This window comes from Heterodontus francisci, chromosome 7, assembly GCF_036365525.1.
Source record: "Heterodontus francisci isolate sHetFra1 chromosome 7, sHetFra1.hap1, whole genome shotgun sequence".
Lineage (NCBI taxonomy): Eukaryota > Metazoa > Chordata > Chondrichthyes > Heterodontiformes > Heterodontidae > Heterodontus > Heterodontus francisci.
The window spans coordinates 104,438,500-104,726,857 of NC_090377.1; the positions used below are offsets into that span (position 1 = coordinate 104,438,500).

At 43.4% G+C, this 288,358-nt stretch overlaps 1 protein-coding gene across 1 annotated transcript; it reads right to left on the reverse strand.

The window, feature by feature from the left end:
• Window positions 1–76,420: 76,420 nt before the first annotated feature.
• LOC137372404 (parathyroid hormone 2 receptor-like) lies at window positions 76,421–207,727 on the reverse strand. The gene is made up of 15 exons (XM_068036291.1): window positions 207,706–207,727; window positions 207,479–207,535; window positions 202,919–203,106; window positions 163,029–163,128; window positions 144,240–144,350; window positions 139,935–140,056; window positions 139,584–139,678; window positions 131,124–131,310; window positions 114,319–114,472; window positions 111,872–111,932; window positions 109,647–109,713; window positions 105,213–105,307; window positions 84,982–85,120; window positions 80,900–80,941; window positions 76,421–76,844 (listed from the first exon to the last, which is right to left on the reverse strand). The coding sequence occupies exons 1-15, from the start codon at window positions 207,725–207,727 to the stop codon at window positions 76,473–76,475; spliced, it is 1,812 nt and encodes a 603-aa protein (XP_067892392.1). The 3' UTR covers window positions 76,421–76,472.
• Window positions 207,728–288,358: the final 80,631 nt, after the last annotated feature.

Genomic DNA, 288,358 nt, shown 5'->3' on the forward strand with positions numbered 1-288,358 from the left:
GGGTGGTAGTGGAGGGTTGTTTTTCAGATTGGAGGCCGGTGACCAGTGGTGTGCCGCAGGGATCGGTGCTGAGCCCTCTGTTGTTTGTCATATATATTAATGACTTGGATGTGAATGTAAGGGGCATGATTAGTAAGTTTGCAGATGACACCAAAATTGGTGGTATAGTGGACAGTGAAGAAGGTTGTCTAAGGTTACAACAGGATATAAATCAACTGGGAAAGTGGGCAAGGGAGTGGCAAATGGAATTTAACGCAGACAAGTGTGAACTGATGCATTTTGGGAAGTTAAACCAGGGCAGGACATATGCAGTGAATGACAGGGCCCTGGGGAGTGTTGTTGAGCAGAGAGACCTTGGGGTGCAAGTACATAGTTCCCTGAAAGTGGCAACACAGGTAGACAGGGTGGTGAAGAAGGTGTATGGCATGCTTGCTTTCGTCGGCCGAGGCATTGAGTACAATGGTTGGGACGTCATGTTACAGTTGTACATAACGTTGGTTAGGCCGCATTTGGAGCACTGTGTGCAGTTCTGATTGCTGCACTACGGGAAAGATGTGATTAAGCTAGAGAAGGTGCAGAAAAGATTCACAAGGATGTTGCCTAGTTTGCAGGGCTTGAGTTATAAAGAGAGATTGGATAGGCTGGGTCTGTTTTCCCTGGAGCGAAGGAGGCTGAGAGGGGACATGATAGAGGTATATAAAATTATGAGAGGCATAGATAGGGTAGATAGCCAGAGTCTGTTTCCCGTGACTAAAACTAGAGGGCATAGATTTAAGGTGAGAGAGAGGGAGTTTAAAGGGATCAAAGGGGTAAATTATTCACACAAAGAATAGTGGGTATCTGGAATGAGCTGCCTGAGGAGGTGGTGGAGGCAGGAACAGTAGCGACATTTAAGAGGCATCTGGAGAGGTACTTGAATGAGCAAGGCATAGAGGGATATGGAATTAATGCAGGCAGGTGGGATTAGTATAGATAGGCATTATGGTTGGCATGGACGCGGTGGGCCGAAGGGCCTGTTTCTATGCTGTACGACTCTATGACTCTATGACTCCACCATCCTGGAGTCACATCTATGGCCACAGAAACGTCTGTCTGTTTCCCTAGCTATTGAATCCCCTACCAGTATTGCTCTTCCACTCTTCATCCTGCCCTCCTGTGTCACTGAACCAGAAGGGATAGGCACCAACATGTTGCACCATGGACATTTGACAAAATTATTGACTCAGCTTGGACATGGGGGCAATTAATCTGTTAGTAAAGTACATAGCTAATCTAATGCCATCAAACCACAGTCCAATTTAAAACACATTTCTCCCTATAAAGTAGTCAAGCATACAAGCATCAATGGACAGCAGCACAACTTTATTAGCTAGCTAGCAAGCAAAATAGTATGCAATGCCAATGCAAATTAATTTTTAAATTACTTTTGCTGCTAGGTTATTTTAAAACACAAGTTTAAAGGCTTGAAGTAGGTGTGTCCAACATTTTCACGTGATGGGGTGCACATTACAATTTTTCTCTTAACATAGGGGGCTGGTGAGACAATTTCGGGAAGATAAAGGCATTAAATATTTATCTTACTATTAATCAAAACAACAACAAAACTGCATTCTTGTGAAGAAGCTTTAAAGGAGAAGACTAATTTATTGACTTACTTACTTTCTGGTCACTATGTTGGACACTGATGTAGTGAGATACCTGGTATTTTTTTGCTTGCCCAAGTACTCAATGTTTGCCTGCACACTTCTTGTAGCGATGTGGAGTATTCTGGATAGATGTCCATTTGTCAGGAGTGATCTTGATCGTTCTTTCTCCCACCTTTCTCTGTCTGTCTGATTCTTTATTTCTGTGTGTGTCTCTCTCCCCGTTCCTCTCTATGTCCTCCAATCTGTGATCACCCCTCTCTGTGTCATCCCCCTCTCTATCCCCTCACTATCTGCCCCCCTTCTCTCTCTCTGCCCTCACTCGCTGCCCCCTCTCTTTCTCTCTGCACCCAGCTCTCTCTCTCTGCCCCTCACGTTGCCCCCTCTCTCTATACCCTCTCTCTCTCTCGCTGCCCCTCTCTCTCCCTGCTCCCTCTCTCCCTACCCCTCCCTCTCTCTGTCTCCTCTCTCTCTGCTACATCTCTCTCTCTCTCACTGCCCCTTCTCTCTCTCTGCCCCTCTCTCTCTTTTGGCCCTTCTTATTCTCTGCTCCCTCTTTCTCTCTGCCCCCTCTCTCAATCTGCTCTCTCACCCTGCTCCCCTCTCTCTCTCTGGCTTCTCTCTCTGCCCCTCTCTGTCTGTCTGTCTCTCTCTCTCTGTCCTTCTCCCTCTCTCTGCCCCTCTCTCTTTGTCCCCCCTCTCTCTCTGCCCCTCACTTTGCCCTCTCTCTCTCTCTCTCTTCCCCCTCTCTTTCTCTGCCCCCTCTCTGTCTTTTGGCCTCTCTTTCTCTCCGCCCCCTCTCTTACTCTGCCCCCTTTCTAAATCTATTTGCTCTCCCTGCCACCTCTCTCTCTCTCCTTCTTCCTCTCTCTGCCCCTCTCTCTCTTTGGCCCCTCTCTCTTTGCCTCCTCTCTCTCTGTACCCCCCTCTCTCTCTGCCCCCCTTCTCTTTCTGCCCCCCTCTCTCTTTCTGCCCTCTCTCTCCCTGCCCCCCTCTCTCTCTGCTTGCTCTCTCTGTCTCTCTCTCTCTCTCTCTCTTTCTTCCCTTCTCTTTCTCTATCTGCCCCCTCTCTCTCTGCCCCCCTCGCTCTCTCTCTTACTCTCTCTGCCCATCTCTCTCTCTCTGTCTGACAGTTGCAGAGACCGGGAATTCTCAGCACAGCAGTTTCGTGGTTGTTCCGTTTTTCAAAAAAGATCACAGCGATCAGTTTCACAGCTGACCAGCGCTTAGAGCAGAGACAGTGTTTCTGAACTTCAGACAAGTTCGTGGTTTTCTGCAGGCCTTTTAAAAAAAATTGCAAGCTGCCAGAAAACCACGAACTTGTCCAACGTTCGGAAGCGCTATCTCTGCTCTAAGCACATGTCAGCTGTGAAACTGACGGCTGCGATGTTTTTTGAAGTCAGAACGGTTTGGCAGAAGAAGTCAATGGGAATTGTCTCATCCCTGAAATTACCAGTAGCGGACATCAAAATCTTTACCATAGACACTGATGTCTGTGTACGGACACATTGCCAACCCCTGCTGAGCTACCCATGGTGCTACAGACATGGCTGTGGCTGCACTTCTCTGAGGAACCATCACCCTCGCCAGTTTCCAAAATGGAAAACTGGTTAGTGAGCGAGATCGTCTCAGGGGACTCCTGCACTACCTGCCTGGTCCTCCTAGACTGTCTGGCAGTCACCCATTCCCTCTCGGCCTGCACTCTATTAACCTGTGGCGTGACCACCTCCCTAAACGTGCTATCCTTGTAGTTCTCAACCTCGTGGATGCGCCACAATGACTCCAGCCATCGCTCAAGTTCTGAAATCTGGAGCTCACTTTTCTAGTGACACTTCCTGCACATATGGTCATCTAGGCCACGGGAAGTGTCCACAACTTCCCACAAATCAGAGGATGTGCATTCCACACGGCTGAGCTTCCCTGCCATGCCTTAACTTTACAGACTATTTATTATAAACTGGAGACTAGAAAGTAGAATTACTCAGCAACTACTCACTAATCAGCTCCTTCCCTTGTGCCGATGTCACTTTTTATTCCTGATGTAATGTTTTGAACTTTGCCTGTGCCCCTCTCTCCCCCACTATTCATTCCCCGTACAGTTATCGCTCCTTCTCGCCATTCTCAAGTGAAGTCTTGCTCTCTCTGCCGCTTTTTATATCCCACTCAGCTCTCATTCCTTCCCGCCACTCTCCAAGCGAAGTCTTGTTCTCTCTGTTGCTATTTATCCCCAGCACAGCTCTTGCTCCTTCTTACTGTTCTCCCAGTGAAATCTCGCTCTCTGTGCTGTTTTTTACATCACATATTGCTCTCACTCCTTCCCGCAGCTCGCTCTCTCTCTCTGCTGTCGCTCTGTTAAACTCCCAGCTGGTCTCGCTCTCTCTCTCTGCCGCCCCTCTGTTAAACTCTCCACTGGTTTCACTCTCTCTCGCCTAGCTGCTGCTCTGTCAAACTCCCCGCTATTCTCTCTCTCGCTCCTTCCTGCTGGTCCGTTAAGCTCCCCACTAGTCTCGCTCTCTCTCTGCTACCGCCCCATAAAATTCCCCACTGGTTTTGTTCTCTCTCGCTCTGCTACCGCTCTGTTAAACTCCCTGCTCGTCTCGCTCCTTCTCGCTGCTCTGTTAAACTCCCCGCTGGTCTTTCTGCCTCTTTGTCACTGCCCTGTTAAACTCCCCGCTGATCTCGCTCTCTCTCACTCCTTCCCACCGCTCTGTTAAACTCCCCACTAGTCTCCAATCATAGAACCATACAGCAAAGAAAGAAGCTCATCATGTCTGTGCTAGCTCTTTGAAAGTGCCTTCTAATTAATCCCATTCCCTTGCTCTCTCCCCAGACCGTGTAAATTTTTCCCTTTCAATTATTCATCACATTCCCATATAAAATATATAAAACACAGCTATATATGTAGATGCATGTGTCAAGGATTTTAGAGTAAGAGTGCCTGGGTAGAAATGACTGTATTTCTAAGAGGCTATTACCATTCATGAGAAGCGACATTTTGATTTTTTTTTGAATTTCAGCAAAGTAGTTTTTTTCACTGACAGTTTAACAGTAATTTATGATTGCCTGCAGTGATCGATGCTAAAAAGGAATAAATGCCTATTATTCAAAAACACTTAGTGCAGTGTTCAGTCACTGGATTTTCACAATTTAAAACTTTGATATCATTTGAAAATAATTAAATCAATTAACATAAACCTTAAAATTAATAATAAAAACAGAAAATGCTGGTAATACTCGGCAGGTCTGGCAACATCGGTGGTGAGCGAAACAGAGTTAAATTTTCAGGTACTTTATCAGTACTCCTTTCGGTTAACAGCCAAATGTGCTAACTGATTGCGCCACAGAGATCTAGAAAGGTCACGGACCTGAATTGTTAACTCTGTTTCTCTCTCCACATTTGCTGCCAGACCTGCTGAGTTTTTCCAGCACTTTTTGTTTTTATTCCAGAATCCTCAGTATTTTGCTTTTTATTTTAGTGTTTAATTCGCTGCCACTTCTATTCCAGGAATACTTACCTTGAAGAAGTTCTGCTCTTCTCTCCGATGGGATTTCTGTTTGTCTCTTTTACCTTAAAATAATGCCACTATTTTGGTAAAGGAAAAGAATCACATAGCTACACAATCAGGGATTTTTGCACTGTCATCTCAATCTTGTAATGGTTTATGCTCAGATGCTTGGTTTGGCTATTGCTCCATTTTGGTATAGCTTACATGCCTTTTTTTGATGTCCACATATAGGAGAAGTGATGCTTTTAGATGATTCCATGTAAATTGAAAACAGCTGAGAGAAAATCAACATTTTTTCCTAATTTTCTACTCTGGAAAGAGTAAGAGCAACTTGAAATCTCCACTAATACCACTTTTTTTTTTAGTTTATCATTACCTATAACTGCTGTCCTGATCAAAATTCATCCCTCAACTAAGACTGTCACAAACAGATTAACTGGCCAATCTCTCATTTCTATTTCTGGGATCTTGCTGTGTACAAATGGGTGTTGCGTTTTCCTATGTAGCAACCACTGAATTGTGAAATATTTTATTAAAGTATTTTGAAACATGCTATGGTGCCATCAGAAACCATCTATGCCTATATATGTATCTTGTTGGAGATCTGAATTTGGACATGCCAAATAACAGTAGTCAATGTTATTACAGATATCAGTATGGTGGTGGAAAATAGATGGGTGCAGGCTGCTTTATCTGAGTTGGCAGGAAGCTTTTCATTCACACTTCCAAATGCAGAGGCAGGAAGGCATTCACAGGGATACTATTAATGAGAGGAAGCAATTGCCACTGACAGTTCATGAGTGACTATCTTCCAGATGAAATCTGTTAGTGTTATCATGGATCAGTTCGATCTGGCATCTGTCTTCAGTGAATTAACTTTTAATACATTAAACAGAAATATTGAAACCAAATTATTTCATATCACTGTCAGCTTTTTTATTCTGTGTGTTTTCCTGGTACTATTTTTGCTAGCATAAAGATAAAAGAATCTAGGGACTGATTCGTAATATTAGGTTATTATGTCATGATTGAAAGCTGCATTTAATGAGATACAAGTTGATCTGTCTCCTGTGAGTAAAAGTAAGTTTGAATAGTTCAGCCTAGTTGAGTATAACAACAAGAACAGCATGCATTTAGAACCGTAAAGAAACTTGTATACTATAATTACTGTATACTGTGATTTAGCATTCAAACACTGCCTCAGTAATATATTGATGTTTCTCCTACAAAGCATAATATTTAACATGGAGCACAATCTGGCTGATTCTGTTTTTCTTTCTTTTTTTTAATGTCAGTGCTGAGAAATGGAACACTGTTTTTCCTATTGCATCAGTATTTGAGCACTCCCTAATCAGGCTTAGCAGAGCCCCAACCTCAAGAACATCACACAATTTTTTGTTTGTTTGTTCATGGGATGTGGATGTCACTGGGGCTAGCATTTATTGCTCATCCCTAATTGCCCTTCTGCTGAGGCCATTTAAGAGTCAACCACATTGCTGTGGGTCTGGAGACCACGTAAGGACAGCAGATTTCCTTCCCTAAAGGACATTAGTGAACGAGTTGTGTTTTTACAACAATTGACAATGGTTGCCATTAGACTAGATTGCAATTCCAGATTTATTAATTGAATTCAAATTTCACCGTCTGCTAGGGTAGGAGTTGAATTAGAATTAGAATTAGAACATTACAGCGCAGTACAGGCCCTTCGGCCCTCGATGTTGCGCCGACCTGTGAAACCATCTGACCTACACTATTCCATTTTCATCCATATGTCTATCCAATGACCACTTAAATGCCCTTAAAGTTGGCGAGTCTACTACTGTTGCAGGCAGGGCGTTCCACGCCCCTACTACTCTGAGTAAAGAAACTACCTCTAACATCTGTCCTATATCTATCACCCCTCAACTTAAAGCTATGTCCCCTCGTGTTTGCCATCACCATCCGAGGAAAAAGACTCTCACTATCCACCCTATCTAACCCACTGATTATCTTATATGTCTCTATTAAGTCACCTCTCCTCCTCCTTCTCTCCAACGAAAACAACCTCAAGTCCCTCAGCCTTTCCTTGTAAGACCTTCCCTCCATACCAGGCAACATCCTAGTAAATCTCCTCTGCACCCTTTCCAAAGCTTCCACATCCTTCCTATAATGCGGTGACCAGAACTGCACGCAATACTCCAGGTGCGGTCTCACCAGAGTTTTGTACAGCTGCAGCATGACCTCGTGGCTCCGAAACTCGATCCCCCTACTAATAAAAGCTAACACACCATATGCCTTCTTAACAGCCCTATTAACCTGGGTAGCAACTTTCAGGGATTTATGTACCTGGACACCAAGATCTCTCTGTTCATCTACGAACCCATGTCCCCAGAGCATTTGCCTGGGGCTCTGGATTACTAGTCCAGTGACATTACCACTGCACCAGCACCTCCCCTCAATGAGTGCTGAGCAAGATTAATTTATGGACTGTGAGCCTATTCCAGCAACTGCAAAAATTCATTTAATACAACACCTCTTGGTAAGAGATAGGGAGGAGCCTTTCATCCAAATGTGCACCTTTCCTTTCCCTCAATCAATAGAGCAGGAAACGAATCCAAGCACCTTCATAATCTAATATGTGCCCCTATATAAGTGTACATGTACTTCCCCAGGTGATGGATTTGGTACCACTCTCACCTCTGAGTCACAAGGTTGTGGGTGCAAGCCCCACTTCAGAGACACAAAAACTATGCTAACACACCAGTGTAATACTGAGGCATTGCTATTCTGTTGGAGGTGCCATATTTCAGATGGGATGTTAAACTGAGGCCCTGTCTGCTTGCACAGGTGGATGAAAAGATTCTATGTCACTATTTCAAAGAACAGCAGGCAAGTTCCCCTCAGAAAAATGAAAGCAAAATACTGCAGATGTTGGAAATCTGAAATATAAACAGAAAGTGCTGGAAATACTCAGCAGAACTCATGATGAAAAGTCACAGATCTGAAACGTTAACTCTGCTTCTCTCTTCATACTTTCCAACACTTTATTTTATTTTTATTTAGAGATACAGCACTGAAACAGACCCTTCGGCTCACCGAGTCTGTGCCAATTAAGAACCACCCATTTATACTAACCCTACAGTAATCCCATATCACCTACCTACACTAGGCGCAATTTACAATGGCCAATTTACCTACCACCTGCAAGTCTTTGGCTGTGGGAGCAAACCGGAGCACCAGGTGAAAACCCACGCAGTCACAGGGAGAACTTGCAAACTCCGCACAGGCAGTACCCAGAATCCAACCCGGGTCCCTGGAGCTGTGAGGCTGCGGTGCTAACCACTGCGCCACTGTGCCGCTGTTTTTATTTAAGTTCTCCTCAGTATTTTGGCCAATATTTATTACTCAATGAACATGAAATAGAACAGATTATTTGGTCATTGTCACATTGTTTTTTGTGGTATCTTTTTGTGCGTGAATTGGTTGCCATGTGTTCTTAGAGTACAACTGTTACTACACTTTGAAAGTGCTTAACTGGCTTTGGGACATCCTAAAATTGTGAAAGGCCCTACATAAATGCAAGTATTTCTTTCTCGAAATACCAGGACAATTATAGCTGGCAGCTATAAATAACAGAATAAAAGAGTTGAATTCACATAGCTCCTTTCACAACCTCAATAGAAAAACATTTTACTATCAATTATCCATGTTTGAAGTGCAATCACTGTTGTAGGAATACTTATGGCTTAAAAAAAATTGCTGCCATTTAACTCAATTTTCGGCTTACACAGCACAATCCAGCTTTGAAACTGAATTACAGTCTGGGTGGACTATACTTTTCTCCTTTCTCGAAACAATATCAAAATTATTGATTTGAAGATTTTTCTGAAGCCATTGCTCATGGGATGAGTTCCAGATCTGCCTTGCCTCTTCTGTACTTTTCACAATTGTCAATATCCTGAACAATATGCCTTGGCTCTTCGCTTAGATTTTTTAATTTAGGAGATTATTTTGATTGCCTGAAAATATGTGTAAATATAAACGCAAGCCAAAAAGCAGCACAATTTTCAACGATATGAAAGAAACGAATAGGAATTCCATAGATTATCTACGGATTTCACAGATTGTCCAAAACAATAATCTGGCAACCTATAATGGCAAATACATCGAACTCCTGAACTATTTTTCACCTATCTCAGTGGTTCTCAAACTGGGGTCTGTGGAGAAACTTTGCAGAGGGTTTGCAAAATAATCTCTCTAGTGAGAGAGAGAGAGAAACACAAGTGAAGGGGGGAAAAAAGGACAAGTTGCCTGCTTTGTATAAATTAAAGGTAGTTAGTGTTAGTTTCGCACAAGTCGCTGACAAAATGTCCATCCCCGAACGTCCTGAATACTCGGCCTTCTTCGAGGTGGTCGACACCTCCCTCGGCTGCCCCCAGCAGTGAGTCTCGCAGTTACTTTCGATGGGGGGGGGGGGGGGGGGAAAGGGCAGTGGGCGGTCACTTGATGATCAAATACCGGGGTGCATTTAATTTGCACTCATGCATTGAGAAAGAGCCATTACAATGCTTCCTGCCCCACTATTTCCAGCATTTTCTGTTTACATTAATCTCTTGTTGGTGTGATTCTTGCAATCCTGGAAAAAAGTGATACGTTTGGCTTACTTTAATCTTCCATTATACTGCAATAATCTAAATTCTTTGCATGGTGTAATAACAATAAGAAATGGGCTGAGTTTGAACGGGTCTGTGAAATATTCTCGTGAATGTCACATTCAAGTGAGCGCTCTGTCATAGAACAAGAAACTGTTTTGAGCCTTTATAACATGTAAATCAGGTGACACTGCTGTTAATATTGATTTGGCCAATAGGTGTTTATATTGGATGTGATCTGTAAACTGATTATGTAAATTAAAAGTAGTTCAGTTGGCAGGTACTAGAATGTTAGTGGAGTCACACATATCCATTCTCTCTGGTTGGTATCAGTGAAATAGTCCTCAAATTGCAGGCAGCAGGCCCGGAAAAGAGCAGCGTCCCGTACGTCCCATGTGCGGCTGCGCCACCGCAATTAGGCGGGCAGCCATTCAGCATAATGGAGGTGCCGGTCACCCCCAATCACATGGCAGGGGCGGGAGATGTGTCGCGGATTACAGTGTCAGCTGACAGCAGATCAAGTGCTGGCACCATCTTCAAAAGTCTGCCAGCTCTGCAATCACTCCTGCATTGAAGTCAATAGAAGCTTTGTGAACTGTGAAACATAAACATTCACAGCACTGTTTCCTCCCCCACCCAACCACCCGCCCCCAGGAAGAATGGACAGGATGGCAGAGGGTAGACCAAAGGTGGCCCCACTCTTCAGTGATGCCTGCTTGCTGATTCTCCTCCAGGCTGCAAGGGAAAGGCAGGAGGTTCTCTTCCCCAGCGATGGCAAGAAGAGGTTTTCCCACCTGACCAAACAAGCCTGGGTGGAGATCACAGAAGGGGTCAGTAGCTATGGAGTAACCTAATGCAACTGGGTCCAGTGCAGGAAGAGGGTCAGTGACCTCCTGTGTTTAACCAAGGTGAGTGCTCCGTTCCAATGCTCTTTCTGGGGTTTGCCTGTGACTACAGGATGTGCAACATGGTGAGGTTGCCACTGCCAGCACGATGATAGAGAGGTTATAACCTCATCATGATGGTGCATCTGGGTGACACGACCTTCATTATAGCTCACCACCAGTAAATCCCATGACAGCCATTGTCATCATGAGATATATCAGATCCCCCATTTCGTGATGAGAGACCCATAGTAGCAGAACTGTCATGGTGATACTTATGTCAATTTATAATTTCTTTCCTCTTGCAGGAGAAAAGGGCCCATAACAGCAGGGAGGCAGCCAGGACTGGTGGAGCAGTCCCTGACATTCATCCTCGAAGTCATGCTGAGGAAGAGGCTTTAGTACTGGCGAGGAGCCAGGGTGCATGTGCAAAATCTGATGGGGAGACTAGAGTCCCTGCACAGCCAAGTGATTATTGCCATTAATTGAAAAATTCATGAATTATGGAGAACCACATCAGACATGTTTGGCATTACGGGATATGGTCCTGTAGCGCACATAGTCGCTGGCCCTCTTGAACAGGGCATTGGTCACTTCCTTAATGCAGCAGTGGGCTGCGGCCTGTGAGGTTCCACACATGTCTCTGGTGGATCCCTGAAAAGATCCAGATACATAGAAGCTTAGTGCCATGGTAATCTTTTGGGCCACTGGCATAGGCAGATCTCTCCCCTCTCTCCCATCCCCCCAGTCCAAATCCCAGGGGTTGCAAATCGTCCTGCAGAAGGCCACATAAGTTGGTGATGGCCTCCCTGGAGAGCTGTAGTCTTTGCTGACGATGCCGCTCAGACATCTGGAGGTAGCTGATGCAAGTCCTGTAGACTCTCTGGTATACATGGATCCTTCTTGGCCTGGCCGGCTGCTGCTGCTTTCGTTGTGGAGCTTCAGGGTCAGGCACAGCTGTCTCTTGGGCCTGCCTCCGCCGGAGGCACCTCAACAAGTCAAGGTGATCCAGAAACACAGGGTGTATGAGACCCATGGCAGGTGACCTGGGGCCTTCAGATCGCTTCATATGCAGAGATGACCCTGCTTTGGCAACTATGCTTATCTATTTGTTCAGCGGAATGCCTGATATGCCTCAAAACTCAAACTTACTGATGGGCTACCATCCTTTGTAGCGGTGTGAGCCACCACACACAGTAATACAGCAGTTATGAGACCCTCTAATGCCCACCACACCCAACCTAAACCCTTGCAGAGCGCCGAAAACATACAACCCCCTTGCAGAGCCCCCGAAACATACAACCCCCTTGCAGAGCCCCCGAAACATACAACCCCTTTTGCAGAGCCCCCGATCGACTCAATCCCTTTGCAGAGCCCCCGATCGACTCAACCCCTTTGCAGAGCCCCCGATTGACTTAACCCCCTAGCAGAGCCCCCGAAACATACAACCTTCTTGCAGAACCCCGTGATACACACAAGCCCCCTTGCAGAGTCCCCAATTCACACAACCTCCTTGCAGAGCGCCCGATACACACAACCCCCTTGCAGAGCCTACATTAGCAGAGCAACAATGGCCTCAGAAGCCACCACTTCCGCTATGCTGCAATGGTCAGGATACCTCCCCGTCCCGGCACTGAGGCCTCTCACCTCGGTGCCGCCAGCTCTTAATGGTTGCAAAGCTGAAGGCACGTGAATGCCACACGCTAGTCACAAAATCACGGTCCAGTCACTAAATCACAGATAATTACATTTAAATTTATGTTAAACAGCATTTCAACAATTTAAAATAGGTTGCTGTCGCATTGGGGCGTTAATACTGCCATGATACTTCCAGCCTCCGGCAAAATCCGGAACCTACAGAACTACGCTGGATTTCAGGGCAGACGGCTCCACTACAATTCTATATCCCTTTCACCCCACCGTACCTGCCTTAAAAGACCACACTAAATTCAGCCCACTATGGCCAATACTTTCCTATTATAAATATTATATAGCTTTATCATTTAGAGGGGTGTCCATGATTACTAATTAATTTTAAAAGCGGTCCTTCAACCAAAAAAGTTTGAGAAATACTGACGTATTATTATACTCCACTTGAGAAAAGACAAAAAAAACCAGTTTCTGATTCTGATCATTGCAAAACCAATCTTGCTTCTGTCTGGCCATCTGGCATGAATGAAACCTCTTTGTTAAATTGCTTCCTTTCAACGCACTGATGTCCATCATCTATTCTCCTTATAGTTTAGTTTAGAGATACAGCACTGAAACAGGCCCTTCGGCCCACCGTGTCTGTGCCGACCATCAACCACCCATTTATACTAATCCTACACTAATTCCATATTCCTACCACATCCCCACCTGTCCCTATATTTCCCTACCACCTACCTATACTAGGGGCAATTTATAATGGCCAATTTACCTACCAACCTGCAAGTCTTTGGCATGTGGGAGGAAACCGGAGCACCCGGAGGAAACCCACGCAGACACAGGGAGAACTTGCAAACTCCACAGTGTTCTACAGTGGTCAGTATCATGGATGTATTTCCCATATCACTGTCTCTTGCAGCATGACATAAGATAACAAAGAACTTCTGTGGCAGCCCATCATCCCATTCCTTAACCTGGCAACTGCAACCACCTGTGGAGACAACCATGACTGAAATTAGTCTCCACAGTTTCAGTATCCAGAATCCAGTCATTAAAAAAAAATCGAACAGTTGTGTTGGAGTAGGTTGCAGTTTCTTAATTCAAATGAAGTACATACACTGCTTGTACTTTTCTTTCTTGGCTTGTGCTGCCACACAACTCCAGCTAGGAATACAGCATCGTGGTTGCGTTATAATCCTGGTAGATAATGATTAATCTAGAGATATGAGTTCAAATCCTATGAGGGCAGCTGTGGAATTTAAAATCAATTAAATAAGTCTGGAATAAAAAGCTATTTTTATTAATAGTGATCATGAAACTACCGGATTGTTGTAAGAACCCATCTGGTTCACTAACGTTTTTGAGGGAAGGAAATATCCCATCTTTACCCAGTCTGGCCTATATATGACTCCAAACCCCCGACAACATGGTTGACCTATAACTGCCTTCAGCAATGGTCTAGAAAGCCACTCAGTTGTATTCAAGAAGGTGGCTCACCCCCACCTTCTTAAGGGCAATTAGGAATGGGCAATAGATACTGGCCTAGTCAGCCATGTCCACATCCCACGAAGGAATTTTTAAAATTACAGCATTACAGTGGATTGCAACTTAGCTGCTATTTATCATCCACATACCTGATGCAAAAGATTTGAAAATGCTGAGTAAATTCAGCTATTCGGAGAATGCCTTTGTATCCGCAGGAATGAATCCAATCTCTGATCTGCTATGCTTATTAAGTTGGTGTTGTGACTTCCTTCTTTTAAATGCATTTTCCTCCCCTTTTCCTTTTTGTGTCTGAATATCTCTCAGTAAGAGAACAGGTCTGTCGCAAGCTGCCTCAACACATATGACAGAGGCTCAGGTGATTTTCTTTCTCCTTCCCCATGGGAAAAGCCTGCCTATGACTGGATAGCCAAGATTGCGAACTCAGAACATAGGCTAATCATGGGCATACATCATGTTGTTCCTCCAGCTTAGTGTGTCAGTTGACCAATTGAAGAGCTGTGAAACACAATACGTTAGTACATTTTCCTTCACTTCCTACGACTAGGGTTTGACTCCACACCACATGGAAGAGATGAAGCTCTCCTCTTTCTGACGGATGTAATAGCCCTAATGCAAAATGAGTTTGGATAGTTTCATCCCAGCTGTTAATGGCCCAGATACACAGGGGGATGGCGGGCAGCCATAAAGACAGGGCTAAAATGTGGCGAGTCGAAGAGACTTAGTAGTTGGCAGGAAAAAAGACAGAGGCGCAAGGGGAGAGCCAACTGTGCAACAGCCCCGACAAACAAATTTCTCTGCAGCACCTGTGGAAGAGCCTGTCACTCTAGAATTGGCCTTTATAGCCACTCCAGGTGCTGCTTCACAAACCACTGACCACCTCCAGGCGCGTATCCATTGTCTCTCGAGACAAGGAGGCCCAAAAGAAAAAAAGAAAAAAAAGAACAGGGGGATTTAGAAGAAATGAGAAGAAATCTTTTCACGTAAAGTTGTTATTGATCTGGAATATACTACTGAAAGGGTGGTGGAATCAAATTCCATAACAACTTTCAAAAGGTGATTGGTGATGCATTTGGAGAGAACTAATTTGCAGGATTATAGGGAAAAAGCTTGAGTATGAAACTACATTTAACAGCTCTTTCAAAGAAACGACTTAGGCAGGATGGGCCAAATGACTTCCGACTGTGCTGTAATCTAAAGTTATCCATAACCTGGCACTGTATTGATAAAGCCAGTACTGAATATTGCCATGATATTCAATGTAGTCAGCTCCACAGAAGAGCTTTTAGAATGAGATGTTCCCGAATATCTGAACAATTCGAACAAAACATAGCAATATAAATTCAAGTTTAACATTTTTTGAGCACTTAAAGTAGCAAACAAAACTAACCCGCAAAGAGAACTTCTCCGTGACCAGAACCCAGTGTTGAATAAAAGATTTTTAGCTTGACGTCAGTGATACATCAATGCTGCGGTTGCACTCTGAGTTCTTTCATGGCTATGTCTTGTGTAATTATTGTGACATTAATGGTAACTGACCCATGTGAGCAACGCCTTCTCTTTTGTACTGACTGTTGAAAGAAGACTGTAATTTTCATGCATTTTCCTATGCTAGGTAGAATGGCAATAGCTAGAAATAACTATAGCGTCACCACCAAAATCCATAGGTTTGCTGCTACATGCATCTCTCCCAATTACATCTGTTCTTATTGGAATTTCAATAAGGTCACAAGAATCAGCATTGATTCCACACACCGGTACATTTCTTGTCACAACAATGGACCACACAACCTCATAAATTTGCTGTGCTGTTCTGTGCAGCTAGAAAAATAGCTGTACATCCGGAAAACATCAGAAGGGATAAAATATTTTGATGTAACCTATGTTGAGAACTGAACAATTTTGTACCAAGTAACTTCCTGTATAGCAATCGTGTTATATTGTGCTTATAATCAGATATCTGTGCTGATTTAATCTATTTCAGCAGGAAGGAGGATGCTGATATTTCAAATACTGTTGCTGCTAGTTACCATCTCATTTCGATTTGAATTGGTTTCTGTTGTATCGGCTTTCTGGGGGTCAAGGATGGAAATCCACATTCTTATTAATACATTAAAATTGTGTGTTTGAAGTCTGCCATTTCTGATTAAGTTTAAATTTCAAACACAAATAATTGCACTTTGGGTGTATCATAACAACAAAAAAATAACCTATGGACAGATAACACCAGCCAGCGTTCATGTCTCTCTTCAAAGTTATCACCAGTACTGGCACACTAATACCATAGCAAGCTTCCTCAGGCACTGACCAATACCTGTTTTGGAAGCTCTGTGCTTGAGTCTGGAAACTTCTTATGTTTCTCTTTTGAATATTGTTACGATCACCTGGTTCATGGTTTGTAATAATTTTCTGGAGGTAACTTTTCATTTGGGATATGATCTGGTTCCAGGAGCTTATCGATTAAAATTTCAAAATTTGAGGAACAGACAGAACAAACCACCAAGATCCTGGAACGTATATGGAAAATTCTTGGGTGGAAGTAACAGTTAAACGAGGGTGTTCTGTTAAGATTTAGATTTTAAATTATTCATCTCCATGCTCTGTAAGATATTAATGTTTAAAATATAAATGTTTCAAGTTGAGTGTTGTTAATGCTTTGCTTTAACACATACAGTAAAGTTTTTATTTAAATCGTGAAATCTTGTGGCATAATTTTTTCAGTAATAACTGGGAATTAGACTTTCTCTTTTTAAAAGGAATTCAAACAACAACGTGCATTTATATTGTACCTTTAATGTAGTGAAACATCCCAATGTGATCAAACAAAATTTGATACTGAGCCACATAAGGAGTTATTAGGTCAGGTGGTCATAAGCTTGTTTAAAGAGGTAGGTTTTAAGATGTGCTTTAAAGGAGAAAAGAGAGGTAGAGAGTTGGAGAGGTTTAGGAAGAGAATTCTAGAGCTTGGGGTCTTGGCAACTGAATATGAGCGATGAAAAGCAGAGATGTACAAGAACCAGAACTGGAGGAGTGCAGAGATCTCAGAGGGTTAGGGAGCTGGAGTAGATTACAGAGATAGGCAATGGCAAGACCATGGATGGATTTGAACACAAGTGTGATCATTTTAAAATCAAGGCATGCCTGGACCAGGTGCAAATTTAGTTCAGTGAGCACCTGGGTGATGGTGGAAGGGACTTGGTCTAAGTTAGGATACGGGCAGCAGAGTTTTGGATGAGTTCAAGTTTATGCAGGATGCAAGATGGTCTTGGATATTTCCTTCAAATAGATCCCTGCAACTAGAGGCAGAAATATGTTTGATAATTCACTTCATTAGCACAAAACATTCAATTTAAGCACCCTAACCAATCATAAAGAATAGCACACGTTAGCCCTGTTTCCAGAACTTACTGTGCGTAGATTTAATAAAAAATTGTGAAGATGGCTTCTCCAAGCCTGTTTACACCCCAGAATCTCAAATGCAGCTTTCTTTCTTTCCTCTTTCTAATTAATTAAAACATGGCACCTGACTTATCCCCTTTTGCTTTATGGCTCTCTTCCTGCTGAATACAACCCTTGCTTGATGCTTTTCAAATAACCATTTGTTTCAAGAGGTTACCAAACAGATCTGAGTGGTCTCAAAACGTTTTCACACCAGACTGTTGCCTCTTATTTATTGCCCCTCCTAAACCATCCTCTGATGGAAACCATCCTCTGATCTATGCACTCATGGCACCCCCTGCTGTGATAAAAGCCTATGTTTCTTATCAGCAGTTTTCAGAAAGGATTTGAATACATAACAGGGAGAAAACAGAATTTTTGAGAATATGGTTTAAAACAATCCTTTCCATATTATTTTTAACTATTAAAAACAATGTAAAAACGTACTATATTCTGAAAGGTGGGAGGCCAGTCAGGAGAGTATTCCATCTAATTTCAAATCTTGGCTCAGATTTGTTTAATTTCATACGACTGAATTTTATGCTCCTGTGTAAGACGGGTTTTTAGGTAAAGGGGTGGGGGGTGGGGTGGAGAATCGGCATGGATTTGTCCACCATGGAACTCAATGCCGTAATGCTGTGCTCCGGTTCTGTGCACTTCCACACCGCCGTGACGGCATTGGCATTTACATATGCTAAATACGCTTTAGTATACATCTGAATCTAATTAATAGCAATCTTACCAAGCGTTAGCAATCTTGTGTTGGGCGTGTGACACACGTGTGCCTTCAGATTCGTGTCTTTTAAAAAGCTGGCGGCACCGAGGCGAGATTCCTTGGTGACTCGAGTGGGTAATTTACCGTTGCTATCTAGGGGAAGTGGTGGTTGGAAGAACTTGGTAACTGCATTGTCTGTGATGGGGGTGGGATTGGGAGAACTCTGCAAGTGGTGTGTCTTTGCGGGGAGTGGAGGGGCAGGGAATAGGTGGGGGCCATGGCGGTGGTGAGAAGGGCCCTCCCCGTCAGATCCTCATGCACGCCCGAAGTCTCGCCCCCTCTGCACAATGCCCCTGCGGTGGCTGTGGTGGGGAAGAGACCGTTGCCCACCTCCTCCTGGAATGTGTCTTTGCAAAGCAGGTGTGGAAAGAGATGCAGTGGTTTTTGTCGAGGTTTATCCCAAGCAGCTCTGTAACACAGGAGTCTGTGCTCTACGGGCTGTTCCCAGGGACGCACACCGAGACAAACATCAACTGCTGCTGGAGGACCATCAATTCGGTGAAAGATGCCCTTCGGTCTGCCCGAAACTTGCTGGTCTTCCAGCGCAAAGAGTTGTCCACGACCGAATGTTGCAGACTGGCACATTCCAAGGTCCAGGACTACGTGCTGAGGGACGCACTAAAGCTTGGGGCAGCCACAGCAAAGGCTCAATGGGGAAAGACCACAGTGTAAGGTCCCCCCACCAAGCTGAACTGAGGGGCTGGATCCATGGGAAACCCCTCGAACTGTATCGGGAAAATTTTGTGTGCTGTAAATGTAAAAATGTATATGGCATGACAATGAAATGGAAGGGTTGTGAGGCAATTCATGATTGTATAGAAGGAAACTGATCACCTTTGCACTGTTTGTATTTTTTGACTTGATGCTGTTTTAAACTGTTTGGGAATGTAATTTTTACAGATTTTTATGAATAAAGTATATTATGGAAAAGAAAAAAAATGTTGGGAGAACTTGGCCAGTGTAGAGGTGGTTTTCTTTCGGAAGGCCAGTGTAGGGCGCTAAAATGTTGTTGGTTTGATCATGATAGTTCGCACTTTTGGAAATGTTGCGGGTTCAACATCAATCTATACCATGGAACTAATGTAGGCTTCCCCATAACCAAAATTCAAACATCTCTTTGCCCAGATAGGTAATCTTAACTAAAAACAAGAAATGCTGGAAATACTCAGCAGGTCTGGCAGCATCTGTGGAGAGAGAAGCAGAGTTAATGTTTCAGGTCAGTGACCCTTCTTCAGAACTGGTAAATATTAGAAATGTAAAAGGTTATAAGCAAGTAAAGCGAGGGTGGGGCAAGAGATAACAAAGAAGAAGGTGTAAATAGGACAAGGTCACAGGATAGCTGACCAGAAGGTCATGGATCAAAGGCAAACAATATGTTAATGGTGTGTTGAAAGACAAAGCATTAGTACAGATAGGATGTTAACGGACTGAAAATTGAACAGCCGCAAGTACAAACATGAAAAAAAACAGTGGGTAAGCAAAGTGAGATGAAAAAAATAAACACAAAAAATATATTAAAAAAGGGAAAAAGAAAAAAATAACTAAAAATAAAAGTAAAATGGGGGGGCCCGTCATGTTCTGAAATGATTGAACTCAATGTTCAGTCCGGCAGGCTTTAGTGTGCCAAGTCGGTAAATGAGATGCTGTTCCTCGAGCTTGTGTTGATGTTCACTGGAACACTGCAGCAATCCCAGGACAGAGATGTGGGCATGAGAGCAGGGGGGGTGGGGGGATGTGTTGAAATGGCCAGCAATCGGAAGCTCGAGGTCCTGCTTGCGGACTGAGCGGAGATGTTCAGCAAAGCGGTCACCCAGTCTGCGTTTGGTCTCCCCAATGTAGAGGAGACCACATTGTGAGCAGTCAATACAGTATACTACATTGAAAGAAGTACAAGTAAATCACTACTTCACCTTCTGCACATAGCTTCCCCTCTCTTCTGTCCATGCTCCATGTACCTGTCATGCTGCAGCCCAAGAAGAACAGCAACTATAGCCTCCATTACTGAAAGCAGGCCTTCTGCTGACACCCTTCCAACTCCTCTGATCCTCTTGTCAAGGTCCAGCATCACTTCCTTGTGAATCCAAAAACTTTTCCAAACTCATCCAACAACACTGAACACAGTGCATGTACTAACTTTGTAGCAGCAAAAGGCACCCTCCAACACCCTCCTGCAAGGGTCTCGGTCCTTTTGGTGATCTGCTGTACTCTCCATAACATGGCCCTCCAGAGAGGCGTGGACTTTGAGGACAGTGACACCCTGGAAGGAGACAGCTCATCAAGGGAGGAGGAGGAGGCAAGAGAGGACGAGGAAGAGGAGGGGTGGAAGGAGATGACATTCAACAGCGAGGTGCCCCTGCTGCGTGACAAGGTGGCCTCCTCCTGCCACCCTCCGGGAAAGGGGTCCTCCCTCCTCTCCCTCATGGCCTTCAGCATTAGATTTAGGTCAGCATCGATGAAGCGAGGGTCTGCCTGACTCTAGTGCCAGGCCTCCAGCTTGCCTGTGACATCTTGCTTCCCTCTGGCGCAGTGGAAGGTTTTGGCACAAAATGCAGATTTCTCCCTCAGGACAACCTGCAGCCTCAGTGATGGCTGTCGTGGAGTGTCTCTATGAGTCCCACACTTGATCTGATGCACGTCCTTTCCCTGCCCCATTGGTTCTAAGTGGACAGGAAACCTGTCTCCATACCAATAAAGCAAATATCCATTTGAAAATCTGAGTCTGAATCAGCTTCCCACCGGAGGCGGGTTTCTGACCCAAAACCTGTTTCCCGCCTCCCTAATGACAACCCAGCCCAGTATTTTAGCACAAAACTTTACTTTTGAAAATAAATTTCTAGTTTAATGCATGCTCAGTAAAATTATTGTGGAATATTTATACTAACTGATCAGCATTTATACCACTTTTTTCAAATATTTCACAGTTCTGCACAACCATCTATTCCAGGGGTTCTCGACCTTTTTGCTTCTGACTTCCCATTCCCATGTTATATAAATTCTACAGACCCCCTGCAAAGCAACACAGGTAATTTTTGGATAAAAATTTGTTACATAATTAAACAAAGAGCCAGCACATACAGGAAGGGCTGATTGGCCTCCGTCTTTGCTCTAGGCTTCTATGAAAGGTGATCCTTCACCTTTGAGCAATCTGAGTGCAAGTGGTATCCTTCAAACAGTTCAGCTGAAAGAAAGATTTCCTCAGCACTATTTACAAAGTGCAGGTGTATAACCTTGGTACAAATGCAACGAAACCCCACCACAGTCCACCAGATACATCAATAAAATAGAAATGTGACACCACCAGAATATTATTTAGTTCTGGAAGATTCTCCATGCCAGGCAGCAAAATCTCCAGCTGCATTTGATCTAAACCACTGACTTTATTTTTAGGTAAAGTTCATTTCCAAATAGTACATAATTTATGTGAAGATTTGATGATCTCTGGCATGTTAGCATCAGGAGGCACACATTGGAGAGGATTAATTGATTTGCAACATCATCATCTAACCACATCTATGGTGTCAAATTCCTAATATGTGTTAGAAACAAAAGGTTGTGTTAACATGTTTGGCAGGATTCTTAATGGTTGTGTTTGTTTACTGAAAATATGGCAAGCAAGCAATTTAATAAATTCACTTGTCTTTGTAAATTTAACTGCACCTGTGTTATTAAGCTAAATTGAGCACATCCTGTGTAGTAGTAATTTGCATATTTGAAATGATCAATAACTACCATATGACTATCAAATCTTCTTTGCCAATTAAATAGATATTTAAATCTCCATGCTTTGCGGTAGTCTCTCAATGATAAATTGGGATTTCGCTTCTCGCGTCTGAAAAGTTGCTGAAACACTAAACCAGTCAAACCGAATATTTCAATGTTCAGTGTTAATATTTGAGAACGAAACAGGGTGAAGCAAAATTGACCATTTGGGGAGGTGGTTTACAGCTTTAAAGCAGAAAATTACTGGTTAATTTGAACCAGGATTTAATGAGGAACCAATGTTCTCAATATCAAGGAATATGTTACATTATTTCAGACGAAATATGCTTTTACATCAGCTGCCTCTCCAGAGCGAGATCAAACAGATCGCACTCCCAAACCTGTCAGACTGTCCCCTATTTAAAGCCAGGCAGCTCACTACCGCATTGCACGGGCTGACTGGCAAATCATTTAGGTTATTGTGAAAAGTGTTGCAAAACACATATAAAAATAATCATTACGGCACCTGCCAAAGTAAGATTTTCAGTGACTCCCTTTGCATCGCTCTGACACATTCGGGAAATAATCATTTTATTTAATACGCCGGTTACACGAGCGACGTTCACTGCTCCCCAAAATCTGTCTCACATTTAACACGATGCTGACAGGCAAAGGTGCTGCTGGACCAGTAACATCGCGTCATGCACTCATCCAAGCAACAGATTGCCCTGCACTTCATCTCTTCTATGTGCACCAACTAAAATCTGTCTCAGACCCTTATCCTTGACGGGGGTTGTCCATCCCTTAAACCCGCGTCTGTGCACAGGACGGTAATCGGTCCTAGGGAACCGTGTCGTCAACAGTATTAGCCCCATTGATCATCAAATATAAAGCAATAGGAAAGCGATGTGAAATCATTTCAGAAACAATTTGATAATTTAGGGAACCCCTTCAAATCTTCTTGTGGACCCCTCGGAGGCGAGGGATCTTTGGTGAGAACCACTGATTTATTCAGCCTCTGTTTTCCCATCTCCCTCAGCTCAGCTCCCTCTCCTTAGCTTGCTTCTGCCGAAAGAACTACAGTTTGATGTTTAATCTTGCTGCTACAAAAGTAAAAAAAAATTCTGAGGGACAGGATAAATCTTCATTTAGAAAGACACGGATTAATCAAAGACAGTCGGCACAGATTTGTTAAGGGAAGGTGGTGTCTGATGAACATGACTGAATTTTATGAGGAGGTAACAGGGAGGGTCAATGACGGTAGTACATTTGATGTGATCTAGTACATTTGATGGATTTTAGCAAGGCTTCTGATGAGGTGCCAAATGGCAAATTGGCCAAGGAAGTAAAAGCTCATGGGATCCAAGGCAAAGTAGCAAAATTGGTTCAGAGACAGGAAACAAAGGGTAATGGTCGATGGGTGTTTTTGTGACTGGTAGATTGTTTCCAGTGGGGTTCCACAGAGATCAGTACTAGCTCCCTCACTTTTTGTAGTATATATCAATGGATTAGGACTTGAATGTAGGGGGTATGATTAAGAAGATTTCAGATAACACAAAAATTGGTTCTGTGCTTGACAATGAAGAAAAAAGCTGTAGACTGCAGGAAGATATCAATGGGCTAGTCAAGTGGGCAGAACAGTGGCAAATGGAGCTCAATCTGGAGAAGAGTGAGGTAATGCATTTGAGGAAGGCTAACAAGGCAGGGAAATACAGAATAAATGGTAGGGTTTTTAAAAAATCTTTCATGTGATGTGAGCATCACTGGCAAGACCAGCATGTATTATCCATCCCTAATTGCCCTTGAGAAGGTGGTGGTGAGCTGCCTTCTTGAACTGCTGCAGTCCATCTGGTGTACGTCCACCCACAGTGTTGTTAGGAAGGGAGTTCCACGTTTGGACCCAGTGACCAGAGAAGGAATGGCGATACATATCTAAGTCAGAATGATGTGTGACTTGGAGAGGAACTTGCAGGTGGTAGTGTTCCCATGTGTCTGCTGTCCTTGCCCTTCCAGATGGTTGTGATGATCTTGGGATTAAATAGTAAGATTCAGACAGAGTTAGTAAGAGACACTGAACTGCTGTTAAAAACATGGATTCCTTTACTTCCTTACAGACACCCTTTGCTGGTACATGTGTGTATGGTAGCCTTAAGTGGACAAAATGCACATTGCAATTTTCAAAACACTACATCCGTCCCCATCTTTGTAAATGAGAGACATAGTGGGTTGGATTTTAAAGCCCCTCCACGGGAACGTTGGCGGGGGGGGGGGCAAACCGACCCCAAAGGCGGCAGGCCCCGTGCTGATCTCAGCAGCGGTGGCGAGGCCTTGTGGGAGTCACTTGCCGTTCAGCGACAGGATCCATATTTCAATATGTAAACTAATTTACATACCTGATTTAATGAGGATCCTGTTGCTTCCTTAATCGCTGCACCGATCTTCATTCGGGCGGGCACCTTCCAACCCCCATTCAGGAAAACGTGGCATGACATCTGTGGGGAGGGGTGAATAGGATATTTTCCCGGTGCAATGGGGGGAGCGGGTAACATTGCTGCGGATTGGTCAGGAGGCGGCAGTGTTGCGATGGTAAGGGGTAAAGGGCAAAGGTGCCCAACTTTTTGGGGGGAGGGGGAGGGTCAAATTCTTAATAACCGAAATCCGGGGGGCGTGGGGGAGGGCACGAATATTTTGAGATGCCATTGGTGGGGGGGGGGGGTGGAAACAAATTTAAAGGTAATTTATTTCTGCTTTTTGGTAATTCAACTGACCTGTCCCTTTCACTTTTAAATCTCCATTAAGGGCTGTAAGTCCTTAAAAAATGGCGCCAGATGCCGTTGCCTGCAACAGCTCACCTGCCCCCTCCACGTCATCGCAGGGGGCAGGCGCTGCAGCCATGCAAATGAGCCGCCGTGTTTGAAATCGTGGCGGCTCCGTGACGCTGTGCCCATGTGGGCGCGGCACTTTTTTTTTAAGTCCACCACCTACTTCGGCGGCAGACTCTTAGAAATGCAGTCCAGCATGTTTCAATGGTTTGTTTCCAAAAATGTAAACAACAAACATAAGCATAACTTGAACATTCAACTTTACCATTACCACTATTACAAATTCTAACTTTGGTATTAATTTAGCAATGTACTCAGTCATATACAATGAGATGAAAGATTTGTTCAACTGACAATAGTTCACTTTGTAACATTATCACTTAAGTATAGTGGACATTTTCTCTCATGAGTAGGCTATCATCTGACATCAGATGTCGTCTCATTTGACGCACGTTCTTCATCTGAGATGTTGATGTTGGAATCAGATTCAATGCTTATGAATGTTGTTTTCAGTGCTTTGAAGAATGATGCGTTTCGTGTGATGATTTGTGAACCATGCTTAGCAGTGATCATTAATCTTTTTGTGTTGGTCACGACAAATGGTTGGATGTCATAAGGGGTTGTTTGCTTTCCAACATGACCATCACATTTCACAAATACTTTGTCTCCTTGCTCAAGCGTTGTAGCTCTAAATTTCATGTTTCACTCTGCATTTACTTTCATTCATTCCTTCTCTTCCCGATTGCGTTCACGTACATGTTGATCATTAGCTCCACTGGGTAGTTCAGGAAGACGTGTGTGCATAGGATGTGCAAAGGTGAGTGCAGCTGGAGGTTTTCCAGACGTGGAGTGAGGAGTCGCTCTGTAATTACAAAGAAAGTGATGTAGTTCTTGCTTTCATGACTTGTTCTCAGCTGTAGCCATATGTATCACTTTTTTCAAGGTGCGCATGAATCTCTCTACTTCTCCAATAGCTCTTAGCCAATTGGATGTGATTTTTCAATGAGTAAAACCTATGTAGTTTGCAAATTTACTGAATTCATCACTGTTGAATGGGGCTCCATTGTCACTTCTTACCATTTGAGGGATTCCAAACAAGGCAAAAATCTAGTCAAGCTTTGGGATAACTGATTTTGTTGAAGTTGACATAACTCCAAAGAACAAAGAACAGTACAGCACAGGAACAGGCCATTCGGCCCTCCAAGCCTGCGCCGATCTTGATGCCTGTCTAAAATAAAACCTTCTGCACTTCCGCGGTCCGTATCCCTCTATTCCCATCCTATTCATGTATTTGTCAAGATGCCTCTTAAACGTCGTTATCGTACCTGCTTCCACCACCTCCCCTGGCAGCAAGTTCCAAGCACTCACCACCCTCTGTGTAGGGCGGCACAGTGGCGCAGTGGTTAGCACCGCAGCCTCACAGCTCCAGGGACCTGGGTTCGATTCCGGGTACTGCCTGTGTGGAGTTTGCAAGTTCTCCCTGTGTCTGCGTGGGTTTTCTCCGGGTGCTCCGGTTTCCTCCCACAAGCCAAAAGACTTGCAGGTTGATAGGTAAATTGGCCATTATAAATTGTCACTAGTATAGGTAGGTGGTAGGGAAATATAGGGACAGGTGGGGATGTTTGGTAGGAATATGGGATTAGTGTAGGATTAGTATAAATGGGTGGTTGATGGTCGGCACAGACTCGGTGGGCCGAAGGGCCTGTTTCAGTGCTGTATCTCTAATCTAATCTAATCTAAAAAACTTGCCTCGCACATCCCTTCTAAACTTTGGCCCTCTCACCTTAAACCTATGTCCCCTAGTAACTGACTCTTCCACCCTGGGAAAAAATTCTGACTATCCACTCTGTCCATGCCACTCATAACTTTGTAAACCTCTATCATGTTGCCCCTCCACCTCCGTCATTCCAGTCAAAACAATCCGTGTTTATCCAACCTCTCCTCATAGCTAATACCCTCCAGACCAGGCAACATCCTGGCAAACCTCTTCTATACCCTCTCCAAAGCCTCCACATCCTTCTGGTAGTGTGGCGACCAGAACTGTATGCAATATTCCAAGTCTGGCCTAACTAAGGTTCTGTACAGCTGCAGCATGACTTGCCAATTTTTATATTCTATGCCCCGACCGATGAAGGCAAGCATGCCGTATGCCTTCTTGACTATCTTATCCACCTGCGTTGCCACTTTCAGGGATCTGTGGACCTGTATGCCCAGATCTCTCTGCCTGTCAATACTCCTAAGGGTTATTTATTTATTTATTTATTATTTAGAGATACAGCACTGAAACAGGCCCTTCGGCCCACCGAGTCTGTGCTGACCAAGAACCACCCATTTATAGTAACCCTACAGTAATCCCATATTCCCTACCACCTATCTACACTAGGGGCAATTTACAATGGCCAATTTACCTATCACCTGCAAGTCTTTGGCGGTGGGAGGAAACCGGAGCACCTGACGAAAACCCACACGGTCACAGGGAGAACTTGCAAACTCCACACAGGCAGTACCCAGAATTGAACCCGGGTCCCTGGAGCTGTGAGGCTGCGGTGCTAACCACTGCGCCCTGTGCCGCCCTAAACGGTTCCGCCATTTACTGTATACTTCCCACCTGTATTAGACCTTCCAAAATACATTACCTCACATTTGTCTGGATTAAACTCCATCTGCCATTTCTCCGCCCCAGTCTCCAACCAATCTATATCCTGCTGTATCCTCTGACAATCCTCATCACTATTCGCAACTCTACCAACCTTTGTGTCATCCGCAAACTTACTAATCAGACCAGCTACATTTTCTTCCAAATCATTTATATATACTATATATACTACCAACAGCAATGGTCCCAGCACTGATCCCTGCGGAACACCACTAGTCACTCATTCCATGATTGGGAATCTGCTGTAATTGTCAGTGATAACAAGCAAGAGTTCACTTGTGGGCAAATATGTGAAATCAACGTTAACTTCAATCCATGGTCCTGGAGGTAATTCAGACATCTTAAGAGGATCATGAAGATTTGATATTGTGCTTGCTTGACACGACAAACACTGATAGATTTGGTGCTCTACCATGCAGTCAATTCCTGGGAACCATACCTTTTCCCTAAGGAGTTGTTTGGTTTTGACAATTTCTTGGTGATGTTCATATGCTATATCAACAACACATTCCATTCCATCAGTGAGTGTGGAATGACAATACAGTTGCTGTGCAGCACAAGATCAGCTGTAGTTCTAACAGTAAGGACATTTTGAACACTGTGAAGACCTTGTAGTGTGTGAACAATTTCATTTGTAGATGCTCTCCAGATCGTGTCTTTCCAGTTTCGTGATTCCATAGCCAATGTACGTAGTTGCAATGCCTCATCTTGTTTTTCTGCCACTTTGATGTCCGATAGTTTTAGCTACTTTGGCACTGCATTTAGGTTTTACATAGTTAAGATGCTGCTCGGCAACCTTTTTCTCATGACTAGTAGGACTGACTATTGGCAATGGATGTTGTGAAAGATAGTCCGCTGGGTTGAGCTTACTTGGCTGATACTCAACATGGAACTCGTACACTTGTAGTATGAGTATTCAACTCTATTTGAGTGGGTGGTTTGTTTTGTGAATCGTTGAACAAACTTACAAGTGGTCTATGATCATTTATTACTTCAAATTTGCTTCCAAACAAGTAGAGATGAAAGTGTAAGAGACCCCAAGTGATTGAGAGTGCTTTTCGGCGGAGTTGACTCGAGAGACAACATTCAATTATTTGTGTTTTGATTTCCCATTCAACATGTTCAACATCACCAAAGTCACATTTGGTTGCTCGTTGCCTCAATCGCGTGCAATATTAGTCAATTGCCTCATTTGCTTCTTGCTTAGTGTGTTGGAAGACAATTGTTTTGTATATGGTATTTTTCTTGGGTGTGAAGTAGGTTGTTCATGTATTTTCTGCTGAGATGTAGTCACTTTGGTCAGGCGTAAGTATCTGAAAAATATCTTCTAATTCTTCACCTCCATAGTGGAGATTGCCATCTGTGATTGCAAAACCATCAGGTTTTTGAAATATCACAGCCACTCTTGCCAACGTAGGAATACAGATGATGGCTCTGAATGCGCATCAAAAGGTGGAAGATTGGGCACAGACAACGCCATATTGATCAGCAATGTAGTGATAGTGCACGATCAGAGATCCGGGATCGTGTTCCTTTCAAAGAAAAACTTCTCTGCAATGATTCGAGATTACTTTTCTTTTGATTGGATGGTTATTTTGGAGAGGTCAGAGTGTGTGTGTGTACTGCAAGCTTCCTGTGTGTCGAATACACCTCTGTGTGTTCTCTACATTTCTAACTTAAAATGCAGTCTGCAGAAAATAGACAAACACCTTCCAAAAATGTCATACCTGAAAGCACTATTTCCTATTTTTCACCATCCTCATTGTCATTGTTATGTTCTTGGGACTAGACAGTAAGATACAGCCAGAGTTAGCAAGAGACACAGAACGGCTGCATGTGCTGTTAAAAACATGGATTCCTTTATTTCCTCACGGGCACCCTCTGCCTGGTATATGTGTGAATGATAGCCTTAGTGACCAAAATGTACAATGCAATTTTCAAAACACTATAGTGGTAGAGGTTGCGGGTTTGGAAGCTGCTGTCGAAGGAGTCTTGGCAAGTTGCTGCAATGCATCTTGTATTTGGCACACACTGTTGCTACTGTGTACTTACTGAGAAGTGCAGAGTAACAAAGGGGTCTTGGAGTGCATGTCCACAGATCCCTGAAAGTGGCTGGACAGGTAGATAAGGTGGTCAAGTAGGCATATGGGATACTTGTTTTTATTAGCCAAGGCATAGAATGTAAGAGCTGGGAGGTTATGCTGGAACTATATAAAATGCTAGTTAGACCACAGCTTAATTATTGTGTGCAGTTCTGGCCAACACACTATAGGAAATATGTGATTGCACTAGAGAGTGTACAGAGGAGATTTATGAGGATGTTGCCTGGACTGGAGCATTTTAGTTATGAGGAAAAATTAGAAAGACTAGGGTTGTTTTCTTTGGAACAGAGAAGGCTGAGGGGAGACCTAATTGAAGTGTATAAAATTATGAGGGGTCGAGATCAAATGGATAGGAAGGCTCTATGCCCCTTAGTTGAGGGGTCCATAACCAGGAGGCATAGATTTAGGGTAAGAGTTAGGAGGTTTAGAGGGGATTGGAGGGGAAATCTTTTCACCCAGAGGGTGGTGCAGATCTGGAACTCACTGCCTGAAAGGGTAATAGAGGCTGAAACCCTCATAACATTTAAAAAGTACTTGTCTAGGACTTTTACAACTTACAGATACCTTCATTATCTAAATTGAATTTGAGCCCAGGTCCCAGAGGTTATGACTCATTGCACCACTGTGTTCTCTGAATTACAAAACTTCTAATATAGTCTGGTTATATAATAGCAGCGAGATAATCGGGCAAATGGAAGAAATATGTAATCTCAGGTTAAGTGAACTTGTGAAGCAAGATCATAATCCCCTTGATCCTCATAGTAAAAGCTAGATGAATATCAGAGAGACTTTCCTTCCTCTAGAGGGATAGGGGACATAGCACAAGAATGGGACTAAGTGGCTAGCTCGCTCCAAGATGCTTCCTTCTTTGTGATGAAGTTCTGAGACTTTATACTGAAGGAGAAATATAATATTTTGGTGATCTGGTTCTATTACTTTGACTGCTTCCTTATTTTAAAGGAGTGATTCTTAACTACTCTAACTCTCTGAAGATTGACCTCTTAAAAGGACTTGTCAAACATGAACAATTAGCTCCAAACATTTGCTTCAAATGTTGACATGTTGTTTAAATTATAAGTTAGTGCTTTGATGTTGTTACAACCTGGTGAGAAAGGGGTCTAGGGTTCCCTGTCAGCCTTCATCTGGTCTTACCATAACAGGGTTTAATTTTAAACACACTTTTTTAGCTTCCCCTTGGTGAATCCTTGTTCACCGCTTTCCAATTATAAGACAAAAAAACTAGCTGAACAGGTTTTCTTAGTTTACATAAGTTAACACCTATGCATATGCGACACGCCCATGCTAGCATGCATACGCGATACACAAATGCAGACAGAGACAGAAAAGAGCAGAAGAAATAAAGTGGAAAAGTTTGAGGCAATATCTGAAGATGGTTTTGGTTACTGTTCTTAGGGCTTGCTGTAGAGTCCTTGATTGTAGGTATATCTTGCTTTTCGTTGGGGACCAGTATTCTTCTTAAACCTTGTTCAATGTAGGAGACTTTTCTCTTTTGAAGTTCATGTGTTCTCAGTGGGTCCAGAGGCTGTGAGAAAGAAATGGGAGCAGACAGGAAAGGTCTTCTCACTCCAAGAGCAAACTGTCTTTTCTCAGTTCAAACTCTTTGTACAATTCAGAAATACCCAGGTTGCCAAGCATGTTAGTCATGTGACTAGCTGGTCTGACCACTTCTGCTTGTGGATTCTCTTGTCTTAGCCGACCCTGGAATGTCTCTTCTTATGCATTATACCTGGTGCTCAAAGTCCATTGTGGGTTAAATTGAGGCAGGGAATTGCCCCTTTGTCCCTCCAAGCATTGTCTGTTAGTATGCAAATGTTTTTTCCAGCCACGGCTGATCTATTTAACAAGTCATTTCCTCGCTCCAGCAACAGTTTAAAATCAATGTTCATATGACAAAATTAATATGCCTCATTCTTGGCAGGTGTGGGGGGTCTGCATGACAATGAATATTTTAAAAAATGCTCTTTTGCATTAAATAAGTGGACACTATTATAGAAATAGCTATTTGGACAAATACAATATTAAACTATTTTTTGATAAAACCTATCAGTTTACCTTCTGATTGGTATATTCTGTTGCGTAATTGCAGAGATGGTAAGTTCTCTCTGCCACTTTGTGCCTTCTCCATATCAGTTATCTTCTCGACTTTCACTCATCCAATTCTATCTACTGATGATTTCACCCTATATGCATCAACTTACTTCAAATTGTGTGCCCTCCATTTCTATTGCACTGCAATGGGCGAATCACAATATCGATCTTCTCTATGGTTTGTGATGGGAAACAGAGATCTTGTTTATCTCATCAATTCTTTACAAACATTGTTTCTTCATGTGTTTCATGAGTCAAACATCAGCTCCCACTTCTCACCTTTTGCAAGAATATAAATAAGTTTTTGTATCATTCTGATACAGAACAAAGTCAGAACAGCTAATGTTGTGAGAGTTGGTTTGAACTGTGTGCTTGAAATCATAACTTATTCCCTCAGTAACGTTGCAGAAAGATGAATTTCAGGGCCAAAAACATTGTACTGTAAGGGTAGTTGCATATAAATTATTAAATAATGCACGAGTTGGCAGTAATGATGGAGCTTTAAGTCTTGTTAGGTTAAAACATATAGGCCTGGATTTTGCAATCAGGAAATAATTGTAAGAAATAAGATATAATTGGCTATAATTTTTTTTTTAATTCTTTCATGGGATGTGGATGTCGCAGGCCAGGCCAGCATTTATTGTCCATCCCTAATTGCCCTTGACAACTGAATTCAGAGGGCATGTAAGAGTCAACCACATTGCTGTGGATCTGGAGTCACATGTAGGCCAGACCAGGTAAGGACAGCAGATTTCCTTCCCTAAAGGACATTAGTGAACCAGATGGGTTTTTACAACAATCGACAATGGTTTCATGGCCATCATTAGACTAGCTTTAAATTCCAGATTTATTAATTGAATTCAAATTCCACCTTCTGCTGGGGTGGGATTCGAACCCATGTCCCCAGAGCAATACCTGGGTCTCTGGGTTACTAGTCCAGTGACAATACCAGTACGCCACTGCCTCACCAAAAGAAGAACAAATACACTATGTGGCAGAACATTAAAGCCATTACCCTGCATTTAGATTTAGATATACAGCACTGAAACAGGCCCTTCGGTCCACCGAGTCTGTGCCAACCATTAACCACCCATTTATACTAATCCTACACTAATCCCATATTCCTACCACATCCTCACCTGTCCCTGTATTCCCCTACCACCTACCTATACTAGGGGCAATTTATAATGGCCAATTTACCTATCAACCTGCAAGTCTTTTGGCTGTGGGAGGAAACCGGAGCACCCGGAGGAAACCCACGCAGACACAGGGAGAACTTGCAAACTCCACACAGGCAGTACCCAGAATTGAACCCGGGTCGCTGGAGCTGTGAGGCTGCGGTGCTAACATTATTGTCTAGTAATTTGTTCAATAATTTCAGGATCATAAGCCATCCAATAAAGTTAAATCCAGCAAGAACTGGACAATTAGAGAAAACAACATAAAAAGAGATACAAGGCTAGGAGTTGGATAGTCCCGTTTTCGGGCACAGAGGTTGAGATACGCAAATTGCTGCACCCATTCATTTTGAGGTGGCAACGTGTAAACTTGGTGTACCACCTTATCTGAATGATTGTAGTGTTGGGCCGAGCAGCTCCCATGCTACTTCTCTCTGCTTCATGCTGCCTCTGGCCTCTTTGCTCTGCAGGGACCCTGGTAGCACTTGTTGTGGGCCACATAGTGCAGCCAGCCTGCTCTTCTTAAAGGCTCAATCCGTATTATAGGGAGGGTGATCAACTGAACTAGAGGCTGCTGGAAAATCACTCATTCAGCAGCACTCCCTGGCACTTTGGACTCACACCTAACGTGCACATACTGCATTTCACCAACACACACCTCCCAATGCTGCTAGCATCACACCCACCTCTCGCTGCCTCCACAGACCTCCAGCTATTCAGCTATGGTAGGCACATCACACAGGGCCACACAAGCACTGACAGTTACCCCCCAGTCCCCCACCTCTTGCCAGTAAAAGTAGTATACAACAACTGGGAGATTCAGAGAACCAGAGGGGTTGGGTTTCCAAGATTCCACCCCCTGAGCCCTCTGGAGGAGATGTTATGCGAGATCATGGGCCCGGAGGTGACACTGCCCGTGACATTTGGCACTGCAGAGGCTGTTCATGATGATGGTAGGTAACTGCGTTATGACCTTCTGAACTCCCTCCTCACCCTCATCCTGAGATGTGTCATCAAGTGGAGGCTTCAGACAGTGTCACATTGCTTTCCTGCCACCAACTCTTCCATCAGCCCAACAAATGCGCCCTCTAATTTTTTTTTTGTAGTGCGCGGCTGATTCTTTTAAGTGCGCAATCCTTTTAAATTGTTTTACGCAGCCACGTACATGTGGTAACTTAAAGGTGCTGATTGGTGCACATTGACATAGAGGGAACATTGACCCCCACCCACCCCTTCTGCTTTTATGCTTTCTGATACTCAAGACCTGCTGCCTGGACAGCCTCCACAGGGCTATGAGGAAGAAGAGGAGAAACCCTACAGCAGTGATAAGGAGGCACTGTCACTTGATCTGACACTTGCAGCCACCAGCTTGGATAGTAGCAGTCTGCGAACTTTAGAGGTCAATACAGAGTCAGGATCTGCAGTTGGTGAGTCACAGGGCACAAGTGGGCTATAGCCAGGCTAGAGGGAAAGGATAGCTTGTGTACCTGCTCCCTGAAAGGTGCAAGGGTCTCAGATTGAGGACTCACTATCACCAGGGCAATTCAGGATAGGCAATAAATGCTGGCCATACCAGTGGCACTCACATCTCAAGAGCAAATAATAAAAAGATTTTGTTGGGGCAGCATACAGGAGAACACTGATGAGCTTGACTGAGATGCTTGGTACATTGACAGGCCTACCAGACAGCCCCCTGTCACTGGGAGCATGGAGGAGTCCAGCTCCAACATGGCAGAGGGCATCGTGCAGAGCTTGGAACCCATCCTTTCCAGTGTGGAAGTGTGGCCAGCTTCAAGGCAGCACTAGTGGATCAACAGATGATGGAGCATCTGGTGGCCGCTGTCTCAGCTTCCACTGCAGCACAGGCAAAGGCACCCACAAGACAGGCACTAAAGGAATACCCAAGAGTGAATAGTTGTTCATATAATTGTATGCGTTGTTTTGTAAAGAAGTTTTGGGAAGGTTTTTGATGGTGGCTTTTATTGTTCAGTGTTGGCCAAGGGGACATTATGATGGGGAGTGTGAAATCGATGTGGCGGTGATGAATGGTGGATCCATGTTGGGATGGAGAAGTTATTGAATTGGAAGTGGAGACCCTCAATGCACACTTTCGAAATCTGTCCACTTATACATGCCTCCTCCCCGCCTCTTTCTGATCCTCATCCTTTGCTCCCTCCTCCCTCCTTGCTGAGCTTCCCCTTTCTGCCTACTCTGTTCCATTGCCCGGTCATGCTGCAGACCAGGAGGCATTGCAACAACTGTCCCCAGACCTGGGTCCGGTAGTCCCCTCTCCTCCTTGGCTGTATTCAGAAACTGGCAAAAGAACACCTCCAAGAACCCAGCCACAGTGCTTCCGCTAACTGTACCCAATCAAAACTTACTGAAAATCCCTCACCTCCAACTTCTGGAATGACCCATTAAGTTACACAGATTCAGATTCCATCTTGCAGCTGCACGCCTGATCTTTGTTGAGTGGTGTACAAATTCGTGGGTTTGACTCTCATGGTCCAAGTTTCCATTCCGTGTGTCACATCAGCTGCTTGGGGTGTGTGATGTCAGGACAGTGTCCAATCAATGTCTTGCGGCACATACGGGAGACGCACCTGCATGAGCCCTACTCCTCCAGCAGCGCCACGCCAGCTGTGCAGAAAGCGGCCAGCGGCACATTGAGCCCCTGGGAAGCAGTTGTAGGTCTCCATAGTGCTACTTAAGGCAGCACTAATAGAACCGCTATCCAGCCCATAGAGTTTGTCTAAGTAAGAACAACAACTACCGTCAAGACAAAGTAGAGTGAACAGGCTTGGGAAGCAACAATCCGATTCCTGCTAAGTTTTCTGCACGTAAGTTTTAAACTATGTACAGCTCTACATGAAATTTTAAGATGAACGTTTTGGAACAATCATAAATGAAGTTAATTGTCTGTAATATTATTATCTCTTAGCTTTTTGAATCTTTTTGAAAGGATTAGAAATTATCCAACACCTTTGATGCACTGTAAACCCTTCTTTGTCTGTTGACATCCTTGGTCTCACTGTCACCTCTGATCTCAAATGGAGCTTCCACATTGCGAAAGCTAGCTGCAAAAGCTTGCTTTGCAGTAACACACAAAACATTTCTTTTCACCATGAACAAACTTGGAATTGTCTAAGTCTAAAGTCTGCCTGACACTTGAAAAGTTGCTCTTGTATCTTAGAAAGCTCGTCAACAACTGTCCTGCATTTCAGAATAAGATTCAGGAAATTATTTGTACTGTAATACACAGTTGTCTATCGCTTCTATCTGCATCACAGTGTTGCTTGACTTTTTATATTTTACTGATACTGTTGTGGTTATTGTTCCTCTGAACTTTCCTGTTTTGTTCCTTCTAAGCTCCCTATATGCACTTAAAAATAAACTTCTAAACCCCCTAATCTCTGTTAAGGTCCCAGCTATTTAGGTAGAGGCATTAGCCATTGATTTTAAATAGATCCTGTGGCCTCATTTCAGGGCCATCCCATTATTTATTTTAGATTTGAGATTTTTTAAAAAGATGTTTCTTTTTTGCCCCTTACTCGTCTTCCTTTTCCTCCCTCCCCTCCCCTCTACTTCCCTCACATTTCCCACCCCTACACTCCCTTTACTTCTTCCCTTATCCCTTGAAACCATTCCTCTCCTTTTCCACTATGTTCTCCTCCCTTCCCCTCGCCACCTTCCATTTATTTCTGTAAAAATCATGGGAGATGTATAACAGGCTGCTGACTTGCTAGCTTCCATTTTCCACTATTGCACAAAATCAAGACTGCTCCCAATGAATCATGCTGGACTACAGTTCCACAGCTGCATACAACCTACTCTCAGCTCAGTGTGAGACTGTCTGCTAAATGTTCACTATGATTTCTCAGCTCTATAATGAATTAAGGTGCCATTTCAATGTAATTATTTTGCAGCTTTCTGATGTCCAGATGTGTTAATGGCTTACATTGTATGACAAGGTTACAAAAGGTTACTTAGTATATAGTTAGAATACAAGATTGCTATCCAAATCATTCATTAACTAGGTTAGAATAAAAGTTGACATTTTATTTTGATTATTCAGGTGTTACAAATTGCCTACTAAAAATAAATTTTGGATTTCCTTTTATCCTTTGAGAAATATTTTTCTTTAAGCTGCAAAATAGTCTGTTAATTGTAATCATTAGCATCCTATCCTTTTAAATGGTGATGTTCTCACAAGCCTTCAAGAGAAAAAAATTCTTGTTTTTTTTATTAATAGTGATTTAGTGTTTGTTGAGATTCCCTTGTCCCTGAGCATTGTTACAGTGTCCATCATCTGACACATCAGTGTGAAACTGCTTTGCATCAACACTAACTTGCAGACCTGGAATTTCCTGCATATTTGCACGTTTCTGGGCACAATCAGGGCACAAATATGTGGATTGTGGAATTTTGGGTGTAATTGAGTAGTTGCATGTAAGTATAATACACCCAAATATCCTCAATCTTTTTACAATCTTGTACCAATTCCTCTACTTGAACACATCTCTACCCATAACAGTGATTAACAATCGAAGGTGCTACTGATCTGCATCTCTCCATGGATTTTCAGTAAAAAGTTACTAATCAACTAGTTCCGGCTCAAAGACTTGAGTAATGATGTAAAGGAGATCATGGTGTCTAATCTTCCCTGCTTTGAACAGCTCATTGAACTTCTTGCAGTACTGCTCTGCCATCCCAGGCACTATGGATGTCACGCTCTGTGCCTCTGTCAGCTCCATCTGCAACCACCTCCTGATTGCTCATGAGGGCTAGAATGTGGGGAGGTGATGGGTGGGTGGGGGGTTGTTACTGAAGAGCCGGTCCTGCCTTCCCTCTATCTCATCCAGTTGGGACTGCAAGTCATCTTCCACAAAGTTAAAAGCCCTCTTCGTGGCTTCATGTGAATCATTCGTCCCTGAGAAGGGAAATCTTTGAGATGATTTGGAGCCTCTGTGGAGCAATTTAAATAAATGAATAAAAGTTATTTGTAACAGAGAGCTATGCACTACTCAGCTGGCACTGTCCAGCCTCAATCTGAAGGAAAAATTACTCTTCCCCCAATTTTTATAGACCTCAACCTAACACCCTTGAGGCCCTTTTGAATTTACAGTGGCCATTGACAATGACTTACATTTTAAGTTTGGGTGTATGCTAATGAAGTATTTTAAGTTGTTTGAGTTCTTAGGTTCCTATATTTTTTCCTTGATATTTGTTTTACCTGTTACCAGTGTTTTCCTCTTGGGATCAATCAATTCAAGCATGGTTACACCTTTAGTGTTCTGTAAGATATATGGAAATTAGAGGCAGGTTGTCCCAAGTTATAAACCCAAGTTGAGGGTTCAATAAATCTCCAATTTTTCCCCCTCCCATGTTTCAAATGTTGAGATTTTGGCCATTTCTAGTTTAACTTTTACTTTTGAGCATATTGCCATTTTATATTCAGGAAACAGGGTGCTCATTCTGATGGGAAGAGGAGAATGTACGGGACCGAAAAAGATCATTCAGTCCCTCTGACCAGCCCACAGAGTTCAAAAGCGCAATGCACGGTTTCCTACCTATATCCATCCGTTGATTTTCTTCCAAATACCTGTCCAATTTCCTCTTAAAATTTTTTATGTTATGACTCTCAATTTTCTCTCTGGCCAGTCATAAGAACATTAGGAATAGGAGCACGAGAGGGCATATGACCCCTCAAGTCTGCTCCAACATTCTTAAAGACCATGGCTGAATGTTGACATCAACTCTACTTTCCCACCCAATCTCCATAGTCTCTTGATTCCCTCAATGTCCAAAAATCTATCAACCTTAGTCTTGAATATACTCAGTGACAGAGCAACCATAGCCCGCTGAGGTAGAGAATTCCAAAAAATTCCAATCCTCTGAGTGAAGAAATTTCTCCTCATCTCAGTAATAAATGATCAATCCCTTATCCTGAGTCTATGACCTGTACTTCTAGCCTCTATAGCCAGGGGAAACAACCTGTCAGCATCCACCCTGTCAAGCCCTCTAAGAATTTTGCATACTTCAATGAGATCACCTCTCATCTACACTCCAGAGAATATGGAATCATTCTACTCAATCTCTCCTCATAGGACAACCCTCTCATCTCAGGAATCAACCAAGTGAACGTTTGTTGCACTCTGTATTTCTCTAACGTAAGTATATCTTTCCTTAGGTAAGGAGACCAAAATTGTACACAGTCTGTTCCAATTGTTGGCCACATTCTTTGTGAAATATTTATATCTGACCTTTCTATAAACTTTATCTCTTCTGAGCTTTATCTGTGCCCCATCATTGTTGTTCATGGGACCAGGGATGTTACAAATTCTGAGTCATGGCATCGTGATGAGACCTTTGTGTCCTATGTCATGATTGGACCCCTCCCCGCACAGCCGGAGCACCTTGGTGTTCAGCATCCCTCAGCGATTACTGCCTCCTCCCCCATCACCTCCTGCTCCTACTCTCCCTCTGATGAGCTCTGTGGTTCCAGGGCCTCATAACTCTAAAGGTTCACATCTCTCTGGAGGTTCATGTTATGGAGAGCGCAGCAAACCACCACAGTGATAGAGACCCTTGCAGGAGGATACTGGAGGGCACCACCCAACTAGTCTAGGCACCAGAATTGCATCTTCAGAAGTCTGATGGCCTACTCAGTGGTGGTCCTAGTGAGCAGGTAACATTGGTTGTATCGCCTCTGTCTGAGGCTCCCATAGAGGGGTCAGTAGCCATCTCTTCATTGCCATTGTCTCTTAGGATCCATCCACGGACTTTGGGGGTTAGAGTGAAGATCTGTGGAAGCATGGTCTGGCAGAGGATGAAGAAGTCATGGCAGCTGCCAGGAAAACGAGTGCACTCATGGAGGAAGCTATTTCTATGGTCTCAGACTAGCTGAAAGTTGAGAGAATGGAAGCCCTTCATGGTTCTTACTGGCCTGTCACTGGGTTCCTTGATGGCCACATAGGTGCAATTGATGATGACCTGAACCTTTGGGAAATCAATGATGGCAGCAAATCCCAAAGCCCCCTGAGCCTGCAAGGCCTCATTGACTATGAAATGAATGTACTGATCAGATCTCGCAAAGAGGGCATCAGTGACCTGTGAGATGCAGTAGTGTGAAGCCATTTATGAGATGAACCAAGGTTCGCAGCTGATCCTTTGAAGGAGCCAGAGGCGAAGAAGTTCAAGGCCACAGTGACATTGACAGCCACTGGCAGGCATGGCGACCAGTGCTGCAAGGTGTGAGGTCTTTGGCGAAGAGAGCACTGATGTCTGTGACCATCTGCCTGGAGAGTCAAAGTTTCCTGCGACACTGGGTCTCGGTCATCTCCAAGTAGCTCCATCTTCGCTGATGGATCCTATAGGAGGGGTATGGCTTCGGTGTCCTTCCAGTCCTTGTTCCTTTCTTTGCCCTTCTGATGCCCAGGGCTCCACCCTTTCGGTGGAGGGTGTTGCCCCTCATCACCACTGGACCAAAATCTGAGAGGCTCGTCCCCATTGCCATCTGTGGCCTTCCCAATTTCTCCAGCAAAAGGCAGTGAGTGGAGGATAGTTACGTACAAATTATGTGCATAAGATCTATCCCAACTACTTACAGCAGTAGTCTCTGGATATGATTGATGGGGAATTAGTTAATCATCTCCATTCTGGGTGGCAATAGCGGTGTCACTATATGCAGCCATCAAATATATTCATTAATAAAGAATCCACAGGAGACTTACATTTATTTTGCATGGTTTGACCCTCATACCTGAAGCTAAATTATACCATTGGGCGTTATTATGCATACGATTGAAATTTGCTGTTGGAACAGTGCAATTGTTGGCTGTTAGCAGTCACATATCGAATTCAAAAGAATAAGTACATAGTTCTATTTTCTATATGTTTTGATCTTTAATATCCATGACTCTATTGGTCAGATGTGTATCAACAGCCTTTACAATTTTATTTATGTGCTTCTAATTTTAACACTGTTATGAGCAGCAACAGAGGTCATTATCAAAAATAATGTTTAATTTTTATTACAAAACCCAAAATGCCTCATGTAAAATGGAGAATTAGTGAATTTCATAAATATGTTAAGTAATTGTATCGCACAGTTTAATTTTTAAGGAATGAATTTTTCAGTCGGTAATGCAAGAACCTGGATCTTTCCTAATGATAGATTGCGCTTCACAGGTTATGTATTCCTGAATTAATTAAATGCCATCTGGCGAGGTGCAGTCCCATTGTACAGTAACCCACCAATTTTTTCTTTATTTCATTCTCGGAATATGTTGTTGTGCAAGCCCCCACCTGCCAAGAATGAGGCATATTAATTTTGTCATATGAACATTGAGTTTAAACTGTTGCTGGAGCAAGGAAATGACTTGTTAAACAGATCAGCCAGGCTGGAAAAAATCATTTGCATACTAACAGACAGTGCTTGGAGGGACAAACGGTCTATTCCCTGCCTCAACTTAGCCCACAATGGACTTTGGGCACCAAGCATAGTGCATAAGAAGAGACATTCCAGGGTCGGCTAAGACAAGAGAATCCACAAACAGACGTGATCAGACCAGCTAGTCACATGACTAACCACTTGGCAACCTGGGTTTTTCTGAATTGTACAAAGAGTTTGAACTGAGAAAAGACTGTTTGCTCTTGGAGTGAAAAGACATCTCTCGTCTGCTCCCATTTCTTTCCCACAAGCCTCTGGATCCACTGAGGACACATGACCTTCAAAAGAGAAGTCTCCTACATCAAGCAAAGTTTAAGAAGAATACTGGTCCCCAATGAAAAGCAAGACCTACCTACAATTAAGGACTTCACAGCGAGCTCGAAGAACAGTAACTAAAACCATCTTCAGATATTGCCTCAAACTTTTCCACTTTATTTCTTCTGCTCTTTTCTGTCTCCATCTGCATGTGTGTATTGTGTATGCATGCTAGCTTGGGCGTGTTGCGTATCTGTAGGTTTTAACTGAATTAGAGTTTAAGTTTAAAAAAGTTCAACCTTTTTTCTTTAGACCTAAGAAAACCTGTTCAGCTAGTTTCTTTGCCTCATAATTGGAAGCTAGTGAACAAAGATTCACTAAGGGGGAGCTAAAAAAAACAGTGTGTTTAAAATTAAACCCTGTTACGGGAAGACCAGGTGAAGGCTGAGAGGGAACCCTAGACTCCTTTTCACCTGGTCATAACAGAAATTTGGGGGCTACCATCCTGGATTTTACCCACAGACAAACGAGAGAAATTGGAAGTGGGAAGCCAAATTGTTCCCAATGAAAAAAAAAGAAAAGATTTCAATTCAGGTTTTCTTGTGGTTGTGTGTGCTTGAATACGAACATGTCTGCAACTGAAGCTAGTAGCTCCCCAAGCCGACTTTAGATAAGTTAAAATCACAGTCTATACAGGAGTTGAGGAAAATGGCTGAGCAGTGTGGGATCACTGTACATGGCAAGGCTAGGAAGTCTAAACTCCTCAGGCTAGTGGCCAACTATTTTTCCCTTGAATCTGAAGAAGCAGAAACAGGGTTAGAAGTAGACTCCGACAGGGTATTGTTGGCTAAGATACAATTGGAACAGAGGAAACTTGAATTAAAAGACAGGGAAAGAGAAAGAAAGAAACAGGAGAGAGAGAACGAAATAACCTTCCAGAAGGAAGTGAAGACAAAGAGAGGCAAGATGGAGAGAGTAGAGAGAGAGAACCTTCCAGAAAGAATGCGAAGAAAGAGAGCTGAAGCGGCTTGAGTTAACTCGGGGGTGAGGCTATTTCCCAGGACAGATAAACATCAGCTTTATTGGTGTGGGATAGGAATCACGTATACATTAGATCAGGTATGCACAGCCTAATGGACATGACTGAACCAGTTGGGTTTTTAATGGCATAGCCACTTTGACTGATACCTGTACCACCCAGTGGAACAGTATTGAGTGACCAAACCAACGGTACAGATAGAGAGCACTGCAGGACGGTCTGAAACACACAATAAAAATTATGACACTGATTGTTTTGGAACCAAGAGGGACATAAGAGGGACATAAGTGCTATTGGTTGATTGCCCACGCTACCTCTCTCTTTAAAAGCTTGGTTCTGATTTGGCTCAGTGGAGGAGCTGCTGGATTGCCTTCCCCCTCCGCTTCTATTAGTGAGCTGTCCGTCAGCATTCATTGAATGTTGGGAGCTCACCAATCCAATTAAAATTGGAATAGTTCAGAATTCCCACTGGTGTCATTGTGTCATTGTATAGTGGACTGCCTGCTGCCTGCCTGATTTGTGCAATAGTCTCCAAGTGTCAGCTGTGCTAGCGATGGCACATCGGTTTTCGGAGTTGATGGAACTTTCAGCATTGTTTATGGGGCTATCATTGTTGATTCATAGACTTCTGCCAATGTGAATAATAGCAGCTTACTTATACAGACAGTTGGGAACCACACATTACACAGAATTACATAAAACCTACAGAACACAAACAGGCCATTTGGCTCAACTGATCTATGCCAGTGCTAATGCTCTTTACTTTGTCTCACTCTACTTCATTTAACTCTATCAGTGTATCATTATATTAATTTATTCATATATTTATCTAACTTCCCTTAAATGTGTCTATGCTATTCACATCTATGAGGTAGTATGTTCCACATTCTAAACACTCTCTGGATTCTCTGGTTTCTCTGGTTTCTCCTGAATCCATTATTGGATTTATGAGTGACTAGCTTATATTTATGGAACGTAATTCTGCTTATCAAGAAACTTGGAAGCAGTCATACGATGAATTTTGATTAAAAGCAATGTTAATGGGTGATTTTGCTGTGTAAATGTCAATGCTGAAGGACCTTACTAATGACTAACAGCCTGCTTGCTTCACCGTTGTTATAAATACTGAAAGAATATCACAGTTAGCTTTCATGCTACTGATTTGCTTGCCGTCAAATCTCTCCTCAGGAAAGATTTCCTTCGATAGCTTTGCAATTTTTGTGGGCCCTTGAAGATATGCAACTTGCAAGAATGGCATGATTGAAAACTGTATCTTTAATCTTTAATCAGATAGGCAGTGCATCTTCCTGGAGGGACACAAGTGTAAAGAAGGACATCAAGAGTTTGATAGACTTGCTGGTGAAAGGTTACAGACCTGAAATGTTAACTCTGTTTCTCTCTCCACAGTGTTTTCAGCATTTTCTGTTTTTCTATTGGAGTTTGCTAGATCTCGATGAAAGATTGGCTCACCTCAAAAAGTGAAGGCAGCTTCACAAAGATTTCTTTTTTTATGTGACTTAAAACAACCTTTGGAAATCATGTCAAGTGAAACATTATGTCAGTTATGTATTTTTTTGTAATAATTGGTAATACGTATTCAACCATAATCTGTAACCTCATGGCCTGGCATAACTCTCGCTCTACCATTACCATCAAGCCAGGGGACCAACCCTGGTTCAATAAGGAGTGTAGGAGAGCATGCCAGGAGCACCAACCTGATGAAGCTACAACATAGCATTACATACATGCAAACAGTGGAAGCAGCATGTTATAGACAGAGCTAAGTGATCCCACAACTAACAGATCAGATCAAAGCTCTGCAGTCCTGCCACATCTAATCATGAATGGTGGTGGACAATTAAACAACTAACCAGAGGAGGAGACTCCACATGCATCCCCATCCTCAATGACGGGGAAGCCCAGCATGTCAGTGCAAAAGACGAGGCTGAAGCACTTGCACCCATCATCAGCTAGGACTGCCAAGTACATGATTCATCTCGGCCTTCTCCTGAGTTCCCACCATCACAAATGCTAGACTTCAGCCAATTTGATTCACACGGATCAGCCACAAAGTGCACTTTGACCAGCCAATGACTTCAAAATTACAACTCCAGCCAGAAGACCACCAAATCATCCAACTGCAGTCTGTGTATTTAACTTTTATTTATTCTGGACTTTAATCCAACCAATGAAACCTACTTTCCACTTTGTGATCTATTGATATATGTGTGATCCTTGAGTGAATGAGTGCATGAATGTGTAGTGTATTTTTTTTTATTATTTTAGGTCGGGTTCTTACCTTTTTCTTGTTTAATCAAAAGAAAACCTGTCTGATTGGTTCGTTCACGATCACATAAAAGGTAAGGCTGCATTTGCTGACATGATAACCACTAAATGGTACATACTTGCACAAGGGCAAATACAGCCTCATGCACTGAAATGTCACTGTCTGTGATATTTTTGGCAGCTGCCAGTAGTAAAGATGGCACAGCTCCATTTATCACAAAAACAAATGAAACTTAAATCCCCAGTGGCTGCGAACGCCGCCTCCATCTCACCCCCAACAGTACCCAGCTCCCGTGTTTCCCTTCGCCGCTGCCTCCAGCGCCCATCTGCTCGCCACTCGCTCTCTGCCTCGCCACTTCTCCCCGCCACCCCCCCCACCGCCCGCCGCCGTGGCCACTCACTGATTTTCTCCCACTTGCCTCACCACTTCCTCCCCTCTGCTCTGCTCCCTGGTCCCTCCCGCTTCTGCTTCCCGCACCCTCCCGCTTCTGCTGCCCGCTCCTTCCCACAACCTCCCGCTTCTGCTCCCACACTCTCCCCCTTCTGCTTCCCGCACCCTCCTGCTTCTGCTTCCTGCTCCTTTCCACAACCTCCCCCTTCTGCTTCCCGCACCCTCCCGCTTCTGCTCCAACACCCTCCCCCTTCTGCTCCCACTCCCTCCCCCTTCTGCTTCCCGCACCCTCCCGCTTCTGCTTCCCGCACCCTCCCGCTTCTGCTTCCCGCACCCTCCCGCTTCTGCTTCCCGCACCCTCCCGCTTCTGCTCCCACACCCTCCCCCTTCTGCTTCCCACACCCTCCTGCTTCTGCTCCCAGCTCCTTCCCGCACCCTCCCGCTTCTTCTTCCCGCTCCTTCCCGCACCCTCCCGCTTCTGCTTCCCGCACCCTCCCACTTCTGCTCCGCACTCCATCCCACAACCTCCCGCTTCTGCTTCCCGCACCCTCCTGCTTCTGCTTCCTGCACCCTCCTGCTTCTGCTTTCCGCACCCTCCCGCTTCTACTTCCTGCACCCTCCCGCTTCTGCTACCCGCACCCTCCCGCTTCTGCTGCTCGCTCCTTCCCGCAACCTCCCGCTTCTGCTCCCACACCCTCCCCCTTCTGCTTACCGCTACCTCCTGCTTCTGCTTCCCGCACCCTCCCGCTTCTGCTTCCCGCACCCTCCCGCTTCTGCTTCCCGCACCCTCCCGCTTCTGCTACCCGCACCCTCCCCCTTCTGCTTCCCGCACCCTCCTGCTTCTGCTTCCCACAACCTCCCGCTTCTGCTTCCCGCACCCTCCCGCTTCTGCTACCCGCACCCTCCTGCTTCTGCTGCTCACTCCTTCCCGCAACCTCCTGCTTCTGCTTCCCGCACCCTCCTGCTTCTGCTTCCCGCACCCTCCTGCTTCTGCTCCCCGCTCCTTCCCGCACCCTCCCGCTTCTTCTTCCCGCGCCTTCCCACACCCTCCCGCTTCTGCTTCACGCACCCTCCCACTTCTGCTCCGCACTCCGTCCCACAACCTCCCGCCTCTGCTTCCCGCACCCTCCTGCTTCTGCTTCCCGCACTCTCCTGCTTCTGCTTCCCACACCCTCTGCTTCTGCTTCCCACACCCTCCTGCTTCTGCTCCCCGATCCTTCCCGCACCCTCCCACTTCTTCTTCCCGCACCCTCCCGCTTCTGCTTCCCGCACCCTCCCACTTCTGCTCCTCACTCCGTCCCACAACCTCCCGCTTCTGCTTCCCACACCCTCCTGCTTCTGCTTCCCGCATCCTCCCGCTTCTGCTTCCTGCACCCTCCGCTTCTGTTTCCCGCACCCTCCCGCTTCTGCTTCCCGCACAATCCTGCTTCTGCTCCCCACTCCTTCCCACAACCTCCCGCTTCTGCTTCCCGCACCCTTCCACTTCTGCTCCCCGCTCCTTCCCGCACCCTCCCACTTCTGCTGCCTGCTCCTTCCCGCACCCTCCCGCTTCTGCCTCCTGCACCCTCCCGCTTCTGCCTCCCGCACCCACCCGCTTCTGCTTCCCGCACCCTCCTGCTTCTGCTTCCCACACCCTCCCATTTCGGCTCACTGCTCCCTCCTGCTCCCACCCGCTCGCAGTCTCCCTCCCCTTCTCTGCCTATCTTGTCATTCTCTCTCTCCCCTGCGTCCTTCATGCGGGGAAGAGAGACGGCAATCGTGGGAGGGAGTGGGGAGCAGAGGCAGAGTAGAGAGGGGGAGAAGTGGTGAGGCGGGGAGCAAGTGGCTGACAGGTCAGGGTCAGGAGGTGGGGATGAAGTGGGAAACGAGTGGCTGACAGGTCGGGTAGTGGGGGGGAGTGAAGCGGGGAGTGAGGGGTCGAGGGGGAGAAGTGGCGAGGCGGGGAGCAAGAGGTACACAGGTCGGCGGGAGGAGCCGCAAGGCGGGGAGTGGGTGGCGAGCAGGCTTTGCAGAATGGTTTGACGTTTATGTACACATGCGCGAGTTAGTCCTGGCAAGCTGGGTATTGACATAGGCTGCACATGCGCAACGCCATACTGACAGCAAGAGTCCATTCTGCACATGTGCTAAGCTGGGAGCACTCCGATGACGTTGGAGCTAGGCTGCATCGTCAGGAGTCACTTTGAAGGTCCAACATTCACTGAGGTGGTAAGTACAACCATTGTTTAAAAAATAATAAGCCCTGTTGTGGTCAAATCAGAGGAAGTGCAAGAGGGGCGACTGTGACCCACCACCCCCCCCCCGCCCCCATCAACTTGGCTGTAACAGTGGCATCTAGGAGCCTTCACAAAATTGAAGTCAATGGGAATCGAGGGAAAGTTCTCCACTGCTTGGAGTCCTGCCTAGTACAAAGGAAGCTGGTTGTGGTTGTTGGAGGCCAATCATCTCAGCCCCAAGATATCACGTCAACAATTCCTCAAGACAATGTCCTAGGCGCAAACATCTTCAGCTGCTTCATCAATGACCTTCCATTCAACTTAAGTTTAGAAGTTGGGATGTTCACTGATCATTGCACCGTGTTCAATACCATTTGCAATTCCTCAGATACTGAAGCAGTCCGTGCCCTCATGCAGCAAGACCTGGACAATATTCAAGCTTGAGCTGATATCATTCATGCCTTACAAGTGCCAGGCAATGACTATCTCCAACAAAAGAGAATCTAACCATCACCCCTGGATGCTCAATGACATTACCATTGCTGAATCCCCCACCATCAACATCCTGAGGGTCATTGTTGACCAGAAACTTAACTGGACCAGCCATACAAATACTTGTGGCGAAAATAGTAGGTCAGAGGCTGGGAATTCTGTGATGAATAACTTACCTCCTGACTCCCCAAAGCCTGTCCATCATCTGCAAGGCAATGGAATACTCCTTACTTGCCTGGATGATTGCAGCTCCAACAATACTTAAGAAGCTTGATACCATCCAGGACAAAGAAGCCTGCTAAATTGGCACCCCATCTCCATCTTAAACATTCCTTCCCTCTACCACCGATGCACAGTGGCAGCAGTGTGTACCAAGTACAAGATGCACTGCAGCAAATCACCAAGGCTCCTTCGACAGCATCTTCCAAACCCATGACCTTGACCGCCTAGCAGGACAAGGGCAACAGATGCATGGGAACACCACAACCTGCAAGTTGCCCTCCAAGTGACACACCATCTTGGAGACGGCCAGAGTATGCTGTCCGAAACTGAGCCCTGCCAGTTCTTCTAAGAACTCCTTTTTTCAAGGAAACAACTGCTCTTTTCGGAGCAAATTCACATGGTGTAAAACTGTAAATCATCATACTCAATGTTATCGTTCTCACCATGAAAACCTTGAAACAACGTTTCAAGCTATAGTTCTAAATGAGGATTTGGTAGCTACACTGTCAATTGCTCAGATTTGACCAGAAAAGCTAATGGAAAGCTAATTAATGATTAATTGATCATATTACTCTAATAATAAATGAGATAAATTTAAATAAATAAATCAATTAATAAATCCAACTGGAAATTCAGGAGGAACATCTTTATCCAGAGATAGTTTCAATGTGTAACTTGGTACCACAATGACTAGTTGAGGCAAATAGCACAGATGCAGTTTCGGCTAGATAAACAACAAGAAAAACGTTTATTTATGTAGAGTCTTTAATGTAATAAAATGTCCCAAGATGCCTCATAGGAGCGATATAAAGCAAAATTTGACATTGAGCCACATAAGCAGATATGAGGGCAGATGGCCAAAAGCTGCATCAAAGAGGTAGGTTTTAAGGAATGTCTTCAAGGAGGAAGGAGAGTTAGAGAGGCAGAGAGGTTTAGGAAGGGAATTCCAGAGATTAGGGCTTGACAACTGAAGGCATGGCCAACAATGGTGAAGCAGTTAAAATCAGAGATGCTCATTGGCCAGAATTGGAGGAGTGCAGACATCTCGGAGAGTTGTGCGCTGGAAGAGATTACAGATAGGGAGGGGTGAGGCCATGGAGGGATTTGAAAACGAGGATGAGAATTTTAAAATCAAGACATTGCTGGACCAGAAAACAATGTTGGGTGAATGGGAGTTGGTACGAGTAAGGTCACGAGCAGCAGAGTTTTGGATGACCTCAAGTTTATGGAGGACTGAATATGGGAGACCAGCCAAGAGTGCGTTGAAATAGTCAAGTTTGGAGGTAATAAAGGCATGGATGAGGGTTTCAGCAGTAGAAGAGCTGCGGCAGGGGAAGAGTCAGGTGATGTTACAGAGGTAGGCTTAGGTGGTTTTACTGATGGCACATAAGGGAGAAAGGAGTAGAAGGTTATGTTGAAAGGATTAGATGAAGTAGGGCGGGAGGAAACTTATGTGGAGCATATACACTGGATGGACTAATTGGATGGTATGGCCTATTTCTGTGGTGTAAATTGTATATAATTACATTTTATATTTTGTTCATGGGATGTAGGCATCGCTGGCAAGGCCAGCATTTATTGCACACCCCTAATTGCCCTCAAGAAGGTGATGGTGAGCCACCTCTTTTCTAATCTTATGTAAGGACAGTCTATATTTAAGAAGCTTTAAGTAGTTCTTCTGAATGAAACATGTGTAGATGGTGATAATGAATAAACACTATCGGGTTATTCAGAAATTGATAGTGAATAATTGCAGATACAGTTTTTGCTTCTGAAATCTCCTGCTGGAGACATGTTTTGAACAACTAATTGAGCTCAGTGAAACACATTAGAGATGTTGTATTGTCCAATCTCCAACCTCCTTTTCCTCTTAAAAGTCTTTGAACATGTTTTTGCCTCCCAAATCTGTACCCATCATTCCTGGAACTTCATGCTTGAATCCCGCCAATCAGGTTTTTGCCTCCACCTTAATACCAACATGGCTCTTACCAAAGTCACAGATGACATCCATGTGACTGTGGCAAAGATAAACTATTGCTCCTCGTCCTTCTCCACCTGCCTCTAGCCTTTGACACAGTTTGACTAGATTCTGCTCCAGCCCATCTCCACCAATGTCTGGCTGGGTGGGACTACATTTGCCTGGTTCTATTCTTATCTATCAAGTTCTATTCTCTTGCCACTCCCACACTGTTACCTCTGGTGTCCCATTAAGGATCTGTCCTGGGCCCCTTCCTATTTCTCATCTACATGCTGTCCCGCAGTGACATCATCTAAAAACATAGCTTCAATTTCTACGTGTATGCTAACAATACCCAGCTCTTTCTCACCACCGTCTTTCTCGATCCCTCCATTATCTCTAAATTGTCAGACTGCTTTCCTACATGAGCTGGATGAGCAGAAATTTCCTCCAACTGAATTTTGAAAAAACAGAAGACATTGTTTTTGGTCTCTGTCATAAACTCCATTCCCTAGCCACCAACTCCATCCCTCTCCCTGGCAACTTTCTGTGGCTGAACAGGACTATTCTCAAACTTGGTGTTATATTTGAATTTGGGATGAGGTTTCTACTACATATCAGCACCATCACTATGACCACCTATTACTACCACTGTAACATTGCCCAGCTTCCCCACTGCCTCAGCTTAGAGGCCTGCTACCCGACCCGAACCCGACGGGACCCGACGACATGTGTCAGGTTCGGGTCGGGTTGGGCCAGGCCTATATTCCGGGGCTGGCTTTCAGGCTTGGGTCAGGTCAGGCCGAGTCCAGGTCGAGTCGGGTCGGGTCTGGCCGGACACACACGGTAAGTGCTCTGCTGGTAAGCATTAAAAATAAAAAAACTTACCTGAGCTGGGAGTCCGGGACAAAACTGAGTTTGCGCAGTGAGCGAGTGACGTCTCTATGACGTCATTGCGCATGCACTGCAGCTTCTTGCAGGTTAGATGTCGAGAAGGGAAGTAAATGGATGGTCGGGTCAGGCTCGGGTCGGGCCGAGTAGTGGCGGGTTCGGGTCGGGTTGGGCCCGGGGCTAAATCGGAGGGACTCGGACCGGGTCGGGCTTGAGTTTGCTGTGGTTCGGTCGGGTTCGGGTCAGGTTCTTTTTCCTGACCTACCTCAGCTTGTCTGCTGCCGAACCTCTCATCCATGCCTTTGCTCCCCCTGGACTTAAGTATTCTAATGCACTCCTGGCTGGCCTCACATGTTCTACCCACTGCAAACTTGAGGTCATTCAAAACTCTGCGGTCCATGTCTGAATTTGCACTAAGCCCCACTCCCCCATCGCCCTGTGCTCGATAACCAACATGGCTGCTGGTTAAGCAATGCTTTGATTTTAAAATTCTCATCCTTGTATTCAAATTCTCCCATGGCCTCGCCCCTCCCTATCTCTGTAATCTCCTCCAGCCCCATAGCCCTCCGAGATATCTGAGCTTCTCTAATTCTTGCCTTTTGAGAATTCCCGATTTTAATTGCTCCACCATTGGCAGCCGTGCCTTCAGCTGCCATGGCCCTATGTTCTGGAATTCCCTTCCTAAATCCCTCTGTCTCTACCTCTCTTTCCTCCTTTAAGATATTCCTTAAAATGTACCTCATTGAGTAAGCTTTTGGTCATCTAAACTTCCTTGTGTGCTTCCGTGTCAAAGTTTGTTTGATAACTTGTTAAGCACCATGGGACATTTTATTATGCTTCAGGTGCAATTTAAGGCAAGTTGTCATTGTTGTTGTTAAACAAGGGAGGACTGAAGCCATTGCCTTCATCCCCTGCCACAAACTCTGTACCCTTACCACTGATTCCAGCCACTTCCCCAGCCACAGACTGAGCCAGACTGTTCACAACCTTATCGTTCTATTCAACCACAAGCTGCACTTCTGACCCCTGTTACAAGTGCTTCCATTTTTTTGGTTAAATTTTGAAGATTTGTGTTTCAATACTGAAAAGGAATCCATTAATTTTTTTTACAAGGGTCACTGAGAGGTCTTGATTGTAAATATTTACTGGAAGGCACCTGTCTTCAAATAATTACCCAGCAGGGGTTGTTTTTGACTTGAGGAAAGATGTTTACGAAGAAGTGACAGGTCAAAATGTATAGGGGTCAGGAGGCTTGACTCTTGTGACATTGTTTTTGGTTTCGCTTTGGACAGTGAGTTGGGATATGGACAATGGTTTGAAAAGACAGTTGGAGAAAACTTGCCACGGGAGCAAAACCCCAGCTCAGTCTGTTCCAACTCTTTGAAAAACCCTGCTGGTTTTCCATCTCTTGAGAAGCTGAGAAGCAAGTGTAAGAAACTGCCTGAAACCCCTGTTACTGCATTTTCCCTGGAAAGCCTGCCCAAACTGATCTTCAATGTCACCTGTGAAGAAATGTTCCAGGAAGATCCTAGTGACAGCCATCTATATGTATTTGGGCTGCCAAACCAAAAAAGGACATCTGCCGTTTTTCATATCTTCTCTTTTTTTCTTCAAGAATTAGCAAGTATTCGGCCATCATATTCTTTCTTTTAGTACTAAGAGCTCTAAAGAGTAAATCTTGTTATTATTTTTTCGGTTAACCGGTATGTGTGTGTGTTTGAGGGGCTAAGAAAAAAGGGAACTTTTATATTTCGATCTGTGTGTTTATGCTTTGCTTCATTACTGGTTAAGACTTGTTTTGTAATAAACTGATAATTTTGTTGTTTATTAAAGAAACCTGGTTGGTGTGTTTTATTCTGGGATAAAAATAGAGTCTATGATTGACCATATCAGTAAGTGGGAAAATTTAAATATATGTTCTGACCTGTGGCAAGTGGAACTAGAATAAACAGTGCACTCCTTCAGTCGTAACACCCCATATATCCTGTCTAGAACAAAGACCATCTACATCCATCTCCAGAATATCACCCCTCTACCCTTACCTCCACCTAGCCTTTGCTGAAGCATATATTTTTCACCTTGTGACTTTACTATCTAATGCTCTCCTGGCCGACCTTGCATCCTCTGCTCTCTATAAACCTCAGCTCATCCAAAAATCTGCTTTCCCATTACCCCTGTCCTTGCTACCATATTGGCACCTGCTCCCCATCCTGTAAATTCATTTTTCTTATTGGTTCAATCCATCCATAGCCTTGTTCCCCTATATTGTAATCTCCACAATCCCTTCAATATCCTTAGGACCCAGGCCATCAATCGTGGAGCAACTAAAATTGTGATGCTCAAGAGACCAGAATTTCAGGAGCACAGAAATCTCTGAGGGTTGTAGGGCGGGAGCAAATTATAGAGATAGGGAGGGGTGAAGCCATGGAAGGATTTGAAAACAAGGGTGAGATTTTTAAAATGAAGGTATTGCTTAACTGGCACCCAATGTAGGTCAGTGAGCACAGAGGTGATAAGTGAATGGGACCTGGTACGGGTTTGAGCTCAGGCAGCAGAGTTTTGGATGGCCTCACAATTAAGGGGGTGGGGGGGGGGGTGGTGGGGAGGTGGTGGTGGGTAGAATGTCAGAGGCCAACCAGGATTGCATTAGAATAGTCAAGTCTAGAGGTAACAAAGGCATGGATAAGGGATTTTCCTAATGGAAAGTTCTGATACATTATGAAAGGTTAGGCCAATAAAAAACTTACAATGCTTTCTATTGTTATGGGAATTGACAATGGTCATATCAATGGGGAGATGGGGATAGTGTGGGGAGGCCACAACTGCCCCAAGAACCAACAAGGCGAGGGACCTCGAGGCCATACCAATTTTAATGGCAGCACCTCATTAAAATATTATTGGGATGCTTCCTGCCCAGCAGCAGGAGACCTCTGGGGACAGACCCCAGCTTTTGCAAGGGAGCATTAGAAGTGCTTTTTGCTGGGGTGTGGTCTTTCTGTATTTGGGGCTGAGGGGCAGTGGGGGCAAACTGGAGTGGAGGACTGGGACACGTGGAGGGAAGCAGAAGACAGTGAAAAGGAGAGAAAGGCTCATGCCAGTTTCAGTGGCAGTGGGAGGTCCTGCTGTGATCGATGTAAGGGGAGAGAGTGGTTAGCCTGGTTCAATGGAAGCCCAATGCTTCATTGTAAGGCCAGGTGGTGCACTCCTGCCCCTCCTGTCCCACAGGAAAACCTGAAAAATAAGTTTAAAACTTATCCTCTGGGCCTCTTCTGGCCCTGGAGCCGTCTCCTGACAGGACAGTCAACAATGCCCTCCCTCCCGCTGCAGCCTTTGATTTAAATTGCAGGTGGGGTCCTGATGGCATCATCAGACATCCTGCTCACCTGCCAGGAAGGAAGTGGGATCGGTGGGGCTAACTGACACCGGGGCCACAAGACTGGACTCCTGTGCGGGCACTGTGGAAACCCTGAACTGAAAATACATCAGCTAGACCACTTCCGGCTTGATCTGTGCAACGTGCCCTGACTGGCAAGGCACTAATGTGAGCGTGCCATGGCGTGCGCATGCAAAGGAGGTGAATCATGACATCAAACAGCCTCTAACCCTGATTTGGTGCAAGATCTACCATTTTGGACCATGCAAGTCTAGTTCACGCCCTTCCATAATCATTCCCAGCTAAACATGCGTTCAGCAGAGTGAGCGACCCCACACCCCCACCAGCATCACCACCCCCCACCCCTCCCATCTCCCGCACTGCATTGCCTTATTAAGGGGCTAACCATCCAAGTTCCTGGTGAGGTACTTTCAACTGAAGTTTGCTGGTGCAGAGTTCGTGGAAACACTGTGTTCTGTGTCACTGGAGGAATCTCGGTAACTCGAATTTCAAGGGTGTGGTGCTCGATCTTGACTAGGAGATCAGAGGAATTTTTTGGCCTGTAAGGGGAAAGCTGGCTTAAGTAGTGGGGCTACAGTTTCAATCCCTCTTGGGCTGCAGCCTGATTTAGAAATGGAGCACAGACAGTAGAGAGGGGAAGTTGTGTGTAGAGGGATGAGGAGGAGGGCTCTCGAAAGAAGGCCCTACCCACCAAGTACCTTCAGGGAACACCTCTCCTAAATCCACCTCAACCAGGAGCAGTGTCTGAGGTGACTGTTTCACTGAGGAGTTGGTAACTGAATTGTGCCATTTCCTACGACGTGACCTGCATTCACAGCAAGGGGAGGATAACACTGCCAGTGGCCATCAAGATCACCATCACCCTAAATTTCTACTCCAGTGGAACCTTCCAGGTGGGAGCAGGCAACATCAGCAACATCTCACTGCTCACAATCCATCGCTGCAGCTGGGAGCTGAGGCCTTGTATGGACGGAGAGGGAATTACATTATCTTCTCACTGACTGGAGAGAAGCTGAAGAAGAGAGCAGGTGACTTTGCCAAGTTGGCAGGATTTCCAATGATGCGGGATGCAATTGACTGCACACACTTATCTCTGCAGGCCCCACATGTTAATGGAAAGATGTTCCGTAACTGCAAGGGCTACAATGCTATTAACATCCAGTTGGTATGCCACCATGTCCAGAATATCCTTTCAGTGAATGCCCACTATCCTGGCAGCAGCCGCAAAACATTCTTACTGTGGCAGTCAGCTGTTCCCGCCATCTATGGGCTACCATGAATAATAAGAGGCTGGCTACTGGATGAAAAGGGATACTTGCTCTACACTTAGCTCATGACTCACCTCAGTCACCCGACCACACGAGGAAAGCGCGCCTAAAATGACAGCCATGCAGCAACCAGAAATATCATGGAGCAAACTATCGACACCCTGAAACAACAGTTTACTTCTTCAAGCACTTGTGGAGTGCCCTCCAGTACTCACCAGAATGTGTGTCCAAGTTCGTGGTGATCTGCTGCGTCGTCCATAACTTAGCTATTATGAGGGTGCAGCCCTTGCTACCAGGCCTGCACAGGAAGGAGGAGGAAATGGAGGACGAGAAGGAAGAAGGGAGCAAGAGAAGGAAGATAAGGAGGTTGAGGAGGATGAGGAGAAAGGACGGGCTGTCGTGGAGTTGGCCACTACTTCCAAACTGGAAAGAATGAGCTCCAAGCTCTGTGCGATGCCCTGCGCCGGTTGGAGCCGAACTCCTCCATGTTCTTTGACAGTGTCAACAGGCTATCTGACAAGCCTGAAAATGCACCACTCATCTCAGTGTGCATGTACATCAGGATTCTCCTGTACACCGCCACATTAAAGTTTTCATCCGAATCCTCTGCAGCAGAACTCATCTCTAATTTTGCCTTTTGGGGAGCTGGCACACAAACTATCCTTTCCTCCTGCCTTGGTTGCAATCCACTCATGCCCAGTGACTCACCACATGCTGATCCCGACTCTATACTACCCTTTAAAATTCACACATTGTCAGTATCTGAACTGGTGGCTGCGAGTGTCAGATCAAGTGTAGCTCCTGTGCTGGCTGTCGAGGCTCCAGTTCTTGGGTATCTGAAAGCAGAAATGCAGAAGGGGAGGATTGAGGTGATGGAAGTGGAGTGGGATGGAAAGCAAGAGGTCCATGGTCAAACCATCCGCAATGTGCATTCCAGGCAGCAGGATGAGGGTGAGGTGGGATTTGAGAAGGGGCATAAGGCAGGAACATACTGTCTTCCTGAATGTTCTCAGCGATGTCGGACGCAACAGCCTCAGTCACAGCCAGCCTCATGAGGCAGAGCACCGAGTCCTCCAGTGGGCTCAGACAATATAGCTGTCTGTCCATGTCGTTTCTGTGCTGCTGCTTGTGGTTATGGGCCACCTTGTCCTCCACGAGAGAGGGAAGAATGTCAGTGACACCAACAACATACCAAAAGAATTGAATTCACTGACTGACCCTAATTTAGGAAGCAAAAACCAAAAGGTCAAGATTTCACTTTCAGAAATGTTACTTCAACATTCAAACTAAAACCAACATAAATTAAACAAGAGCTAGCAGTTAAATCATGGTCTATATGGTTGGCATCCTTCCATCTATGAAAGATGACGGAAATGCAGCCAGCAATCCATTTAAGTGGCGTGTCTTCTCTTGGTGCACCTTTGTTGATGGCTGTGCAGGCCAATCCTTGAGAGGTAGGTTCTGCCACAAAAGCTGCATGTGAAACTGCCAAGTGACGCTTTGAGTTGTTGTTTTTGATGTTGGCGCCTGTTTCCAAGCTGCTGTAGCAACTGGTCATCATGATAGTGCATACCAGTCCACAGGATTTGTTGCCATTTCCCTCCTTCACCAGCTGGTGACTCCCAGATGCGATAGTTGACATTTAGGGCCTTCATGTCATGCTTGCAAGCATCCTTGAAGCGGAGCTTTGGGCACCCTACTGGTCGTCTGACCCCGGCTACCTCACCAGACAGAAGGTCCTTGGGTATGTGACCGTCTTCCATCCTGCAGACGTGTCTGATCCACCGAAGCCGCCTCTGTTTGATTAGTGCCAACACACTTGGGAGCTCTGCCCTTGAGAGGATTGCTGCGTACGTGATTTTGTCCTGCCAGGATATACCAATAATGCACCGCAGACAGCAAAGATGGAATTTGTTGAGCTTCTTTTCCTGGTAGCTGTAAGTTGCCCATGTTTCACAGCCATACAGCAAGGTGCAGAGAATATTGGCCTTTTAAACCATCAGCCTGGTCCTAAGGGTTAGTCATATATCCTGTGTAACCCTATGTAAAAATAAGGAATTTATGGTGAACCTTTATAAAACACTGATTCGGCCTCAACTGGAATATTGTGTCTAATTCTGTCCAGCACACTTTAGGAAGGATATGAAGGCATTGGAGCGGGTGCAGAAAAGATTTACGAGAATGGTTCTGGGAATGAGGGACTTCAGTCACAAGGATAGATTGGAGAAACTGGGTTGTTCTCCTTAGAAAAGAGAAGGTTGAGAGGAGATTTGATAGAGGTGTTCAAAATCATGAGGGGTCTGGACAGAGGAGATAGGGAAACAGGGCGGCGCAGTGGTTAGCACTGCAGCCTCACAGCTCCAGCGACCCGGGTTCAATTCTGGGTACTGCCTGTGTGGAGTTTGCAAGTTCTTCCTGTGTCTGCGTGGGTTTTCACCGGGTGCTCCGGTTTCCTCCCACAAGCCAAAAGACTTGCAGGTTGGTAGATAAATTGGCCGTTATAAATTGCCACTAGTGTAGGTAGGTGGTAGGGAAATATAGGGACAGGTGGGGAAGTGGTAGGAATATGGGATTAGTGAAGGATTAATATAAATGGGTGGTTGATGGTCGGTACAGACTCGGTGGGCCGAAGGGCCTGTTTCAGTGCTGTATCTCTAAACTAAACTTGGTGGAAGGGTTGAGAATTGTAGGCCACTAACTTAAAGTAATTGGCAAAAGAACCAGAGGCGACAAGAGGAAAAATATTTTTATGCAGCAAGTAGTTAGCATCTGGAATGCACTGCCTGAGAGTATGGTGGAGGCAGATTCAATCATGGAATTCAAAAGGGAATTGGACAATTATCTGAAGAGAAAAAAATTGCAGCACTCTGGGGAAAAGGCGAGTGAGTGGGACTAGCTGAGTTGTTTTCACAGAGGGTTAGTACAGACGTGATAGGCCAAATGGCTTCCTTCTGTGCTGTAACCATTCTTTGATTCTGTGATTCTATCTTATGCTCTTCGACAACTTTATATAAAGCCTATGATTAAATACATGATGAAAATAAATTGAACTGTTACTGTTTAGTTTCCCTACATTATAACATGTCAAAAATACTTAATTGGTTGTAAAATTCTTTGGGACATCCTGAGATCATGAAAATGTTATATAAAATTATTTTCTTCTTTCTGCAAAATTTAAAGATCAATAAGTTTGCATATGTGAGATTGTGAAAGAAAGTATGCTGTATAGAATTATGTAGAATTTTTTTGTCATAAATTTCAATTTGTAATGTTTTCCACAGCAGTGTCAATTGCTATGTATACCTTGAGGATGATGGCATTATTGATTCGTGAGTTTCTGGGTCATCCCAAGGAATGTAACTAGATAAAGATGAATGATGTTGCCATAGAGACAGATTTTCTGGAATCTTATTCTCCAGATCTCCATCTTGAAATCTTTTTGCTTTGTTACTTCTCTCCCTTATCCAAACCTAGGCTTTCGATCTTGCCTTCCAGGGTGGCCACTGACAGAAGCCAGGAATACCGGACACAGACCTCGCGCCCACCCCCGAGCCCGCCAACCTCCGCGCATACGCACACATGAAAATGACTATGAGCTTAAGGCTGCCGATATAATTAATTAAAATGAACATGGAACACTGCAATTGCAGTTTTTGTGCACTGAATCACTTTATTGATTAAGTTTAACTAATAATTACCAATAATAACTTTTTAAAATTCTTTCATGGGATGTGGGCGTCGCTGGCTAGGCCAGTATTTATTGCCCGTCCCTAATTGCCCTTTAGAAGGTGATGGTGAGCTGCCTTCTTGAACTGCTGCAGTCCATGTGGTGTAGGTACACACACAGTGCTGTTAGGAAGCGAGTTCTAGGATTTTGACCCAGCGACAGTGAAGGAACGGCGATGTAGTTCCAAGTCAGGATGGTGTGTGGCTTGGAGGGGAACTTGCAGGTGGTGGTGTTCCCATGCATCTGCTGCCCTTGTCCTTCTAGGTGATAGAGATTGCAGGTTTGAAGATGCTTTGAAAGGAGGCGTGGTGAGTTGCTGCAGTGCATCTGGTAGATGGTGCACACTGCTGCCACTGTTCATCGGTGTTGGATAGAGTGAATGTTGAAGGTGAATAGGGCTGTTTTGTCCTGGATGGTGTCAAGCTTCTTGAGTGTTGTTGGAGCCACACTCATCTAGGCAAATGAACAGTATTCCATCACACTCTTAACGTGCCTTGTAGATGGTGAACAGGCATTGAGGAGAATTCCCAGCCTCTGACCTGCTCTTGTAGCCACAGTATTTAATGGCTGGTCTAGTTCAGTTTCTGGTCAAAGGTAACCCTCAGGATGTTGATAGTGGGAGATTCAGCAATGGTAATGCCATTGAATGTCAAGGGGATATGGTTAGATTCTCTCTTATTGGAGATCTTCATTTATATAGTGCTTTTCACGATCACCAGGTGTCTCAAAATGCTTTACAGCCAATGAAGTACGGTTGAAGTTTAGTCACTGTTGTGATGTAGAAAATGCGACAGTCAATTTGCACACTGCAAGCTCCCATAAACACCAATATGGCAATGACCATATAATCTGTTTTTGTGATGTTGTTTGAGGGGTAAATTTGGCCAGGACACCTGAGATAACTCCCCTGTTCTTCTTCAAAATAGTGCTATGAGATCTTTTACATCCACTTGCTCAGGCAGATGGGGCCTCAGTTTAATGCCTTATCCAAAAGGCAATACCTCTGACAATTCAGCACTCGCTCAGTACTGCATTGGAGTGTAAGCCTAGATGTTTTGCTTAATTCCTAGTGTGGGACTTGAACTGAGAACCTTGCAATTCAGAGGTATGTTACAAACTGCGCCACAGCTGACATTGGAAAGAACAAGTTGTATGTGGTCTGTGGAAAGAACTATTGATTGGCCGAAAACTTAAATTGTTCAATGGTAGTTTTATATAATGCCGCAGGAACAATTCCTGTCCACCACCTGCAAGGCTCACTTCAGGAGTGTGAAAGAATACTCTCCAATGTAGAGGAGACCACACTGTGAGCAGCGAATACAGTATACTACATTGAAAGAAGTACAAGTAAATCGCTGCTTCACCTGAAAGGAGTGTTTGGGGCCTGGGATAGTGAGGAGAGAGGAGGTAAATGGGCAGGTATTACACCTCCTGTGATTGCAAGGGAAGGTGCCCTGGGACGGGGACGAGGTGGTGGGGGTAATGGAGGAGTGGACCAGTGTGTCGCGGAGGGAACGATCCCTTCGGAATGCTGACAGGGGAAGGGAGGGGAAGATGCGACTGGTAGTGGCATCACGCTGGAGGTGGCGAAAATGGCGGAGGATGATCCTTTGGATATGGAGGCTGGTGGGATGAAAAGTGAGGACAAGGGGAACCCTGTCACGGTTCTGGGAGGGAGGGGAAGGGGTGAGGGTAGAGATACCAGTCTTCACTGGTACCCCGGTGCTGGAATCAATATCTGTCCCCTCCACTACTGGTGCACTGTGACTGTTACATCTATAGGATGCACTGCAACAATTTTTCAAGTTTACTTCAACAACACTTCATATCCTTGGAAGGACTAAAGCAGCAACATTTCTTGAGCATGATCCCAATGATTTTACTTACATAGCACCTTTAACGAAGCAGTAATCCCAAGGCACTTCATAGCGGGGTTATCAAACAAATTTTGACACCCAGTTACATAAGGAGATAATTGGGCAGGTGGCCAAAAACTTGATCAAAGAGGTAGGTTTTAAGGAGCATCTTAAAGGAGGAGAAAGAGTTAGAGAGGCAGAGAAGTTTAGGGAAGGAATTCCAGAGCTTAGGGCCTAGGCAGCTAAAGGCATGAACACCAGTGGCCTTCCAAGCCATATGCCATCCTGACTTGGACATGTATCACCATTTCTTCATTGTTGCTGGTCCCTTCACTGACTGTGCCTAATATTTCAAATAACATATGGCTGTGAACTAGATTTTGTTGTGATATCACTTTAACAGTGTAAGTACTCCACACATCACAGGAAGTGATGTCATCAAACATGTGATCAGTTAGTTCAAGTTGTCATACACCTAGTGTATGACAGAGCTCTTTTGTAAATGTGTTACTTTATAATAAAGAACCACTCAACTTAAGATTGTTTGGTACCTTATTGCTGCAAAAAAGCAATAACAAAACATATTTCATCACAGCAAATAATGTAGTAAACAAATACTTTACTCCCATCCCTAACTGATCTTGAGAAAATGGCAGTGAGCTGCTGCAGTCTGTGTGGCAAAGATATTCCCACAGTGCTCTTAGGTAGAGAGTTCTAGGATTTTGACCCAACGACAATGAAGGAACAGTCATATATTTCCAAGTCAGGATGGTCTGTGAATAGGGGGGATCCTTGGAGTTGATGGCATTTCCATACGCCTGCTGCCCTTGTCCGTCTGGGTGGTAGAGGTCGTGGGTTTGGGAGGCGCTGTCAAAAGAAGTTTTGGTGAGTTGGTGCAGCTCATTTTGTAGATGGTACACACTGTTGCTACTGTGCATCAGTGGTGGAGGGATTGAATGTTTATGTTGGTGGATAGGATGCTGATTAGAAAAGGTAGCTTTGTTCTCGATGGTGTGCAGCTTCTTGATTGCTGTTGGGGCTGCACTCATCCTGGCAATGGAAAGAATTGCACCACACTCTTGACTTGTAAATGGCGAAAAGACTTTGGGAGTCAGGAATTATTCGTCACAGAATACCTAACCCCTGACCTGGTCTTCTAGCCACAGTCTTTATGTGGCTGGTCCAGTTAAGCTCCTGGCCAATTGCATCTGTACAATATTGCATTTAGATTCACTAAAACATATTTTCTAAATTGTTGTGTTGAAGTAAACTGCGAAAACTACTTTATTAAGAAAAAACCAACAACTAAGACTTTACATAGTACAGTTCTTTTATTAAATGGTCACAGAATTCAGTTTTAATATCTGTTTCCTCTAAGGTTACATCAAAGTCATTTTGCTGCTTTAAAATAAGGAACAATGTACAAAGCCACACAGATTAAAGTTTGTAAATGATTGCACTCGAGACAATGAGGTGTCCTTTAAAAGCTTAAATAAAACTCCTATCTTACAATCATAAATTTGAGTTTGGTGTAAAAAAACTTGTTCTGTGGAGCCAGTTGAGAGTGTCAGACCTATTCCCTTTTCACTATATATTTTCATCAGCATTATTGTGTTGTCCTGTGGCAAGACTGCTTTGTTGCTTCATTTTTAATAGTATTGACTTGGAATCGATAAGAACAATTTAGTATTTTACTCTCTGTCTTCCACATTAACATTCATTTTTTTTCTGACACTGAATGTAGCCTTATGCTGTCCAATTTCTCTGCTGCCTCCTCCTTTACTATAACATTGGCAGGGAAACCTCTGTCTCAGTGACACTATATGCCCCACAATAACATTGTTGGAGCAGAGGAGAGAAAGCTTTAATCTGCACCTTATCTGTGTTACACCTGACCTGCATATGCTCAATAATAATGCTGGGCACCCAAGGGAAAGTCTTTCATTTCCAAAACTGGCATGTTCATGTTAATATCTACAAAAGAATTTATCAAGAAATTTGGAAGAGACGATTACATTGTTCATCAGGACTTGCAATCAATCCCCCCGCAATAGCATTTGAAAACATGATTAAATTTAACATGGTCACATGTCATGTGATCATTACCAAAGCTGGCTTAAGTATGTGACTGTAATTTCAGTGCATTATCTCTCCTCATGCTCTCTGCAACTTTCAACATGATCAACAACACCATCCTTATCCAATGCCACTCCTCCATCGTCCAGGTTCATGTGACTGCTGTCACTTGCTTCCACTCTTATTTATATTGAAAGTTGCATGGGGATAAAGGAAAAGGCAGATCGAGAAATCACAATGGTCTTGGTTCGATATGACATCATTGACCAGGCCAGACTCGGTACTGAGTAGACACAAGCCCCAGTGAAAGAATTCAAACAGGGAACGATGGTGTGAAGTTGAGTGTGGAAATGCATTTGAGAATCTTAGAGAGGACCAGAATATTGGAGACAAGGTGATGCTTGAAAAGGATGAAAGAGTTTAAAATGGGCTTTATAAGGAGTGGATGATGACTGCATTTTGAGGGCATAGGAATAATATCAGAAGATAGAGAATAGCTAATAATGTTGTTAAACACTAGGCCAAGGTAAGGTAGTTGAGTAACTCAAAGTTGAGTTGGGAGGGATGGATTGGGTCAAAAGCAGTTGTTGTGACTTATGGCAGAGATGAATCTGTAAGGAGAGCTGCAAAATATTGTTGGCTTCGTTCTGCAACAGAGAGGGGAAGTTGGTGATCAGGAGATTTCAATTTTGGAGATAGAAACTGCATGAGCTCCACATTGGACATTGAAGGGAAGGACAGAAAAGGCAGTGATACTGGGTCAAACAAAGCAGTTTGTGATGGAGGAGTTTGGGGTTGTCCTCACCCTCCAAAAAGATCCTGAAGATTTATCACCTAAGAAGGAGAAACAATATTAACTCAGGTAGTCAAGCCACATCTAGTGGTGAATGGCAAGGGCATCATTTGGCAAGTATGCTCAAGCTTGCAGATCCAAGATTTGAATTCACAAAGTTTGATTTTGTAGCAAGGGGGGATGGCAGAGAAGGAGATTGAGAGGGATTTGGTGGGAACAACAGCATTGACAGCAGAAGCAAGTCTAGTGTTCAGCAGATTAATGGGACCAATGATGGTTTTTTAATGCATTCATTCCTGGGATGTGGGCGTCGCTGGCTAGGCCAGCATTTATTGCCCATCCCTAATTGCCCTTGAGAAGGTGGTGGCGAGCTGCCTTCTTGAACCGCTGCAGTCCATGTGAGGTAGGTACACCCACAGTGCTGTTGGGAAGGGAGTTTCAGGATTTTGATCCAGCGACAGTGAAGGAACGGCGATATAGTTCCAAGTCAAGATGGTGTGTGACTTGGAGGGGAACGTGCAGGTGGTGGTGTTCCCATGCATCTATTGCCCTTGTCCTTCTAGTTGGTAGAGGTCGTGGGTTTGGAAGATGTTGTCTAAGGAGCCTTGGTGCATTGCTGCAGTGCATCTTGTAGATGGTACACACTGCTACCACTGTTCATCGGTGATGGAGGGAGTGAATGTTTGTGGATGGGGTGCCAATCAAACAGCTGCTTTATCCTGGATGATGTTGAGCTTCTTGAGTGTTATTGGAGCTGCACCCATCCAGGCAAGTGGAGAGTATTCCGTCACACTCCTGACTTGTGCCTTGTAGATGGTGGACAGGCTTTGGGGAGTCAGGAGGTGAGTTACTTGCCGCAGGATTCCTAGCCTCTGACCTGCTCTTGTAGCCACGGTATTTATATGGCTGCTCCAGTTCAGTTTCTGGTCAATGGTAACCCCTAGGATGTTGATAGTGGGGGATTCAGCGATCATAATGCCATTGAATGTCAAGGGGAGATGGTTAGATTCTCTCTTATTGGAGATGGTCTTTGCCTGGCACTTGTGTGGCGCGAATGTTACTTGCCACTTATCAGCCCAAGCCTGGATATTGTCCGGAATTTGTTGTATTTCTACAGGGACTGCTTCAGTTTCTGAGGAATTGCAAATGGTGCTGAACATTGTGCAATCATCAGTGAACATCCCCATTTCTGACCTTATGATTGAAGAAAGGTCATTGATGAAGCAGCTGAAGATGGTTGGGCCTACCCAGGACACTACCCTGAGGAGCTCCTGCAGTGATGTCCTGGAGATGAGATGTTTGACCTCCAACAACCACAACCATCTTCCTTTGTGCCAGGTACGACTCCAACCAAAGGAGAGATTTCCCCCTGATTCCCATTGACTCGTTTTGCTAAGGCTCCTTGATGCCATACTCGGTCAAACGCTGCCTTGATGTCAAGGGCAGTCACTCTCACCTCACCTCTTGAGTTCAGCTCTTTTGTCCATGTTTGAACCAAGGCTGTAATGAGGTCAGGTGCTGAGTGGCCCAGGTGGAACCCAAACTGAGCATCACTGAGCAGGTTATTGCTAAGCAAGTGCTGCTTGATAGCACTGTCGATGACACCTTCCATCACTTTACTAATGATTGAGAGTAGACTGATGGCAATTGGGCGGTAATTGGCTGGGTTGGACTTGTCCTGCTTTTTGTTTACACGGCACACTTGGGCAATTTTCCACATTGCCGGATAGATGCCAGTGCTGTAGCTGTACTGGAACAGCTTGGCTAGGGGCGCGGCAAGTTCTGGAGCACAGGTCTTCAGTACTATTGCCGGAATATTGTCAGGGCCCATAGCCTTTGCAGTATCCAATGCCTTCAATCGTTTCTTGATATCATGTGGAGTGAATCAAATTGGCTGAAGTCTGGCATCTCTGATGCTAGGGACTTCAAGAGGAGGCCAAGATGGATTATCCACTCAGCACAATGCTGACCTGGTAGACTCCATCAGTGGGTCAACGATTACCACCCTCTCCGCATCTCCCTCCAGAATTTCCATTCACTTGTGAACAAGGCCCTTGCCATCCATGAACTCATTACAGATGATTGCATCGACATCACCGCCTTGACAGAAACCAGGCTGAGGGTTGAGAGCACCTTCCTCCTAAATGAAGCCTCCCCACCTGGCTTTATCTTACACCAGACCGTCATGATGACAGTGTGACGCTTATCACCAAATCACACCTTGGTATGTCCCCCTACTCCTCTGGCACCTTCTCCTCCTTTAAGCATCGCACCTTATTCCACCCCTCTCACCTATCATTCAAAATCTCGTTTTCTGCCACCCATCCAAGTACCATGAAAATTGTCTCATTGAGATATCTTTGCTGCTTTCCTCTCTCAGCCTCTTCGACTGACTTCTCATCCTTGGCAACTTCAACCTCCATCTTAACTCTCCACTGAGTTCACTGCTCCTCTATCCTCCCCAAGATTCTGAAGAGGCTTGACAGGGTAGACACTGAGACATTATTAAACCTGGCTCGGGGAATCTCGAACACGGGGGAACAATCTCAGGATAAGGGATCGATCATTTACGACTGAGATGAGGAGAAATTTCTTCACTCAAATTGTTGTGAATTTTTGGAATTCTCTATCCCAGAGGGTGGTGGATGCTCCATTGAATATACCTAAGGCTGAAATAGACAGAATTTTTGTTTCTCAGAGAAACAAGGCATATGGGGAGCAGAAGGAAAAGTGGAGTTGAGGCTGAGGGTCAGCCATAATCGTACTGAATGGCTGAGAAGATTCCAACGGCCATATGGTCTACTCCTGCTCTTATTTCTTATATTCTTATGTTAATCTTTCCCTCCATATAAACTCCTGAACCCATATTCAGGGCCATCCCCTTGACCTTGCCATCAGGTGTGACCTACTACTCCTGTCATAGCAATCACAGATAAGGCCATCTCTGATCACTTCCTTCAATCACTCTCCTCCTACATTCCCCTTCTCCCTTCCAATGCTAGTTTCTTCTATGTCTGTCCCTGGAAAAAACTTTCTCCCAATTCACTTACAGCTGCACCTTCAAAATCCCAACTTCTAACCTTTGGCCCTACCAATCAGCTCAACCACACCCTCACCTCGACCTGAGTATCTGACACTTGGGGCAGGATTTTCCCCACGAGCTTCATGACCCTGCTCAAATGGGGGTCAGAGGCCCACACCTGTGTGGGGAACAGTCACCAAGCCATGACTTTCCCCGAATTGGCCAATTAATGGCCAGAGAGCGGGCTCATCGCCCAATTAAGAATGGCAGGTGGGCTCTCGAAGCTGCAGGGCCAATAGGAGGAGCAGCAGGATGCCTTTTCAGGGAAGTGTGAGCGAGAGGGTGCCCCAAGATGGAGGTGCCCTCTCTCCAACTTTTTGAAATTTAAAATAAAATAGCCCTTAGCAGTCGGGCCACCATTGTGGAGGGGGAACACCTCCACAGGACAGCATGGGGCTGCCGCTGAAGCCAGATAGGTGGGGAGGACCCCTAAGCCTGCCTGGAGCACTCTGCCCCCTCCCATCTGCCGCCAGGAGGTCGCCTCCAGGCAGCCACACTGTTCTCCGACACCTCTGGGGACCTGGAAAATTCCAGTTGGACTCCGACAGTAGGCCTTAAAAGGCCATTAAATAGCTGAATTGGCTACCCGCTGCTTGTGGATGGGTAGCCCTGCATCCCCTATCCTGCCTCCAGGAAAACGGGCAGGAAATGGGATGGTGCTGGGAAACCAGGATGCCAGCCGCCACCATGAATTTACTCGCCCGCCTGCCTCTCACCTTCGGGGCCTATAAACTCAGCCCTAATCTCAATTATAACGCCCACTGCTGGGGAGGAGGGAACGTTAAAATACAGCATGGGTAAATTTTCATCATTCCAAATAACGCTGTGATTGCATGAAAAATGATGGATGCGTGGAAAAATGACACCAAAACACTGCTCATGGTTCACATTACAAGTTCTCCATGCACAGCTTTCGGACACACTGTGATGAGATTTTTTGTGATATATTCTTTACATTACACTTTATATAATGAGATGACTTACATGTAAGCATGTGTTACATTAAAGTTCATCAATGTATAAGGATCATGACATAAATCTTCCGTTGTCTTTTTTTTAGAGGTTACATTTCACGAAATAAAAACATTCCAAAAGTTGGACAAGTAACTCTCTTTAGTTCCTTCTTTTCAATTACAGGTTATATTTTTGAGATGTTACTTGTGTGTCTAGCTCATGTGAAAGTTGAGATAATTTATTTAAAATATATTTAATCTGAATGGGATAATGTAAACTAGTGTTGCAACTCTCCTGGTTTACCACCATCTCAAAAAGTCAAGTAATGCAGGATTAAGATTACAGGACATTTCAGCCACAAGGACCTGCATTTCATCCATCAGTCATAGAACAGTATGAGTATGTATGTTTAGCTCTCATACCAGACAAAGGAGAAGTCACTTAGTATCATGCAGAACCCCCACCTGCCAAGAATGCGGCATGCTAATTTTGTCATATGAACATTGATTTTAAACTGTTGCTGGAGTGAGGAAATGACTTGTTAAACAGATCAACCGTGGCTGGAAAAAAACATTTACATACTAACAGACATCGAAGGTGAGGAAGCGCATTCCAGGGCCTGCTAAGGAGGATACAATCCACAAGAGCCTGGACTAGCTGGTCGCATGACTAACTGGCTGTTCCAGGGTTGTTTGAGCAGAAAGACTGTTTGCTCCTGGACTGAGAAGATCTCTCCTGTCTGCTCCCATCTCTTTCTCACAAGGCTTTGAATCCACTGAAGACACATGAACCCCAAGAGAGAAGAGTCTCCTAAAGAGAACAAGGTTTAAGAACAATACTGGGCCCCAATGAAAAGCAAGATCTACCTATAATCAAGGACTGTACAGTGAGCTCGAGGGACTGTAAAAAAACTCTTCAGAGATTGCCTCAAACATTTCCACTTTATTTTTCTTCTGCTCTTTTCTGTCTCTATTTGCACGTGTGTATTGCATATGCATGCTAGCGTGGGCACATCATGTATCCATAGGCGTTAACCTAATTAGAGTTTAAGTTTAATAAATTTCAATCTTTCTTCTTTAAACCTGAGAAAACCTGTTTGTGCTGGGTTCTTTGCCTTATATTTGGAAAACGGTGAGCAAGGATTCACCAAGGGGGAGCTAAAAACACAGTGTTTTAAAAATTAAACCCTGTTATGGTAATACCAGGTGAAGGCTGAAAGGGACCCCTAGACCCCTTTCTCACCAGGTTGTAACACTTAGGTATATAATTCAATTGGCAGTTCACTGACAAACATACTGGTGTTAAATTACTTTGTACATTAATTTAATACAGTATTTATCTGTTTAAAATAAATGTGTTCAAAATTGCATATGAAGGAATTTTATCTAATACATTGGCCTGGATTTTGCAATAAGAATAACAGTGAGGTTATTAGCATTCACTGTTGTTAAGCAGTAATTTGGACAGTAATATTTGGCATCTGCAAATGCTCAGTTAAATGCAGAAGTCAGGAAATTGCTGACTGAGTTTCCCTGCTCCTCTACAAGCTTCACTATAACAGAATCTTGCCAACAAAATACATGCATTCCAATACATGAAGGGTATGGGCTTGCAGTACATACCCATTAAACATGCCAGAAAAAGTTAGGACTTGCCCATTCAAGTGTAAGTGAATTATGAATGGCCATTGGGCTAGAAATTGGGTTGCAATGATTTTAGGACAAGGGGTCATAATTTGTGATATGCCGCACCTACTCAGATTGAGGTGGGCACCACGCAAATTTGGTGCATCCACCTCATCTGAATGATTGTAGCATCTGGCTGAACAAGGCCCGCTGCTTCTGCACTCAGCTGGGAAACCCAGTAGCATTGATCAGAAACCAGATGGTGCAGCCAGTCTGCTCTTTTTAAAGGCAGGCTGTCCCTCTTAAAGGGAAGCTTCATTGAAAAATATTGCTGCAATGTAAATGATGGCAAAGTGAACACCAGGGAAGAGACAGGGTTCCAGAATTAAGGATGTGACATTGGAGTCGTTAGTGCTGCAGGTTGGCAGGAGAGTGATGCCATTGTTTCATGGGAAGCCATGGGTCCCTCAAGGATCACCCTCAGAAGGGAATGGGAGCAGGTCAACAGGGACATCAACTCCCAGAGACTAAATCCAAGGACCTGGCAGCAGTGTGACAAGCTATCTAATGGCCTCATGAGGGTGGTCAACATCAGTGAACACATCTTCACATGACATCTACTACTTACCACAACACGAGCCTCTCACACTGCTTAATGTACCAAACCCCCATCTCTCACCCAGCAGCACTCCCTGGGACTCAGGGCTCATACCTAACATCCAGATACTCCACCTCACCCTCAAACACTTACCAATGCTACCAGTCTCATACCCACTTTTTGCTGCCTATAGATTCATCCAACTATTCAGCTATGACGGGAACATCACTCAAACATAGCACTATAAAATCACTGATACAAAAGCAAAATACTGTGGATGTTGGAAATCTGAAATAAAAACAGAAAATGCTGGAAATGCTCAGCAGGTCAAGCAGCATCTGAGGAGAAAGAAACAGAGTTAATGTTTCAGGTCAATGACCTTTCATCAGAATCTACTGTCAGTTACACAATCACTGACATTCTGTCGTCTCTCTTGCAGGACAAGATGTCCCATAACCACAGGGAGCAGAGCAGAACCAATGGGGACAAGGACATTTGCATCTCCTGAGCCCCATGGAACAGATAGTTGTCTGCATCAGGGGGCCTTTTGTGGGGCCTGTGCATCCAGTTTTGCTGAGAACATTGAGCATGACAAAATGTTTGTGCCTTATGCCCCTTCTCAACTCTCAGCACACCCTCATCCTGCTATCTGGCATGATGAACAAGTTGCTGATGGTGTGACCATGAATCTCTTGCTCCTTACCACACCCCCACTTCCCTTGCCCAAACTTTCCCCTTCTGATTTCCTGCTTTCAGACACCCAAGAACTTCTGCCTCCCCAGTGGCAGCAGCCCAAGGAGAAAGAGAGGGAGCAACTGTTGAGGAGGCCCTGTCTTCTGATCTGATGCTCACAGCCACCGGCTCAGATACTGGCACTGCAAACCCTTGGAGGCTAGTATAGGCTTGGCATCAGCATGTGGTGAGTCATGCAAGCATGAGTGGGTTGCAACCAGGCCAGGGGTAAAGGATGATTCATTTGTCAGCTCACTGAAGTGGCAGACGAATTCTGCTACAGTGGACTCAGATGAGGATCTTGATTCGACAGCATACAGTAGAAAGCTGGTGGGCACGCACATCAAGACTCTGGGTGCATTGGCGGGCCTGCCGCACAGACTCCTGTCACTATCAAGGACCATGGAGAAAACCGGCTCTAGCTTGGCAGAGGGCATCGTGCAGAGCTTGCCCTCTCCGCAGCCTCTGCTCCATCTCCTTGTCATGCTGCAGACCCAGAGACATTGCCACAGCTGTCCCCATACCTGTTGAATCCTTTGTGTGGACAAGTCACTGACTGACCCCTTTGCTCCCCTCAATGAGAAGATGCAGCAACAATCTTTGGCAAGTCACGAACTCTCCACTACATCTCCAGAAACACTCAAGAGCACTTCAAGGGACTTTGCAATGGAAATACTTCTTAAAATCACCTTACCTGCAATTTGGGTGCCTGGTGCTTTAAGTAACACTGGTGCAGCGCCCATCTTGCAGCAGAATATTTGTTGTTAGACTGATCTACAAATTTGTTGCGATGTTGTTGCCCAAATTAAGGATACTGGCATCACATCAGCCAGTTGGACCGTGTGACATCAGGATAGAGTTAGTTCAAAGCCTTCCAGCGCAAGCTGAGGATGCCCCTGCATGTGCCCTTCTCCTCACAGAACAATGTTTGGGTCATGCAGGAAGCAGCCGGTAGTGTAAGGCACCCCACAAAAGCAGCGCAAGGGAATTTTATGTCCATTAAGTCTTAATTAATGCCAAACAACCTCTCTGGCACTGAAAATTTATTTTTAAGCATGTGGAGTCTCATTCCTTCTCATTTTAGTTATTGCTGGAGATATTTTTTTTTAAATAACGTTTTTTTAAATTTTTCTGTCTTTTTTATCTTTCTCTCTTAATCCCATCTTTCCTTCCCTCTCTTTATTCCAATTTATGTCCATGAATTTACATTGGATTAAACACACTGTGGGATAAATATTCGATTAGGCTGGTTAGTGGATGCCAGGATCGCAATGTGTGATTTTCCCCCATGCCTGTTCAAGGTGATAACAGGCAGCACACAAACGTAATGCTGCCTGCTTATTTCAATTATTGTGGTGTGCAGTCAAGCACTGAACATGCTGCTGACTGGCTTCAAGCTCAGCAAAGGGCCCAGGTACATGCATAATGAGCACAAGTCACAACTAGCCTGCACTTTTTAAAGGCAGCCTGTACCTCTTAAAGGGGAGCTACATTTAGGCTGAAGCAGCTGGTGGAACTGTCCACAAAGGTGTTTCAGAGAAAGAATAAGATTATCAATGGAACAGCCAGCGAGAGAGAGGTCTCCTAAGTTTTCTGATGAGGTGCTGGAGGTCCTTGCCCAGGAGGTGGAAAGGAGAGAGGTTATGTTTCTGCAGGGGGCCAGGAGGCCCTCCAGGCACACACCATGAAGGGAATGGGAGCAGGTATTCATGGAGGACAATTCAAGAAGTCTGGTCGCAAGGACCTGGCCACACTGCTGCAAGAGTTCAATGATCTCATATGTTTGTGATCATCGACTCTTACTTTCCACTTAAACCACTTCTCTCTCCCCACGCCTCCCCTTCTGCATTTATTCTTTAAGATACCTGCCACCTAGCCAGTCAGTGCAGCCTCATCTTGAAGGGCCATGAACAAGAGCAGATGTCTGATGAAGAAGCATCATCACTTGGCCTGATACTCACAGCCACCAGCTCAGAGGGTAGTGTAGAGGCGGGATCAGCACGAGTTACAAGGAATGACCAGACTGCAGCCAGGCTGGAGGAAAGGACAGCGCGTGTGCCAGCTCACCGGAGGCCAGGGTTGCAGACAAGTTCTGCTGCAGAGGGCTCAGATGAGAACTTTGATAGGGCGGCATACAGGGAAATGCTGATGGACATGCAGACAGAGATGCTTGGTGCGTTGGCAGACCTGCCACAGAGCCTGTTATAACTGTCAAGGACCATGGAGGCATCTGGCTCCAACTGGGCACAGGGCTCCGTGCAGAATTTGGAGTCCATCCTTCCCAGTGTGGAAGTGGTAGTCAACTCCATGACAGCATTTGTGGACTCAGCCATGATGCAGCATCGAGTGGCTGATGTCTCAGCTTTCACTGCAGCACAGGCATAATCCACCCAGCATCCCAGTGCTACAGTGGAAGCTCAGACTGAGGTCATGAGATCCATGCTTGTTACCATGCAGGCTCAGACAGCTGCCATCATGGCTGCGGATACCAGTACTCAAAGGGACATGCAGGCTCTCACAGCAGTCTAGCAATCAGTGCTCCAACAGTAGGACTGCCCCATGAGACTGGTAGTGGCTCCGTGGTACATGTACCTGCTATCCTCTCTCAGGATGACAGCATTTGTTCTCCCACCACTGCCACTCCGCCAAAGCCCTTGCTGTTGTCTGTCAGCCAGCCAGTCCTGACTGCTGCCGTCCATGCTGAGGTGGTGCAGTCCGAAGCCAGTCCTTCTTGACCCTGAGCTGCTCAAGGGCATCATGCAAGGCCTTCTGCAGTCTCCCCCATTGAAAGTCAGCAGCCTTTCACCAGCCACGCTGCAGCCACTGGAGCAACACTGCATGGGGCACAAAGCAAGGCAAAGGCACCCATAGAACAGGCACTAAGGGAATGCACAAGGGTAAATGGTTCAGTTTTGTATGTATTATTGGCACTGTTGTTGGTAAAATTGTTATGGATGTTTTTTTTTGTGGGTGTCTTTTATTTCAGGATTTTGGCCAAGAAGACACTGTGATAGTTCAGAGCAGATGGATAGATCAGTGTGGTGATGTGGGAATGACATCTTAGGGGAACCCAAGTCTGATAACCTGCTCACGGATAGCCCGTTTGAAGTGATTGGGACCCACATGCCTCCTCCTTTCCTTCTCCTCCTCCTCCTGAGGGCCATGTCAAAAGCCTGGTCGCAATGGCTGTGCCATCATGAAAGTCAGTTGGTGAAGGAAGCAACAGGCCACCATGGACTTGGAGACATGCTCTGCTGAGTATTGTGGGGCTCCGCCCCACCCAGCGAACAGTCCAGGCAGGGGAACCATTCTTTCAGAATGGCAATGGTTTTCTGCATGAATTTCCTGGTGACAGCATGGCTCTTTTTGTACACATGCTGCCAATGTGAGTCATGAGCCATGGGTAAAGCTAGTAGCCCTTGTCACCAAGCAGCCAGCCTTGGATTCATTGTGGTGGTTCGAATGTGGAAGGAGCAACTGACTGGCATAGGATGAAAACATTATGCCCTCTGCCAGGATAACAGGTATTCACTGACATGATGGTCTGTGCATGGTCACACACCAACTTTGAGAGTGGGACCCTTTGCTGTTCTGGTACATCTCCCTGTTGAGATGAGGCACCCTTGGAGTCATGTGCATTCAGTCGATGTTTCCCTGCAACATTGGGAATCCTGCAACCCTGGCAAAGCCACGTGCCCACTCTTCCTGTTTCTCTCTCTGGTTAGAGAGAAAACTATGATATCCCCTCTCCTGACATACAGGCCTTCGTGAGCTCCCTGATGCAATGTTATATGGCGAACTGTGAGATGTTGGCAACGTCGCTGGCTCCAGCCTGAAAAGATCCACTGGTATAGAAATTGAGGGCCATGGTAATCTTCACAGCCACTGACAGAGCCATCTTTGCCATTCTTTGCAGCTGCCAGTCTCGTTGGCACAGATCAGTGACCACCTCCTTGGTGAATTGTAGCTGCCTCAGACACTACTGTGGCTGAGATAGAGGTAGGAGAAGTACTCCCTGAAGACCATAGGTGGGTATGGCCTTCTGTTGAGAGCCCTGCTACTCCTCCCTCTATGCACAGCTTCTCCTGTCTTCTACCTGTGCTTCAGCCTCTCCTCCCCGTCATGCTGTAGCCTAAGAGGGACTGTAACTATAGCCCCCAAGTGCTAGCAGGCTTGCTGACAGGTCTTCAAATTCCACTTAATTCTTTGAAAGAACCCCATGGCCCTCAATTTCTACACCTCAGGATCCTTTCCAGCTGGAGCTGGCGATATTGACAGCAGTTCACAGTTCGCCATGCATAACTGCATTAGGGAGGTACCAGAGGGCTTATACACCACTCCCAACTTTTCAGAACTCCTCCAACAACATAGAGCACAGTATGTCTACTAAATCTGCAGCAGCAAAAGAAAATCAAAAGCACGTCACCTGAAAGTCTAATGCAGATGCTTTTAGTGTGGCGTTGGTGGGGGTTGGGGGTTGCTGTTCCTCGTGTGCTTAAAACAGGGTATTAACAGGTCCTGTGAGTTCCAAAATGGCAGGTTGGGATTCAAATCAAGTTAAACACTAAGTGACGTCACAATCTGCCTACTCTGCAGCTTCCGGCACACGGATGGCTTGCATGTACCAGTGCCCTTACAAACATGATGTACCACATCGGCCCTCGGAAGTACCTGGAAGTGGAATGACCGCTATTTTTGGGACTCTGGACTCCCATAGTGCTGACACCAGTGGCACTAAGGAACTGAATTTTGCATCTTGTATCTCTCAGTGTTCTTCAATCTAATTTAGTTGAGTAGACATATCATTGCTTGCCCTGTTCACACAGATCCTCTGTTGAAGGGGACGTGCTGTTTTGGATTTCTAATAACCCCAAATCACAATGCAAAAGCCCACAGAAAGTCTATGCGCAAGTATATTGATGTAGGGTCACTGTTGACCACAAAATTTGGACCATTAATTAGTGCATTACTAGAAGAAACTATACCCCTCAATATTTGCTAACTTTGGCTGTTCAGCAAAGTTCTTGCTCACTTCAGCTTTTACCGCAAGTTGTAAGTATGATGCTACCAACAGGAAAGGGGCAGATGCAAATACTGATTTTATTTTGCAGCATTTGCTTCATCGGGAACTATCGGATGAAAATACCTCTTTACTGGCCACAGAAGGCTTTCTTTAAGAAGTATCTGCTGTATTTGCATTTCCATCGGGGTTTAGATTCATTCCTCTTGGACATATAGCTATGGTATGTTTGTTAGAAAACGTACTAAGAAATGCTGAAACAAGAAAAATAGTTTTCAGTCTCCCACACAAATTTAAACCAGCCCATTAGGTATCAGATACTGCATGGTAAGATATTAACTAAAAACAGTTTGAACTGTACAGTGATCAAGAGTGACCATTCAAAATCGGTCACTGGCTTCTCATAGGTGAATCAAAATAAATAAACAATGTGGCAATGCTAGAATGCAAAGCTCCTGTGGTCAGAGTCTTCTATCTCATCACAGAGGACACAGATTCTTGCACAAGAATTTCAATGGAGCAAATGTTCACTTCATTATAATCTTGTTACCTTTTACACTGTTTCTTCATGTTCTTCTATGTTTGCCGCGAGCACAGGTTTTGATGATTCTCTAAGATAAATTACATCTTCCAGGTGTTCCACATTTTCATTGGCTTCTTCAGGAATAGATGGCTGCAACTCTGGGTCAGAGTTGCTTCTTACATACCCAGGTAAAGTTAAGTGGCTGTTTTCTTGTTTAACTTCATTCTTAAGGAATTTGCGAGTCAATAATGACGTGCGGCCATTCATCTGTGCCTGGCTGGCAGTACTGTTGGTCAGGTTGGTTAGCGCTGAGGCGTATCTGTAAGTCCCACAATTTGTCTTCCCATTCCAGTCGAAGGAAAGGTTCCACCTTGTCCATGTCTTTTTAATTTCAGTCTGAACCTTTGGCAAATGGACAACATTCAATTATATTAAGCCAAATTGATTCTTATTTTTAACTGCAACTTGGAGCCTGCAATCTTAGTAATTTGGACAAACTCTAAATCTTTACAAAATACACTAATACTAAAATATTTTAATAATGTGTACACTGACACCAGTTATAATGATTTTTGTGTTATTCTGGAGTAATTTGGCTATCATTAAGATAAACAGATTGCATAGACATGAATCATTTGTTTATATACTGATTTTAATTTACTTACATGATTTGGATTCAGAATCTTAATCCAAACCGATCAAATTCACCTACAATTCCTAACTGGAAAGGGCAGTTGAAACTGAGGGTGCTGCCAAAGAACTACTAAATAAATTAGACAAAGCATATAAATGGGCAGATCAAGGACAGGTGAAGGTTAATATGGACAAGTGCAAAGTACTGCACATAGGAAGACATAAAAGAGAAACATAAATATTCCATGAATGTCATTGAAATAGCTAAGGATGAAGTCAAAAGATATCGAGGGGTTTCAGACATTCAAAGTTCAACATGTCCAATCATGGTGGAGCTGCAGTCAATAAAGCAAATACAATGTTGAACTGTATACCCAAAATAGAGGAGTCCAAGTCTGCAGAATTCACATTCAAATTGTGTAATACTCTGGGTAGACAGCACTTGGAGCACAGTTACCAAAGAGACAATTGAGTGTTCAGAAAAGAAGTGTCCAGTTCAGAAAAGAGCCACGAGACTCATTCCAACTATTAGGAAATTGAGTGAAGAGGGAGGCTGGAAAAATGTGTGCTTCTCAGAATTGAAAGAAAATGACTTAGAAATGGTCTTGGCATTATCTTAATTTAATTGTGGAAGATAGTAAATGGTAGATAGGAACATAAGAACAGGATGCAACGAATTAGCCCCTTGAGCCTGTTCCCCGCCATTCATTGAGATCATGGTTAATCTGTGACCTAACATTCATACAGCTGCATTTGCCCCATATCCCTTAATACACTTAGTTAACAAAAATCTATTAATCTCATCTTTGAAATTAACAATTGATTTAGCATCAATTGCCATTTGAGGAAGAGAGCTCCAAACTTCTATCACCCTTTGTGTGCAGATGTGTTTCCTAATTTCACTCCTGAAAGGTCTGACTCTAATCTTTACACTGTATCCTCTCATCCAAGATTTTCCAACCAGTGGAAATAGTTTCTCACTATCTCCCCTATCTGTTCCCTTTAATGTCTTGAAAGCTTCAATTAAATCACCCTTAACCTTCTAAATTTCAGGGAATACAACCCTAGTTTGTGTGATACAAAAGTAAAATGCTGGAAATCTGAAATAAAAACAGAAAATTCTGGAAATACTCAACAGATCAGGCAGCATCTGTGGAGACAGAAACAGAGTTAATGTTTCATTTCAATGACCTTTCATCAGAACTGCAGTACCACTCCAGGAATTGAGCACAAAAATCAAAGCTGATGCTCCAGTGCAGTACTGAGCAAATGTTGCACTGTCGGAGGTGCCATTTTTTGGATGAGATGCTAAACTAAGGCCCCATCTACCCTTTCAGGTTACGTGGCACTATTTCGAAGAAGAGCGGGGGAATTATCCCCAATCTCCTGACCAATATTTATCCCTCAATTAACATTGCTAAAATAGCCTACCTGGTCATTTTCACATTGTTCTTTGTGGGACCTCGCTGTGAGAAAATTGGCCGCCCCGTTTCCTACATTACACCTGTGACTACACTTCAAAAATACTTCATAGGCTTTGGGAGGTCCTGTGGTCATGAAAGGCGCTATATAAATGCAAGTCTTTATTTTATATGGCTTTCTATCCTATCATCTAAGTTATGAACAAATATGGTGAATAGTTGAGGCCCCAACCCAGATCCTTCCGGGACATTACTGGTCAGAACTTGCCAATTAGAATGGGCAGATTCCCATTATCCATGCTGTCCATAGAGTCATAGAGTCATACAGCACAGAAACAGGCCCTTTGGCCCATCATGTCTGTGCCAGCCATCAAACACCTACCTATTCTAATCCCATTTTCCAGTACTTGGCCCATAGCCTTGTATGCTATGGCGTTTCAAGTACTCATCTAAATACTTCTTAAATGTTGTGATGGTTCTGGCCGCTACCACCTCTTCAGGCAGTGTGTTCCATCTCCTGCCATTTAGCCATTTTCCTAACCAGGTGAATAATTTGCCTTCAATTCAATGAACCTCAACTTTAGCTAATAGTCTCTTATGAGGGATTTTATCAGATGCCTTCTGGAAGTCCATATAAATAACATCCATAGACAGTCTCCTTTCCACTATTTTAATTACCTCTTCAAAATCTTCAATCATTTTTGTCAGGCATGACCTACCCTTTACAAATCCATGCTGGTGCTCTCTGATCGGCTGAAAATTTTCAGTGTGTTCAGTTAGCTTATCCATAATGATAGACGTTTAGTAATTTTCCAACCACTGATGTTAGATTAACTGGTTTATAATTCCCTGTTTTCCCTCTGTCACCTTTCATAAAAAACAGAGCGGCATGTGCAATTTTCAAATCTAAAGGAACGGTTCCCAAAATGAAAGATCTTTGAAAGATTATAGTTAGGCCATCTACAATATTCTCACCTACTTCCTTTAAAACTCTTGGATGAAAACCACCTGGTCCCTGGGGATTTGACAATCCTTAGTGCCAATATTTTCTTAATTATTGTTGTTTTACTTCCATTAATTTTGGTGAGTTCCTGTCCCTAATTCATATTAGTTTCCTTGGGATGTCTGGCATCTCTTTCTCTACTGTAAATACCGATGCAAAGTAATTATTCAACATGTTCGTCATTTGCTTATTTTCATTGAGAATATCATGGTTATTAGTTTTCAAGGGACCCACATTGCTTCTGACATTATATGCCTTTATCCTAATATAATTGTAAAAAATGTTGTGTTGATATTTATATCCCTTGCAAGTTTCTTTTCATACTCCCTTTTTGTAGCTCTTTGCCACCCTTTGCTGTTCTTTGTATCTTCCCATTCACCATAATCTGTGCTTTTTTTTTGCATTTTTGTATGCTTTTCTTTTAGTTTTATGTTGTCTGTTACTTCTTCAGTTGTCCACTGCTGTCTTTTTTGGCAAGTGGAGCTCTTGCCCCTTAGGGGTATAAACTGGTTCTGTATTACATTAAGTTTAGAAAAAAAAGTAGATCCAGAATACTATTTCAATCTAAATCATGACTGTTGAACACAGGTTCAAACTAGTAAAAAGTAAATTTAGGACTGATATCTGGAGGTGGTTCTTCGTTCTTCAAACAGAGCAATCAACAATAGAGTAGAATAGAGGAAGCAATAATCCGAAATCCTTCAAGAGATAATTAGATGTTGTGATAAAAGGATTAAGAATCTTTCTGGATGGATGAAGGGTAAGTTGGGTTCAATGATCTTTGTCATCTTGTAAACTATTTTAACAGTTACAGGTTCTGCTGTTTTATTTCAGGTAGCCTGTGACATTTATGGATGCACATCTTTCAGCCTTTCTAAAGCTTCAGTTTCAACAGAGCATGTGATGTGACCTCTTCTTTAATCCCACTTCAACTCAAGTCTTATATCTCCACCATTTTCAGACCAGCTTCCAGCTTTCTCGTGCTCTTGACCCAAATGTAGCCTATTGTTTTTACTCTGTACTCTGCTCTCTACAGTTCATGTAACCCAAGTGCCTGCTTTTTGTACTGACCAGTTTTCGACTTTCCAGCCATTTTTAAAATACTAAATGGCCTTCTCTGTAACTTTATGTGTGCACAGATAGTATGCTGTAACTTGCTAATTTCCCATCCTATTTGTGCCAAATTTTCTCTGCAGTGCCATTTTATATGACTAAAAGCCAGAATGAGATGGACAATTCCTCTTACTCTTGTGAAGCTCAAGCACATTGTCAGACAAGCTGAACCTTTGATTGTTTCTTTGTATAAATAGGTATGAGGAAAACAAGAACTCCTACTGAAAAGAACATGAGTAATTCAATCATGGGATGAGTAGGTATTCAAAAGTAGAAGAATCACTTACCTCTCCATTGCAGAAACAGTAGATAATCGCAACAAAGAATCCCTGCAAGGAACAGGTTCATCAAGAAAGGTTTAAAATGTCATACATATTTAAAGCAGTCAAAAATTGAAAGAGCACAGAAAAGTAACATATAAATCTGATTTTAAAGGAGAATTTGCAGGAATTTGAACTGTACACAGTCTTTGCCTTGCTTTTCAAAATAGACCTGTATTTTCTAGGACAATAAAATGACATAACATGCAGCAACTGCTCAATGCTTAATATTCATCCAAGAAATAGATGGCATTTTCCTCCGCAACTTTTGAATTATTTGTCACATGACTATGAGTTAATTGAAAAGTTGCATCAACGGAGAATTTAATACTGCAGTCATTTCTGAACTAGAACATGAGAAAACTGACAAATTAAAACTGGTGCATTTTCTTATTTAAAAATGAAGCAGCAGTCTTTCGGTATTGAAATATTCTGTAACAAAGACCAGGAATTTTCTTGCCGCTTCTCCTGTTCCATCTTTGCAACTTTGTGGGATAAAACCCATTTATGTGCATTAATGAGAACAAGGAGACATAAACCTTTAAATTAGAGCTAGACCATTCAGGAGTGAAATCAGGAAGTGCTTTTTTCATACAAAGGGTAATGGAAATCTGGGACTCTATCCTCCCAAAAGGCTATGGATACTGGGACAATTGGAGTTTTCAAGACTTGAGATATTTTCTAAGTAAGGGCATCTAGGGATATGGAGCAAAGGCAGGTAAATGGAGCTGCACTGCAGATCAGCCATCATCTAATTGAATGGCAGAGTGGGCTCAAGGAGCAGAATGGCTGACTCCAGTCCCTAATGTTTCGATATTCTGCCACATTTCTGGCAAAGATAAGGCAGTAGAGTGCAAACAAATTCCAAAGAAATTTCCAGTTAAAGGCTCCTCAATCTCTAGTCTTTAAGGCAGGTCTTAAGCCCCATGTTTACCAATTTTGTTTGGTATACAGGACACAAAGGGAAGATTTCCTTTGTTTGCTGTTAGTAACAAAATCGTGAGCACATTAATAATTTTGCTGCAGAATAGCACAAGGAGGCAATCTTTTGCCCCCTGTTTAGTAAAACAAATAGTTTATTTACACATAAAATTAGACTATTAACCAACACATCCAGATCAGATGAAGCAATCTGAATAGCATTATTGCATCTGTGTCAGCAGGCTTTATTCCTAATACAGAGGGTCCAGAAGCAGTACTTTGTACTGCATGCGTACCGTCTGTTTGTATGACGCATGATGACTTTACATGCATCAAAGTAGCGTACACTAGTTTTTACTGAGTTTTTACCACCAGCATGGATTTGAACCTTAGTTTGGCCATACTGTACAAATTCTATGACTAGAAATCGAGCTACGTGAATATTTGCAAATGAACACTAAAGGAGCAATTTCAGCTCTACCCATCTGGCAGAAACTGGTCTGGCATTTAAAATCAGCTGGGTGACTTACTCGCCAGCATATTGCACTGTCTTGAATTTTAGCCTGCTCCTCTCAGCAAGCGAGGAGGACACCTGCCGAATGTGGTGGAGTCCTTTAAAAAGTATTTAGATCAGGATCTGATAATGTCATTGGACCCTGCCTGCTATTTTAGTTAGTTGTCTGAGCAGAAAAGCTATTCTGACTTTCCCACCAAGTGAAGGCAGCGTGAAAACCATGACATTTCTTTTCCCATTTTACTTTTCTTGTGGGGCTGTGAGGATCGGGACTTTTCCAGGCCCCACAAGGAAAGATTAGGCCTCCCCTGCCGTGGGATCTCAGCCTTCTTCCTGAATGTGAGACCATCTCAAAACCCACTCCTGGGACTTTCAGTGCAGGCAGGCATCTACTACTGATCAAAAATCGGGACGTTAAAGTTCATTTGAAATTCCTTTGTCCACTATTTAAACTAAGAAAGGTAGATTTCCACAGTTTTCAGGACCTATTTTCAAAAAAAGGATCAGGAAGAGCATGTAGATACAATATTTGGATTGGACTGTCAACTCTAGTTGGAACATTTTACCGGAGGTTTCATCTCATGATATCCCACTCCCTCCGCCATAATGCTCCACCCAGTCAACCAGCCAATTCTCCCCCTTCTCCAATACTTTTTATAACTAAAAGAGAAAAGTGTTCAAAGAAAGTTTTTAAGAAAACACAATTTATTTTTAATGCCTCTATAATTTATAGGCCCAGATTTTGAGGTAGTAATGATGGTGAAACTGTCAGTATTTTCCATCACTACTCTGAAATTGAGCAACGTCTGGAGTCAACATGTGCGCAGTTAAACATGGAAATCCAGATGTTGCTGTCAGTGATTCTACCCCTCCCCATAGGGTGCGCTGTGAAAGTTGCCATAGATTGAAATCAAGTAGAAATCAATGAACTGATGAGAAATTGCCCTTTTATGCTATTAGTCCTGATATTTCCTTGTGGGGTGGCACAGTGGTGCAGTGATTAGCACCGTACGCCTCACAGCTCCAGTGACCCGGGTTCAATTCTGGGTACTGCCTGTGCGGAGTTTGCAAGTTCTCCCTGTGACCGTGTGAGTTTTCGCCAGGTGCTCTGGTTTCCTCCCACAGCCAAAGACTTGCAGGTTGATAGGTAAATTGGCCATTATAAATTGTCCCTAGTATAGGTAGGTGATAGGGGAATTAAGGGAAGGTAGGAATGTATTAGTAGGGATTAGTATAAATGGGTGGTTGATGGTCAGCACAGACTCAGTGGGCCAAAGGGCCTGTTTCAGTGCTGTATCTCTAAATAAATAAATATAAAATGCCTTGAAAAGCAAACACCTTGTTGAATGAGGTGTAACCTAGTTTTTAACAGCATCCTAAGTCCATAATTACTGCTGATAAACCTCTCTGGCCCTGTAAACCTAAGTTTATATTTGTGGAGTGTCAAAATTGTCCATCATGATATTAAAAAATCCAAGTTTTTTTTTAAAAGTTTGTTTATGATATTTCAGCTTCTACCTTGATCCCATGTGTGTGGCCCAATTATTTATTTTTCTGTCTGTAAAATTTAACTAAAAGTGATGGATTATCAGTGCATCTTACTTCCCAATTTGCTGTCTGTGAGAATACTTCGGTGTGATTCACTGCTCAAACTGCTTGTTGATATCACTATTGCTGGACGTCTGTAGATCCCCTTGACTTAGTACCAGATTCAAACTAATGTAGTGAAAGGGGAAATCCATGCCATAGGGATTGCTAGCTTTTTATGGGCAGCTTTCTTTAAGGTTTACAGCAAACGCCATCACTTCACCACCAGGCCATAATTCTTGGAGGTGCCTGGATACTCCTGGAGACTTGGCAAGCTGATGTTGAGCAAGAAGCAATATCATCCAAACACATTTTCATGCTCTTAAACTCATATGGCAGTAAGGCATTGTTCAAATGATCTCCAAGCAGAATGATGTACTTTAGATTTCCAGTACACAATATCCTTAAGTGCTTTGAGTTAGATTGAGCACAGATTTGGAGTTGATTTAATTTTTATTTATCATCTGAAAGCATTGAGAAGCTTTCTATTATAATAAAGCAAGTATTGCTCATAGTTACTTATATGTATTTATAGTCAGAAATTGGAGGTGAGTAAAAGGGAAAGAAAAATCATTAGGCTCAGCTCTGGTTGCCCTGCCACAGTGAATACTGTAAATTTAGTTGATTTGGAAAAATTGTAAGCCATTCTTTTGTCAACTTTTATTTATTACACTGCTATAAATGAGTCCCTGGTTGCCTTAAGTCTCTTTAAAGCACTTGGGATATTTTTGTTAATTAAAGATACTGCAAGTAGTAGGGAATATGGGATTCATGTAGGATTAGTATAAATGGGTGGTTGTTGGTCAGCACAAACTCGGTGGGCCGAAGAGCCTGTTTCAGTGCTGTCTCTCTAAATAAAAATAAATAAAATAAATACGAGTTGATTCTCCCATTCACTAACAAAAGAAGCACTGAGGTCAACTGTTGTGCTTTTACTCATTGATCAGCGAATTCAGCACAGACTGGGGCTCAGTGCCTCACCACTTATTATTTTAGCCTATCATATATCAGAGGTAAAAGATCTCACCTGAAATGAATTGAAGAAAAGTTCAAAGTGCATCCGGATTTCCCATGCTAATCCAGTAAAGGTATGTGGCACGCCAACAAACACAATGTAATGCACTCCAAACAAAAGCACAAGAACCAGGGTGGATTTTGCCAATTTTCTTAAAAAGAGAAAGGCAAAATTATAGCTGCTATAAATAAAATGTTTGCCATATTACTTGAAAGTTAATCTGCTGTCACCTCGATTTAGGTAGTGGAGCTATAATCACCATCCTTCTCCACATTGCCCCCAGAATGTTTGCTATTCCATTAATGCCACAGTACTCACTGAAGCACAGGTCACAGTCGATGACTCCTTCTCCCTCAACGAAGCTTCTGTAGTTGTCTTTTACTTTCACTATTTGCCCCACCTTAATCATCGGTATGGCCGTCATTGCTAAATACAAGCTCGGCCTCTCCCCCTTTTCCTTTTCGTTCCTTCTCCTCCTTTGAGCACCTCACCTTTTTCCATTTGTCATCCCTCTCATTCTAAATCCTCATCCCAAGTCCAACTTTCTTCCAAAAATTTCCTCCTTGCTAACCTCAGTGCCAACATCTTTTGTCCTCGATCATTTTAATCCCCATACTTAACACCTCTGATTTCACTGCAATCCTGTCCTCTTTCAATTATCAACCTCCTTAACCACTCCCTGACTTATATCCTTCGACATCCCCTTGACGTGTTTATTTCTTGTGAATTTTCTTGATGGAGCAATCCCTACGCAGGAACAGGTAGACCACAGGCCCAATCGAAATTGGGCCTCACGTCTCATTTAAATTTGATCAACAAGCTTCAAATCAGATGTAAACCAAATCCTTGCCTGCTTATTTAGGTTAAAATTTTTCAAAACGGCTCTGTTCAAAGAAGGGCAGGAATATAAAAACATAAGAAATAGATGTGGGAGTAGGGCATATGACCCCTCAAGTCTGTTGCGCCATTCAGTAAGATCATGGCTGATATGATCTTGGCCTGAACTCCACTTTCCTGCCTGTTCCCCATAACCCTTGACTCCTCTGTAGTTCAAAAATCTGTCTATCGCAGCCTTGAATATATTCAATGACTCAGCCTCCGCAGCTCTCTGGGGTAGAGAATTCCAAAGATTAATAACCCTCTGAGAGATGTAATTCCTCCACAACTCTGCCTCAAACGGGCAAACGCTTATTCTGAAACTATGCCCCTTGTTCTGGGTTTCCCCACAAGGGGGAACATCCTCTCAACATCTACACCGTCAAATCCCCTCAGAATTTTATGTTTCAATAAGATCACCTTTCATTCTTCTAAACTCCAATGAGTATAGGCCCAACCTCTTCAAATTTTCCTCACAAGACAAATCTCTCATTCCAGGAATCAGCCTAGTGAACCTTCTCTGAACTGGTCCCAATGCAAGCTTATCTCTGCTTAAATAATGATACCAAAACTCTACACAATACTCTAATTGTGGTCTCACCAACACCCTGTACATTTGTAGGAAGACTTTCTTATTTTTATACTCCCCCTTGCAATAAAGGCCAACATTCCAATTGCCTTAAAAACAAAAAGTGCTGGAAATACTCAGCAGGTCTGGCAGCATCTGTGGAGAGCAAAGCAGTTAACATTTCAGGTCTGTGACCTTTCATCAGAACTAGCAAAGGTTAGAATAGAGTTAGGTTTTAAGCAAGTGAAGGGGAGGGGGGTGGGGGAGAGAACGAAGGGGAAGGTGTTTGATAGGGAAGAGGACAGAAGAGATTAAATAATAAACCTGTCCTGGGACAAAAGCAAAGAGTGTGTTAATACTTGTGGTGAAAGACAAAGCATTAGTCCAGAGAGAGTGTTAATAGCAGAATAATGAGCAGCTCAAACAACATGGAAAGACAGGTACATGGTTAAAAAATAAAATATTTTAAAAAGCCATTCATGCTCTGAAGTTATTGGACTCAATGTTCAGTCCGCGAGTCGAAAGATCAGGTGCTGCTCCTCGATCTTGCATTGATGTTCACTGGAATGCCGGAGCAGGCCAAAGACAGAAATGTTGGCATGAGAGCAGGAGGGAGTGTTGAAATGGCAAGAAACCAGAAGCTCAGCGTCATGCTTTCGGACTGAGCGGAGGTGTTCCGCAAATCTGCATTTGGTCTCCCCATGTAGAGGAGTTCACATTGTGAGCAGTGAATACAGTATACTACATTAAAGAAGTGCAAGTAAATAGTTGTTTCACCTGAAAGGATTGAGGAGAGAGGAGGTAAAAGGGCAGGTATTACAACTCCTGCGATTGCATGGGAAGGTACTGTGGGAAGGGGACGAGGTGTCGGGGTAATGGAGGGGTGGACCAGGGTTTCGCGGAGGGAACAACCCCTTCGGAATGCTGACAGGGGAGGGGAGGGGAAGATGTGTTTGATGGTGGCATCATGCTGGAGGGGCCAGAAATGGCGAAGGATGATCCTTTGGATGTGGAGACTGGTGGGGTGGAACGTGAGGACAAGGGAAACCATGTCGTGGTTCTGGAAGGGAGGGGAAGGGGGAAGGGCAGAATTGCAGGAAATGGGTTGGATACAGGTTGAGGGCCCTGTCAACCACAGTGGAAGGGAATCCTTATTTGAGGAAAATGGAAGACATATCAGAAGCACTGTTGTGGAAGGTTGCATCATCAGAGCAGATGCGTCGGAGACCCTCCCTCGCCCTCAATAACCAGACAGCTCATTTTAGATTTGCCCTCTCCCCACAAAATACCTTGTAGACCTGATATACCCCTCCCCCAAAGTTCACAAACTTTTATCTTTAACTCTTCCCACCATCCCCTACACCAATCATATTGGTTTGATCCCGCTTCCCACACACTGAAATACTTACCTCCTCCCTGCTCCCACCAGTGTCCCACACCGGATCTCTGGACGGAGATCCGAAGGTACGGGAGTGCCGGCCACCGACCACAATATCGGAGTGGGATGGCCAGTGGGAGCAGGTAAGTCATTAATTCATTAATTACATTCTGCTCCCATTGCTGAGAGGCAAAGGGGGGTTGTCACGAGGCCTCGCCGCCGCTGGCAATATAGGGCCGGGCCTTCCCGGCATCGAGGCCCATGGCGGGCCTCTCCCAGAGGCATTTTCTGCCCCCCCCCCATTCCACCCCACCCCCCCGCCACAACCCTCCGCCACAACCCCCGACGTTGGGAGGGGGAGGAGGCGGTAAAATTCAGCCCCTTATGTTCTCTTCACAACTTACTTTCCTACCTATCTTTGTGTCATCAGCAAATTTAGTAACCATACATTCGGTCCCTTCATCCAAGACATTGATATAAATTGTTAACAGTTGAGGTCCCAGCACTGATTCCTGTTGCACACCAGTCGTCACATCTTGCCAACCCGAAAATGACCCATTTATGCCTAATCTCTGCTTCCTGTTAGCTAACCAATCCTCTGTCCATGCCAATATGTTACCCCCAGTGCCATGAGCTCTTATTTTGCTAGTGTGGCACCTTGGCAAATGACTTCTTTCAATGTTGCTTCCAACCACAATGCCCCTCCCCTTTAAGAGGTGCAGGCTGCCTTTAAGCAACCCTAGCCAGTTACAATATTGGGCCCTCTGCTGATTTATGCAGCCAATGAACATCGAAGGTAGTGCTGGCAGCACGCAGCAGTCATGTTAAGCAGAAGGCAGCTCAAATTAAATATGTGCATGCCCCGATCCCTGCTCCCTTTCTCAGTGGTTATTCATGTAACCACCCACCCCCAGCTGCCTCCCAGATGTCTAATTTAGATTATACTATGATGCACAGATGTAGTTGCTTAGCAATGACCAAAAATACCTGGAAAACTTAGCATTCTTGGTTCAATTTATAAGCTTTTAGCCTTGTGCATTCACTATTAAATGCTCAGAAACATTGGGTCAGAATTTGCTACAGCGGGGCAGCTTACTGTGTGAGCTCTTGGGACTTTTTCCTGCACACTTCAGCTCAACATTTTTTGCCCTCTAGGTTGCTGGATGTGTGAGCTGATAATGGCATGATGAGGGCAACAGGGCATCTTGGACCTTAATGAATGACCTTGGTGTCAAATTTGATCCCAAGATGAATCTCTGACCTCATATTTATGCATCACTATTTCCACCTCAGTAACATCGCCCGTCTTCACCTCTGTCTCAGCTTATTTGCTGCCAAAACCCTCATTCATGCCTTCACTACCTCTATTCAATACACTCCTGGCTGGTCTCCCATAACTCTCTGTAAACTTGAGGTCATCCAAAACTCTGCTGCCCGTGTCTTCACTCGGACTAAGCCCTGGTTACCTATCACCCCTGTTCTCACTGACCTCCACTGAGTCCCAGTCAATCAACATCTTGATTTTAAAATTCTCATCCTTGTTTTCAAATCCCTCCATGGCGTGCTCTTCTATACTCCTCATTAAACTGGGGTTGGTCCCCTGACTTGATGGTAATGGTAGAGTGAGGGATATGCCAGGTTATGAAGTTACCGATTGGAGTGGATACAATTCTGCCGCTTCTGATGGCTCACAGCGCCTGATGGATGCTCAGATTTGAGCTACTAGATCTGTTCTATATCTATGCCATGTAGCATGATGGTAGTGCTAGACAAAATGATAGATGGTGTTCTCAGCATGATTGTACAGGCCACTTGTTAGACCACATAGAATCGTAGAATGATACAGCATAGAAGGAGGCCATTCAGCCCATTTTGCTATTTGCAAGAGCTATACAATTAGGCCCAATTCCTTGCTCTTTCCCCATAGCCCAGCAAAAGTTTCCCCTTGAAATATTTGTCCAGTTCCCTTTTCAAATGGATTATTGAATTTGCTTCCACCACCCTTTCAGGCAGTGCCTTCCAGATTGTAATAATTTGCAGCATAACATTTTTTTTCCTCATGTACTTTTGCCAATTACTTTAAATTTGTGTTACCTAGATTTCTGCCATGGGAAACAGTTTCTCCTTATTTATTCTGTCAAAACCATTCATGATTTTTGAACACCTCTATCAATTCTTCCCTTAATCTTCCCTGCTTTAAGGAAAACAACCCTAGTTTCTCTAGTTGCTACATGTAACTGAAATCTTTCATCCCTGGTATCATTCTAGTAATTTTCCTCTGCACCCTCTCTAAGGCCTTGACATCCTTCTTAAACTATTGTGCCCATATCAGGACACAATACTTCAGCTGGGGTCTAATAAGTGTTTTACAAAGGTTTGGCATTACTTCCTTGCTTTTGTACTCTATGCCTCTATTTATAAAGCCAATGATCACATAAGTCTTTTAGACAGCATTCTTGACTTGTCCTGCCACCTTCAGAGACTTGTGTATGAACATCCCCAGGTCCCTCTTTTCCTGCAAGCCCATTATAATTGTACCATTTCATTTATATTGCCTCTCCTCATTCTTCCTTGATGCATGGGTGGTCATCTTCCAAAATTCTATAGATTCGGGAACCGTTCCTGCAGATTGCAAGGTAGTAAATGTAACCCTACTATTTGAGAAAGGAGGGAGAGAGAAAATGGGGAACTACAGACCTGTTATTCTGACATTAGTAGTAGAGAAAATGCTAGAATCTATTATAAAGGATGTGATAACTGGAAACTTCGAAAATAATGGTAGGATTGGGCAGAGTCAACATGGATTTATGAAAGGAAAATGATGTTTGACAAACCTGTTGGAGTTTTTGAGGATCTAACAAGCAGAATGGATAAGGGGGAACCGGTGGATGTGATGTATTTGGATTTTCAGAAGGCTTTCGATAGGGTCCCACACAAGTGGTTAGTAAATAAAGTTAGAGCACATGGGATTGGGGGGAATATACTGACATGAATTAAGAATTGATTAAAGGACAGAAAACAGAGTAGGAATAAACAGGTCATTCTCAGATTGGCAGTCTGTGATTAATGGGTTATCACAGCTAGTCACAATCTATATAAATGATTTGGATGTGGGGACAAAATGTAATATTTCCAAGTTTGCTAATGACCCAGAACTAGGTGGGAATGTGAGTTGTGAGGGGGATGCAAAGACGCTTCAAGGGGATTTAGACAGGCTAAGTGAATGAACAAGAACATGGTAGATGGAATACAATGGTAAAAAATGTAAGGTTATCCACTTTGGTAGGATAAACAGAAATGCAGAGTATTTCTTAAATGGTGAGAGATTGGAAGTGTTATACAGCACAGAAACAGGTCCTTTGGCCCATCATGTCTGTGCCAGCAATGAAGTACCTATTTATTCTAATCCCATTTTTCAGCACTTGGCCCGTAGCCTTGCATGTTATGGCATTTCAAGTGCATATCTAAATACTTCTTAAATGTTGTGAGGGTTCCTGCCTCTACCACCCCTTCAGGTAGTGTGTTCCAGATTCCAACCACCGTCTGGGTGAAAACCTTTTTCCTCAAATCCCCTCTAAAACTCCTGCCCCTTACCTTAAATCTATGCCCCTTGGTTATTGATCCCTCCGCTAAGAGAAAAAGTTTCTTCCTATCTATCCTATCAATGCCCCTCATAATTTTGTATACCTCAATCAGGTCCCCCTGCAGCCTCCTCTGCTCTAAGGAAAACAACCCGAGCCAATCCAGTCTCTCTTCATAGCTGAAATGCTCCAGCCCTGGCAACATCCTGGTGAATCTCCTCTGCACCCTCTCCAGGGCAATCACATCCTTCCTATAGTGTGGTGCTCAGAACTGTGCACAGTACTCCAGCTGTGGCCTAACTAGGGTTTTATGCAACTCCATCAAATCCTCCCTGCTCTTATATTCTATGCCTCGGCTAATAAAAGCAAGTATCCCATATGCCTTCCTAACCACCTTATCTACCTGTGCTGCTGCTTTCAGTGATCTATGGACAAGTACACCAAAGTCCCTCTGACCCTCTGTACTCCCTAGGGTCCTACCATCCATTGTATATTCCCTTGCCTTGTTAATCCTCCCACAATGTATCACCTCACACTTCTCCGGATTAAATTCCATTTGCCACTTCTCCACCCACCTTACCAGCCCATCTATATCATCCTGTAATCTAAGGCTTTCCTCCTCACTATTTACGACACTACCAATTTTCATGTAATCTGCGAACTTACTGATCATACCCCCTATATTCACATCTAAATCATTAATTTAATGATTTAACCACTGACCACCTCCAGGCGCGTATCCATTGTCTCTCGAGATAAGGAGGCCCAAAAGAAAGAAAATCATTAATGTACACTACAAACAGTGAAGGTCCCAACACTGATCCCTGCAGTACAGCACTGGTCACAGGCTTCCACTCGCAAAAACAAACCTTGACCATCACCCTCTGCCTCCTGCCACTAAGCCAATTTTGGATCCAATTTGCCAAATTACCCTGGATCCCATGGGCTCTTAACTTCGTAACCAATCTCCAATACGGGACCTTATTAAAAGCCTTATTGAAGTTCATGTAGACTACATCAACTGTCTTACCCTCATCTACACATCTAGTCACCTCCTCGAAAAATTCAATCAAGTTTGTTAGACACGATCTCCCCCGACAAAGCCATGCTGATTATCCCTGATTAATCCCTGCCTCTCCAAGTGGAGATTAATCCTGTCCCTCAGAAATTTTTCCAATGATTTCCCAACCACTGATGTTAGACTCAGTGGCCTGTAATTACCTGGTTTATCCCTGCTACCCTTCTTGAATAATGGTACCACATTCGCTGTCCTCCAGTCCTCTGGTACCTCTCCTGTGGCCAGAGAGGATTTGAAAATTTGTGTCAGAGCCCTGTTATCTCCTCCCTTGCCTCACGTAACAGCCTGGGATACATCTCATCTGGGCCTGGGGATTTATCCACTTTTAAGCCTGCTAAAGCAGCTAATACTTCCTCCCTTTCAATGCTAATTTGTTCAAATATATCACAATCCCCCTCCCCGATCTTTACATCTACATCATCCTTCTCCATAGTGAACACTGGTGAAAAGTAATCATTTAAAACCTCTGTCCTCCGGCTCCACACACAGACTATCACTCTAGTCTCTAATGGGCCCTACTCTTTCCCTGGTTATCCTCTTGCCCTTAATATACTTACAAAACGCCTTGGGATTTTCCTTCGTCTTGCCCGCCAGTGTTTTTTTATGTCCCCTCTTCGCTCTCCTAATTACTTTTTTAAGTACCCCCCCTACACTTTCTATGCCTCCGCTGTTTTCAGCACTTTGAATCTGCCATAAGCCTCCTTTTTTTCCCTTAACCAATCCTCTATATCCCTTGACATCCAGGGTTCCCTGGATTTGTTGGTCCTACCCATCACCTTTATGGGAACATGTTGGCCCTGAACTCTCACTATTTCCTTTTTGAATGACTCCCACTGGTCTGATGTAGACTTTCCTACAAGTAGCTGTTCCCAGTCCACTCTGGCCAGATCCTGTTTTATCATATTGAAATCGGCCTTCCCCCAATTCAGTACTTTTATTTCCGGTCCCTCTTTGTCCTTTTCCATAACTGCGTTAAATCTTACAGAGTTATGGTCACTATCCCCGAAATGCTCCCCCACTGATACTTCTACCACTTGTCCAGCTTCATTCCCCAGGGATAGGTCCAGTACCGCCCCTTCCCTTTGTTGATGTGCAAAGGGACCTGGGCATCCTTGCTCATGAGTCACTGAAAGCTAACATGTAGGTGCAGCAAGCAATTAGGAAGGCAAATGGTATGTTGCCTTTATTGCAAGAGTAAAGATGTCTTGCTGCAATTTTATAGAGCCTTGGTGAGACCTCATCTTGAGTATTGTGTATCATTTTGGTCTCCTTACCAAAGGAAGGTTATACTTGCCATAGAGGAAGTGCAATGCAGGTTCAGCAGACTAATTCCTGGGATGGTGGGATTGTCCCATGAGGAGAGATTGAGGAGGCTGTGCCTGTATTCTCCAGCATTTAGAAGGATGAGAGGCAATCTCATTGAAACATACAACATTTTTACAGTGTTCGACTGTAGGGTAGCTGCAGGTTTCCCCATCTCAGAATAAGGGCTAGACCATTTAAGAGGAATCATTAGAATTCTTTACTCCAGAGGATGGTGGAGGCTCAGTCATTGAGTAAGTTCAAGACTAGAGATCGATAGATTTCTAGATATTAAAGGCACAAAGGAATATGGGAATATTGTAGGAAAATAGCATTGAGATAGAAGATCAGCCATGATCTAGCTGAATGGTGGAGCAGGCCGAATGGCCTACTCCTTCTCCTATTTCTTATTTCTGCCACATATAGGGCGGAATTCCTTGAGGGGTCTGTTACTGTGGTTAGGGTTGCAGGCTTGTCTGCTTGGGCACCCTTTTCTAGGCTAGCCTTTTGAACTCTTACAACATTTATTGGTTTCCCTTTTAACTTGCAGCATTCAGCTTTCACATGCCATGCTTTACTGCAAAAGGAACACACAGATCTCTGTAAAACATTCCTGCCCTCTACATTCTCTTTCCTTACTGATGGAGGGCTTTGTGCATTCTCACTGTTGGTTCCCTTTTCACTAGCACCCCATCTTGTATCTTTATTACCCCACTTTCTGTCCTTCCTGGACCTCTGGAGATTGTAATGGAAGGTTTTTCCCTTAAAAAAGGATTTACGAGTAAGCTCATAATCATCTGCCCTCACAGCTGCTTCTCTTACCCTTGTGATTCTTTGTTCTTCAATATGAGTTTTTATGTTAAGGGGAATGCTATTTTTAAATTCTTCTAGCAAAATCACTTCTCTCAAATTTTCATATGAGAGGTCTAACATGAGAGATCAGATCCAGTGATCAAAAGCCATGTTTTTAATTCTTTCAAATTCAACATAGGTTTGGGTTGGTTTTGTCCTCGTATTTCCAAACAGTTGCTGATAGGCTTCAGGAAATAACTCATATGCATTTAATATAGCAGCTTTAGTCTGGTCATAATCAAGGGACTTTCCTCTGATAACATGGACTAAGCTTCGCGAGCTCTGCCCATCAATTTGCTTTGTAAAAGGAGGGTCCAATATTCTTTCGGGCCATGTTAGCTTGTTAGCTATTTTTTCAAAGGAGATAAAATAGGACTCGGCCTCTTCCTCATTGAATCTTGGCACTAATCGTGAGTCTCAAAACATCAAAGTTTTGCTCCAAATTGGGGATAACGTTTGAGTCGCTGGTGGCATTCTCACCTTGTGCCTGCAGCTTTTCTATCTCAAACTTTCTTGCTGCTTCTTCTCTTTCCTTCTACAATTGCATCTCCTCTCTTCTCAACTGCACCTCCTCTTTTTTCAACTGAATTCTAGCTAGGGCTTGTTTCAAATTCCATGTTTACTACTTCTCATTCAGGGGTAAATTTAAAATGGTTAGTTAGATTCTCTACTATTTCAGGTTCCTTTGTTTTTTTTGTTTGAAAGTGACTCCCACCTCACTAGATAGGGTCTTTAAATCTTCAATACTTAATTTATTTGGCTTATCGTGGGAGATGTCTCCCTGCCTTAAAAACTCTTCAGCATTAAACGTGGCCATGTCTTTTTGTTTCTAGCACTGTAGAGAAAAAAAAAACTGATGTGAGAAAACTTGTTTTGTTCTCTTTTCCACAGTTTCAGAGGTCAATTTCCCTCCCTTTTCCAAATCTCTTGTTTAGTCTCCCAATTTGTTTTAGATAGATTGGTAAGTGGTTCTCACTGTTCACCTCCCAACTGATGGCAATCGTGTTTTGTTCAAATGATGCTTTTGCTCCTCAATGTCTTTAGGGGCAAATAAACAGACAAATTACAGGTTTTCTGGTAGGGAAAAAAATAACTATTCATTTCTAAACAAATCCTGAAATGATCACAACCTCACTCACACACATATTCACCCACATGTACATACACAAAAAAAGATGGATAGCGAGAAAAGGGTAAGAGATAGTTTAAAGTCCCAAGTGAGATAAGTGTTCACTGTTGATAGAAGATTATTGAGTCTTCTTGGGAAGCAAAGACTTTGAAAAAAAAGTTGCAGGCCTGATTATTCTCAGTCTTGAACTTGCATATGTTTGTTGAGCTCTAGTGGCTGTAATACAGCCCAAAGCTGGTGGTATATAGTTTATTACCTTCACAGATGGTTAGTCTCAAAGTCACTTTGTGATGTTTCTGCTGTGGTGGCTATTCTTGGTCAGCAGGGTTCTTTTCTTCTCTGGATCCTTCTCACAGACTTTCTGTGATGTTGGCTTGATCTCTTCCCTCTCTCTCTCCAGAGAGCTACCTTTTAAGGTAAAATATCTCTCACATTAGCTTCTGTTAGGAGGCACATGACCGTCTCCCCTGTTGTAACCACATAATGGGCCAAGATATGATACGAGAGATGCAGTGGCAGGCATTTAAGGAAATATTTCAGAATACTCAGAAAAGATACATTCCAGTGAGAAAGAAAGACTCTAAGAGAAGGATGCTCCATTCGTGGCTAACTAAGGAAGTTAAAGATAGGATTAAATTAAAAGAAAACGCATATAATTCTGCAAAAATGAGTGGCAGGTCAGAAGATTGGGCAGAATATAAAGAACAGCAAAGAATGATTTAAAGGTTAATAAGGAGGGAGAAATTAGAGTACGAGAGAAATCTAGCTGGGAATATAAAAACTGATAATAAGAGTTTCTGAAGGTATTTAAAAAGGAAAAGAGTAAGTAACATGAGCATTGCTCCTCTAAAGAGTGAGTCTGGTGAATTAATAATGGAAAACAAGGAGATGATGGATGAATTGAATAGGTATTTTGCATCTGTCTTCATTATAGAGGATACAAATAACATCTCAGACATAATTGTGAATCAGGAGGTAAAAGGGAGGGAGGAACTTAAAACAATACAATCACCAGGCAAAGGGTACCGAAAAGATTGTTAGAACTAAAAGCTGACAGGTACCCAGGTCCTGGTGGACTTCATCCTAGGGTCTTAAAAGAAGTGGCTGCTGAGATAGTAGATGTATTGGTTTTAATTTCCAAAATTCCCTAGATTCTGGAAAGGTCCCATCTGATTGGAAAATAGCAAATGTGAGTCCTCTATTCAAGAAAGGAGGGAGATAGAAAACAGGAAACTACAGGCCAGGTTACATAGGAACATAGGAGCAGGAGTAGGCCATTCAGCCTTTCAAGCTTGCCCTGCCATTCAATACAATCATGGCTGATCATCCACTTCAAGGGCGGCACAGTGGCGCAGTGGTTAGCACTGCAGCCTCACAGCTCCAGGGACCCAGGTTCCATTCTGGGTACTGCCTGTGCGGAGTTTGCAAGTTCTCCCTGTGACTGTGTGGGTTTTCGCCGGGTGCTCTGGTTTCCTCCCACAGCCAAAGACTTGCAGGTTGATAGGTAAATTGGCCATTGTAAATTGCCCCTAGTGTAGGTAGGGAATATGGGATTACTGCAGGGTTAGTATAAATGGGTGGTTGTTGGTCGGCACAGATTCGGTGGGCCGAAGGGCCTGTTTCAGTGCTGTATCTCTAAATAAATAAATGTCTTTTTCCCACACTATCCTCATATCCCTTTATCTCATTGGTATTTAGAAATCTGTCAATCTCTGCTTTAAACATACTCAATGACTGAGCTTCCACAGCCCTCCGGGGTAGAGAATTCCAAAGATTCACAACCCTTTGGGTAAAGAAATTTCTCCTCATCTCTGTCCTAAGTGGCTTCCCCTTATTTTGAAATTGCGTCCCCTGGTTCTAGACTCCCCAACTAGGGGAAGCATCTTAGCTACATCTACCCTGTCTATCCCTTTGAGTATTTTGTAGGTTTCAATGAGATCACCTCTCATTCTTCGAAACTCTAGAGAATACAGACCCAGTTTCCCCAATCTCTCTTCATAGGACAGTCTTACCATCCCGGGAACAAGTCTGGTGAACCTTTGTTGCACTCCCGCTATGGCAAAATATCCTTCCTAAGGTAAGGGGACCAAAACTGCACACAGTACTCCAGGTGCGGTCAAACCAAGGTTCTATACAAATGAAGCAAGACTTCACTACTCCTGTACTCAAATCCTCTTGTGATAAAGACTAACATAACATTAGCCTTCGTAATTGCTTGCTGCACCTGCATGTTAGCTTTCAGTGACTTATTGACAGGGACACCTTTGTACATCTACACTTTCTAATCTCTTACCATTTAAGAAATATTCTGCACATCTATTCCTCCTACCAAAGCGGATAACCTCACATTTTTCCACATTCTATTTCATCTGCCACATTCTTGCCCACTCACTAAGTCTGTCCAAATCCCCTTGAAGCCGCTTTGCATCTTCCTCACAACACATATTCCCACCTAATTTTGTGTCATCTGCAAACTTGGAAATATTACATCTTGTCCCCACATCCAAAGCATTGATCTATATTGTGAGCAGAGGGGCCCAAGTACTGATCCCTGTGGTACCCCACGAGTCACACGCTGCCAATGCGAGAATGACGCTTTTATTCCTACTCCCTGCTTTCTGCCTGTTAACCAATCCTTTATCAATACCAATATATTACCTCCTATCCCATGTGCTTTAATTTTGCTAACCAACCTCCTGTAACTTAACATTTGTCATAGGGAAAATGCTGGAACCTGTTACTAAGGAGTTATAGCGGGGCACTTATAAAACCTCAAGGTAAGCAGGCAGAGTCAACATGGTTTTACGAAAGGGAAATCATGTTTGACTAATTCATTGGAGGTCTTTAGCGAAATGGATAAAGGGGAACCTGTGGATGTGGTGTACTGGTTTTCCAGAAGGCATTTGACAAGGTGCCACATCAAAGGTTACTAAGCAAAATAACAGCTCATGGTGTATGGGGTGACATATTAGCATGAACACGGAACATGGAACTTGAGCGGCAGCTGGCGACACTGTGTTGCATTCGTGAGGTCGAGAGCTACGTGGAGAGCATGTTTATGGATGTGGTCACCCCACAGCCTAAGAGTATGCAGGGAGAGAGGGAACAGATGACCACCAGGCAGTCAAAAAGAATTAGGCAAGTAATGCAGGAGACCCCTGAAAGTATCTCATTCTCCAACAGGTATTCAGTTCTGAGGACTGAGGACAGTGATGCTTCATCTGGGAGTGCAGCCAGAGCCAAGTCCATGGCAGCACGGGTGGCTCAGCTGCACAGGGGGGTACAGGGAAGACTGGAAGAGCCATAGTGATAGGTGATTCAATAGTCAGGGGAACAGACAGGCATTTCTGTGGCCGCAGACATGAATCCAGGATTGTGTGTTGCCTCTATGGTGCCAGGGTCAAGGATATCACTGAGCGGTTAGAGAGCATCCTAAAGAGGGAGGGTGAACAACCAGCTTTCGTGGTCCACATCAAAACCAACGACAAAGATAGAAAGAGGGATGTGGTCCTGCAGTCACAATTTATTGAGCTAGTTAAGGAATTAGCAAGCAGAGCCTCAAAAGTAGAAATATCTGGATTACTCCCAGTGCCACACGCAAGTGAGTATAGAAATAGAAGGATAGGACAGATGAACGTGTGGCTGGAGAGATGGTGCAGGAGGGAGGACTTTAGATTCCTGGGACATTGGGACTGGCTCTGGGGGAGATGGGACCTGTACAGGCCAGACGGGTTGCCCCTGAACAGAGCCAGGACTGAGCTCCTTGCGGAACATTTTGCGAGTGCTGTTGGGGAAGGTTTAAACTAGTTTGGCAGGGGAATGGGGACCTGAGGGTGGACTCAGGTGGGACAAAATCAGAAATGATAATGGAAGACAGAAAATTAATGGATGAGTCTGGAAGACAGAGGAAACAAAGGTTAGAAAATAAAAAAAAGAGTTTGGCAGTGCTCAAGAGTATCTATTTCAATGCAAGGAGTATAGTAAATAAAGCAGATGAGCTGAGGGTACTGATAGACATGTGGCAGTATGATATCATAGCTATTACAGAAGCATGGCTTAAGGAGGGACAGGAATGGCAGCTCAACGTTCTTGGTAACAGGGTTTTCATGACCAGAGGTGTAGATGAGGGTAAAGCAGTTGATGTCATCTACACGGACTTCAGTAAGGCTTTTGATATGGTCCCGCATGGGAGATTGGTTAAGAAAGTAAGAGCCCATGGGATCCAGGATAATTTGGCAAATTGGATTGAGGGGGGGCCTGATTGAGGTATACAAAATTATGAGGGGCAGTGATAGGATAGAGAGGAAGAAACTTTTTCCCTTAGCGGAGAGGTCAGTAACTAGGGCATAGATTTAAGTTATGGGGCAGGAGGTTTAGAGGGGAGTTGAGGAAAAATCTTTTCACGCAGAGAGTGGTTGGAATCTGGAACACACTGCCTGAAGGGGTGGTAGAGGCAGGAACACTCACAACATTTAAGAAGTATTTAGATGAGCACTTGAAACGCCATAACATACAAGGCTACGGGCCAAGTGCGGTGAAGTGGGATTAGATTTGGACGGGTACTTGATGGTCGGTGCAGGTGCGTTGGGCCAAAGGGCCTGTTTCTTTGCTGTAAAACTCTATGACTCTAAAACACCTGTCCTGCCACTGTCACTTATGCTATTAGTTAAGTTACTTTAATTACTTTCTTAATTAAGTTAGAATAATTTCTATGTATAATAGAACTTAGTGTGCTTATTATATGCTAGTACCACCTACAAATAAAGTTATACTTTTCTTGATTACACAGATATGTAAACCTCCCTACTGGTAATAAACCTTACCAACGTTAATAAAGCTTTGCCAATACTAATAAACCTTACTCTTAGTAAACCTACAAATACTGATAAACTCTAATAATACTTAATACAGCTTGTGTATTAAATTGTCCTAATTTGAACTAATACACTCCCTGCTGGTCTCTCTCTCTCACTCTGTATTACAAATTACAAAGTCCACCTTAGTTTTTAGTTTATATACTAATGAATCGATCAAGTCTTATTTCATATTTGATAGATTTAGATTAAATTAAACTAGCAGTTTACCGATACACTCTGTTTCCCTGCTCTCTGTTCATTGTGGCATCACTCAGATGTCACGTTTTGATTTTTTTCCCTGCTCTGCTCACGCCGTTCTCTCTCTCTCTCGCTGGCCTCCGAACCCACCCGGTGCGCTTTTTAAATCTCCACTCTGCTCCCACTGCTCTCTCTCTGTCTCTGGCCTCTGAACCCCCAGCATGCTTTTTAAATCGCTGCTCTGCTCCACTGCTCTCTCTCTCTCTCCAGCCTCCGACCTTTTGACACGCTTTTTAAATCTCCAGCAGGGTTTTTGAATATTTTTAAGACAGAGGTGGATAAATTCTTGACTAACAAAGGAGTCAAAGGGTATTGGGGGTAGGTGGGAAAGTGGAGTTGAGGCCATGATCAGATCAGCCATGATCTTATTAAATGGAGGATCAGGCACAAAGGGGTCAAATGGCCTACTCCTGCTCCTAACTCGTATGTTCATATGTTCATATAACCATGGCCATCGTTTGATGTTTGCATGGGAATCATTCTGTTATGATGTTGCTGCTGTACACCTTAGTCATGTTGGTTTGGCTATGAGCCAGACTGTCTCCAGCATCCTCTGTTAATTCATTCATGTCAACCAGTCATTAATATCCAATAGCTCCTTTTAATTTCAAAGGGGTTCTCCCCAGAGCTATTTCAGATGAGGTTAATGAGCCTCGTCCTGGCAGACAAGTTTGTGGATTTTCAGCAAAGGAGGGGGTCACATGGCCGCTGCTCCATTTTTATCGTGTATAAGAGTTCCCCACTATCAACATCCTGGGGGTTACCATTGATTAGAAACTGAACTGGAGTAGCCATATAAATACTGTGGCTACAAGAGCAAGTCAGAGGCTAGGAATCCTGCGGTGAGTAACTCACCTCCTGACTCCCCAAAGCCTGTCCACCGTCACAAGGAGTGTGATAAAATAACCTCCACTTGCCTGGATGAGTGCAGCGCCAACAACATTCAAGACGCTTGACACCATCCAGGACAAAGCAGCCCGCATGATTGGCACCCCATCCACAAACATTCACTCCTTCCACCACCGACGCACAGTGGCAGCAGTGTGTACCATCTACAAGATGCACTGCAGCAATGCACCAAGGCTCCTTAGACAGCACCTTCCAAAGAAGGACAAGGACAGCAGTTGCATGGGAACACCACCACCTGCAAGTTCCCCTCTAAGCCACACACCATCCTGTCTTGGAGCTATACTGCCATTCCTTGACAGTCGCTGGGTCAAAATTCTGGAACACCCTTCCTAACAGCACTGCGGGTGCACCTACGCCACATGGACTGCAGCGGTTCAAGAAGGTGGCTCACCACCACCTTCTCAAGGGCAATTAGGGATGAATAAATTTTTAACAAGTGCCCATGTTCTTTGTTTAGCCGTTAACCTTTAAAAAAAAAATCATACTATTTCCATTTCATTGTTTATTTCATCATGGCTCCTTCTGTGCATGACAGCATTGTAAATCACAGTCCTAAGAAAACTTCAAACTACCACCCCAGAACCAGTATTGATGTCGATATGATCCTCTCAAAAGAGCACTGTAGATTGGGAATCCAAATTGGGTTCCTCTCATGGTCACAATATGCAATGTTACCAGCAGAATTTTTCACAGCACAGCACCCACAAACTTTCTAATATTTGGAACAGTGATATGAATGCTGGGCTTTGTAGCATAATTATGTTTTAAAAACAGTGATTTTTTTAAATGTATTTTGTTACAGCAGAGGCGGGAGGAGTGCACTGTTTATTCTAGTCTCACTTCTCCACAGGTCACAACATATATTTTAAATGTTCCCACTTACTAATGCAGTCAATCACATACTCTATATTTCTCAGAATATAACACACTAACCAGGTTTCTTTAATGAACAACAAAATTATCAGTTTATTATAGAACAAGTCACTCAGTTGAAAAAAAACTGGTCCAACATTTATTCAGTTTGACTATGAATTTCTCAAAAATATTTTAACAAAAAAAACAATCACTTCCATAACAATTTTAAGATGGAGTCAGAGAAGTCAGATGACCTCACATCAACTCTGCTTAAAGACAAGACAGGGATTTTGGTTACCATGACAACAAAGAACCCATATCAAAGACATTTTTGAAAAGCAGAAACTGCAGAGGTATAACACCTGAAGAACAGACTTTCAGATTGTAAACAAGAAGTCAGCGATCTGAAAATGTAAATACAAATGCAGTTGCTAACACCTGGAAACAATGGAAAGCGCAGGTGGCTCTGCTAGAACCTGTGTCCTTTGCAAATTAAAAAAGACAATTGGCTATTGACTTTTGATTCCAGATAAATTCAACAGATTTTCAGAAGGCAGGCAAGGCTGTAAGGAAGGCCAGAAGAAGACCAGTGGTGGCAGCCTCAGAATGGAGAGAGAGAGGGATCACCTGCTCTGAGAAGACTGATACAGTGAAAGGCTCTGAAGACTTGAACCTGTTTTGAAAGTTGAGGTTTACGGAGAAGTAAAAGACCAACAGGATTCAACAGATCATCCTCTGCCATTTCCACCACATGCAGTATGATGCCACGATCAAAAACATCTTCCCCTCATCTTTCAGTATTCTAAAGGCAGTGTTCCCTACACGACACACTGGCCCACTCCTCAATTACCCCCAACACCCCCTCCCTTTCCCACGGCATCTTTCCAAACAAACACAGGAGATGTAAAACATACCCTTTTAATTCCTCCCTTCTTATTGTCCAAGGCGTCAAACACTCCTTCGAAGTAAAAAAGCAATTTACTTGTACTTCTTTCAATTTATTATCCTGTATTTGCTGCTCATGATGTGGTCTCCTCTACACTGGGGAGACCAAATGCAGACTGCGTGACAGCTTTGCTGAAGTTTGACCCTGAGTTCCCAGTCACCTGTCATTTTAATTCTCCACCTTGCTCCCACTCTGACCTTTCTGTCCTTGGCCTGCTGCAGTGTTCCAAAGAAGCTCAACACAAGTTGGAGGAATAGCATCTCATCTTTACAGCTTTCTGGACTCAACACTGAGTTCAAAAGTTTTAGATCATAACCTCTGCCCCCATTTTGTTCCTTTTTTTGCTGGCTTGTTTTTTCTCTTGTTTCTTTCTCAATTCCTTTACTTTAAATTCCGACAGCTGCTATCCCGCCATTCACACCTCCTCTAGTCACATCTTTTGTTTCTTTACTTGTCCCATTACCACTCCCTTTGGTTTTTCACCATGAAACGTTTTGTCATTTAATCTCTCCTGCCCTCCACATTATCAGAGACCTTCCCTTTTGTTCTTCTTCCCAACCTCACACCTTTCAGTTGTTCAAAACCTATGTTATTTCTAACTTTTCTCAGTTCTGATGAAAGGTCACAGATTTAAATACTAATTCTGTCTCTCTATCCATTGTAAGTTTTATATGAGCTATGGAGTAGGACAAGGAGCAATCCAGAATAAAAAATAAAAATGAAGGAGGGGGTTAATTTCAGCACATTGAGAAGGGAGATGCTTCAGGTAGAGTCTAGATACATTCCCACCAAGGGGAAACAGACAGCAACCAAAGCCAGAGCTCTTTGGATGACAAAGGAGTTCGAGACTAGAATTAGAGAGTTAAAGATCATCCATTGGCACTTCTGGCTGAAGATTGTTGCACGAAGGCAGCTCACCACCACCTTCTCAAGGGCAATTAGGGATGGGCAATAAATGCTGGCCCACATCCCATGAACAAATAAAAAAAGCCAGCCATTTGCATTCACATGCTGAGCTTCAATATCATTGAAGATGGGGATGTTCATGGAGCTTCTTTCTCCCAATAGTTGTTTAATTGCACACCACCATTCACAACTGGATGTGGCAGGACTGCAGAGCTTTGATCTCATCTATTAGTTGTGGGATCACCTAGCTCTGTTCACAGCATGTTCCTTCCACTGTTTAGCATGTAGCCTTGTGTTGTGAATTGAGTGAAGAAAAGATTAAGAGGATATTTAATAAAGATGTTTAAAATCCTGAAGAGTTTAGATAAAGTTAGGAGAAACTATTCCCAGTGGCTGAAGGTTCAATAACCAGAGATTTAAGATGATTAACAGAAGGACCAGGGCAACATGAGGAAAAACGTTTGAAAGCAATGAATGGTTAGGATTTGGAATACACTGTCTGATAGGGTGGTAGAAACAAATACAGTAGTAGCTTTCAAATGGGTATTGGATAAATACTTGATTGAGAAAAAATTGCCAGGATATGAGGATAGAATGTAGGAGTGAGACTAACTGGATTGCCCTTTGAAAGAATGGCACAAACTCAATGGACCAAATGTCCTCCTTCTGCACTGTAATGTTCTATGATAGACAGAAACCAATCACCATTCATGCAAATTTAACAACAGGTTGCTCCTACATCAGATTACCTGTACTGCTTTCTTGCATCATATCGCCCAGCATTTGTTTCACGAAGCTTGGTAGCCAGAACCCGAACAATATTCACAAACAAGATAAAGTTTACCTGAAAAATATGAGACAGAAATGGGTCATTATTTTACTGACACTGTAATCATCCATCCTTATGTAGTTGCAAAGCCTTTATCTTTGTGCATTGATTCATGCTAATTATCTTTTGCAATCTAATAATAGCGAAATTAGTGTGCATTGTTACAGAGAGCACCATCCTGTTTTGTAGCCATGGTACAGCACCTGTAGGATAGAAATTCACAGGACTATTTGCAGTAACTATGAGCATGCTGACAGTGAGTTGCTTCAAGACAGTTGAAATGAGGTGATGTGGATTAGCAGACTGGATACACATTCAGTCATAACTGATGGACATATAGGATCCTCTCTAGCAGTATGAGGTTGAGGTTAGTAAGGATGCTGTTTGAAATAAAAATACACAATATTAACACAAGTTGCAATATATTAGGCAGATACAGCATAGTGAATGAGAAATAGAACAGCTCAAACTGGTGGAGCTGAGTTCTGAGGTCAAGGTTGAGGCACAGGAGATGAATTTTTATTATCCATTTGTCCAGAAATATAACTGACTTGAGTGTTTGCTATCAGTATGATGTGGCAGTTGTTTCATTCCCAGCACTGAAGACATTTGATCTAAAAGTGGGTTTGGCTTAGTGGTAGTATTCCTGCTAAAGTATCACATAAAAGGCTGGTTAATAAAATTGAGGCTCATGGATTAGGAGGGTAGGCATCAGCTTGGATAAGAATTGGCTTAAGTGAGTCATGGTAAGTGGTTGTTTTCAGACTGGAGGATGGTAGACAGTGGTGTTCCCCAAGGGTCAGTGCTAGGACCATTGCTTTTCTGATACATATAAATGACTTGGATATTGGAATACAGGGTAAAATTTCAAAATTTGCAGATGATACTATACTTGGAGGTGTGGCAAACAGTAAGGATGATACCAGTCAACTGCAATAGGACATGGATAGGCTAGCAGAATGGGCAGGCAAGTGGCAGATGGAATTTAATACAGAGAAGTGTGAGGTGATGCATCTTGGCAAAAGGGACAGGGAGAGGCAATATAGACTAAATGGCACAGTTCTAAAGAGTGTACAGGGACAGAGGGGCTTAGCGGGTTCATATGCATAGATAATTGAAGGTGGCAGGACATATTGAGAGGGTAGTTAGCAAAGCATATGGGATCTTAGGCTTCATACATAGAAGTATTGAATACAAAAGCAGGGAAGTTATGCTGAACCTTTACAAAGCTATGGTTCGGCCACAACTAGAGTTTTGCATCCAGTTCTGGTCACCACACTTTAGAAAGGAAGTGAGGGTTCTTGAGAGGGGGCAGAGGAGATTTACCAGAATAATTCCAGGGATGAGGGACTTTAGTTACAAGGTTAGTTTGGAGAATCTGGGGTTGTTCTCCTTGGAGCAAAGGAGACTGAGAGGGAGATTTGATAGAGGTGTACAAGATTATGACTCTTTTAGAGAAGCTGGACAAAGAAAAGCTGTTACCATTAGTTAATGATACAAGAACTAGGGGACACAAATTTAAGGTTTTGGGCAAGAGATGCAGGGGTGATGTGAGAAATAACCTTTTTACACAGCGAGTGGTAATGACCTGGAACTCGCTGCTGATGAGGATAGTGGAAGTGGAAATGATGAATTATTTGAAAACAAAATTGGATGGGCACTTGAGGGAAATAAACTAGCAGGGCAACGGGTATAAAATGGGGGAATGGAATGGATTGGATTGCTCTGCAGAGAGCCAGCAAGGACTTGATGGACCAAATGGCCTCCTTCCGTGCCATTATAACTCTATATTCTGTACAAAGCATAACATTGCAAGACACCCCTCCTTTGAGACGCCAATCAATTTCTTTTTGGAAAACATTCAGACAGTTTTATGTGCATCCACCCATTTAATATTAGAGATTTCTTTTCTCTCCAGCATTTGCTTCAAGCCAGCAAGGTCAATCCGTAACCTTTTCTCACTCACACTTTTTGTCGAGTGTACATTATCCCACAAGGAATGATTATCAACATAAAATTCAGAGGGTATACTATCTTCAGTATGCCCATTGTATAGAATCTCATTTAAAATATTTGACAAATAGAATCCCACATCCACTGCCTGCACAAGAGCCAGTGTTTCAGCCGCCAAAATACTTTTAACAATCCTTTTTATTTTCTTAGCTTCCCAAGCTGAAGGACAACATTTCCCATTCTTACTGAGAGGGGCAAAGTTTAGAGGGGATGTGCGTGGCAAGTTCTTTACCCAGAGGGTGGTGAGTGCCTGGAACTTGTTGCCGGGGGAGGTGGTGGAAGCAGGTACCATAGAAACGTTTAAGAGGCATCTTGACAAATACATGAATAGGATGGGAATAGAGGGATACAGACCCCGGAAGTGCAGAAGGTTTTAGTTTAGGCAGGCATCAAGATCGGCGCAGGCTTGCAGGGCCGAATGGCCTGTTCCTGTGCTGTACTGTTCTTTGTTCTTTGTACTCTTAAGAAACATTATGAAACCAGCTGCACTAGAAGATCCATCAGGAAGATTAGTTTGTGAAACAATGCTAAAAATTATTAATTTCATGTTCTTTTGGTTACCTAAGGATGGGAACCTAAGTATGCATTTCTCCAGATTTAATTTTTCTAATGTTTTATTTGTCCTTAAAATATTCTCTACTTTAGGATGTTTCTTCATAGTACTTTGCTCTAACACATCGAAACCAGCGTCTGGTCTTGTCTGTGTGCCCAACCAATTCAACTGACCAATCAAGTTTCACAATTTCTCAATTTTTTTTAGATATATCATCTGTGATAACTTAGTATGAATAACCAGGATGGGAGTAACATTCTCTAAATTGATATATTTATGAATGTTGGAGCAAGCATCATGCAACTTATAACTTTATTGCTCAAGTTTTATTTGGATGGGTTACAGTGGAACCTTGCCAATAGGCTCTATATATATGGATGACATGTTGAGGCGTTCTGGATCAGACATTCATTATAGAAACCTCCGATTTTTAAATTGATGGAAATAGAAATTGGGCAGTTTCTGTAACAGGTGACCGATCCGTAATGCCAGTTTTACAACCAAGTGACAAATTAAAAATCTACCCCACTGTTTCAACTCACCATGCATTAATTTTATGAAAAAGAAAGACTGAAGATAGGTTCACAAATTGTAATATAATCATATAACAATGAGCTGTGTATGATGTACTTAGGTTCCTCGGTGTACTTACATTTTTTTTATTTTCTCCAAGGTAAAGTTTTCAGATATATCTTTAGCTTTTTCTGAAAAAAACTGTGCTCACTTCAGACTGTGAGCAAAGATAGCTCGTTGCTATGGAAACCTCAAATAATATTGCATAGAAGGTATGTTAAACTCAGTTTTAAACCCACCTTAGTGAGACAGAAAAGCGAACATAATTGACTAGAATACTACAGTGTGCTACTTTATCATCACCTCTTGCACCAGCTCAATAAGATGTTGATACATTTCTTGCAATGAGCAACTCACTTACACTTCATCTTGTAGCATAATTCAACAATCAAAAGCAATTCTTAAAAAATGGTACATTCCATCATTTTGTATGGCACAATGTAGAATAACAGTTCATCACAACTCTATAATGGTGAAGGTAGCTTAGCTTCAAGTGCCAGGAAATGGTGTGTTAGATAACAGAGACATGTGACATGAATGTATTTGCCGGTGAAAGTTTGTGAAACTCTCATTGCAGCACAATAGAGGTATGAATTCAATAAAACTAAACCTACTGAAAATAATGTTCATGCCTAATATGTGTTCAACTGTTTTGTTCTGTCTCCATCAGATATATTCCTTTACTTCTGTAATAAGGCTCCTTGACCTGTACATCTTCGTTACATTTTGTGCTTCAAAGAACATTATAGTTTAGTACATTCTTTATTAGGAAACCTTAACAATGAACTATTTTGCACCCCGCTGCATAGTACAGTGTTAAACCACAACAAACCAGGTGGTTCTTGTTTCCTGATATGCAAACCACATTTCAATCAGCAGATTCAGTAAAAATTCAATCTGAATCTTACATTGCTATCCTTTAATAGAGAAATGTTCTATATATGCTATTTTTAAAAACAATTGCTTGAGTTTGCAATATAAAGCTAGCCCAATGCATGTACCTGATCAGAGTACTGTCTGAAGTATGGCTGGAACATCATCATGGTCATAATGATAAAGTAGCTTTGAATTATTTTTATGCAAAACTTTAAAATAAATCTACATTGCTGATCTTGCAACATTTCAATATTTAGCTAATTTACTCTGGCAAATTCTCTCAATGACTCCTCTGATCTGTCAAAACTATAGTAGGAAATCTTCAAATTGTACACTTACCACAATAGCTATGAGAATTGGTGTTTGATAAATCCAATTAAAGTTGCCCACGTTTAGATCCCAGCAGCTTTGCCACGGAAAGAAAGAAAATTATTTTAATACAACCAAAACTTTAATCCTTGGCTTCTTATTATTAGCCTCATTTTCTGATAGCCGGATTTCTTCATTATGCAGAAACAGGCTTTTACTATTCTTTTAGTCACCACAGTTTTACTTGTCTTTGAAATTGAAAGAATAATAAGTGTTGAATTGAGGCACTTGAGATATCAGAAAATAAACATAAGGTGTCCACTTGCCCTCATATCCGATCACGTGGTCCTCAGCCACCTTCCTCTTTCTTCCATTCCAACATACAAAATTTCTACAAACATGCTCTCCCACAATCTCTTCCTCCTCAACCCTCCCCCAACTAACCTATCTGCACATACACTGGCCAAATTAGAGTCTGCACTTGCACCAGTTCCTTTTTCCCATAGTGAAGATTGACATTTAACAGAGTACAAGTGCATTTCCTCTGGCTCACTGTATTCCCTATCGATAATGCAGCCAGGTGCCCAGGATGATGGTCTGCTGGATTCTCCATGTAGCTGTTGCTGGAATGCTTATAACTGATTGCAGCCACAGGCAACAAGACATAATCTGGTAGAATATTAACTCTATAACTATTATAGCAATATTAAGCCTACCAAGTGAAAGACATAGTGGCATAGATGCTGCTGCTGCTGCTTGTAACTACTCCTACCAGATCTGCTGTCATGCTATGGTACACTCGTCTATCTTGCGCCATCCTCACACATCCACTGTAGCTCATTTGCAACTGCTCTGTGACATCCATCATCCAACTACACCTAGATCGACCCCTCTTTCTGCTGCCCTCCACTTTGCCCTCTAGAAGAGATCTCTGTAGCTTTTCAGCTCTGATCAACTGGCCAAAGTACTGATATTTTCTTTTCTGGATGTCACGTCTTAGAGTTCATTTTGCTGTTGCAATTTCAAGCACCTCTTCATTTGTCTTATGGTCTGTATAAGGAATTTTAAGCATACATTTTAGCATTCACATTTCAAAGGCCTCTATTTTCTTCCACAGATCTTTACTTATTGTCCAGGTTTCTGAGGCATACAGGAAGGTAGATAGAATGTAGCATCTTATGAGTTTTGTCCTTGCTAAAAGCTGAAGCTTTCTTGTTGTTAACACATCCTTCAGCTTCACAAAATTACTTCAGGCTATCTCTATCCTTCTTCTGACTTCAGCATCACATCTACCATCTTCTTTTATCATTTGTCCTAAATAGACAAACCTATCCACCTGTTCCATTGTGACACCATCCACTTCAGTCTTCACATTGGTTTCTTCTAATGCATTCGTCCTAACTACCATTGTTTTTCTCTTTTTGATGTTCATACTCAATTCATATTCTAAACTTCTGGATTTTACTTGATCTACGATATTTTATAGTGCCTAGATGAGGAACAGTTTATATTGAAAGTTCACCCCTTATGAGGTATGTTCTTGTGATAATGTAGTTCACATTTACTGAGTGGATAACATTTCGAGAAGTGTATAAAAATGCAAATGGCCCCTCTTGCAAATAGCACAGAAACATATCATCACTTTTATTTGAAAGCTCAGTTTAAATATTTTAAATGTTAATGAGAAACAACACTAGTAATTTGTTCTTAAATGTCAACAGCAACAGGCTAATTAGGATCTCACTAAGCTTATATTCTAAAGGGTAGCTGCGCTGCATTAAAAGAATATAATATGCTTCATTGGGTTATTTATTAATGAGTCACTATCTTGTTTTTGACCTCATCAGCAACTTTTTCAAAATACCCACATTTGCAAGTTGATTGTTTTAATGATGGATTATTAGTGTTTTTGTAACATAGAAAACACAACCTGGTGGCAACCCTACTTATAAACACTGACCTTCACATGTCAGTGAAAGTTTGAAACTGACCTAAACCATGGGACAGTGGTCTGAAGCCCAGTGTTAAGAATAATGTGGTATTTTATGGCCAGTATTGAGTTTCATAAATTACAAGGCAGAAAATGGTAATATCACCCTTGTGGTGAAAAGCAGTAATGTTGATTCCAGATTTTCTTCAGGCATCAGTGACCAAGAGGACAAGAAAATGGAATTGTTCCAATTTCTTAACTGAAATTTACTATTTTACAAAACGTTTTTTTAACAGTAATCAGAAGGAAAAAAATGGCTTTTCACCTTTCATCAGCCAACACTGCTCTCACAATGGCCCAAGCCACAACAAAGACTGCTGGAACTCCTGGAATGCAAACAGGACAGCATGTTTATATTGGAGGACTTTTGACTATTTAACGAATGATTTCTCAAGGCACCCAGTATACCATTCAATCAGTGTCCTTTTGATTCAAGGCCTTGTTATTAAGCTTCTTATTATAGTATATATTATTATTGAAAATTGAATATACTTAGAGAGATTTGATCAAAAGCTGCCAATTCTACAAAATACAGAACTCACATTTTTCTTTTGAAACTTCTTGCAGTCAAATACATTAGAAGTTCAGAGCCACATTATTCGTAAGAACAATGACCACTGTAGATTAGGGATGAATATCTGAAATATTGAACCCTGATTTCAGCATTGATCCACACCGATGGAACAAGCTGGGGTTCAGAGCACAGCCGCTCTGGATAGCAATTGAGCTCTGCTTTATAAACCTGTCAGTCCCTACATTCTCTCCCCATCAGACTGCTCAGCAACTCTGACAAATCTCCCAACTAGACCCCCAGAGAAGTGAAATGTTTCCATGTTATCTTACCCTCCCAAAAAACAGGTGATACCGCCTGGAAGATGAGACTGGGACTTCCATCGTACTTAGCTCTTGTTTAAGATTGGACATATCACAACATTAGATTGTTGGAAAAAATTAATTTATTTCTCCTTCTCCCAGCCAGATATTACATAGAATTTACAGCACAGAACTCAGGCCAACTAGTGTCTATGCTCCACACGAGCCTCCTTAGACCTTACTTCATCACACCCCATCAAGATTTCCGTCTATGCCTTTCTTCTTCATGTACTTAACTTGACTCTCCTTAAATGCAACTAAGCTGTTCACCTCAAGCACTCCATGTGGTACCAGGTTCCACATTCTAATCACTCTCTTTAGTTACTCCTCTATTCTTTATTGGATTTATTGGTAACTATCCTATATATTGGTGGTCTTGGTGAGAAATTTTACAAAACCAAAAAAGAAGTCATGCCTTTCAACTGTTACCCACCAAAATTACAGCACTACTAAAATTGAAGTCAATGTGAATCAGGGGGAAACTCTCCATTGGTTGGAGTCATACCTAGCACAAAGGAAGATGTTTGTGCTTGTTAAAGGCCAATCATCTCAGCCCCAGGACATCGATGCAGGAGTTTCTCAGTGTGGTGTCCTTGGCCCATCCATCTTCAGCTGTTTCATCAATGACCTTCCTTCCATCATAAAGTCAAATGTGGGGATGTTCGCTGATGATTGCACAACATTCAGTCCCATTTGCCACTCCTCAGGTAGTGCAGCAGTCCATGTCTGCATGCAGCAAGAACTGCACAACACTCAGATTTGGGCTGATAAATGACAAGTAACATTTGTGCCACATAAGTGCCAGACAATGACTATCTCCAACAAGAGAGAATCTCCCCTCGACATTCAATGGCATTACCATTGCTGAATCTCCCACCATCAACAGTCACGGAATTATTTACAGCACAGAATGGGCCATTTGGCCCATTGAGTCCATGCCAGCTCTCCATGGAGCTATCCTGTCAGTCCCATTCCTGCAGGTTACCCTTTACGGAAATATAACCACACCAGCCATATTAATACTGTGACTACAAGAGCAGGTCAGAGGCTCGGAATTCTGCAGCAATAATTTCACTTCCTGACGCCGCAAAGCCTATCCACCATCTACAAGGCACAAGTCAGGAGTGTGATGGAATACTCTGCACTTGGCTGGATGTGTGCAGCTCCAACAACACTCAAGAAGCTTGAATCCATCCAGAACAAAGCAGTCTGTTTGATCAGTACCTCATCCACCACCATAAACATTCATTCCCTCCACCACTGGTGCACAGTGGCAGCAGTGTATGCCATCTACAAGATGCACTGCAGCAACTAACCAAGGCTCTTTTGACAGCACCTTCCAAACCCTCGACCTCTACCACCTAGAAGGACAAGGACAGCAGACATATGGGAACACCACCACCTGCAAGTTCCCCTCTAAGCCATACACCATCCTGACTTGGAACTATATTGCTGTTCCTTCACTGGATCAAATTCTGGAACTCCCTCCCTAACAGCACTGTGGATGCACTGCAGCAGTTCAAGAAGGTGGCTCACCTCCACCTTCTCAAGGGTGATTATGGATGGGCAATAAATGCTTACCTCCTCATCAGCGATGGCCAAATCCCATGAATGAATTTTTTTAAATGACATGCTGCGCCATGCTGTGTATCGACATACTTTGGCATCGTGAGGTACCTGTCCCAGCTGTGCTCAGTGAAAATCACTTGCTTCCCCAAAGGAAAGATGAAAAATCAGAGGGATGATGCATTGCTTGAAAATATCTTTATCACCTGCAGCTTGTTACCTTGCTTTTGGATGTTGTTAATTTGATTTGAGAAGAAGATTTTAGTGCCTTACCCCATCCAATGAAAGTAAAACTCCACAGATATTTTCTGTCAGACAGGAAGGCCATCAGTATAAGGCAGTGCAAATAAAGGCCTTCTACAAGGATCCAGTAGTAGTTTGTAGTCAAGAAATAGAGAAACAACATGACAGCAATCTTGCATCCCACCTATTACATAGAAACATGGACAACGTTAGAGATAACATTTACCTCAATTAATTCACATTACCCTGTATGGTCTGCATACTTTGGCCAGAATTTTATATTGGGTGGGAGGCCAGGCCTGGGAACCATGTTAGGATTTTATGTAGCCCAGGCCTTTAATTGGACTTGGGTAGGACTTCCATATCTTTGAGGTAGGAGGTCCCGCCTCCCAGAGCTGCCAGCCAATCAGCGGGCCGGCAGCTCTCAGTCCCAGTAGCGCCACCAGCAGCAGTGGCCACTGCTGGGACTGCACCTAGCCAACAGCAGGATCATGAGCGTCGGCCCCTGAAGACAGGTAAGTTTTGGGGCCTCAGCAGGGACAAATGGCCAGGCCCCGACGAGGCAAGGGAGGTTGGTTGGGGGAGGGGGGGAGCTTTATTTCAGTAGGGGCGGTTAGGGTTTCAGGGAAGGGACCCTCCGTGGAACACAGGGTGCCCGATCAGGAGGGCTCCCCCTAGCACCCAAGGAGGCCTTCTGTGGAGCTTAAGGCGCCCGCCTGCCGAAGATAAAGTACCAGCGGCGGTGGGAGAAGGCCCTTAAGTGGCAGTTAATTGGCCATTTAAAGGGCCTTGATTGGCCTGAGACGAGCAGGCCGTTTCTCGCCACTGCTGCCCCGAATAAAATTGCAGTGGGGCGGGAAGGGAATGGGACCCCCACCCCTTGCTTCCCACTTGATTTTATAGCACCCCCTGCCACCAGCGCGCTCCTGTAGGAGGGTGTAAAAATCCGGCCTTTGTTTTAAATCTGAACAATTTTTACAACGTCCTTATGCAATCTGACAGCAGGCGGGTAGGGAAGAGGTTAGCAAGGTTTCTACCACAATTTTTGGTGAAGTGGAGTGGGATTGACTCTAGAGAAATTCGGGATGATCAATTGTTTTAAAATTCGCTTTCAGGATGTGGCTATCACGAACAAGGCCAGCATTTATTTCCTGTTTCTGTTGCCCTGAGAAGATGGTGGTCGGCTGCCTTCTTGAACCATTACAGTCCATGTGGTATTCTTTGTCGTTAAATGATTCAACTAAGTGGCTTGCTAGGTCACTTCAGAGGGTATTTCAGAGGGAACCACATTGATATGGGACTCAAATCATATATAGGGCAGACCAGGTAAGAATGGCAGGTTCCCTTCCCTAAGGGACATTAGTGAGCCAATCCTATAGCTTCACGGTCAGTTTTACTGATACCAGCTTTTGATTTCCTAGTATTATTTAAACTGAATTCAAATTCTCTATCGGCCATGGTACAATTTGAACATAACCACTACTCTACCAAATCTATATTCATTTTGGTTGATAAGAAAAGGTATCTGTATACTTCATGAATGGCCTTTCATTTTGCATCTGCCATAGTGTCAAACCTCTCAAAATATTCAAAGGAATTCCATATCTTTAAGCTGAAAATTAGCAATTAAAAATTAAGTTCACTGTACTGATTGCAAACTAACTGTATATTGCTGTCAATTGAAGACCAGTTCCATTCATTGGACAAGTCGGAAACATGATTGTCCATTAGCTGCACCACTGTAAATCCAATCAATCAAATTTCTCAGTTTTACTCCTATGGGATATATTATAGACAAGTACAGTTTTAATGATGGGAAGTAAAGCGATAGACCTACCAGAAGTTCATTCTTCTCATGCTTCATGATAAGCATTATCTCCATCACCTAGAAGGACAAACATAGCTAGTGCATGGGAATGCCATCACCCCCAAGTTCCCCTCCATGTCACACACTGACCCGACTTGGAAATAGATCGCCATTCCTTCATCGTCGCGAGGTCAAAATCTTGGAACTCCCTAACTTGTACATTTCATCACATGGTCTGCAATGGTTCAAGAAGAAGGCCCACCATTACCTTTTCAAGGGCAAGTAGAGATGTATAATAAATGCTGGCTTTACTAATGATGCCCAAATCCCCAAAATGGATTTTAAAAAATCATTTTACTGGTCTAGAGGGAGTTTTTCATTGATACAGAAGAGTAATTGAGGGGTAGATTTACAAAGATCAAGTCTTCACAAGAGATCAAGTCTGCCAAGCTATCAAGAAAAATCAACACTTTTCTTCATGTATGACAGCATAGTGACTTTTTGTAACATTTCATCCAAAGATAGCACCACTGACGATACAGTCAATAGTACACTGAAGCATCAGCCTACTTTTTGTGCTACATGCTAGGTAGTTAAGGCTTGAACTCACAACCTTCTTACTTGGAGGTAAGGGTGTTACTAACTGAGCCATACTGAAAGGAAACAAAGAAAAGGAAAGATTTACACTGAAGGAGTGACACAGTCTGAAACAAATCCAGAGACATACAGAAAAGACAACAACAATGTATGATAGTCTTACAGAAAGAAAGGAGACAGAACAAATGGAAGACAAAGATAGAAAGAGGCAGGCATGAAAAATTTAAAAATGAAGAACAAGAAAAGGGATAATTAATAGAACAGGGAGACTGTTTTCCCCCCGAATTCATGTCCATTTGCAATACCATGGCAGATCAACAACTTTTCACAATCGTTCAGTAAACTTCAACATACCTCACTGGAAATTCTGTACCATATCTTATAACGATATTAAGATCCATAGAATTTTGATGTGTAAAATAGCAGATGGTTTCAAACTACGCCGTAAATGTTAAAGCAATTAAGATAATCTTCTAACCTTTTAAACTATAAGTGTGAAATCAGATAATTTATGGAGTTCTGATAACCTTATATATATATATATATATATATAATATATATATATATATATATATATATATATATTATATATATATATATATATATATATATGCTGAGACTGGGAGTTCTGGTCCTAAGTATGTCATTACATAATCTATACATTTTTACGTCAGCCATTTTCTCACAGTAGTCCAAGGTTTTAATATTCGGGTTACCACGACAAGACAGGAAGCAGAGTGGATTAAAGCATGAAATAAATGGACAAATACCAGAAAATTATTTGCAATTTTTTACCAGCATTTTATACAGTGTTCCCTTTTAGTGTTCCTTTGAAACTGTAAAACCAAGCTCAGTGAGACAAAATGAATTTAATCTCCATTGTGCAATGACATTTTACTTGATTGGCTCAATATAAGGAAAATAAGGAAACAGCCCCTGCTCTCTATTATTTGTACTGCAAGATACACAACTGGTACAGACCATTTCAAAGCAGCTCCTTTAAAGAATAACTTTTTTTTAATGTACTCTCCCATTTTATGATGGAAGAATGTATACTTAGCAAATATTTACCTGCAGGGGAACCCACCAGGAGGGGAGTCTCTCCCTCTGCAAGCCCACTTCATGGCATCATCACTGGGGAGTTGGCCCATGTATCCCAAACAGGCTTTATTGGAAGCAGCGCAGGTGTGCTTTCAGACTGGCCTCTGACCCAACAGATTTTGGAAGATGAGGCTGCTGGCTTGATGGAACTGCATACTCAACCAATAACATGGATTTCCAGGACTGCACAACACAGTCATCTCTCTATCAAGTCCAAAGACACAGCCTCTATTGCTTTCACTGGAGCTGCTTTGGGATTCACACAATGGCTATGTTAGTGATACCATGTCTTGCAGGAAGGACTGCCTAACCTGCTGGTTTTCCTGCACCTAATAAAATACCACCAATCACAATTGTGATATGTATATATGTTTAAAGAATAAAATGGAGGAGTGCTTTGAACAAAAAGTACTTCCTTAGACTTTCCTTACACTCTTATTGAAGAGGCTCACATAGATTCCAAAAATCTCTGCTTAATTCTACAGGAGTTCTTTTCTGTAGCATTTCCTCAGTAATCTTCATTGCCCTTGCTTGTACCAAAGCAGAAAGTTAATGTAAAGTGATGAAGTGGCAACAACAACAATTTATATTTATAAAGTGCCTTTAAAGTAATAAGACATTCTAAGGCGCTTTACAGGAGCCAATAAAACAAAGTATGACACTGAGCCACATAGATTTCATAGAGATATACAGCACTGAAACAGGCCCTTTGACCCACTGAGTGTGCTGACCAACAACCACCCATTCATACTAATCCTACAACCTACCTACACTAGGGGCAATTTATAATGGCCAGTTTACCTAACAACCAACAAATCTTTGCCTGTGGGAGGAAACCAGAACACCTGGTGGAAACCCATGCAGTCACAGGGAGAACTTGCAAATTCTACATCGGCGGTACCCAGAACCGAACCCAGGTCACTAGAGCTGTGAGGCTGCGGTGCTAACCGCTGCACCACTGTGCCGCCCCACATCAGGAGATGTAGGTCAGATGACCAAGAGCTTGGTCAAAGAGGTAGATTTTTAAGGAATGTCTTAAAGGAGAAAAGCGAGGTAGAGAGGCAAAAAGTGTTGGGAGGATATTCCAGAGGTTGGGGCCTAGGAACTGAAGGCACAGCCACCAATGGCCAGAATGAGATGCGCACATTGTGGAGGGTTGTGGGGCTAAAGGAGATTACAGAAATAAGGAGGGGCGAGGCCACAGAGGCATTTGAAAACAAGGATGAGAATTTTTAAATCAAGACTTTGTTTCACTGGGAGCCAGTGTAGGTCAGCGAGCACAGGGGTGATAGGTGAACAGGACTTGATGTGAGTAAGAACAAGGGTAGTAGAGTTTTGGATGACATCAAGTTTACAAAGGGTAGAATGTGGAAGACCAGCTAAGAGTGCATTGGATTGGTCAAATCTAGAGGTAACAGAGGTATGAATGAGGTTTTCAGCAGAAGATGAGCTGAGGCAGGGGTGAAGCCGGACAATGTTACAGAGGTGGAAATACATGGTCTTAGCAATGGCACAAATACGTGGCTGGAAGCCTATATTGGAGTCAAATATGAAACCAAGGTTGCAAACAACCTGGTTTATTCTCAGACCGTTGCCAGGGAGAGGGATGGAGTTGGTAGTTAGGGAACCGAGTTTGAAGTAGGGGTCGAAAACAATGACTTCAGTCTTCCCAATATTTAATTAGAGGAAATTTCTGCTCATCCAGTACTGGATGTCGGACAAGCACCAAGAAATATTTTTATTCTTTGCTATTAAAACACATAGAATCAGAGAGTGGTTACAGCATAGAAGGAGGCCATTTGGCCCATCATGTCTGTGCCAGCTCTCTGCAAGAGCATCTCACCCACTATTTCCCCGTAACCCAGCAAAATTTTTCTCTTCATATAATTATCTAATTCCCTTTTGAATGCCTCAATTAAATCTGCCTCCACCACACTCTCAGGCAGTGCATTCCAGATCCTAACCACACACTACATAGAAATGTTTTTCTTCATGTCGCAGTTGCTTTTTTCCCAATCATCTTAAATTGGTGTCCTCAGGTTCTCGATCCTTTTGCCAACGGGAACAGTTTCTCATTATCTACTCTGTCCAGACCCCACATGATTTTGAACATGTCAATCAAATCTCCTCAATCTTCTCTTTTCCAAGAGAACAGCCCCAGCTTCTCCAATCTATTCATGTAACTGAAGTTCCTCCTCCCTGGAACCATTCTCATGAATCCTTTCTGCACTGTCACATCGTTGCTGAAGTATGGTGCCCAGAATTGGACACAATAGTCCAGTTGAAGCCAAACCAGTCTTTTATACAGATTTCTCATAACTTCCTTGCTTTTGTACTCTATGCCCCTATTTATAAAACCCAGGATCCCGTATGCTTTATTTCCCGCTTTCTCAACATGCGCTGCCAACTTCAATGATTTGTGCCTATATACTCCCAGATCCCTCTGCTCCTGAACTCCCTTTAGAATTGTACCCTTTATTTTATATTGCCTCTCCTTGTTCTTCATGCCAAAATGAATCACCTCACACTTCTCTGCATTAAATTTCACCTACCACTTGTCCGCCTGTCTATGTCATCTTGAAGTTTATCACCATCCTCCTTGTAGTTCTCCTCACGATTCACAATACTTCCAAGTTTTATGTTATCTGCAATTTTTGAAATTGCTCCCTGTCCACCCAAATCTAAGTCATTAACATATATCAAGAAAAGCAGGGGTCCGAACACTGAACCCTGGGGAACCCCACTATATACATTCCTTCAGTCCGAAAAACAACTGTTCACAACTACCCTCTGTTTCTTGTCATTCAACCAATTTTGGATCCATGCTGCTACTGTCCCATTTATTCCATGGGCTCTATTCTAACCTGGCTTATAAGCCTGTTATGTGACACTCTATTAAATGCTTTTTGGAAGTCTATGTACACCACATCAACTGCATGGCGCAAATCAACCCTCTCTGTTACTTCATCAAAATAACTCAAACATGATTTGCTCTTAACAAATCCGTGCTGGCTTTCCTTAATAATCCACATTTGTCCAATTGACTGTTAATTTTGTCCCAAATTAACATTTCTAAAACCTTTCCTACCACCGAGGTTAAACTGACCGACCTGTAGTTTCTGGGCTTATCTTTACACCCTTTTTTGAAAAATGTTGTAACATTTGCAATTCTCCTGTCCTCTGGCACCACCCCTATATCTAAGGAGAATTGGAAGATTACAGCAAGTACCTTCAGAATTTTCACCCTTACTTCTCACAGAATCCTTGGACGCATCTCAAACGGTCCTGGTGACTTATTAACTTTAAGTACAGCCAGCTAATCTAATACCTTCAGTTTATCAATTTTTAGCCCATCCAGTATCTCAACTACCTCCTCTTTCACTACGGCTTGGACGGGATCTTCTTCTTTGGTAAAAGACAGATGCAAAGTACTCAATTACTACCTCAGTCATGCCCTCTGCCTCCATGTGAAGATCCACTTTCAGGTCTCTCCTCGGCCCCGCTCTTCCTTTTAGCACTTTTTTGCTATTTATATGCCTATAGAAGACTTTTGGATTCCCTTTTATGTTAGCTGCCAGTCTCTTCTCATACTCTCTTTGATTAGGTCTAAGAAAAATCTTACAGAATTAATCAGTGAGACTTTTCTTAGTCCTAAAAATTTTTGGCTCTCTTATTTGATTTTTTTTCATTTCCCCTCTGAACCTTCTATAGTCAGCCTGGTTCTCAATTGTATTATCCACCTGACATCTGTCATATGTACCTTTTTTCTGCTTCATCTTACTAGCTATCTCTTTCATCATCAAGGGAGTTCTGTATTTGTTTGCCCTACCTTTTCCACTCATGGGAATGTACCTTGACTGTGCCCGAACTACCTCCTCTTGAAAAGCAGCCCATTGTTCCATTGCAGTTTTGCCTACATCTTTGGAATCTTTGACTTGGGCCAGATCTGTCCTCACCCCATTGAGGTTGGCCCTCCCCCATATAATTAGTTTTACTCCGGACTGCTGCTTGTCCTTTTCTATAGTCAACCTTATGATATTAAGTTCCGATGAAGGGTCACTGACCCGAAACGTTAACTCTGCTTCTCTTTCCACAGATGCTGCCAGACCTGCTGAGTGGTTCCAGCATTTCTTGTTTTTATTTCAGATTTCCAGCATCCGCAGTATTTTGCTTTTATTATTATGATATTATGATCACTGTCCTAGAAATGTTCCCCTACTGACACATGATTCACTTAGCCCGCTTCATTCCCCAAAATCAGATCCGGCAATGCCTCCTTTCTCATGAAACTTGAAACATACTGATGTAGAAAATTCTCCTGAACATCCTCTAGAAACTCTTGCCCCTCTCTGCCCTTTATACTATTGCTATCCCAATCTAAATTAGGACACTTAAAGTCCCCCATTATATCTACTCTATAATTCTTGCACCTTTCTCTAATTTCTTTGCAAATGTGTTCCTCTATATCAGAACTCTGATGAAAGGTTATCAACTTGAAATGTTAACTTTGTTCTTTCTTCACAGATGCTGCTTGATGTGCTGAGTGTTTCTAGCATTTTCTGTTTTTACTCTTTATTACTGCTCTTTTGAAATGTTCAATTTTATTTCTTTCTGACACAGCTTAATTACTGGGGTAGTGGATTGAATAAAACTTCAGAATATCATGGTTTTGCTGATGACAAGCTATGTTAATAAAATGATAGTACTTCACTGCTATCATGTTCTGTGACCCAATTTGGATTATATCTGCCTGCTACACTGCAGTGATCTAAACAGAATATATGAATCACCAGTTGTGCTTGACACAAAGTACTTTTATGTCAAGTCGACAAATAACAAAACAAGTTCAGAGACTTGTTTACCCTGTGTATACATATTGATGGACTCAAGTCATTGGCCCCAAAATTACCCCTAATTTGGCAGTGTATTTTTCATAAAATATAGGCATATTGGTGGCAATTTTGGCCCAGAATACTTTGTTCACATGTTTTGAAGTTTCTGACGGAACTTGCTCCTTCCTTTGAGTTGACTCTCGAAAAAGTGGGACTGGGAGGATGAAGTCAGACATTCCGAATCCCATCAGTTCTGCATCAATTTCCCTGTCAATCTGTAAGCCCGCATACAACTAGAAAAATTCTGTTGCCTGACTTGATAAGTGTTCCAGCATTTTCTATTTTTAGCTCAGATTTCCAGCATCTACAGTATGCTTTTGTGTAAGCCTGCATGGCTGGACTAAATCTCGGTAGATCCAGTGGTCCAGTAGTTGTTTAGTAGTCAATTTCCCTATGGCAATTGAGCTCTGGGAGAGGGGCAACTACAAGAAGTATAGTTTTTTTCTTAATTCCCTTTCACGGTCAGACTGGTCCCTCATATGGAGCAGCAAAGTCAACCTTAAAATTCTCAGCATGGTGCAGACAGCTGCCTGGGAGTGCTGTAAATGGTGTGGGGGCCCAGTCCCTTCATAGTAATGCTCACTGTCCCTGGAATTTGGAACAGTATCAGTGCCAGGGAAGATTGTTAGGCCGAGGTCCTATACTGCCACAGGACCAGCACCACAAAGGTCCATCAGGAATATTGGGGCTGCTGTGTCCTCAGTACCTTACTCTATGGCAGCGAGGCCTGGACAACGTATGCCAGCCAAGAGCGACGTCTCAATTCATTCCATCTTTGCTGCCTCCGGAGAATACTTGGCATCAGGTGGCAGGACTATATCTCCAACACAGAAGTCCTCGAAGCGGCCAACACCCCCAGCTTATACACACTACTGAGTCAGCGGCGCTTGAGATGGCTTGGCCATGTGAGCCGCATGGAAGATGGCAGGATCCCCAAAGACACATTGTACAGCCAGCTCGCCACTGGTATCAGACCCACCGGCCGTCCATGTCTCCGCTATAAAGACGTCTGCAAACGCGACATGAAATCGTGTGACATTGATCACAAGTCGTGGGAGTCAGTTGCCAGCATTCGCCAGAGCTGGCGGGCATCCATAAAGACAGGGCTAAATTGTGGCGAGTCGAAGAGACTTAGTAGTTGGCAGGAAAAAAGACAGAGGCGCAAGGGGAGAGCCAACTGTGCAACAGCCCCGACAAACAAATTTCTCTGCAGCACCTGTGGAAGAGCCTGTCACTCCAGAATTGGCCTTTATAGCCACTCCAGGCGCTGCTTCACAAACCACTGACCACCTCCAGGCGCGTATCCATTGTCTCTCGAGATAAGGAGGCCCAAAAGAAAGATATCTATCAGTAACATATTAAGGCCATGTGTATTGGCTTATTAGCATCACAGGTTTTGGTACAAAACGTGACAGGCGTTCACTCCCGATGATTTTTAGCACGGCCCACCATGTTCAAAAGGGCGAAAGTGTGGTTGCCCCCTGCGTTCGGCCCCGCCATGAGCTGGAAGCATGCAGAGTGGACAGATCATGATGTCAGTTAGCGTCTAAAGCTGATTTGGTGCACGACCAGCTATTTTGGACGCCTTCTCTTAAACATGTGTTCAGCTGCATGAGGGTCCCCCTACCCTGCCCCACTAGCGCCATTTAAATGGATCACAACGCAACATTCTGGTGAAGTGCTTTTGACTTTTGTCTTCTGCTGTAGAGTTAGTGTAAATATTGTGTACTGTGTTGGAGGAGCTTACACAAGTTATTTCAGTTAGAAGGGAATGGGTGCTGGACCTTTGGAAGGAACATTGTGAATCTGAAAGGCCTCTGAGCAGAAACTTTGCTCTCAGTCATGGAGGCTTTAGTTGCAGTTCCTCTTGGGCTGCAGAATCACAGTGAGGAGAGGCAGCAGCAAGGAGAAGCTGGGTGCAGAAGGAGGAGGAGGAGGGGTCTTAATAAAAGGTCTTACCCACTTGAGTCTTCAGAGAGCACCTCCCTGACCTCCACCTCAGATAGAAGCAGTATGTTTAGTGACCATACCTTTCCAAGAAGATGGTCACTGGACTGAACCACCTTCTCCAAATGGACCTGCAACCTCAGAGCAGGATGAGGATGGAGCTGCCAGTGGCCATCAAGATCGCCATGGCCCTCAATTTCTACACTTCAGGATTCTCCCAGACTGGAGCAACATTTCCAACATCTCACGGTCTGCCATGCATCACTACATCAGGAAAGCCACCAATGTACACAAGGAGAGATTTCATTGTCTTCTCTCTAAGCAGAGAGAAGCAGGAGGAGTGGGCACGTAGCTTTGCCAGAGTAACGGGCTTCCGAATTGTGCTGGGAGCCATCAACTGCATGCACGTAGCTCTGCAGCCACTGCATCTCAACAGGAAGATTCACCAGAACCACAAAAGGTTCCACTCCTTGAACATGCAGTTGGTATGCAACCATGCACAAACCATCATGTTGGTGAATGCCTGCTACCCTCGCAGCAGGCACAATGCCTTTATCCTGCACCAGTCAGCTGTTTCTGGCATCTTCAAGACACCACAGTGAACCAGAGTGTGGTTGCCATGCCATGGAACAGAGCCAGTTACAGTGCAGGTCAACTGTGGCCTCAAGTTTGCCTTCACCGCCTTGCAGGATATTCTGCAGGGGGGAGGGAGTGCGCCAGAGATTGTGGTGCATGTTGGTAACAACGACATAGCAAGGGCAGTTATTGAGGTCATTTGGTCATATTTTCAGGAGATAGGGAGGAGGTTATAGAGCTGGACCTCAAGGATAGTAATCTCTGGATTAGTCCTAGTGCCAATTGCTAGCAAGAGTAGAAATAGGAAGATATGGAGGATCAATGCATGGCTTGAAGTATGCAAGACGGAGGGCTTCAGATTCTTGGGGCATTTGGATCAGTTCTGAGGCATGAGGTACCTATTCAAAAGGGATGGGTTACACCTCAACAGGACAGGGACCAATGTCCTCATGGGGAGGTTCACTAGTATGGTTGTGGAGGGTTTAAACTAAATTGGCATGGGTTTGGGCGCTGTAATGAGTTCTTTAGGTTGTCTGATGCAACATAAATGAGATGTGTGGAGTCCAGTTGATTGAAGATCTCAAACAGGTTTATTACAGTTTAACTATGATATACAGTACAGAGCTAACTATCTACAGAACCTTCCTCTAGATATTACAGTTGCAGAGTGACTCTGGCTTTGAGTCACATGACTACATCCTGGCACTTATCCTATTAGCATACTAAGATCTTAAAGGGACTAACTCTGAAAGGCAATCGTACAACATCACCTTTCTTTCAAAAGCTAAAGTAAAAACCGTATAAAATTAGGCAACATCAAAATTATTTACACGTGAAGAAGCTTAAGAATCCACATATCATTTCAGTGGTCTGTTGGCTGCACCTAGTGCTTGCAGATGCTGTTGTCCAGTTACAATGGCTTCCTATTTCCTGCCATCTTCTAGCAGTCCATGAATGCTGTGACCTTTCCTTTTCCCCAAAGGTCTTTCTGAAATACTGCAATTGGTGTTGATAAAATCACCAGCTCCATTAGCTGCTCTAACAACTCAGTTTCTGAAAAATCACATTCATTGCCCTTACTATGGCATCTACTGACAAGCTGATCTATTGATTCCTGTGGCTGTTGCCTATAGGGCATCAGTTCCAGGCGGTGAATTCTAAAATTCACTCATAATTGGAGCTGAACTTCTAGCACTTTCCATATCTTTGCGGGATCTTTCTGGTCTTCTTCAGATAAGCCAGAGGTATTAACTCTGTGTAATCACTCATTTCCAACTGCCATTAGTATTTTCCCAGCCTGTTTCTCTGGTTCAAAGTAACTTGGTCAGTGAAGCGTAACTGCATTCTTTGTTTAAAAAGTTTGAACTCAGATGGGATATCAATGGCTTTCCAGTTCATGATGGGAAATTTTGTATCCATATTTCTGCTGTTGTTTTGCTTTAAAACCTGCTTTAAGACTTGTTCTATGACTCTGCACTGTTTCCCCTTTATGAAAACCCTCTGTTATTTAGACTAGCTGCTTGGATTGAGAGGAGCAGGTGTATTATAGTATTCTGTGTTTATTTTGCTTGTAGTACTTAAGCTGGTCTGTTTACACAGCTGTTCAGTAGGCAGTCCAATTGCTTTTTGTTGCTAGAGTTTGTTTATGTTCTCCACGCTTTAGTGGTTTAATGGTACTTATATAGCTATGGCTGTGTGAATGGAAGATCTTCTTCACGCCCAAGTGATTTTTTGAGTTTTTTAAAACTTTGGCTGCGTGAAGGGAGACTCTACAGCGATCGGGTTTTCTCACGTTTTTTGCAATTGGAAGCCTCCTGTAATTGCGCCGACCTCGATCAGCCTGGGGTAGGAATCGGGTTTTCCCTGTTTCTTTTCTCTCCCACAGAGGCTTTGAAAGAAAAAAAAATCAACTTTTGAAGCACTCCACAGCTTGTTTTTTTTTTAAACTGGAATTCCTCGACTACCAACTTAATGACTCACCCGATTTACTTGCAGTCTGCATTCTGTGCTCTGTCTTGAGGTAAGTTTTTTGACTGTTTGAGCGAGTATTTGTTTTTGAACTTTCTCTTCAGTAGGAAGGGTCATTTTCAAAGCTGTTTTACCTGTAGTTTTCAAATTTAGATTTTGTCTTCTCACCACCACTGCCACCATATAATGAGTTCTTTATGTTGTCTGATGCAACATAAATGAGATGCGTGGAGTCTAGTTGGTTGAAGATCTCAAATAGGTTTATTACAGCTTAACTATTATATACAGTACAGAGCTAACTATTTACAGAACCTTCCTCTAGGTGTTACAGTTGCAGAGTGACTCTGGCTTTGAGTCACATGACTAATTCCTGGTACTTATTTCATTAGCATACTTAAAGGGATACTACTCTTAAAGGCAATCATACAACAGGTACCAGCATATAGAAATAGGAAAGAGGAATAAGGTACATAAAATGAGAGTGTTGGACAGTACAACCAAGGTACACTGAGAGAGACAGATAGCACTAGAGGAAGGAATAGTATGTCATTAGGTGGGAACAAAGTAAGGGAGGAAGTAATAAGGTCTAAATCAGGGTTAATGTGCATGTATGTGAATGCGCAGTGTGTAATTAATAAGATTGCTGATTTACAGGTGCAGATTGACATGTGGGAATATGATGTTGTGGCTAAAACAGAGACCTGGCTCAAAGAAGGGCAGGACTGGGTATTAAATATTCCTGGATACAAGGCGTTCAGGAAAGATAGGAAAGGAAGAAAAGAGGGAGGAGTGGCGGTATCGATTAAGGAGAGTATTACAGTGCTTGAGAGAGAGGATGTTACGGAGGGGTCAAGGACAGAATCTATTTGGCTCAAGCTAAGGAACAAAAAAAGGGGCAATGGCATTGCTCAGTGTAGTCTATAGCCCATCAACAAGTGGAAAGGATGTAGAGATATAAATTTGCAAGGAAATTACAGAGAGGTCCAAGAATTATAGTGTAGTTGTAATGGGGAACTTTAATTTTCCGAATATAGACTGGGATAGTAGTAGTATAAAGGGTAGAGAGGGGGAAGAGTTTCTAGAGTGTGTTCAGGAAAGTTTTCTACAGCGCTATGTTTCCAGTCCAATGAGAAAGGCGACACTGCTGGACCTGGTTCTTGGGAATGAGGTGGGCCAAGTGGATCAAGTATCAGTAGGGGAATGACAGTGATCATTGTATCATAAGGGTTAGGTTGGCTATGGGTGGACAAAAAACAATCTAGAGTAAGAATAATTAACTGGGGGAAAGCCAACTTCAATGGGATAAGAATGGATCTGGGCTGAATAAATTGGAATCAAAGGTTGGCAAGCAAAACAGTAGCTGAACAATGGGCTACCTTCAATGACGAGACAGTTCAAGCAGGGTAAAGGTATATCCCCTCGAAGGGGAAAGTTAGGGCAAACAAATCCAGATCTCCCTGGATGAAAAAAGAGATAGAGATGAAGATAAAGGAGAAAAAGTGTGCTTATGACAGACGTCAGGTAGACAATACAATGGAGAATGAGGCTGAATATAGAAGGTCCAGAGGGGAAGTGAAAAAGCAAATAAGAGAAGCAAAGAGAAAGTATGAAAAGAGACAGGCAGCTAACATAAAAGGGAATCCCAAAATATTCTATCGGCATATAAATAGTAAAAGGGTGGTTAAAGGTGGAGTAGGGCCAATTAGGGACCAAAAGGGGGATTTACGCATGGAGGCAGGGGGAATGGCTGAAGTATTAAATGAATACTTTGCATCTGTCTTTACTAAGAAAGAAGATGCTACCCAGGCCATGGTGAAAGAGGAGGTAATTAATACACTAGAAGGATTTAAAATTGATAAGGAGGAGATATTAGATAGGCTGTCTATACTTAAAGTTGATAAAACACCAGGACCAGACGAGATGCATCCAAGGATACTGAGGAAAATAAGAGTGGAAATTGCGGAGGCACTGGCCATAAATTTCCCGTCTTCCTTATACTCACTCAGGGGTGGTGCCAGAGGACTGGAAAATTGCAAATGTTACATCCTTGTTCAAAAAAGGATGTAAAGATAAGTCCAGCAACTAAAGGCCAGTCACTTTAACTGCTGTGGTGGGGAAACCTCGAGAAACAATAATCCGGGACAAAATGAATAGTCACGTGGACAAATGAGGGTTCAGTAAGGAAAGTCAGCATGGATTTGTTAAGGGAAATTGTGTTGAACTAACTTTCTGGTGTTTTTTGAAGGGGTAACCAAAAGGGTTGATGAGGGCAATACTGTTGATATGGTGTACATAGACTTCGAAAAGGCACTTGATACAGTGCCAAACAACAGACTTGTGAGCAAAGTTATAGCTCATGGAATAAAAGGGACAGGTAGCAGCATGGATACAAAATTGGCTGAGTGACAGGAAACAGAGAGTAATGGTTCATGGACATATTTCAGACAGGAGGAAAGTTTGTAGTGGAGTTCCCCGGGGATCAGTGTTGGGACCATTGCCCTTCCTGATATATAAATGATTTAGACCTCGGTATAAAGGGCACAATTTCAAAATTTGCTGATGATATGAAACTTGAAAGCATTGTGAATTGTGAGGAGGCTAGTATGGAACTTCAAAAAGACATAGGCAAGCTGGTGGAATGGGCGGACAAGTAGCAGATGAAGTTGATTGTGGAGAAACGTGAAGTGATTCATTTTGGTAGGAAGGTCATGGAGAGACATTATAAAATAAAGAGTACAACTCTAAAGGGGATGCAGGAACAAAGGGACCTGTGTATAAGTCATTGAAGGTGGCAGGACAGGTTGAGAGAGCGATCAATAAAGCGTACTGTATCCTAGGCTTTATTTATAAGGGCATAGAGTACAAGAGCAAGGAAGTAATGTTGAACTTGTAAAAGACACTAGTTCGGCCTTAGCTGGAGTATTGCGTCCAATTCTGGGCACCATATTTAAGGAAAGATGTGAAGGCATTGGAGACAGTGCAGAAAAGATTCATGAGAATGGTTCCAGGGATGAGGAACTACATTTATGAAGATGGATTGGAGAAGTTGGGACTGTTTTCCTTGGAAAAGAGAAGGCTGAGAGGAGATTTGATAGGTATTCAAAATCATGAAGGGTTTGGACAGAGTAGATAGGAAGAAACTGTTTCCACTAGTGAAAGTATCAAGAACCAGAGGGCACAAATTTAACATAATTGGCAAAAGAAGCAATGCTGACATGTGGAAAAAAATTTTCACGCAGCGAGTCATTAGGATCTAGAATGCACTGCCAGAAAGTGCGGTGGAGGCAGGTTCAATCGAGGCATTCAAATGGGAATTAGATAGTTACATGAAAAGGAAGAATGTACAGGGTTATGGGGAGAAGGCAGGGGAATGACATTAAGTAAATTGCTTACTCGGAGAGCCGGTGCAGGCAAGCTGGCCAAATGGCCTCCTTCTGTGCCTTAACAATTCTGTGGTTATGTGATCTCCAGAATTATGCCTCCACATCAAATTTCCTTCCCTTTCACTTCTGTCTGTCACTTCTTAATCCCTTGCACCTTTAGCTTTGTGGCAAAAGCCGCTAATGGATATAAAGGCCTTTTCAGCATTTCACAAGGTTTTCAGGAATTTTGACACCAAAAGTGACAGTTCCCTTTAATTGTCTGCATCCGATTAAATTTCATTTGCATGCAATTTCCACTTTTCATACTCTATATACCTCTCCAAATTTGCATGTGGATCTATGAACAATTATTTACATCAGATCACACAGGAAATTTGAGTGCTAAGAGCCCTTTACCATTTTGTTGGAATTAGTAGCAGTTCTTAACCATGCACACTTGATTTACATCAATAGATGAAAATCAGGCCCTTGTATTATAAAGCATATTGCAAAGCAAGGTTCTCGAAATGACTGGTTGACATTTTAGGTTTAATCATTCATCATAACTGATAGATATGTACTTACGTAATGGGACTTGTCTATTATAGGGGCAACTGTGATGGTTTTCAGATCATCCTCGAAAAGAGAATCATATTCTTGTATTTCGAAATCAGAATGCACAACATTGTCTTTTATGAAAATGCTGATGGCTCTGAGTATAAAGGAGACAAACAAGTGCATGTGGATATAATTCCTAGTGCAATGGAGTCTTCTGTTAGGGGAAAAAAGAATTGAAAGTGAGGCATCTTACAATCACTTCAGCCACTTTTCTATGCCATAATAAACAAACTGTTATAAATGTGCACTATCATAATACTTTGCAAGATTGCTCTTTCAGCAAGATACAGCTATTGATACAAGCTCCAAGAATCACAAGTACTTCACCACTGCGCATCAGTATATTAATAACTTTTTACATATTAATTTTTAACATAAATAAAAACAAGAAATGCGGGAAATACTCAACAGGTCTGGCAGCATCTGTGGAGAGAGAAGCAGAGTTAACGTTTCAGGTCAGTGACCCTTCAAAGGAACTGGCAAATATGAGAAATGTAATAGGTTTTAAGCAAGTAAAGCGGGGGGTGGGGCAAGAGATAATCAAAGAGAAGGTGTTGATAGGACAAGGTCACACAGAATAACTGACCAGAAGGTCATGAAGCAAAGACAAACGGTATGTTAATAGTGTGGTGAAAGACAAAGCGTTAGTGCAGAGAGGGTATTAATTGATAGAAAAATGAACAGCCTGGCCCCAGGCACAAACATGAAAAAAAAACAGTGGGCAGGCACAGTAATCCATTTGTAACAACTTTATAGTTACAAAAACAAATATTACCTAGAAAATCATCAGCCCTTTTTGCAGTATCTGTAGTTAAAACTCTAAAGAAAACCATAGATTATTTCAGAAATATATATTTCTGGATGAATACTTGTGCTCATTTATGTGAGCCAGTTAGCGTGGGAGTACCAGCCAGTCTGGCAATGTCGGTGTTGACCATTCTCGAGCTGGGTAAGCATAGGCCTGTTTATGGTTCGGTTTTCTAGCATCTGCAGTTTTTTCGCTTTTAATTAGCTCTTTACTTGATGGATGCAAAAATCTCCAAAATGTAAATTTCAAAGAAATTGCAATATTAGAGAATATTAATATTTTGACTTCTGTTTATCTGGTTCAAGATATGGATATTTGTCAGCAATAAATGTAAAATTTTTGGCTAAGAATATTTATGTAAGAAAGGGACTTTTTATCATCCACTCTCTGTATATCTGTATAAGAAAAGTGGAATAGTCTCCATACTTTTCTTCTTGTGTTCTTGCTTCATATGCATAATGAGATTCTATTGTAGTATTTACTGGCTACTATTATCTGCTTATTTCTTTTCCTACTCTTTTTGTATTTGCTTCTTCTTCCTGTTTGTGTTTTCAGTCCTGTTTATTTTCTATTTTCTAACTTTTTGTTTCTTTGAATGACTTTCTTATGTTTCTTTTTCTCCACTTGCGTATTCCTTTGTCATCTTATTTCCCTGTAACTTTACTCTCTCTGAGCCCATGGCATTTTGGGATAATGCACAGCTTTTACACTGCAACAAAAATAGCCACAGTGGACTGAATTTGATGTTGCTGCCGCTGTAATTGGCAGCGGCCATAAAAAATGGCGGCCCGCACGCATGGGCTTTACTCCGCAGAGCCGTCGTGATATTAAACTCAGCAGTTTCTTTACATGGCCGGGGCAGACCCCCTGCTCCTCCCCAATGACATGGAGGGTGCGGGCAGTCCATCCCTGGCAACGGCATCAGGCACCATTGTGCATGCGCCAAAGCCATTTTTAAAGGGCTTCCAGCCATTTAATTTAATTTAAAGATTTCAAGAAACATGAGTGTAAAAAATTAACTAAAGTTATCCTGACCCTCTCCCACCGCCCTCCCCATCAAATTTATTGCTTGCCCTCTCCCCCACAAAAACAAACTTACACTGTGCTCCCAACCTTCCCTCCACAAAGTTCATAAACTATGAACTTTACCCCTTCCCATCACCCCCAGACCAATCAAAAATGTTTGAACCTGATACACCACGCACCTCCCCCCCTCCCCCCGCCACCTGAAAACTTACCTGCTCACCCCTCCCCACCAGTGTCCCACATCGGATCTCCGAATGGAGATCTGAAGACATGGGAATGCCGGCCGCCACCACCAATATGGCACTGGGACCGACATCGGGAGCAGGTAAGTATCAGGTAAATACATTTACACATTTAAATTTTGATACTGCCGCCGAGCGGCGGGGGTCACCATGAGGCCTAGCCACCACTGGCAATATGGGGCCAGGCCTTCCCGGCGTCAAGGTCCATGGTGGGCCTCGCCCGGAGGCATTTTCTGACTCCCCTGCCACGACCCCCAAAGTCAGGGGTTTTGTAAAATTCGCCCCTGTGTTTCCTGTAGGAATATGTAAGATTTTCTCTCGGATTGCATGAACCAAGACCCCTCGAAAATAGTGTGCCACATACCCATCCTTACCCAGCCCAAACAGCTTTCCATACCCCAGAGTTCAACTTTAAGATGCTTGTCTTTATTTTTAAATACTTACACAATTTTGCCCCTCTTCTGTAGTAATATGCTCCAAAGTGCACCCTCTGATGCTCCAACTCCAGAATACTGCATGTTTCCCACCTCCTACTCTCTAGCATTGTCTGATATTTTAACTTTGATCTTTTATACTTTATTCCAAGACCAGTTCACCTTCCTATCTTTGATTCCTGCCTTCACAAGTCTCCTAAAATCTTCCCTTCAACAGCGCCTTTCCACCCTCTGTCACTTCTGGTGGGTGTCCATTTTTTTCCATATAAAATGTTTGGAGCGAAAAGTGCAAGACATTACATATCATAGTATTTGCAGAAACAGGCCATTCAGCTCAACAGGTTTATGCTGGCATTATTGTTCCACACGAGTCTTTTCTAGCCTTGTTTCATCTAACCATATCAACATATCCTTCTATTTTCTCCCTCACATACTCATCTAACTTCCCCTTAATTACATCGAAGCTAATCGCTTCCAGCACTCCAGGTGCTGATGAGTTCCATACTCTAACCATCCTCTGAGTAAAGAAGTTTCTCCTGAGCTCCTTTTTGGATTTATTAGTGATTACCTTATATTTACGGCTCCTAGTTTTGGACTCCCCCAAATGGAAACATCGGGCTGGGTTTTAAGCAGTCCTCGATGTCGAGATCCATGACCGGGGGGGGCGGTAGTCTGAAGATGGCTCCGGATGAGGCCTGCCACGGACCTCGATGCCTGCAGGGCCGGGCCCGATCCTCCCTGTGGCGGTGAAGCTCCATGGTGGCCTCCCGCCACTAGGCGACGGGACCACAATCAGCATATTCAAATTAATAAAATTAATACATTTACATGTACTTACCTTTAATCTTGAGGGCCTGCGGCGATCTTCAGATCCCTGTCCGGGGAAACGAGGAGCGCCACTGGTGGGGAGGGGGGAAGAGGTAAGTTTATCAGTGCAGGTGGGGGGAGGGAAACGGGGTCAAATAAACGTTATGGGTGTAGGGGATGGTGGGAAAAGTTGCACCTTAAACTTTGTGCAGTTTGTGGGAGGTCGGGGGAAGGTCACATTTAAAAGGTAAGTGTTTTGGCAGGGGGCGAGGGGGGAAAGGGCAAAAGAAATGTATTTATTTAATTCTGGTGTATAGTTCTTTAAATATTTAAAAATCCCAGCAGGGCTGACTGCCCTTTAAAAATGGTTTCTGTGACTGCGCACAGGCAGCTGATGCCATTGCTGGGGATGGACAGCCCGCCCGCTCCACGTGATTGGGAGAGCTTGGGTCGCCTCAGCTATTTAAATGAGCCGCCGCAATTTCAAGTGCGGCGGCTCTTTGGCGTGCAGCCTGCACAGACGGGCAGCCATTTTTGAGCTCGCTGCCAATAATCCAGCCCAATTTATCGACAACAAACCCCTACATAATTATAAAATCCTCTATTAGGCAACTTCTCAGCCTTCCCTTTACTAGAGAAAAAAGGCCCAGACTGCTCAGTGTTTCCTGATAGATCTAATCTCTCAGTTCTAGTTTCATCCTTGTACAAATGACATAAAGGAATATGGGGATAGTGTGGGAAAAAGGCATTGAAGTGGATGATCAGCCATCATCATATTGAATGGCAGAGCAGGCTCAATGGACTGAATGGCCTACTCATGCTCCAATGTTCATAAATGGTGGTGGTGGTAAATCTCAGTAGCTCCCATAAACTCTAGAAAACTGCTAATGGCTCAATGTACTCAGAAATCTCTTGCCCTTAAACATTTTGGCCTGACAACTTGGTTCCCTTTCACTAAAAACAGAACTAAAATGACATGACCCTAGTAATGCTAATTCAACACACTTGGAAGGTCAGGTTCACGATCATGGGACTTTTAGTAATGAAGCGTCTTATGTAACAGAATGCTTAGTGAATTATCTGTCCTGACCAAAAATAATTATATGCTAAGAGTGAGTTATCTCTCCTGACCAAGAATAATTATATGCTGTTGTTTCTGGGATGTGCAACATTTTGTTCAGCATTATACAGAAGGAGCCATCAGCCCAGAATTTCCTTCCACTTCCAACTGCACCATTGTCGGGAAACCCAATTTAGCTTATAAGCAGGTTTTCTGCTGCACATCCCCCAAAGTTACTGTGATGCAATAGTGGAAAGTCTGAATAAATTCAGAATGTATAGACATGTAAAAATGTCATTTAAGTATAACAAGAACTACCAGATAGGCTATTTTAAAAACTCATTAGAAGTTTCCTGGTAATTCCAATAGCTCAGTAAATGTATCCAGTCAATAAGGCCCAAGAACAGGTCACCAATTCAATCCCTGGTCAAATTGCTGCCCTTCTACAATTGGCCTCAGCATGCCTGGGCTGGGGGAAGGGAATTCCACCAGTGTTCCTAGACCTGATCGCTATCCAGTGCCTCTTTCTAGAAGAGCATGTGTGCAGACATCAGATGAGAACAGGCTCGAGTGTGGCTGTGTGAGTTTAGTAACCTGTGAACACTCACTATCGAGACTCAAATGAATAATGGCCACTTGGAATCATACCCCAGCACGGAGTCAACACTTTCAGAGCGGGAGAAATTTTTTTAAAACTTAAAACTTCGGTATTGTTCCTATTCAATTACTTACATTATCAATACCAGGAGCTTATTACCATGGCACAATATAGATTCAAAAAATCTTTCATTCTAATTGTGTAAAAAGCTCTAATAATTTTACCAAGTGGCTGAACTGTGCTGAAATGCATTTGCTTGAAAGAAAAATTGTAATTTATTTCCAAAGACATCATTGCCATCCTACAATAATATTTATTCTCAACAATGACCTAGCCAAACATTCCGTGAAAAATAGTCACATCACACTTTCAAAATATTGTGTGATTCTGCTTTTGAAACCATAAACCCATTGTGTTATACATACCTGTTACAGCTCCCACATTTAATACACTTTTATCATTTTATTTTATAGTTTGTCCCTTGTCGGATGAATTCATTTTATTTAAGCCTTTATGTTGGTGATTAGAGTTTACCATCAGCACCACTGAGTAAGGTTACCCCCTACTGTTCACTTTGTAGCTAACATTGCTACAATCTGAAAAACTGTGCTACAACCCAGCAACAACAACAACTGTATTTATATAGTGCTTTTAATGCAATAAAATGTCCCAGGGCACTTTGCAGGAGTGCTATCAAACAAAATTTGACATTGAGCAGTATAGAGAAGATATTAGAACAGATAACCAAAAGCTTGGTTAAAGAGGTAGGTCTCAAGGACGCCTTAAAAGGAGGAAGGAGAGGTAGAGAGGCGGAGAGGTTTCGGAAGGGAATTCCAGAGCTTTGGGCCTTTGCAGCTCAAGCTATGGCCACCAATGTTGGAGGGATATTCAAGAGACCAGAAATGGCAGAGTGCAGACATTGTGGAGAGCTGTAGAGCTATAGGATATTACAGATAAAGGGAGGGGCAAGGCAATGATGGGATTTGAAAACAAGGATGAGAATTTTAAAACTGAGGCATTTCTTAATTGTGGGCCAATGTAGGTCAGTGAGCGCAAGGGTGATTTAAAGCAAAAATACCGTGGATGCTGGAAATCTGAAATAAAAACAGAAAGTGCTAGAAATACTCAGCAGGTCTGGCAGCATCTGTGGAGAGAGAAGCCAAGTTAACGTTTCAGGTCTGTGACCTGCTGAGTATTTCCAGCACTTTGTTTTTATTAGCACAGGGGTGGTTGTTGAATGGTGCAAATTAAAATATGGGCAGCAGAGTTACAATACAAACCCAAAGCTACAGTGTACCCTGCAAACAGAAAGCACAAAGCACAATGCTTGGTCCCTGCAATAAGAATAGTAGCAGATATGAGGAAAACATATTCTGAGGAACTAGTATGAGAATTTACCTCTTAGTTACTCTTGAGGACTCAAGGTAATGAATTGCACTTAGCAAGTGCCAATTAGGTTGAGACTCAATGGAATTCGCTTTAATTGTGACTTTTAGAAGCCATTAGTGTGAGCAACCCTTTCTTGTTAAATATGTAACATGTTTCTATTATATGGGAAAGGTTGGAATGAATATGTGAACTCTTTACAACCCAGTGGTTTCAGGCATTATAATTCCTTGTCAAAGCAGAAACATAAAAATTTGTTACATAAATGGCAACAGATTTTTAGTCTGGTTTGGTCTTGAAAACTCCTGGATCTGCCTAGCACCATACTCCTTATTCCTGGACAACTCTTTCTTTTTATTTAACATGACTTTACAAGTTGTGACAGGAAACTTCACAAGTGTGTCTCAACTTCTGTATAACATTAATAAACTTTCACAAAAATGATCATATCCTATAATATACTGAATGATGTGGGCTATGGAACTGTTTAGATTCAGCGCTTTGTTCAACTATATTCCCTGTTGTACCTCATGTTATTGGTGTGTTAATGCACAGTGGGATTTTCCAGTCGGCTTCCAATTTTCCGACGTGACGGGGAGGGTGGGGGTGGTGGGGGGGAGTAGTTTAACTGCCTGGAGGCAGGAATCCAGTGGCAGTCCAGGATTCCAGCGCTCCAGGCAGGTCTACAGGCCCTCCCTGCCTGCCTGGGTGTGGGTGCAGCCAAAAGCTACTCTGTAGAAGGCATCCTCCCACCCTCCTCCCCCAACAGTGGTGGCCTGGCTGCTTTTTGTAATTTTTAATTAAATTCTTAGCAAAGTTGCTGAGAGAGCACCTTCATGTTGAAGCACCTTCTTAGTTACTTACCTTTTACTGCAGCTGGGTGCTTCTCTGAAGCTCCATGGCGGGGGGTGGGGGGTGCCAGGAGATGAGTCCGGTAGTGGCCCGCCACGGAGGCCAGCGCCGGGAGAACCCGGCCCGATCCTCCTGGCAGTGGCAAGGCTCCGTGGCAGTACCCCACAGTACCAACGGAACCTGCATCTACATATTCAAATCAATAAAATGAATACATTAGCATAAACTTACCTTTAATCTTCTGGACCCGCTGCGATCCACAGTCCGGCGGCTGGTACTCCTGCGCCTTCAATTCCCCGTCCGGGGAAAGCCGACATGAAACTGGTCGGGACGGGGGATGAGTTAAGATTTTCAGTGAGGTGGGGCGAAAGGGGTCAAATAAACATTATGAGTTTGGGGGATGGTGGGAAGGGGTGAACTCTAAACTTTGTGTAATCTGGGGTCCCGGGGGTGGGGGGGGGAAGGTCAGATTTAAAAGGTAAGTGTTATGAGTGGGGGAAAGAGCAACTGGTTAATGTAATTGTTATTGGGGGCGGGAGGGTGTGGGAAAGGGCAGTTAGAAATTTATTTGATAATACTGCTTTAAAAATTCAAATTGACCGGCAGGGCTGGCTGCCCTTTAAAAATGGCACCAGCGCCTGCACACAGGCAGCTGATGCCATTGCCAGCGATGGACAGACGCCCCCTCCATGTGATCGGGGTGGGGAGGTGGTGGGCCGCCCTGGTTATTTAAATGAGCCGCCGTGTGGGTGACTGCAGTGGCTCTTTGGAGTGCCATTTTTTGAGCTCGCTGCCAAAATCGCCAGCGGGCTCTTAAAATCCAGCCCATAGACTACATGTTTCAATTTAGTGCTGCCGATTCTCAGCTTCACACAATGGAAGCACATAACTGGAATTTAAATACTCTCGCCATCACTTTATCTCTGGCCAATCTTACTACTGGCTCAACAGCCTGATGGTTGGGTTGAGCAAGATTTTTGGCTGGAATTTCGCAGGAGGCACCAGAAGCAGTCAACCAAGTCCTGCTTGTTCTCAGGAGCTCTCCTGCTTCATGCTTCAGGCACACCTGCATGATATTTCATCCATTCATTTCGGCCTCTGTCACACAATGCTCTGTGCTAGCAATGCTAAGTTGTAAAAAGTACCCTGCTACGTTCCTTATCATATTTAAAATTGCAATGGATAAAAAAATTACACCAATCATTTCCACTTACTTGAAAAACCCTATGATCATTATCGCTATGATCAGTGAGCAGAATGACACAGAATATCCCACAGTATACATGACATGCAATCGTTCAAAGAATTCCTGTTAAATAAGAATGCATCATATAAAAATCAAAAAGCAGTTAATGTTCAGTAAAAATACACTTCTGAGTTTTATCTTTGCTAATCATATAATTTTTGAAGTAAACTGAAAATAGCATTACCAAATAATTTCAGATGAAATCAGGCTCCACTGCTAATTTCCCCCATTCTCCCCCAAACAAACCCCTATCCCAATAGATTGTAACACAAATATTAAGGCCTGTAAAACCTCAGCAAAGAGAGATTTCAAATTTTACTTGTCTATTGCTGTTGTCGGGCTGCAGGAACGTGAAACACTCTGTGTAATTTGTCCATGTTCGGTTTATATTTTCAACAAACTCCCATTTCCCATCATCACCACATTGGCGATAGGCAAACCCTGCAAACAAATGAAAAAAAAACACCTGTTTATATTTTAAGACCTGTGGTCTTTTCGGATTGATTAGCCCTCTGCATTTGATAAATATGGGGCGGAATTTAGTGAGGCCATTTGGAGCAGGAACAGAGGCATGGGTGGTCGGACAATAGCGATGGACATGCCTGCCCTGAAATCCAACATCATGACATTGGTTCTGGATTCAGTCAGCGGCTGGAAAGCATCAAGGCGACATTGCCACCCTGACGAGATAGTATTGACATTTGAATTCTTGAACTGGTCGTTGTAATACATTAGCATGCAATTGATCACAATTCAGTGGGGTCTTGGAAAGAAGTGAAGAGCAGGCATGCCTCGTGTGCCTTTGGATCCCCGGCCGTTGAAAGGTGGCGGCACTGAGGCAAGGTCTCAGCGCTGCAACAGGAAGGCAGCCATGATGAGCACTGGATATGGGAAGAAGGGGAGCGGAGGCCATTGTTGACCTGCAGTGCTGTGAACTCTGCTTGGTTGGGCATGGTCTTAGGTGGCAGTACTGGGCAGATTTGATCTCAGGTGAGAGGGTCGGGTGACCATACCACTGGATGAGAGGGTCAGGTGGCCATGCTACTGGGTGCTGGGCTGGCTTTTTTTTTTCATGGGATGTGGGCGGCACTGGCAAGGCTAGCATTTGTTGCCCATCCCTAATTGCTCCAGACACAGAGCAATGTGGTTGACTCTTAACTGCTGTCCGAAATAGCATAACAAGCCTCTCAGTTCGAGTCAACCACATTGCTCTGTGTCTGGAGCCACATATAGGCCAGGCCAGGTAAGGATGGCAGATTTGCTTCCCTAAAGGACATCAGCGAACCAGATGGGTTTTTATGACAATCGATGATAGTTTCATGGCACCATTACTGATACTAACTTTCAATTTCAAATTCAAAAAGGGTGGGCACTGAGAGCCATTATCGCGTAAGCCAAGAGGAGTAGCAAAGGCAAAGATGCCAAGGCAAGTTCTTCTCTGCAAGGACAGCGCTCTGTAAGCCTGCTGATCAGCTGACACAGGCCTCATACATCCTGTCTTTGTGGACTCCCGTGGCGTGATGCAACGCCTCCAACGGAGAGAAGGCCAGGAGGTAGTTGCAGCTGCCCGTGAAGTTCCATGACTTGAGCAACAACAGCCAGACATGCCAAGAAGGGCCCACTTGCACCAGAGATTGAACTCAGCTACCATCAAATGTCCAAGCGGCATTGTTAGCAAAGACTGCGGCTCTCCAGGGAAGCCTTCACCACATTATGCACCCTACTGCAGGATGAGTTGCAACCTATGGGATTCAGTGGTCACCCTGTGTCCGTGGCCCTAAAATTCACCATGGCACTTAACTTTTATCCATCTGGCTCTTTTCAAGGATCCACCAGGAACATGCTTGGGGTCTCACTGATAGCAGCCCACCACTGCATCAAGGAGGTGGCCAATGGCCTGTTAAATAGGGTTGGCGACTATGTGTGATACCGGACCAACCATGACAGTCAGGCAGAGAGGAGCATCGGCTTCAGGGCCATTGCCAGGCACATTGAGCAACAGGCAAGGGAGGCAAGAGAAAATCTCATACTTACCCACTTCCAGCTACCAGAATGGCCTCTCAAAGTGAACTGAGTGAAGACTCATCTCAATGCATTCAGTCTGTCGCCTCTTTTCTATTTGGGTTCCGTGCAACCGCCCAGTTTAACCACGTGCTCTGGCACATCTGAGACGCTTATCAAAGGAGGGCTGTGCCTACGCTGGCACCCAATGAGGCAGCAAGGGTGAAGGTAGCATCTCACAATTGAGGCATGAAAGAATAAGCATTTTTCAACTATGAATGTAAACTGCAAAAATGATAGAACTTTATTACACAATACAAATGGCAAATGGCAAACTCCCGTGAAACCCCAACTGTGTCTAGGTGATTTTCTTGATATGTTTATGAGTGTTTCTATGAGGTGTGACCCCTGCAATAGCAGTCAGGGTGGAGGCAGGCTGCTGATCATGCTGCCCTCACCCTGGGATGACTTTGCCGGCTGCCTGAGGGCTGGAGGGCCCCAGCTGCCTGAGAGTTTCCTGCACTGGTGCGGGATTCTCCTCAGGCGTGGTGGCTACTGGAGCTGGGGTCATTGGCGGAGGAGACTGAGGAGCCGCTGTCTGCATCAGAGCCCCGCAGCTGTGCAGGTCAGTCTCTCCTCCTCCCTTTCAAGGCTCACATGAACCTCCCTGCTGACCAGAGAAGGGTGAGGATTTGGAGAAGATTCCAGGCGCCTCATCTTCCTCTCACCTAGCCCACTGCTGCATCGAGCTCATGGCCAAGGCAATGGTGTGCAGGTCTGTGAGATCTGGCTCCCCACGAGGGTTGCCAACCTCCCGATGGAGGAAGCTATGGCCCACTTGCCTGAGACATGGCAGCACTCATGGCATGAATGGACTTCCTCCATCGTTTGCTCATGACTGAGCATGGCCTCTGGCAGCTCCGCCAGATGTTGCCTTACCTCTTTCTGCAACTCCAGCATGCCCTGCTTTATTGATACCAGAGGCTCGTCATCAGTCTGGGGCTCAGCATGGGCCTGGACACCTACAATCTTCTGACTGTATTGGCCTCAGCTTACTCAGCCTCAGCCAGCTGGATGGGTGCTCTCACCAGCTAGTGACCCTGATTCTACAGCCAAGTGTAAACCCACCAAAGTGAAAATATCTGCACTGGTGGAAGGTGCAGGAGAGTCGTGCGATGGTTTATACTATGACTGCTGATCCTCTTCAGAAGTTAATAAGTCCCCCTTCAACTGGAGCCTCCTACCAACGATGACCTGAATGAAAGAACACAAACATCTGTGGGTTAGGCTGTGCAGATCGCGCAATGCCAACCATGCACTCTGTGGATCTCCAGAAGTCTGTTGGATGTTGAATGAAGACAATCCTCACTCCCATGTACGGAGACTCCAGTCTCACCATCTGCTATTGAGCCCTGGGGCTCCGCTAGTTCTAGTGTCTCCTCCAGAGCTGTGGAAAGAGGTATGATATCAGCTATTCCTCCACCAGTCCAGAAGGTCTCCCTGGTATTATGGATCCATTTGTCCTGCAAGTGGAAAAAGGGACATAGTAAAACTTTGCAGGAACAGCAAGAGAACAATTCTGCTAGAGACAGCCTCTCATTCCCTTTTGGGGCTTCCTACATGGCAGCTCCCCATGTCTGCTCTCAGGGGACATCATTGGGCTGAGCTGTAAAAGGAGGTGGCCTGTTGCCGAAATGCATCCATGCTTCTGTCAGGATGTGGTGATGCCTACCCCTTTGCTATCGCCCTTGTGGTCACTCCATCCCCAAGTCGCGCTGACACCCAAGTAGCCACATGCAAGCCCTAAAGACAAGAGAGGTATGGAGCACTCACCTTGGCAGAATGAAGGAAATCTTTAACTTTGTTCCTGCACTGGACCCAGTTGCGTTGGGTGACCCCATGGCTGCTGACCTCCTCTGCAATCTGCATTCAGAATGGCTTGGTCAGGCAGGAGGACCTCTTCTTGCCTTCCCTTGGAAAGAGGACCTCTCACCATTCCTTTGCAGCCTACAGGAGAATCTCCAGCGAAGCATCACTGAATTGTGGGGCCACCAGTGTCTTCCGCCTGTCATGGAACCTCGGCTTCCAGAGAGCTCCTGGCCTGTGGAGGCCTTGGTCAGCAGTCCAGCAGCAACAGGATGCTAGTGGTGGTGTGGGTGGGGGTGGGGGAGGGGGGCTATCAGTAGCACAGGGGCTCCAGGCAGTGGGGGGGCGGGGGGGGGGGGAAGGGATCAGCAGCACAGCAGCAGAGGGAATACAGGCAGTGAGGCCAGCAGCACAGCAGCAGCAAAGGCAAAGCAGCAGCAAAGTCATTCAGTGAAGCAGCAGTTTAAGCTGGGCTGGCAGTGCTTTCAATATGGCGCCAGCATCTGCATTCATTTCCGCTGGCAACGCCATCGGCGTATCAACACCATCCCCGTCCTCTAATGGGATGGGCCCCACACCTTCTGCATTCAAATGGGCCAGCCACCGCATGGTCGCGGTCAGCCGGCCTCGCACATGACAAGTGGCAATAACGCCCACTTCTGGGTGCGCCAATGAGACCTGCGACAAACTCATTAAATTCAGCCCATGGAGTTGGCAATAATGAACAAACAAAGAAAGGGTGTTTCAAACACAGTACCATTATGATTAAAGTCGTAAATGTAACTGGGGCATGGAACAGCAGTGAGCTCTCCTGGGAATGCACTTGGCCAGCATGTTAAACCATCCCACTCCGGAGAACAGGATCCATCTGAAAAAGGACAGGATATAATAAATACAAAAAGCAATGCTTGAGTCCAAGGAGCATTGATTGCACCAAAAAATTCTTAAAACTCTCTCATTATGTTCAGAATAACACAATCTGATCAAATATAGAATTGGTTAAACAACATGGATACGAAATTGGCTGAGTGACTGGAAACAAAGAGTAGTGGTTAATGGACGTTTTTCGGGCTGGAGGAAGGTTTGTAGTGGAGTTCCCCAGGGATCAGTGTTGGGACCCTTGCTTTTCCTGATATATATTAATGGCCTAGACCTTGGTGTACAGGGCACAATTTCAAAGTTTGCAGAAGACATGAAACTTGGAAGCATTGTGAACTGTGAGGCGGATAGTGTAGAACTTCAAAAGGACATAGACAAGTTGGTGGAATGGGCAGACAGGTGGCAGATGAAATTCAATGCAGAGAAATGTGAAGTGATTCATTTTGGTAGGAAGACCATAGAGAGACAATATAGAATAAAGGGTACAATTCTAAAGGGAGTGCAGGAGCAGAGGGACCTAGGTGTAAATGTGAATAAATTATTGAAGGTGGCAGGACAGGTTGAGAGCGCGGTTAATAAAGCATACAGTATCCTGGACTTTATTAATCGGGGCATAGAGTACAAGAGCAAGGAAGTTATGTTGAACTTGTATAAGACACTAGTTTGGCCTCAGTTGGAGTATTGCATGCAGTTCTGGGCACCGCACCTTAGGAAAGATGTGAGGACATTGGAGAGAGTGCAGAAAAGATTCACGAGAATGGTTCCAGGGATGAGGAACTTCAGTTATGAAGATAGATTGGAGAAGTTAGGACTGTTTTCCCTGGAGAAGAGAAGGCTGAGAGGTGATTTGATAGAGGTATTCAAAATCATGAGGGATCTGGAGAGAATAGATAGAGAGAAAATATTCCCACTCGTGAAAGAATCTAGAAGGAGAGGGCACAGATTTAAAGTATTTGGTAAGAGAAGAAAAAGTGACATGAGGAAAAACTTTTTCATGCAGCGAGTTAAGGTCTGGAATGCGTTGTCTGAGAGTGTGGTGAAGGCAGGTTCAATTGATGCATTCAAAAGGGAATTAGACAGTTATATGAAAAGGAAGAATGTGCAGGGTTATGGGGAGAAGGCAGGGGAATGGAACTGAGGGAATTTCTCTTTCAGAGAGCCAGTGCGGACACGAGGGCTGAATGGCCTCCTTCTGCACTGTAACGATTCTGTGATTCTGTGATTTGAGCACATATTATTACTATACATAATGAATCAGCTGTGGCCCCATAGTAGAACGCTTGCCTCTGAGTCAGGAAAGTTGTGGGTTCAAAAACCTGACCCTAAAATCTTGGCCAGCAATCCAGTATAATGCTGAGTGAGAGCTTCACTGTCATAGGGCTGCCTTTCAAATGAAGCATTAAACTCAGGCCCCAACTACCTTCTCAAGTGAAATATCCCACAACACTTTTTTAAAGAACAGGGGAGTACTCGTCAGTGTCCAAGCCAATAATTACATCTCAAACAACGTCACTAAAACAGATTATTTGGTCATTACCTCATTGCTGTTTGTTGGTCCTTGCTGTGTGGAAATTTCCTACAGTACAATAGTGTCTGTACTTTAAAAAATGCACTTAATTGGCTCTAAAGTAATTTGTCCTGAGGTCATGAAAGATGCTATATAAATGTAAGTCTTACATTTTAATATATTCTTTCAATAACTGCAGTAATAAGTTACAGTTTGGGCTGTGCCAGGTACTTTGCAGCTGATTTTAACTCCCTCAGTCGAGCAGAAATGCAGATTTAAAATCGAGGTGGTTAACTTACTGGCTGGATCCTAGACCTTTGTCAGGTAAAGGTATTAAGAATTATAGAACAAAACCAGGTAAATACAGCTAAGACACAAATCAGCCATGAATTAATTGGATAGTGGAACAGGTTTGATGGGCTGAATGGCCTATTCCTGTACCTATGTTCTTTGCCATTTTAATTGGGTGGCCCACGTGTTTGTCTAAATCAGATGGGAGCCTTATTACACTATGCAAATTGGCATCTTATAACATACACAGTACTCTGATGCAATTTAGAGGGCCCACTAAGCAGAGTGTGCAGATGTTCCATTCAGTAAAACCTGCTGGCCAAGAGGAAATGGGTCCTCAGGACTACTCAAGAATAATTTGAGCCACAGAAGCTCCAAACAAGCCTCCCCCCCCCCAAACCCCACTACGCTCACACCTTTCCCCAGGCCGGGTTGGCCTCCAGGCAACATGAAATCGTGTCAGCCCTTAGCCAGCAAGCTGCAGTGGGGCATCTGTCCAGGGTCATGCACTCATTGGCAGCATGTTCAGGGGACTGATCCTTGAAGTATGGAGGGATCAGGTAGCCGACCCTTGTGCTTTCACCACCTTTTCTCTTCCCAATCAATTTCAGCTTTGAAATTTTCAATTGACCCCAAGCCTTAACAGCTTTTTGGGGAGAGAAGCCCAGATTTCATGACCCTTTGTGTGAAGAAGTGCTCCTGGTATCATACCTGCAAGGCCTAATGTAAAGTTATGCCTCCTTGTACTGGATTTACCCACCAAAGGTAATAGTTTTTCTACCTCTGCTCTACAGTCCCAAAGGCTTCTATACCTTGCTTCCGTAATACAGAAGTAACAGTCTCACATATCATCAGCTGCCAATAATTTCACATACTTCAACTGAAACTATTTCTTAGCACCAAAGAACTCAATGTATCAGCTGCCTTACCAACTCTAGATCTGTCAACTCTTTCCAGGTGCTCTGATCATATGATATCTGATCACATGACATCCCATCACCTAACAGCTGCCACAGTTTGCAAAGGATGAGCTGAATTTAATGGGCCCCCTAGAGGCAGGTTCGGAGGTCGGGGGTACTATAGAATTACAGCGGGAGGTGGGGACAGAGGGGCCCTCACCTTCCCGTCTCGTACCATGGGTCCGGGTCCCCAGCACTGGGCCTGAGTCCAAGGCCTCTTGTAGTACCGGCTGTGGCCACCGCTGGCTGTGGCACTTCCGATACTGCTGAGCTGCTGACCTTCTGATTGGCTGGTAGCACTTGGAGGCGGGATCCCAGTCTTTAAAGGGACAGCAATTCTGGCTCCTGAAAATTAAGTGCCTGACCACCATTAAATCATGGTGGGGGGGTTTCAAATACCCAAGGCGGGGTTCCCCTCACCTTTTCGGCCCGGTGCCGCGAGTCCCACTGGCATTACAAAATCCAGTGCATTATTGAATTATTGCCCCACAGTCTTTAATGAAAACCTACATAAGTAGATAATGCAGACAATTTGTAAACTTTGGTTGTAATTTATTCTTTGTTTCTGATTTTGAAACTCAAGATGTTGATTACACATCAGAGTAAATACTTTGGGTCTAGCACCCGAGATAATAAATTTACTTTGCAAAATCAGATAAACAGTACGTCAGTTAAACATAAGCAAAATACTGTGGATGCTGGAAATCTGAAATTAAAAACAGAAAATGCTGGAAATAATCAGCAGGTCTGGCAGCATGTGTGAAGACAAAAACAGAGTTCATGGGCTGGATTTTTAGGTCTCGCCAGGGGCGGGAACGGAGGCGGGCGGGTGATGAAAATATTGGTGCTAGACAGCATGCCGATTCTCGGTCGCCGTTCCCAACGCCATCAAATTAGGTGGGCAAATAAAAGGGAGAAGGGCTCAGATGGTGACTCGACCATTCCCACAGAGGTGGCATTGGGTCAGCGCAGGTTGTGGGGAGAGTGGTCAGTAAGCGCTCGGCAGTGCAGGGGTCATCACCCAGCTGGCATCACAGGGCTATAAAAGGAGGAGGCAAAACTTCCAGACACAATTTGGGGATGACCTGTGCACAAGGAATGCAGCAGCTGGCAATGGGGGCACCACACTCAGATTTTGGTTTTAGTGGCAAAGAGGAGCAACATTCTCTGCAGGAAGGGCAGAGACCCGGGCATCAGGAGGGCAGAGGAGAGGGACAAGGGGCAGAAAGGCAATGGAGACCATACCCTCAGCATAGGCTCTACCCCCAAAGACGGAGCCACCTGGACATGTCGGAGAACGAGTGCCGCACGAGACTGTGACTCTCCAGGCTGATTGTCACAGAGATCTTTGCCCTTATGGAGGAAGACCTCACTCCTCGCACCATTGCTCGCCATTCCCTGTCTGTAGCCGTCAAAGTCATTGTGGCCTTGAACTTCTTCAGCTCTCGCTCCTTCCAAGGATCAGCTGCGGACCTCTATAGCGTCTCGCAAACAGCAGCACACCACTGCATGTCACAGTTCACTGATGCACTATTTGCAAGAGCTGCACAGTACGTTTAATTCCAGACAGAAATGGCCTCACAGGCACAGAGGGCAGTGGGTTTCACCTCCATTGCTGGATTCCCCCCAGGTGCAGGGCATTATAGATTGTGCCCACGTGACCTTCAAGGCACCCAACGACTGGCCAGTGAGATCCATCAACAGGAAGGGCTTCCATTCCCTCAACGTCCAACTGGTCTGTGACCACAATAAGAGCTTCTTCCATGTGTGAGCTCGCTTTTCACTCCAATGTTTCAGGTCGATGACCTTTCATTGGAACCGGCACAATTGCACATCAAATTTCAACGGAACAATACTTCAAAAGATTTTAGGCGTTTGCTCACCCGCACTGACCTCATACAGAGTCAGTCACTGGGCCATCAGAAGAGGGTTCAGGAAAAATGATCAACCCCATCATTCAGATGTCACAGTACTGAGAAGGGATCCTGAATGCATGCTAATTTTTTCCTGAAAACTACTAGCAGCTCTTCAACCTTTACCTTTCAGTCAATATAAGTTCTTGCACATTTTGTGAAGTTGTCAATAAAATCAGTAAATTAACATATACTGCAGTGATGAAAATGTATGTTTCTCCAGCATACAAAGGGCTCCTACTGTGGCTGCATGCCAATTTCCACAAAAATGGATAAGGTATTTTTTCATGCACAGTGCATTCTGAATAGGGGCAGCAAATAATAGAATGCTGAATCACAGAGTGCATCCTGTTAAGATCAGGGTTCGGGAGAATCATGTTTGGAGCAGGGAATTGATAAGTTGAATTAATTGTTACTGTGCATTCCCTGGCTGTAGTACAGGATTGTCTCTGACCTACAAGAAGTGAAAGTGTGTAGGCACAATCAGCGAATGTGGGCTAGAAGTTCATTTGTGTAGTGCCACTTGTTGAGGTGCTACGGAGGCATTGCACCACTTACCGGATGCAGCCTGCACTGCCGGCCACTTCCTCCCAGTCCATGTGGCATGAGGCAGGAGAAGGGTGCACAAAGTATATGTGCTGGCTACATTGCTGCGAATACAAATGGGTTACTTGCGCATCATGATCCTCATGCCCGATTACTGGCCTTATCCAATGTTTCTCTCCTTGTTTTAAGCCAAGAAATGCAGTACACAGAAAGAACACATAAACATGAACAAAAATACTGCATTTTGTTACAAATACAACTGGTGAATCAGCAATCAGATAACTTTACAGACTACTGGTGGTTCTAGCATCTTAACTTTCCCAGACAATAGGAAATTCACGAATGATACAAGATTTCATTAAACTATTTTGCTACAGAAAGTACTTTATGAATATAAAAGCACATTGCTATTAAGGCACCCAACAGTAAAATAAACCTTTCTGCCCTTACCACTGCTTCAATTCCTGAAAAAGTAATTCATGCCTTTTTCGACTTGTGGCTTGACTTCTCAAATGTTCGTCTAGACAGTCGTTACCCCTCCGAAAATTGCAACATATTCAAAAAACTGTGGTCTGTATCCTGACCCACACAACATCCCACAGTCAGTGCACCCTTCCATGTCAAGCCCCTCTGATTCATTGCACCTTCACGAACTGAGATTAGGATCCTCATCCCCATTTTCATGACTATACTTCAGTAATCCCCTCCACCATTCCATCCCCATGCAAAGATCCTCTGCTCCTCCAGTCCTTTGCTGCTGGACTATTGATGACCACTTCATCAGCCAGTATTTCCCCTTCCCTTGGAACCACAAATTATTATGATTTGGGCTTGTTCCCTATAATTTTTACTCACTCTCATCACAAAATCAGTTCTCCATATGAACTCATGCTTTTAATATACCAGCCTTGAAGGTATGTTATTGACATTGTCCAGAATAGGAAGCTGAGCTAATTCCTTAGAAAGCCAAATGGATCTGCAACGGGATATCAATAAAATGGGAGTAATGGCTAAAAGAGGTAAATTGAATTCACTGTCGATCAGTGTAGGGCAATGCATTCTGGTGACAAAAATCAGCTGTAATTATTCTTTGAATCGAAGTATGTTCAGGACAATGGAAGAGTAGAGGGATTTGGAGGTACAGGTTATGAGACATAAAAGGCAACACCATATAGGTTGATAAGGCTATAAAAAAAGCTAATGGAGTTGGTACGATCAGGTGAGGAGGGGTTAAAAGGCTTCCCTCTTGTCCCTCTCCTTGTTTGACTGTAACAGGGTTTATTTCTGTTAAACAGTGAATGTGCTTGCCAATTCAGTGAGTGTTTAACACTTTTAGGTGCTATGATCATAAAAGAAACAATCGGACAGGTTTTCTTGAGTTTTAACAAGAGGTTAATTTATTGCATTTAAAAATCTAAGTAAAATAATAAACAACTTTCCAACTTTCACACACTACACACACACACACACACAAATAGGTTACAGAGTGAAGAAGGATAGTTTGGTTGGATTGGATTCCAAAACAAATAAAATAATATACAGTCTGTGGAATCTGGTAATTCAGTTTGTCTTCTGGATGAATTCGTGGTCCTGAAGTTTCTGACTGGTAGAGGTGACCACCTGGACCAGGGTTTTCATGGAGACAGTGATGTAGATGGCTTTCTCTCCAGAGTCTCTGTCTGCAGCAATGATAGACTTGGATGGTTTGCAGCCTGCAAACAGGGTTCGAACTTACAATGTTACTTGGAGAGAGACAGACAGACAGACCCACCTGGGCCCTGCACTAGATAAAGCTCAGAAGCGTGTCTGATGTATCCAAAAGAAACTCCAAGTTTTCACACAGATGGAGAGACTGTCACATGATCTTCCCAGTGTATTCTTTTTTGCACTTTAATGAGATCCAAGTCCAAGAATTTCAATCTCTCTCAGGTCTGATTGTTTCAATGTTTACTCCCTTGAGGTTCATCTCCACTAGTGTTAATGTACCAAGATGGCTTTGAATGTCTTGCTAATGAATGTGATATCAGGTAGCTCATTCAAACTGCTTAAGCCATTGAGGGCTATTCAGACATGGGTCTCCACCTCGATACCTTGTAATGTGAGGTATCTCAATGCAAATTTCAGTGGCCATCTTAGCTACTTTCTTTTTAAAAGTTTAATTTAGCTTTCCAACCAATGAATTAAAAGTCATCTTCCAGCACAGCAGGTTCATGACGGAGTGATAGATTTTAAATCAATTGTGGTATAGAATATTAAAACCAAGATGTAATGATGGGCCTACGCAAATCCCTAAGTCCTTGGTTAGAGCAAGATATTGAAGTTTTAGAGAGGGCACAACGCATATCTACTAAGATTCTATCTGGTATGAAGAAATGCAAATACAAAGAAAGACTGAAAGAAATGTGAGGGGAAGATTTGTTTGAGCCTGTAAAATGGGACAATTCTTACCCTTTAACTGATAGAACGAGGACACACCCAGTATTGGGTTCAGGCCTTATTATCATTGACCAGTGAGCTGCAGACCCCTAATGGGGGTGATATGATACAAGTTTTTAAGTTATGAAATGATGGGATAAGGTAGATAGAAGCAGACTGTTTCCGAAAATTGCAGGGTGTAGAATGAAGGGTAATAGATGCAATGTAAGTGAAGAGATTTAGAACAGAGGACAGGAGAAACATCTTTACACAGGGGATGTGGAACTTACTTCCACTGTTAGTAGTTGAGGAAAAAATTAAGTCAGTATTCAAAATTAGATTGGATAGGTGGATGAAGAAAAAGAGGTTGAAGGGATATGGGAACAATGTAGGTAAAGATGATTAGATATGGGAACAATGGGGGTAAAGATGATTAGAACTATTTGCTTGCACGGCGGAGGTGGGGGGGCGGTGGGGTGGAGATTAATTTTGATTTGGACAGGTCTGGTCAAATGGCCTGTTGCTGTGTTGTAACATCAGTGTATTTCAAAGTAATATATAGGATATTTCATGTCATAGAGGGAAAATGCCCCCTTAAGTTGTAAATTTACTACTGAATAGCACTTAGGATTCCATTCCAAAATAGTCATTTGAAAACAACCATGCCAGACATTTTTTTAAAAATGCTAAACAAGTGAACAGGATTCTTCTTCTTGGGAAGAAATAAGCAATACTGTTTTACAGCAAAAAAAATCTTTGTATATGTACACACGCAGAGTTCAAATACAATCCATGCATCATGGTAAGACAAACTGAGCAACTAGCACATGAAACGTGCTAGGTTTTATACTTGTTACGATCGAGGTGGGAGGAGTTCACTGTCATTTCTAGTTCCACTTCTCCACAGTTCACAACATATATTTAAATGTTTACCCAGATACTGATGCAACCAATCGTATACTCTACTCTTCATCCCAGAATAAAATACACCAACCAGGTTTCATTAATAAACACCAAAATTATCAGTTTATTATAAAACAAGACTTCACCAGTAATGGAGCAAATCATTAACACACAGATTGAAAAATGAAAGTTCCCTTTCTACCTCACACACACACACACACCACACGCATACCAGTTAACCAAAAAATAAAGAGATTTCCTCTTTAGAGCTCTGTTACAAAAAAATGCAAAAAAAAATACTTTGGCCAAATACTTACTAATTCTTGAAGATAAACAAAGAAAAGACATGGAAAGATGTCGGTTGTCCTTTTTTGTCTGGCGTCCCAAAATACACTTAGACAGCTGTCACTGGAATCTTCCAAGAACAGGTTTTTTCAGGCGACGTTGAGGATCAGTTTGGCAGGCCTTTCAGGAGAAATGCGGCAACAGTTTCAGTCTGTTTCTTACACTTGCTTCTCAGGGCTTCTTAAAGAGGTGGAAAACTGGCAGCCTTTTCAGAGATGGAACAAGCTCAACTGAGTTTTGTCCTTGGCAGGTTGATTTTTAAACTCCTTTCAAAACGTTGGACCCCCAACTCACAGTCCAAAGTGAAACCAAAAACAATCTCTCCAAAAGCAAAACTCCAAACAGCAGGTCAAAAAACCCCTGACCCTCATAAATCTTGCCTTGCCACTTCTCTGTAAACATCCTCCAGTAAATGTTATTTATTTATCTTAGCAGGCGTTTTCCAGTAAGAGTTGTTTATAAACCAAGTCCAAACAACCTTCAGCATTTATAAAATCTTCACAATTTAAATAAAGGACTTCAAAAAATATACTTCAAAATATAGAAATACCATCATAAAAACTTAAGGGCGAAGAAACTCATCTCATGGCCACCAATTTCTTCCACACAATATTGATATTAGACTTCAAAATTTGTGTTTCAATCTACAGTGCCTGAAAAGTGTCAGAAGTGCTCCAGGTTCTAAATAGGCTCAGACAGCTTTAATGCCACCTGAAATAGGTATTAGGAACCTTAAATATGCAAATTGGGGCCTTCATTCAGTTGTATGACTCCAAATGCAAAATTCTGAAATAAATGGGTAGAACGTGCATTGTCCCAGGTGTTGAATAGCCTATCCATCAATCCTTAAAGGGATTGCTGGAAACCGCTCAAAAACAGGCCCAGCAATTCTTCAGTTTTGATTTTTGTGGGCCCAGGAACAACAGCAATGCTCCTCCTAGACCCACAAAAAGCTCCAGGTGCTACATTCAAAACTTAAGGTGAATAAATCACAGGGGCTTGATAAAATGCACCTGAGGATCCTTAAGGGTCTGAGGAGAAAATCGTAGAAAATCTGGCACAAGTTTTCCAGAAATTATTGAATATTGGAAAGGTGCCTGGGGACTCAAGAAAGGCAAATTGTACTTTGATTATGGAAAAAAGGTCACAATATTCATCATGAGTTTGATGTCTCATTTGAAGTAATGGCAACCTTTATTAAAGATATGATCGTTGAACATCTAGATAGAAATAAAGTCATAAACGATAGCTAGTCATGGATACTAGAAATGAAAAATCTTCAAAGAAAATTTTCTGTGCTCCTTCATTTGTGTTTTCTTTGTCTTTCAGAAAATGCTGGAAATACTCAGCAGCTCAGGCAGCATCTGTGGAGAGAGAAACAGAGCTAATGTTTCAGGTCAGTGACCTCAGGTCACAACCGGAAAACGGTAGAGATGTAATTGTTTGTAAACAAGTACAAAGACAGGAAAAGAGGGAAGGGAAGGAAAGAACAAAGGGAAAATCTGTGATAGCGTGTAAGGCTGGAGTGATTAAATGATAAAAGGGATGATGGTGCAAGGCAAAAGGGGATGGTAATGGGATAAGCAAAGGAACAAAAGATGGCTCTAGAGGAGGTGTAAATGGGAATATAAGAATCATCATCAACAGCTGCTGTCCAAAAAAATGGGAATAATGGTTATAATCTGAAATTTTGAACTTAATGTTGAGTTCAGAAGATTGTAAAGTGTCTAAAAGATGAGATGGGTGATATACCTCAAACTTATGTTGAGCTTCATCAGAAAGTGTAGGAGGCCATGGATGGAAAGTTCAGGGTGGGAATGGAACGGGGAATTAAAATGGCAAGCAACTGGAAACACAGGGTCATGCTTGTGGACTAAACGGAGGTGTTCAGCAAAGCGGTGACCAATCTGCGTTTGATCTCCCCACTGGAGAGGAGACCACATAGTGAGCAACAAATACATTACACTAAACTGTAGTAAGTACAAGTAAATCGTTGTTTCACCTGGAAGTTGTGTCTGGAGCCCTATACGATGGGAAGGGAGGAGATGAAAGGATGGGTTGCAGTCTTGCACTTGCAATGGAAAAGTGCCGTGGGAAGGAGAGAGGGTGTTGGAGGTGATGGGGAAGAGTGGACCAGGGTGTTGTGGAGAGAATGGTCCATTCAGAATTCTGAAAGGGGAGGAGAACATGGGTTTGGTGGCAGGATCATGCTGGAGGTTTTGGAAATGGTGGAGGATAATCCGTTGAATGTGGATGCTAGTGAGATGGAAGGTGAGAACCAGGGGAACCCTACTGTGGTTCTGAAATCGAGGGGAAGGGGTAGGGGCAGAAGTGCAGGAAATAGGACAGACACGATCGATGGCTGTATCAGCAATGGTGGAGGGGCATTCTTGAAATAAAAGCAAACTGCTGCTGATGCTGGAAATCTGAAATAAAAACAGAAAATACTGGAAATATGCAGCTGGTCTGGTAGCATCTGTGAAGAGAGAAATGAGTGTGTTCTGTCATCGACCTGAAATATTAACTCTGTTTCTCTCTCCACAAATGATGCCAGAACTGCTGTGCATTTCCAACATTTTCTGTTATTTTGTGTATTTGTTCATGGGATGTGGGCGTCGTTGGCAAGGCCAGCATCCCTAATTGCCCTTGAGAATGTGCTGGTGAGTTGCCTTCTTGAATCGCTGCAGTCCATGTGGTGTAGGTACACCTACAGTGCTGTTAGGGGGGGGGGAGTTCCAGGATTTAGACCCAGTAACAATAAAGGAACGGCAACATAGTTCCAAGTCAGGATGGTGTGTGGCTTGGAGGGGAACTTGTAGGTGGTGGTGCTCCCAGGTGCCTGCTGTCCTTGTGCTTCTAGGTGGTAGAGGTCGTGGGTTTGGAAGTTGATGTCAAAGGAGCTTTGGCAAATTGCTGCAGTGCATCTTGATGGTACACACTGCTGCCGGTGGTAAAGGGAGTGTATGTTGAAGGTGGTGGATGGGGTGCCGATCAAGTGAGCTGCTTTGTCCTGGATGGTGTCGAGCCTGCTTGAGTGTTGTTGAAGCTGAACCCATCCAGGCAAGTGAAGAGTATTCCATCACATTCCTGACTTGTGCCTTTTAGATGGTGGACAGGCAATGGGGAGTCAGAAGGTGAGTTACGCGCCGCAGAATTCCCAGCCTCTGACCTGCTCTTATATCCACAGCATTTATGTGGCTGGTCCAGTTCCGTTTCCGGTCAATGGTAACCCCCAGGATGTTGATAGTGGGGGATTTGGTAATGGTAATGCCATTGAATGTCAAGGGGAGATGGTTAGATTCTCTCTTGTCGGAGATGGCCATTGCCTGGCAATTGTTAGTTGCAAATGTTACTTGCCACTTATCAACCCAAGCCTGAATGTTGTCCAGGTCTTGCTGCATGCGGGCAGGACTGCTTCAGTATCTGAGAAATTACGAATGGTACTGAACAATGTGCAATCATCAGCAAGCATCCTCATTTCTAACCTTTTGATGGAGGAAAAGTCATTGATGAAGAAGCTGAAGGTGGTTGGGTGAAGGACACTACCTTGAGGAACTCCTCCAACAACATACTGGGGTTGAGATGATTGGCCTCCAACAACCACAACCATCTTCCTTTGTGCTACACATGACTCCAACCAGTGGACAGTTTTCCCTGATTCCTATTGACTTCAATTTTGCTAGGGCTCCTTGATGCCATACTCGGTCAAATGCTGCCTTGATGTCAAGGGCAGCTACTCTCACCTCACCTCTGGAATTTAGCTCTTTTGTCCATGTTTGGACCAAGGCTGTAATATGGTCTGGAGCTCAGTGGCCCTGGCAGAACCCAAACTGAGCATCAGTGGGCAGGTTATTGCTGAGTAAGTGTTACTTGATAGCACGGTCATGGACAACTTCCATTACTTTGCTGATGATTGACAGAAGACCAATGGGGTGATAATTGACCAGACTGGATTTGTCCTACTTTTTGTGGACGGGACCTACCTGGTGTCAGGTAGATGCCAGTGATGTAGCTGTATGAGAACAGCTTGGTTAGGGGCACAGCTAGTTCTGGAGCACAAGTCTTCAGTACTACTGCTGGGATGTTGTCAGGGCCCATAGCCTTTCCTGTATCCAATGCGTTTCTTGCTACTATGTGGAGTGAATCAAATTGGCTGAAGACTGGCATCTGTGATTCTGGGGACCTCAGGAGAAGGCCGAAATGGATCATCCACTCGGCACTCCTGGCTGAAGATGGATGCAAATGCTTCAGTCGTGTTTTTTACCCCGGCATGCTGGATTCTGCCATCATAGAGGATGGATGTGTTTTTGGAGCCTCCTCCAGTTAGTTGTTTAATTGTCCACACCATTCATGACTGGATGTAGGACTGCAGAGCTTTGATCTGATCCATTGGTTGTGGAATCACTTGTCTCTGTCTATAGCATGCTGCTTCAGTTGTTTAGCATGCATGTAGTCCTATGTTGTATCTTCACCAGGTTGATATCTCATTTTTAGGTCTGTCTGATGCTGCTCCTGTCATGCTCTCCTGCACTGCTCATTGAACCAGGGTTGGTTCTTTGGCTTGATGATGATGGTAGAGTGAGAGACATGCCGGGCCTTAAGGTTACAGATTGTGGTTGAATACAATTCTACTGGCCTACAACGCCTCATGGTTGCCCAGTTTTAAGCTGTTAGATCTGTTCTGAATCACTCCCATTTAGCAGAATGGTAGTGCTACACAACATAATGGATGGTGTCCTTACTGAGAAGATGGGACTTAGTCTCCTCAAGGACTGTGTGGTAGTCAGTCCTACCTATACTGTCATGGATAGATGCATCTGCGACAGGTAGATTGGTGAGGACAAGGTCAAGTAGATTTTTCCCTATTGTTGGTTCTCTTATCAGCTGCCGCTGACCCAGTCTGGCAGATATGTCCTTCAGGAGTTGGCCAGCTCATAGTAGTGGTGCTACCGAGCCACTCTTGGTAATGGACATTGAAGTCTCTCATCCAGAGTACATTCTGTGCCCTCTCATGCTTCTTCCAAGTAGTGTTCAACATGGACGAGCACTGACTGATCAGCTGACATAGGGCGGTAGATGGTATCAGCAGAAGGTTTCCTTGCCCGTGCTTGACCTGATGACATGTGACCACATAGGGTCTGGAGTCAATGTTAAGGACTCTTGGGACAACTACTACCACTGTATACCATTGTGCCACCTCCTTTGGTGGGTCTGTCCTGTCAGTGGGACAGGGCATACGCAGGGATGGTGATGGAGGAGTCTGGGACATTGGCTGTAACATATGATTCACAGAGTATGACTATGTCAGGCTGTTGCTTGACTAGTCTGTTGGACAGCTCTCTCAATTTTGGCACAAGTCCCTAGATGTTAGTGAGGTGGACTTTGCACGGTCAACTGGGCAGGGTGTGCCTTCATCATTTCTAGTGTGGTGCCTAGGCCAATGCCAGGTGGTCCGTCCAGTTTTCTTCTCATTCAATATGAGCGGAATCCTTGGTTGAGGGTTAGTTACCACTCCTACTGAGGTCTACAATTTTTAGGTTGCTTTTGATGTCGAGCAACTAACCAAGACATTACAATGAGCCCTTGTCAGAATCTGAGCTAAGCCCTGGACTGATATTCTCCCCGCCTCTGCCAAAGTTTTTCCTCCCAGAGCTGTGAATCCTCTGCAAAGTGATTGATTTCATTTTCAAAATGGCACTGTGGGTATATTCAGGCTTGTGATGGGATGGGGGGGTGGGGCGTGCCTGGAAATTGTCTTGTATATCGGAAATGCTCTCCTGCATGCATTTTGTATGTTTTTGCTGGGGCTCTTCATTAGCCACAGCTCAGTTTGTAGCTTTCTCCTCCTCTAAATCAGAAGATTGTGAGCTCATCTAGGCTGATGCTCCAATGCAGACTTGAAGGGGTGCTGGACTGTCAGAGCTGCTGTCTTTCGGATGAGATATTAAAACTTTCAGGTGGATGTGAAAACTCCCATGGCACTATTTCAAAGAAGAGCAGGAGGTTTCTACCCATTGTCCTGCTGTGTATATATATTCCTCAACCAACATCTAAAAACAGATTATCTTGTCCTTATCACATTGCTATTTTTGTAACCTTGCTGTGCCCAAATTGGCTGCTGTATTTCCTATATTACAACAGTGCCCATCCTTCAAAAGCACTTCATTGGCTTTAAACGCTTTGGGACATCCTGAAGTCATGAAAGCGCTATATAAATGCAAGTCTTTCTTTATATTGGGCCTTGGAATATGAAAGATTAGCTGGACAGGTGGCATTCATGAAGTATATGGGGGTGTGTAACCAGAGCTTGGAATATTCCATGCGCCAGCATCATGGTGTTTGTGGGGGATGGCAGGCAAAAAAGTTGTTGGAGCCAAGTTTATGAGTAACTTGGCAATCTAAAAAAATTCTATGTGCGTGATCAACTTTATTTTTAGAGGTGTATAGTGGGGAAGTATTAATGGCAGTTATAGCTCTGATATATTTGACTTAAATATGCAGCAAATGGTTGAAGATGGTTAAGTAAATGTGTAAGTTTTACATTGCTATTACTGCAGTATATTTTTGATTCAGTTCTTGCTTTAATGTGAGATTATTTGAATCCATGACAGACATAGCAAAATAGAGGCAGACAGCTGGGACAGTAATGAGTCTTTTATAGCTTCACTGAAAAGAAAAAGAAAAAGTTTCCATGGTTTTCTCACCAACATAATCCTCAGGTTATAACAGTTCCAGAATATATTACCATACTGTGGCTTTCAGCACAAGGTATTGGCACTCCTCCATGGCACAGAGACAAGAATTTTTATTCCATACTCAGTGGATTAATATTGTGGTTTAAATGAAGTAACCCAGGTGGGAGAAAATAACCAATGTCATTGGCTGCAAATTATTTTTCTAGTAATGGATAGATTACATTTACAATTAATGAGTGCTCAGACTATCCAATAAAATTAGTTTAATATTCAACACATTCAAGAGTCCTTAATGTACCCCATGTAGATTTTCCTTGGCGGCAAGTAGGTTAAGTAGTGAGAAAGGTCTGCAATATGAATATTAAGCAAAGTGGACATTGTAAACCTGCAGGATTAATTACAGAAATAACGAACAGCAAGATTGAAGGTAAATCCATTTTTATCATGAGAATAACAATGAACAATGGATTTCTTTTCAAGTACAGTAATTCCATAGTATTAGGTAGAATTTAAAGTACAGAAACAGGCCATTTGGCCCAACAGATCCATTAAGGTGTTTAAACTCCACATAAGCCTCCTCCCAACTTTCTTCATTGAACCCTATCAATATATCTTTCTATTCCTTTCTCTCTCCGATGTTTATCTAGCTTCCCCGTAAATGCATTTATGCTATTCGCCTCAACTATTCCAATGATAGCGATTTCTACATTCTAACTACAGTAATGTAATGGCTGTGGCCAGGATTTTACCCTCGGTCGACGGGAGCCGGCCACCAACTGAAGAGTCGGTGGCGAACCCGTTTCCGCCTCTTCTGGGGATCCGACCCATATTATGCGGGTCGCCGGGCTTCAATTGTTCTGCGGCGGGACTTCCACCTGCTTGAAGTAGGAAGTCCCGCCTAATGGAGCTGCCAGCCAATCAACGGGCCGGCAGCACCTAGACCGTTAAGTGACCACTTAAGGGCCTTGATTGGCCTGGGGCGGGCAGGCCGTTTTCCGATGCCGCCGCCCTGCGTAAAGTGGCGGCGGAGGCGGGAGCGGGTCGGAAAGGTCTCCCGGAGCCTCCCATTCCATTTTATGCCACCCGCCCACCACCATCCCACTCTTTGGAGTGCCATAAAATTCCGGCCTATCTTACTGGACTAACAAGTTAGTTCAAATTCCATCAAGGCAGTTTGAGAATTTGAAATAGATTTAAGGAATCTAGAAATATAAAGCTGGTTTCAGTAAACATGACTGTATGAATGTTGAATTGTAATAAATATCCAATTGGTTCACTAATGCCCTTTAAGGAAACCTGCTGTTTGTACCCAGTCTGGCCTATATGACTTCAGTCCCATACCAACATGATTGACTCTTAACTGCCCTCTCAAGTGGTCAAGCAAATCATTCTAAGGATAACTAGAATTGGGTAATAAATGCTGCCCTTGTCAGTGACATCCACATCCTGAGAATTAACAAAAAACATTTTAAACTGTAGTTACTTCCAAAATAATTGTTATAAATAAAAGTTATCTCAATTTCACGGGCTGGAGATTGCTGGTGGTGCCATGGTAGTGGCAGCACAGGATTTAGGCCCATCCATCAGCCCTATTGCAACCAGGGCACATTTTCCCATATCGGAAACAGGGGTACAGGATGAACTCTTGGCAGGATCCCCACCAACAAGATAGGAATATCCCAAGACCTAAGCCTGAAAAATTAAGCACATTAAGGCCAAATGGAGAGTGGGGAGGCCGCTACTGTGCCCTCTCTATCCACCAGGCCTTTTCAAGGCCATTCTTGCTGCTATCCTAGCCCAACCGCCACCTTCCACCAAATGGCTCCAGAGGCAGCAATGAAAAAGGTGGGCAGGACAGAACTCAAGTCACTGGGTGGGTTCATAAAGAAACATCCAGTTCCACGTATCTTAATGTTACAAAGCTTTCCAACCAGAGCTTATTTTCCAAATGCAATTGGATTAAAAGTTTTATTCGTAGCTAACCTCAATGAGTGCTGCTTGTAACAACTTCCCAGTTATGAGGAGTAGTGCAGGTCTAAAGCAGGTTCATTTTTCACAAAAACTGATCATTTTCCATTGTTAATCTCAACACTAGAAAATATTTCATACAAAGTGACCATTTTTGCTCTGTCCACCACAGCCACAATAGAAAAAAAAATCCTTAATTGACAACAGTGCTGCACATCAAGCATCTTCACAAAGTATTGTTGAAAACAGTATAAGAAGGAATTGTCCTGGTTTATCAAATATAATGCCAACACAGCAGAGAATATATCCTTGCCACTTGGATATTAAGCATCGCTAGGGCAGAACACGGAAAGCCTTTCTGGTGTGGGGGCAAAGGATGGTGTGAGTAGGGGTTGCGCATGTCTAACAAACCTTATTGGATTTTTTCCCCCGTTAACTATGATGGAAGGAAAATTCAGCCTGCGATCCTCCTGCACAGATTTTCTTTTCTACATTCCACATAGGTGATGCTTAATGTCCAGGTAAAGTCAAAAACCCCCTCATCTTTTTTTTTAAAATGCATTCCTTTGTAGGGCCTCAGGAAGGCAGATTGCTGCTTTTTAATCTGATAATTGTGGGTTACTGACTCTTCAATCTAGGTTCATCTAAATACTATTCATTTAATTTGATTCTAAACAAATTTGAAGATATGATTACCAATGTAACACACTTATTTAAATTGATAAATACAATTTTAATTAATTCTTCTCACGATGGTATAAATTAGCCTTATTGTATTCTAAACAAGTATAGACAGAGTCAAAGTTAGATAACAACAAAGACAATTAAATCTGTAACATTCCTTAACCTGAAATGTTAACTGTTTCTCTCTTCAAAATTGAAGGACCTTTCCTCTTTTAAATTGCTCTTCCTCCAACGATCTACATGCTTTTAAAATCAAAAATTGGTATTTGTAAACTAATTTCTCAATTTATTTTGTGTTCGCTCTGACTATTATCAGCCTGGATATGTCATGTACTGTGGACCTTAGTCCTTAGCTCAGATTTCTGATCAAACAAAATAAAAACTAAACTGAGAACTGACATAACTGATAGAGAAACAAATTAAACACTAACAAAGGCCTACCTTCTTCAGTTTGATTCAATATATGTAGGTCACAGTTTGCCTTTTCTGCAATAAGAAGGTATATCTGTTCTTCTTTGGTCATAACATCATCAGCATTAATCTGGAAGGAACACGACATTTTCAAGATATAATTTGTGTAATATGGGAATCCAAAGGACATTAAAATGATACTGGGAATGAATTTGAAGGCTGTATTGTAATTCCAACTTCATACGAGACTGGAAGAATAGATTGTAAACATTACTTGAATCCTGACATTAGCTTACAACCTTGAATTAGTTTCCTGTGTGTGTTGAAAGGCAGACGAATATGATTTTATTAAAAGTGTACCATACAACTTCCCACCATTTGCTGGTAATATTTCTACCTTCTGAACTGCTCTTTTCTGCTACATTGAAAATATTTCAGGGGATGAAGATTTGAATAAATTGTGATTTCTCAGCTCAAAGTAGAATGCTAAGCTGTATGTGAGGTTTGGATTCCTTGACCCTGCTGTTGGAAGATAACAAATCTTAAATACTTATTGAATAATTGTTCAGTTACAATATAGATTGTTTTTAGCATATAAATGGAAAACATTTTTCAAGGGTCGAGAGAGATTTTTCATCAGTGTAAAGACAACAGTGCCATCTGGCCTGCCATACTGTTGCTGTACATCTCCCCTGAGGAGTAAGAAATTAGTCACAGAGATGCAGATTATTCAACCAGACAGAATGTAATAGATAAAGTTTTTGTTTCATTAGCCTTTTGGAACACCTCATTTTTTCTATTTAGTGATCAGTTCATTTTGAATTTTGTTCCTGGCATGCAGTAATGCACAAGGATGGCATGAGTTGGAATCATTATCTATGTGCCATTTTCCCAAAACTGTGGAAAGCATCTTGACAACATCCCGAAAGGTCCATACTAGATTAGGAACTCATCATGTGGGGGTTCAAATTTAAATAAGTAAAAAATCAGTCCTTCCCATACTTTTTTTTTAACTCTTGTCAATTTTCACTTTCCCCTCATCTGCTGAAGAGAATGACTTCCTGCTTGGCCAAAACCAAAACACTGCAGATGCTGGAAATCTGAAATAAAAACGGAGAATTCTGGAAAAAAATTCAGCAAGTCAGGCAGCATCTGTGGTGAGAGAAACAGAATTAATAGCCGGAATTTTACGCCACTAGCGGGTCGAATGGTGGCGTGGGGTGACATAAAATTGAGCGGCAGACTCCGGGAGGCCTACCCATCCCGATTCCACCTCCGACCAAGTTTACGCAGGTCCGGGGGGGGGTGGGGGGGGATGGATAGGGGAAACGACCTGCCCGCCCGAGGCCAATCAAGACCCTTAAGTGGCCACTTAACTGCCACTTAAGGGCCCTCGCCCGCCTCCACAGGTATTTTACCTGTGACAGGCGGGTGTGCCGGGGACGTGAAAGACTGCCCATCTATAGCTGCCAGCCTTTCCGCACCCCGGGGGTGGGGGGGGGGGGGGAGGTGGGCATGGCAGTCAGGCACAGCGTGCCCGATTGAGGGCTGCCCCAACCTCCCAATCCAACCCTGGGATCCAAGACACCCCCCTCCCTCCCAAACGACCACCCTAGCCTCACCAGGGCACGGCCGATTCCCTTGGTGAGGCAACACAAATTTACCTTCAGTCCCGGCTCCTTGGTATCCTCATCGGTCAGCTGGGCTGCAGTCCCAGCAGTGGCCACCACTCCCAGTGGTGCTGCTGAGACTAACAGCTGCCAGCCCGCTGATTGGCTGGCAGCTCACTGAAGCGGGACCTCCTCCCTCAAGTGGGTGGAAGTCCCGCCTCAAGCCAATTAAAGCCCGGGGACCCGTAAAATACGGGACAGATCCCCAGGCTAGGCGGAAGCAGGTTCGCCACCGACATTTACGTCGGAGTCCGGCTCCCGTCCACCCACTGTAAAATTCCAGCCGATGTTTCAAGTCGATGACCTTTCATCAGGAATGGAAAAAGTTAGAAATATAATAGATTTTAAGCAAGTACCGAGGCAGGGAAGGTAAGGAGGGAAGAACAAAAGGGAATATCTGTGATAGGGTGAAATGTAAAAAAGATTAAAGAACAAAAGGGATAATGGTGCAAGGCAAAAGAAGATGGTAATGGGACAAGTGAAAAAAACAAAAGATGATTCTAGGGGAGCTGTAAATGGGAATAGTAGAATCATCACTAACAACTGCCATACCAAACAAATGGGGGCAGGGGTTATGATCTGAAATTGTTGAACTCACTGCTGGGTCTAGAAGGCTGTAAAGTGCCTAAATGATAAATGAGGTGCTGTTTCTCGAGTTTACATTGAACTTCATTGGAAGTGTAGGAGGCTGAGGACAGAGAGGTTTGTGTAGGAGTGGGGCAGAGAATTAAAATTACAGATGATCGGACTCTCAGGGTCATTATTGTGGACTGAACGGAGGTGCACTACAAAGCAATCACCCAGTCTGCATTTGGTCTCCCCAGTGTAGAGGAGACCACATTCTGAACAGCGAATAGAGAATGCTATATTGAAATAGCTGCAAGTAAATCGTCGTTTCGCCTGGAAGAAGTGATTGATGCCTTGGACGATAGCAAGGGAGGAGGTAAAGAAAGCATACTTTGCACCTCCCGTGCTTCCATGGGAAGAGGCTGTGGGAAAGGGAGGGGGTGGGATGTTGAGCTAACTGAGGAGTTGACAGGGGTGTTGTGGAGGGTTTGGTCTCTTCAGAATGCTGAAACGGGAGGGGAGGGGAAGATGTGTTTGGTGCTGGCATCACGCTGGAGGTGGCAGAAATGCTGGAGGACAATCCATTGAATGTGGAGGCTGGTAGGGTGGAAGGTGAGGACAAGGGATCCTCTCAAGGTTTTGAGACAGGGGAAAGGGGTCAGAGCAGAAGTACGTAAAATGGAACCGAACCATCTGTTCCATTTCCCGCATTTCAGCTGCCACCTGTCCAAGAAACACAATAGTGCTCCCTAGTCTTCACCTTCCACCCCAAAAGCCTACATATTCAACAGATCACCCTCCAACATTCCCACCACCTCCAGCGTGAGGTTACCACCAAACACATCTTCCCCTCCCCTTCCCTTTCAATATTCCAAAGTGATCGTCCCCTCTGCAACAGCCCAGTACATTCCTCAATCACCCCCATCAACCCCTGCCCTTTCCACTGCACTTTCTATGTAAATGCAGGAGATGCAACACTTGCTTTTTCTTAAACCTCCTTCCTTCCTACCATCCAACTCCCCAAACTTTCCTTCCAGGTGAAACAGCAATTTACTTGTACCTATTTTAATTTAGTATACTGTATTTGCTGCTTATGATGCAGTCCCTTCTACATTAGGGAGATAAAACGCCAATTGGATGACCACTTTTGCAGAACACCTCCAAGCAGTGCACAAGTGCCACCCCAAACTTCGCCTGCCATTTTAATTCTCTGCCCACTCCCATTCTAATCTCTGTGTCCTCAACCTCCTGCATCAAATCCAATGAACTTCAATGTAAGTTTGAGGAAAAGTGCCTCATCTTTTGATGAAGCATTTTACAGTCTTGCAGTTCATAACTTCTACCCCCATTTTTTTGGACAGCAGTTGTTGGTGATGCTTCTTCTATTCCCATTGACAACTCCTCGCTACACATCTTGCGTTCCTTTACTTGTCCCATTACCATGTCCTTTTGCCTTGCACCATCATCTCTTTTGTCATTTAATTTCTCCTGCCTTCCACAGTATCACAAACCTTTCCTTTTATCCTTTTCTCCCCTCTCCCCTTTTGCTGCCTTTGTACTTGCTTAAAACCTATTACATCTCGAACATTTTTCAGTTTTGATGAAAAATCATTGACCTGAAACAGTAACTTTGTTTCTCTCTCCATAGAGACTGCCTGCTGAGATTTTCCAGTATTTTCTGACTGTTCAGTTGGGTGTGGAACCAGAGTTACCAGGGGTCCTCCAATACCTCACCTTAGTGACCATTTTTCATGCGTAAATGTTGGTGGGCTACTCATGTACAAGCAACATCATAGGGGTCATGTGTACTTCCAGCAAGGATTGTGGATAGTGATCATGAGCAGAAACCCTGACTGAATTTTAGCCTCCTTGACCCAGGGTGCTGAGGCCAGTTGTAACATGCTTCCGCTGCTATAGCCAAGGACACCTAACTCAGCACAGATTAAGAATTGAACTAGGGATCTTGCCTAGTAACATGATTTGCTGATTCTTCACGGGAAGCCCTTGGAAATCCTTTTCAACCTATTAGATTCAAGTCCAAAGAGATATACTGGGGAAGTGTATTAAGGTAAAATTACTTGAGCTGCTATGAGATGGCTGTACAATTTCTAATGTTTCTGACTGCATTAGGCAGCACTTGAGGAATGCTTCCAAAAAAATTCTATTCAAATACATTGGTTTAATTAATAGAGATAATCTGTCTAGATTAAAGTATAAAAGGTCCTTGCTATTACACTTAAGGTATTGGTTTGGGGGTGGGAGAAAGTTAATCCTGGGAGGGCTGTGTGCCAGATTGGTCTTTTTTGAATGGAACCACTGTATGGCATCACAATAAAATAATTATTTCCTTTATTAAGAAGTCATATGGAATGTTTTCCTTTATTAGCCGAGGTATAGAATATAAGAGCAGGGAGGTTATGCTGGAACTGTATAACTCATTGGTTAGTCCACAAATTGAGTACTGTGTGCAGTTCTGGCCACCTCATTACAGAAAGGATGTAAATGCACTAGAGAGAGTACAGAGGAGATTTACGAGGATGTTGCCAGGACTGGAAAAATGCAGCTATGAGGAAAGATTGGATAGGCTGGGGGGTTGTTCTCCTTGGAACAGAGAAGGCAGAGGGGAGATCTGATTGAAATGTACAAAATTTTTAGGGGCCTGGATAGAATGGAAGGGTCTATTCACCTTAGCAGAGAGGTCAGTGATGAGGGGACATAGATTTAAAGTGATTGGTAGAAAAATTAGAGGGGAGATGAGGAAAAACCTTTTCACCCAGAGGGTGGTGACGGTCTGGAACTCACTGCCTGAAAAGGTAGTTGAGGCAGAGACCCTCAACTCATTCAAAAGGAGTCTGGATATGCACCTCAAGTGCCATAAGCTGCAGGGCTACAGACCAAATGCTGGAAGGAGGGATTAGAAAAGGTGGATCGTTTTTCGGCTGGCACAGACAAAATGGGCTAAGTGACCTCTTTCTGTGCCTTAAACTTTCTATGATTCTATGATTCTATTTATTGAGCAGTGAAAATGAATTAATTCACATGAATTTTTAAAATTGAAATAATGATCTATTTTCTGAAGAATTCCGCAAGTTCCCATCATCGTCTCAAAATATGCCATTTGTTTCAATTCGTTTTAATTATTTTCTCCCTTTCTGCAACTTTTCAACTCATGCACCTTCCAACAACAGCTTGTATTCATATAATGACTCCCCAGTAGCTTCCCAGTTGTTAAGAGACTGGGAAATGCCTGCTTAGCAATGGGGAGAGATTAGGAAGGCTGACTGAAGGCCTACTCAAAAGATGGGAGGACAGAGAAGTAGAGAGGCAAAGGAGTTACTGGAGGGATAAATAGTTTCCTCCTAGTGCTATGCCAGTAGATAGGGATGATATGTAATTACACTCTCAAGGGTCAAGATTGATGAGATGAAATATTTGATGTGGCACTCCATATTTTAATTGTAAAAGTTCACCTTTTCGCACAAACGACATTCTGTATTGTGTATCAGAACCATTGTTGAAATATGTTGTTGATATGCAACATGTTGCTAACACAGTTATTTAAAACCATAAGATGGAAAGAGCTGGGATACTCTATGCTTCTGGCAACCAAGCAGTGTGCGACAGATGGTTACATTGAAATTTCAGTAAAGTATACATCAAACCAGAGTGACAAACAAATAAAATGTCACCAATTGAAGGGAAACTCTGGTCTTTAAACATCATGGCCTGGAGGATTAGAAAGGCTTCTCTTGAACTGGTGGATTTACCCCAGGCAAGGAGCAGTCCTCCAGATAGAGGAATAGTAAAGGACAGTGATTATAACTTTCAGGTGTTCAAATTTCAAGCAGCAGTGTGTATACAGGGAGAATGGCAGCAGAAGCAAAGTGAGCAGCATTGTTGGATATTACAGTGAGGAAAGGTAGTTGGAGGGATTGGAGGGGAAGGGAGGCAGATTAACAAGTGAATCAGGGGAATTTATTATGGGAATAAAGAAATGGCTGACCAACTAAATGCATACTTTGGTTCTGTCTTCACAAAGGAGGACACAAATATCATACCAGAAATGTTGGGGAACACAGGGCTTAGTGAGAGAGAGGAACTGAAAGTATTAGTAGAGAAATGGTGTTGGGGAAATTGATGGGATTGAAGGCCGATAAATCCCCAGGGCCTGATGGCATGCATCCCAGAGTACTTAAGGAAGTTGCCCTAGAAATAGTGGATGCATTGGTGATCTTCTTCTAAGATTCTATAGACTCTGGAATAGTTCCTACAGATTGGAGGGTGGCTAATGTAACCCCACTATTTAAAAAGGGAGGTAGAGAGAAAGCAGGGAATTATAGACCAGTCAGCCTGACGTCAGTAGTGGGGAAAATTCTAGAGTCCATTATCAAAGATGTTATAGCAGATCACTTAGAGAACAGTGGTAGAATCGGGCAGAGTCAGCACGGATTTGCGAAAGGGAAATCATGCTTGACAATTCTACTAGAATTCTTCGAGGATGTAACTGGTAGAGTTGATGAGGGGGAGCCAGTGGATGTGGTTTATTTGGACTTTCAAAAGGCTTTCGACAAAGTCCCACATAAGAGGTTAGCGTGTAAAATTAAAGCGCATGGGATTGGGGGTAGTGTATTGCGATGGATAGAAAATTGGTTGGCAGACAGGAAACAAAGAGTAGGAATAAACGGGACTTTTTCCGAATGGCAGGCAGTGACTAGTAGGATTGGTGCTAGGACCCCAGCTATTCACAATATATATTAATGATTTAGATGAGGGAACTAAATGTAATATCTCCAAATTTGCAGATGACACAAAACTGGGTGGGAGGGTGAGTTGTGAGGAGGATGCAGAGAGGCATCAGGGTGATTTGGACAAGTTGAGTGAGTGGGCTAATGCATGGCAGATGGAGTATAATGTGGATAAATGTGAGATTATCCACATTGGTAGCAAAAACAGGAAGGCAGATTATTATCTGAATGGCTATAAACTGAGAGAGGGGCATATGCAGCGAGACCTGGGTGTTCTCGTACACCAGTCGCTGAAGGTAAGCATGCAGGTGCAACAGGCGATAAAAAAGGCAAATGGTATGTTGGCCTTCATAGCGAGAGGATTGAAGTACAGGAGCAGGGATGTCTTGCTGCAATTATACAGGGCCTTGGTGAGGCCACACCTGGAATATTGTGTGCAGTTTTGGTCTCCTTATCTGAAGAAGGATGTTCTTGCTATAGAAGGAGTGCAGCGAAGGTTTATCAGACTGATTCCTGGGATGGCGGGACTGACATATGAAGAGAGATTGAGTCAGTTAGGATTATATTCGCTGGAGTTCAGAAGAGTAAGGGGGGATCTCATAGAAACCTATAAGATTCTAACAGGCCTTGACAGGGTAGATGCAGGAAGGATGTTCCCAATGGTGGGGGAGTCCAGAACCAGGGGTCATAGTCTAAGGATCCGGGGTAAACCTTTCAGGACTGAGCTGAGGAGAAATTTCTTCACCCAGAGAGTGGTGAGCCTGTAGAATTCGCTACCACAGAAAGCAGTTGAGGCCAAAACATTGTATGTTTTCAAGAAGGAGTTAGATATAGCTCTTGGGTCTAAAGGGATCAAAGGGTATGGGGCGAAAGCCGGAACAGGCTACTGAGTTAGATGGTCATCCATGATCATAATGAATGGCGGAGCAGGCTCGAAGGGCCGAATGGCCTATTCCTGCTCCTATTTTCTATGTTTCTATGTTTCTAACAATATTAGAGGACAGTGGAGAAGAGCAGAGCTGGCCAAGAAGTGAGGAACATAAAGGTAAGTGAGGCAGCCAGACAATCTTAGCAGAGGAGGATTTTTTTTTGTGTGTTTTACATAGGGCTGGACTTTTTGTTGGAAGAGGGCTCCCAGCACCCGTCCAAAAAGGCAGGGAGAACCCCGCCTCTGCCTTTACATGCCCTCCTGCAGTGATCCTCTGGTCTTTTTGATTCAAAGTTTTAGGAGGCAGAATCCTCGTCCCTTTAAAGACTTTAAAGGATGGGGATCCTGCTTTCAAGAGCTGCTGGCCAATCAGAGGGCCGGCAGCTCAATAGTATCAGCAGCAGCACTGGGAGTGGTGGCCACTGCCAGTATTGCAGAAGCCTCAGACCCAGGCCCAGCAGTGAAACCCCAGAACAGAGATGGGAGAGGCAGGGTCGCCAGGGCCAATCTGGAAGGCCCTGGAGAAATGGGATATAGGCGTGGTCGTTCAGTCTGGGGGGTGGAGGGAGGGTGGTCCCGGGGAGTAAAGTTGTTCCCAGTGGGGATCCTCCGTGGGCCACAAAATGGTGAAATTTGAATTCAATTAATAAATCTAATAAATTAAAAGCTAGTCTAATGGTGACCATAAAACCATTGTAAAACCCAATCTGGTTCACTAATGCCTAGCAAGCCACTCAGTTGTATCCAATTGCTACGAAACCTAAGAAAAGGAAGGAAACCAAACGGACCACCCAGCATCGACCTAGGCACTGGAAATGACAATGGCAAACCAAGCCCTGTTGTCCCTGCAAAGTTCTTCTTGCTAACATCTGGGGGCTTTGTGCCAAAAGTTCAGGAGCTGTCCCACAGAATAGTCTGATATAGTCATGCTCACAGAATCATACAATGTCCCAGACACCACCATCTCCAACCCTGAAGTGATGGCACAGTGGTATACTGTCAGGAAGGAGTTGACCTGGGAGTCCTCAACATCGACTCCGGACCCCATGAACTGTCATGGCATCAGGTCAAACATGGCCAAGGAAACCTCCTGCTGATTACTATCTATCACCCACCACCCCACCCCCGACTGCTCAGCTGATGAATCAGAGTTTCTCCATGTTGAACACCAATTGGAAGAGGCACTGAGGGTAACAAGGGCACAGAATGTACTCTGGATGGGGGACTTCAATGTCCATCACCAAGGGTGGCTCAGTAGCACCACTGCTGGCCAAGTCCTAAAGGACTTAGCTATTAGACTGGGTCTGCAGCAGATGGCGAGGGAAAAAACTACTTGACCTCCTTCTCACCAATCTACCTGTCGCAGATGCATCTAGCAATGAGAGGATTGATAGGAGTGACCACTGCACAGTCCTTGCAAAGACAAAGTCCTGTCTTCACATTGTGTGGCACCACCACCGTGCTAAATGGGATAGATTTTGAACAGATCCTGCAATTCAAAACTGTGCACCCATGAGGTGCTGTGGGCCATCAGCATCTGCATCAGCAGAATTGTATTCAACCACAATCTGTAACCTCATGGCCCAGCATATCCCCCATTCTGCCATTACCATCAAGCCGGGGGACCAACCCTGGTTCAATGAAAGGGCATGCCAGGAGCAGCACCAAGCATACCTAAAAATGAAGTGTGTCAGCCTGGTGAAGCTACAACACAGGACTATTTGCATTCCAAACAGCATAAACAGCAGACAGGGCTAAGCGATCCCACAACCGACGGATCAGCTCTAAGATCTGCAGACCTCCTACATCCAGACATGAATGGTGGTGGACAATTGAACAACAAACAGGAGGAGGAGGCTCCACAAATATCCCCATCCTCTACGATGCCAGAAGTGCCAAAAGGATGATCCATCTCGGTCTCCTCCTGAGGACCCATCACAGATGCCAATCATCAGCCAAACCGATTCACTCCACACGATATCAAAAAATGGCTGAAGGCCCTGGATACTGCAGAGGCTATGGCCCCGAACAACATTCCAGCAATAGTACTGAAGACTTGTGCTCCAGAACTAGCCATGTCCCTAGCCAAACTGTTCCAGTACAGCCAGAACACTGGCATCTACCCGGCAATGTGGAAAGTTTCCCAGATATGTCCTGTCCACAAAAAGCAGGACAAATCCAACCTGGCCAGTTACCGCCCTATCAATCTACTCTTTATCATCAGCAAAGTGATGGAAGGGGTTGCCGACAGTCCTGTCAAGCGGCACTTGCTCAGCAATAAGCTAGCATATAGGAAGATGATTGTGGTTGTTGGAGGTCAATAATTTCAGTCCTTGGACATCACTGCAGGAGTTCCTCAGGGTTGTGTCCGAGGTCCAACCATCTTCACCTGTTTCATCAATGTCCTTCCCTCCATCATTTTGTCAGAAGTGGGGATGTTTGCTGCTGATTGCACAATGTTCAGCACCATTCACGACTCCTCAGATACTGAAGCAGCCCATGATCAGATGCAGCAAGACCTGGACAACATCCAGTCTTGGGCTGATAAGTGGCAAGTAACATTCGCCTCACACAAGTGCCAGGCAATGATCATCTCAAACAAAAGAGAATCCAACCATTTCCCCTTGAAGTTCAATGGCATTACCATTGCTGAATCCCCCACTATCAACATCCTATGAGTTACCATTAACCAGAAACTGAACTGGACCAGCCACACAAATACTGTGGCTACAAGAGCAGGTCAGAGGTTGGGAATTCTGTGGCGAGTAACTCACCTCCTGTCTCCCCAATGCCTGTCCACCATCTACAAGGCACAAGTCAGGAGTGTGCTGGAATACTCTTCACCTGCCTGGATGAGTGCAGCTCCAACAACACTCAAGAAGCTCGACACCATCCAGGACAAAGCAGCTCACTTGATTGTTATCCCATCCACCACCTTCAACATTCACTCCCTTCACCATCGACACACATTGGCAGCATTGTGTACCATCTGCAAGATTCACTGCAGCGACTCACCAAGGTTCCTTCAACAGCACCTTCCAAATCTGCGACTCCTACCACCTCGAAGGACAAGGGCAGCAGATGCATGAGAACACCACCACCTGCAAGTTCCCCTCCAAGCCACACACCATCCTGACTTGGAACTATATCACCTTTCCTTCACTGTCGCTGGGTCAAAATCCTGGAACTCCCTTCCTAACAGCATTGTTGGGGTACCTACACCCCCGGACTGCAACAGTTCAAAAAGGCAGCTCACCACCACCTTCTCAAGGGCAATTAGGGATGGGCAATAAATGTTGGCATAGCCAGTGATGCCCACATCCCATGAATGAATAAAGGAAAATCTTTCTAAATAGGAAAACCCTGTCTTCACAAGAATTAATCCAGTGAACCTATGTTGCACGCCCTCTCAAAGAATTATACCCTTCCCCAGGGACGGAAACCAAAACTGTAGACAGTAGACCAAAACAGATCCAAGCCAGCAGTTATGCTCCTCATGAACCTTCTCCTGCTTCACCTAAACTTATAAGCATATCCTTCTATTCCTTTCCCCTCATGTACAGATCTAGCTTCCCCTGAAGTGCATCTAAGTTATTTGTTTACACCACTCCATGTGGTAGTGAGATCCACATTCTCACCACACTCTGAGCAAAGAAATTTCTCCTGAATTCTTTATTGGATTTATGATTGGTTAACTTATAATTATGACCCTAGTTTTGAATTCTCCCGCATGTGGAAACGGCTGCTCTACGTCTAACCTATCAAGCCCCTTAATAATTTTAAAAACATCTATTAGGTTATCTCTCAACCTTCTCTTTTCTAGAGAAAAGAGAGTTTGGATTTCTTGTATATATGGTGGATCTTTGTATTTCTGGAGTGGGGAGGGGGATCATATCAAGTAAACAGAGGTTGCAATTTTTAGTAATCGTGTACCACGCACACACTGGTTAAGGCTCATACATTGCCCCCTCCCTCCTGCTCCCTCGCCCCCTCCCCCACAACTCCAAAGATTTGGCTACCCCTATACTAGTAGATTAGTAGAACAGCAAAACAATAGAATATTTATATTCACCATATCACCAGAGCAGCAATTTACTGAACCGCTAATAGGGAGGAGGTGAGAAAAATAAACTTGTGCAGGGTATTGACTGCAATCAATAAGCGGAGTGAATAATGCTGAAATAGTTATATATTTTCAAAAGAAAAACTTTGCCTTGAGGTTCAAAGTAGTCTTTAATGACACAGTCATTTAATTTTTAAACAATCCATTTGTGTGGCTGTGAAATTGGAAAATGGAACAGAAATCAAATGTGGATAAAGTTAGAAATGTAAAGGATTCAGCAACATGCAACCCTTGGTTTCGACAGTGTTTGTTTTTCACAAGTGTGTTAATTCTGGAAAAACAAATGTTGGACATTTTTTGGAACATGGTTTGCATTCATTTACTTCTGTTGCTCACAAATACTTTAATATGGGCTCTTCTTCCATATTTTTAATAACTATGTCCACATGGCAATGTATAAATATCCCCAAATGTTTGCACAACACAACCTTGTTGTACTGATAAATATAAGATCTGCTAAATGTGAAGCTTTGATTTCATCAGTATATTCTCAGTTTCTGTTGTTGTGGATACTGATTATGGGTTAGTTAAAGAGATGACAGAGAGAATACATATCTGAGAGTACTTACAAGGGAATTCTTGTAACATTGATAAAGATTAAATTACTAGTTCAAAACCACCCTAGAATATCTTGTCACATTTTATAATAAACAGTGAGTACGATAAATGTTAATGGTTTAATTATTCTTTTTTCACTGGTGAGCTGCTAGTGTGGCAGCTCTGCATGTTGATATTCACAATGAAGGATTAACTACTTCAACCTGTCAGAATAGCAAGCTTACTGACAAATAATTTCCACCTTATTATCAGGAAATTCTGTATCCAATATAATAAATCAACACTTTCACCTGTAAATTCATTTCAGCAATGCAAACAAAAAGCAAAGAAAAAGTCACTCTGATGAGAGACTTGCACCTGGAACCCCTTGGTTCTCTCCACAATGCTGATTGACCTGCTGAATGTTTCCAGTATTTTCTGGTTTTGTGCCCAATTTCCAGCAACTGCAGCTTTTTGTACTGTGATTTGCTGTTTATGGGATTTTGTTACACACGTAACAGCTGCCGTATTTCTCAACTTTACAGTAACAGCGCTTCCAAAGTAATTCATTGGATGCAAAGTACTTTGGGACATCCTGAGAATATGATCAGGTGCCATGTACTGTATAAATTTTGTACAATACTGTATAGAGCTTTGCTTTAAGCTTATTTTAAATAGATGCCCTGGCTCTCATTGTGTACCTGTCCACGCAACAGGTTCTTGTTTGGACAGTTTTTTTTATTGATTCATGGGATATGGCTGTCGCTGACCAGGCCAGCATTTATTGCCCATCCCTAATTGCTCTTGAGAAGGTGGTGGTGAGCCACCATCTTGAACCACTGCAATCCATATGGGGCAGGTACACCAACAGTGCTGTTAGGAAGGGAGTTCCTGGATTTTGACTCAGCGACAGTAAAGGAACGGCGATATAGTTCCAAGTCAGGATGGTGTGTGACTTGGAGGGGAACTTGCAGGTGGTGGTGTTCCCATGTATTTGCTGCCCTTGTCCTTCTTGTTGGTAGTGGTCGCGGTTTGGAAGGTGCTGTTGAAGGAGCCTTGGTGCATTGCTGCAGTGCATCCTGTAGATGGTACACACTGCTGCCACTGTGCATCGATGGTGGAGGGAGTGAATGTTTTTGTGGATGTGGTGCCAATCAAGCAAGCTACGTTGTCCTCGATGGTGTCGAGCCTCTTGAGTGATGTTGGAGCTACACCCATCCAGGCAAGTGGAGAGTATTCCATCACACTCTTGACTTGTGCCTTGTAGATGGTGGACAGGCTTTGGGGAGTCAGGAGGTGAGTTAGTTGCCGTTCCTTCACTGTCTCTGGGTCAAAATCCAGGAACTCCCTTCCTAACAGCGCTGTTGGTGTACCTACCCCACATGGATTGCAGTGGTTCAAGATGGTGGCTCACCACCACCTTCTCAAGAGCAATTAGGGATGGGCAATAAATGCTGGCCTGGTCAGCGACAGTCAGTGGGTGGCACAGTGGCGCAGTGGTTAGCACTGCAGCCTCACAGCTCCAGCGACCCGGGTTCAATTCTGGGTACTGCCTGTGTGGAGTTTGCAAGTTCTCCCTGTGTCTGCATGGGTTTTCTCCGGGTGCTCCGGTTTCCTCCCACAGCCAAAAGACTTGCAGGTTGGTAGGTAAATTGGCCATTATAAATTGCCCCTAGTATAGGTAGGTGGTAGGGAAATATAGGGACAGGTGGGGATGTGGTAGGAATATGGGATTAGTGTAGGATTAGTATAAATGGGTGGTTGATGGTCAGCACAGACTCGGTGGGCCGAAGGGCCTGTTTCAGTGCTGTATCTCTAAATAAAAAATAAAATAAAAGAAGATTCCGAGCCTCTGACCTGCTCTTGTAGCCATGATATTTACATGGCTACTCCAGTTCAGTTTCTGGTCAACTATACAGTTTAATTAATTCTGCCTTATAAAGGGCACAATTGACAATCTAGTGGTGTGAGACCCCTTAGGGATGAGCGACCATAATATGATAGAATTCTTCAGCAAGATGGAGAGTGACGTAGTTGATTCTGAGACTTGGGTCCTGAATCTTAGTAAAGGAAACTACAAAGGTATGAGGCGCAAGTTGGCTATGACGGATTGGGAAACGTTACTTAAAGGGATGACGGTGGATAGACAATGGCAAACATTTAAAGAACGCATGGATGTACTGCAACAATTGTTTATCCCTGTCTGGCGCAAAAGTAAAACGGGGAAGGTAGGCAAACCATGGCTTACAAGAGAAATTAGAGATAGCATTAGATCTAAGGAAGAGGCATATAAATCTGCCAGAAAAAAACAATAGACCTGAGGATTGGGAGCAGTTTAGAATTCAGCAAAGGAGGACCAAGGGATTGATTAAGAACGGGAAAATAGAATACGAGAGCAAGCTTGCGGGAAACATAAAAACTGACTGTAAAAGTTTCTATAGGTATGTGAAGCGAAAAAGATTGGTGAAGACAAATGTAGGTCCCTTACAGTCAGAAACAGAGGAATTTATTATGGGGAACAAAGAAATGGCTGACCAACTAAATGCATACTTTGGTTCTGTCTTCACAAAGGAGGACACAAATACCATACCAGAAATGTTGGGGAACACAGGGCTTAGTGTGAGAGAGGAACTGAAAGAAATCAGTATTAGTAGAGAAATGGTGTTGGGGAAATTGATGGGATTGAAGGCTGATAAATCTCCAGGGCCTGATGGCATGCATCCCAGAGTACTTAAGGAAGTGGCCCTAGAAATAGTAGATGCATTGGTGGTCATCTTTCAAGATTCTATAGACTCTGGAACAGTTCCTACAGATTGAAGGTGGCTAATGCAACCCCACTATTTAAAAAGGGAGATAGAGAGAAAGCAGGGAAATATAGACCAGTCAGCCTGACGTCGCTAGTGGGGAAAATTCTGGAGTCCATTATCAAAGATTTTATAGCAGAGCACTTAGAAAACAGTGGTAGAATCAGGCAGAGTCAGCATGGATTTACGAAAGGGAAATCATGCTTGACAAATCTACTAGAATTCTTCGAGGATGTAACTGGTAGAGTTGATGAGGGGGAGCCAGTGGATGTGGTTTATTTGGACTTTAAGAAGGCTTTTGACAAAGTCCCACATAAGAGATTAGCATGTAAAATTAAAGCGCATGATATTTAGGGTAATGTATCGTGATGGATAGAAAATTGGTTGGCGGACAGGAAACAAAGAGTCGGGATAAATGGGTCTTTTTCCAAATGGCAGGCAGTGACGAGTGGGGTACCACAGGGATCGGTGCTAGGACCCCAGATATTCACAATATATATTAATGATTTAGATGAGGGAATTAAATGTAATATCTCCAAATTTGCAGATGACACAAAATTGGGTGGGACAGTGAGTTGTGAGGAGGATGCAGAGAGGCTTCATTGGATTTGGACAAGTTGAGTGAGTGGGCTAATGGCAGATGGAGTATAATGTGGATAAATATGAGGTTATCCACTTTGGTAGCAAAAACAGGAAGGCCGATTATTATCTGAACGGCTACAACTGAGAGAAGCGAATACGCAGCGAGACCTGGGTATTCTCGTACATCAGTCGCTGAAGGTAAGCATGCAGGTGCAACAGGCGATAAAAAAGGCAAATGGTATGTTGGCCTTCATAGCGAGAGGATTGAAGTACAGGAGCAGGGATGTCTTGCTGCAATTATACAGGGCCTTGGTGAGGTCACACCTGGAATATTGTGTGCAGTTTTGGTCTCCTTATCTGAAGAAGGATGTTCTTGCTATAGAGGGAGTGCAACAAAGGTTTACCAGACTGATTCCTGGGATGGCGGGACTGATGTATGAGGAGAGATTGAGCCAGTTAGGATTATATTCACTGGAGTTCAGAAGAGTGACGGGGGATCTCACAGAAACCTATAAAATTCTAACAGGACTTGACAGGGTAGATGCAGGAAGGATGTTTCCGATGGTGGGGGAGTCCAGAACCAGGGGTCATAATCTAAGGATACGGGGTAAACCTTTCAGGACTGAGATGAGGAGAAATTTCTTCACCCAGAGAGTGGTGAGCCTGTGGAATACGCTACCACAGAAAGCAGTTGAGGCCAAAACATTGTATGTTTTCAAGAAGGAGTTAGATATAGCTCTTGTGTCTAAAGGGATCAAAGGGTATGGGGCGAAAGCGGGAACAGGTTACTGAGTTGGATGATCAGCCATGATCATAATGAATGGCAGAGCAGGCTTGAAGGGCTGAATGGCCTACTCCTGCTCCTATTTTCTATGTTTCTATATCCATTTAAAAGAGATAAAGCTCAGCTGACCTTTTTTTCCATTTAAAGATTAGATTGACTGTTTTATTTTCACCATGATACTGTCACATGCAATAAGATGTGCCTCGCTTTGGGGGTGAATTTCCTCAGAATTGTTCCGACATACTTCTGGGAAAATTATGGCATTGCTCAGGAGCAGCTCCAAGAAAATTCCCAGCCCTTGTGCTTGCGAGCAAACAGAAAGAGATTTTCCAAACACTTGCTCATTAGAGATTGTCCTTTTAACACAGGATACTAGTATTTTATATGGTCCAAATGTACACTGTGGTAACTTCCATTTTGAATGAAAATGTCTGTTGTATCAATAATAACTTCAGAAACCCAGAAAGTTGCAGCAGTTTAATTTCCTTGGAAAACTTTTTACAGCAATTTATTTCAGAAGTGTTCCCGAAACATTGGTACATGGTGGGTGTATTATAGCACCAAAGCCTGAGACAGATACTACACACCCACCCAAAATCACTACTCACTTGAATCTCTGCAACTAAATGATCAAGAAACTGTCTTTTGCAGACCTCATTATGAAATGTTAATGTGCAAAGATAAGAATGAAAGTTTACTGCTTTCCCTGAGCTATATCTAACAGTATAGAGACTAGGTTGCATTTTGATATTTGTGTCTGGCTGTTCAAAGTCAGGTTTGCATCTTACAATGCATTATGTCTTGGCTTCTGTTGCTTCCTGGAGCATATTACTGGGGACAAATCCAATTACATCCAGGTTAATGAAAACTATTCTCATAATTGCCAAATAATTTCACTGGCCAGAAATTATGAATTAACTATGTTCAACCCCTATCCTGTAACCACTGCACATTGTGAAAATGTGGGCTTACACTACCTGTGTACCTGACTTGGAACTATATCGCCATTCCTTCACTGGCGCTGCGTCAAGATCCTGGAACTCTCTTCCTAACAGCACTGTGGGTGTACCTACACCCCAAGGACTGCAGCAGTTCAAGAAGGCAGCCCACCACCACCTTGTCAAGGGCAATTAGGAATGGACAATATATGCTGGCCTAGCCAGCGACATCTACATCCCATGAACGAATAAAAGAAAATGTCTTGGGCTGTTTTTGGGATCAGCACACGATGAGTTAAAACAGCTTTTGGTCTCACTGAACAAGGATGCTTTGTGAAGTAAATATGCCATCCTGTCTCTTGCACCAGACATTGTCACAGTGTAATGATCATACATCCTTTATGCCTCTAGTCCATCCCTCAATAAAAGTTGCAATTTCATGCCCCTCAACTCTCCAGTTCTGTGCTTTTAACAGATTCTCCACCTCACAAGTACATATTCTCTAATCACTTCTACAAAAACAAACTTCGAAATGATGACAGTTATATTAACAAACGCGGTCTTATCCAAGTTCTGCAACGCAACTTGAGTTACCTCCATGTCCTTCTTCCAAAATGGTAACTTGAAGGAGTCTAGCTGCTTGATAAAATGGCCAACATTTTGCTGGATTTGTATTGCATGTAACTGTATTTTCGAAGTGGAAGAGGTTGATGCTGGTGGTGTTGGGAGCCAGGTGTATACCTGGTCAGGTCTGATCCTTCCCGAGTCCACAAATGGGGGCACAAGCGTCACCAGCAATTCCTTCTTGCAAATTAGCAAGAGGCAACCTTCTTTCAGCCCGTGAGCTGTTGCAAATCAGAAGAGCTGAGATGGCATCTGGACAGGAAGGCATGGGTGCTACCATTTCTTTTCTACTTTACCTCACCCCTCTTTCATTATCTACATCACTTCCACAGGCAGAAACAAAAGAATGACCTGAATTTATGTCGCACCTTTTATCATCTCACTGATCTTCATGTGCAATGAATTAATTGAGGTGCAGTGACTGTTCTCATGTAAACAAACACAGCAACCATTATGTCGATAGCAAGATCCTGCATACAGCAATGCGATGAATGATTAATTAATCTTATTCTGATGATGTTGGTTGAGAGAGAAATGTGGCCAGGACGGTAGATGTGCACCATCCCACCCCCTCCCCAAACCCCATTCTTCCAATAGTGTTATGGGATCTGTAATATTTACCTAAACCCACAATAACCTCAGTACTGCACTGAAGCCTCAGCCTACATCAAGCCCAAGTCTTGGAGTAGGGTGCAAAATCTACAACCTTCTTATTCAGAGGCTAGGATGCCAATGACTGAGCCAAACCAACCTTCCAATTATGTAGATTTACAGCACAGGAACAGGCCATTCATCCAAACTGTCTGTACTGGTGTTTACGTTCCACACGTGCCTCCTCCTACCTTCTTCATCTTGCCATATCAACAGTTCCTTTACTTCCTTTCTCTGTCATGTACTGACCTTTTCCCCTTCAAGGCAGCTATGCCATTTGAAGAAGGAGACTCTTTTCAGAGATTCAGAAGAAAATCTCATGCAAATAAATATTTAGGACTATTCATTTATTCTGTCCAGAACTGGGTTGTTGCTTGAATTCATATTTGTACCTTTAAACAGCATTGCTCCTTTTTTAATGAAAAATTGACAATGCTAAATCTAGAAAATGAGAGAAGTTTATGGTTCTTGTAGCTTTAGTCCTCCCTCATCTGAAACTTGCTGTCAATACTTTCTGGATGAGCCTCTAATGAAACTACTGGCAGTGTCAGACAAGAAGTCAGTCTCAGATGTGCTGCAGCCCAGGAGAAAAATCCAGAACAGCAAGTCCCTGAAAGGAATACCTACCAACCAATTCATGTCTGTTCACATGCAATATCATTTGCCTTTTAATGATATATAAACTGATAACTTCAATACAATGTACACAACTCATAAGTCAACATCCCCTTTCCAGAATTGAATCTTATTTAATCAATTGTGTTGCTATACTTGCTCATAGTTACTTCCACAGAATAAACACAGATGAGGGAGATCACACAGTCCATCTTAACTCGATGTTACGGCCATGGGTGGCTCCCACTCTTCAACTCCTCACCTGACCGTAGCAAGTGTATTTGTATTAGAGTTAAACCCCCTTGATGTTTTCTTTTTCAAATAACCTGACGGCGACAGGTTTCCTTGTAGGTTTTTAAAAACGGAAAGTCAATTGTCTCTTGATCAATACGCCTTATCCTGAAATTGTCGCGACCTCATTCACTCATGCATTCTCTCAAGCACACACACACAAGAAACAGATAGAGAAGGGAAAGAGGTGCGTGGGTTTTACTGGGCGAGAAGGGTTACATTAAACCAGTTGAATTCTCTTGAAACTCAAGTTCTAGATAGTTGCAGGCCTGAGGAGATTGTAGATTTCTCTCTTGATTAAAGGTTATGTTGAAGATAGTGGGCCACTTCCAGCTCTCTCTGCTGTATTATGGAAATGACAGATTTTCCAGCAGGACAGGTGCTTTCTGGCTTGCTGGAATGCCAGCTGTTACAAGTAGCTTCACCTTCTGGGTCGGTGCCTCTCTTTTTCTCTCTCTCCTTGGCTGTCTTTGTTTTAAGGTACAACGGTGTCACCTCTCACATTTTAGGAGACACTCTGATTTCTTACCCATGGTGATCACACAATGGCCCAGGACGTGGGGGTGAGGAAATCTTCATACAAAGAGTGATCAGCATTTGGAAGGGCCTTCTAGGTAGGTTAGTAGAGGTTTGTAAAACCTGTTGCAAACACAGCCTTCAATAAATATAAACATTAGATTGTTTTGAAAGACATTCAATTCTGGAATGCTTTTAGGATAGATGTAAGATGGGTTTCATTAGCGCCTTTTGGCTTTGAAGATTTATCCTTTGTCTTTGTCAGACTATTTAAAATACACAAAAAGCTAATCACCTTTTCTTTAGTGGCCATTTGGACCATTGTTCACTTTTTAAAATAAAGGTTCATTTTTTAAAAGACAAAGACTGTTTTTTCATAACTCTTCAGAGTTAGTCTGTGAATGTTGGAGCATCGCACTTCCAATGTGTGTGACATCAGACAGAATTAAAGACATTCTTCAGCTCTCATTACATCATCTAACTGGATACTGAATCATGGAATAATACAGCACAGAAGGGTACCATTCAGCCCATTGTGCCTGTGGTTCTTTGAAAGAGCTGTCCAATTAGTCCCACTCCCCTGCTCTTTCCCCATTGCCTAGCAAAATCCTCCCTTCAAGTGTTTATTCAATTTCCTTAAATTGATGAATCTAAGGTTTATATTTATTGAAAGCTATGTTTACAACAGGTTTTACAAACCTCTACTAACCTGCCTAGTAGGCCATTCCAACTGCTAATCACTCTTTGTATGAAGATTCCGTCACCCCCACCCTTACCCCCCTATCTGCCCTACATTATTTTTCCTAGTTTTTAGCCTCAAATTTATTTTTTTAAAGCCACAATGATACAGAGACAGAACATCTTTGCAGGGGAGACCCAGAAGAAAACAAGTATTTAAATGTTTAATTGAGGAGCACAAGTCCCTCCTTTAACATTTATATTATTAGATCAACTTTTGTTTGGGGAGGGGGATTTTTATGGCCACAATTCCACTACAGATGTGTCAATATTTACCGTTAAGCTGTGAAAAGAAGCGACATTTCCCGATCTAATAGGAACTGTCAGTGAGATTCCTCAGATGCAACAGTGAAAGCTACTGTCGCTTGTAAAATCTATTGCAACCACAGCTTTTAACACATTTAAACCAAGCCTTATTTCTGTAAGCTAATTGGGCTAAATGTTGCTATCCACATATATCAAAATGATATGTTGTATTAAATGATATGCATCAAAGCACTCCTCAGAACTAATCGAACAGGCAAAAAAGTTCGGAAATATGTGAAACATTCGGCAGGTTAAATAACAGAATAAAGAACAATTCACCAATCTGAAGTCCATTATTGAATACAAGGTGAATGGTTAACCTCACGGTCAATATCAAGTACATCACCGCTAGCATTAGAGATCAGATCTGAGCTGAGAATGCTGGTTATGGGATGGCGATGATCCTGGCTGCTACCTGCCCAGATTAACCCATGCACATGAGGACCTGGTCCCGATCCTTACCTGTAGATTTAAAGTAATGCAGCAACACATCACTCCCAGAGTGGTACTGAGTACAGAGCGTGCCCTCATCCTGCAGTCACCAACTGGGTCACTCAGACTGGGAACACTCCAACTCCAGCTCTGTCCAGTCACTGCCCATCTCCGACACTGAGCTCTTCAAATTTCTCAAATTCTTTCTCAGCACTCTGAAAACTTGTGTAGGACATGCGGCAAGTTTGCGATCGCCAAACGTGTTGACTGGTGTTATTTTACTTTTGAGTGCTTTGAAACTCTCAACAGGTGATCTTCGTGGTTTCGGTGGCAATAACCGTTTGCATTCCTCCTCCGACCATCAGTCTATTGTCGACCTTTCTCTAGAGCATTTCCTGTTATCAATCGATCGAGCTGAAAGAGCAAGAAACCTAGGATAGTGCATTCCTCCCTCCTCAGCCAAAAAAGTTTGAAAGGCTTTCTTCATAAACCTAACTCTGGATTCAGAAGAGCTCTCCTTGCAGTTTCTGAAAGTCAGAGCTATCAATCATTATGGAATAATGCCGCGTCTCTAACAGTTGGAAAAATGTATTAGTGTTGAAAGCACGTAGTCCAAAGTCTTATGACTTACACCAAGGGAAAGGTAAAGTACTAGGACCCGATTCTCTCATCATTCATTGCGTAATATTCAGAGCTGAGAAGAAATAATAGTGTGTTGATTGTATTAACCATAGTGCCATCTCCTGCATAGAGCAAGACATTACTCAACGTAACACTGTTGTACTGTACAGTGTACACGATGAATACATCTAAATTCGATAACTTTCCAGCGTTACAGATAACAATGAACCTTTTGTCCTCCGTTCAAAAAAGCCTGTTTTTAAATTAATTTTAACAACCATTAGCAAAATTGTCAGAACAGGGAGCTTCGAAACGTATAGTTCCTGTGAATGCAACATCCTGAGCAGGAAGGAAAAAAAGTAACCAAAAAAAGCTAATACACTTGTAGTCATTTTCTTTTACACCTGTCCAAACAAAGCTGCCAACCAGCTGCTATAAATGCTGAAAGGCTTTTTAATGCAGCTGTGAAATATGCAATACTTAGGCCCCACCACAATTAAAGAAAGCTGGTTTTACAGATCAGATCTTGTTGCATTGTTAACCATTGTACGAGATGACCCGTGGGGCACCCAAAGCTCCGCTTCATGGATGCTTGCAAGCGTGACATGAAGGCCCTAAAGGTCGACTATCGCCCTGGGAGTCACCAGCTGACAAAAGAGGGAAATGGTGACACATCCCGTGGACTAGTGTGCACTATCACGATGCCCAGTTGCTACAGCAGCTTGGCAACAGGCGCCAACATCAAAAACAACTCACAGCATCACCTGGCAGCTTCACGTGCAACACTAATGGCAGAATCTGCCTCTCATGGATTGCCCTTCACAGCCATCATCAAAGGTGCTAATGACTTGGATGCAGGGATAGAAGGTACTATAGCCAAATTTGAAGGTGACACTAAAATAGGTGGGATAGTAAGTTGCAAGAGGAGATAGACAGATTTTTAATTAGTAATGGGTTGAAGGGTTATGGAGAATGGGCAGGAAAGTGGAGTTGAGGCCGAGATGAGATCAGCCATGATCGTATTGAATGGCGGAGCAGGCTCGAGGGGCTGAATTGCCTACTCCTGCTCCTAGTTCTTATGTTCATATGTTCATATGAGAGAAGACATCCCAATGAAATGGATTGTCTGTTGCGTGTCCATCATCTTTCGCAGATGGAAGTTTGCCAACCAATCATGTCCAAATATCTTCTGTGCTGTTTCAACAACAATTTGCATTTAAATAGCATCTTTAATGTAGTAAAATATCCCAAGGCATTTCACAAGAAGTTATCAGACAAAATTTGTCATCAAGCCATGTAAGGAGATATTAGGACAGATGATCTAAGTCTTGGCCTAAGACAAGAGTCAGCAACATCTTTTAGCCTGAAGAGCCTTTATAAAGAAATTTGCCTAAAATACAAACTGTTCAGAGCCACAAGACAAAAAAAAATTTAAATTAGCAAAATACCAATTTCTACTCAGAATAAAACATCAATAACAAGTTTAATTATAAAAGTGAAAGATTCTTTTTGCCTTTGTGTTTTTATAATAGACTTTGGAATAAATGAAATTATGCTTTTTTATTTTAAATTTATAAGTCATCTTTAAAACAGGATTTTTGCTTAAAATGTTCAGAGCAAAGACAATTTTCCAGCCCATAGATTTTCATGATACAAAAATAATAGCACATTCAGAATAATTTATTGCTTTCAGCTATATTAGAAATTTTAATGTCGCAACTATAAAACCTGATCCTTGAACCCAAGACTTACTTATCACCATTGTACATATATATGACCCAACAGATTTATTTCAAGCGCACTGCAATTTTTCATTAAGAAAATCACTTGAAACTGGGAAATTTATCATAATTATTAACCTTTGATTTCCATAATAAAAACATTGCTCTTATTTGGTTAACAAGTGTAAACAATTGCCAACAGCTATATTTCAAAGAACAAAGAACAAAGAACAGTACAGCACAGGAACAGGCCATTCGGCCCTCCAAGCCTGCGCTCGAACTTGACGCCTGCCTAAACTAAAACCTTCTGCACTTCCGGGGTCTGTATCCCTCTATTCCCATCCTATTCATGTATTTGTCAAGATGCCTCTTAAACGTCTCTATGGTACCTGCTTCCACCACCTCCCCCGGAAACAAGTTCCAGGCACTCACCACCCTCTGTGTAAAGAACTTGCCTCGCACATCCCCTCTAAACTTTGCCCCTCTCATCTTAAACCTATGTCCCCTAGTAACTGACTCTTCCACCCTGGGAAAAAGCTTCTGACTATCCACTCTGTCCATGCCGCTTATAACTTTGTAAACCTCTACCATGTCGCCCCTCCACCTCCGTCGTTCCAGTGAAAACAATCCGAGTTTATCCAACCTCTCCTCATAGCTAATGCCCTCCAGACCAGGCAACATCCTGGTAAACCTCCTCTGTACCCTCTCCAAAGCCTCCACGTCCTTCTGGTAGTGTGGCGACCAGAATTGCACAAAATATTCTAAGTGTGGCCTAACTAAAGTTCTGTACAGCTGCAGCATGACTTGCCAATTTTTATACTCTATGCCCCGACCGATGAAGGCAAGCATGCCATATGCCTTCTTGACTACCTTATCCACCTGCGTTGCCACTTTCAATGACCTGTGGACCTGTACGCCCAGATCTCTCTGCCTGTCAATACTCCTAAGGGTTCTGCCATTTACTGTATACTTCCCACCTGCATTAGACCTTCCAAAATGCATTACCTCATATTTGTCCGGATTAAACTCCATCTGCCATTTCTCCGCCCAAGTCTCCAACCGATCTATATCCTGCTGTATCCTTTGACAATCCTCATCACTGTCCGCAACTCCACCAACCATTGTGTCGTCCGCAAACTTACTAATCAGACCAGCTACATTTTCCTCCAAATCATTTATATATACTACAAACAGCAAAGGTCCCAGCACTGATCCCTGCGGAACACCACTAGTCACATCCCTCCATTCAGAAAAGCACCCTTTCACTGCTACCCTCTGTCTTCTATGACCGAGCCAGTTCTGTATCCATCTTGCCAGCTCCCCTCTGATCCCGTGTGACTTCACCCTTTTGCACCAGTCTGCCATGAGGGACCTTGTCAAAGGCTTTACTGAAGTCCATATAGATAACATCCACTGCCCTTCCTTCATCAATCATCTTTGTCACTTCCTCAAAAAACTCAATCAAATTAGTGAGACACAACCTCCCCTTCACAAAACCATGCTACCTCTTGCTAATGAGTCCATTTGTTTCCAAGTTGGCGTAAATCCTATCCAGAAGAATCCTCTCTAATAATTTCCCTACCACTGACGTAAGGCTCACCGGCCTATAATTTCCCATAATATTGTTTAAAATCTAGTGAATTCTAGCATTACCTAATTATGAATGCTACATTTTTCAACAAACTATGTATTGAATAATGAGATAAACTGTCAACTCCAAGCCTGCATCCTTAAGGGCATTCCAAAAAACTAAATTTATTTTTTGAAGACGACAATTACCCAATAATGCTATGTTTAAGCCCAACAGCATAAGATCTAAACTTTATATTGATAAAATAACCCAATAAGAAAATTGTGTTACTTTCTAGTTCTTTGAGTTGACACTCTCTCGACTTAATATTCTAGATTATTTTCGTGAAAATTAGAACCAGAAGATAAAGGTTGGGGGGCCGCAAATGAGACGTCAAGGAGCCACATGCAGCTTCAGAGCTGCGTGTGGCTGGCCCCTGGTCTAAGAAGTAGGTTTTCATGAGTGTCATTAAGGAGGAGAGGTAGAGAGGCAGAGAATAATGGAGGGAATTCCAGAGCCTAGGGCCTGTACTGCTGAAGGCACGACCACCAATGGTGGAGTGATGAAAATCAGGGCTGTGCAAGAAGCCAAAGTGAAAGTAACGCAGAGTTCACATGGATTATAGAGCTGCAGGGGGGTTACAGAGGTAGGGAGGGGCAGGTCATTGAGACATTTTAAACACAAAAATGAAAATGTTGAACTTAAGCCATTGCTGGACAATATAGGTCAGAGTCATAGAGTAGAGTCATAGAGTCATTAATGGCACAAAAGGAGGCCATTCGGCCCATCAAGTCCATGCCCGTTCTCCACAGAACAATCCAGTCAGTCCCAGTCCTGCGTTTGATCCCTGTATTCCTGCAAGTTTATTCCCTTCAAGTGGTCATCCAATTCTGTTTGAAGTCATTGATTGTCTCTGCTTCCATCACACTTGTGGGCAGCAAGTTCCAGGTTATTACCACCCACTGCATATAAACATTCTTCCTCATATTCCCCCTGCATCTTTTGTCCAAAACCTTCAATCTGTTTCGCCTAGTCCTTGTACCATTAGTTAATGGGAACAGTTTTTCCTTATCTAACTTATCCAAGCCTGTCATAAACTTGTACACTTCGATTAAATCTCCCCACAATCTCCTTTGTTCTCAGGAGAACAAACACAGCTTTCCCAACTTAACCTAGTAACTAAGATCCCCCATCACTTCTTTCATTCTGGTAAATCTCCTCTGCACCCTCTCAAGGATCCTCACATCCTTGTTAAAGTGTGGTGACCAGAACTGGACGCACTACTCCAGTTGGGGCCTAACCAGAGCTTTATAAAGGTTCAGCATAACTTCCCTGCGTTTGTATTCAATTCCTCTATTTATGAAGCCCAAGATCCCATATGCTTACTAACCACTGTCTCAATATGTCCTGCCACCTTTAAAGATCAGTGCACATGCCCCCCAGGTCCCTCTGTTCCTGCACACTCTTTAGACCTGTGCCATTACATTTATATAATGCCTCTCCCTATTCCTTCTGCCAAAATGCATCACCTCACACTTGTCAATATTAAATTCCATCTTCCACCTCTCTGCCCATTCTGCTAGCCTATCTATGTCCTGTTACAGACAGTTCATATCATCTTCAGTGTGCCACACCTCCAATTTTGTTGTCATCAGCAAATTTCGATATTCTATTCTGTATTCCAAGATCCAAGTCATTTATATATCGCAAAAAAAGCAGTGGTCCCAGCACTGACCCTTGGGGAACACCACTGTCTGCCATCCTCCAGTCTGAAAAACAACCATTTACCATGAATCATCGTTTAATGTTGTCCATTGCTTATCTAGAGTCATAGCTTTTAATCTAGTTTCCGAATGTACCTTAGCCAACTTGCCCCTCATACTTATGTAGTTTGCTTTGTTCAGATTTACAGTCCCAGTTTTGTAATTAACTAAATGAGGGCCATTAAGCTAGAAATTGGATAGCCCTTTTTTTTGGGTACGTGGCTGCAATTCACGACTTGCCCATGCCTGTTCAGATCAAGGTGGACAATGCACGAATTTGGTGTACCCACCTCATCTGAATGATTGTAGCATTGGGATGAATGAGTCCAGCAGAGCTCTCCTCTCCTAAACACTGCCTATGGACTCTGCACTCAGCAGGAGGGCCAAGCAGCATTGTTTGGAAACCATGTGGTCCAGTAGGCCTTCCCTCTAAGCATAGCCAGTCTTTCCTATCAATTTTCACCCACTTGCCAACTCACAAGGGCGAGGTAGTATATAAGTTCTGCTGCAGAGTACTCAGATGAGGACCTTGATGGGGAGACATGTAGGAGAGTGCTGACGGGCATGCACACTGAGATTCTGTATGCATTGACTGGCCTGACAGACAGCTCCAGTCACTGTCAAGGAGCATGGAGGTGTCCAGCTCCAACTTGGCAGAAGGCATTGCCCTCTCTGCAGACTCTGCTCCATCTTCCTGTCATCCTACAGACCCAGAGGTACTACCACTGCTGCCCTCTACTTTTTGCAGCCTTTGTGCGGACTGATCATCTACTCCTCTGCCTTCCTTATGAGGATGTGGCAACATGCTCTGGCAAATCCAGGAGCTCAATTCAAAAGACCTCCAGAAATACTGCAGAGTATTCCAGACACTTTGCAATAAAAAAATTTGTGAAAAATGAGCTTATCTCCAATTTGGATGTCTGACCTTTTAAACAATGCTAATGCAGTGCCCATCTTGGAGCTTATCACCGGATCTTTGAAAAGTGATGAATGAATACACACACAGTACCTGTGTGGCCCAGATTGGGAATCCTGGCATCACATTAATCAGCTATTTGTAGGACAGCAGAATAGCATCAATTTAAAGCCTGCTGGCAGACACAGGGTATGTACCTGTGTGAGCCTTTCTGCTGCTGCAATGTGCTACGCTCATGTAAAGTCAACAACTGATAATACAAGAACTCAACCTGAAGTGTTATAAAAATTGGATTTGCCTTTTTAAAAAAAGTGGACAATATGCTCCAAAATCGCCACCGAAGGTCAAAAGACCTGACCTTGTATATTCAACCTGTTTACTGTCTGACAAGGACAGAAGAATACATTCCCAAGCTAAGAGGTGTCAATACAACCATCCTGAACCCATCAAGAGACATTTTTGAATTGAATGTGTTCTTCTGAAACACAGAAGGAGGTAAGTAGCCACATCCTGGGCTATCGTCAGTCACCAAAGAAGGAAGATCCGTGTCTCCCAAAAGAAGTAAGATGTAAGAGGCTTTTAATGTAAAAGTTAGCTCTGTGGAGAGAGAGAGAGAGAGAGACCCAGGAAAAAGCACCAGCAAAGCTAGTCCAGTTGAGAGCTGGGAGAATATCCAGTAAAGCGAAAGGAAGGTGCCCTCCTGTGAATTCTACATTTCAATTTGAGCAGCAGAGACCTGGAAGTGATCCCCTGTCTTCAAACTGAACTTTCAACCAAAAGACAAATCTACAAACACCCCAGGCCTGCAACTAAAGAGAAATTGACCTCTGAGAAAATTCAACAGCTTTACCGTGAACCCTGAAACCCTACCTCACTTCAAACCACTTACCCCTTTTCCTCTCTGTCTCTTCTTTGTGTGTGTGCGAGTGAATGCATTAATGGGTGCGGTTGCAACAATTTCAGGATAAGGCATATTGCTGAATAAATAATTAATCTCCTGTTTCAAACCTACAAGAAAACCTGTTGTTATGTGTTTATTTGACAATTAAACAAACAAAAGGGTTAAACCCTAATGACAAAAACACTTGCTGCGGTCAGGTGGGAGTTGAACAGTGGGAACCGCCCACACCCCTCACCATGTGACCATATCAAATGCCACGTGAGCCACACAGAAAGCAGCAGATTGTGCATTGCATCCCTGGAAGCAGCGGCAGAATCCATAGTGCCATTCGAGGCAATAATACACGACCAAATTTCTAGCCCATAGACTTAAATGCTTTCTGCCAAAGTAGTGTCACACAATTCATTGTGGCCACAAAAATTGTTGTGTCGCACAGAGGAAAGTATAACCCAGGACCAGACAATTTGTTTTGGATTATTTTAAATCCATCCTCATCTTGTGATAGTGAAGTGCGTTTGTGATTTTATTTGGACTTCTGCAGTGTTAAGTCATTTGTTCCGTTCCTGAAACAATGTTTACTGGAAGTGTCTCTTCAACCTACCATAATGGCAAATGGGCAAAATTCAGAATATCTAGTATCAGTTGCAGTACAAACTATTGAAACATAGCTTTATATTTATCATCCATTCATATTCAGTGGTTAGAAAATCTCAAAACTGCATTTTTTTAAATGTTATGTTAATTTTTAAATCAATTCTAAGCATTTGGAGCATGTCGGTGACGCAATATGTCAGGTTGCCAGTGCGTACCTCTATTTACAATGACAGGAAACCACTTTACAGGTACACTGATGTCCTTTAACCAATATGTACTAAATAGCTTTGAAAAGTTTGTTAGGGAGATTCAGTAAAGGTTTCTAGTGGTAGTTTGTGGATCAGGCGAGCAGATGCACAAAGACTTGGTGATATCAAATCATGCTATAAAGGTACTTCCATGTTTCATGATTTAAATGAGAAGTTGTAGTAGAAGAGTGTTTTGAAAAGTTTCTAACAAGGAAATGATTTCTGATTCTGATCCATATTATGCAGAGCTGTGCTTTGGTAAACACTGCACCAAATAGAAATGTAATGATCCTTTATTTATCGATCAGATCCTGGGGAATAGTCCAGGTCAATCAACACATTTATCTTCAGAAAAGTCTCGTGTGATTGCCTCAAAAACAAATTGGAACTATCAAAGTACAATTGTGAAAGCTGTCAAAAATTGGTGTCTAAGAACATTTTTTAAAGGTTTATAATACTGGCTGTGAAAAGCATTGGAAATTACAACTGAACCAATTGACATGTGATTAGGTTCATTTTCTAAGGCCAAGAATGGAGAGGTCCTCAGCTTGATTGCAGTTACTGAGCCACAGCAGCATAAATGCTCAATTTTTATATCATATTCACAAAGAGATGGTGACAGCCTAGCAGTGAGAGACCAAGTTTTGTGACAAAAACTGTTATGACGAGGTGATAAGGAGGTCTAGGGCTCCCTTTAAGCCTTCATCTGTCTTAATGTAACAGGGCATAATTTTAAACACACTGTTTTTAGCTCCCCCTTGGTAAATCCTTGTTTACCGCTTTCCAATTATCAGGTAAAGAAACCAGCACAAACAGGCTTTCTTAGTTTTAAAGAAGAAAGGTGAAATTTTATTAAACTTAAACACAAACTCTAATTTGGGTAACGCCTACGGACACACGACATGCCCACGCTGGCATGCATACGCGATACACACATGCAATAGAGACAGAAAAGAGCAGAAAAATAAAGTAGAAAAGTTTGAGGCAATATCTGAAGAGTTTTTGTTCTGGGTCTTCGAGCTCACTGTAGAGTCCTTGATTGTAGGTAGATCTTGCTTTTAGTTGGGGCCCAATATTCTTCTTAAACCTTATTCACTGTAGGAGATCTTTCTCTCTTAGGATTCATGTGTCTTCAGTGGATTCAGAGGCTTGTGAGAAAGAGATGGGAGCAGGCAGACAGGAGAGGCTGTAGCGAGCCAGCCAGGAGAGATCGTCTCTGTCCAGGAGCATTCTGCTTTCTGCCCAAATTGTTTGTACAAATTCAAAAACTCAGGTTGCCCAGCTGGTTAGTCATGTGACTAGATGGTTTGACCATGTCCATTTGTGTATTTGGCCATCATAGCAGTCAACCTGGGTGACGCAGTGGTTAGCACCGCAGCCTCACAGCTCCAGCGACCCGTGTTCATTTCTGGGTACTGCCTGTGCGGAGTTTGCAAGTTCTCCCTGTGACCGTGTGCGTTTCTGCCGGGTGCTCCGGTTTCCTCCCACAGCCAAAGACTTGCAGGTTGATAGGTAAATTGGCCATTGTAAATTGCCCCTAGTGTAGGTAGGTGTTAGGAGAATTGTGGGGATGTTGTAGGGAATATGGGATTAATGTAGGATTAGTATAAATGGGTGGTTGTTGGTTGGCACAGACTCGGTGGGCCGAAGGGCCTGTTTCAGTGCTGTATCTCTAAATTAAAAATAAATAAAATAGACTGCAAGCTTCCCCCACCTTCAATGTCTGGTCATCAAAAGGCCATTGTGGGTTGAATGTGTCAGGGAATGGCTGCTTTGTCCTTCCAAACGCTATCTGTTAATATGCAAATATCTTTTCAGCCACATCTGTTTAACACGTTCTTTCTTCACCCCAGTAACAGTTTAAAATCAATGATCATGACAAAATTCATGTGCCTCTTGGCAGGTGGGGGCCTAGCTTGACACTAAATGTTATTCATTAAATGTTGTCACAAATGGTAATGATTCAGTTGGTTTTCCAACAAGATCGCAAACCTCACAATAATGTTTTTCTGACGCAGTCGTTGATAACTATTTAACTGGAGGCTTCAGAAGTAATGGTGACAAGCACTTGTGGAGGTTAGGGGGCACCGTAGTTAAAACTAAAATTTATTAATACTTAGCAATCATGTAATACAAAAGTACAAGAGATAACAGACTTTAATTAATGACACATAAAAAACAGATAGGGTGGTATATCTATGGTGGAGACACCAGCAACGGTGAAGGATAAGAGACAGAGAGTGCGGGAGAAGTGCAAGGACCTGACCGGAGGATTCAGGAAATGGAGGTGGCAACTTGGTGCTGCTCCCTTCCCACACCTGGAGGACAAGATCACACTTAAGTTTGTGCCGATCTGGGCCCTGCCGGTTGGTGCCTTCAACATTAACAACAACATCAAAGGCTAAGGGAGTAAACCTGACAAAATCTGGAGTGGTGTCCCATTAGGTAGTTGGTGTTTCCCTCAAGTTAGCACCTTCCGTCAACTCCTGCAACCAAATAGGCCCCAGATGTAATGGCTTCGTCCTTCCTCTGGACACCAGCCTGAAAGTAGCCAAGACAGCCATGCAAAAGACAGAGAGAAACAAACACTGGATCAACATGTCAGGAAATCCAAACTGCATGTGACAAAAGGAAATCTACGAGCTATGTACGAAGGGATCAAGAGGGCGCTTGGCCCTGCCATCACCAAAGTTTCCCCCTGAAGTCAGCAGATGGTGAAGCACTCACCAACAGAAGTAACCAGATGTCCCACTGGACTAACTGCACTATTATGAGCTGTACTCCTATAAGTCGGACATCTCCCAGTCTGCATTCGATGCTCTCCTGCAATTTCCTGTCATGGATGAGTTAGATGAAGAACCCTCATCACTGGAGCTCAAGAAGGCCATAGACCACCTCATGAACAGAAGGGCACCCAGCAAGGACTGAATGCCAGCCGGACTGCTCAAGCACAGAAAGTCCCATCTATTGCCACACCTTTATAAACTTCTCCTTCTCTGCTGGAAATTATGTTCTGTTCCACAGGAGATGCATGATGCCAAAATCCTCACAGTATACAAAAACAAAGGTGACAGAGGAGACTGCAACAACTACAGGGGCATCTCACTCCTTAGCGTCACAGGGAAGGCCTTTGCTAGGGTCATACTTTAAAAACTCCATCTACTTGCAGACCGACTGTGCCTGGAAGCGCAGTGTGATTTCTGTGCTGGCAGATCTACCGTGGACATGATTTTTTCCATACGCCAGCTACAAGAGAAGTGTAGAGAACAACGTCTATTCCTTTACCTTACTTTCGTAGATCTCATCAAGGCATTTGACACTATTAGCAGAGTGGGGGTCTCCAAGGGAAAATTATCTCCTCAGGCTCATCCACTCCTTCCATGACAACATGCATTGCACTGTACAGTTTTATGGCTCCACTTCTGACAGTTTCAGAGTGAAGAATGGAGTGAAACAGGGTTGTGTCCTAGCTCTCACTCTGCTTGACATCTTCTTCTCCATGCTCCTGACTACACCTTCCCTGCAGATATGGAAGGATTCTACCTGCACACAAGGTCAGACAGCAAGCTCTACAATCTATCAAGGCTGAAAGCGAAGAGAAAACCACATCACGTCCTGATAAGAGAACTCCTCTATGCAGATGATGCTGCGCTAGTCATTCACATGGAAACTCAGCTACAAAGATTCATGGACTGTCTCTCCCACACCTGTAACTTGTTCTCCTTGACTATAAGCGTCAAGAAAACCGTGGTCATGGAACAAGGTTTGCATCTTCGCCCCTGATCACACTAAATAACACCCCACTGGAAGTGGTTAGGATATTCTGCTACCTTGGGTTCACAGTGACAGACAATCTTGATGCAGAGCTCGTTACACACATAAAGAAAACAGCTACCACCTTTGGCCAACTCGCGAAATATGCATGGGATAACATCAAGCTGACCCTTAGGACCAAGATGATGCTTTATAAAGCCTGTGTTCTCAGCACCTTGCCATATAGCTGTGAAATATGGGTAACTTACAACTGTCTGCGGTGCATTATGGGTATATCCTGGCAGTACAAAATCACAAATGTGGCAGTCTTCTCAAAGGCAAAGCTCTCAAGTGTGTTGGCACTAATCAAACAGGGGTGGCTTCAGTGGATCGGACACATCTGCAGGACGGAAGACGTTTGCATATCTAAGGATCTCATGTATGGTGAGGTAACCAGGGTCAGACCATCAGTGGGGCACCCAAAGCTCTGCTTCAAGGATGCTTGCAAGTGTGACATAAAAGGCCCTAAACAGTGACTATCACACCTGGAAGTCACTAACTGGTGAAAGAGCAAAATGGCGACACATCCTGTGGACTGGTGTGCATTACCATGACGAACACTGGCTATAGCAGCTTGGGAACAGGCGCTGACGCCGAAAACAACAACTCACAGCATCACTTGGCAACTTCACATGCATCTGCCTCTCAAGGATTGGCCTCCACAGCCATCAGCAAAGGTGATTGTTTGCTGCGTGTCCATCATCTTTCATATGCCAACATGATATGTCTATCAATCACATCAATGACTGGCAATATAAAATCCTTATTCATCACCAAAACATTTTATTTTCTCATCTACGTCATCACCCAGTTCTGTGCCAACCTTATCACCACCACTGTCAAAACCCTAACCTGTGCTTCTATCACCTTGAAACTCTATGACCTAGATTTTTGTGTGCTGTCATGCCCATGCTTGGATGGGATAGCAGGAATATCGGGTGTAGAAGCCTGCCACCACATTCCCGACTAACCTCTATTTCCCTCCCCATGTTCCCAACCTCATCTTCAAATGTGTCCATAGCCTCACCTACCCAATATTTGGAATATCTCCTGCCTTATTCCTCCGCTCACATCTTTCAGTCCTCCAATTCTGGCCTTTGATATACACTGTATGTTCCTTGCATCCACCATCCACCACAAACCTTAATGCTATGCTCATAAATTCCTCGACCTCGTCATTTTCTTCCCTACATCTAATGATCATCTTGAAATTCATCTTGTTGACCAAACTTTCAGTCACCTTTCCTCAGTTCCTTTTATTTATTTATTCTCCTCTTTAAATTACCTTGGGTCATTTATTTTTTTAAGTTAAGGACACAATACAAGCGTATGTTTATTACTGATTTCAATGGTTTGTAATGAATTGAACACACATTGATTTATATGTTTTATATTTTTTAATGCAGCCTGTTTATAAAGTCCTTGTGCAATTTTAAACTTTATTAACACTTAAATGACATATGAAAGCATAATCCATAAAGTTACTTTAATGTCAATGTTAATGCTGTGTTAATGACGCTGAAACTGATTGAAAATGGCAAAAGTAGAAGAAAAGGTTGGAAAATTAGATTGAACAATACATCATAAAGGATGGTGGTTATGTTTAAGCTTAGAAATTTGAACTGTGCTGCATTAAAATTTCATGAATTATGCTTTCATATGATATATTACAGTTTGCTTCTACCATGTGTACATCCAAAGTTATTAAAGTTTAAATTTTCACAAGAACTTTGGAGTTCTTGAACCCTGTAGAATAGAATATATCAATCAATTAGAAAGACAAGAAAACAAGAATTATTTATTAATGAACTTTGGTGAATGTCAGATGTGGAGAGGGTTGAACATAAATTTGATTTGCCACCCCCCCTCCCCCATCTCATTTAGTCCAAAAACATTCTGGTTTCTGATCAGTGCTATATCAACACCAACATTAGGCCATTAAATATATATAGTTGAACACCAGTGACGAAGTGACAGTGATTAGAAAACCTAGGTTTCAGTGCCTTGCTGTACACAGGAAGTAAAGCTACTTGTATGAGTTACTAAGGCTGGGGTGTGTAATATTCTGATACTATTAAGGCTTAGAACAGAATATCTAAGAGACTGACGGTCATGAGAACAGGAGTTTATTTACAGACATCTGACATCTATGGCTTCCACTTACAATCTACACGAGGTTCTGTACAAGTTCAGTTACATCACTTCCTGTGATGACACTCACAGACTCACATATTCTGTCCAGTAACAACCCTGTATTACATTATACTACATCTCCTCACAAGTCTCTGACTTCTCTTCTCAGATTGTTAACCACTGTGGCATTTTTACAAGTCTGCCATAATGCATTCTTCTCTCTTTCAAAAGGGTTTGAGGTTTTGAGTCTTCTAGTTCCTAGAGTCATAGAGTCATACAACATAGAAACAGGCCCTTCAGCCCACCGCGTCCATGACGACCATAATGCCTATCTATACTAATCCCACCTGCCTGCATTAATTCCATATCCCTCTATGCCTTTCTCATTCAAGTACCTGTCCAGATGCCTCTTAAATGTCGCTACTGTTCCTGCCTCCACCACCTCCTCAGGCAGCTCATTCCAGATACCCACTATTCTTTGTGTGAAAAATTTACCCTTTTGATCCCCTTTAAACCTCCTCCCTCTCACCTTAAATCTATGCCCCCTAGTTTTAGTCTCCCCTACCATGGGAAACAAACACTGGCTATCTACCCTATCTATGCCTCTCATAATTTTATATACTTCTATCATGTCCCCTCTCAGCCTCCTTCGTTCCAGGGAAAACAGACCCAGCCTATCCAATCTCTTTATAACTCAAGCCCTCCAAACCAGGCAACATCCTTGTGAATCTTTTCTGCACCTTCTCTAGCTTAATCACATCTTTCCTGTAGTGCGGCGACCAGAACTGCACACAGTATGTGGCCTAATCAACGTTATGTACAACTGTAACATGTCATCCCAACTCTTGTACTCAATGCCTTGGCCGATGAAGGCAAGCATGCCATACGCCTTCTTCACCACCCTGTCTACCTGTGTTGCCACTTTCAGGGAACTATGTACTTGCACCCCAAGGTCTCTCTGCTCAACAACACTCCCTCGGGCCCTGCCATTCAGTGTATATGTCCTGCCCTGGTTTAACTTCCCAAAATGCATCACTTCACACTTGTCTGCATTAAATTCCATTTGCCACTCCCTTGCCCACTTTCCTAGTTGATCTATATCCTGTTGTAACCTTCTTCACTGTCCACTATACCACCAATTTTGGTGTCATCCTCCTTTTTATTCTTTTGTACTTCAGTGCAACTATTTGCTAACTCAAGTTCTTCACTTGGGTTCTCTGAGTTGAGTTGGTGGCTGACTGCAGCATTGTTGGTTCAGCAACCTCTTGAGATGATTGTGTATTTGCTGCTTCTTTAGTATCAGCACCAACAACCTTCATTTTCTTCTTATCATCCCTTAGTCAGTTTGGACAATGTATGATCATGGATATGGTGATTGTTCTATCACTTCTCCATACCTTCTCTGGTCTCTAACACAAACTGATTCTCCAGGTTGTATGTTCTGTGACATCTCTCATAATTCTCTGAATAGATCTTTCTCTAACCTCTCTCTCCCTCACTTTTTCCAAGTCTTCTGCACTCACTTGTGGTTTGAGTGTTCTTGGGAGTGTAGGAAGTTGGGTCTTCAACCTTCTTCCCATCAACCATTCGTATGGAGCTAAACCATTCTGAAGTGGTGTCGATTGATAACTTAGAAGTGCTAATTGAAGATCTTCATTCTTTTTTAATAACGCTTTCACAGCCCTTACACCTCCCTCTTCTTTGCCATTAGCCTGAGGATACTTCGGCAAACTGGTGATGTAAATAAAGCCATATGTTCCTGTAAACTCTCTGAAGCATTCATTTGCAAATTGTGGTCCATTGTCAAATATCACAATATCTGGAATCCCGTGTGTAGCAAAGATTTCTCTCAAGGCTCTGATTGAGTAGTTCCTTCATCTCATGACGATTGATAGCACACGTGACGCACCTCGATATCATCTCTTCAATTTCTTTCGACATAGCTGGCCACCATACTAACTGTCTTCCCCTGGCTCTGCACTTTGTTATTCCCAAATGTCCTTGGAGTAATCGTTCCAAGATCTGAATCTTAGTATCCTCTGGCTAACTAATCTCTCATTGTCGATCAATAAATCATCTACATTGCTCAGATGACCCCCTTGTTCATAATATTGCCCTTAACACTGGATTCTGTGGCATGTACACTGGCCATCCATGCAAACAATATTCTCTAATTGCTGCACATACTTCATCTTTTTGAGCATTCCTGATTTAATTCAATTTCTGAGCTGTCGTCAGACCAAACACTTCTACTTCATCAAGAAATAAAATGTGACCTTCTTCAGTCCTGCTGATGAAATATGTGATAACGCATCTTCTGTGATTTGCTGTTTCCCTGGAACATATTCAGTTTTAGCGTTGAATCTCATCAATCTTAATCCAAACCTCTGTACTCTTGGAGGTAACTTTGCTAGTTCTTTTGTATTTAATAGAATAACTAACGGTTTGTGATCTGTTTCAATCTTAAATTGAAGACCTAGCACATAGTTAGAAAATTTCCTGCATGACCAGGTTGCTGCCAAAGCTTCCTTTTCTGTGACTGCATAACTTTGCTCTGTTTCTTTTAATGAATAAGATGCAAAATATACAGGTCTGTGTCTCCCATCTCTCTGCACCTGAAACAAGACTGCACCTAGCACAGTGCTGATGCGTCCGTTGCTCTGATGGTTGGTAACTTTGGGTCATAATGTGCCAATACTTCTGAAGAAACAAACAACTTCTTGATTTTTTTCAAAAGATTTTTGTTGGATTCCGCTTCAACACCAGGCCTTGTCATTTTTTAACAACTGTAGTAACAACAAATGGTTCATTTATCATGGCTAGATTTAATGGAAACTTCCCCATCTGATTGACTATGCCCATAAACCTTTGCAACTCTGAATATTTTTAGGCTCTTCAAAGTTTTTTATGACTTTCATTTTTTGAGGATCCGCTCTGATGCCTGACCCATCAATAACATGTCCTAGAAATCTCAGCATTTGTTGTGAAAAGACACATTTTTCATTCCATGTGCGACCTGCTTTCTCCAATCTCTGCAATACTGCTCATACTGATTGGCACTATGGATCAACATGTCCATGTGACAGATGATCCCATCGAATCTTTCCAGGATTCCCAGCATTGTTCTTTGAAAAATTTCTCATACTAACGTAATTCCGAACGGTAATCTGTTAAAACAGAATCTTCCAAATGGTGTTATAAAAGTCGTCAATAGTTTAGATTCTTCATCCAAAGGTAATTGCCGGAATCCACTGTTAGAGCCCAATTTGGTGAAAATTGTGCTTTTCCCTAGCTTTGCCAAATTCTCATCTATTGATGACATTTATATTTCTCTCTCCACTGCCTTATTCAGTTGTGTGAGTTCTACACAAATTCGAATGGACACATTTGGTTTCTTCACTGGAGCCATACCTGACCACCATCCTGTAGGTTTTGTAACAGGTGAAATGGCTCCCTGTTTGGTCATTAATTCGATTTCTTTCTTAACTTTCTCTAGGAGTGGATGCAGACATTCCTCTATGTATCTAAACACAATGTTTCTGCATTCTTTCTCAAAGTGATGTGGTCAGCTGTTTTTTGTTTTCCAAATCCTTTGAATAATTTAGGGAATTCAGCCCTAAAATTCCTTGGCTGTTCCTCTATACCTTTAAGTTCTTCTACTCTACATATTAACTGTAGATCTATGCAAACCTTTCTTAGGAGTGAACAACTCTGATTCTTGATAATATATAATGCCTCAGGAATTTCTTTTCCCCGGGAACTCAGAATTGATTTCAACTCTCCTATTACCTTCAACTCAATGCCTCCAGGCCCATACAGTTGTTTACCTGTGCATTTAAAGCTTATCCTCTTTAGCGATGGTTCCATGTCTGCCAGTACTGAAACTGCTGCTCCAATGTCCAGTTTGAATCTTGTCTGATTGCCTCCTACAAGAATCTCTGCCATCCAGGAATCTTCATTTTCTTCATGGATTTCTCCTAGAAGCAGTAATTCAACACGTTGTACATCCTGTCAGTTTTCTTTATTTTCTTTGATTTCCCATTTATATTTTTCAGCCCTGGTTTCTTGCTGTGGCATACCAATTGGAAGTGTCCCCTTTTTTACATAAGAAACACTCTGCTTCTCTGGCTGGGCAATTTTCCTGCCGGTGCCTCACTGGTCATACCTACTGCAATTAGATGCTGCTGCCTTTAGATGCTCTTCCTGCCTTTCCTGTCTTTGACTGCCATTTTTCGCTTTTGTTTCCTTTAAGTATTAAATGGAGTTTGTTACTTTCGAGATCGGACTCTCCCTGTCTCTTCAAACGACAACACGGTTACATTTTCTAACCTCTGTTGCCTGCTTAACTGAATCGCCTAGGTTAGTGTAAGATCATCGCTCGACTGCAGATGATCCGAGAGAGCGTCATCTGCTACTCCGACCACGCTCCTGCCTCTAATTAGCTCTTCCCATAAACTGTCATATTCGTAATCTTCAGCAAGCTTATATAAGTCATTGATAAATGAATCAATACTCTCTCCTCTTTGCTGAGAATGCTCATTGAATTTGGCATGCTCGACAATGACGTTTTTCCTTACGTTAAATTAAGACTCCAGTGCCTTAATGACTTCTTCATACATATCTTTCTCCACACTTTTGCATTGTGTAATGAGGATATCATCTGCATACTCCCCCATGGCATATAATAACGTACTGACCTGCTTCTTGTCTGGCTTCTGTGTGAGACCCTATGCAGTATGGTACCTAGCAAACCTCCAGACCATTTTCGGCCACGCCTCTGCTTGGTTCTGTCCAGCTACTTTCTCGAAGTTCTCCGGTAAAAGCAGTGATTTTTCTATTTTTTTCTTCAGTTTATCGTTGCCACTATATAATATTCTGATACTATTAAGGCTTAGAACAGAATATCTAAGAGACTGACAGTTACAGGGATGGAATTTATTTGCATATGTCTGACATCTATGGCTTTCACTTACACTCTGCACGAGGTACTGTACGAGTTCTGTTCCATCACTTCCTGTGATGACACTCATAGAGTATTTTTATATTCTCCCCAGTAACAACCCTATATTACATTATACCACAGGGGAGGGGGTGGCAGAGTTGGTACCCATGCAATTTTACGCCAGCATGAGTGAATTACTTCAGGATGGGAGAACATTAGGTGGGAAAATAAATGCATTTTGGTGTAGGCAGCATTTATTTGCAAAACAAGTGGGTTGGGCCAGATTTTTAATTCGTCCCCTTGGAGAACAAGACACACCCAACAGTTTGTCTGGAATGTACAATTTGCTCCTGCTGTAGAGGAAGTCAATGTTTTCTGAAATGTGTAATTTGAACTAGTCAATGTCAAACAGGCAGGCTTCAGAGCTCACCATACTGCTGTGATTGAGCAGTATGACTGAGGAAGGCACAAATCAGGTGAGAACTCTGATATCGGAGAACGCACAAAGTGGAGCTGTAGTTAGCTATGTGAAGGTCCTCTGTTAGCTACTGTCCTGCAATAGTAATTATAGTTGTCCTTGGCTGGTAAAATAAAAAAAAACTTTATACCCTAATTAGTGATTTAGTGACTTCTTTAGAGTTTTATGTTTTTTTCCTGAAAGTGATAAAAATTCTTTATTTCAGTATGAAGGGACCAAAGTCAAGAATACAATTTAAAGGCAGATACATTCATTAAAATATGAAATGGAAATTAAAAAGTGCAAATACTCAATGATCTCCGGATCTCAGCAGTACTAACATAACAGGAAGCTCGTAAAGGTTTGCCAGCCAATAAATCTATGAGTGCACTTGTGTGGGGTTAGGGTGGCTCGGCAAGGCAGCGTAACAGGCTGGGGAACAACATGCTTCAGCAGGCCCCACAGGTCCTTGCCTGCTGTAGAGCAATTCAATGTTCTCTGCAATCAGAAACTTGGTTTCCTCTCCAGTCAGCACTCTGGAGGCTGGGCACATGCATGGGTGCGAACGATTGAGTGTGTATTTGCAGAAGGACTGATGCACCATGCTAGTAATCACTCCATTCGGTGTATTCCAGGAAAAATTAATTCACCATTCTAAAAAAATGCGACAATAGAAGCTCCAGGTTGTCAGGGCTGCACAACAGTCACACCATTGTCTTGTGAAATTCTCTTGTGGAACGTAAGTATCTGCAAAATAGTCCAGAACCACTGATCAGATAACTACTTTAAAACACTTGGCAGAGAAGTATTTGCAGGAAAACAATTCAACTTACTATTTAAATGTCATGTTGTGTTTTTCATGAATTGTGTGATTGAAGCTAAATCTTCTGTGAAATGAATTTATTATATTTATCAAAGAGAGTTTTTAACAGCTGCCACAAAAATTTAGAACAATATATTGAAGATTTCCTCCTTAGAACTATGAATAATCTATTTTGAAGATAATTTATGCAAAGTATGATCTATAATGTGAGCTGATTTTTAATATCTTTTGACATGAACACAACAATGATCAGGCACAACTGAACAAACCAAGTTCTCCTAAAATGGATGCTGTTGTACCTTTTGGGATGCTACAATTTATTTAATGTTCTTTATGTGGCATTTGTTTGCCTCCTTCATGACAATGGTTTCCTCAGCTCATAAATAAAGTCATAATGCTGATTTATTTCAGAACAAGGACTTACAATAAGCAGCGCTCTCTCTGAGCATATCTACACAAGCCGCTTTTCTAACTGTTGCCAATGAAAAACATAAACGTATTGTCAATTAGTAGTGTAACATACTGGAGTGCTAGGTGAGAGATTCATACTCCTCATTCTCTACATATTGCCTTGTCAATGGAGAGCAGCAACTCCAAAACACAAAGGTGAGGGGGAAGGGATCTTGCCAAATTGGTTTAAGTCCTCTTTTTGGCCAAATCGCTCTAAATTGCAGAGATCTGTGCACAACCTTACCTGTCCTCCTTCCAATAAGGGAATCTTGTATGTTCGGGGGGTGAGTGTGGGGATGTGGATGGGAGGAATGGTGAACACACACCTCAAAAGACAAGGTAAATAACTTAAATTTCATTGAATAAAAGCATCTTGAGAAAATGAAACATTTAAAATCAATTGAAATGCTATTTTCCTTATAGTAGATGCAAATAATGGTCTGGATTTTATGGTAATAATGACAGTGAAACTATCAGTGTTCACCATCATTATGTATCTGAGACTGACAGCGACTTCTGGAGTCTGCACATTAATAGATAAACATGGAAACCCAGAAGTGTTATTAGTGATTCTATACTCCTTCATAGGGTGCTCTGATAGGGTGCCAAACTGCAATCAAGTAGAAAGCACTGAATTGATGAAAACTTGCCCTTTTATATTATTAGTCTCACTGGAAAAAACCATGTAAAAGTTACACCTTATTGAATGATGTGTAACTGGGTTTTTAATGGCATACTATGTTCATAATTACTGCTGAATAGCTTCGCTGGCTCTGAAAATCTAATTTTATGTTTATGGAATGTCATATTTGTTCATTATTTTAAAAATCAATTTTTTTTTAGTTTTTCTGAAGTTCCTGATATTTCAGCTTTGATCTTAAGCCCATGTGTATGCCCTGATCATTTATTTCACCCTCTGTAAAATTTTAATTAACAGTGAAAAATTTAGTGCTTTTTACTTCCTTGTTTGCTCTCTGTGAGAATACTTCAATGTGATTGGCTGCTTACCCTGTTGATGACATCGTTGTTGATGACATCGTTATTGCTGGATGCCTAGAGATCCCCTTGACTGAAACTGACATTGGGAAAGGGAAATCCATGCCACAGAGATGGTTAGATCTTTGTGACAATTTTCCTCGTGACCACAAAATCCGAGCTGTTGATTTACTTATTTGCAGCTTTTTAGTATTGGCTGTATTCTTAAAATACACTGAATAGTTTTGCAGATTTTTACTCAGAACAACCTTTGCATGCATGATGCCAGATCCAATTTGTGGCTGAGTCAGTGGCAAAGCCAACAACATCTTCATATGACAGGATTCACCAACATTAGTTTCATTTTAACAGAAGGGACAAAAGCCAGTTCATCGCTTCAAATTCAATAGTGTCTGCACTTTGACTGAGCCTTCTTCATAATGAATCGTAAACAAGGCTCAAAACAATGCAGGAGTGGTGGTTGCTTTGCAGGGACCCCTGTCAAAGGGTCAATGAGTTGCACAAATTTACAAGCAGGAGGACTCGCCCTTTGATGATTGCCGATGGGGAAGCCCCTGTGGCACTGCATGAAGTGTTGGGTCAGGTGTGTGACCAGAGTTGGGCACAACTCAGCAAAGGGCCCAAGTTCATGCACGCTAGCACCACATTAAGCTAGTCTGCACTACTTAAAGCCAGTCTCACCTCTTAAAGGGGAGGTGTCTTCTGGCTGCAGCAGCTGCTGAAAGTAGCTGGGGAAGACTGTCCGAGCAAGAAGAACACCAAAAAATGGTTAAATAGAGCAAACAGCATGTCATATGCATCTTCACACACTGTTCAATTCATCACCACCCCCTCCACTTAACTACGAAGAATTTCTATCAACCACTGCTCTTATTTCACATTCATAGCTTCACTTCACCCTCACATACTTTGGACAGCTGCAAGCCTCATACCCACATCTCACAGCTTGCACTGATTGCCAGCTATTCAACCAGGACAGCCATATCAGCTAAGCACATTACACCACACTGACTGACACACATCCCTCTCTCTTGCAGGATAAGGTGGTGCATAACTACAGACAGTACCACTTAACCAATGGGGACAGGCACAACTGCACATCCTCACCCCAATGGAGAAGACGGTGCTCATCCTGGTCGGAGCAGCCATGACTGAGGCCGTGGCCAGTCACAGGCCTAAAAGCATTGAAAATGACAGCATACTCATGTGTAATCCTCCTTCTCACATCCTACTTGCTCCTAATCCCACAATCTGTTCCGATTTACAAGCTGCAGATGATCTACGCATGTGCCTCTTCCTTAAACATTCCCCCTCCACTTCAAACCTTGTGCCTTTCTCCTTTTAGGTATCCAAGAACTGCCATCTGGCCAGGAAGTGGTGCAGGAGAAAGAAGTGGAAGAGGAAAAAGACACTGATGAAGAACTCGCTCACGTACTCGCTCACATACTCAGATACTGACATGCCACATACTTTCGAGGATAGCTTAGAGTCGGGATCTGCATGTGGTGAGACCTGCAGGCAGGGAAGGGTTAAAGTGTGGCGCAGGTGTCAAACTCATCAGAGAGTGAGATTGCCCATGAATTCTGCTGCAGAAGACTCAGATGAGAACTTCGATGGGTTGGCATACAGAAAATGGCTGATAGGCGTGCACACTGAGATATTTGGTGCATTGGCAGGCTTGTCAGGAAGCTTATGGTCATTGTCAAGGAGCATGGAGGAGTGCAGCATCAACCTTGCATAGGCCTTTGCACAGAGCTTGGAACCCATCCTTTCTGATGTGGAAGAAGTGACCAATTCCATGACAGCACTTGTGGATCAACCATGATGCAGCATCTGAAGGACAATATCTCAGCTTCCATTGCAGCACAAGCAAAAGCCACCAAAGCTCAAACTGGAGTCAAGCAAGTGCATCTTGTTGCCATCATGGATATCAGCATGCAAAGGCGCTCGCAGGGTCTCACAGCAGTTCAGCAATCTGTCCTCCGACATATTTCTAGAATTGCTGAGGAGCCCCAGGGGAGTGACATTGATGCCATGGAGTACAAACCCTGGTGTCCTCTCTCAAGATGACAGTATATGTCCTCACACAGTACTCCTGCTGTTGTTTGTCAGCCAGCCAGCCCAGTTTGCTGCCACCCATGCTGGGATGGTGCAGTCCAATGCTGGGCCTTCCAGGCCCAGAGCTACTCAGCGGCATATTACACGGCCATCTGCCGTCTCCCCCACTGTAAGTCAGCAGCCAGCCATGCTGCAGCCAATGATGTAGCACAGAGTACAAGCAGAAGGACAGGCAAAGTCACATGGAAGACAGGCACTAAGGAATGCACCAAGGGTGGTTAGTTGACTTTTGTATGGAATACTGGATGTTATGTGCAGACCAAGGGGGAGAGAAACTATTGCACCTATGACTGGGAGCAAGCAGTCTTAACTTGGAAAAAAAAAATCAAAATGTGATTGGCTGGTGAGTATTGCAGATTTGTTTTCTTTCCTCTTGAGGGTTGTTCTCCTTACAACAGAAGAGATTGAGGGGAGATTTAATAGAAATGTACAAGATTATGACAGGCATAGGTAAGTTAGACAAGGAAAAACTGTTCCCAATAACTAATGGTACAAGGACTAGGGGACACAGATTGAAGGTTTTGGGCAAGAGATGCAGGGAGAATATGAGGAAGAACTTTTAGAGTTGTGGAAGCGAGACAATCATCCATTTCAAAAGGAAATTGGATGGTCACCTGAGAGAAATAGACTTGCAGGGCTGTGGGGATCAAGCAGCAGAGTGGGACTGACTGCATAGCTCCATGGAGAGCCACATGGACTCAATGGGCTGAATGTCCCTTCTGTGCTATAAATGACTCTTTGGGCTGGATCTTGTTCTCCCCCGGGTGTCAGGTTCCGTGGAGGGGGTGGCCTGAAGATGGCTCTGGATAAGGCCCGCCACAGCCCTTGAAGCCATGAGGGTCTGGCCCGATCCTCCCAGTGGCGGCAAAGCTCAGTGGCGCCAACCCCCCCACCCCCGCTCCCGCCCCCTCCCCGCCACAATTAAAATATTCAAATCAATAAAATCCCCATCCGGGGAAAGGCAGCGCCACACTGGCGGGGAGGGGGGAGGAAATATGTTTGTCAGTGTGGTGGCGGGTGGGGGAGACGGGGTCAAACAAACATAATGGGTGTAGAGGATGTAGGAAGGGTTGAACTGTAAACTTTATGTAGTTTGGGGGGGTGAAGGTCAGATGTTAAAAGAAAATGTTTTGGGTGGGAAGGGCAAATAGTTATTGTAATTGTTATGGGGAGGTGGGAAAGGGGCGTTAGAAATTAATTTATTTGATTTTGGGGGATCTGTCTTTAAAAATGTAAATTAGGCGGCAGGGCTGGCTGCCCTTTTAAAATGGCGCCAAACGCCTGTGCACAGGCAGCTGACAGCATTGCTGGGGACGGACAGCCCACCCCCTCCACAAGATTGGTGGGGCGGGCCGCCCCGGCTATTTAAATGAGCCGCCGTGTTTAAGATTGCAGCGGCTCTTTGGCATGCATCCCGCACAGGCGTGCTGCCATTTTTTGAGCTCACCACTGAGATTGGCGGTGGGCTCTTAAAATCCAGCCCTATGACGCTAAGTGGATTGGGTATGGGTAGTGGGGTGGGGAAGTTAAAAATGGTAAAAATATGAATGTGTCGGAAAGCTGGCTCTAATCCACCGATTTCCGCATTTAACTCAAGTGAGTTAAGCCGGTTGCACACAGCTCCCCTGGCAGAGGCTGGTTGCCTATTAACATAAAGCAATATACTCAATTGGAACAATATTTCAACAAAGCTTTAAGTTTAACATCGCATCCACAGGTTTCCTGAAACTTGTCAGTGAAAACAGGGCAGGAACAAAACAATTGAAGAGGCTGCTTAAAAATGGAAATACTGCAATAAATATTCAATACTCATGGTTGCTTTCTTACCTATTCATGGGAAACAGTCGGTTCACAGAATTTTTGCTGAGAATTATTTTCTACTTTGCAGGTTTTCTGTATCACATCAGGATGGGTGGTGTCCTGGCAGCTTTTGATTGGACCTTGAACAAGGAGAAATATGACAAGCACCAGCAGAAGCAGCAGCTGCAGCAGCAGAAACCTGCTGTTGATAAACCTGAAGCTAGACAATAAAGAGGACAGCAGCAGAGAGGACAGCAGCAGAGAGAACAGTAGCAGAGAGGACAGTAGCAGAGAGGGGAGCCACAGAAAGGACAGCAGCAGAGAGGACAGCAGCAGAGAGGACAGTCGCAGAGAGGGGAGCCACAGAGAGGACAGCAGCAGAGAGGACAGTAGCAGAGATGACAGCAGCGGAGATGACAGCAGCAGAGAGGACAGTAGCAGAGAGGACAGCCGCAGAGAGGGGAGCCGCAGAAAGGGGAGCCGCAGAGAGGACAGCAGCAGACAGGACAGCAGCAGAGAAGACAGCAGCAGAGAGGGGAGCCGCAGAAAGGGGAGCCGCAGAGAGGACAGCCGCAGAGAGGACAGCAGCAGAGAAGACAGCAGCAGAGAGGGGAGCCGCAGAGAGGGGAGCCGCAGAAAGGACAGCAGCAGAGAGGACAGCAGCAGAGAAGACAGCAGCAGAGAGGGGAGCCGCAGAGAGGGGAGCCGCAGAAAGGACAGCAGCAGAGAGGACAGCAGCAGAGAAGGCAGCAGCAGAGAGGGGTGCCGCAGAGAGGACAGCAGCAGAGAGGACAGCAGCAGAGATGACAACTGCAGAGAGGACAGCAGCAGAGAGGACAGTAGCAAAGAGGACAGCCGCAGAGAGGACAGCAGCAGAGAGGGGAGCAGGGATCGGTACCAACTTGTTGCACCACAGACATTTGACAAAATTATTGACTCAGCCACAGACATGGGGGCAATTCATCTGTATATAAAGTGTTTAGCCAATCTAATGCCATCAAAGCACAATGCAATTTAAAACACATTTTTCCCTATTTAGTGAGATACCTGGCATTGTTTCTGCTTGCACAAGTAGTCAATATCTGCCCACACACTTGATGTAGCGATGTGGAGAATTCAGATAGATGTCCATCTGTCAGGAATGATCTTGATCTCCTTCTGTCCCCTCTTTCTCACCCTCTGTTTCCATCCCTCTCCCCTCTTTCTCTCTCTCCATCTCTGTGTCTCTCTCTCCCCTCTCTCTCTCTGTCTCCCATGAAAGAATTAAAAAAAAAATGTCTAGAAAAGATCTAAGCCCAGACACATCGTTTGGCTTTGGAGCATTAACTATAGCCTTTACCTTCTCTTTCACTAACTGTAGTCCTCTTTCATTGATTTTCAAGCCAAGATACACTTCCTCAGATTGCACAAAAGCAAACTTGCTCTTTTCAACTTTACATTGTGATCATTGAGTCTTCGTAACACTTCATTCAACACTTGAAGTTTGTCTTCATCTGTTGCGATCACGATCAACACATCGGGCTGGACTTTAAAGGTTTTCCGATGCCGGGAAAAGTGGCGGGGGGATGGAATGAAGATAGCAATGGAGGAGGACCGCCACCAATCCCGACGCCAGCAGGCCCCTTACCGATCTCGGTGGCGGCGGCGGAGCCTCGTGGCAGCTGCCCCGCCGCTTGCTGATGGGACCATAATTTCCATATTTAAATTAATTTACCTACCTGAATTAATGAAAGTCCCGTCGCCTCCTTATTCGCCACACCGATCTTCATTTGGGCGGCCGACAATGCCGCGCCTTTGAATCCCTGTTCGGAGAATCGAGGCGCAACTCCTGTGGGGAAGGTGGAGGAGGTACTTTTCTCAGTGTGAGAGGGGGAAGCAGGGTCAAACTCCTTGGATTGGTTGGGGGGTGTTGGGATTGGGTAAAGGACAAGGAGTCTGAATTTTGTGAGGATGTGTGGTGGGGAGGTCATGTAATGATGGTAGGTATTCCAGTAGGGGGAGGAGGGGGGGGGGGGGGAAGGGTAGAAATGAAGTTTAATGCCATTGGGGGTGGGGGTGGGGGTGGGGGGAGGTGGGAGAGGGCAAGGGAAGACTTTTCAATTCATTTTTAAAAATATACAATAACTGGCCCTTTAAAAATTGAACCTTTCATTTGGAGCTCTAAGCCCTTTAAAAATGGCGCCCTGCCGGGGACGGTTTGCCCACCCCCTCTATGTCATCGGGGGTGGCAGCCGCCCCAGCCATGCTAATGAGCCGCCACGTTTGGAATTGCGGCGGCTCCGCAACGTGGGCCCCGTGCATGTGGGCCGCAAATGTTTCCACCCGCCGCCTATTGCATTGGCAGGCTTTTATAATGCAGTTCATCATCCTGATTGTACAAGCAAGCACTCCTTGCAAACTCTTATCGTAGCTTGAAAGATTTTTGGAGAAGACTTCCCAGCTTCCTGTGGGAGTATAACCCCATGTGTGTGTTTATAAGATGCTGGTGACTCTCGTGAACCACATTGAGCTGTGCATAAGCATGGGACAAATCAAACTTCATGAATAGCTTGGATCCCACTAACTCTGCATACAATTCTTGAGAAGTTGGTCGTGGATACTGATCATCATCCACTGCCTAGTTGATTGTAGCTTTGTAGTCCCTACATAGTCTAACGGTTTTGCCTGACTTGGGCATGACTACAATCACCGTGATCAGTTTTCACTCGCACACCATCCCTCTCTAGCTTTTTTAGTTCCTCTTCAACCTGGGATTTGATAGCATAAGGAACCAGCCTAAACAGGCTGCTTTTACATCAGACGTAATTTGGGTGTGCACTTTCACACCGATTATGCCTTCATAGCTATCCTCAAAAATGATGCTGTAACTATTCAATAGCTGATCAATTTCTTGGTTGCCTCAACTTGGAATACATGCTTCCAATCTACTTTCAGCTTACAAAGCCAATCTTTGTCCATTAACTTTGGTTTGTTGACATATCTCGCTACAACAAGAGATAGCTTGAGGGATTTGCCCTGATAGTGGACATTGCACTCCATTTGTCCACACATTTCTAACAGCTTACCACAGTAAGTTTTCAATTGACCTGTGCTCTCAGTTAGAGGTACATCACTGAATTTGCTCTTGTATGTGTCTCTACTCATAATTGAGCAATCTGTAGCTGTATTGATGCACATGTTGATGTACTGTTGATTTACTTTTGTACACAAGTCTTTGTCAGTTGAGTGATTGCTAGTGGCACAAATGTGTTACAACCCTAGCTCCTCTTCGGTTAGGCACTCTAAATTTACTTTGTTACGACCGACCACTCCAGTCAAAGCCCCCAATCAAAATATACAATTCTGATTGTGGTGGGAGAAACGCACTGTTAATTCAATCCTGTCACTCCACAGATCGCCTGACATATCATTTAAAACTTTCAAAATTAAAGAAAGACCCAGCCAAATTGTACCATCTATTAGCCCCTGAATGAGGCTAACCAAACCAGGTGTCTTTAAATCAACAAATTAACTGTTTAATTAGAAGAACTAAATTCTTAAACACTATGAAGACATAAACAACATTTAAAATTAAAAAAATTAGAGTCCTTGCAAATTTACAGTCCAGTGTTGCTTGAAGTCGTCACAGAATGTTGCTTGAAGTCCTCACAGCTGTCCACTGTGGGAAAAAAGGTTCTTCCACAGTAGAACTGTCTGTAGTCTAACTCCAGCAGTAAGTGATGCTTTCCTTCTTCCGCGATGGATTTCAACAATTAACAACTTGCGAATACTTTCAATAGAATCAATCTGACTTTACAGTTTTTTGAGGGATAAAAGATTGTCACAGTCTAACTTTTTTTCCTTCAGTTTAAATTACCGGAGATCTCTGTTTTGACTTGACTATTTTAGAATTTTGAGTGATATTAATTTAACAGACAAAAAATCCTATACCTTCAGTTTAAATGGCTGAGAGCTCTTTTTCGGGTGCTAAACACCACAGCTGTTTGTCTGTGTGTCCCCGTGTCTGTGTTCTGTTAGAACAAACTGTCTTCAACTAAAAAGCCAGTTCAAGATTGAATTGTAAAAAATGTATCGCTTAATACTCACTCCCAGTGGCTGTATTTATGGTAACGAGAATGCACCCTTTGAATCACAGTCTCCAAATGGTTGTTTCTAAGGCAATGAAAAATGCACCTTCCTATAACTCCTGAAGCTTGCTGGTTCTTAAAGCAATACTGATCCTTTGCAAAACAGAAAGGCAAACCACATATTCTCGGGAAAAAAACTACAGGACCATGACAACTTCAAAATTGTGAACTCCACCCTTGTGATGTCTCTGCATTCCATTTCTGGAAGAAAGAGTTCTCTTTTCTGATTTGGCATTCATTTGACAAGCAGTTGCAATATGGCCTATCTTTTGACAGTTACCATGTGGTTGCCAATACAGCGCTAACAAGTAACTAAACATATATCACCAGCGCTGTTCTGATCAGGTCTCCCCACTTTACATTTGGCAGAAACCTTCTGACAGTGGACAGAAGCTGTACTAGTCACTTGCATGGGACAAAATTCCTGAACATTCTTTGATGCCAACTCCATGGTCGAAGCAATCTTATACCCCAGTTCAAATGTAAGATTTTGTGTGTTTAGTAACTTCGACTGGATTCTTTCATCCACCAATCTACACACAAATCTGTCTTGTAATGCATGGTCTTAGATTGTGCCAAAGTCACAATGTAGTGATACATTCTTATTTGATTTGATTTCATAATGAGATTTGATTTCTGTATGTGCTTACAATTTACAGTTATATTGAAGTCCTCCTCATTTTATAATTTCTTTTTTTTAAGCTCCTTATGTACAAAAAAAAATCCAAAGCTTCTGGTTCAGAAGCATATGATCAAACAAGCACCCTGACCAGGGCATTTTGGGGTTGCAATATCACCTACCTTTTCATAATGTCCCTTTTCCTTACATTACTATTTTTGTAGGAATGGGCCACTCCCCACCTTTTTACACTGATACTTGTTTGCTCATTTGAAAGAACCTTACTAAAATGAAGCATTCTTCAGATATGCAGGTGTGTGCATATACTCTGCACACCTATACAAATTAACCTATATTCAAAATTTAAAGCAACAAAACAAAATTTCCTTCTGATTTCTGGAGCCGATTTTAACCTTACCTGCTTGGCAGGTGGACAGTTAAAAATGAATAGTCTATTTAACCGCATTATCCATTTTGCACCATTTCAGATTTTAACCTACAGGCATGGTCATTTCCTCACAATCAGTGCACTGGCAGTATATACGGGAGACCCAGGAGTTAAACTCTCCCAGTCCTCAAACTTAGGCCAGTGAGTGCGTTTCGCAGTCACCCCACTCCCCTGATCACCCGAAACATACTCAGCTTCAAATCGATGCATTGTCTCTCTTTTATACTCCAGCTGGCATTGATTAACATACAAATAAAATAAACCCGGATTAAGATTATGTGGGAGAGCTGGTTGAAGAGGGATAAGAGAGTTAGTTTTCAGAAGGGTAGAGTAATTAGCCCACTAATAACCATTGCTCAGACTGTTATTCAAAGGCTGGCATTATAAAGTAGACAGGAAGGATTACAGGGCAGCAAAAAATTATACTGAACATCACAAGCGTAGGTGTTTGCAGTTTAAAGGGCAAGTAAACCCAGAAGGAAACAACTATTAGCATGAATATATTTTTTTATCAAGACATTTTGGCTTACAATCAATTTTTTTAAAAATACAAACAGTGATTAGTTAAGAAATATGAGAGGAATTCAGCCTGTTAGCTACTTACAATTTTTATAACAAGAACTTTTTAGACAGCATAAACGATTAATTATTCAAGTAAAAGCTTACATGAGGATTTCATCTTTGAAGTAGTTGCTTGCCATCATCATTGGGCTTTCAAACCAGATATGCATGACAATAACATTTTAAAGTTTTGTTCTCATTATGTTTGATGGATATATTTGGTGCTGAGTATCTGAAAAGGCAGTATAATTCATTTTATTTTCCTGCATATGTGTTGGGATGTTTTTTTTTTAACCACAGTTTAACGAACATCTACTCAGCGATGAATTTCCAACACAAACTCATATTTATATAGCCCCTTTAATGTAATTAAACCTCCCAAGTCGCTTCACAGGAGCATTATAAAACAAAGTATGACCTCAAGCCACAAAAGGAGATTTTGGCCGGAAATTTATGTCTACCTGGGAGTGGGCTGGAGGCAGTGGTGGGGGGGGGGAAACGTAAAATTGAGTAGGAGGCGGGGGTGGGGGGGCGGGGTAGGGGGGCGCCCTTCCCGTCGTCTATCCGCCCCCACTGCCATTTTACCAGCAGCTGGGAAAGTGGCAAACAGGCTGCCAGCCCGCCCCAGGCCAATTGACGCCCTTAAGTGACCAATTAATTACCACTTAAGGGCCTCCTCCCACAGCCACTGGTATATTACTAGCAGCAGACGGCCACTTCGCCACCTGGGGAGGCCGCCCGCTTAAACATGGCGGCCTCCTTTTGGGTTGGGGAGGAACCCTTCTGATTAGGCACCCTCTGCCCCATAGAGGCCCCACCCCCAGTAGCACGGGCTGCCTCCACTGGAGCACCTCCCCCACTCTCTCGATCGACCCCACCCCCCCCTCACCGGGGAGCAGCTGATGTTCCCAGCGATGCCCGAAACCCCACTCACCTTTTTGGGGCCGGTATCTCACTTGATCTTCTGACTGGGTGCAGTCTCAGCGTGGCCGTTGCAGCCGGTGGCGCTTCTGGGACTTAGGAGCTGCCGGCCCTTTGATTGGCTGGCAGCTCTTGGAGGGAGGACTTCCTGACTCAGAGGGACAGAAGTCTTGACCAAGGCCAATGTAGGGCCTGGGCCGCACAAAATCGCTGCATGGCTTCCAGGTCCAGTGGAGGTGGGCTCGCCCTGACTTTTAAGCCTGTGGGTGAGTCCTCCACCACGACGTAAAGTTCTGACCATTAGGTCAAATGACCAAAAGCTTGGCCAAAGAGGTAGGTTTTAAGGAGTATCTTAAAGGAGGAAAGCGAGGTGGCGAGGCAGAGAAGTGTCGGGAGGGTATTCCAGAACTTGGGGCCTAGGCAACTGAAGGCGCAGCCACCAAAGGTGCAGCGATTAAAATCAGGGATGCACAAGAGGCCAGAATTAGAGGAGCGCAGATATCTTGGAGGGTTGTGAGGCTGGAGGAGATTACAGAGATAGGGAGGGGCAAGGCCATGGAGGGATTTGAAAACAAGGATGAGAATTTTAAAATCAAGATATTGCTTGACGGGGAGCAAATGTACATCAGCGAGCATGGGGGTGATAGGGGAACAGGACTTTGCATGAGTTATGACACAGGCAGAAAAGTTTTAGATGACCTCAAGTTTATGAAAGTAGAATGTGGGAGGCCAGCCAGGAGTGCGTTGTCATAGTCAAGTCTAGAGGTAACGAAGGCATGAATGAGGCTTTCAGCAGCAGATGAGCTGAGAAGGGGCGAGGATGGACGACGTTACGGAGGTGGAAATAGACAGTTTTAGTGAAGGCATGAATATGAGGTTGGAAGTTCACCTTGGGATCAAATGTGACACCAAAGTTGTTAACACACCAGCTTAATTTCTGACTGTTGCCAGGGAGAGGGATGGAGTCGGTAGCTAGGGAACAGCATTTGGAGCAGGGTCTGAAAACAATGGCTTCAGTCTTCCCTGGAAGAACATTCTGCTCATCCAGTATTGGACGTCGAATAAGCAATCTGATAATTTAGCAACAGTGGAGGAGTTGAAAGAGAGTGGTGGTGAGGTAGAGCTGAGTGGCGTTAGTGTACATGTGAAAACTAACACAGTGCTTTTGGATGATATCGCTCAGGGGTAGTATATGGTTGAGAAATAGGAGGGAGCTAAGGATGGATCCTTGGGAGACACCAGAGGTAACGGTGCGGGAGCAGGAAGAGAAGCCATTGCAAGTGATTCTCTGGCTACAATTAGATAGATAAGAATGGAACCAGGTGACAGCAACAAAAGTTTCAGTCCACACTTACATTATAACAACTGGAACCGCGACAAAACTTTGGCATGACCCTTCTTAGCCATCCAATGGTGACTTAAGAAACATAGCTTCTTAATATTTGTTTAAAAATAGAACAAGTAGGAATAGAGTGCACCACACAATAATGTTTGATTTCTCTCATTCCTCAAATTCTGCATGTTGCTGTGGGGAAGTTGCAAGGAAGAGCCACTGCTTTCCCACTGAGGGGAGGGAAAGTGGCAAGGTTATCACTAGGCTTCTCTTACATGCCTTGTGAATACTTCTTTCCTCTGACTCAAGCCTTCTGCACCTTCCCACTGGTGCACCTTCATACATCATAGCCTTTCAGATTCTCTCCCTAAATATCGGTATCTCTCCACCCCTCTTGCCAAATTTAGAAACCTCCAATCTCTTTGACTAAGTTTTTGATCACTACCCCTAATCTTGCCCTTCCAGGCTCAGCATCAGTTCTTCTTATACCCATTTGTGAGCAACTTAGACCAAATCTGCACATTAGAGGTGCTATATAGAAGTAAGTTGTTGTTCTTCTGCTGGTTATCCAAGTGTGTTATTAGCAGTTGTCTGGAAGCATGTTGACTACCATGAGAGTTATATGCTTTGGGAGAGACCAAATAGGAAAACAGGTGTAGAGTTAATTACCCTTACAAAAAGGAGCGAACTGGAATTTGTTTAGATAATGACTGTAAGAACAGCTGAAAAGAATGAAATGCAGTTACATATTGCAACATGCAATCACCCCTGTAAAATGTTTGAACACATTTCTTCTTAGCCAACCCAGATATTTTGGAATAAAAGCAAAATACTGCAGATGCTGAAATCTGAAATAAAAACAAGAAATGCTGGAACCACTCAGCAAGTCTGGCAGCATCTGTGGAAAGAGAAGCAGAGTTAACGTTTCGGGTCAATTCCGAAGAAGGGTCACTGACCCGAAACGTTAACTCTGCTTCTCTTTCCACAGATGCTGCCAGACCTGCTGAGTGGGTTCCAGATATTTTGGAATCTTTTCTGTCTGAAACTAAAGGGGAAATATCTTATACCAGATTAATGAATGGGAAGCATCTGTTCAGTATTTTACAGTTTCGAACTGTGGTTAGCGATGGACTTGGAGAAAATCATAGCAATTATACATATTATGTTTATGATGTTCTATGGGCAGCATTAATTTATCTTAGCAAATTTGAGTGTAAGGCCCACAACTGTCTATGCTGGCTGTTACATGAACTTTGTAAAATTCAAAATGCATAGAAACCACCAAAAAGTTATCAGGCAAATGGAAGCTAAATTATCTGATTTTTGTTTGTTTTCCATTAGAAATGATGCATACATTCTTAACTTAAAGCCTAGCTATGGTAAGTGAATTGTTTGAAGAGAGTGATATTTAACAGATGTACATCAAATTGTCCTCAAGACATCAATAACTCAACATTGACACTCCTAGCACAACATTTCAAAGCCAGAAGCCATTGTCTTTGGCGTGCCTCATAAAATTCACAGCCTTGTCATTGTCTTAATCCTTCGCTCCAGCCAATATCTCAGGATGAACCAGATTTCTAGTAATCTTGATAGCCTGTTCAACACTGAGCTGACCTTTAACCTCGATATCCCAGCCATTACAACACTCAAGAAGAAGCTCGACACCATCCAAAACAAAGCAGCCCGCTTGATTGGCACACCATCCACTAACATTCACTCCCTCCACCACCGACACACAGTGGCAGCAGTGTGTACCCTCTACAAGATGCACAGCAGCAACGCACCAAGGCTCCTTAGACAGCACCTTCCAAACCCACGACCTCTACCACCTAGAAGGACAAGAGCAGCAGATGCATGGGAACATCAACACCTGCAAGTTCCCGTCCAAGTCACACACCATCCTGACTTGGAACTGTATCGCCGTTCTTTCACTGTCGCTGGGTCAAAATCCTGGAACTCCCTTCCTTTCAGCATTGTGGGTGTACCTACCCCACATGGACTGCAGTGGTTCAAGAAGGCTTCTCACCATCACCTTCTCATGGGCAATTAGGGATGGGCAATAAGTGCTGGCATAGCCAGTGATGCCCACATCCCATGAATGAATAAAAAAAAATTACCAAAACTGCTTCTTTTTGCTGCTACCTGTACTCCAACTTCAATTCATGCACTACTGAAACTGTTATGCATGTTTGTTGTCAGCTCTAGATTCAACTGTTCCAATGATCTCCTTGCTGGTCTTCCATTATCTAACCTTCATAAATTCTTACTTATTCAAAGCTCTGAGGCACATTTAGCACCCCACATTATGTCCCACTTACCTACTTTCACTGACCTAAGTTGGTTCCCAGTTCCCCAAAGCATTAAATTTAAAATCTTCATTCTCATCTTTGATGGTAGAGTCTTCAGTCGCTTGGTCAACTCTCTGAAAGTATTTCCCTTCCTATCCTCCACCCTACCAAAGACCTTTCCTGTCATCCATTTTCCACCTTCCCCATTTCACCTGTTTGAAACCAATTACATTTCTAACTTTTCCCACTTCTGATGATAAGTTGCTTTTACATATTGTGGTAATTCTGAGAGTTCCTACGAAAGGTCAGAAACATTGGGTTGAATTTTTAGGTCCTGCCAGGGGCAGAAATGGAGACAGGCAGGGCGCAAAAATATCACCGTTCAGCTGGAATGCCGGTTTCCTGAAGCCGTTCACAGTACCGGCAAGTTTCACCAGGGCAGCGGGGAGGGCAGCCCTGAGATCTTGCTTGATCCATTAACCACAGCAATTAAGATTGTTAGAGAGGGCATTGAGAGCCTGTCGAGGGCCATATTCAGAATTTGACAGGTGCGCATGGGCTACAAACTGGTTCTAGGGCAGACCAGATGCATGGAGACGGTCACGCAAAGGTGAATCACTCATGGTTGGCCCAGGGAATTAGGTGGGCCCCATGACAGGGAGATGCAGAGGGGGACTTGGCCATTGGCACACAGGTGCCATTGGGTCAGAGCCAGTAGCGGGCAGTGTGGTCATTAAGCGCTCAGGCAGTGTAGGGGTCATCGTCAGCCTGCTGGCATCACCAGGCCATGAGAGGAGGGGTAAAGGCCTCCAGACACAATTGAAGGACCACCTGAGCACAAGGAAGGCAACAGCTAACAATGGGGGTATGACGCGCAGATATTGGGTCTAGTGGTGATGAGGAGCAGCACCCTCAATAGGAAGAGTAGAGCCTTGGGCATTAGGAGGGCAGAGCAGAGGGATGAGGTGCAGGAAGGACACAGAGGTCATACCCCAGCATAGGATCTACCACCAAAGACGGAGCTACCGAGAAATGACCGTGAACCAGTACCACAGGAGACTGCGACTCTCCAGACGGATAGTCACAGAGATCTGGGCCCTCATCGCCGAAGACCTCACACCGTCAAAGTCACAGTGGCCTTGAACTTCTTCGCTTCCGGCTCCTTGCAACAATCAGCTGTGGACCTCGGTGGCACCTCGCAAATGGCTGCACACAACTGTATCTCGCAAGTCACTGATGCCCTATTTGCGAGATCTGGAGCATTCATTCAATTCCAGACAGATGCAGCTTCACAGGGATAGAGGGTTTCACCTCCATCATTGGATTCTTCCAGATGCAGGGCATCATCGATTACACCCATATGACCATCAAAACACCCAGTGACCACCCAGTCAAATTCATCAATGGAAGGGCTTCCTCTCCCTCAATGTTCAGCTGGTCTGTGACAACAAGAGATTCTTTCATGTGTGTACTCACTTTCCTGGGAGCTGCCATGACTCCTTCATCCTTTGCCAGTCCAGGCTGTTACCAATCTTCACTCCACCTCCACCACCAGCACACCACCCCCACACCACCCCCCCCCCCCCCCCCCAACCCCGACCACACAAAATATGTGGATGGATTCTAGGGCTTAAGGGATATCCCTTAAAGAGATGGCTACTCACCCCTCTACAAGGACTTGAGACAGATGCTCAGAAGTGCTACAACTGAAGCCATCTGCTCACTGAGGCATCCATTGAGCATGCCATCAGCCTTCTGAAGATGCCATTCCAGTGCTTGGACCGGTCAGGTGGTTCCCTGCAATACATTCTGTAGTATAAGGGTTTGGGCAGGCAACTCCACCAAAGACAAATCCTTGGAAAGGGTGGATCTGAAGTCGGCAGCCATTACATGAGGCGACCATGAGGCTGAAAAGCATGGAAAATCTCTAAAAAGCGCAAGAAAACTTCAAATACTGGAAGGAAAATTTAAAGAAGGAAACTACCTAAAAGCTTAGGAAAGCTATCTTAAAGGATCTTAAATTTTTGCTCCCAGGGAGGTTTGAAAACTTAAAAAGACCAAATCAAATCCAAAACTGGTCACTGTAGAGGAAAAGAATTTTGAGATACTGAATTGCTTCTCAATTAGACAATAAGTCTGAAGCAGAACAATTCAATACATTATTGCACTCCACAGGAGCAATAGCAGACAATGTTATTGACAGACTAGGCATTAATGAGACATCAGATAAATTTGATGAAGTTTTAAAAGCCTTTGAAAAGTACGTTAACCTGAAGAGCAATAAGATTCTAGAGAGGGCCAAATTAAACAGGAGGGTCCAGAAACCAGGTGAACTGGTAGATGCTTTTACTAATGACCTTTACAGGCTAGTGGCAGGATACAAATATGGAGAACTAAAATCAGAACTGATAAGAGGCCTCATTGTAGTTTTGTATCGGATGGCTGATGAATCCCTATCAGATTTATTGCAGTCTAACGAAGACGTCACCCTAGAAAAAGCAATACAGCTGGTGAGACAAGCAGAGGTCCGTAAGCAGAAGAGCAGTCCTGAGAGGTAAAGAAAAACCTTGGCTCAGGTAACCTCCAATGACCGTACAATTCCTTAAACCCAGGACTGTAAAAGAAGCACCAGAAAAGAAGGTATACTTTGGAGGGAAGGTACAAGATATCATTAAACCCTGCCAGCGTTGTGGCACCAAAAATACCCAAAGGTGCGAACAGTGTCCTGCAAACAAAGCAGAATGCTTTCACTGTAGAAAAGTTGGCTGTGTCTGTCCTCCATCCTCCCAGGGAGACTGCCCATAGCTGCCTCTACCTCTCTCACCTCCTCCTGCACACTTGTAATGTGCTGATCACCCAGTGCCACCCTATCTAACCATGCACGAGGACCCATCGCGGTGATTGTACCTGCACTGGTGGATGGTGCACTTGTAAAGTGGGACAGTGCTTGCTCTGAGGTCTGCTCTGGCAGCACTTGCCCTGGTGATAGTGAGGGAGGTGGTCTAATTGCCTCAGAGTCTGCGTCTATGGGAGACACAAGAGATCATGAGAACTAACCTTGGAGAGCAGATGCCTCTGCATGTGTTAAGGCTTTCTAATGCAACTCAGTGTTCGGATGCTGCCTGACAGGGTGTATTGCAATGCACCCCCTTAATGAACGCTTTGCACTCTCTAATCATCATCTCCACCACGGATCCACATTTCACCTATTCGACTTTGTCTTCATCAGCAACCCTGGTGATTTCCATGGCTTCCTCCTCCATGGTGGTAATAATGTGCAGGTATGGAACCCCTCCTCCTCTCTCGTGGGCATTATGAGTCCATTTCTCCAGCAAGGACAAATAAAAAGTGTGATAAGACACGGCCAATGCCAACTGCCTCTATTCATTAGAAACTGCATGTTTCAGTACTGGCCGCTCCTCAGCAGCACCATGGTGCTGAGCCATTTTGAGGGGTCAGTAAGTATCCTGAGCACACACTCCTCCCATGTTCAGGAGCAGTATGCACCCTGAGGCTCCTCAACTGGTGTGTCTGCTGGAGGGTGAATTCACAGCAGCCTATGGAGGGTTAGGCGTTGCATTCACATTGCCAGAGTATCATGCCATTGAACCTCTTCCTCCACTGGATCCAGTTTCTGCGCACCACATGCCGTCTGCTGACTGTGCCAGCTATCTCCATCCAGGCCTACTTGATCTTGGAGGGTGGTCTCCTCCTGCCATCCTCCGAGAAGAGCACCACCTTCCTCTCCCTCATGGCTCAAGGAGGACATCCAGGTCCACATCTGTGAATCGAGGGCCTGCCCTGTCCTGAGGTTCCAGGCCTCTGCCTCTCCTGAGGCATCAGGTAATGCAATGCGACAGCAACCACAGTAATCTCTGCCATGGTTTGCTTAAATCAGGCCCACATTCACACAGTTTCGTATCGTTCCCGCCCCCGCTGCCACTAATTAGCTGCCAAATCTGTCTCCAAGTCAAGTAAGGGGGTGCCCCCATCAAAATTGAGGCCGGAGACTGTTACCCGCCGGTGGCAGGTTCGGGACCTGGAAATGGTCCCGACGTCCATTTCCATTTCCCTGAAGGAAAATCCTGCCCATTAACTCTGTTTCTCTCTCTACTGATGCTGCCTGACCTGCTAAGTATATCCAGCACTTTTTGTTTTTATTTCAGATTTACAGCATCCACAGTATTTTGCTCTTGTATTCAAATTTATTTCCATTAAGTACATCAGAAAACCTGAAATTCATTCCTCTCTGGCGCAAAAATAAAACCAGAAAGGTGGCTCAACCGTGGCTTACAAAAGAAATTAGGGATAGTATTAGATCTAAAGAGGAGGCATATAAAATTACCAGAAAAAGCAGCAGGTCTGAGGATTGGGAGCAGTTTAGAATTCAGCAAAGGAGGACAAAGAGGTTCATTAAGCGGGGGAAATAGAATATGAGAGTAAACATGCGGGGAAGGTAAAAACAGATTATAAAAGCTTCTATAAATATGTGAAGAGAAAAAGATGAGTGAAGACAAATGTAGGTCCCTTACAATCAGAAATGAGGGAAATTATAATGGTAAACTAAGAGATCCGGATGAAACTGACGAGCACAGCTGCCGATACTTCAATCTCCGATCCTGCTGTCTTCACAGTCCAGAGTGTCTGCAGCCACGGCATGCGGTAAGTCCATTGAGGTGAAGAAGGAGCTGCGGGACCCGAGAGAAGTCCTGTGAAAAGGTGCCCCGAACACCCAAAACATCCACGAACGGCCCCCCCGGCCGCAACTTCAAAGCGCCCGCGGGAGATGGCTCGGAGAGCATCTGCAGCGCACTGTCGGCAATGCTGCATGCCTTTATTTAAACCATGAAGACTGCCCCAAATCCAGAGCACTGAGGAAATGGCTTATTACCTGCACCAGATTCCACCCCCCCTCCCCCCCCCTTTACCCCCCTTCCACCCCCCCCCACCCCCGTCCCCTTCCCTGCTCCACCCTCTCAGCTCACCCCCTCACAACCCCGTCCCAGCCCGCCCCCCCTCGCACCATCTTCACCCCGCAACCCCTTCCCCTGCACCCCCTCCCCACCCCCTCCCTCTACCCCTCCCCCTTGCATCCCCTCCTCCCACCGGCACCATCCTACACCTGTGTAGGGGCCCCAACAACCCCACTGCCTTGTGGGCGTCTCGGGAGAGACCAAGGCTAAGGGAGTAAACCCTAACAGAAAATCCGGAGCGGAACCCCGTAGGCGGTCATGTGTCACCTTTGGCATGTTTCCGGCAGTTCCTGCAGCCATACTGGTGCCAAACGTCGTGTCCTGCACTCCTTTGGACCCCACCAGAAAGGCCGAGAGGGGGGTTTTGACGACTGGGCAACTCTCAACCCCCATAAATTTGCCCAGGCATGCGCCATGGAGAGGTCACTCCATAGTTGCCTCACAGCGACTAAAACAACACGGAAGGCAGCAGTTACGGGTTATAAGTCCAGATAAATTGGCGTAGAAACTGGGCGCCACGGGTTGCCTTTGTCGGTGGGAGAGGTCATTGCACCTCAGTGGACAGCTACCGCCCGCCTCAAACCGGGCAGCCCCCGGTCAATAAGGTTCTGTCCCGCCACAGTCTGCCTGCTTCAACGGGTGCTTGGAGCTCAGGGTCATTGCCCGAAAGGTGGACTGATACACCGCACCAAACAACATGAAAAAAGGAAAGAAGGTACCAGCCCTTCGCTTTGCAAGCTGGAACGTCAGAACTATGTGTCCTGGCCTGTCGGAAGACCTTACACAAATCAACGATTCTCGGAAGACCGCCATCATTAACAACGAGCTCAGTAGATTCAATGTGGACATTGCAGCACTTCAGGAGACTCGCCTCCCCGCGAGTGGCTCTCTAGCAGAGCAAGACTACACCTTCTTCTGGCAGGGCAGGGATCCTGAAGAACCAAGACAGCATGGAGTGGGCTTCGCCATCAGAAACTCCTTGCTCAGCATGATAGAGCCTCCCTCAAATGGCTCGGAACGCATACTGTCCATCCGACTGCTCACCACCTCTGGTCCAGTACACCTACTCAGCATCTATGCTCCAACACTCTGCTCCGCACCTGAAGCTAAAGACCAGTTCTATGAACAACTCCATAACATCATTAGCAGCATCCCCAACACCGAACACCTATTCCTGCTGGGGGACTTTAATGCCAGGGTTGGGGCCGACCATGACTCATGGCCCTCCTGCCTTGGGCGCTATGGCGTTGGAAGGATGAATGAGAACGGGCAGAGACTGCTTGAGTTGTGTACCTATCATAACCTCTGCATCACCAACTCGTTCTTTCACACTAAACCCTGTCACCAGGTTTCATGGAGGCACCCAAGATCACGTCGTTGGCACCAGCTAGACCTCATTGTCACAAGGCGAGCCGCCTTAAACAGTGTTCAAATCACACGCAGCTTCCACAGTGCGGACTGCGACACCGACCACTCCCTGGTGTGCAGCAAGGTTAGACTCAGACCAAAGAAGTTGCATCATTCCAAGCAGAAGGGCCACCCGCGCATCAACACGAGCAGAATTTCTCACCCACAGCTGTTACAAAAATTTCTAAATTCACTTGTAACAGCCCTTCAAAACACTCCCACAGGGGATGCTGAGACCAAGTGGGCCCACATCAGAGACGCCATCTATGAGTCAGCTTTGACCACCTACGGCAAAAGTGCGAAGAGAAATGCAGACTGGTTTCAATCTCATAATGAAGAGCTGGAACCTGTCATAGCCGCTAAGCGCATTGCACTTTTGAACTACAAGAAAGCCCCCAGCGATTTAACATCCGCAGCACTTAAAGCAGCCAGAAGTACTGCACAAAGAACAGCTAGGCATTGCGCAAACGACTACTGGCAACACCTATGCAGTCATATTCAGCTGGCCTCAGACACCGGAAACATCAGAGGAATGTATGATGGCATGAAGAGAGCTCTTGGGCCAACCATCAAGAAGATCACCCCGCTCAAATCTAAATCGGGGGACATAATCACTGACCAACGCAAACAGATGGACCGCTGGGTTGAGCACTACCTAGAACTGTACTCCAGGGAGAATGCTGTCACTGAGACTGCCCTCAATGCAGCCCAGCCTCTACCAGTCATGGATGAGCTGGACATACAGCCAACCAAATCGGAACTCAGTGATGCCATTGATTCCCTAGCCAGCGGAAAAGCCCCTGGGAAGGACAGCATTACCCCTGAAATAATCAAGAGTGCCAAGCCTGCTATACTCTCAGCACTACATGAACTGCTATGCCTGTGCTGGGACGAGGGAGCAGTACCCCAGGACATGCGCGATGCCAACATCATCACCCTCTATAAAAACAAAGGTGACCGCGGTGACTGCAACAACTACCGTGGAATCTCCCTGCTCAGCATAGTGGGGAAAGCCTTTGCTCGAGTCGCTCTGAACAGGCTCCAGAAGCTGGCCGAGCGCGTCTACCCTGAGGCACAGTGTGGCTTTCGTGCAGAGAGATCGACTATTGACATGCTGTTCTCCCTTCGTCAGATACAGGAGAAATGCCGTGAACAACAGATGCCCCTCTACATTGCTTTCATTGATCTCACCAAAGCCTTTGACCTCGTCAGCAGACGTGGTCTCTTCAGACTACTAGAAAAGATCGGATGTCCACCAAAGCTACTAAGTATCATCACCTCATTCCATGACAATATGAAAGGCACAATTCAACATGGTGGCTCCTCATCAGAGCCCTTTCCTATCCTGAGTGGTGTGAAACAGGGCTGTGTTCTCGCACCCACACTTTTTGGGATTTTCTTCTCCCTGCTGCTTTCACATGCGTTCAAATCCTCTGAAGAAGGAATTTTCCTCCACACAAGATCAGGGGGCAGGTTGTTCAACCTTGCCCGTCTAAGAGCGAAGTCCAAAGTACGGAAAGTCCTCATCAGAGAACTCCTCTTTGCTGACGATGCTGCTTTAACATCTCACACTGAAGAATGCCTGCAGAGTCTCATCGACAGGTTTGCGTCTGCCTGCAATGAATTTGGCCTAACCATCAGCCTCAAGAAAACTAACATCATGGGGCAGGATGTCAGAAATGCTCCATCCATCAATATTGGCGACCACGCTCTGGAAGTGGTTCAAGAGTTCACCTACCTAGGCTCAACTATCACCAGTAACCTGTCTCTAGATGCAGAAATCAACAAGCGCATGGGTAAGGCTTCCACTGCTATGTCCAGACTGGCCAAGAGAGTGTGGGAAAATGGCGCACTGACACGGAACACAAAAGTCCGAGTGTATCAGGCCTGTGTCCTCAGTACCTTGCTCTACGGCAGCGAGGCCTGGACAACGTATGCCAGCCAAGAGCGACGTCTCAATTCATTCCATCTTCGCTGCCTTCGGAGAATACTTGGCATCAGGTGGCAGGACTATATCTCCAACACAGAAGTCCTTGAAGCGGCCAACACCCCCAGCTTATACACACTACTGAGTCAGCGGCGCTTGAGATGGCTTGGCCATGTGAGCCGCATGGAAGATGGCAGGATCCCCAAAGACACATTGTACAGCGAGCTCGCCACTGGTATCAGACCCACCGGCCGTCCATGTCTCCGTTATAAAGACGTCTGCAAACGCGACATGAAATCGTGTGACATTGATCACAAGTCGTGGGAGTCAGTTGCCAGCATTCGCCAGAGCTGGCGGGCAGCCATAAAGACAGGGCTAAATTGTGGCGAGTCGAAGAGACTTAGTAGTTGGCAGGAAAAAAGACAGAGGCGCAAGGGGAGAGCCAACTGTGCAACAGCCCCAACAAACAAATTTCTCTGCAGCACCTGTGGAAGAGCCTGTCACTCCAGAATTGGCCTTTATAGCCACTCCAGGCGCTGCTTCACAAACCACTGACCACCTCCAGGCGCGTATCCATTGTCTCTCGAGATAAGGAGGCCCAAAAGAAACTAAGAGATGGCAGAACAATTAAACACATACTTTGGTTCTGTCTTCACAAAGGAGGATAGCAATAATCTCCCAGAAATTTTAGGGAACCAAGGGTCTAATGAGAGGGAGGAACTGAAGGAAATCAGTTTTCGTAAAAAACATAGTGCTAGGGAAAGTAATGAGGTTAAAGGCTGACAAATCCCCAGGGCCTGATAATCTACATTCCAGAGTACTAAAGGAAGTGGCCCTGGAAATAACGTATGCATTGGTGGTCATCTTCCAAAATTCGACAGACTCTGGAGCAGTTCCTACAGATTGGAGGGTGGGAAATGTAACCCCACTATTTAAAAAAGGAGGGAGAGAAAAAACAGGGAATTACAGACCAGTTAGCCTTACGTCAGTAGTGGGGGAAATGCTAGAGTCTATTATAAAGGATCTGATAGCAGAACACCTGGAAAGTATAAACAGGATTGGGCAAAGTCAGCATGGGTTTACGAAAGGGAAATCATGTTTAACAAATCTACTGTAGTTTTTTGAGGATGTAACTAGTAGAATAGATAAGGGAGAACCAGTGGATGTGGTGTGTTTGGATTTTCAGAAGGCTTTTGATAAGGTCCCACATAAGAGGTTAGTGTGCAGAATTAAAGCACATGGGATTGGGGGTAATATACTGGCATGGACTGAGAATTGGTTGACAGACAGGAAACAGAGAGTAGGAATAAACGGGTCTTTTTCTGGGTGGCAGGCAGTGACTAGTGGGGTAGCGCAGAGATCAGTGCTTGGGCCCCAGCTATTCACAATATATATTAATGACTTGGATGAGGGAACTAAGTGTAACATTTCCAAGTTTGCAGACAACACAAAGCTGGGGGGAATGTGAGCTGTGAGGAGGATGCAAAGAGGGTCCAATGTGATTTGAACAAGTTGGGTGAGTGGGCAAATGAATGGCAGATGCAGTATAATGTGGATAAATGTGAGGTTATTCACTTTGGTTGTAAAAACAGAAAGGCAGATTATTATCTAAATGGCGACAGATTGGGAAAGGGGATGTGCAAGAGACGTGGTGTCCTTGTACACCAATCACTGAAAGCAAGCATTCAGGTGCAGCAAGCAGTTAGGAAGGCAAATGGTATGTTGGCCTTCATTGCTTTGAGTACAGGAGCAAGGATGTCTTACTGCAGTTTTACAGGGCCTTGGTGAGACCACATCTGGAGTATTGTGTGCAGTTTTGGTCTCCTTATCTGAGGAAGGATGTTCTTGCCATGGAGGGAGTGCAAAGAAGATTTACTAGGCTGATTCCTGGGATGGCAGGATTGACCTATGAGGAGAGATTGGGTCGACTAGGCCTATATTCACTCGAGTTTAGGAGAATGAGAGGGGATCTCATAGAAACCTATAAAATTCTAACAGGACTAGACAGGCTAGACACAGGGAGGATGTTCCCGATAGCTGGGGATTCCTGAACCAGGGATCAAAGTTTCAGGATACGGGGGTATGCCATTTAGAACCGAGATGAGGAGAAATTTCTTCACTCAGAGCGTGGCAAACCTGTGGAATTCTCTACCACAGAAGGAAGTGGAGGCCAAGTCATTAAATATATTCAAGAAGGGGATAGATATATTTCTTAATGCCAAAGGGATCAAGGGATATGGGGAGAAAGCGGGAACAGAGTAGTGAATTAGTCGATCAGCCATGATCTTTTTTGAATGGCGGAGCAGGCCCAAAGGGCCGAATGGCCTACTCCTGCTACTATTTTCTATGTTTCTATGTAATAACAAAATCTGTTTCACACAGATCAATCTTAAGTATTAAAGCTGTATAATTTTTTTGACAAAATCCTACGGAAAACACCTCGTACACAACTTGAAGATTACCTCATTTTTAAAATAGATTTCATCTTGAAGAGCAAATTAAAACAATACCAGAGACATTTGTACCTCTCCAGAATCAAGACTTCATCATATAGTTAATTAGTTCATACCACTTTTAAACTGTTTTAACAACATTTTGCCTTTAAGATAATTGAAAAAAAATCGAATTATGCCAGTCCTGCAATATTGAGGAATTCAATTCAGCTGGGATTTTACAAGCTTGGCAGTTAATATTTAGGGCTCTCTTGGAACCTAGACACCATTCAAAACTTTCCCTAACAAGTTTGAATGTATTGGAAAGTATAATCGAGAGTTGTTGTGTGTTATATTATTGTTGGTTCCTTTCAAGCCTTTGTATGCTTTCTGATCTATCAGTACATAGAGTTTGAAGAATTTTATTGCTCATTAATATATCATAGAAAATTAGAAATTAATTTTAAACATTTCATAAACGATAATACTCTTAATGAAGCAGTACACTATGTATATTTGGTAGGAAGAATTCTACTGTAGTGTTTAAAAGATTAATGTTCATTATTTCAATCTAAACCTCACATATTTATAAGGTAATGGAAACTGCAGTAGAAATTGGTATGTGTTGCATCTGTGTTTCAGGCATAAAAAGGTGAAAATTACACACACTAAGCAATGGATCAGCCTGTGCCCAATCTGCGTAGGCATTGGTCCCACTGCTAAAATCGTTATGTACATCTTTCAGGCGTCCCGGGCAGATGCTTAAAACAAGTGTTAGGCCCATTAAATATGTTAATGAGGAGCTTTACACCTGTAAAAGGATCCCTCGATGAAACTTGTTCAGTGACCACTGTGGCTGCTAACTCCAGGTAAGTTTTCAATTTTAAAAAAGCCTTTGCTGTGGTCCCAGGAAAAGCCGACGAGCTTCCCCCAACTCCATAGTCATGACAATTGCCTCCCAGCGGCCCACTATTCCCCCACCCCCCAATGTAGCCGGATCCGACCTCCCTCTCAGAACCTCCCTAAGGCTGCTGCCAGTGGTTAGAAATTAATTTCTCTCAGCTGCCTGTTGAGGCGTGACAGGTGCCCGCAGCATGCCACAAAGATGTAGATGAGGCCCAAGGCCCAATTTTGTGACAGCCCAGACTAATTTCTTACAAATTGTTTTTGCAAAAAGGATAAAAGGCACAGACTGCAAAATTGGACTTTGTAGTGCCTGTAGTTCTGGCAATACAGGTATCGTTTGGTACCAAAATGGCATCCACGCCAAATGGTATCTTGCTGTGGGTGTTAGTACAAGCGTTAGAAGCATGCACCAAAATTAGGCAGAATGGGCATATTGTTACATCAGCATATGCTGATTTGGCACCAGCGCTGACATTTTGGACCTTGCCACCCGAGCTAACAGTCTCACTGACAGACGCAAAACTGAAAATGCACTCAGTGGCACAAAGGAACCCCCGCTGGCGCTATTTAAATAGATCATCAATAACTTATAGTTTAATAGCTGATTATTTTCTACTGGCATTGTTTGAGTTTGTGGAAGTGCTGGGTGTTTTGAGGAGTTGGTTAAAATTGGTGAAGTCTGCAGTGTTACGACCGGCCGCTCCATTCAAAGCACCCAATCAAAATATACAATTCTGATCGTGGTGGGAGAAACGCATTGATAATTCAATCCCGTCCCTGCACAGATCACCTAACATATCATTTTAAACTTTCCAAATTAAAGAAAGATCCAGCCAAATTGTACCATCTATTAACCCCCGAATGAGGCTAACCAAACCAGCTGTCTTTAAATCAACAAATTAACTCTTTAATTAGAAAAACTAAATTCTTAAACACTATGAAGATATAAACAACATTTAAAATAGAAAAAATTACAGCCCTTGCAAACTTACAGTCCAACGTTGCTTGAAGTCCTCACAGCCGTCCGATGGAAAAAAAAGGATCTTTAACAGTAGAACAGTCCATAGTCTAATTCCAGCAGTAAGTGATGCTTTCCTTTGCCAGCGATGAATTTCCACAATTAACAACTTGCAAACACTTTTTAAATGAATCAATTTGGCTTTAGAATTTTTGAAGGATAAAAGATTGTCACAGTCTAATTTCCCTTCCTTCAGTTTAAATCATCAGAGCTCTCTGTTATGGCTTGACCTTTTTTAGAAGTTTGAGAGATAATAATGAATAAACAGACAAAATTCTCTTCCTTCAGTTTAAATAGCTAAGAGCTCTTCTTTCAGGTGCTAACACCAGCTGTCTGTCTGTGTCCCCTGTTAGAACAGTCTTTTTTCAACTAAAAAGCCAGTTCAAAAGATAATTGCAACATTCTATATCTGGTCCTTGGTCCCTGAATAGCTGTTGCCAGATAACCAGATTGCATTCTTTGAAGCTGGTTGGTTCCCTCTCCGTATGCTTGTATCTAACAGCAACCAAAATGCACTTTCTCTAACTCCCGAGGCTTGCTGGTTCTTAAAGCAGTGCGGCTCCTTTGCTGTCTTAAAGACACACCACATATTTCCTGGAGAAAAAAAAAAGACAGGATCATGACAGCGGGGAGTAGTGCTGCATGTAGAGAAGGCCTTGTTTGTGACTGCAAGTGTTCTGTGTACACCACTTTCTCCCAGTCATGGATTCTATCATTACAATTCCCCTTGGGCTGCAGCATGAGACCGAGATGGAGTAGAGGCAGCAAAGAAGAGGACAAGCTGCTCAGAGAGAGAGAAGAAGATCTCTCAGCAGGAGCTATCCAGTCAGTCCCACACCTCCGCTCGATCCCTGTAGTCCTGCAAGTTTATTTCCTTCAAATGACCATCAAATTTCCTTTTGAAGTCATTGATCATCTCTGCTTCCACCACACTTGAGGGCAACGAGTTCCATGTCATTATCACCCGGTACGTAAAAAAGTTCTTCCTCACATTATCCCTGCATTTCTTGCCCAAAACCTTCAAACTGTGTCCCCCAGTCCTTGTACCTTGTTTTTCCTTGTCTAACTTATCCAAGCCTGTCATAATCTTGTACACCTCTATCAAATCTCCGCACAATCTCCTTTGCTCTAAGGAGAACACCCCAGCTTTTCCAACTTAATCTTGTAACTAAGATCCCCCATCCCTGGAAGGATTCTGGTAAATCTCCTCTGCACACTCTCAAGGAACCTCACATCCTTCCTTAAGTGTGGTGACCAAAACTGGGCCTAACCAGAGCTCGCTAAAGGTTCAGCAAAACTTCCTTGCTTTTGTACTCAATACCTCTATTTATGAAGCCCAAGATACCATATGCTTTGCTAACCATGCTCTCAATATGTCCTGCCACCATCAAAGATCGATGCACATTGCATCCCCGGTCCCTCTGTTCCTGCACATTCTTTAGAACTGTGCCATTATGCATGTATTGCCTCTCCCTATTCCTTCTGCCAAAATGCATCACCTCACACTTGTCAGTATTAAATTTCACCTGCCACCTGTCTGCCCATTCTGCTAACCAACCTATGTCCTGTTGCAGGCAGTTCATATCATCTTCATTGTTTGCCACATCTCCAAGTTTGGTGTCATTGGCAAGTTTTGAAATTTTGCACTGTATTCCAAGATCCAAGTCATTTATATATAGCAAAAAAAGCAGTGGTCCCAGCACTGACCCTTGGGGAACACCACTGTCTACCATCCTCCAGTCTGAATATCAGCCATTTACTACGATTCGCTGTTTTCTATCCTTAAGCCAATTTTTTTATCCAATTGGACACTAAGCCTCTATTCCATGAGCCTCAATTTTGTTAACCAGCCTTTTATGTGGTATATTGTCAAACGCTTTTTTAAAATCCATGTAAACAACATCCACCTTCATCAACATTCCTTATCTGAAGAGAATAAATTTGCAAGGCTACGTGGAAACATACAAACATATGAATTAGGGACAGGAGTATGCCATTCAACCCTCAAGCCTGCTCCGCCATTTGATAAGATTGCTGGTCTGATTGTGGCCTCAACTCTACTTTCCTGTCTACCCCCGATACCTTTTGACTCCCTTGTCAATCAAGAATTTATATAATTCAGCCTTAAAATATTCAATGATCCTGCCTCCACTGCTCTCTGAGAAAGAGAATTCCACAGCCCAACGACCCTCTGAGAGAAAACATTTTTCCTCATCCCTGTCTTAAATGGGATACCCTTTATTTTTAAACTGTGTCCCCTGGTTCTAGTCTCTGTCATAAGGGGAACTATCCTCTCAGCATCCACCCTGTAAAGTCCCCTAAGAATGTTATATGTTTCAATAAGATCACCTTTCATTCTTCAAAACTCCACTAGCTACAGGACCAACATGTCCAACCTTTCCTCATTAGATAACCCCTTCATTCCAGGAATCAGTCAAGTGACCCTCCTCTGAACTGTTTCGAATGCAATTATATCATAAGTAAAGAGACCAAAATCCAGAAAGCTTGTTATGGAAGAATAATGTTGGAGCCTATCTCTACTAAGTTTCATATTTATTGTACAGAGTAAAAGGATTGCAAACATGTAGCTCCTCACTCAAAACCCTCCACCAGTCTCAGTAAGTGTCTGCTTATAAGTGCTCAAGTAACACCCCAATTAACACCCTCCACCTGCATAAAATCAAACAACTGATACGCAATTAACAGATTCCCTTCTTTCTTTTATAATACAAAGTGTATTAATATGCTCAAACAACTTTTCCAAAATAAATTCCACATTATGTACAAATTATTAACATGCTCAAAGAACATTTCAAAATAAATTCCATACTGGGTAGAAAGTATTACATTGTGAGACGCCCCTCCTCTAGCACCCCTAACAATTTCTTTGTACGAGCATTTCTTTTTGTGAAACAATCGGATAGCTGATGACTTGCTATCCATTTAAGTTTGGAGATTTCCTTTCTCTCCAGCATAGTCTTTTCTCACTCACACTTGGGTAGCGTGTACATTGTCCCTCAAAGAAAGATTATCCACATAAAATTCTATGGGTTTCCTATCTTCAGTATGTCCCTTGTTCAGAATTTCACCCAAAATATTTGACAAATAGATACCCATATCCACTGCCTCCACAAGACTCAGTGTTTCTGCAGCTAAAGTGCTTTTAACAACCTGTTTTATTTTCTTAGCCTCCCAAGCTAAAGGACAACATTTCCCATTTTCACCCAGCAGAAATATTGTGAAACCAACTGCACTCGAATACCCATCAGCAAGATTAGCATGCAAAGCATCACTAAAAATTATTAGCTTCATGTTCTTTAGGTCACCTAAGGATGGAAACTTCAGTGCACATTTCTCCAGATTTAATTCTTTTTAATGTTTTATTTGCCCTTAAAACAGTCTCAATTTTCAGATGTTTCATCATCGTGCTTAACTCCAGCACATCAAAATTAGCATCAGGCCTAGTCTGACTGCACAACCAATTTAATTGACCCATCAAGCTTCGCAATTGCTTTAGATATATCACCATCTTTCTGTAATGACCTAACATGATTACCCAGGATGGAGTAACACTCTCTAAATAGGATTGTTGATTTAAAGTTATTCCAGACTTAGTCTGCTTAATGTCTAAACCAATATATTTAAAGGCCCCACAAGCCTGACTCTCAATCTTAAATTCTGCCCTAATCTTATTAATAACATATTTCTCAAAATCTGCAGTACCACCCCATAATAAATCATTGTGTATCATGAAGCTGCCTGAAAGTTTCCCTTTATGATACCAATAAAACATTGCAGGATCTGCTTTTAGTTGAACACAACCAATTTTCAACAAAACAGATTTCACCGAGAAATATCACACCCTGGAAGCATCATTAAGGCCATAGACACATTTGCTCAGTTTCCATAGTTTTCCTTCTGCATCTGCTGCCTCTTTGGGTGGTTTCAGAAACATTTCTCTCTGAAAAGTATCACCCTGCAGAAATGCGGCTTTTATGTCAATGGATCTACACTTCCATGAATATGCAGCCAAAAGAACTAAAAAGATTTTCGAGATTACTTTTCCATCTGTAGGAGAGGCTACACTAAAGTGGCTTTCTCCAGCTATTTTACATGGAATTACTACTCTCTTCAGTGGCTTCAATGTGTTGCCATCAGAAATCTAAAGCTGGTAGCACTTTCATACTCCTTAATCTTGTGTCGATCCTCATTACTAAGTGAATCTAGAAACCATTGTAACCAATCAGTTCCACATACTGTCAACGTACAAGCACTATCCAATACAGTACAGTTGAACAAATCTACAACTAACACACTCATCACAGGGCTAAAACTCCTTGTGACTAGTACAATTCGTTCAGATTCATTGAAACATAGAAATATTCATCAGTAGCTTCCTTTTGTGCCTCAGAATTCTCTGCGTCAGGTGTTATTTCGAGGCCACTGCCCCTCCGCTTACAGCAATTCATTGCATAATGATACTTTGAGTCACATCTGAAGCACCTAATAACTGTTCGTTGGGCATTCCCGGGATTCATTTGCCTATGATTGCTGTGCCAATTCTGTCTTCCACTGTCGTAGTCAGACCTGCTAAAGGTGCTTTCATCATCCTGTCTTTAACTCTTCCATTGTACTTATGCCTGCTTCTAGTATCTGGATCATTTTGAAATCTAGTAAACATTAAGTCCTCCATTCTTCGTGTCACTGCAGAATGCCCTGTTTGTTCTACCAGGGCCGCAGGAAATGACTGTTACCCCAGGAATTTCTTTAAGGCAGCAGACATTTGATCCAACAGGGAGTCTTTGTCCACGAGCCGAACGCCACTTAGAGCCAGGAGCCTGTCCACATGTGACACTCTGGCACAATCTATGTAAATGCTAGCGCTGAGCAAGGGATCTCCATGTTGAATTTCCTCAATCTTTTATACAGTCTGTTAAAGTCCATGATATATTCCTCCATTGAATAACCATCTATTTTCCAAAATCAAGCAACATCTGACCATGCCTCATATGCATTCAATAGGTCATCCTTCTTGTAAATTTCATCCAAGAGTTCTAACAGAAGATCCAACCCTTCATCGGTATCCAACTGACAAGCATCCAGTTCACAAAACACTTTACTTCTGATTTTACTTTTGGTAGGAAGTGACAACACCAAGGCCATACCTTGTTTTCTCTTTGGTAGAGATGTAACCCATGTCCACATATCCACTTCATTCTTCCACTGGTCATATGATTCAAACTCAGACAACATCGGAGGGTAATCATACCCTAACAATTTACACTTGCTTTCTGTCATATTTTCCATAATTGCCCATGAGATTTTAGTTTTCTATGTAAAACAAAATTCCTAGTTTCTAACCTTCAGCTCTAGGCAACCATCCTCTGCTACCGTGTTAAATGCCAGGACGCTTGTTATGGAAGGATAATGCTGGAGCCTATCTTTACTCAGTTTCGCGTTTATTGTACAAAGTAAAAGGATTACAAACATGTAGCTCCTCACTCAAAACCCTCCACCAGTCTCAGTAAGTGTTTGCTTATAAGTGCTCAAGTAAGACCCCAATTAACACCTTCCACCTGCATATAATCAAACAATTGATACACAATTAACAGATTAACAAACTGTACACAGTATTCTATATGTAGTCTTACCAACACCCTGTACAACTGTAGCAAAACTTCCTTACTTTTATATTCCATTCCCTTTGCAATAAACAACATTCCATTTGCCTTCCAAATCACTTGCTGCACCTGCATATTAACATTTTGTGATTCATGTACCAGGACACCCAGATCCCTCTGTACTGCAGAATTCTGCAATCTCTCTCCATTCTTCCTGCCAAAGTGGATAAATTGACATTTTCCCACATTATACTCTATCTGCCAAATTTTTGCCCTCTCACTTAACCTATCTAAATCCCTTTGCAGACTTCTTATATCTTTCTCACAACGTACTCTCCTACCTATCTTTGTGTCATCAGCAAACTTAGCAATCATACATTCGGTCCCTTCAACCAAGTCATTTATACAGATTGTAATAACAACGCTGACGAGTTGAGGCCCCAGTGCTGATCCCTGTGGCATGCCACGAGTTACAGCTTACCAACCTGAAAATGACCCATTTATCCCTACTCTCTGCTTCCTGTTAGCTAACCAATCCTCTAACCAGGCTAATATGTTATCCCCTACACTGTGAGCTCTTATTTTGTGTAGTAACCTTTGATGTGGCACCTTATCAAACACCTTTTGGAAATCCAAGTACATCACATTTACAGGTTCCCCTTTATCCTCAAAGAACTCTCATAAATTAGTCAAACATGATTTCCCTTTCACAAAACCATGTTGACTCTGCCTGATTGCATTAAGATGTTCTAAGTGCCCTGCTGGAACCTCCTTAATAATAGATCCTAGCATTTTTCCTATGACAGATGTTAGGCTAACTGGCCTATAGTTTCTTGCTTCCTGTCTCCCTCCTTTCTTGAATAGATGAGTTACATTCGCTATTTTCCAATCTGATGGGATCTTTCCAGAATCATGGGGATTTTGGAAAATTGCAACCAATGCATCTATTATCTCTGCAGCCACTTCTTTTAGGACCTTAGGATGAAGTCCAACAGGTGCTGGGACTTGCCAGCCTTTAGTTCCAATAGTTTTCTCAGTATCCTTTCTCTGGTGATGGTAATTGTTTTAAGTTCTTCCCTCCCTTTCACTTCTTGATTTACAAGTATTTCTGGGATGTTATTTGTGTCTTCTACAGTGAAAACAGACACAAACTACCTGTTCAATGCTTCTGCCATTTCCCTATTTCCCATTATAAATTCCCCAGACTCATTCTCTAGAGGACCCACGCTCACTTTTGTTACTCTTTTCCTTTTTAAATACTTGAAGAAACTCTTGCTATCTGTTTTTATATTTCTAGCTAGCTTTCTCTCCTCTAATTTCTCCCTCCTTAGTTTTTTTTAGTCATTCTTTCCTGGTTTGTAAATTCTGTCCTATCTTCTGATCTACCACTAATCTTTGCAGAATTTTACACCTTTTATTTCAATTTAATACTATCTTTAACTTCCTTAGTTAGCAATGGATGGTGCATCCTTCTCCTAGAGTCTTTCTTTCTCACTGGAATGTATTTTTGCTAAGTATTATGAAATAACTCCTTAAATGCCTGCCACTGCATCCCTACTGACCTACCTGTTAAGCTAATTTCCCAGTTCACTTTAGCCAGCTGAGTCTTCATACCCTTGTGATTACATTTATTTAAATTTAAAATGCGAGTCTCAAACACACTCTTCTCTCCCTGAAACTGTATGCGAAATTCAATCATGTCATGATCAGTGCGACTTCACTGGGGGAGTGGGACTAGCTGCTCTTGCAGAGAGCCAGCACAGACACAACAAGCTGAATGGCCTCCTTCTCATTCAAAGATTCTACGATTCACCATGTGCAGATCCCACCTCTATGCTACCCTTTAAAGTACACACAGTGCCAGTACCTGAGCTGGTGGTTGTGAGTGTCAAATTGGGAGACATTATTTCTTCATCATCAATGTTCTGTTCCTTCTGGCCTTCACGCCCTCACACCCTGCCTGACCAGGTGGCAATTCTGTCTGAAAGCAGAAAGACAGAAGGGGAGGGTTGTGATGGGAGAGGCATGCTGACACCATCTGCAACTTGCGTATCAGAAGAGATTGTGCGATGAGGGAGAAGTGGGATGTGAGAATGTGGATTAGGTAGGAACATACTCAATGGTCATTTTCAATGGTCTCAGAGCTGGTGCTGGCCACAGCCTCAGCAACGGCCGCTCCAATGACGGTGACCATTGTCTCCTCCATGGTTAGCTGCTGCTGCTACCTCTGGTTGTGCACCAACTTGTCCTGCAAGAGAGAGAGGAGTGTGTAAGTGAGTGTGATTCTATTTGTTTGGGTGATGTGGCTATCATGATTGAATTGCTGGCAGTGTGTGGAAGCTGTGAGATGTGGGTGTGAGGCTTGCAGCAGTGCTCATTGTGTGAGAATGAGGTGAGGCTGTGAATGTCAGGCATGAATAATGTTTGACAGAGAATATTGGGAAGTGAGTGAAGGCAGAGTGGGTAAATTGGGCAGTGTGTGAGGCTAGTGGTTCAATCGTAAGGATATAGCATTTGAAAATGAATTTACTGACCTTGGACATTTGTGTGAGCTCATTAAACTTCTTGTGGCACTGTATCCAAGTCCTCAGGGCAACACTGCTATTGTTGACCCTCGTGGCTATCTGCTCCTATTTGATTCTAAGCATTTGTCTAGATGGCCTCCTGGTCCCCTGTGGGAAGAGGACTTCTCTCTTCTTATCCATCTCCTGGTTAGGTGAGAGTGACTGCCCTTGACATCAAGGCAGCATTTGACCAAGTATGGCATCAAGGAGCCCTCGCAAAACTGGAGTCAATGGGAATCAGAGGGAAAACTCCCCACTGGTTGGAGTCGTACCTAGCGCAAAGAAAGATGATTATGGTTGTTGAAGGTCGATCATCTCAGCTCTAGAACATCACTGCAGGAGTTCCTCAGGGTAATATCCTATGCCCAACCATCTTCAGCTGCTTCATCAATGACCTTCCTTCCATCAAAAGGTCAGAAGTGGGGATGTGCGCTGATGATTGCACAATGTTCAGCACCATTTGTGACCATTTGTTAACAAGATGAGTTAAACAAGTTTATAACTGGCTGATATTAAGTCAGTCATGTGCAAGGAACAGCAGCTTATAAATAGAGCACAGTCCAGTCTGTCATTATTATCTCTTACCAAAGTTTGTGTGCTGGCAGCATTACTTTGAATGGGTGTACGTTAATTGCAGACCGCAATCCCCAAGCTTGTTTTCAGAGGCTATCCAATTTTTAGCCCACAGTATTATGAAATCACTGAACAACGAATATCATTGGAAAAGTTTCATAGGTTGCAATTTAGATAGCTTTTGAAATTGTAGAGTAGGCGAGCCTGTGGGCAGACTGCAACCTCTGAAAACATGATGAAGTCAGTGAGCTCCTTACCGCCTCCATCACAGACTTTGCTATTGCAGCCTACGCAATTTATTCAACACTGTTAACAAGCTGCTCCCAATCTATTAAAAATTCAATATCTGTTTATTCTTGAACCTCACAATGATAAATGGCAGTTTTTACCTTTGCAATACTGGTTCTTGTTGAATATGTTGTCGATTTCACAATTACAGAGATAGGTAAAAAATGCTCCCTACTTGTTCAAACAAAATCTAAATATGAGGTATTGCCATTCACTACTGCTAAAATGTAAAAACATTCTTTATCTTAGCAAACAAAAACTATTTAGTCAAAAGCAAAATACTGCAGAACCCAACATTAACCTCCAATTTGCCAAATCACTACAAAATAATAAATAAAAACAGAAATGCTGGAAATACTCAGGAGGTCAGGCAGCATCTCTGGTCAATGAGCTTTTATAAAAAGTGGAAGATGTTAGAGATGAACAATTTTTAAGCAAATACAGAGCCAGGGAAAGAGGGCAGGAAAAGAATTAAAGATAAAGGTCTTTGAGAAGGTGGAGGACAGTGTGATTAAATGACAAAGGGATAATGGTGCAAGGCAAAAGGAGGTTTCTGTTGTAGAGGTTTAACAGCCTTCTGGCCTTAACAATGAGTTTAACTACTTCAGATCTCAACCACTGCTTCTATTTTCTCTCGGATATTTTATAACCATTTACATCTCCTCTGGAAACATTTTTCGTTTCCATCTTTTATTCCTACCTGCACTCTTTCCAAATTCCAGAGATGGACCCAAACTCTGTCCTTTCTGTTCCTTCTGAAAAGCAGCCCCAGGACCCATGTTCAGTTCAATGCCCACGACTGCTATTGGTCTAGTGACCTCACTCCTACCGTCACCTTAGTTCCCCTCTTCTCTAGGGCCTTTACTTTCTGACCAGCACGTAGTTCCGCAGTTCCTAAACAATCGCATTCAGTGCACCAGTGACTGGACCATCATTCCACCCAAGATCACCAGGATAAGGAAAGCCATCTTAATTCACCTATCCAGAAAAACCCTACAGTACACCCATTGTTGTCTGGGATGCCCACCTGCACAGATATTGGGTCCCTTGAATATGCTAATTAAGAGTGTATTTTCTGTTTTAACATCCGAATGCCAAATTCAGCAAGAGCAGGGCAGATTATGGGCCACTAATGCTGTGCTCAATTTGCCCAGGTCTACATGGGGCTAACCAACAGTTGTTATAGGGGAGGAAGCAGAAAAACACGCAAGTTTTCATTTTTTTAACTTTTGGCAGAAGCGATCAGGAGAGGCAATATAGGCTTAATGGCACAGTGCTAAAGACTGTGCAGGAACAGAGGGGCCTGGGGGTTCAAGTGGCAGGACATATTGAGAAATTAATTAGCAGAGCATATGGGATCACGGGCTTCATAAATAGAGGTATTGAGTACAAAAGCAGGAAAGTTTGCAAAGCTCTGGTTAGGCCACACTGGAACTTTACATCTAGTTCTGGTCACCATGCTTTAGGAAGAATGTGAAAGTCCTTTAGAGGGTGCATGTGATGTACTCTGGACTGGACTGAGGTTTAGCTGGGTTTGGTATAAGATATGTGAGGCAGAGATTGAGACAGAAGCAGCAAGCTGTTGAACACAAAGGCTTCTTCTTTATTCTGTTTTAGTTTCACTTTCCTTTGCCAGCATGTGTGTTCTACAGCAACTCTGAGTGTACATAAAACATAATGCAATTGCAATTTCAAAGCATTACAACACCATAGTGCAGAGAAAATTTAACAGAATGGTTCCAAGGATGAGGGATTTTAGCTGCAAGGTGTTCTTCTTGGAGCAGAGGAGATTGAAGGGAGATTTGATAGAGGTGTACAAAACCATGACAGGTTTAGATCAAGTAAACAAAGAAAAGCTGCTCCCATTAGCTGATGGTACAAGGACCAGAGTAAACAGATTAAAGGCTTTGGGCGAGAGATGCAGGGGGGATGTGAGGAAGAACGTTTTTACATAGTGTGTGGTAATGATGCTGTCTACGAGGATGGTGGAAAATACAATGAATGATTTCAGAAGGAAATTGGGTGGGCACTTGAGGGAAATAAACTTGCAGGACTATGGGGATAGAGCAGGGGAATGGAACTGACTGGATTGCTCTACAGAGAGCCAACATGGACTCCATGGGCTGAATGGCCTCCTTCTGTGCCGTAATGACTCTATGACTCTGCCTTAATGTAGAATAAGCAGAAGTAGGAGAGCTTTCCCTGGTTCCGCAGCAATATTGTACAGCACTGGTCTACATTGCCCACCTATCCACTTCCACACCTGCACCCCGGGACTGACCTGTGGACCTGTTCTGTATTGGAGGCAAGAAATAGTGAGTGAAATTGGGCTCGATAGCACCCGTTTTTTTGGGTGCTACTAGGCTCATTAATCATCCAAAATGGCATTTGCGGCTTCCGACGGGAAGTGCACTATACCCCACATTTGTAAAGGAGCTAGCACGCACACATCTAATGTCCACTAGCAGCATGCAGAGTAGGCAGATCATGGCGTCACTCAAGGTGCAATGCGCTCTCTTAACCTCGCACAGCTGAGCACAACACTAAGCAGCATTAGGACCCCTTCTACCATTGCTATTTAAAGGGGTCATCACTACTTACAATTGTTAGTTTATTTCTTCTGTCTGTTGCTGAAAATGTGCTAGTTCTAAGTGCAGTCTATAGTTGTTTAAAGTTTCAGTACTGTACAGGAAGTAGTGTGGTAAATGCTGAAGCACTTTTTGCTGATTTTAAAAGTTTCTGCACAGACTAGTTGCTTCCAGACATGGGTGTACTAGTAAGCCTTCCTCTTGGCATTGAGCATGACTGGGAGAATGAAGAGAGGCCACACAGAGCAGGACAAACTGCTAGAAGAGGGAGAAGGAGCAGGAGGCCATATCCGCAGATGGTGTTTAAGGAGCAATTTTCTTACCTGAACTTCAGCCATGACCAATGTTTGAGGTGTCCGCACTTCAGTAGCAGGGTTGTTACTGAAATCTGCCAATTGTTGTAGCTACAACTCCAACCTCAGAGCAGGGCATGGACCACAGTTCAGTGGCTGTCAAAGTAACTGTGCCTCTGAACATTTATGTGTCTGGCTCCTTCCAAGCTGCTGCTGGAAATACAAGCAACATTTCTCAGTTTACGGTGCTTTGCTGCATAATGACTGAGACTGTCTATGCAAATAGAGGTAACTTTATTTCCTCTTTCCAAAGACAATCTGGTGAAGCAAACACAAGGGTTTACAAGGATTGCAGAATTCAACATGGCGCAGGGTGACACAGTATGCCTCATGCCAACTCTGCCATGCATATGAAACAAAAGGAACGTCACTGCCTCAACATGCAGCTGGTGTGCAACCACAGGCAAAGCATCGGTCAAAGCCTGGTATCTTGGTAGCAATCATGATGCGTTCATTCTGCGGCAGTTCTCTGTGCCAGCTGTATTTCAAACACACCAGAAAACCAAACGGTGGCTACTGGATGACAAAGGTTATCCACTGACAATTTGGCTCATGACTCTAGTCCACAACCCATGCACGTGTGCACAGCAGGCATACAATGAAAGCCATGCCTCCACAAGAAATTTTATCAGTCATACCATTGGCATAATGAAGCAGTCTGAGCTTACATGACAGCAGTCTGAACTTAAGTGGCAGCAAGGTGAGATTGCACGACAACTGTCTGAGCTTCCATTGCTGCACCCAGACATTAGGTGGCCGCTGCTTGTACTGCAATAGTAGCTGAGGCATTAACCATCAGACCCAGCGTCATGGTTGGTTCCACAGCTGTACTGATGGAAGTAGTTATGTACAAAGCCCTTTACGAAGTTTTTGCTGGACTCCTCCAAGCTCCTTGACGTTGAGGGCAGGCTTTCTGCCAGGCTTTCCAGTGCACCAAGTATTTGGGTGCGTACACCCATCAGCTTTCCTCTCTAGCCTGGCCCATCAAAATTATCATCTGACTTGAAGTCCTTTGTGTTTGATGTTACAGTTGAAATACGTACACAAGCATCAACCCAACAGTTCTCAAGGCAATTCCTTTTGAATGTTTTGAGTGTGTTCAAGTGGCTGAATCCTCATTCACAGTAACATGTGTCAGGGCTCAGTGTCAGTAATAGAAGCTCACTGTAGTCATTCTCATTTGACTTAAAGACACCAAAATTTGGTAACATCACAGCCACAGCGGTCTGAGTTGAAGAGTGTCTTGACAGCTTCATCTTTGCAGCATCATGTATATTGCATTTCATCTTTGCTGGAGTAATATGCTTTGTAAATCATGCAACAAGTCTTTGAATTTCTGAGACTGGTGGCTATTGGTTGCAGGGATCCAACTAAAGCATGCATTTCACCAGCTCTTTTTCAAGAAACCTGGCCCTGAATGCCTGTTCAAGTTTCTTTGCATATTGGAGTAAACACCACTTCTGGCCAGTAGTACTGCTTTTTACACTCCCTCAGCATCTCTGAACTTGGCACTGGGGATAGACAGGTAGCTTGGAGATACGAAAGATTCCAGCCTAGAATCTTCATTTGAAGGCTGCTTAATGGCTTCAACATGACCTTGAAGTACTTCTCCAGGGAGCAGTGTGCATTGTACAGACCAGAGTTCTCTATCTGCAGTGCCAAATACATTGATGCGAGAAGTGGCAAAAACCAGTTCAAGAAACTGAGATACGGAATGAATTTTGGATATTGTAGCATGTCATGGATATTCTGGCAATTTTTTTCTCTAATTTGGTGACCCATTCTCAAATGCCTCTCTCTCAAAGTATTGCACTAGAGAATCCTGCAGTAGCTCGAACTTCTCAACACAGGCAGCCAAACTTAGCCATCAAATCTTTTTGTAGCCAGCCAGGTTTGAGTATTCCTCCTCATTCAGCTCATAATTCAATCTAAATTCCTTTTTATTTGCAGCTCCTCTCAAATGTCTAATTGTCGCTTTGATCATGCCTTCTACAAAGTCAGGTATAACTGATTCAGCGTCTTCAGCCATTAAGGCTTGGCGATGAGTCATACAGTGCTGGATGAGTTCATCTCCATAATGATCTTCCAGTCGCCTTGAAACACTTTCATATTGGGCAAGCATTGCAGATGCCCTGTCCGATGTAAATCCCACAATTTTCTCTGTAAGGTGTTTGTTTTGGTCATTTTCCAAACAACCAACAATGGCTGCACTCAGGTTTTCTGCATTACAATGCACAGCTTTTTCAATTCAGCTCAAAAACTAGGAGCAAATATCCCCTTTTTAACATTCACAAAACAATGGTAAATAATAAGCTAACTCTTGTCACTGTGGTCGTAGCTTTTGTCACAGAATAAGTTTAACAAATGGAGCATCTACTGCTACTTGAACTGTTTCACTGTAAAGGTAGCCACCTAAATCCTAGGTGTTTCTTACCACAGTTCTTGCAGTGCAGTGCAATCTTTGAAAAGGAGCAGAGTTTGGGCCAATATTTTTAGTGATTTCATTGAAGACGACATCTGGTGAAAATGAGAGTTTTGCTTTTGCTAAACTGTAGGCAAGGCAAAGATCATTCGGTGCATCTTTGAGATCCTGGTTAAGAAATCTAGCTATTAACTTTACCTGGCCTTCTAATTTGGTTTTGGTCACCTTGATGCACCTATCCTTCTCTACATTCGGCATGTTTGAAGTCTTAGACATTTTTTTGCACCATGTCTCAGCATGGTTGCGAGCTACTGTTGACTTGAGCTGTTTCATTACTTAGCCATATTTTGCACAGTCCATAAAGCAATCTGTAGGTCTTTCAGAAATGAAATATTCTCTTCCCCAAGCTGGGTTGAATGATCTTTTTTCAAATTCACCGCCATGTTTTTTTTCCACAGCTAAGAAAAAAAAATGTGAAAAACGTGAACGTAGCTAACGCTTTGATTGGATAACAAAGCTTCTTTGGTTCAATTTCATCAAGACTCTAGAGTAACTATGGTTACTGAGAATCTTGGCATCATTGTCAGTTTATGGGGAGAAGCAGAAGCCAAATCTGGCCCATCTGCATCGCAATTGCAATATGTGCACAGATAAATCATGTCTTTTTTGACCGAGCTTGTAAGTCGTACATTTTTTGAATTAATTACCATGGACCCCAAAAGTTTTACCATGGACACTGGTGTCCGTGTATGGACACGCTGCCAACCCTTGAACTGATTAGGATCAAGATATCATATGGTTTGTATTTGTCCACTTTCCTGTTTATAAATGGAACTTTTTTTCCCATTCATCAGATAGAAAATTCTTTGAAACACCTGGTGATGCAGTTTTACAGCATTCATAACCCCCAGCTGTAACTGAGGTTTATGTATAACAGATTGGGTGAAAATTGAACTCGTTAGCTACAAGGGCTCTTAAAACTCCAAAAGGTTGTCCATGCTGAGTGCACACACCAGTGGGTCGAATTGGACCAGATGCCATATTAATGCATGTGTTCAGTAATACGAAGTAATACGAAGGACTCCCCACCAGTGCGATATAAAGAGATCAACTGCTTAGAGATTAATTGCTGGTTGATTGGTTCTGGCTGTTGCTATAATTCTACAAGTGTCCTGTACTTTCTATGGTTGTTTCAAGTTGCAAATGTTTTCAGGGTGTGGACCAGGACTTCTACTGACTTCAAGGCTTCTACACAAAACAATTGCTCCCGGACATTGCTGCATTAGTAGGCATTCCCCTTGGAGTACAGCATGATCTGGAGAATGAACAGAGGCTATGCAGAGCAGGACAAGCTGCTGGAAGAGGGAGGAGGAGGAGAAGGGCACCCAGCAGGCAGCCATTTCCACCCAAGGTGTTCAGGAGGCAATTCTCCCACTCAAATCTCAGCAAGGAACAATGCATGAGCTATCTATGCTTCAGAAAGGATGTCCTCACTGAAATCTATCAACTGTTTCAGCCACAACTGCAACCTTGGAGCAGGGAAAGGACTGCATTGTCAATGGTTCTGAAGAACTGTGCCAGTGAACTCTTTCCAGGCTGTAGCCAGAGTTATTTGCAACATCTCGCACTTTGCTATCCACTGTTGCATGAGGGAGGTGGCTGAAGCTCTTTGCTCAATGTAATTCACAGCCATGATGGCAGTGTTTGATTTTGCATGACAGCAAGGTGACCTTGCATGACAGCAGACTGAGCTTCCACTGAAGCACTCAGTTGTTTGGGTGGCCGCTTGCGCTGCAGTGGAAGCAAAGCATTGCCCATCATGGATAGGTCCACAGGTGTGTGAAAGTTGCTGATCACCACTTCCATGCTGGAAAGGATGGGCTCTGCACAAAGTCAAGTTGGTAGCAGACTTCTCCATGCTCCTTGACAGTGACCTCAGGCTTTTTGTTAGGCTTCCAAGCCATCAAACATTTCATTTTGCATACGCATCAGAGTTCGTCTATAGGCTCCCCCATTGAAGTCCTCTATAGCGAACCTGTGTTTGACCTCACTCTCCAGTAAGCTGGCACCTGTGCTAAATATTGAAATGCAAAACCAAGAAAAACCGAGAGAGGTGTTTTCTAAATATATAAAGACCAATAGGATGTAGTCTCCATGGAGCAAAGGAGATTGAGGGGAGATTTGATAGAGGCATACAAGATTATGACAGGCTTAGAGAAGTTAGACAAGGAAAAACTGTTCCCATTAACTGATGGTACAAGGACTAGGGGACATGGATTTAAGGTTTTGGGCAAGAGATGTAGGGGGAATGTGAGGACGAACTTTTTTTACACAGCAAGTTGTAATGACCTGGAACTCATTTCCCACAAGGGTGGTGGAAGTAGGCACAATCAATGGTTTCAAAAGCAAATTGAATGGGCACTTGAAGGAAATAAACTGGCAGGTCTACGGGGTTCGAGCGGGGGAATGGGACTGACTGGATTGCTCCGCGGAGAGCTGGCACAGACTTGATGGGCCGAATGGGGTCCTTTTATGCCGTAACTGACTCGATGGCTCGATAACTAAGGAATCAGTAGGGCCTATTAGAGACCAAGAAGGTAACCTATGTGGAAGCGGAAGACGTGGGCATGGTTCATAATGAAAACTTTGTGTCTGTCTTCGCAAAAGAGCAGGATGATGCAGAAATTGTGGTTAAGGAGGAGGAGTGTGTAATATTGGATGGGATATATATAGTGAGAAAGGAAATATTAAGGGGTTTGAAAGATATATTGCCAGGCCCATATGAAATGTAACCCAGGCTGTGAGAGAAGCAAGGGAGGAAATAGTGGAGGCTCAGAACATCGTTTTCGAACCCTGTCTGGCTCCAAGTATGTTGCCCGAGAACTGGAGGACATCTCACGTTGTAGCGCTGATTAAAATGGGGAATGAGATAGACTAAGTAATTACAGGCCTGTCAGCCTTAACTCAGTGTTAGGAAAATTATTGGAAATAATTCTAAGGGGCAGTATTAATCATCATTTAGAAAGGCATGCATTAATCAAGCACAGTCAGCATGGATTTGTTAAGGGAAGGTCATGTCTGACCAACTTGATTAAATTTTTTGAGAAGGTAACATGGAGAGTGAATGAGACTAATGCGTTTTCTATAGTCTACATGAATTTTAACAAGTTTTTTTTGATAAGGTCCTACATGGAAGACTGATCAGAAAGTGAAAAGTCCATGGAAACTAAGGGCAAGCAGTAGGTTGGAGCCAAAATTAGCTCACTGGCAGGAAGCAAAGGGTGATGGTCGACAGCTGCTTTTGTGACGGGAAGGCTGTTTACAGTGGGGCTCTGCGGGGCTCAGTACAAGGTCCCTTTTTGTTCGTTATATATATTAATGATTTAGACTTAAATGTAAGGGACATGACCATGCAGTTTGCAAATGACACAAAAATCTTTAGATTGCAGGAAGAGACCAATGGACTGAACAGGTGGGCAGTAAAGTGGCATTTGAAAGTCAATCCAAAGAAGAGCAAGGTAATGCATTTGGGGAGGGCAAACAAGGCAAGGGAATAAACAATTAAAGGATACTGAGAAGTGTAGAGGAACAGAGGGACCTTGGATTGCGTGTCCACAGATGCCTGAAGGTAGCAGGACAGGTAAATAAGGTGGTTATGAAGGCATACGGCATACTTTCCTTTATTAGCCGTGGCATAGAATATAAGAGTAGGAAGGTTACGCTAGAACTGTATCAAACAATAATTAGGCCACAATTAGAGTACTGCGTGCAATTCAGGACTCCACATCACAGGAAGGATGTGATCGCATTAGAGCGGGTACAGAGGTGATTTGTGAAGATGTTGCCAGAACTGGAAAATTTTAGCTATGAGGAAAGATTGGATAGGCTGGAGATGTTTGCTTTGTAACAGAGGAGGCTGAGGGGAGATTTAATTGAGTTGTATAAAATTACAAGGGGCCTAAATAGAGAGGATAGGAATGACCTATTTCTCTTAGCAGAGAGACCAATAACCAGGGGCATAGATTTAAAGTAATTGGTCGAAGTACTAGAGGGGACTTAAGAGAAAATTCTTTACTCAGAGGCTGGTGGGAGTCTGGAACTCACTGCATGAAACAGTGATAGAGGGAGCAACCCTCATCGTGTTGAAGAAGTTCTTGGATACGTATTTGAAGTGCCGAAACCTATAAGGCTCTGGATCAAGTGCTGGAAAGTGTGGTTAGGCTGGATAGCTGTTTTTTTGGCCAGCACGGACACAATGGGCCAATTGGCCTCCTTCTGCGCTGTAAATGTCTATACATTTCTATGATTCTAGTCTTGAAGCCTGCCCTGGCTGCTGTTCCCTTGTGTCTGGTGTGTCACTAAGTGCAGATCCTGTCTCTATGATAGGCACAGTGCCAGTATCTGTGCTGGTGGCTGTGAGTGTGAAATCAAGTGATGGTGCTGTGTCTTCATCACCACCTTTTTCTTGGTATCCCTGCACTGCCTGGCCAGGTTGCACTTTTTGTGTATCTGAAAGGCAAGAGGCATAAGGTCGTGGTGCAATGTGGGTGGGAAGGTAAGAGGTGCATGCCTACACCATCTGCAGGTTGTAAGTCAGAAGAAAGTGTGAGATGAAAGGGAAGTGGGACGTGAGAAGAAGAATTAAGTATAAGGACATTGGCATTTTCGATGATTTCAGCCCCACCGCTGGCCACGGCATAATTGCTGTGGATAACAGTGTGCAAAGTGGCTTGCAGGGTGTCACAGCAATCCAGCAACCTGTCCTCCAACAGATTACTAGGATTGCTGAGGCTCTGCCCCGAGTGAATGTCGGTGGCTCCATGGAGCACGAACTAGCTGCCCTCTCTGAGGAAGACAGCATTCATCCTCCAATCCCTGCCATTTTGTCAGTTCCTCTGCTGTGGCCTGTCAGCTAGCCAGTCCATACTGCTGCTGTCCATGCTGAGATGGTGAGGTCCTTAGCTGGGCCTCTCGGCCTCGAGCTGCTCGAGGTCATCCTCCAAGGCTATCTGCAATCCTAGTGAAGATGTGTGTTTTGTCTGCTTGTTTCCGGCAAGAGAGAATGAAATGTAGTTAGCTCTCTTTGAATTGAAAGTCTCAGTGTCCTCCCTCATGCTACAGTGAACAGCAAACCAGAAGATGTTGCAAATTTCTTCAGCTGCAACCTGGAAGAAGCCAGTCGCATAAAAATTCATCAACACGGTCACCTTCACAACCATTGACAATGCAGTCTTTGCCCTGCTCTGAGATTGTAGTTGTGACTGCACCAGGTGACAGATTTCAGTAAGGAAGTCCTTACTGAAGCACAAACATCTCGCACAGTGTTCTGCGCTGAGGTTAATGTAGCAAATTCCCTCCTGAACACCCTGGGTGGATATGGCCTACTGTTGAAAGCCTTTCTCCCCTCCTCTTTCTCCATCTTTCAGCAGCTTGCCCTGCTCTAGGTGGCCAGTGTTCATTCTCCAAGTCATGTTGATTCCAAGGGGAATGCGTACTAGTGCACCAATGTCTGGGAGCAACTGGTTAGTGCAGAAGCGTTGAAGTCAGCAAACACTCCTTGAGCACTTGCCATGCCATACCATCTCTGTAGATTTTTGCAACTTGAAATGACTACAGAAAGCACCAAGAATTTTAAATTGCAACAACAGCCAGAAGCAACCAACCAGCAACTAACTTGTAAGTAATAGTATGTAGTCGATGATCCCTTTAAGTAGGACAAAAGCAAATGACAATGAGACCAATTTTTCGCCCACACAATTTTTAGAACTAAGTGGAGATCAGAGATATATGGACTGAACAACAACAACAGCTTGTATTTATACAGCACATTTTTATCAGACAAAATTTTAAACTTAACACATTGTTTAAACAGGAGCCAATGTAGGTCAGCGAGCACAGAAATGATGGATGAACAGAATTTGGTGCGAGTTAGGACATGGGCAGCAGAGTCTTGGATGAGCTCAAGTTTATGAAGAATAGAACGTGGAAGGCTGGCCAGGATTAGAGGCCTGCTACCCGACCCAAATCCGACAGGACCCAACGACAAGTGTCGGGTTCGGGTCGGGTCGGGTCGGGCCCGTCTTCCAGGGCCAGCTTTCAGACTCGAGTCGGGTCAGGCCGAGTCCAGGTCGAGTCGGGTCGGACACACATGGTAAGTGCTCTGCCGGTAAGTATTGAAATTAAAAAAACTTACCTGAGCTGGGAGCACGGGACGAAACTGAGTCTGCGCAGTGCGCGATGACGTCACTATCAGGTGTAGCCCAACATAGTGAGATTGGTCTGCTCTTGCAGTAGCTGTATGTATATATCATATGTTCTAGTTAACATAAAACAAAAACCCATGTTTTCTTTGGATATTACTTGGAGTCCTGTGAATCTTACAATAGTTCACATACCAAAGGAACCATTAATATTACATGGTGTCAACAGTTGGGATATATTTTTCTGAAGTCCACAAAATATTACATCATGGCAACTTTTGATTTTTTCTGAAGAATACACAAAGAGAAAACAAGGACCAGCTGATTGCCTACCTGGAGTGGCTGAAGATTCAGACAGGGAGCACAGAGAGGGCCCTGGGAGGTGTTGAAACTCTGAGTATGGTAGGTAATTTGCCAGCAGATCGGAGCTTTCAACTAATCTGGCAGTGGGTCGAGAAATTTGAAATAAAGTAGTACAGCCATAATTGCTTTACCTTTCCCTTTTTGTTTGTTTGGTGGGTGGGGCCGAAGCTGAAAAGAGCAGGAAGTGCTCAACAGTGCCACTGGAGGATGGTGGTATTGCAAGTTGTAGCCCTCCTTAAAAAAACTGCTCTCAGTTTAAGAAAAAGCTCTAAGTTAAAAAAAATCAGTACGCTGTGTAAACAAAGAACTGCTCTCTCAGTTTAAAAAAGCTGCGTAAACAAAGCAGCTGTAGTCTCTCACTCTTAAAAGGGGCAGGCCTGCAAAAAAACGAACCTACCTAAAAAAGGAAACAGAAAGAAGTGTGCCTGTGAAAACGAAAACCTGTGAAAAAGCCTGTACTTGTGCAATAGCAGGATCATCCAGAAAATGGCTTTCAGGTATCCAGTTATGGACAGGAAAGTGTCAATCATAGCTTCTGACAATGGTTGGAATTCTGTTTCTTGGATCAAGATATGAGCAAACCAGAGAAACAAGCAGTAAAAATTAAGATCGCACTGGGCAACGAGGGCCTGCAATGGGTCAACACATCAGGATTGTCAGCTGAGGATCAGAAGGACCCTTGTGAGCTATGGGCATTCCTGGAGGAGCAACTCAGGGTGAAGGTCAATTTCCGAGAACATAGGCTTGAGCTTATGACCTATCGGCAAAGGCAAGATGAGTCCATTGACCAGTTTGTTGCAAGATGCCGAGACAAAACTCAAGAATGCGACTTCACAGATATTGAATTGTCAGAACTGGTTATAGAGCTAGTAATCGCATCTACCCACTAGAAGCCTTTCAAAAACACCTTCGAGAAAAGAAGCAAGGGCACACCATAGATGCACTACACAACGATGGAAGGAAATTTTTGAAGCCATTATGGCTGGGTGCCGGCAGTTACAAGCATTGGGGGCAGTTACAACAATTGGTATGGTAACCAATGCTCAGATGTCTGCTAAGCCTTTTGGCAAATGTGGCCTGACATTTTTCCTATGTACCTGGACCAGTGCAAAGCTTGAGTCTTGGGAGGACATTGAGCAAGATAATGCAGAAGGCTGAGCTCAGATTTTGCACACAGGAATCGTGGCAGATTACATGCAGAAAGAACATCTGCAAGACAGGATGGCAAACACGACAAAAGGTATTTCAACATACAACAAACGCTCAAAGGTACATCAGGTCAGCAGAGATACAGATTGTTAGGAGGACACGGGTGAAGAATGGACTCATGCAAACAGCGAGCAAGCATTTCACATAGTTAATTTGAATCAACATGTCAATGAGGCATTTGGCGTGATCGGGATTATATGTCCTCAGAAGATGACGAGCATAAGCTCAGAGTAAAAGGCAGCACCAGAGCAAGTGCAAATATTCTGTCCATCCATATACTGAAGGACATCTACTTAAAGAAGTGGGAATCAATGGTACAACCTACCACAGCTAGGCTAAGTGCCCACAATGGTTCTCCAGTCAAGTGCATTGGAACAATAAACTTGCACTGCAGCTATGGGAGCTCCGAATGGCCCATATTGTAGACATAGCTGGACCAGCTGTCGCAGGACTTCCAGTATGGCGAGATTTACAAATTGCCACAATACATGAAGTCAGTAGCGCACTGGTAGAAAATATCCACGTCAAGTGTATCAGGTCGGTCCATGTAAAGAACAACACAAAGGCTGGGAGTTTTGACACAAAGAGGCGATATGACCGGGAGTCTCTTCTCGGGCTTCAGTTCATTGCAGCAAGTACCCAAAGGCCAGAGGGGTTACTGGTGATGTTGCCATTCATCATTTTTCTAAGCTTTCCAAACAAGGGAAGATGAAGGTATCGTATGACGGGTAAGCAGGATCAGACTTAGCTCAGCTGCGAGTAGGACAGAAGGTCAGAGTCCTCAAGCATGCGTCGGGAAGCTGGTATCCTGCAGAGATTGCATGGATATGCGACCAGCCCAGATTATACAAGGTCAAGACACTGAATGGTGTGATTCTCAGACAGAACCGACGTCAACTAAGAGAGCTGTACAACACTATATGTGACAACCCTGTGGCATTGCAGACATGTTCAAAGACAAAGGGCTGAGTTTTACCAGCCCACTGACGCAGGCGTTGTGGCAGGGGGGCCCGGAAAATACTTCCAGGAGAGGCACGCTACGATGCCAGGAAGACCCCGCTCCATTTTACTGGTGGCAGCAGAGCCTTCATATAAATATCTTTTAAAATTTAAATCCATGCATAAACACTTAGCTTGTCCTGACGGCTGTCCCATGCCAATATTGCAGCCGGTGGTGGGGACACTGGTATGGAGTGGGGAGGAGTGAATTTTTCATGCTGGGAAGTGGGGTGGGGTGGGGGGGATGTGGGAGCAGCAAAAACGAACACGATTGGTTGAGGGGATGGTGGGAAGGAGTTGAAGGTTTAAGGAAAGAAAGTTCAGGGGAAAGATCGTGATCGAAAACTTACTTTTTTGGTGGGGGCGGGGGAATAGGACAAATAATCAACGGATTATTCATTGGGGGTGGGAGAGGGGATTGGAAGAGTGAATAACATTTTAATTTTTTTATAGACCTGTCGCTTTAGACATTTAAACGGCACTGAAGGGCTTGAAGCCCTTTACAAATGGCACTGGCGCCTGCACGGTGGCACCAGACGCCGTTGCCAGGGATGGAGCGCCTGCCCCTTCTATGTCATCGGCAGTGGGCGTTCCGCCCCCTCCACGTTAATGAGCTTTCGCACAAAATATTGCAGTGGCTCCGCGGCGCATGTCTCGCGTGTGTGCCGCACACTTTTTGAAGCTTGCCGCCGTTCTTGGCGAGCTATTCAAATTCAGCCCAAAGTCTGAAGATGAACATACAGAGGATACGAACACAGAAGAAGAACATGCTAACCAGAGTTCTGAATTTCCAGAGACTCAGAGGAGTCATTAAGATGAGCTGAGCTCTGGGAAAAGGTTTATGATAACAAGATCGGGACGAGTAAGCAAACCTCCTGTACATTTTGGAGACAGTATTAAACGTGTTTACTTGTTTTGTTTTAAACATGTATGGTTAGTCCGAACTGCAGCATCATTATATATTGTACATATGTTTTTATCTTTGAAGAAAAGGGAGATGTTGTGGCATGCCCTTAAGAGGACCACCTTAAGAAGCTGTAAGTGAAGAGCACCATAGGAAATGATGTCACATCAGACATGACCAGGGAGTTGTGGATGTAGCCCGATAGAGTGAGACGTGTATTGGTCTGCTCCTGAATAGCTGTATGTATATATATATTCTAGTTAAATCATAATAAAAACTCACATTTTCTTTGAACATTACTTGGAGTCCTGTGAATCTTACAATAGGTCACATACCAAAGGAACAGGTAACATTACAGAAGCAGAAGTCCTCATGAACGTGAAGTTTTGTTGGCCGCCTATGAACTTGAGGATAAACGAATAAGAGAAGCAAAACAAAAGGAGTTAGAGAGTTGGAGAGAGTTTAGTGTTTGTTCTGAGGTACCAGATAAGGGACAGCCAGTCTTATCACATAGATGGGTTTGTACTGAAAAAATCCTTGCAGATGAGACTTATAGGGCTAAAGGGAAGCTTGTCACAAGGGGTTTTGAAGAGCAACTGGGTGATACAAATGTGAGAGTGGACTCTCCTATAGCTGGAAAAGTAATCTTGAAAATCTTTTTAGCTCTTTTGGCCACATATTCATGGGGGTGTAGAGCAATCAACATAAAAACCATGTTTCTGCAGTGTGATACTTTTCAGAGAGAAGTGCTTCTGAAACCACCTAAAGAGGCAGCAGATACAGAAGGAAAACTATGTTTAGAGTAGCGCAGTGGTTAACACCACAGCCTCACAGCTCCAGCAACCTGGGTTCAGTTCTAGGTACTGCCTGTGTGGAGTTTGCAAGTCTCCCTGTGACTGTGTGGGTTTCTGCCGGGTGCTCCAGTTTCCTCCCACAGCCAATGACTTGCAGGTTGATAAGTAAATTGGCCATTGTAAATTGCCCCTAGTATAGGTAGGTGGTAGGAGAATTATGGGGATGTAGTAGGGAATATGGGATTAATGTAGGATTAGTATAAATGGGTGGTTGATGGTTGGCACAGACTCGGTGGGTCAAAGGGCCTGTTTTAGTGCTGTATCACTCTATGAAACTAAACAAATGTGTCAATGGCCTTAATAATGCTTGAAGAGTGTGGTATATCATAGTGAGATCTATTTTGCTGAAAATTGGTTGTGTTCAACTAAAAGCAGATCTCTCAATGAAAACTTTCAGGCATCTTCATGATGCATGTTGATGATTTATTTTGGGGTGGTACTGCAGAATTTGAGAAATGTGTTACTAAGATTAGAGTAGAATTTAAGATTGGGAGTCATGCTTATGGGGCTTTTAAATATATTGATTTAGACATGAAACAGAGTAGGTCTGGAATAACTTTAAATCAACAATCCTATTTAGAAATTTTACTCCTGTAAATCATGTTAGGACATATGTTATGACTGAGGTGGGAAAAGTGCACTGTCTTTCTTTAGTTCCACTTCTCCATGGGTCACAAATGTAAATGTATTTAAATGTTTACCCAGTTACCAATATGGCCAATTCTATACTCTATTATTATTTCAGAATAAAATTCGCCAACCAGCTTTCTTTAAAGAACAACAAAATTATCAATTTATTATAAAACAAGACTTATTCAGTACAGACGCAAAGCATTAACACACAGATTGAAATATGAAAGTTCCATTAAATTAGCCCAACACACACACAGACACACACACACCGGTTCAAGAAAAAATAAAGAAGATTTCTCTGAAGTGATCTCTTTGCAAAAAAGACAAAAAATACTTTGGCTAAATACTTGTTAATTCTTGAAGGAAAAGAAGAAGATATGGAATGATGTCAGTTGTCCCTTCATTCTGGCATCCCAAATATGCATAAACGGCTGTCACTGGGATCTTTTTGGAGCAGTTCTCTTCAGGCAATATCGAGGATTAGTCTGGCAGGCTTTCCAGGAGAAATGTGGCTTCAGGGGTTTCAGCTATCACACACTGGATTCTCAGTGTTTCTCAGAGAGGTGGAGAAAAGAATGAGCTGGTTGCTTCTCTCTTAGCAGGCTGATCCACACTGATTAAAAACAATATCTAAAACTATAACAACTCTTGACCACCATAAATCTTGACATGTCACTTCTCTGTAAACAACTCCCCCTACTCACGAAGGCTTTTGTCGTTTACTTAGCTGAAGACATATGACTTCCAGTAAGTGTGTTTCCAAGTCCCAAAGTCCTTCCAGTGACCCTTTAAATAAACGAAGTCCAGCATCTATGCCATTTCTTCAGTCCTCCAAAGGAATCTACCTCCACAATTTTAAAACACGAGCCCTCACAAAATATAAAAAAATGGAAGTACTTTCATAACTCATCACAGAAAGATGATAATATATCCAAAGAAGAGAGAGAGCAATTGCAAAGCTTGATTGGTCAATTAAACTGGTTGTGCATTCAGATTAGACCTGATACTAGTTTTAATGTGTTATACTTAAGTACTACAATGAAACACGCAAAAGCTGTAAGGGCTAAAAAAAAACATTAAAAAATTAAATCTGGAGAAATGTGTAGTTAAGTTCCCATCCTTAGGTAACCCAAGGAATATAAAACTAATCATTTTTAGTGCTGCTTCATATGCTAATCTTGCCGATAGCTATTCAAGTGCAGCTGCTTTTATAATATCTTTGATGGTTGAAAATGGGAAATGTTGTCCTATAGCTTGGGAAGCTGAGAAAATAGAATGAATTTGTTAAAAGTACTTTAACTGCAGAACCACAGGCTCTTGTGGAGGCAGTGGATATGTGGTTCTATTTGTCAAATATTTTAGGTGAGATTCTGTACAAGGGATGTGCTGAAGCTAAGATACCCATTGAATGATATGTAGATAGTTATTCCTTGTGGGATAATGCACACTCTACAAAAAGTATGAGTAAAAAAAAAAGCTTACAGATTGAAATTGCTGGATTGAAACAAATGCTGGAGAGGAAGGATATCTCCAAAATTAAATTGGTACATACAATTCAACAACTATTGGATTGTTTTACGATAAAAGAAATGCATGCACAAAGAAATTGTTGGGGGTCCCAGAGGAGGGGTATCTCACCATGTAATGCTTTGTACAGAATATGGAATTTAATTTGATTTGTTTTGAAGTGTTTTTGCATGTTAAACTCTAAGTTTTATTTGAAGTAAAAAAGGGAATCTGTTAACTGTGTTTAATAATATGCAGGTGGAGGGTGTTAATTAGGGTCATATTGAGTATATATAAGGAGACATTTACTTAAGCTGGGTGAAGGTTTGAGTGAGGAGTTGCATGCTTTTGCTTTGTAAAATAAATGCAAGACTGAGTAAATATTGGCTCCAGCATAATCCTTCAACAACAAGCTTTCTGGAGTACAACGCGGGAGTGGGAAGAGAAGCCATTGTAGGTGATTTTCTGGCTCCGATTAAATATGGAACCAGATGAGTGCAGTCCCATTCAGCTGGATGACAGTAGAGAGGCGTTGGAGGAAGATTGTGTTATCAACCTTGTCAAAGGCTGCAGACGTGTCAAGAAGGATGGGGAGGTATAGTTTACCTTGTCATAGTCACATAAGATGGCATGTGACTTTGATGAGAGCTATTTTGGTACTACAGCAGATCCTGAAACCTGATATGATGAATATAAATATGGAGTTGCAGGAAAGATGGTCACGATGGGCATGGACATATCGAGGACCTTCTGTGATCTAGCCAAGGATATGAAATAGCAACACTGATATGTTTATACAATCATGTTTGTATGTATTGAAGGCGATCTATAATTTGAAGGTATTAAGTTTTTGTGCTATTGACTCTGGCTATACTAATAAACAGTGAGAAAATGCTCTTACATTTGAGGCTAGATTACTTTGTTTTGGACATTTGCAAAAGTGTTTTTTTCTCTCCAGCTGCCAATCTGTTTCCTGTCTTCTACCAGTGCTACTTTTGAGTTGAGTGCTGTTGGACAAAGAATTCCTGGAACAACACAACAGAGACTGGGAACATAGTGGTTTGGGTGCGTAAACCTGCATTTCCTTTACTACTATGCATGAATACTTCAACATGTTGGAATAGAACTTGCTGTGGAAAAAAAAACCAGTGAGTTAAATCTGACTATTCGTGTATAGAAATCCCAGCAACCTGTGGTGAGGAAGAGATACAGCATGAGTTGCAAACTGCCACATATTGCTGGATGGTTTGCGCTGCTCCACTTTTAGCCTTCAGAAAACCAATGCTCGCAATCAACCTACCTGAAATTTATAGAAGGTGCTGTACTTGCATGGTTAAAACAAATTAACCTCACTGCAGAATGTTAAGGCTGGTACTTAATGGCATATGGACCCATTTAATGATGAGCTTTATGTTCCTGTAATGTCACACAACCTCTCCAGCACAGGAAGGGAACAACTGAAACTGTGGAGTCTTACTCCTGCAGGAGTAAATTGCTTTTAGAGATTGTTAAAATCAAAAATTTTAAATTTTGAACTTTGTTCTTACTTTTTCTTTCTGTCTCTTTTTCTTAATTCAATATTTCTTCTTTTTTCCCTTTTCTGTATCTAATTTGACCCTAACTCACTATTTCCTTCTCTGTCATTCCTCTGTTTCTTTCTCTATTCTTAAATCTAATTGTATAAGATACTCTGTTGGTCTTGACAGGCACCATGGTCCCAGACACCCCTTTGAGATTGCCACATCATTATCAACTCAGACTTCCAGCAATTTCTGACGCAAAATCTTTTGACCTGAAGGGCATGGAAAAGATCTAACAAATGGGTCACACTATGAGATGCCCTGCTTCAATGTGTTCTGGGCCATTTTTACTGCAGTGTTATCCTCTGTTCTTATTAACCAATAGGAGCTCACACTGGGACAGCTGAAGGTTTCAATTTCTATTAGAGTATTTTGTTGAAATGTGCAAAGATCTTCTTAATCATGTCCATGATTCATTCTGTCGAGAATATGTAATTACCTTCAGTTTGCCAAAAAAAGTAAGGTGGCATTTAAATGTTTACAAGAATGGAAGGCTTGGTAACTTGTCTATTCTGAATCAGATGGTTTGTATAATTACTATAAACAGCAGAAGTGTTTATTCCTATGCATAAATTTATGAAGCACAGAGGAGGTGTGTTCATTATTCAGCAATTTAAACATAATTTGCTTTTGATTGAACAGGTAAATAGGAGTTAATTAAGTATTTTAATTGGTTTGTGATTGAGGTGTGTAATCAACATATGCAATTTCTAAAATGTAGGATTATTTTTCCCCAGAGAATATTAGCATTAATTTCTATATATTTAAATATTTGAAGGGCTGATTTAATACATTACCCTATAAGTAAACAAGGTCCAAGATTTCCTATAAGATCAATCAAAGGATATGTAAGACGCTTGTTGCGAGGTTTTTGAAAAGACAAGTTAAGTAAAGATCTGGCTTTGAACAGTTGCTCCCGATGATATCGGTGATCGATATCACAGCATAGTATTTCGGCACTCCAATTATTGCGACAATTTGTGGTATGGTCACTATTGCGATGACCGAGGTGGGAGGTGTGCACCGTTTTTTCCTGCTCCATTTTTCCACAGGTCACAACATTTATTTAAATGTGTACCCAGTTACCGATACGGTCAATCATAGACTCTATTTTTATCGCAGAATAAAATACACCAACCAGGCTTCTTTAATAAACAGCAAAATTATCTGTTTATTATAAAACAAGACAGACTGTAATGAAGCAAAGCATTAACACACATTTGAAAGTTCCTTTTTACCTTAGCCCCTCTCACACACCGATTAACCGAAAAAATAGATTTTCTTTTTAGAGTTCTGTTACCAAAAAAGACAAAAAAGAATGCTTTGGAAAAATACTTGCTAATTCTTGAAGAAAAAAAGGGAAGATATGGAAAGATGTCAGTTGTCCCTTTTTTGGTTTGGCATCCCAAATACACGTAGATGGCTGTCACTGGGATCTTTCCCTGGAGCAATTCATTCAGGCAGTGTTGAGGATTTATCCAGCAGGTTTTTCCAGTATCCCAGGAGAAATGAGGCAATAGGAGTTTCAAGTCGGGCTTTCAGAACAAATGTAGCATCAATTTCTCTGTTTCTTACACTCACTTCTGACAGCTTCTCAAAGAGATGGAAAAGCTGGCAGGCTTTTCAAAGAGATGGACAAAGCTAAACTGGGGTGACTGCTCTCTTGGCTGTTTTTTTTAAAACTTCAACACACTGTCCAAAACTGAACCAAAAAAACCTCAAGAGTCAAGCCTCCTAACCCCTATAAGTCTTGACCTGTCAGTTCTCTGTAAACATCTCCCTCAGTCAAAAAACCGCTGCTGGGTATTTATCTGAATACAGATGACTTTCAGTACATGTTGTTTGCAAACCAAGTCCAAAAGACCTTCTGATGACCTCTTTAAAAAAAACCACGAAGTCCAGCATCTATGGAATCCTTTTTTCAGTTTTAAAATACAAGTTTTACAAAATTTTACAAAAATGGAAGCACTTTCATAACTCCTCCACCCTTGCAAGAATGAACACCATTTTTAAATGTGTTTCTTTACAAAGTATGGAAAAAATAGATGATGAAAAAATATTAAAACAGATTTACACATTCATTTTCATCCACTCTTTATGTGTAGCTAATACAGTTCTGCTTTGTACCATCTTTGCACTCAGATAACTCAAAGTAAAATTAAATCCAAGACAAAGCATCTGCAATTACATTATTTTATCCTGCAATGTTGATAATCTTTAAATGATATGTTGCAATAGTAATCTCCATCGCATTCTGTTTTTTTCATTTTTCCGCAAAAGCTAGGGGGTTATGATCAGTATATAGTAGTGTCTCTCTGTAGTCTTGGCGGACATTGACCTCAAAATGCGTAAGCACTAGTAATAAGCTTAGGGTTTCTTTTTCCACTGTTGAGTATCTTTTTTTGTTGCCGATGTAGCTTTTTGGAAAAGTATCCAACTGGCCTTTCTATGCCTGATTCATTGTTTTGTAACAGGACTGCACTGACCCCCCCCCCCCCCCCCCCCCCAGGTCACTAGCGTCAATTGCTTCCTTGAAGGGCTTAGTGAAATTTGGAGGAGCCAACACTTGTTCATTAAATCACAATAGCTTTCAGTCTTTCAAAAGATGCTTGACACTTCCCTGACCACACTACCTTGGTTTTCTTTTTTTGTAACAAATCTGTCAGTGGAGCAGTTATAGTACTAAAATCTGGTACAAACATGAGGTAGAAACCACACATCCCCAAGAACCTCATGATTTCTCGCTTAGTCCTAAGGTTGGGGAACTCGACCAATGCTTGTACTTTTGCTGTTCTTGGCAACACTTGTCCTTGACCTACTATATTCCCAAGGTAGGTTACACTTGCTTTCGCAAATTCACTTTTGGCAAGGTTTATCACCAAAACAGCGATTTTAAATTTTCTAAACAGAGCTTCTAGTTATTCCAAGTGGTCTTTTCAAGTGTCACTGTATACCAACACATCACCAAGGTAAACTACACAGTTAGGGACACTGGCTATCACTTGGTTCATTAGTCTCTGGAAAGTGGGTGGGGCATTTTTTAGCCCAAATGGCATAACTCGGCATTGGAAAAGACCATCTGGTGTGACAAAGGCCGATATTTCTTTAGCTCAGAGTGTTAAAGGAACTTGCTAGTATCCCTTTAACAAATCTATTTTTGTAAGAAACGTGACCCTGCTAACTCTGTCAATACAGTCTTCCAAGCAAGGAATTGGGTAGGAGTCTGTCTTTATTACTGCAGTATCCTTTCTGTAGTCTATACAAAATCTAGTTGAACCATGAGGCTTATGCACTAACACTGCTGGAGATATCCTGCTGTTTTGACTGCATTCAGTCAGGCTGTTTTCCAACATGTATTTGATTTTTGCTTTCACCTGGGCCTATTTCTCTGGACTTAAGTGATAAGGATGCTGTTTTATAGGAGAGGATTCTCCTACATCCACATCATGTATGGCTAAGGTTCTACATCCTGGCTTTTCCCTACTGACTACTTTAAATATTGTGAGTAACCTTGTTAGGGCTTCTCATTGTTCTGCATCTAAATATGAAAGCATAGTGTCTAATCTCCCTAACAATTCAATATTAGCTAACCGAATAGGAGGTGGTTCAATTTGAGAATTGTCTCGGCCTCATTCTGCCTCATCCTTCACTGTCCCTACTACCTGACATACCTGTGCGTACTTATCCTCCACCCAGCGATGATATTGTTTCAACATATTAATATGACACAGCCGATTCTTTATCTGGCGATCTGGGGTGTCAATCAAATAATTTATTTTACCAACCCTTTTGACTACTCTATATGGTCCACTGAACCGTGCTTTCAGCGGTTCACCCTGTAAAGACAGTAATACTAACACCTCATCCCCTAGTTGAAATGTTCGGGTCTTGGGATGCTTGTCTGCCCATTTCTTCATAGTTGTTTGGGAAGCTTTTAGGTGTTCCTGAGCCACTTTGCGGGCTCTCGTGAGCCGCTCCTGGAACACATATACATAATCTAATTCGTCCATCTGTTCTAAAAACTTCTCTTTGATTAGTTTTAGAGGAGCCCTTACCTCATGTCCATAAACTAATTCCAAAGAACTAAAACTGGTACTCTTAGTGAATCCCTGGTAGCAAACAAAATAAATTTCAACCCTTCATCCCAATCATGGGGACATTTTTTCAGTATGCCCTGATCATTGTTTTGAGGGTCTGATGGTACTGTTCTAAAGCCCCTGTGTCTGTGGGTGGTATGCTGAAGACTTTAACTGTGTTATACCCAGATTACTCATAACTTCATGAAAAATTTTAGACATAAAATTGGAACCTTGATCTGACTGAATCTCAATCAGTAATCCATATTGAGTGAAGAGCTGATTTGATTTTTCTACCACTACCTTAGCAGAAATTGTTCTTAAGGGAATGGCCTCTGGGAACCGAGTAGCCATATCCATAATAGTGAGTATATATTGATGTCCCGCTTTTGTTTTCATTAAAGGTCACACACAGTCTACTAACACCCTAATAAATGGTTCCCCAAATACTGGTATGGGAATTAGAGGTGCCAGTTTTATGGCAGGTTGCTGTTTTCCCACAGTTCAGCATGTATGGCGCATTTTTTAATACTGCACCACGTCCTGGTAAAGACCTGGCCAGTAAAAATATCGACTCATATGTGATTGGGTCTTCTGGATCCCTACATGTCCCGCCATATGAATTTCATGGTTTATCCTTAATATTTCCCGTCAATATATGGGTGGTACCACTATCTGGCAGATGGAGTATAATGTAGGAAAATGTGAAGTTGTTCACTTTTGCAGGAATAATAAAAAAGCAGAGTATTACTTAAAGGGAGTACAACTGCAGAATTCTGAAGTGCGGAGGGATCTACGTGTTCTAGATCAGGAGTCACAAAAAGTTAGTATGCAGGTACAGCAGGTAATAAAGAAGGCTAATGGAATGTTATCCTTTCTTGAGAGGAATTGAAAATAAAAGTAAGGATGTTATGCTTCAGTTATACAGGGCATTGGTGATACCACATCTCGAATACTGTGTACAGTTTTGGTCTCCTTATTTAAGGCAGAATGTAAATGCATTGGAGGCAGTTCAAATGAGGTTCACTAGATTGATGCCTTGAATGAGTGGGTTGCATTATGAGGAAAGGTTGGATAGACTGGGCTTGTTTTCACTGGAGTTTAGAAGAGTGAGGGGAGATTTGATTGAAGTTTATAAGATCCTGAATGGTCTAAACAAGGTGGATGTGGAGAGGAAGTTGCCTCTTGTGGTGAGTCCAGAACTAGGGGGCACTGTTTTAAAATTAGGGGTCGCCCTTTTAGGACAGAGATGAGGAGAAATTTTTTCTCTCAAAGGATTGTGCAACTTTGGAACTCTCTGCCTCAGAAGGTGGTGGAGATGGAGTCATTGAATATTTTTAAGGTGGAGGCAGATAGATTCTTGGTAGGCAAGGGAATCAAGGGTTATCGGGGGTAGATGTGAGTATGAAATTCGAAACACAAAGAGATCAGCCACCATCTTATTGAATGGCAGAGCAGGCTCGAAGGGCCAAATGGCCTACTTCTGCTCCTATTTCTTATGTTTGTATGTTCATATGTTCATATCTGGTGAACTACTGTCCATTCTTCGTCCACAGGTCGTGAGGAGGTCTCTACTTCCTCATCAGAATCCCATTTTTAATATAGTAGCCTTCTGGAACTCCTTTGCTTCAGCTTTAGTTAAAGCCGATTGTGCTATTTTAATTAACTCTGGACTTAAGCTTGCTGAGCCTTGATCAGTGAAGACTTACTGAACATTTCCTTCAGATTATCCAAATCCCAAACTGTCAGATATTCGGCTATCTGTCTGAGGCACCAATTTGACCTCCGACAATGGAACTTGTTGAGCTATTGCTTGGGCCACTACACTTGAAGGAAAAATTCCTGGAACCTTTTCCTGCAACTACTCTGTCTCTTTACCTTCACTTGGTCTTTCCGTAACTACTGGAGAAGCTACTATCTTCGCTCCAGCCAAATCATTCCCCAGGAGGAGGTCAACTCTGTCTACAGGCGAACTATGGACAACGCCTACGGTTAGCGTTCCAGATATTAGGTCACATTCTAGGTGCACCCAATACAAAGGTACAAGTGTACAATTCCCGCCAATACCATGCATTAAAACCTTGGCATTCAGTATGCTCTCTGGTGGAAAAGTTATGCCTTTCCCCAGCCAAAGAATTAGGGTGGCTCCTGTATCCCTAAGTATAACTATAGGTTTACCTGCCTCAATTGAGGGATAAAGAGTTACTTTTCCTTTTGACAAGAATTCCCCATAACTCTCAGGTATCTTGTTCACGTTCCCCGCACTCACAGCGATTTTTGTATTTGGCCTTACTGCTGCAGTCAGAGCTACAGCCTGATCTGTCATACTCTCAGTCAAGGCCCCTTTCTCTGCATTGGCCCCAATAAGTTCCATAGGCTTACCCTGCAACTTCCAGCATTCTGCACCAAAGTGTCCCACAATGTGGCAATGGAAACACTTAGGCTTTTGGACCTCACTTCCACCCTCAGCATCTTCTTTTTTTGTTATGAGGAGGAGAACCTGGGGCATTCCCAGCTGTCCTTTTTTGTCCCCGGCCACTTGCCTTCCTTTCACCATACCACCTTGTATCCTCTTGGGTTTTTGGGGGTGACGGAAAAAGGATTTTGGCTTGTAATCATCAGCGATCTCAGCTGCCTGTCTGGCTGTTGAAACCTTCTGGTTCTCTACATGGGTTCTTACTAACAGAGGGAGCAAATTTTTAAATTCTTCTAGGAGGATTATTTCCCAAAGGGTCTCATACATAGCCTCTACCTTTCGTGCCCACATCTAACGATCAAAACTAACTTGTTTTACCCTCATATATTCTATATCAGTTTGCCCAGGTTGTTTATGCAGGATCCAAAATTTCTGCCTGTACGTTTCAGGGACTAACTAATAAGCAGTGAAAATAGCCTTTTTTGTCATCTCATTATCTGCAGAAGCCTCCTCAGAAAGCATGGCATAAACTTCATGAGCTCTGCCAATCAACCTGCTTTGCATGAGCCTTGTCCAGCTTTCCTTCAGCCACTTCATCTGTCTAGCAATCTTTTCAAAAGAAATGAAAAATGCCTCTACATCCCTTTCCTCAAACTTTGGGAGGGCTTGCGCAAATTTAAATAGCTCTCCACTGGGTTCTGGGTTGGAGTCAGGTCTTTCCCCACCTAAATTTTAATCGGGGTAAAGGGCATCCTCTTTTTTCTAGCTCCAGCCTTCTAATCTGGTATTCCCCTTCTCTCTGTTTTCCTCTTTTTCTCTCACCCTTTCTCTCTCCTACCGCTCTGCTTTCTCCCTTTGAAATGCTCTCTCCTTTTCCTTTTCTCTCTCCTGGGGCTGTGCTTGATCCCTTTGAAATATCCTTTCTTTTTCCTTTTCCCTTGCTTGAAATTCTAGATCTGACTTCTTCCGGTCCAAATGAATCTGTGCCAGTGTTACCTTGTCCTCTTCTGATTCTGCTCGTAATTCTGGCTCTTTCACTTCAATGTCCAGCTGTCTGGCTACGAGTCTCTGAATTTCAGCCACTTAGTTTTCAGTCTAATCTCTAATTTCAAATGCCCCACCATATTTGACAGCTCATCAATGAACAATGTCTTTAAAGACTCAATCTATTCCAGGCTGCTTCACAGACACGCTTGCATCAAAAGTAGGCATTGTTCTCCTGTAAGCTTTACTCTATTGTACAAGAAAGCTGGTGTTTTCCTTTTCCCCTTTTCAATTATTATTACCCCACTTACAACTGCACTTCATCGGCTTTGGGTTATCCTGCACAGAGCCCTCAATTATATGTTCCAACCGAGGCAGGAGGAGTGTACTGTCTTTCTCTAGTTCCACTTATCCACAGGTCACAACTTATATTTAAATGTGTACCCAGTTATCATCCAGTTTTATTCTTAAAAAACATTATTGTAACAGCTTTTTAATTCCAGTTTTATTTACTTAACTGTATTTAAATTCCCCAGCTGCCTGGTTGGGCTTTAAATTCATGTCTCTGGATCATTCGTTAGGCTCTCTGGATAGTGGATACTGGATATGCCCAGTAAAATAATCACTATGCTGCCACTTGCTATGATGGTAAATATCAGCTATCCTGACAGCAATCATCATGCTTTCATTCTGAGTCAGTCCGATGTTGCCTTAGTCTTCAATCCAAAAAGGAAGGAGGCATTGCTGGACCTGGTGCTGAGAAATGAGGTGGGCCAAATAGCAGTTCTTGGGATCTGAAAGGATAAAGGCACAAGGGTAAAGTTGGTGTGTGGGGGTGGGGATGCAAGAGGTGCATGCTACACCAGTGCAGCCTGTAAGTCAGAAAAAAATACTTGTTTTAATATAGCACCTATCCTGGCCACAGGATGTCTCAGAGCCCTTTACAAACAATGAAATTTTTTTTCAAGTGTAGCCCTGTTGTTATGTGGGGAATGCAGCTTCCAATTTGCACAGAGCAATCCCCACACATAGCGATGTGATGATGACCACATAATCTCTTTCTAGTGATGTTGATTGAGAGATAAATTATTAGCCTTATTAACTCAAACCTCTCCAAGTATCTGTTGATTCTTTTCCCTGATTATTGCTTCTAAAACCTTAGCCACCACTGATATTCAACTGACCAGCCTATAGTTACTAGGAATGTCCTTACACCATTTCTTGAATGAGGGTGTCACATTTGCCACTCTCCAATCCTCTGGCACCCCCCCCCCCCCCCCACCCCCCATTATATCTAGGGAAGGTGGAAGATTATGGCAAGCCCTTTCGCTATCTCCACTCCCACTTCCTTTAGAAACCTGGGTTGTAAGCCATCTGGACCAGGCGACTTATCCAGTTTAAGCATAGCCAGCCTTTCCCGTTCATCCTTCCTATCAATTTGAACCCCATCCATTACTTCTACCATCTCCACTTCTACTGATATTTTGTCAGCATCCTGTTCCTTAGTAAACACCAATACAAAGTACTCATTAAGTATTCTAGCCCTGCCCTACACCTCGAAGCATATATCACCCTCTTTGTCTTTAATATGCCCTACCACACCTCTTATTACCCATTTACTATTTACATGCCAGTAGAAGATTTTTGGATTCCCTTTTATGTTAACTGCCATTCTATTCTCATATTCTCTCTTTGCCAGTCTTATTTTCCTCTTCACTTCCCCTCTCAACTTATTGTATTTGGCCTGGTTCTCGCTTGGAGAATTCAGGTGACATGCCTTTTGTATTTTTTTCATCATATTGTCTATCTCCCTCGTCATCCAAGGAGCCCTGGTTTTGGTTCCCTTACCTTTTGCCCTTGTTGGAATGTACCTAACCTGTACCTGAAACATTGTTTCCTTAAAGATGACCCCTGTTCCATTATAGATTTTCCGGCAGGTTCTGATTTTTCTTTTTAAAAGCCCGCCGGCAAACCATGAAGCTTTCCGACATTCAGAAGCGACTGCTCCTGCTCTCAGCACCTGTCAGCTGTGAAACTGACAGCTTTGATTTTTTTTTTAAGTTGTCCAGCCATGAAGCTGCTCTGTTGTCAGTTCATGGCAACTGTGGGGGGAGGGGGGTGGGGGTGGGCAGGGAAGGAAAAGAGTGGGGGAGAGAGAGAGAGAGAGAGATATGGGGGGGGCAATCATAGAAATCGGAGCAGAAGTAGGCCATTCGGCCCTTTGATCCTGCTCCACCATTCAAACAGATCATGGCTGATCATCTACCTCTATGCTATTTTTCCCCATTATCCGCATATCCCTTGATGTTATTAGTATCCAGAAACCTATCAATTTCTATCTTGAACATGTTCAATGATTGAGCTTCCACAGTCATTTGGGGTAGAGAAATCCACAGAGAGAGAAAGAGAGGCGGAAACAGAGAGCGAGGCTTGGGGGGGGGTGGTGGTGGGGAACGACACGGGCGAGGGGGGGAAACAACATAGGCAAAGGGGGGAAATGACACAGACAAGGGGGAAACGACACAGGCGGGGGGGAAACGACACAGGCGGGGGGAAAACGACACAGGCGCGGGGGGAAACGACACAGGCGCGGGGGGAAACGACACAGGCGCGGGGGGAGACGACACAGGCGCGGGGGGAGACGACACAGGCGCGGGGGGAGACGACACAGGCGCGGGGGGAGACGACACAGGCGCGGGGGGAGACGACACAGGCAGTGGGGGGAAACGACACAGGCGGGGGGAGAATGACACAGGCGAGGGGGAGGGGGATACAGGTGAGGGGGAGGGGGATACAGGCGAGGGGGAGGGGGATACAGGCGACGGGGGGAGGGACACAGGCGACGGGGGGAGGGACACAGGCGAGGGGGGAGGGACACAGGCGAGGGGGGAGGGACACAGGCGAGGGGGGGAAGGACACAGGCTAGGGGGGAAGGACACAGGCGAGGCGGGAAGGGACACAGAGAAGATAGAGAGACAGAGAGAGAGAGGAGGGAAAGTGAGCAATCAAGATCACTTCGGACTGAAGGATATCTATGCAGCATACTCCACCTCGCTACAAGTGTGCGGGAAACATTGACTACTTGTGCAAGCAAGAACAATGCTAGGTATCACACTAAATCAGTGTCCAGCATAGTGACGAGAAAATAAGTCAATAAATTAGCTTTCTCATTTAAAGCGTCTTCACAAAAATGCACCTTTGTTGTTGTTTGGGTTAATAGTAAGTTAATTTTTTAATGCCTCTACCTTTCTGAAATTATCTCACCAGCCCCCTATGTACGGCAAAACTTGTAATATGCACCCCCCCCCCCCAAACTTAGCGCCTAGGTTATTTTAAGACGCAAGTTTAAAGACTTGTGATATGTAAACTCATTTTAAAATGGCAAAATTCAGTTAGGTAATGTCTTAATTTCTATGCTTTGTGAAAGTTGCTGGACTTTTGCTTCTATATGAACATAGCAATTCCACTGCTATCTATTTGGAATCACATTGTTCCAGAACTTGTATTGAGGGGAAAATAGGCAAGAAAATCCAAGGAATCTCCAGAAGTCAGCACTGTAAGTTCCTCATGAATACAAGAGTACAATGTAATGGGGCTGAGTGATATTGGCAAAAACAGAATGCTGTTGACCCATATACAACAGTGAGTAAATACAGTGCAACTGATAGCTTTAATAAACCTAAATCTATGATGAACTGTCTACAATTCCTTAACAAAATCCATGCTGCATTTGCAGTTTTAGAAACTGTCGGGAAAGCCATAATAAAAAATGATGTTTCAATGACCATGTTGGAAACAGTCATTAATTGATTTTTGTTTGCTGGAAATTGATTTAAAGGACAAGCTTTACAAGTATGTCAAAGACCAGTAACTACAATGTACATTATTTCGTCTCTAGTTTGGGGGCAGATAACCTGAGTGGCCACTGTTATTTGAAAATTGTCTGCATCATATAATTACATATGTTAACAGTGCGTCTTTGTGACCAGGTATGAAATTTAGCTTGGTCATAAATTGGTTAGTCTGGAGCATAATCTTACAGATAGTGAATAAACATTTTGTAACTGAATTATACATGAAGTAACAACAGTTCAACTCTTTGCAGAAAAGCTTTTTGTTAATTATTTTCTTGTCAGAGCTGAATCGGAATTGACAGTGATAGACTGAAATATAGACAGAAGTGAATTTAAGAGAAATCGCTTTATTGGAGGAACTGAAGGGTACTCTTTATTTGTAATTGTGTTTATCTAATTTTGTCACTAGCTTTTGTGAGCAAATGACATTGTGTTCATGAACTATGTTGTTGCTTCTGTATTTTAGAATCCAGGACCTAGTTTAACAGCCTGTCAAGATGAATAAACTAGTCTTGGCTACCTACTGTTAATCTCTCTGTCCCTTCCTGTAACACTCTGCTTTTCTGTTTTACATGACTCTTCTGAAGTACTGTCTACTCCATCCTATAAAGTTTTCTCTAATTTGGAGATCACTGCCATTTTGTTGGCTGCCCTGTCTTCAGACAGACATTACAAGCAGGTGGAGAAGTTGCACAAACATTGACAACCATGGGTTAAATTGTCTTGTGACAACAGCAGTGTGAGAAATGGTCCATCTTCCTATTGCTGATTTTTCTTCTGCCTCAACTCATTAACAATCCTCTCCTTGAGTTTCATGGTTTATTAGATGAATTTGCACTCCTGACACAGTATGAATCCACAGAGGTCATCCAATAAAGTCGATCAACCACATTGTGACATGGTGTAGCCAGCTCTATTCTGTCAACAAATGTAATTTGCATTGGCATTGCAGACTGTTTTGCTTGCTAGCTTGCTTATGCAGTTGTGCTGCTCTCCATTGATGTTTGTATGCTTAGCTACTATTTTAATAGGGAGAAATGTGTTTCAAATTGGACAGTGTTTTGATGGCATTAGATGGACTATACACTTTATGTACAGATTAATGGCCCCCATGTCCATGGCTAAGTCAATAATTTTGTCAAATGTCCACGGTGCAACATAATGGTGCCTATCCCTGATTTAGTTCCCAGCCTTGGTCACCTTGCAACCACGTTTCTGTAATAGCTACCATATCATACCCATTTATTTCTATTTGTGCTATCAATTCATCTATCTTGTTATGAGTGCTGTGTGCATTCAAATAAAGGTTCTATCTTTTTACCATTTTTCCCTCGTCTAACCTTAATTGCTGGTGCACTCTTATGACTGTCCCTTCCTGCCACATTCTGATTATCATATTGCTACCCTGCACTATTGCCTTGTCCTTTCTCGTTAACTTTCTAAATTTTCCCTCACATGAACCATCCCATCCACTATTTTGTTTAAAACCCTCTCTACAGCACTAGTTATACGATTCGCCAGGACACTGGGCCCAGCAGAGCTCCGGTAAAGGCCATCCCCACAATATAGCTTCTTCTTTTCCCAGGTGTCAGTGCCGCATGAATCAAAACCCATTTCACCCATACCAATCTTTGAACCACACATTCAACGCTCTGATTTTGTTTACCCTATGCCAAATTGCATGTGGCTCAGGTAGTAATCCAAAGATTATTACCTTTGTGTTTCTTCTTTTCAATTTAGCCCCTAGCTGTTCATACTCCCTCAGCAGAACCTCTTTCTTAGTGCTATCTATGTCATTGATATCCACATGGATCACGACACCTGGATCCTTCCCCTCCCACCCCAAGTTACTCTCCAGCCCCAAGAAGAGTTAAGGTGTCCTTAACTCTGGCACCAGGCAAGCAACACAGCCTTCGGAACTCACGCTCTTGGCTGCAGAGAACAGATCTATCCCCCTAACTAGACTGTCACATACTGCTACTACATTCCTTTGTACTAACTCACTTGAATGGCCTCTGACATCACAGTGCTGTGGGCAGTTTGCTCATCCTCCCTGCAGTCCCTGTTCTCATCCACACAAGCTGCAAGAACCTTGAACCAGTTGGACAAGTGCAAGAGCTGAGACTCCTCCATTGCTACCTTCTGGATCCCCATATATACCTCACTCATAGTCACACCCTCCTGTCCCTGAAAATGGACCAAACCTGAAGTACCTAGCATAAGGGGTGTGACTGCCTTCTGGAACAAAGTGTCCAGGTAACTTTCCCCCTCCCTGATACATCGCAGGATCTGAATCTCAGACTCCAGCAAATTAACTCTGAGACGAAGTTCCTCAAGCTGCAGATACTGCAGATATGGTTGCTGTGGATCACACTGGTGTCCACCAGCTCCCACATGCTCCAGCTGTAACACATCACCTGCCATCTCTATTATGTTTTATTTAACTAATAAGGTTTCAAGTTTAGAAATATCACTGATAATTTGTAGCTATATTTAGTTTTAGTTAAGCAACAAATTGAATACAATACTTACAACTCCCCAGTAGCAGTTTAACCTACTGCCTCAGTTTAGACAGGGAAGAAAAACCTTAAAACTCATCAACCAATCACCTACCTGGTCACCTAATTAATGCCTCTTGGCTTCAGCTCTCAGGTCTCACTGTCTCCAGCTCCCTCTCTTGGATCACTGCTGGTTCCATAAAAGACTAGAACAGCATCTCCTGCCTCACTGCACTGAATTCCCACACTTAACACATTCCCAAGTTAAACATTCTGTCTCACAGGACTCAGTCAAGCTGAAATTTGTGCTACTTACTTGGTATCTTAGCAAAACCCTCTGTTTTTATACCAGCTGGAATTCTAGAGACCTGAGTCAGGCTCTGCTGACAAGGGAACCAGTTCTAACTAGCTACCTAATTAACTAACTGTGCAGCTACCTCTAGCAGGCACTTCATTTATCCACTGACTAAGACTGAAAGAAACTACAATTTAATGTTAAAGTTAAGTTAAATGCTAAGTGCAAACTTGACTAGATTTTAGAAAGAGGTCAACCCTTGAAATTCCCACACTTACCAAATTCCTGAGTTAAGCACTCTGTCTCGCAGCATTCAGTCAAGCAAAACTATGTGCTACAAGCAGAACTTTGTGCTCTTGCAGCTACATGAGGCTTGCAGCATTGCTAGGTGTGTGAGGGTGAGGTGAGGCAATGAATGTTGTGTTAGAGTTGTGCTTGATAGAGACTGTTGGCTTGTGAGTGATGCAGGGGTGATGAATTGAGCAGTGTGTGAGACTATTGATTCATTTGTAAGCACATGGCATATGAAGATGCATTCACTGACCTTGACCACTCCTATGAGGTCACTGAACTTTGTGGAGCACTGTTTTCAAGCTAGACTGCTGGCATTGACTGCAATGGCTGTTTGCTCCCACTGCCTTCGTAGCATCTGGCTGGAAGGCTTCCTGGATCCTTGAGGGAAGAGGACCTCTCTCCTCCTGACCACCTCCTGCACCAAGGCCTCTAATGCTGCATCAGAGAACCTTGGGGCACTCACTCTTGTCAGTTGTGCCATTTCCACTCTTCCTTCTGGTCAAAAACTCTTCCACAATGACTTCCAGAACTCACCAGAATTCACTTCATCTTTAAGAAATGCAGGTTGGTTTTAGGTAGTGCATGCTAGCTTTAAGTGGTGCTAGTCTTGCATAAACTTGGCCCCTTGCTGAGGCAAGCAACCACTCAGCAGTACCTTTAGTGCTGGGCTGCACACCACTATCATTAAAATTAGCAGGCATCACCATGTTTGCGTGCTCCTGCAGAACTTTGAATGGGCCCAGATTAATTGCGATTCTGTGTCCATTTTGGGTGGCTGGGGAGGTGGTGCCATCTAATTTTTCAGCCCTTAGTTTCTAAAAATGTATAAGTTAAAATTGGAATTGTTTATTAGAACTATGGGTTGTATTGAATCATCAGATTTATGAATAAACACACATGCTCACGTGCTTGAGAGGAGATTTGATATGTGTTCAAAATCATGAGGAATCTAGACAGAGTAGATAGAGCAAAACTTTTCCCATTGATTGAAGGGTTGAGAACCAGAGGACACCAATTTAAGGCAGTTGGCAAAAGAACCAATGACAACATGAGGGAAAACTTTTTTATGCAACAAGTGATTAGGATCTGCAATGCACTGCCTGAGAGTGTTGTGGAGGCAGGTGCAATCAGAGCTTTTGTGATGTCCTCAGGACTTCAGTGAGGGCTGACTGAGTTTAGTATAAAATGAGAGGCTTAGACTGAGACAGGATGATGAGACAGAAACAGTTTGTTGCTGAACATAAAGGCTTCTTTATTCTGTTTTAGTTTCACTTTCCATTTGCAAGCATATGTCTTCTACAGCAGACACAAAGCACAATGCAATAGCAATTTCAAAATACTACAACATTACATCCCTCCCCTTCTTAGTAAATGAGAGACAAAACATGTTTCAATGGTTTGTTTCCAAAAATGTAAGCAATAAACTTAAACTTAAATAGTTCACTTCATAACATAGTTACTTAAGTATGGTGGGCATTTTCTCTCACAAGTAGGATAGCACCTGACATCAGATGTAGTCTCATTTGAATCATGATTTTCATCTGAGGTGTTGATGTCAGAATCAGATTAAATGCTTGCGAGTGTTTTTTTCAGTGCTTTGAAGAATGACATATTTTGTGTGATGATTTGTGAATCGTGCTTAGCAGTGATCATTGATCCTTTTGTGTTGGTCACAACAAATGGTTGGATGTCAAAAGGGTTATTTGTTTTCCAATATGATCATCACGTTTCACAAGCACTTTATCTTATAGTTTTAGCTCTAAATTTTATGTTTCACTCTGCATTTACTATCATTCATAGAATCATAGAAAGTTTAAGGCACAGAAAGAGGCCACTTGGTCCATCGTGTCTGTGCCGACTGAAAAATGATCCACCTATTCTAATCCCACCTTCCAGCATTTGGTCCATAGCCCTGCAGATTACGGCACTTGAGGTGCCTATCCAGACTCCTTTTGAATGAGTTGAGGGTTTCTGCCTCAATTACCCTTTCAGGCAGTGAGTTTCAGACCCCCACTAGCTCTGGGTGAAAAAGTTTTTCCTCATCTCCCCTCTAATTTTTATACCAAACACTTTAAATCTGTGCCCCCTAGTCACTGACCTCTCTGCTAAGGTGACTAGGCCCTTCACCTCCACTCTATCCAGGCCCCTTAAAAATTTGTACACTTCAATCAGGTCTCCCCGCAGCCTTCTCTGTTCCAAGGAGAACAACCCCAGCCTATCCAATCTTTCCTCATAGCTGCACTTTTCCAGTCCTGGCAACATCCTCGTAAATCTCCTCTGTACCCTCTCTAGTGCAGTTACATCCTTTCTGTAATGAGGTGATCAGAACCGCACACAATACTCAAGTTGTGGCCTAACCAATGAGTTATACAGTTCCAGCATAACCTCCCTTCTCTTATATTCTATACTCGGTTAATAAAGGAAAGGATTCCATATGCCTTCTTAACCAGCTTATCGACCTGTCTGGCTACCTTCAGGGATCTGTGGACATTCACTCCAAGGCCCCTCACTTCCTCTACATTTCTCAGTATTTTCCCATTAATCATTTATTTCTTTGCCTTGTTTGACCTCCCCAAATGCATCACCTCACATTTCTCCAACTTGAATTCCATTTGCCACTTTTCTGCCCATCTGACCAGACCATCAATATCTTCCTGCAGCCTAGAGCAATCCTGCACGCTATCTACCACATGGCCAAACTTTGTGTCGTCTGCAAACTTCTTGATCATGCCCCCTACATTTACATCCAAATTGTTAATGTATACCACAAAAAGCAGGGGACCCAGTACGGAGCCCTGCAGAACGCCACTGGAAACAGCCTTCTAGTCACAAAACACCCTTTGTTTCCTGCCACTAAGCCAGTTTTGTAACCGCCTTTGTCTCTTTGTTTGTCTCTTTTACATTGTTCACCTTCATTGCTTTCTATTTCCCTCCTGGTGTTTGAAAAAGTGTCTCCCAAAACTTGTTTTCACAGCCACATCTCCTTCCTCAGTGACTGTCTCCAGCTCCGACTTATTCCACATGGATTCCAACTGCAGTTTCACCCATCATGCTTTGAATCCACCCGGGATTACAGGTATCTCCAAGAAATACAACATTCCTCGGACTGCTATTCTCGCCGCATCCTGAGATCCATACTCAGTGCTGTGCACCGCCATATGTATTTCATCCTTCGTTTCATCCGACGTATTAACAAAAAACTTTTTCTTTTCATCCTTCGTCTCATCCGAAGCATTAACAAAAAACTTTTTCTCTTCCTTTCAGGTGTCAAGGAATGCAAGCTCCAGCAGCTGATGGGGACTAATGCCCCTACAGATCCTTCTCCCCCTTCACTTCCCTCTGACCCCACCCCTTCTGATCTGACCCCTTGCCGTGTAGTCACTATACCTTCTGACCTCCCCCTCTCTGATGCTGAACATTCTGTACTCAGCAAAGGTCTCAGTTTTATCCCCTTACGCCCCCACCTCAATGAATTTCGCACTCGGCATGACGTTGAGCTCTTCTTCCGTCGACTCCGCCTCCGGGCTCACTTCTTTGACCAGGAGTCCTCCCCACGATCAGTCGACCCATTCATCCGCCTCCAGCATTCTCCCTCTACCTGGAACCCTCCCCCTGGCCTCTAACCCGCTCTTGATCTTTTCATTGAAAACTGTCGGCGAGACATTGGTCATCTCAATTTCTCTGCCCCCCTCACTCACACTAACCTGTCTCCCTCTGAACTTGAGGCACGCTGTTCTCTCAGGTCTAACCCCGGGTGGTGCTGTTGTTGTATGGCGTACTGACCTCTACCTTGCAGAGGCTCAGCGCCAACTCTCAGACACTTCTTCCTACCTCCGTCTGGACCATGATCCCACCACCAAACATCAAGCTACTGTCCATAGGACAGTCGCTGACTTCATCCCTTCTGGCGATCTTTCCTCTACAGCTTCCAACCTCCAAGTCCCGCAGCCCCAGACAGCTCGCTTCTACCTCCTTCCTAAAATCCACATAAAGGACTGTCACGGCAGACCCATTGTGTCAGCCTGCTCCTGCCCCACTGAACTTATTTCTTCCTATCTTGACTCTATCTTTTCTCCGCTGGCCCAGTCCCTTCCCAGCTACAACCGTGACTCTTCTGACGCTCTATGTTATTTTGACAATTTCCGGTTTCCTGGCCCCAACTGCCTCCTCTTCACTATGGACGTCCAATCTCTCTACACCTCCATCCCCCACCAGGACGGTTTGAGGACTCTGCTTCCTCCTTGAACAGAGGCCCAACCAGTCCCCATCCACCACCACCCTCCTCCGCCTGGCTGAACTTGTTCCCACATTGAACAACTTATCCTTCAACTCCGCTCACTTTCTTCAAGTAAAAGGTGTTGCTGTGGGTACCCGCATGGGTCCGAGTTATAAAAACAAGAAATGCTGGAACCAATCAGCAGGTCTGGCAGCATCTGTGGAAAGAGAAGCAGAGTTAACGTTTCGGGTCAGTGACCTTTCTTCGGAACTAGCAAATATCTAGTTATGCCTGTCTTTTTGTGGGATATGTCGAACATTTCTTGTTTCAGTCCTACTCAGGCCCTCACCCCCAACTCTTTTTCTGGTACATTGATGACTGTATCGGTGCCGTTTCCTGTTCCTGCCCCGTACTGGAAAACATTATCAACTTTGCTTCTAATTTCCACCCTTCTCTCACCTTTACATGGTCCATCTCCAACACTTCCCTTCCCTTGCTCGACTGCTCTGTCTCCATCTCTGGGGATAGGTTGTCTACTAATATCCATTATAAGCCCACTGACTCCCACAGCAACCTCAACTACACTTCTTCACACCCTGCCTCCTGTAAGGACTCCATTCCATTCTCCCAGTTTCTCCATCTCCGACGCATCTGCTCTGATGATGCTACCTTCCATGACAGCGCTTCTGATACATCTTCCTTTTTCCTCAACCGAGGATTCCCCCCTACTGTGGTTGATAGGGCCCTCAACTGTGCCCTCACCTGTCTGGCCCATTTCCCGCACCTCTACCCTTACCCCTTCGCCTCCCTCTCAGAACCACGACAGGGTTCCCCTTGACTTCACTTTCCACCCCATCAGCCTCCATATCCAAAGGATCATCCTCAGCCATTTCTGCCACCTCCAGCGTGATGCCACTACCAAATACATCTCCCCTTCCCTTCCTCTGTCAGCATTCCGAAGGGATCATTCCCTCCGCAATACCGTGGTCCACTCCTCCTTTACCCCCACCACCTCGTCCTCTTCCCAAGGCATCTTCCCCTGCAATCACAGGAGGTGTAATACCTGTCCATTTACCTCCTATCTCCTCACTATCCCAGGCCCCAAACACTCCTTTCAAGTGAAACAGCAATTTACTTGTACTTCTTTCAATGTAGTAAACTGTATTCCCTGCTCACAATGTGGTCTCCTCTACATTGGGGAGACCAAACGCAGACTGGGTGACCGCTTTGCGGAACACTTCCGCTCAGTCTGAAAGTATGACCCCGAGTTTCCAGTTGCTTGCCATTTCAACACTCCCCCCTGCTCTCATGCTCACATCTCTGTCCTGGGATTGCTGCAATGTTCCAGTGAACATCAACACAAGCTCAAGGAACAGCATCTCAGTTACCGATTAGGCACACTACAGCCTGCCGGACTGAAGATTGAGTTCAATAATTTCAGAGCATGACGGCCCCCCCATTTTACTTTTATTTTTACTTATTTTTTCTGTTTTCTTTTTTACATTTTTTTGTGTTTATTTTATTTTATCTCATCTTAGTTTGTTCAGTTTGCTTACCCACTGTTTTTTTTTTCATGTTTGTACTTGCGGCTCTTCAATTTTCAGTCTGTTAACACCCTATCTGTACTAATGCTTTGTCTTTCAACACACCATTAACATATTGTTTGCCTTTGCTCCATGACCTTCTGGTCAGCTATTCTGTGACCTTGTCCTATCTACACCTTCTCCTTTGTTATCTCTTGCCCCACCCCCATTTTACTTGTTTATAACCTTTCACATTTCTAATATTTGCCAGTTCTGAAGAAGGGCCACTGACCCGAAACGTTAACTCTGCTTCTCTCTCCACAGATGCTGCCAGACCTGCTGAGTATTTCCAGCATTTCTTGTTTTTATTTCAGATTTCCAGCATCTGCAGTATTTTGCTTTGATTTGTATCCACCTTGCTGCATTTCCCTGGAGCCCTCAGGATTTTATTTTTTTAACCAGTCTGCCATGTGGGACCTTGTCAAAAGCCTTGCTAAAATCCATGTAGACCACATCAACTGCACTACCCTCATCTATCTTCCTTGTTACTTCTTCAAAAAATTCGATCAATTTGGTCAAACAAGATCTTCCCTCAGCAAATCCATGCTGACTATCCTGACCCTTTCTAAGTCATAGTTTATCCTGTCTCTCAGAATAGATTCCAATAATTTGCCCACTTCTGAGGTTAGTCTGACTGGCCTGTAATTATTCAGTCTATCCTTCGCTCCCTTTTTAAACAGAGGTGCAATGTTAGCAGTTCTCCAATCCTCTGGAACTACACCTGTACCCAGTGAGGACTGGAAAATGATGGTCAGATCTTCTGCTATTTCCTCTTTTGCTTCTTTTAACAGCCTAAGGTCCATTTCATCTGGCCCTGGTGATTTATCAACTTTCAAGGATGCTAATCCCATTAATACTTCCTCTCTCACTATGTTTATCACATCCAATACTTCACACTCCTCCTCCTTAATTACAATATCTGCATCATCCCCCTCTTTTGTGAAGACAGACGCAAAGTATTCATTAAGAACCAGACCAACATTTTCCGCCCCTACACTTAGGTTACCTTTTTGATCTTTTATGGGCCCTACTCTCTCCTTAGTTATTCCCTTACTCTTAATGTATTGATAAAACATCTTTGGGTTCATCTTGATTTTGCTTGCCAATATTCTTTCATGCCGCTCTCTTTGCTTTCTTAATTTCCTTTTTGATTTCACCCCTCCACTTTCTATAATCCTCTCAGCTTTCTGTAGTATTGAGTTCTTGGTGTCAGATATAAGCTTTCCTTTTCTGCCTTATCTTACCCTGTAAGGTCCTTGACATCTAGGGGGCTCTAAATTTGGCCGTCCTACCCTTTTTCTTTGTGGGAACATGTTTACTCTGAACCCCTTGAATCTCCCCTTTGAATGCCTCCCACTGCTCTGACACTGATTTACCTTCAAGTAGCTGTTTCCAGTACACTTTCGCTAAATTACTTCTCAGTTTAGGAAAATTGGCCTTGCCCCAATTGAGAACTCTAACTCCTGTTCTAACTCTGTCCTTTTCCATAATTATGTTACAACTGACTGAATTATGATCACTAACACCAAAATGGTCTCACACTGCCACTCCTTCCACCTGCCCAGCTTCATTTCCTAAAAATGTCTAAAACTGCGCCCTCTCTTGTTGGACTTGTGACATACTGGCCACAAAAGTTCTCCTGAATGCACCTCAAGAATTCTGCTCCCTCAATTCCTTTCATACTAAAACTATCCCAGTTAATATTGGGGTTCTTTCTTCTGTTCTCAATCGTGTTTGCATATATGTTGATCATTAGCTCTGCGGGGTAGTTCAGGAAGACGTGTGCACATAGGATCTGCAAAGATGAGTGTAGCTGGAAGTTTTCCAGTAGTCGAGTGAGGTGTTGCTCTGTAATTATGAAGAAAGTGATATAGCTCTTGCTTCCATGACTTGTTCTCAGCTGTAGCTGTACATATCACTTTTTTCAAAATTTGCATCAATCTCTTGCCCTCTCTTTGCTTTCCTAATTTCCTTTTTGATTTCACCCTTCCACTTTCTATAATCCTCTCAGCTTTCTGTAGTATTGAGTTCTTAGTGACGGATATAAGCTTTCCTTTTCTGCTTTATCTACTAGCTCTTGGCCAACAGGGTATGATTTTCCTATGAGTAGTTTGCGAATTTTCTGAACTCTTCACTGTTGAGTGGGGGTCCATTGTCACTGCTTACTGTTTGAGGGATTCCAAACAAGGCAAAGATCTGGTAAAGCTTTGGGATGACTGCTTTCATTGAAGTCGACATAACTAATTCCACAATTGGAAATCAGCTGTAGTTGTCAGTAACAACAAGCAAGTGTTCACCTGTGGGCAAACCTGTGAAGGCAACGTTAACTTCAGTCCATGGTCCGGGAGGTAGTTTGGACATCTTGAGAGGATCATGAAGATTTGACACAGTGGTTGCTTGACATGGCAAACACTGATTAATTAAAAGCTCTACCCTGCGGTCAATTCCTGGGAACCATCCTTTTCTCAAAGGAGTTATTTGGTCTTGACTATTCCTTGGTGTCCTTCATGTACTATGTCGACAACATGTTTCCTCAATGAGTGTGGAATAACAATACAGTTGTTGCGTAATACATAATACGTAATGTGCAGATGTGGTTGTAACAGCTCATTTTAACCATTGTGAAGTGTGTGTCATTTCGGTTGTAGATGCTTTCTTGATGACATCTTTCAAATTTTGTGATTCTATAGCCTTCATACATAGTTGCAAAGCCTTAGCTTGTTTTGTTGCTTCTTTGTTGTCAGCTAGTTTTAGAGACTTTTGCACCACATTTATGCTTACGTAGTTAAGCTGTTCTTCAGCAACCTTTTCCTCATGGCTGGTAAGACCAACTGTTGGTGGATGTCGCAGAAGATAATCTGTTGGGTTGAGCTTGCAGGTCTGATACGCAACTTGAAACTCGTACTCTTGTAGTTTGAGTATCCAACATTTTATTCAATTGGCTGGTTTGCAATGTGGATTGTTGAACAAGCTCACCAGTGGTTTATGATCAGTTATTACTTTAAACTCGCTTCCATATCGGTAAAGGTGAAAATGTAAGATACCCCATGTGATTGAGAGTACTTATCTCTGTTTGTGAATAACATTGCTTTCCAGGTGGTAATGATCTGCTTGCCACCACGAGAACTGCACCTAAGTCAACTGGGCTGACGTCCATGACTAGCTGAGTGGTTTTCTCAGGGTCAAAATAGGCATTTGTGCAACTTGCTGACAAATGTCATTTGATCTTGTGTACTGCCTGTTCATGTGATTTCGTCCATTCCCATTTGATGGTCTCTTTTGTCACATCGTGTAGTGGGGCAGATAGCGTAGTGAGGTCAGGAATGAAGAGACTGCAGTACGTGACGAGTCCTAACAGACTCCGGACTTCTTGCACATTTGTAGGATCCACAGTGTTGCAATGGCTTCAACTTTTCATGGATCTTGTGATACTCCTTCACCATGAACACATGTCAAGTTTAGTGAAGAGTTTAGCACCATTCAGTTTCTCTATGATGTCATCAATTGTTGGTGTCAATTGCCTTTCTTGTTGTATGGCTTGGCTTGGTGATCGCATAACAATGCAGTTTCTAATCTGGCTCTCGCTCTTGGGTTTGTTGACGACTTGTACGGGTGAGACTCAAGGGGTAGGTTCATCCCCAACTTTCTCAATAATGTCAAGGTTGAGTAGGTGTTGACGTTCCTTCTCCGTTTTCTGACATGAAATGGTATTCATCGCTGTTGATGCGCAACTGGGGGCACATTAGAGTCTACATGCAGATTGCATGTAACACCTTACAGTTTTCTGATACCAGTGAAGCAATCAGCACACAGTTCGAGAATGCTTTTGTTATGCGAAGGAATCGTGTATGTGACCGCAATCATGTGCAGATCTGTTGCTGCGTGGAAACTGATTAGTGTGTCACAATCTCCTGATATGATGTAGAATACAGCATTCGGTCTAGTGTCTTTGAATGAGATTGGCATTTCAAAATTTCTGAGGATTTTCAGTGGTTTGTCAGTGTTGTTAGGAAATATTTTCATATTCCCTGGATTGTAGAGAATGGGACAATCCTGAGGTTGGTTGAATGTTCTGTCTCCAATGACATTGACTGATGTTCAGTGTTTATGAGAGCATCTACATCCGAGCAGCCAATGGTCACTGTCACACATGGCTGTTTGCTGTGTCTGAGAGAGAGGACAAAAGTATGTTCAGGGTCATCTGCCTCTGCATTGGCTACGTTCTCTTGCCTTTTTGCTGTGGTATGCATACATGACACCTTTCTGTTGGGACTGGTCTTAGTAGTTGATTTTACTGATGAGTGACAAACATGAACAAAGTGGTTGGGTTTTCCACAAGCTTTATACTGTTTACCAATAGCAGGTGTTATGACCGACCACTCCAACCAAAGCCCCCAATTAAAATATACGATTCTGATTGTGATGGGAGAAGTGCACTGTTAATTCAATCCCGTCCCTCCACAAATCGCCTAGCATATCATTTTAAACTTTCCAAATTAAAGAAAGATCCAGCCAAATTGTACCATCTATTAACCCCCAAATGAGGCTAACCAAACCAGGTGTCTTTAAATCAACAAATTAACTGTTTAATTAGAAAAACTAAATTCTTAAACACTATGAAGATATAAACAACATTTAAAATAGAAAAAATTCCAGTCCTTGCAAATTTACAATCCAATGCTTCTTGGAGTCCTCATAGCTGTCCGATGGGGAAAAAGATTCTTCCACAGTAGAACAGTCCGTAGTCTAATTCCAGCAGTAAGTGATGCTTTCCTTCCTTCAGCGATTGATTTCAACAATTAACAAGTTGCAAATGCTTTAAATAGAATCAATCTGACTTTAGAGTTTTTGAGGGATAAAAGATTGCCACAGTCTAACTTCCCTTCCTTCGGTTTAAATTACCAGAGATCTCTGTTTGACATGACTTTTTTTTTAGAATTTTGAGAGATAATAATAATTAAACAGACTAAATTCTTTTCAGTTTAAATTGCTGAGAGCTCTTTTTCCAGGTACTAACACCAGCTGTCTGTCAGTGTTCTCCATTAAAACAAACTGTCTTCAACTAAAAAGCCAGTTCAAAATTAAATTGTAACAAATGTATTGCATGATGCTCAGTCCAAATGTCTGTATCTAAAGTAACGAGAATGCACCCTTTGAATTGCAATCTCTGAATGGCTGTTTCCAAAGGCAACCAAAAATGCATTTTCTCTAACTCCTGAGGCTTGCTGGTTCTTAAAGCAGTACTGATCCTTTGCAAGCCTTAAAGACACACTGCATATTCCCAGAAAAGAAAACTACAGGACCATGGCACAGGGCACTCATCCAGTGTGGGTAAGCATCGCCACAGTGGAAACATTCTTTGGATAAGTCACAACTTTGTTTCTGAGATGGGTGTTGTTGCTTTGCAGGTGGCACGTGAGCAATGAATAGTGTTTGCAGGAGTTAACTTAGGAGTGTGGTTGTTACTGTTAGTAGCCTCAACTTCAGTAGCTCTGGAGTCTGAAAGTGATAGTGATCTTGCTAACTCCAGCAGCTCTGACAGCTTTCTGTCTTTCTCAAGTGCTTTTTGGCGTAGTTGACTGGACAGACCGCCTTTGATTATTTGTGTTTTGATTTCCCGTTCGACATGTTCAACATCACCAAAGTCACATCTGGTTGCTAGTTGCCTCAATCGTGTTCCATATTGGTCAGTTGTCTCATTTGCTTCTTGCTTAGTGCATTGGAAGACAATGGTTCCATATATGCTGTGTTTCCGAGGTGTAAAGTAGGTCATTAGTGCATTTTTTGCTGAGTTGTAGCCATTTTGC

Excerpts from the sequence above, each read along its gene's own strand:
- LOC137372404 (XM_068036291.1), bottom strand. The coding sequence starts at position 207,727 with ATGAGGCTTGCAGCTGTCCAAA. Across the intron at positions 85,121-105,212 it reads GATGCAAGAAAGCAGTACAG|AAAATTGGCAAAATCCACCC; the intron begins GTAATCTGATGT and ends TCTCTTTTTAAG. Across the intron at positions 80,942-84,981 it reads TTTTCTTCAATTCATTTCAG|GGATTCTTTGTTGCGATTAT; the intron begins GTGAGATCTTTT and ends TGTTCCTTGCAG.